Genomic DNA, 288,358 nt, shown 5'->3' with positions numbered 1-288,358 from the left:
GAAGTATTTAATATTGCATCACATAGTGTACTGCTAATTGTCCTGGATTTCAGATGCAAAAGTAGTTCTGAGAAAGGAAGTTTGGCTAAATGGAAGGTAACCAGCATCACTGTTGGAGGAGGAAACAGGACTCCCCAAATGGTTAGTTTTGAGGCACATTTTTATAATGCTAACACCAAGCAAACTATGGAGCTTACTGAGTTAAAGTGGGAAGCATTACCAGCAAACACAGAGGAAAGGGACCCTACAGATTTGATATCTCAACAGTAGGTATGATAGAAATGGGACTAAGCTGAGTATACAAAAGTGCACTTCAGGAAAAATAAGGCCAATCTCATTAGATAAAACCAGAGAAGGATTAAAACCTGGGTGCAACAGGAATCATGGTAGGAATATGAACTATCAATATGAGTTGATAGTGTTGGAAACTTTCTTCAGTATTGAACAAGAGGAGTGTGGATTGTTCTTTTTTAAGAGTGATGAATTCAAATAAGGATAGACTGAAAGGTTTTTAGAATTACAGAAAAACAGTCCACTGTCTTACACGGTGAAATGAAATTTTGCCTGTTCAACCTGATGAAATAAAGACCAGAAAGAGTGTAATTGCAATCTAGAAGTTTATTAAAGAGATTAAATAGTGGGGGAAAAAAAAGGTAAAACAGTTGTTTAGAGTAGAGTTTACAGCTATAACAAGAGGAAATAGTTGCAAATTACCATGAAAAACTTAGAGTATGAATTAATGAAGATTTTTTTATCATTGAGGAGAGAGAGGGGAGAGATTTGATCCATTTAGTAACCATTTATTCTACTTTATTCATAGTAGTTGAATGAAAACATCAAGACTGCAATCACTGATTCTGGACAGCTCTTCCTGTCCTGTGTTAACAGCAGCACATAGGGGTGCACAATTTCAAAACAAAAATATGAGTTTTGAAACTGGGAAGAGGTCCTGTGTACAGGAAAAAGGATAAGTTTTCTGGTTTGTTTGATCAGGAAAGATCCTTTCATTCTTATTCCAGTGTTGGCAGATGCTTAAGACTGTGACTCTCATATTCCAGATTACTTTGTTATATGCTAAGTCATATAACACAAGTTATATGTTAGGTCATAGGAGTCTCACAGGCTAAGTATCTTCTAAACCACATTATTAATGAAAACAACTCTCTTTGCAGAACAGCCAGTTTTGACAAAAGGAGAATATTTTTATTAAAATGAAGATATATTGAATATATTTTGGTTAGCTTTATCAGTCAAACACTAAATAAGAAGGTTAAACACATATCAGAGCTCACGATGATGGTCAGGATCAAACCCTGAAATGACATCCTGGTGTTTACCAATTTTCACACAATGAATCTGTTCTACATTAGGATTGGTGAGATGGCAAAATTGAGGTTATTGTATTGATTACTCTTTGTAGTCACAAGAAGCTGAGCTTGTTAGTTTATATATCTTTATTTTTACTGTTCCAGCTGAAAAGAAGTTGTACATATCTGACTAATTAAATAACAAAAAGATATTATTCCTGGTTCACAAAATGACAAATTGGAAGGGCCAGGTATATCGGAAAGCAAATGTTTGATTTTGTCTTTGGGAGACTGAAGAACCCCTGGGTCATTATGCTGAATATTGTTTGCCAGATTCCTTGTTATCAAGTCAATAAACTCCTCTTATCTTACACTAATCAGAGAGTTAATTATCATATTAAAATAAAAAGGAAGAATAATAAGTATAATTATAGAATATCAAGCTGCTTTTTCGGAGTAAACCATTCACATTTAATCTTTGCTCCTGACTCAAAAATCCCTCCCACTTTCTTAGAGCCCATCCTCTTTATTTTTAGCCTTTTATTATTTTCATCTATGTTTACATGGAAAATCTGAAGATTTTGTGTCTTGGATGATGGGTGAAAACCAAGCACAATTTTCATCATGAGGGAGAATCCCACAGCACCATAAATGGAAATCAAAATGTCTAAACATATCCATAAATCCAACCAACAGCAATTCCCCAAGCTCTTAGTGTTGACTTAATTCTTGTCCCATCTGAAATCACTAGAGGACAATGACTTCCCCAAAACTGAGCCCAGAGGGAGTGATTCTGTTATAGAAGTTTACACTGAGTGATAACAGGCAGGTGTCTGATCTTTCTGTGTTTATCCTGTGGCACTGGCACATGGTTTTCAGCTTGTTTACCTGTTCTTTTACTCATTAAGGTTTAAGTTTTTTAACAGCAACTATATCTCTAAACCACAAAGTGTATTTTCATTTCATAGAACTCAATGGTTGACATTTTTTTAGCCCTATTACTGTTCCTTAGATATTTCAGAGAAACACAGATTCTGTCCTAAGTGGGAAAAAAAAAATGCTGTTGCTGTTCTGGTTCCACAAGTGTCAGCTTTTTCCAATAACACTGACATCAGCTACACAGTTATTAGGCCAGCTTTTCATAGGAATTGCAGGTATCTCTTCACTGTCTGTCCCACAAACATACAGAGTACATTTCTAACAGATACTGTGATGCTATATTACTTTACAGGAGGAATAAATCAATGACCAATTCTGCATTGGATTGTATCACCAAGCACTTGGATTTTTAGAACAACTATTTACATTAATAATCAGTCAGAGTCTTAAAACAAGGGTAACAATGATATAGGTGTAGCCCTACTCAGGAATAGCAATGACACTTTATGGATTCTTCCTGTCACAAGGGGCATGAGAATTCTGACCACATTCACTTAATTTAAAAGTATTCCCTCTCCACAGTCTGATCTTTTGACAATCCTAAAAAAAATCGACTAGCCTAAACAAGTGAAACTTGATAAGGAGCAGAACTGCCAGAAAGGGAAATTCCTGGGGCAATTAAAGAAGCATATTAACATTTAATACTCAGGAAAGCTGTGCCTCTGCCTCGTTGGTTCTAAACCCGAGGATATCACAACCAGGACTTTTGTGTAACTGTTAAAGAAGTGATAGCCAAGAAATGATAGTACAAGCCCAAACTACCAAAGATTTCCAGCATACTGGTCTTAAGGTTAATTCTCTTGGTTCACGCCTTACAAACTCTCCTGATTTGGGAACTTCAGGTAAATTTTGTGCAAGAATTTCGAGACTGCATTTGGATCTGAAAACACTAACTAGGAATGGAAGATGAACATTTGCCAGGGTGGTGAATTTAAGGGGCAAAAATCAAACCCAGAAACTGATGCCTTGATTTATGCTAACCATGCTGACAGTCTTGAAGTGAACACAAGAAGGAATTTTAGACAGAGCAGCCCTCATAGTTTGCTTTGGTCAGCACCAATACTTTCTGTTCCTTACCACCATGGTAGCACAGAGTCCACATTTTGGTGCACACGAGATAACTCTACAAAAGAGTAAAACATATGAAAGAAAGTGACTCTGCAGATTTTATGACAGACAAACTATGGTTTGTTTCAAAATTAGGGTTACAGGACACGAAACAAACCAAATGTTTAATGTGGTGGAATGCAGTAAACCTAAAGTGATTGTCCCATTCCTTATTTATTAGCTCTCTCTAAACTAATAATATGCAATTAGTTAATTCTATAAACACTCATTACTTAAGACTACTTCAGGTAAAGACAGCATTCCCATATCATTTAGGTATGATTAAGCCATTAATGGAAATGACAGCATGAATATTATACTTCAGCTGTTGGTGGATGTGCAAGAAAATGCCACATCAACAGAAACATGGCTGAAGATTGGGAGCATTAGAACATGTTTTCCTTAGAACAGGAAGAGGAGTGAAGCTTGAGAACTCATGACTGCCAGGTCAGAAGACAGCTGTGCACTTTAGGGTTGCTTAAGCAGCTGTGTATGAGCTTAAACATCATTTTCTAAGAAAGAAAAAACTTTGGCCACTGATCCAGAATCTCATTTTTGTGCAACACCTTAACTACAATAGTAAATGCCTTTATTATTTAGGTTATTGTCCATATTCCACAATCTTTTGGGGGTTTCTGTACATCTGCTAATGAGCATTTCTGTAACATTGCCAATAGAGTGGACTAGGATACTATTATGCAATCCAGAACAAAATGATCAAGTATTAACATGGACAAACTGAAGCCTAAACAGGATTCACAGAGTTTATACATATATTTTCCGTAGTACTACAGATGTGATCACAGAATTCCATCAAGCATGGGGGTTGAGTCCTCACAGACACAAGAATTACGTTGCTATTTCAGAAACAAGCTGCCTATGTGGTTATCATCTGAAATTAAAAATCTGGCATTAAAATATAACCAGGAAGTGCTAACACTTCTTAAACAAAGACTTCTTCTCAAGGCCTATTTCTGTTTGTCGCCGTGAAACTCATTCTCCATTGTCTGCAAGGGACAAAGAATACTTTGCCAATAACCACGCCAAAGGCAAAGAAAGTCCTTCCTTCAATCAGATGCAAAGTACCACAGTATATCAGGGTGGAATCCTTACACCACAGAGGATTACTCTTGAACGGTATTAGAAAGCTTTCTGATTATTAAGTTCAGCACATTAAAAATTAAATGTAATCTACTATAAATCTTTTTAAAAAATTTATCTCTGCATAAGTATTCCAGTGGCTTCCAAAGCAGTAGTGTTAACAGCTGTAATGAAATAAACAGAAAATTTCTTCCATTCTCTGTTTTTACTTTTAATCAGGCCAAGAATTAAAAAAAAAATCCAGTGTTTTCCAGAAACATCATCTAATATTTATGTTTTCTTTAGGCCTCCTTTATCCTTCTGTATTCTTACAGCATAACTTCTCTTTATATAAAATATACCAAACAGTGCATAATTATTTCTCTGTATATAATATTTCACCTTATATCTACCTCTGCCAATTTCTGTTTGCACAAAAACCTGCTTCCAGTTCATAACATTAGATTTATCTCAGAAGTGAAAACATACATATTCTATGCTGTGATTAACTGTAGAGGAACAATTTACTTTGTACTTCCACGGGTGGCTCACATAAGTAATTTCAGGGAAATGCACATGTAAGGGGAGTTCACACTACATCAGATGTTCATTCATGATAAATATCTGGTCACGTATTCCTTATTATTCACATGCCAACATTCATAAATTCTGAATAAGATACATTAATGCTGTTTATGCTCTCATAATGTATGCCTAGAATGGAGCTGTTAACTAGTCCATTTTGTGATTTTCTAGGTTAATTTGATGCTGTAATGCCTTGAAAGTCATAGCATTTTGTATTTTTAAAGTATTGGTAGAATGTGGCACAAAGCTTGCATTGGCTATGGTGGTGGATTGGCACCTGGCAATGCAATGACCCGTACTGTCTGACTGCTTATTTTTTGGAGTTACTGAAGAGGCTTTTTTCAAATGCAAGAGAATTCATCAGATCTTTATCAAGATATCTTCATCTTTCATTTCTGTGGGATCAGCTCAAATGGATTTATTCAGGATGAACAGCACTTGATAGCACAAACCTCCTCAGGAAACATTTTTACCAGGACTCAGTATGGTTTAGCATGGGTGATCCTTCCCAAAAAATTAAGAGGAAGAAGAAGCAAAAGGTGACCTTGTGAAAGGTCTCTGATTCTCTGGGGTAAACATAACTACACAGATTGTTAGAATGGGAAAAATAGTGTTTGCACATGGCTGGTGGCTTTTCTGGCAGTTTTGAAGGCCATCTTGTGGCCATGCCACTTCATTGTTGGGTTTCAAAAGTGTTTTGACAAAGAGACAGATTCTGATCTCTCAGCTCTATCAATCTGTTGCCTAAAGAAAACGCAGGGAGGAAAAAAACTCCAAGGCAACTTAGTATGGAGGTAAAAAAACGATTTAATGGTGCCTCTCAGGCGCAGAGGTTATAAGACACGCCCGTGCCTTCTCTGTCTTAGGTGTAACAATTTATAATACTGTCCGTCCAATCCCAGGTTTTTCCACCCCCGATTTTTGCCGTGTTCCACCCCCGATCCACCCCTTGGGAATTAGGTCTGAGGTCTCCCGAGACCCTTTTCTTCATCACATCATCTTCCTCAGAGCACAAAGGGCTCACAGTCACCCAGTTCTTGACTGTACCCTGTGGTTCAGACTGTGGATTAGATGTTCTCAAACAGAAGAAGGCCTACCTTGGAGAGAGACTAAACATTCTAATGGAATTTAGGAGAATTGATACGGGGAATTGGGGTGAGAGGGTTGGGGAATGTATGTCTACTGTGCTAAGGGTAAGGGAACAAATGCTGCTGCTTCTAAAACCTACATTTTCTACATAACTACTTATAAAAATTTAAAAAATCAGAAGATCAAAAAGACTCTAAGGCATCAGTCAATACTAATGCTGTGGAAGACATCAGCATGACTAGGTTAAAATGAGGCAAGGAGTCAAATTTTATAAAATATACCCCCATTCAAACTGGACAGCCATCCTACTTATATTAAAATTAAAATTAGGATTTTTTTTTTTAATAGGGATTGGATTATTCATAAGAAGAAGACTTCAAACCCTAAGGTATTTCCATCAGTAACCAAATACTGGTTCCCTTGCCAGGTGGGGTGACAATTCCAGCTCTTGCACAGCCATTAAAACAGCCCAGCACTCCTGGTTACTTGGGCATTGGGGTGTCTAATGAGGCAGTTTTCTGAAAATATAGTGAAATACCTGATGAAACAGAGTTATTTGAACACTCCTACTGCCTGAAGGAAGGACTTGTACATTGGGGATTTGAATCAAGTCATTCCTTTTCCTGCTTTGCACTCACAGTCCCACAGAAGTCACGAGGGATTTGGGAAGAGTGGGTGAGGGGAGGGACAGGCACTAAAAACGAATGAGGAGAAAAGGAAAAAAAACACTTAACAAAAGACTGGCGTGGCACCAAATGTCCACCAAAACACTCTTAAGCCAATTATGTAATGTAGTTATTCTTGTACAGACTTCATGGTAAAGGATTTTGAAGGATTTTAGACATACATCAAGATGATGATCCTTGTACAACAGGCACACAAATACCTCTGTAATCTAAATACAATAATGTTTTTTGACATACCATGACAGAGCTATTTTTTTCTTTTCAGATTCTTAGGTATAATTTTTGTCAAAATATTCATGTGATTTGGCTATTTAGACTATTTTAAACATTTTTTTAAGTTCTAAATGAAACAGTATGTTGTGGAAGATCCATGTTGAATCAACTTTAATGTCTCTCTCTTTTTTAATAAAAGTTAATATTGACAAGAAAGAAACTTCAGATTATTCCTTGTGGTTTATCTACTTTTTGGAAACAACAAGTGTTGTAACTTCTTTCTGATTGTAAGCATCTTAGGCACGAATTATTTTTCCATTGACTAAAGAAAATTATATTGTGGGTCTTAACCCTAAACATTTCTAAAAGGATAATTCAATATTATCCATGCTAATTCCTCTATCAGTCTTCACTGTTACAGCATCTAGTACTGCAGGACAGTGACTAAGGGCTCACTGATATTGCAATAGGACTAATATTTATATGCTATCAGCTTACCCTTTCAAAGACAATCTTAAAAGAAAAATAACTCTAGAAAACAAGAAAATTTTATTATTTTAACAATTCTAATGGGGAAATAATATGTTTTCAGTCTTGGGACTGATGAAAACAGTACAATATTCATGTCAGTCTTCCTCAGAGTTTAATAAAGTGTGTATTAACTGAGGGCGATACTTTGGAGTGACAACATGTGAACACTAAAAAGACACTTGTTACAAGCCCAAACATAAGTCACTGGAGGAGAGCATCTCTTCTCACAAGGCTGGATCTCACAGAAACCTGGCAAATATGCTATGTCTGTACCCTCTAGTGCCTCTCTCCTCTTGCCACAAGACTTTGGATGCTGACTACATCCGCCCAGCAGCTCTGAGCCTGGCTCCTGCCACATCCTAAGAGATATTCTATTTGTGTCCCCAAAAGTGAACCACAGACTTTGGGAAGTAGCAGCGTCTCCACAGTGGAACAAATGAGAGGCGCCTCTGACAAAATCACATTGTGATACATTTATAAATTCACCGAGATTGATTGAAAATGGATGTCGGACTGAAGAAACAAAAGGAAAAAAAGTTCATCATCACCTGGAAGTGATTTACAAGACTGTGCTGCACTTGGTAACAAAATCAAGATTTCCCAAACATGTAAACATCTCTCTGTGAGCTGTTGAAGTCATAGGTTCCATTTTCCCATTTTCTTTCGGCAGTCAGGAGAAAGAAAGCTGGTCATTGTGGTACCACCAGAGAATAGAAAGTACTGACCTACTGGGCAGATAACCCACACAGTGCTTTTAGCAGGGACTGTCCAGCATGCACAAGTCTTCACCATACAGGTTATTTCCCATCATTCAAATTCCAGTAGTTTGCACAACAGATTTCCCCCCCCCCCCTTGTTAGGTACAGGTTTTAGCACATCTGTATTTTACAGCAATAAGAAATGCCCAATGGCCCAATGAAAGCTGCCAAAGGCAAGAAGTTGCTTGTTTATACCAACAAGAAACCTATTTCAGCCTCAGAAGTAAAGGGAGAAGCTGCATAATTATGAACTGTCAGCAATATATCTAGCTTTTCATCAGACTAACTCATTCCATACATTGTGTTGGGGTAATTTTATTGCAAATACACTGAGTAAAGAAATCACTGTCACAAATTTCAGCTATTGTAATAGTGAAAGAGATATTTCAACAACTGTTTTCCAGCTGGTCCTTAATGTAGACAGCAGTCTTAAATAGAAGAGGGCAGCTTTTTTAGAAGCCGAAGGTGGTGTGATCATGACCACTTGAAGACTTGTGTCTCTGGCTTCTCTCTAAATCCCAGTGTGAGAAACTTTTGTTATTTCCAATTTCACTTGAAGTTTCAATTTGATTTCACTTTTTTTTTTTATAATTTTCAGTTGTGAGGATGTAAGGAAGTATCTATACTCTAGTAAAAGTGTTGAAACTCATAAAAAAAAGTCTATTAGTGTATGCAAAGGCCTTTGAGGAACACTCATGCGGAAAGTTCTGCAATGCTTAATAAACAAAAGCTGGAATTGCAGTGGAAGTTTGAGTGTTTCCAATTCTTCAAACCAGTATATAAAGTTTGCAGCAATATAGACACAGTTCTGACAATCAAGAAGAACCATTAATAGTGTGAGATCATGACACAACAGTCCCTCTTCTTTCTCTAAAAGCAAGATAAAAAGCCTACCCTGGCTACTCAGTTCTTCAGAAAGCATCCTTGTTGAAGAACAGCCGCAGATGTCTGGAGCCTCAAGTACCCAGGTTCACTTACCAAGTGTTAAATCTGAAATCCACCACCAAGTTTACACACAGCACAGATATTTTCACTGTCTTGCTGTACCGAGTCTGTCTGGGGTGGAGTTAAATTTCTTCATGACAATCTGGAGAAAAAAAAGTGTTTTATTTTTGTGACAACACCAGTGTCGACAGCACACTAGTGTTTTAGTTTTGCTGAACAGTTCTTGCACAGCACCAAGACTTTGTTTCTCACTCTGCTGCACCAGCGAGTGGGTTGAGAGTGAGCAAGAGTTTGGGAGGAAATGCAGCTGGGACAGCTCACCCCAAATGACCAAAGTGATATTCCATACCATGTAACATCATGCTCAGCAACGACACCTCGGGGGGAGAGGGAGAAGAGTCTTTCCAAAGTAACTGTTACTGTCAATGGATTTCCCTTGAAATTCTGTGACAAATCCTTTGGACTCCAAAGGGCACTGTGTTCAGTGTCCTGTCCCACTACTTAGTTCCTTTTATGACTTCAAGCGCATCACACAAGAGAAGTTTTATTCACTTAAATGCATCAGGGACATGGAAAAGAAAAAAAACAAACTCATAATTAATGTAGCTAGAGTGGCAAGGCACTTGAGCATGTAGTAATTTCCATTTTCATATAATTACTTGTCATGGGGTAAACCCAAAGGAAATCTTCTGTCATCATAAACAAAACACTTTTTCAATGTTGATGGTGCCTCACTTGTCCTGGCTAATTATATACTCTCCTGTTATGATTACTCAATCAACACCCACATTGAAGGCATCCTGAGAGCCTTCAAAGCATCCCTTTTTTTCCCTGTGGGCAATTAGGTGTATTCTGTTTATTCCATCCATCCTTACAGCATCCCCACAGGTCCTTACAGAACTTACACCATGCTTAACTCCACTTCCATAAAGTATTTTGTCTCCCTTGAGCTGCTATCCGTGACTGGCTTGGCAAGAAAGGGTGGAGGGGAAAAAAGAAAGTGAACTGCAGTGTAAATCTGTGAGCGGACAGCATGACATCCATGTCCACCTCTGCACCTGACAGGGCACAAGAGCCAGGAGCCACGACTCAAATCAACTGCTCACCGGCAGCAAACGCCTTGGAAAGAGAGGTTCCACCCCATGGCTTACACTTCTTAGTTAGCAGACAGGCTAATAATAGTTTCTTTGGAAAGGCTTTGGCTGAGGGCACTAATAGGAGCCTGGTTTGATAATGTTTTTACAGGCCCTTTCCCAGATAAATTAAACAGCTGAGAAAATCCCAATCGGTTTCACACAAACACTGAACTCGAGCAGAAGAGCACATGCTCTGCTTGGCTGTTCCAAATCACTTCCTAAATCAAGATTAAGGGCTAAGCACTATGACAATAGAGGATGAGCTACCCTCAAAGAAAAATCCCCACGAAAAAGGAAGTCCATTCAAGCCTCCCATTAGGACCTGCAGCCCTGATCTCAAGGTAGGCTTTTTAGATAAGCTGACTTTGGAAAAGGTCCTACAGAGGTTTAGAATGGCCTGTTATTAAATGTGTGCATGTTCTGAGAGCTACGAACCATCCCTTCACTCATTTTTATGTAATTTGAGCTGAAATAATCTGAGGCAGAAGAGATACATCCCCAGGCTCTTTTCAACCTCAGATTCACTTTGTGTTCTAGCCGTGCTTCTCCTTAACAACTTTGTACTTAACCCACTGCTAATATAAAAGAAAAAAAAATGGTAAAGAACTATTCTATCTTGACTAGGATTACAACTTTTTATAGGCAAACAAATTGCTATTCAGTGCATTCCAGAACTGACTTTGCCCTACACTTTCATATTATAATTAAAAAAAAAAAAAAAAGAAAGAAACTTAGTCCACCAAATCACATGAAAATATTTTCAGTTCCTACCTGAAATATTGTCACTGAAATCAATAGATCTATTTGTCAGGTTACCTAAACACAGAGCACCTGCATAGGGATCACATCCAGTCCTTAATGAATGACATATTTTCTACCTTTTATCCAGTATCTTTCCTCTTCTTACAGAGAACAACTCTAAAAAAAAATCAGTGAACAAATACATGTAGTACACATGAGGGGGACATAAAGAAGACCCAAACAGGATTTAGTTCTCTCCAGGAATATCTTTAATGACTCTGTTACCAGAGCATTCGATGTCCTAGAAAGCAAGGAATAGGAAGTGGGAGGTAATCCCTAAGAAGCTGAATCTGTTTTCTCCCTGCTGTTTCTTAGAGTTTCAAGGCACTAAAAATATTCATCTTGTTGAGCTCAACTATTTTTACTCAAGGTGCTAAATTTTGTAGCCTGAAGTATAAGCTTCTGAAGGCATTGTGAGTTTTTCAGTTACTTTAGCATTGCAAGCTGCATTTTTATATCCTTGAGAGAAAGAATTAAATCAGGAGAGCAGGAAGCCTTTATTAAAACTATATGTTTTGTCCTCTGCAGTGGTTTCCGCAGGTATTTTATCAACTTTTGCATTCCATTTATACAAGTACTCATGTAGCATTTATTAGAACATGCATGGAAACTTTTTGAAGTTTTTCCTTGCTTTTTAAATTAAAATTGGACGCTATATAAAAATTCAGTTACAAAGAACTTTATGAAGGACACTCTCAAGTCAAGGAATATTCATTGTTGGATATTGAAAATTCCTAATTTAGAACCCAAAACCACAGGTCTTGGTACAACGAATTTTGAATCAGATACAACACCAAAAATTGGAAGTAAACCCAAGGAGCTGTAGGGAGGCCCCACAACAGACATACAAGTCCAGGTGAATCAAACGCTTCTATTTCCCATATAAGTGTTTTCACCATGGACTATGAGTTAATAAAACATTCCCTTCCAGCATAGCTGAATTTTGCATTCTTGTAAAGTATTGGTCATTTTTCTGGACAGTTCTGAGACCCAGAGGAATGTAAGAATACACAGAATACACCAAGAATATCACAGGAAATACACAAACATGGAAGTGAAGAATATTGTTAGTCAGCTTGATATCACAAGAGAATGGATTTGTTGTACCAAGCGAATCACTTAAGTGTCTGTAAGATGAAGTAATTCTTCACAAGATTTCTGAATGAGAAAGGGAACTGAAAACTGAGGGTTGATTGAAAATTCCTGGGAGAACTTAGCACTAGTTCTATGTTGAAATTACATACAACCTTTTTTTTTTTTTTTGAATTTGCCGCCTAAAATTTAATCACTGTGGACCATTCTGAAAACTTGAGCACGTCACTTGGCTTTCACCTTGTTGCTGTTGATTAGTTAAAGCTGGACAGCTTTACCTTCAGAGAATTCCCTTTCAGAGGATGGGGTAAGGAGAGAACTGTAAATGCCAGGCAGTAACATGGAAAGCCCTTGGTGAGAACTTCAGCTGTTTGGTTGAGTGTTCATCTCAGAGCATGTGGTTATTCTGCAGTAGTCTGGAAGGTCTTGTTAGAAACATAAAATTTAGTGGTTTTTTACTTCACTTCTGGCAAAAGATGCAGAAGTTCCCCTTTGAATTCAATAAACTGGATTATTTACTATCAGAGGTGGGTAGTAGAGTTCATTCACTTCTACATTTTTTTGGTGCAATAAATTACCTTCTTACAAGTGGGTTCTCACTTCTGTGAACGAAAATAAACGCAGGTTCCAGGTCAGATCACAGCACTTACTGTTCATTAATCTACAGCTTTTTGGAAGGATATATGGCTCAAATTTCTCTAAAGATCATTAGGTTCTGAGGAAGGGTTTAGCTGGATATTCACCCACGCCAGTGGGCTGCTTGTCTGGTAAGAAAGCTTTCTTCTGGCATTGTTGGGATTAATTAATAATTTCCACATTTGAAGTGTGTCATTTGAAGGTTAGCAAGCATTTTCTGCAGAAAAACAGTGATTTCTCTGATGGTATTTATTTCCAGATCTTTTAGAATGTACTGGCATGTGTTATTTGGCAGTGAAATCAGAGGACACAGGACAGAAGTGGGAAAACAGTTCATTTTTAGTAAAACTGCTGATTTTGACAGATTTTAATTTCTCCTTTCTTGGGCAGGAAATATTTAATGAAAGCAAGACAAATATCACTGAGGCATTTGCTATCTAAAAATAGTATTTTTTGCCCTATTCTGTCATCTTCAATTACTTTGGATTGGTTTTTTTTTGTTTTGTTTTGTTTTGTTTTTTTTTTTATTCATTGGATTCTGTAAACAAGAGAATTCCATAAGCAAGAGATGAGAGAATAACACAACTCCTTCCCTCTGAAATCCTAATTTTCCGAACTTGTTCTCTTTCACCTCTACTTTGTTATCATGGAAACCTTTTTTTTTCGGGGGAGGGGGGGAGGGAGGGCAAAAGTTAGCCTTATTTGGTTTGATTACACAGCTTTTCAGACCTAAAACGTTCTGTGTTGTCATAAGAACAAGAAAAGGATCCTTGTTGCAGAATGTTGCAGATGTATCCAGATGTTGCAGAATTGAAGGACATGTAGTTTTAAATTGTGTGGGATGATCAAAGAGATTAAACCCCCAAAACTATGGAGCAAAGAATGCCATCCTCTTACCCAAAGCATACATATTTGGAAATTTTTCTTGATGTGAAGTAGCATCAGAAGAGCAACACTAAATTTCATATCCTATAAATATTCAATATTAGTGAGGCTATGAGATGGATTTCAGGATTTGCATACAAGAGGGAGTATAACTGTGGAATACACTGCAGCATCAGTCAGAGAAAAGATTTCTGTCTTCAGGGGATAATAAATCCACTGAAATAGTGAAATAATCAGGTACTGGTTACGTGACCCACTCATTCATGCGAATTTAATGCACATAGACACCCTGTCCCCACCACTGCCTTTAGTGACAACCTGAGACAGTTTGGCTGAAATACATGTAGAATTAACTGCTGGTGGTGCAATGGAATGCATCCATGCCATAACTCCACTTACCCTAAGAAACAAATATGTTGAACAATATTTATTAGTAATCCAGGTAAAAATACGTTTCTCCCAGCTTGTTAAGAGTACAACCATTGCAGGCTTCTCCTATTTTATTCCTTCTCTGTACACTGTAGAGAGCACTCCCACCTCTTCCTTAAGGTGTTGTAATGTTATGTTTGGTATATTTTTACTGTGGTGATTCTGGGTTGAACATTGCATTTTGGTCAGAACAGACACATGGCAACACCATTATTCTGACCATCCCAGGCATTTGTTCAGAGATGGTCAAAGTTTTGGCAGGGTAAGAATTTGATCTTCGGAAAAAGTTCGGTACTAAGCCTTCGGATGTTAAAAAGAAATAAAATTAAAAAAAAAAAACTGGCTCCAGAAAGATGTACTAAGTTTCCTGAGCTGCTGATTCATCTTGGTGGAGCTCCACGCATGTGTTTTGTGTTCCAAAAACATCTTCCTTGTGTACAAGCCCTGGCCAAAGGCATTACAGAATCCAAATTTCAGCTGACAGCATCCAGAAATGTTTTGCAAGCTTGAAAGATTGCGCCGTAGAAACGGCCCTGCAAACTCGACAGACGGAGGGGCCGTGTCTGCAATGCAAAGAGCAGCCTGTGCTTCAAAAATGGAAGAAGGGTTTTCTTCTCCCCCAGTTTTTGTGCCACTTTGGGGCATCAAGACTGTCTTCTCTAACAAGGTTTTGCCAAAGCTGCCTCCAGAATATTCTCACAGCGTGCCATGCCAAGCCCCGGACAGAGGTAGGTTTAGCACGGCACTTTCAGGCTGTCTGGAACCACCAGGTGGTTTGGGGGAATTGTTCCCTGCTGCATGTGCTAGAGCCAAAGTAATGTAACCCAAAGTTACATTAACGTGTGTGAAAGTAAAAGCAGAGCTCAGCTAGGCCCAGCTCTAGGAACTGGCAGTGACTCCTCAGCGTTTCGCCTCCAATTTTGTCTGAAATAACCGAGTGTTCACTGCTGCCAAGATCCCAGCCCAGGTACCTGTTTTTCAACTGCTTTTTCAGTTCAATAGACTGAGCAGCAGCCTCACTTGAATAAGTAACTAAGTGAAACTTGGAGCAGAGCAAACCTAAGAAATCCTGCAACATTGACAATAAAGAGCATTTATAAAGGAAAAAAATCACACACTAGAACTGTTCCCTTTAAGGACCTTGCGTGACTTCACCTTAAACTGGTTGGCACTAAAGTAAGAAAAAAATTACGTTTGCACAACTGTACATTGGTGATGGAAAGAGCAGCTTTAAAAATGTCATGTATAGGAAATTACCCACAGCACACCCAGTTAGGTATTTGAGAGACAGGTTAAGTCAGTGTGGTAATTAATGTTGTAAAAACCTGAAATTAAACCCACATTTTAACAACAGATGCAACATGTCTGCAGTAAAAATAAGCTGTGATCGAAATGAACACTTTGAAATGAGCACTTAAATAGTGTAGACTATTATCTATAGGCCTTTTATAAAATGTCACACAGTTTTCAGTGACTTTTTACTTGGTCAATAGGTCTTTTGACTGTAAGAAGGTTTACAACTGGAAAACAAGTTTGCCTCATTCTTAGAAGCAAAAATCATTTATTCCATTATCTAGTCTCCAGCCCCAGAAGATGTTTGCATTTGAATGACTGTACACATAAAAAGAGAGTTCCCAATGAGTCTGCCTGCCCAGTTCCCTTCCATAGCTAAGCCATTCACTGAGAACAGTTTCATAAGGGAAAACCAGGTACCAGTATTAGAAACCAAAACAGCAAAAGAATGAAGTAAGGAGCTTTTATACCATTGCTTCCATAATCATCCTAGCAGCAGGCATTGGATTTGGCCTGGAGCTGGCTAAAGAGATAGAAATAAAGAAGGGAGCAGGGAAGGTTGGCCTTAAGAAAATATTCTTAATAGTCAAGGGGAATCAAGAGATACTGCTAAATATTTCTATTTACATCTGATTCATTTTGCATTTCACCATTTAATTATTGGATTAATTTTAAAATGGTCAGTCTCTCTTCACATTCAGTCTTCTTATCTGTCAACTGTAATTTTATTCTTCAGAACAGATCAGTCAAATTACACCCTGTTTGCCAGACAGTAAACCACATTCATGTGGAGTAGAGAACATTTTTGACTTTAAATCTAAGTCTCATATACTACCAGTCTGTCAGTTAATCTAAGAGCAGAGGAGGTTAGTTTGGGATAACTTCACTGCAGTGCAGATATGCTCTACTTTTCCCCATTTAAAAACAACATTCTAAACAAAAAAACCCAACCAACCAAAACCAACCCACAAACAAACAAGTGATGTGTAATACTACAATGAGATTGTATTTTGCCCCAGCTCTTATATTTTACAAAAAAACCCAAAGCAGTGAAAGCCATACTCCACACAACAAATGGCACATTCAGGTGATATACTGTTAAGAGTTCAGTAGTCTCTCCCTTGTTTTCCTTCAATCTTTTATCAATCTCTTCCCAGGTTGTCATACACAAATTATTTTCTTTGTACTCTGATGATCTGATGTTTCAGGAGCAGGTCAGCATTACAGCACCTTCTTTATACTATAGTACAATTCTGGCTTCTGTTTGGATATAATCTGACTTTTTTTTGATGTATTCCATAACTCCCTGGCATTCTGTCCTACTTATTAAGATTATGCCATCAATGTTTATTGTTATCATGTATGAATAAGTCTAAACCAACAGTTTCATTTCTCAGTCTAAAACATCACAGAAACTCAGAGCATAAAGCAAAAAACATTCATGATTTTAGTTTGGATCCAGATTTTAACAGCAAGCAAAAATATGACCCATCTACTCGGAATACCACCCTTCTAACAAGTGAACTAAAAGTGGATTAAGTAATTTTTGAATGTTACCTTCCAAAGATATGAAAACTACATACCACAAGTTTTCCACAGATTAGGTTTGCAACAATATTTCTTTAGGTATATTAAAACAAAATTGGCATTTTTTTACTCTAGTTTTTCCAAGAGATATATGCAATCTATGAATTAATTTTGTCATTCTCTTTTTCATGCAACCAACTTAGCCAGAGTGTTATGTGAACATAGTATTTTTACTTAAATTTCTCTCAGCTAAAGAAACTATGTCTTTTTGTGAAAGCTCTTTTTTTTTTCCTTGGCTGCATTATTCACCCTATACCTAAGAATACTTCATTACTTGGATTGCCTACACATAACCTTCTGTCCCTTGGCTATTTTCCTTGCTTGGAAATACCTTGCTAAGACATCTGGGCTCACGACAGTTGCTTTAGCCATATGACCCATAAGGATAAATTCAGATTTTGCAACTTCTTAATGGTTGACGGAAACACCCTTATCTTTTTTTTTTCTTTATTGCACTAGACAAAGTTATTATTCTTTTAGAGTTGCAACCAGGAGACAGAAAAGAAACACAACTCCTGAAGATGTGAATTTAGAGCTGGTTTAAATGGAAAATAAGTCAATTTTTCATCTCCTGGCATTTTCCATTGCTGTATTTCTGCAGTGTGGAGACTGGAAATCTTTCTTTGTGAAGCAGAACAGAGTAACACTCATACAATTTCCTATGACAGCAAGACAGTTGTCAGTGTGATGTTTAACTTCTGACTCCAAAAGTCAAAACCAGTTTTTGCAACAGGGTTTACCATGACCTGGATGCAACCTATGCCTTAAAATGAGTTTTTCCCCTGCTGAAGAAACACAGACAGGCAGGACTAGAGTCACAGTATTGCTGCACAGAGCACATAAATATCTGTCTGGAGTAAAACTTTGCTCAAAATCACCTAAAAAAAATAATAAATCACGTTGTGTCCATTCTTATACTTTTTTAACTTAATTGTTTTAAGGTATTGCCAGAAATAAATGCAAATGGATAGAGGATGCTTTTAGTTAGTAATATTGTAATTTAGCTAGTAATATTGCAGTGCCAGCTTCTCAAGTAACAAAAGTTTTCCATCAAAAGGTAAACAGCAAGTGACAATGTTTTTCATATATGACCAATTCATGAGCAATTATGTAAAACAGACTTGGCATTATACAGAAGGAAAAAATGCAGCGTACTTATATATCACCACTTATTGTACACCAGAAAGACGAGGGAGATTTTATTTAAAAATACAGATTATACTAGTGCTGACAAATACAAATAATTCACAGGAAATGGAAGCCTTATTAATTGGTACTCTTAAAAAAAATATTGCAGGAAAATTAGTTTAGTGTCATCTACTGATATCAAATGGCCCAAATTCCTAGAGAATTTAATGCAAGGAAAGATAATTCATGCATCTGGACCAATTCATATACTAATCTAATCTCATCTGGCCTAGAAATTGAGTTACCTCACTTCTTGGAGATCCACATGAGGTCAAGGACAGTACAGGCTTTTTGACCTGGCTAATTGCATGGCTGTGTAAAAGATTGATGTTAGGTTTAGACTCAGTTGAAAAAATGAATTTACGCAGAAAGTCTTTGGTATAGGAAGAAACCCTAAAACACAGAACTGTCCATAGCAGTGAGCTTTAGGCATTAAAGAGGATCACCTGAACACTGCCTTAAGGTTACATTAGAATTCTCACTTCAAAGTATTATTGTTGCTTAAAACGGACATTAATTTTATTTAACATAGTCCAACAGACAAAATCGGTTGGGTGTTGCCTGCTAGAGACAAAACCTCACCTTTTGTTTTATAACTGTGCTGGAAAACAAATACAAGACACCCGAACTGACCAATACAGCAGTGCCACTTCCATCCTGGGTTCAACAACACCTTGAGATACAGGTAAAACTGATCCTTGTTCCCACAGGTTTATGTCACTGTTAGGGAAGGATGCACTGAGAGAAGGGGAATTACCTAGAAGGAATTACCACATCTTCCAAACTGCAATAGGAATCTGTAACTTGACTGACTTTAGCAGAAAATTAGCCATGGAATTCTCAAGCCAGAAGATTTTGCTGTGAAACTCTCTAAGAAATTTTTCTTTTGAACTTCACATACGATTCCATAAAAGCATCTTTGAAATGCTTCTTTCATGGACTTCTCTTTTTTTAGATTAAATTGTCTTTCTCTGATCCTCATTATATTTGAAAACCAAACAAACTTCTGCTGTGTATGTGGGAGGGAGCTGCTGCAGCAGAGTGGTTTGTATCTAAGAGAGAGCAATAAATCCCATTGTGTGACCAAACAGTGTTGTAATGAGGACACAAACAAAACCCCTGGATTCAGAGGTTTCCATAAGTGTATGTAGTGTGCAGGGTGTCCAGAGTGTCAGCAAGTCAGTGCTACAGCAAATCTGAGTGGGAAGCACATTCCTCTGTCAAGGACCCTCGGTGGAGGCCTGTTGACAATCATCTGGTGTTGTTTGCAGGAGGTCTCCTTCTGAATTGGAGACCAGAGAGTCCCGTGCAAAGAGTAAACTGTGTAGCAAAGGAAAGTACTGGCTCAGATATGGCAGAATCAAATCATTTATGGTTGAAAGATGACAAGTAAATTGAATTTCTCTTTGCAAATATAGCAGACCATAATCTCTGCATAGTGCAAAGGCACTCTATTCTCCCAAAGACCGCATGCACAGATGACTCCTGAAACTCTCACCCAAGATGCAAATGGGATTATTTCCAGCACACCACACTAGCCCAGTGGCTGACATGAGGAAAGAAATCCACTGAATAGAAGTTTCCAGGAACATCCCATCTGTGTCTCCTCTGTTTTGCAGGATAATACTTCTCTAACCCTCAGCTATGCCAGTTTATTTTCTCAAAGGGTTTCCAAAGTAAATAACACATTTCTCTGAATCTGTACTTCAAAGCATATGGATCTGTTGCCTTAATTTTTAAGTCAGCATGAACAGAGCAGAAGTATATAAGCTCCAGAGAAATACAGAAAAGCTTGAAGAAATATTTGCAAAGTCTTGAGGCATAAGTGCTAACATGAATATAGATTACATAGACAATACTCCCATGAAAACAGAGTTCAAGTGAGGCTCTTTCAGTTTGGGCTCACAGATGAAAATTAGGGTGTGAACCACTTCATGTTCCTGGACTTCCAAACTCCTTCCCTCCCTTCCCCTCCCCTCCCCACAAAAGCTTTCCAAATTTATCTGGAAAGCAGATATTTTTCAACAGTTAGCGTCCCACGAAAAAAAGGAATCTTGAGGCTGGAGTAAATACATATACTATAAAGAGATTTTGGCAATCCTTCTACTGTCTGGGTCTTGTTAAACTCCTCCTGACAGGCTTGCATTGTACAAAGGAACAGAAAAGGTCAGGTACATTCTTAAACCAAAGTAACGCCAGAATTTCTTTTAGATAAATTTTTGTTCAACAGTTTATGCATATAATTCATTTGTCGAGCTTTTTCTCAGAATTGTTGGAATTGAATGTCAGTTTTATAAATTATGCAAAAAAATTTGTTTGTATGTATACGGCAGAGGATTCAGCCAAATAATTCAGTGCTACAGAGGCATTCCTAAGGCTCAGTAGTCTTAAGATTTTGAAGGACAAGATCATCTTTGATATCAAGTCCGGTTTTTTGACAGTAGGCATCTGTAAACTCCAGTTATTTTTTTGGTGTAAAATTTACCAGGTTTTATGCTCAGACTTCTAGTATTCTTATTAGGAGGCTAATCCAGAGATATTTTAAAGCTTCCTTCTACTCTCTAGATTAAAACAACTTTGATAATTTGGGTTGGAAAAGACCTTCAAGATCATTGAGCCCAATCATTAACTGGGCATTTCCAACCCCACTGCCAAAACTTCAGTTCCACATCTACACATCTTTTAAATACCTGCAGGGATGGTTACTCCACCACTTCCGTGGGCAGCCTCTTTCAGTGCTTGACAAACTTTTTGGTGCAGGAATCTTTCCTAATATCCAATATAAACCCACTCTGGAAAAACATGAGGCCGTTTCCTCTGATCCTGTCACTTGTTACATGGGAGAAGAGACTGACCCCCACCTTCCTACAGCCTCCTTTCCAGTTTATACACATCTGTTCCGGTGCCATCCTTCACCAAGGGAAAAATGTCCTCTAACAAAGAGTTGGCAACAGCTGCAGACACCTTCTCATAAAATTGTAGAATGCTTTAGGTCGGAGGTGACCCTAAAGATCATCTAGTTCCAACCTCCCTACCATGGGCTGGGACACCTTCCACCAGACCAGGTTGCTCTTGAACACTTCCAGGGACGAGGCAACCTGTGCCAGTGCCTCACCACCCCCAGAGTGAAGAATTTGTTCTGCCTTCAGCTTCTCTCTGAAGCAAACCAAGGTCTTCTAGCCTCTCCCACCCCCCCAGCCATCCTGCTAACACCTCCCTGTGCTTGCTGCATCTTTCTTTTTTATTCTCTGAGGAGTACCAAGGAAGGAGGGAGAGATTTCTGGAACTGCCCCCACCTCCCCTGGGATGGGTCTGTCAGGCAGACTGTGACAGGGGCATGACAAACCCCTGAGAATCCTGCCCTGACTGCTCCAGCTGGATGTACATAAATCCGTGGGGCCAGATAGAATTCATCCCAGGGTACTGAATAAGCTGGCTGATATCATCGTGGACCCCTCTGCATTATTTTCAACAGTCTTGGGAGTCTGGAAAGGTCCCAGTTGACTGCAAGCTGGCAAACATTGTCCTGGCTTTCAAGAAGGGTAAGAAGTATGACCCTGTAACTACAGGCCTGTCATTCTCACTTCAGTGCCTGGTAAAACTATGGAGAAGGTTATTCTGGGAATTATTGAAAAACACTTGAGAAGTAGCACAGTCATTGGTTATAGCACAAATTCATGAGGGGAAAGCCCTGCTTAAGCAACTTAATTTCCTTGTATGACAAGTTTACCCGTCTAGTTGGCAGAGGGAAGCTATTGGACATGGTGGATTTTGGATTCTAGCAAAGCTTTTGGTACTGTCTCTCACAGCATCCTCTGGATAACTCCTCCAGCCCACAGCTAGACAGGTCCATAATGTGTTGGGTGAGCAACTGGCTGACATGTTGGGCACAAAGGGGTTACAAAGGGTTCCCCAGGGCTCATTTTTGGGGCCAGTGCTCTTTGATGTTTTTATAACTGATCTAGATTCAGGTATCAAATCTACATTAATTAAGTTCCCTGATAATACCCAACTAGGAGAAGCTGGGAATGACCTCAAGGGCAGAGAGGCCTTACAGAGGGGTCTGGATAGGTTAGAGAGCTGGGCAGCCACCACCCCCCAAAATTTAACAAGAGCAAGCACCAGATTCTCCACCTGGGACAGGATAAACCTTGTTGAGTTTTGGGAGACAAGATATTGGAGAGCAGACCTGCAGAAAGAAATCTGTAGGTTTGGGTGGAGAGGAAGTTGAATATTAGCCAGCAGAGTGCCCTGGCAGTCAGGAGGACCAGTTGTGTCCTGAGGGGCACCAAGCACAGCATCTCCAGCTGGTCGAGGCAGGAGATTGTCCTGCTCTGCTCTGGTGTGGCCTCACCTTGAATATTGTGTGCAGTTTTGGGCACCTCAGTAGAAGGAGGACATCAAACTGTTCGAGTGTGTCCAGAGAAGAGTGACCAGTTTGGTGAAAGGCCTTGAGGGCAAAACAGTAGGAGCAGAAAGCTGGACTTAATGATCCTTATGGTTCTCTTCCAACTTGAGATACTCCATGATTCTGTGAATGACAGTCTCCGAGGCTGGAGTTAACACACGGACTGTAAAGAGAACTTGGCACAGACAAGACCTGACACAAGAGGTCAGGGTGCCCACAGGGCACTCTGAACACCCCGATGTCAGAACCATATCATAGGAATGGCACTTCATCAGGGGATAACACTTTTAACCTTTCCTGAGTAGGTTTCTATGTTAGTAGTTTACAGATATCACAAGAATAATTAATAAACCCACTCCTTCTGAACTACTCTTTCAGCAGGGATTGCTTGTACTGTTCCCCAAATCCATGGGGTTGTGCTTTGTCCTTTTATATGTCTGCTTCTATTAACACTGGTCTCAAAGATCATCCACTCCTTCATGTCTTAATAGCACACCCTTTTTCACTCCCAAAACCTTTTTTTCACTTGCCTAGGATACCAAATGCTCTTTTCTTAATATGGTCTTCCTTTGTCTGGAGCAGTAATTATACAGCATGATATGCATGTACCCTGATGCTTGCCATAAACCTCCCACAGTTCTAAGCCACAAAGTCCTTAAAAGTCTTTCAGAGGGGCAAGGTAAATAAAATAATTTTACATGAAAAACTCCATCAAATAGGAATAGCTGATAAGATTTGCTTGATGCTTATAGCCAGACAGTAGGGATTTCGTACACAATAGCTTCTGCCTGTCCTGAGGAGTTAAATATATCTTTGGTTTCTTGTTATTGTGTGAATCTAGAGATACTTTAGTATCTCTAGTATCTTTAGTATCTAGACCTAATACAATTTCACCACTATGATTATTACTTTGCAGTGGCACATAAAGTGGTTTTACAAAGAAGTTACAAGCGCTAATAAGGTACACAGGTTTTTGAGATTCTTTTTCCTGACACATCCCTTATACTGAAGATAGAATATATATATATGTATAATATAAAAGAAAAAAAAAGAAAAAACCCAACCAACTAAGCAAGCAAACAAACGAAAACCAACCAAACAAAAAAATCTTAGGTACACTAGTTGATGTTCTTCAAAAGAAATATGTGTGGTAGTCCTAGAAGAGTATAAGCACCTTTTTTAAGGATGAAGGGGGTGGGATAGTTTGTTTTATTTTTAAGAAAAACATTTTAAGTTAAGCATTCCTTTTATACCTTCTTAATCTTGCATTACATCTGGGGAAGAACTATACTATGTGCGGATACTCCAGTATCAACTTCCTGTACTCTAAGCAAATGCCACTTATGCTACTAATCTCCCTTACTATATATTTTAGCAAAAGGGGTATTTGCATGATAGATGATAAATGAAAGCAGTTGTTCCTTAAAGCCACATTAGTATGGCAACAACTGAGCTCTGAATCACAGTCTTGAGGTCTGTACATCTTGTCACAGCAGTTTATGAAAAGGATAAACTAGATCTTTAAAGGAGCAACAAAGTATATGTGTAAAGTCTTATCTTCATTTCAGTGTGGGCGAGGTTTTGTTGCTGAATTCATTTAGCTGAAGGGTGAATTAAAGTCAGCATGTATTTTTGGTCACGGCTCCATGTGTTTAGAAGTAAAGAAAGGCAAAAAAAAAGTACTTATTTCCAAAAGTACTTCTTTCCAAAAAAAAAAAAAAAAAACCCACAAAAAAAATCCATCTACTGGGATATCTTCTTAGCCCTAATTCAGAACAGACTCTTGATTCAACAGATTACCCTGAACAACCCAGCAAGACATTTGTTTCTCAAAAATAAAAGTATGTCAAATCTGTTTGTGTAAAGAAAAAAACGTTTGGCTTTTTTTTTTTCCATTCCAGAACAGAGATGGTTTGAATCAACGGCTTTTCAGAATTGATATGTCAGCAGAAAAAAAGGGGGTTCTAAAGGATTTCATAGCTCTCCTTTTGCTATAACTAAAACCACAATAAAATACTGAGTGGAAAAGATACCTAAAATTTGAAATTTATCATTTTGGTGGGGCATTTCTTAAGTTTTCTATGAATTTTATCTAAAATGGTTATAAAGAAAAACTTCTCTTTTATTGTTAACGTTTTTCTGCATTTGGAAGGATGGGAAAAGCAGAAAGCCATTAAACAGGAAGAAGGGCCATGTACAGCATCTAGGAAGTCACTCTTGTTCCAGACAGTCACATGTGAGCTCTGTCCTCTGAAGAAGGGATGTATGGGTGGCACTTTTCCTCATAAAAAGAATATGACTCACTGTTGTCACACTGCTAGGAAGAGACAAGCATTATAGTTGCAGAGAAACAAAAAGCTAGATTATAAAACATATTGGAAGAATTATTTCACTTAAACCCGAGAGTATTATTTGAATTCTTGGAACTGTACTTCAAGACATTTGTAGATTGTTTGAAAAAAAAGTTTAAAAGGAAACAGGATAAATGACTTGGGATTAAATATAAATACAGTTTTAATCAATGACTTGAGAGAACAGGACAGGAATTATACTTCACACTGTACTCCATAAATTAGAAAGTTAAACTGAAAGAAATTGAGATGTTTAAAGGAAAGATTTATTTAAAGGGAAAAACATATATAAATGTTCTTCAAATACATGAAGATTAAGTAGGATATATATTCTCAATTCTCCATGAATAAAGCAAGAAATGGCAGGCTGGGAGTAGAAAAAGGGTGGGGAAATGTGGACTAGACAATATTTCCTAAAAATAAAGACAACAAAGCCATGGAACAAATGGCTTCAAAGGATGGTACAGTGTTCAATAGGAGAAGTCTTAGCAAAGATGCTAAGAAAAACAAAAGCAAACCCACTTCTGTCTAGAATTACATAGATATGCTTTGGCTTGGGAAGATTATGTGTCTTTCATTTCTTTTCCTGGGACTCTGACCTAGGTGTGTTAGGGACTATGTAATTACACTTTCTAAAACTAATTAAGGTGGATGAGAACACAAACCTGTAATTAAAAAAAAATACTTAAGAATAAAAAGTAATTTTCCTATTGGATTTATTTAACTCCTAAGAGAGAGCGACTGAAATATCACGACGGTGCCCCAACTTCAGTGTATTAAAAGCACACACATGGCAACAAAGCTGCAAGGATTTTCTTTTTCCCCTTTAAATGTCTTGAAAAATATGTCAAATGTCAGCAAACCATAAGCCGAATCTAAAAGTGCAGGAGTAAAAAATGTACAATAAATTGTTTTCACTCAACGTACAGACAGACTTCTACCCTAGTTCCTTAGAGCTGGAGTCTTCCAACCATAAATGGATCAGTCCTGCAGGGAATCAAGAGCTAAATATTTCCTGTAGTCTCCTCAACACTGTTTGGAACTAGCCCTGTTCTGGAGAAAGGCACTGGAAAAAAATCTGGTTTAGTGAGGATCAGGGAACCTCCTTCCTACTCTTGGAGTCTTCTAGCCAGCTTTCCTGAATTGTGCTGAAAGCTAAAAATAGCACACTGACAACACTGAGTGTCAAAATGAAATCAGGTGGTGAGATTTGGCTGCAATGAGAGAGAGAATTACCTGTCATCAAAGGGGTTTAAGGGGGATTATGGAAGAGCAGGGAAGTCTCAAAGCACTCCTGCAAAACCGGCACTGTTTTAAAGTGTTGTGCAACAAAAATACTGCTTCAAGATTATCAGAGGTTACAAGCAATTCCATGTGTTTTTAAGAAAGAAATCTAAAAGAAAAGTCATACAGGCTTTTAAATTTTAAAGTTATTAGGCCTTTTGAAAATCATTAAATTATGGCTTCTAAACAAGCTATGGAGACTACTTAGAAATGGCCACTTTCTTTGGTATGAGATGAGATGCTTCAAGATATAATTTTACTGTAAAATGTCTGTGATGAGGACACAGGATTGCAAAAAATCTGTGTCCAATAACCAGCAGGCCTGATATCAATTTGGAGGTACACATTACAGAACCATAGCATTGTTAAGGTTGGAAAGGACCTCTAAGATCATCAAATGCAAGTGTTCACACTGCCACGGTCACTGCTAAATCCTGTCTCCAGGGGCTGTATCTACACAATTTTTGAACACCTCCAGGTGTGGTTATTCCACCACTTCCCTGGGCAGCCTGTTCCACTGCTTGACTATCCTTTCAGTGATTAATTTTTTCCTGATATCCAATCTAAACATCCCCTCGTGCAAGTTGAGGCCATTTCCTCTTGCTACCTGGGAGAAGAGACCAACTCCCACCTCGCTGCAACTTTAAACAACATCATATCGGTATCAGAGACATGGACATTAAGCTTCTGTTTTTTTCTTGACCAGAGATGGCCTTTGCCCTCTAAGTCCCAAAAGAAGGTAGCATAAAATTCACCACTGGAACACACCACTGGAAAAATGCAAAATATTTTGACCTCAAAATTTTTTAATGTAAACAGCACACAGTGTGTAGAAATATTTATTGCAAACCCATGTCTGACAAAAATAATTATCTGTATTTCCCTTGTTTCTATTACAGTCTATAAATCATTTTTACCCTGATGACAGTGTTGAGAAAGAACCACTAGATTTTGCAACACAAGTTACACAAGCAACACAATGCAGGTGCAATCTAATGGGAGAGAAGTATGAAAAGTCAATACCTCAAGACTGCAACTAATTTAAGCTTCTCATGACTCAAATACCATTCTACTGTTTTATCTCCTTGTAGCAGAAAGGACTTCAGCTTGTAATATTAGCCTCCCAGTGTCGCAACTCGTCCAATTTAATTGGAGAATCAAATCCTTAATCTGGCATCACAAAAACCCAAAAAATCTCAGGTTATTGCAATGTCAGCATTATGCAATGCCATTCTTTCGTTATCTTGGAGGAGCAAAAAAGTTGATTTTATGTCCATTTCAAACTTCACTATATGTACTTTGGGTGCAGTAATAAACATACTAAGAAGCATTCAAATTTTTGTTGCTTTGAAAAATTTCAGAACAAATAATTTGTCTTTCTAGCAGCAGACCCCCACATCACAACAGTGAGAAAGAAAATGCTGCATTACTTTTGCAGCTGACATACAATGGCACAAATGAAACTTCTTTTTTCCCCCTACAGTTCATTTTTCTACTGGTGAAGTGTTACGTAGACTACATCATCTATCACCCTGTCCCACTGGGAATCTAGCAAAGGATTTCAAATTAAGGAAGTATTTTTTTTAAACATGTCACTGCACAGATAAACGAAGTATGATTTTCCCCTTTGGGGAAATTTTCTTAGGTACTAGGGCTGAGTTCCCTTTAGAAATGTCCCAGGTCTGTAACAAAATATATTTGAGATTAATTTAATCCTTCCCTTATATTTTGATTTCTGATCCTCTATTGATAAGAAAATGCTAATTCACAGTTGGCTCTGAGTAAATCCTAATTCACACCTGGAGGAGTTGGTGTCAACTGTACATTTTGAAGATGGGGTAGTCTTGCACTTGATAGTGACTGCAAAGTCAACTTCGACATCAGCTGCAATTTAAACATATCCTCAAATATTTGTGATAAATAAGTCCCTGACTCTATAAGGCATATCTCTCACTCTGTAAGGCATTAACATTTTCACTACTTATTAATGAAACAAATTTCCTTTTTCCCCACACTTCCCCATCAGGTCTCTAAACAAATTGGGTTTGTGGACTCAGTCCTCTATTTCCAGTCTCAGGTGTCAGTTTGAGTGAATCTGTCGATCAGACACTGAATGTACAGAGAGAATGGGTTGGGATAAAACCAGAAAATATTTCTTCCATTGACATATAAAGTAATCAAGTTTTAATTGACTGAGAAATCCAATGGTTTTTAAAGCCCTTTTTAATTTTTTATGCAAGGGCCCTATTTATTATTTTTTTTCTCATTACATGAAGTGTTCAAAGCTGTTAACAAACAGTACACTAAGCATCATATTCACTGTTGCTGGCCTAAAGACTTATCTGACAATATCACGGAAAAAAAAAGGAAAACCTCACAAAGCTACTTTTCTTTTTTATATATAATAAGATAATTATTAATTATAATACAGAAAATTAATAGAAAATTAATAACTCAAGGGATAGAGTCATACATGATTGATCTCAATGTATTCTTATTAAGAAACAAAGTCTGCAACTTTCCAGAGCTCAGAGCCCTAAGTGCAAAGTTCATCAGTTTGCTTTTGACTTCATTTCCTCCACACAGATTCTCACTAATGACTGTCCCAGTGCTAAGGTCGACAGATGAACAGTCATCCCTGTGCCAAAATATTCCTCTGAGACTGTGGCAAATGCCACAACATCATTTGTGCCCTCACTCTCATGCACGTACACTCCCAGAATGCCTCCATCTCAAGTGCAGTGTTCTTTTGCTCTGATTCAAACCACGTCCTTCTGAGCATCAACACAGATACAAAAATCCATAGAGACTACAGGAAGTATGATAGGATTGCCCTGTGGCCAAAAGTAGGAATCATAAATATGATTTAACAGCTACAGTCACACTTTTTCTGCTTAGAGGGACACTGTGTAATCTGATACAACACGAAGATTTGTGCAGAGGGAAAACTTCCTCATTCCAGGGGATGCAGTTTTTGATGGAAGACTCTTGAGGAGCTGTGAAAGTTACAGAATCCAGGTTATTCCAAAAGCATCATGCTAAGGATTGGTGCATTCAGTTTGTACATAAAAAAGTTGTAGGAAAGAATCTGAATTCTACCCCTATCAAGCAGCAACGCCACAAAAGTCTGAAGTGAGAAGCGCTGGAGGAAGAAATCACTCCTGGTTTTTAATTTCTGTGAAAGCTGTGATGCAGAATAGCATTAATTCAAGGCAAAGGTCAAGAGAGCATCTCATCTCACCAGAACATACACTGCTCTCCAAGGGAAAACTCTTAATCCAGAATACCTGAACAGCAATTATAGTAACATACAGGAATGAATTAGATAACTTTGTTTTCTCATGAAGATGTTAAAAAGGAGGGAAAACTATAAAAATTGAATACTCTCTTACAAGAATCTGACTCGTCCTTCCAAGAGGACTATCAATTTCATCTTGTATTTATCCTGATAGAACAAATCTCCTCTCTGCAGCTCTATTGGTGTAAATATCTATACTGGTCTCAGGATACTTATTCCTCCATTTTGTTCAACAAAATTCCTTTTTTTTTCCTTTTTTTTTTTTTTTTTTTTTTTGCAAGTTATCCGAAACAAAACTATCCAATAGAAAAAAAAGATGAGTGAAATATGGGATTGAGACAGACTAGAAATAGAGAGTCTGGAGATAAAGTAGAGAAGAAAAGGTTTTGAATTACTGGTGAGGGGAAAATGGTACATAATTGAATTAAAATAAAAAAAATTGCTTGTTATAATAGTTAAAGAGTAAGCTTGCATTAGTAGCTATTCAATATATTTAAGCAGAATAAAAGTTGTATTAAAACCACATAGCATTTGGAGATGTTTCTTCAAAAATAAACCCCATCTTTAACAATATGAAAGACAACAAATTAAAGAAATACATTGCTTATCATCTGACTTTGTCATGCTATTAAGATAGACCCCTTCACTAAAATGACACCATAGTTGGATATTTTCCCCTACAACAGAACTACTTCTTAAATTGTTAAGGAGTTGAGCAGCAATGAGCTATATATAGGATACAGAGGATTTTAAATTACAACCTGTCATGAGAGCTATTACTCAGACCTCATTCAGCACCTACAGCTTCTTGCAGCTATGGAAGAATCAAGATGAACAATAACACCAAGGAGCCAGCGTCCTACACAAGCATGAAAAATACTGTTCCCTGCCTATTGGACATTTGTCTGCCTAAAATACATCAAGTACCATGTACTGAACCCAAAGTTGCATCACTGGAGACGACTGATGCTGGTGTCTCACCATTGAGCAGTTTGCCCCAGAGAAACCCCAACAGTGCTATCCTGAAACAGAATGAAGAAAGGAAAAAAAAAAAGCTAACCCCAAAAAAGCTTCTGCTAGCCAAGCTAACTAACCTGCTCGAACACAAAGGCAGAAAATCACCACATTTTAAGAGCTTAATGACAGAAGGTTGAAGCTACAAGGATTTAAACCTACAGAATCCAAAGGAAAGTGCTAGCACTCAGATGGTCATCTTCACTAACTGGTGAGATTTCAAACATCTTGCAGTCCATGGAGACATCCTTAAGCCCCAGCTTTTAGCTCAGCCTGGCACAGATCAACACTCAGCCTAGCACAAGCCTGCACTCCACATAATGCCATCCTACCTAACACAGACATCACCCTGCATCACAGCTTCTCTTAGCAATTACCATGTGCGCTGTCCCACAGGTAAATTTGAATGGAGACTGCAGCAAAAACACATAGAAAGTTATAAAATCAATTAAAAGGAAAACGTTGCCTCTAAGGGTGAGGAGCCTACTCAAAAAACAGGGCCAAAGCAAACAGATTCAGCCTTACTTCATGCTTCCTGACCCCCAGGCCTCTCTTCCTGGGATCAAAGCCATTGTCTTAGCCCCAGTTCCTTCTCTTCCCTTGGCAGAGAGCCCTGATCGCTTGATAGATCCCAGCTGCTTTGATCTCTTAACTCCCTCCTCCCCAGTACCACAGCACTAATGACACAGCTGAGGAGGGCTTTTGTTCACACATGTGACAAAACTGGTTCCAAGTATCCTTTCAATAAGCAGAAGATAAATAAATGTCATAGCAAAAAAATACAGGAAATCTTTCAGAATATTTTAGTGTAATTGGACCCCTCTCAGATCTGAGCGGTCAAAATCTCTGAGAAGCAGCATTTTACATAATTCTGGAAGGGAGCACATATTGGCTTAATCCAGCAGTCAGAAGCTTCTAGAGCAACTATTTTCCCTTCTTTTTCCCCTGCCCCCCCTCCCCCCAGCATTATTATTAATAGCAGAGATGGCTTGTCAAGCCCACTTTTTATTTCACTGTCCCTCGTCTAACAATTGTGAGGGAGACACAGAGAGAGGGAAAAGGCAGGGGGAGGATTTTCTTGTTTCTGTTATCATGGCTTAACGGGTAGTTTGAGATTCGTAGCAACATAAACAGGCAAAAAACCGAGAACAAATCACACAAACTAACTTAGGCTCTGGAATTAAGACAAGAGTTGCCGCAGTACGTGTCATGTGGGGTGGCAGAACACGATGCGAGTCACCTTCCAGCTGATTTGCAGACCCCAGTGGATCACTGTCCTCAGGATGAATAAGTCTAGATCACAGGTGCCATTTCCTATTTACTGCAGAACTACACAGTGCACACTGCTGCAGACTGCAGTGGGGTTACGCAGAGTTGAAAGACAGTGATTTGGGCACAAGAGTGGTATTAATTACACCAGCTTTTGGCAGCTCTAGTTCTGCTGCTGTCCAAAAAGAATGGTTTCAACCAATCTCATTACATAAATCACTGAGTAGGTGCTCAGTGCTGGACAATCCATGTAGAAATACTTGCTGGCTTTTCATCTCTCCAGTCTCCTATGTCATTTTTTGCCCTTGAAATTTAGAAGAATAGAAACTAATTTTGCAAATTCCTTTCCAAGTTGAAAGATCCAAGCATTTTCTTTTTTTTTTTTTTACCATGAAATTTAATTTTCATCTGAAAACCTGGATTAAAAGTGACAACTCTTGGAAATCATACCCTGTTGTGGAGTTATTAAAAACCATATGTCCTATTAAATCCAGAACTCAAGTCATGGGAACCAGATACTCAGTAAGATTTGAAATGCATATGATACATGCAATGCCCATGGATAACAAATACTCCCCATAGTCTGCTGTGGGACTGGTGGCCTCTTGTGAGCTCTGAAGTGGACTGTTCAGGGCAATGGATTAATCAGACCTTTCTGTGCACTAAAGCTACAACATTTCTTCAAGATTCCTTCAATTATTTGAAGAGACCTTGGAATATCCTGGGAAAGGGTTCTTGAAACTGGATTAAAAATAATCTGGGTTTTTCCCTTTTTGCTTTGGTAGAAAGTTATACAGTCATGTGGAATCAAAATGTCTAATTTCACCCTTACTCAGGGGCAACGGATTTTTTTTTCTTTTCCCAATAGGGATTGCAAATACATTATCTGACATCCTGGCCCACATACTGTGGGAGAAGGAAGTTTCATAGTCAGATTCATTGGAGCAGCTCTTCTTATAGTATTATGAACTTCTTGTTATACAACTTACTACAGTAAGCCTCGAAGTCAGCTGAGAAGTGATGTCTGAAACTATAAGGTTGCAAGGTAAGGAATTCTGCATGACAATAAATTTATTTCCTGAAGTAGGAATTCTCAGAGAAAAAAAAAATTCAGCTATCATAGAATCATAGAATCGACCTGGTTGGAAAAGACCTCCAAGATCATCAAGTCCAACCCTTGATCCAGCCCTGCTGTGGTTCCCAGCCCATGGCATTGATGCCACATCCAGTCTCACCTTAAACACCTCCAGGGACGGAGAATCCACCCCCTCCCTGGGCAGCCCATTCCAATGCTTGATCACTCTCTCTGGAAAAAATTACTTCCTAACATCCAACCTAAACCTCTGCTGGCACAACTTAAGACCAAGCCCTCTTGTCCTACTGCTGGTTCCTGGCAGAAGAGCTCGACCCCCACCTGGCTACACCCTCCTGTCAGGGAGTTGCAGAGAGTGAGGAGATCTCCCCTGAGCTTCTCCTCATAGGACTTGTGCTCCAGTCCATTCCCCAGGTTGTTGCTCTCTCTGGCCCCTCCATGTCCTTCCTGAACTGAGGGCCCAGAGCTGGACACAGCACTCCAGGGGTGGCCTCACCAGTGCTGAGTACAGGGTAGGAATCACTTCCTTGGACCTGTTGGCCGCACTGTTCCTGATCCAGGCCAGGATCCATTGGTCTTCTTGGCCACCTGGGCACACTGCTGGCTCATGTTCAGCTTCCTGTCAATCCAAACTCCCAGGTCCCTTCTTGCTTGGCTTCTCTCCAGCCACTCTGTCCCCAGCCTGTAGCGCTGCAGGAGATATAAAAAATTACAATGAATGGATGTCAGCTTACTACACATGAAATGATCTAAAATGACCTTCACAACCTACCAGTATACGAATCTGCTGTTTACAGACAGTTTAACTCTTCCCCAGCCAAAGCTGAGTGATGACTACTGCAACACCCTGCCCTCCCTGCCCCTGGACAGTCCTGCACACTTTGATATTTTCTCCTCCATTACACAGTAACTCTTACAGAATTCAGGAACACAAATCAAGATTAAGAAAGGCTCATAAGAACAGGATTCACATGAGTATACTGTCCGGGGAGCTACATAAAATTAGGCATAGGAAATACTAAATACTAAATGTCTTAAATCCTACTCTTTTCACAAGTTCCTCCTCTCACTGAAGATGCACTAAATCCTCTTGAGGATGACATCTAACATGAGATTATTTCTTTACAAAATTATTGGATAACTAGTCCCCCTCTCAAATTCGATTCTGTATTTCCTTCTTACTGAATTAAATACAACAGCAAATAACTCAAAGGTATATAATGTATTTCAGCAAGTATTGTACTGGCTGCTGCAGAATTCTCAAGGAGAAAACATTAAAATGGTCTGGGGGTTTTAAGGTCAAATTAGTTTTGTGTTTTTTGAAATACAAAAAAATTGACTTATATTTGCTTTTAAAGGTTTACATAATACATATTTATTACATAAATATGAAATATTATAGCAGCTGAAATTATTATAAACACATTATAATTGCAACTGGAGTTTTCATAAACAATTATAAATTAAATAATATAGCCACACTATGATAAATTTATTATGGTAAATTTATAATTTATCATAAAACCACAAATGACAACTCTCAACACAGAATCTTTAGTCCACAAAGACAGTGATGGATCACACTTTACAGCCTAAACCAAGAAATTTGCTAATTAATTGCTGTAAACAAGCATGACTGATTTTACATGGACTAACCTCTACATTATTATAAAATTACTGGGTATAAATTCTTCAGTCAAATGAAACAATTACAGATAAGTGGCAGAGCGTATGGAGACGGTTCTTATGGTAACTTCTTTTATATAAGACAATACAGAGCCTATCCAAATATCGTGTTACTGGAAAAGTGCACCAGGACAAACCCTAGAGATGAAGTAATAGGGTGAGTAAGCCAAGGTTTCTCTTTCCTAGCCTGCTTTAAGTGATGTTTTTGTCACAGATGTACCTAATGACACACACTGTTGGAGTGAATGTGGAAAAATCTTCGCACAAGAAATGTTATATTTTTATTTTCCTTGCCAGGCATAAATTGGTTCCATAGAGTGTTACCACAAATCCTGTGAATACTCTGTTCTGTGCAGAAACATACTTTGCTGGCACAGATATTCTGTGTTCTAGTTTTGCTGGTTCTACTCAATATTAAAACTACTCTTTGTTGTTTGAACTTTTATTAGAGGCATAGGGTTTGTATGACTGAGATGAAGGCTTAGTTTGAACCACTATAAAAGCTTGAGAAAATCACTCAAAGTAGAAAGGGGAAAATGCAAAAAAAAAATGAAAAAACCCCAACTTTTTTCACCTTTCAGCAAAGCTCTTATTGTTCAAAGAAGAGTTCAGCATAAGTGCATGTCAGTGCTGTTTTAAGGTATTAATGAAATCAGGGTCAAAAACTTACCTCTTGGTAGTTTGGGTTTGGGGTTTTTTCTTGTGACACTGAACTGACCTAAAATGCATCCTTGGCTTCCCTGTGTGCTCAAAGGGCACTGCAAAGCTTTGCTTTTCCCTTTCCCTTTGCCTCCAGGTCCCATAGAATCGATTCTGACCAAGTGTTAGCAGCGACATCCAACTCCCAGAAGTTTTTCCTGAACTACGGCTATTCCTGGTGATTCATACGTCTGAGAATCTTTCCGAAAAATAAACTATTGGAACCTTTAAAATAATTAACTTGGCTCTTCCAACACACAGGATCTTTTGAAGAGATTGCAAGGAAGAGAGAAATTGTGAGGAGTGGAGGGCTGGACCATGTGCTTGTGGAATCCTGGCATTGAGAAAGCATTTGTCTTTATCTACTTACACTGGGGCCAGATGCAGAAAGCCAAGGGCAACTTACCTCCCAGATGCAATGACTAATGTTGTGTAAACATATCAAAGAGATCTCCTCTGTTCCAATAAAACAGAGTGCAACACAGTTTTTGCTTATTGAGAGCGAAGAGAAAATTTAAAAAAACCCTAGATGTATAGGAGGCTTTCACTCTTATCTAAAGTGGTCAGCACCATTCCAGTAAATATTTTAAAGTGACTTTCCTGTGCCCCATTTTATGTTCACATAGTTATTCAGTCTTGTCCACACTGAATGAGGTTTTAGGCAGGGTAATAATCAATAAATATTCGAAATGCCTGCTTTTAAGTTTGCTGCTGACTCCCTCATGGAGGTTAGCAAGCTGTCTAATCTACTCCTAGTTCTGTTTATTCACCTGGAACATTTAGGAACAAGTCATAATTAGTGTTTATAAACCACACAGAAAAAACCCATATAATTACTCCCTCATTAAAAACCTGTGTGATTTGTTTGACTCTCTACACCACCAGTACCCTTGCATGTCCTCCTAACTCAAGGACATCCTCCTAACTCAAATATTATTACTTCTGGAAGACTTACACTGTTGCTTTTAGGATCACTTTTAGTCTTCTGTTGTCTCTGGAATTTGGTATTCTCCATGCTATATTGTATACTAGCCTTTAAAAAGTGAAAATAAAGGTGAGAACCTGCATTTTTTTCCTTCAAAGGCTGAATTTTACATATTGGGGTGTTCAGAGGAGAAAAGAGATGTTTTTCACCTAAGTTATGTGCACAGGGGGCATTTATCAAGGAGAAAAGAAACTTGGACTGAGAGATAAGAAGTGAAAATGCTGATAGCATGAGGTTTACTACTCCCTGAGAAGTGGCTTGTTTTCTCCAGAAAGAAACCAGCAAGTGATTTAAAGATTATTGACTTGAATCAATAGCTCTCAAGTTCCAGGAGAAATCAGGTTTCAGGAGAAATCAGGTTCCAGAATAACAGGAAAAGCTGAGTTGCAGTGAGTTCCTTACTGAGAATAATTCATTTTCTTACCTTCTACTACAAACTCTGTCCTCTTTCACAACCCTGTAGAGTTCCCACTGGCTGCACTTGTGAGTCTGCTTTGTATAGAAGCCACTACAACAGCCAAGTGCTTTCTTAATAATAGATTTCAGCTCCTGCTTTTCCTGCAGCATGTACTAAGGGGAAGAAGTTCCCTGTTTGTTACAGTTGTTAGAATTCCATACCCTGTCCTAGATTTGCATTACCCAGGCTCGTTCTCCCCATTCTCTGGAAGTTCGAGCAATTCTGCTTTCAGATCCCAGCATTTATAGGAGCACATATTGGTTGAAGGCAAAAGGAAATAAGATTAATAAACTCTGTCATTAGTTAGTTGGAGAATATCCACGTGTGCATTCGGATGGACAAATGTATAAAAAACAGACTAACAACCACTTGTCTGCATTCCTCTCCTCAATACTCCTGAGCCTTCCCTTGGCTCTGCTTGGGTTCTTGAACTTTTTGTACGTACTCAGAACTGAGATTCTTTCTCTGTCTTCCTGACCACTGGGGTCAGTGCTCTCCCTCTGAGTCTTTGTGTCCCAGCAATTAGACATCATGTCTTTGTTTCCCCATCAGGGAAATTCCATTGCTCCGAGTCCTGGCTCTAGGGAGGATGGGGGAAGAGGAAGATTTTGTCTCCTTTCTTTTGTATTTTTCTTTTTTTTTAACTTCTGCTTGGCTCAGGCACATTTATTCAGTGGCAAGAACTGGCTGGTGCAGGGAAGTGCCTGTAAATGCTCTCTTGCTCCTTAACTCCAAGGGCACATTCACGTACACTAAGAAAATCTTCCGTATTATTTCTGTTTTGTTTCCATCTTAACACAAAACTCAATTACAAACAGTAATAACTAAACTAAACCACCTCCTCTCGCCCATGCAGTGAGTCACCAGCACTTTCCATAATAATAAGATGAATAAGCACATTTTTTAGCCTTTTAATAGTTGACTATGCTTCACAGACAAAGGGAGCTTTGACACTGCTTCTGGAGCTAGTCTTCTGCTCCTGGAAAAATGTGGTTGGACTTCAAGCTTTTTGTCCTGTGGATGATGAAGGGGGGATGCACTTTTCAATCAAAACTGAATATTGTACATCTTGGTCTTATGAGTCAACACAGCTTTTTAACTAAGCTGCCCTGTAAGCAAGACAGCATCTGCAAGATGAAAATGAGAACCAGCTGTATCACAGGACTTTTGCAAAGTAAAACCTTCTTTAGACACTGTGTGGAAATAAACATGGTGACCCAAGCACGTCCCAAAATGTACACCAGCCTCCTGAAAATTATAGTCCCCTCTCTCTTGCATTGATTTTTCTGTTGGTTTGAAGCAAAATGTGGTACATGATCCCATTGATCTGTCAATGGGAGAGACATAGCATGCAGAGAAAACCCACAGCACTGCAGAAATCCAGTTCCCTCTTTCTGGCAGGACTTTGCAGGGATTGCAGTGTACTACTTTGTATCACTGGAAAAAATGATGAGTGGAAATGTTAAGTTTGCTTAAAAAAGTTTTTCTCAGTGTAACTGTAGAACTTATATCTCTGTTTCTCACAATGTAGTATTGCCCCCAAATTGTGAGATGATTATGCTTTGTAACTCCATTCAAGCACTTCAGACGAATGCAAATTCTGTAACTATCAGAAGAAAGGAAGGGAATCCATCAATTTGACCACTTAAACCATATATAAGAAGTTGTTGTCATATTATTTATATCAACATTCTGTAAACTAATCAGTGAAATTAAAGTCCTAACACAACATGCTCTTCACTAGCAAGAGCAATGAGTGAAGAACTCTCTGTACATGGTGTCATACAGACATGAGGGGAAACACCATGTCACTGGGGTACAGAAATTGATATTTTATGAGAATTTGAGAGCTAGGCTTGCTTTCAAAACGATTCAATTTTGAAAACCACCTTGAGAAATTACCAAAGTCCATGAGAGGGAGGCAGAGCCCCTACTAGGACTAATCAGTGATGCTGTCTGATTTCTAAGGGATCAAATGATAACAAGACACCCTGCAAATAACTTTTGACTGGTCATTTCATTACATTCCACGTTTGGAATGTGGTCATTTAAAAATTGATGTACCACTATGCCACATAAGGAGCTATCATCACAAACTACCTGTTGCTTTGTGCTCATATTCCTATGGTTTACATTTACAGTGTGTTTCTGTCTAGGGCACACCAGATTTTCCCAGTTAGTATCATTTTTGCACCTCATTGTTAAGGTGCTGTTTACTTCCAGTTTGAGATAATGTATGAAGTTGTTAATGGAGGCATAATATTAACAGCTTTTTTTTCTGAATATTCACTCTTAACTCCACACACATATTCTAGTTTAGTCCTATCTATTAGTGTGCCTTGTCCTCGTGATTTTTATAATCCAGACAAGTTAGACTGGAAGCAGAATTTAAAAAAGGTACAATATCAAATAGATTGCAAAACAATTAACTCTATAATGTATTCCATAGAGCTGTACTGTGCCCACAATAAACATATATAAATTCATTGTGATGTATCATGTTTAGCACAGAGATAAGTGGGAATGTAATTAGCTACTTTATTTCACATCTCTTCATCTAGTAATACCATATTTTTTTAAGCAATCGAAGTACCACAGCACAATTTAATTTTGACCTAGTGTATGATTTAGTGCACCAAACTTGTGATTCTTTGAAGGCATAGAAATTCCTCCTACCCTCCACATCAGCCCTCCCTCCAACATTTTAGCAAGTAGAAAGAAGTCACCTGACATACTATGTTCAAAGTCAGACTGAGAAAAGCCCTGGAATGTGCAGATACATGATTAACCCTTTGCTGTTGAGAGAGAGTATTAGTTGATTTAAGAGAGTTGCTGTACTTCCTTTTGTAAATCTGTATTTAAACTGAGAAAGAAAAAGGAGCCTAACACTAAATTTTTATTGGGTTCTGACTTAAATCTTTGCTCCACACCAAATCTGCTCCGGAGAGTTCATCTTTTCATTGGCAGAGTTGGTGTTTTCACCAAAGACATTCTGGATATGTGTTGGATATTAAAATAGAACATAAAGCCAAACTGCTGAAGTTTGTTGTACTCCCAGTGGATGTTTTGGCTGGATAGCTGCGTACACCTCATGACACATAGAATGACCAGTCTACCTTGAAGACCAGAGATCCTTCATGGTCATCTCAGCTGGCTGCTTTTCTGTGCCCAGGAAATTTGGCAGGTAGCAGAAAACCCGGTCCCGTGTGATTCTCAACATATAAACTGAGTCCTTGCACTTTAGAAATCCATTTTAGACATTGTGTCTGTGCAGTTGAGGACACTCTTGTGTGTCCTCGGGAGTATGAAGTTACTAGGAAGGACTCTTCCCTCACTGTGTGGCAGAGACCCTAGCCACACATTCAAGAGGAACACAGCAGAAATGTTGGAGAGAAAAGGCCCAATCAGTATTAATCAGCTGGCAGAACTGAGCTCTCACCAACACTTAAAATGCAAATAGCAAAACCACTGCTGCAAACATCTGCATTGTTTGAGAAAGTATAATTCCTACACTGCAAATGCTATGGATCTGCCTTAGAAAGAAATGTCAGTGTTATTTGGGCTACTGCCTGCAGAAATCAGCATAATCCACCCGAAGACAGGTGTCAAAACTGGTCTGTGTGATCAAGGATGTAATTTTCTGTTATGCCTTTGCAGAAATTCATGTAAAAAATCCCCTCTTTGTTGGTATGTAAAAAAATGCTGGTGATGTTTCATATTCTGTTCCTGTAATAGACAGCTGCTCAAGGGTCCTTTCTGTTTTGGTGAGATGTATAAAGGCTCTCTGTCTTATTACTGTTTCAGAATCAAACTTCAAGAGGTTGGAAATGCTGTAACTCATGTTGCTGGATCCAGCCTACTTTTCATCCCTATATTGCAGGACAAAGCTTTTATTCCTTTGACAAGCTTCACCCCCCATCCATTGGTCTCTTGCATCCTTCTGTGTTTTGTGAAACCCAGAAGGAAAATGCAATTTGCTTGTTTGCACCTGTCTCACCCCTGGCAGCAGCTGTATGGGATCAAATGAATGAAGCATAAAATTACCTCTCTCCTGGAAAAAAACGAGAAAGGATGGTGTCACTCATGGCAATACAATGCTGCCCTGGAAAATAATATATAACTCACTGTCACTGGATGTGCAGCATTTGTGGCTGATCCTTTAGCCATCCCAGGTGTCCAGTTAGGGCATGAGCATACCACAGAACCATTTGGTATGGAAAAGATTAAATCATCTTTAAGATCATTGAGTCCAAAATCAACATGCAGAACTGCAGGCAAGCAGCTGCTAAGCCTAGTGTTGCTGCAAGTCATATTTTGAAAATGCAAATCTCTGCTTTGGAAAAAAACCCTGCACCATCTGAGATGATTTGTGCTCTGAGGTTGCACTGTTCAGTTCATTCATGGAAGCCTGGTAGTACTTCTGAATTCCATTGACTCCATGGGAGGCAGTCCCCAAATAACTTAATAATTCTGTGTTTTATGTAGCATCTGACAAGATCACAGTAATAAAAGTACAAGCCACCATGGGAAATTGCTTTTTAATGAGCAAGCTCAATCCTCAAAACAGAATGAAATGGCAATCAAATATGTGATGTTGTAATCAAAAACTACACTAAAATGTATATGCAAAAAGAACTAAATGAGAGTTGGAAATGCAACTACTTCGCCTGCAATTTAAACCCTTGACTTTGACAACTCAGAGCCTCATTCCAATGTATTTTACATGCATGATTTTAAAATTACTTTTTTCCCATCTGATATTTATACATCATTATTTTCTTCTAAAGAACAGATGCAGGTGCAAAGGTAGATGAAAAAAATCCAAAGATACTTCATGATGACTCCATCATTGTTTAGCAAACTAAAAGAAAATATTTGTTGTAATTAATCCACTGATTGGATAAGAAGAAATTAGTGTATTTTTTTTCCCTTTTAAATGTGATAGCCTCCATGTTTCAGTTAAACACATGTATATAATAATGCTGACTGTCTGGACAATACTCAATATAAGTGTAGAGCAGTACAAATTGATTCAGCAAGTGAAGTATTTTCCTGAAAAAGATGATGTTTCAGAAGCTGAAATCACAGGTAATACGAATAGAAATTCAGTCACAACCTGGAGAATAGCTCTTCTCTCACTTTAAGCAGGGGGGTGAGCACCTTACCTGGCTGCTACATAGAACCTTTTCTCTTTCCAAATATAATTTCGTAGTTTCAAAAGCGATTTCTCTTTTGAATTAGGGGAGAAAGGTGACAGGGCAGTTGCCCAAATCACAGCATTTGAAGACATGGAAAGACACCAGGATGGTTTTGCTAGAAAGACATTGTGAAGGTTTGATTACTTCTTCAAGTCACATGCATCCATGCATAAAAGCAGTAGGAAATACACTCCATTTTGCTGGTCCTGCTGGGTTGTGACTGCAGGCACAGCAGAAAAGACCATGTGTTCCACATACCTGCACAAAAGGAGCTGATATTTTTCAGGCTGGCACTAAGTCCCTGTGTGTGTCAGCCAACAGGTGTGGCCAAGTTTGGGATGGAGCGTGTGCTAAACTTAAAAGACAGCTGGAATAAATTGCTGTGTTGTTCCAACAACTGAGAGACAGCAAAAGAGTTGTGCTTAGGTCACATTTTTCTCCTGCTGCTTCTCCCAAAATGATACACTTAAACACCCTATTACTAAGTTGATGAGCTTATCATAAATTCCATTGCAGCTCAAAGATATAGACTAAGTCCATGAATATTAACCTTTTCTGTGTCAGAGCCACGTATTTATTTATTTTATTCTCTTCCATAAACCAGTTCTTTCTATGTCAAGAACCTTATTTTTACACCAAAACTTCTCTGATTCCTCTCTACATCTGCCCGATTTCAGATTAATCTAATACAGAGTTTTAGTAAGGCAAAAGAATTAAACAATAAAAAAGAACAATGTAGAAACCCTTTCCTTTTCCTATATCTATCGTAAGTAATTAACAATATTTAATATTTGACAAAAATGTTTTATTTTCTAGTGACTGGAATAAGCCAAGACTTACTAGAATAACTCAGCTTGGAATACCATGTACAGATTTTAGCTTTATCAGGCAACAATTGACAATTAATGAGATCTTTAAGCACGTCACATGTCCCTTCTTCCTCTTGAGAACAAAAAACTTAAAGCAGAATCTTTTTCTATGGGTGTCTTCAACATCAGATTATTTACTTCTGGCGTGTCTTCCTGTTTCAAGGGACTATGGGGTTTTGGAAAGGGAAATATGGTTTTCCTTGTAGAAAACTCGATGCCACCATTACTAGTCTTTGGATTTCCAAACAATTAAACACTCCTGCATCCAGTAACAAAAAAAGACTCTTGCTTCCCAAATGTGTCCCTGGTTTCAGGAATACTGTACTCCCAGTTTCACAGAAGGAAAGCATACTGTGGAACAGTATAGCTCTCTTTTTCACAAGGTATTTTTGGCTTTTGTGACATACACCCTCTACATTCAGCAGTCACGGGTATCAGAACTTGGCCAGGCACCGAGTTGTTCAAGAATTATACTCATTTTATTCTTGGGAATTTACTCTTGGTTGGCTGAAGGCAGGTTTATGAGAGTTTCTCTGTGTGTCTAATTGATTGGATGTCACATTGTATTTTTTTCTGGGAGGAAAAAAGCCAGCATTCAGGCATAAAGATTCTGTTCTATAGAATATGACAGGCACAGATATATTTGGGGCAAAGGCCATTTAATTTCTTTAAATGTGAACACGTGGTAATTTTTCAGCCATAAACTTAAGTTGTTTTCTAACTTTTCCTCTAAGTGAACATCATCTTTTTGCTGGTTCTTTTAAGCTTGAATTCTACTTTGAATTATTCTGTAGTACGGTCTAGTTTTCATTCTTTTCTCTGTGTCCCAGTCAAGGCTCAGTCATCTCATTAGGGGGCAAAAGGAGATAAGAAATTCCCACGTGCTTAGTCACTAAATCAGCAGTCTAAATTAGCATCTTCAGATCAAAGGAAGTGTAACTCTGTTGTCACCTCCCTCTATTACCAGTCTACTCTCCTGAATGAGGACAACTTTTCACTTAACCCACAAATTTGCAACTAAATCTTATTCTTAGAGCAGGATCTAATCAGGTCTGATTATTCTACATGGTCTATAATTCTAGAACAGATCTCTTAATGGTTTGTTTTTTTCAGTGTTTTTCCACATTTTGCAAAGCAGTTGTAAACCTTTTCAACCTTCATTTTTATCTCAGCTCCAACAGATTCCACATTTTCTTTGAGATTGAGTAAGACTGTTGATGACATTTCTCTTTTCCTTCAAATGTATGACTGTCATAAAATTTACAGAAAAAAAATGTTTCATGAGTTAAATAGCAATCACATGCTGAACACTGATGTCCTACTCAAAGTAAATAAAACATAAAATAAAATTTCTTCAGAGCAACTTTTACTGGCCATTGCTTTGCTCTACTTTGCTTCTCTGAATGTAAGTTCCAAACGGCAGAACTACTGGCCTCCAAATTACCCAAAATGCAACTTCTGTTCCATTTAACTCCCCTTTCCTCTTGTACCTGACTGTAAGCTGTTCAAACTCCAATCCAGATCTGCCCACTCTCCCACTTTAATTTAATGTAAATTATGTGAAATACCTGCAAAAGTTATGTGGAACAATTGCTCCAGTTTCCCTGCTTTGTATTGGAAATATGCATTTGAATGAACATATTCAAATAAAATGTTACTGTTGCTCTCTGTCCAAAATATGTGTGACAGACTTACTATTTTTAAAATTTCTTCATGGCTGAACAATCTTTGGATTCCTTCCAATAAGCTGAGCCTTTGTCAACGCATGCCAATTATTTGGCATAACTCAGGTTTTGCCTCATTTTAGGTGAACGAGGATGTCTGTACTTCATCAGCAGAGAACAAAGCATTTAAGGACACGCCAAAGAACTGCTTTTGATTTATAAAAGAAAGGAGGGTGTTGGGAAAATTACTTTTGAGATACATTTGATAATACATAAAATCCACCAGTTTTGTGTCAGCAATTTTATACTGACATTTTTAGAACAGATATTTTGACATATTAACTCAGCACATTCTGATGCATTATGAAAAAAAGAACATTTTCATTTGGCTTTTTAGAAAGCCCAAGCAAGAAGAACAATAAAAAAGTGAATATGATTCTTTTTGCAGTTGCTGAATGACAAATTATATATAAATTAAGACTTTCCATAGACATTTCTTGAAATGTTTACACTTTTTACTTTGTGTTCTCAAAACCTGAAAACCTGACATTTTAGTTAAATGTCATATGCAGACTAAATATTATCTAGTAAAATTTAAATTTAGGATTAGATGGGTAAATTACTCTTATATTAGTGAGTATATATACACCATGTCTTACATATGAAAAAGCAAATAAAATCTGATTGGTTTATTGTAGGCCAATGTAATATACATTCCGATCATATCTCATAAACTTATTGGGCCTAAAGTATTAGTTTAACAACCTGTAAAATACCACTAATTTTCATTCCTCGGGATTTTTTTTCGTATCCGAGGGCTTTATACCATCCTAACCATAAAGATGTAGCTTAAAGTAATAAAAATTAGCTTCTAGTAAATTGAGTATTAACATGAAGGGTTTTTTGATGCCTAATTTGACACCTGGGCTTCCCTGAACATTCTGTGGAACAAATTGTACTGTGAATCAGGCTGCTAAAACTGTTGTGATTGAGATTTTTTTTCTTGAAGTCTAGACCTGGGTGTTTCTGGTATATAGAAAAACAAAACAAAAAAAAAGGAGTAAACATGGTATTGACCTGAGCACACAGTCATGATTGCAACAGAAAGAATTCAGGGGAAGGAAAAGAATAGATACCAGTGTTCTGTAGGAAAAAGGAACGGGTTTTTTCTTCTATCATTTTCTTCTATCATTTTGCTTTTGAAGAGTCTCACCTACATGTCAGTCAGACACATACACACAGACACAAGCAACATCAAAACTGTGCATATTGCCCAATTTTAATCATCTGCAACCTGGAGATCTCTTCCCAGCTCTCTCTTTTGTGGAGTGCCCACGAATTCCCAGCACACACATTCCGCCCACGGAATCAGGGTATCAGAGGAGGGAGGAAAAAAAGAAGAAATAATAAAATGTCATTCTCTTGTCCACCTGATTATCTCTCATCTCTCAACTGCAGTGCAATTTAGGCAGTTCAAAAGCCTGTGCAAGTGGGTCGTGGTGCCACTCCAAAGATCTGCAGTAGTGCAAATGCTGTGCTCTTGGCACGTTCCCCAGCCTTTATCTTTGGCTCCACTCTCTGTTGGTGCAGCCCAGCAGGGCTTCCCCAGGGAGCAGCCTGCAGCTGTCTTGCAGAAATCCCATGCCAAGGTAATTTTCCTTCAGCAGGAAGCAGGCTCTGAGAATACCCTGTGCATCTTCAGCCTTCTACTCTGCAGAAAGATGCTGGAACAGGCTTGGGGCTGTAACTCAGGCATTCCAATAGCACTCTTTCCTTTACTACTATACAAAAAGGTAACACTTTAGCACTGACTTGGAAAGGTGATTAATACGTAGTGAACTTCCAGTGTTATTTCCTCTGCAGTTTTCTCTCTAAATGTCCTTTCCAGGTATTGCCTCTTGCTATAGGTCGACAGATTTGAAGAGATTATAGTGTTGAGCATGGAAACTGAATATTATCCTATATGAAAGACATCCTAGATGCAGTATGACTATATATAACTTAAATTAATTACTGGAAAGTGGGTGCTTTTTCTTCATTTCTGCTGCAACAATGGTTCTATACAGAGTAATCATCAAGAAAGGACATAGAATAAATCACTGATTACTTGAAGAGATTCCCTAGTATTTTTCTATTTTCTCTTCCATGCTAAGACAAAACATTGTGGAGTAAATCAGTTATCAAGAGGCTTAAAACTATCAGTGATAAACCTAGACTAGAGTGCAAAGTACTGGGTGTCCACACACCACTCAATGGAACATTGTACAGAGACCCTTGAATAAGGACAACCCCAGCTAATGTGACAATTTGTTACTTCTCTAAAATATTAAATATCTTGCCTATTAAAATATCTTTACAAGTACATCTTTCTTTTTAAAACAGATCAATTATTGTTCTTGACTCTACAGAAAAAGTGTAGAGTGGTTGGCTCAGCACTTCCTTCTCTTCCACAACCTCAGTTCATGTTTTCCTGCTGCAGTGTGCCCAAGATCATTCCCTAGCTTCTTAAACTGCTATAGGTGTTAAATTGGAGAGATTACAAGACAGCAGACATCATTCATACGTATTTAACTGGATATATTTCAGGTTATTTAGGAAACAGCAAAAGCATGGGCACCTTCTTACAAAAAAACCAAACCAAACCAAACCAAAAAAAAAAAAAAAAAAACAAAACCAAAAACAAAAAACCCCAAACTGCTTCTGCAAGTTACCTGAATATCCCCCAACCCCATTCTCCTCAATGCCAAGTGTTTTCACTCGTATCTGAGGCACCTGAGGCAAAGCCCACCAATTAACCTGATAAAATAGTACTGATCGTGTTCCATTTTAATCTAATGCTTGTGGAAACCCTTACCTTTTCTAGTTTGGTATTAGTTAAAAGGAAAGATAGTTTACTACTGCAATTAATACACTTCTGAGGGATTCCATTGTATATCCTGCTAATGAGGGCTAAGAATAACAGAAGCATTTCAGTTTATATACTTTTGAAAGCAATTTTCCTCACTTTTCCTGCTGATAATCCAAGCCAAATATCCCATGGTAGTTAGAACTGATCTTATTTTTTCCCTCCTTGTCACACAGCAACAATGTGGGTATTATTCAATAAAGTAAAAGCAAAATTCTGCCACGTGTCTTGCACCTGTGTACTTTCTATACTGTTTTCTTCCAAGACAGGAAACATTCTGAGTGCATGGCTTTTGCTTTGAGCCCAGGAGGAGATGTCATGATGCAGCTTTTCTGGTAATCTCTTTGGGGCAGACTGAACATGCTGGGCTAAAAACTGTCAGGAAATGTTTTTCCCATCTTGAGAAAACGAACCAAACATTTTCCTCCCAACTATTGCATTTGGAGGCTGGAACTGTAAGTATGGTTGGATGGTATGCAGTGTGTGTAGGTATATTTAGGCCTTCAGTGTATTTTTGGATAACAGACAGACAGACAGCTCACATTGATGCTGTAAGTTGCCAAGTAGTCCTCTGCCGTGCCACTAGGCTGGGATGGGTTTTGCATTACTCTTCAAAGCCCTGCTGGAAGAGACACCACACTGCTGGCTACTGGTGTGATTTCTGCAAATCCTGATTCAGAAATGGAGCAAGCCTCCAAGAACACCAGTGTTGGATTTCTCTGCCTCTTTGGCTCCCCCCTTCCTCCCTGAACTCCTGTTTCACCTCTAATAACAGGAATGTACTCACTACACATATCTGAATTTCCAGCTGCTCCTAGCACACGTTTTTTGTGCAACAGTCATAGACGCCAAGAGATTCTGGGGGCAGGGACATAACACTACTCCTACCTGTTTCCAGATCTGTTCCCTATTTTCCTCCCTGCATACAAAAACATAGCCTCTCATCTGGATCCCTTTCCCCACCCACGACGTGGGGGAGCCCAGCTCTAGCTCCTTCTCCGTCTGAAGAACCATTTCCGACGTCTTGGTGGACGGGGAAGGGGGACTCCAGACACAGGGTTTCTCAGGCCCCGAGCCTGGAGGGGAGAGGTGCCCTCCCCTCCCCCCAGCACCCACGTGGCTCCATGGCAGGCACAGAGACAGCACACCGGGCGTGGAGAGGAGGCAAGAGAGAGTTTATTGTTGGGAAGGGGTTTATAAAGCTTTTAGGAGGGTCAAAGGGGAACCAATCACAAGTTCAGGGTCACACAGAAAAAACCATCAGGTAAAGGGTCAACAGCCAATAGGAAGGGGTTAAACAAAGGACCAGTGGGACACCTCAGGACACCTTTCCCAGGACATTCCTGCATGGGAGATAACAGTTGCTGTGGGGGGTGTTGGGAAGAAGAAACACGTGTTTACAAAGAGACCACAAAGAGCCATCCTAAGACATGTTTAAACAAGTTTCCCATCAGACCCAGTGCTACACTCTCATTTTCAGGGAAGATGGCTCTTGTGCCTTTGATGAAAGGCAAGACAGATTAAAATGCTTTGGCCACAGCTGACAGAAAAGAGTGCAGGAACCAGTTCTGTGCTCCCCACAGAGTTCTGTGGCTATTCTGATTCCTCCCCTACTATCTTACTTCTTACTTGGGACTTGTACTGGAATATCTCTGCTTAGCACAGTGCTCTTAGCATAGTTTGGAGAGAATAAACGTTGCCTCCTCCTTTTTGAAGTGAGTGCTTACCAGCACTCAGCGGGTGAGAAAACTGCCACAGGGCAGCAGCCTCCACACACAGGAGCAGCTTCCCTAAGGTGGCATGTCATTTTAGGGCATCAGATGCTCATTTTAAGACTAATTAGCTGACCAGCACTCTCATCTATTGTTGAAGGTTATTTTTTTTCCTACATCTCTTTTGGACACGTGATTCTGTTTACACAGATTTAAATCCAAGCTTGGTTGCCCTCAGTTATTCAGGCGATGAAACAATGAGATAAGTTCACAAAAAAAATAAAAAAGGGGATCCCGTTCAGCTGTGGGCTGTAAGCAACCCTCGCAGCAGGCAGAAACAACAACAAAGCTGAAATTTAGAGGGTCACTGACAGAACAACAGCACGACCACAGCACTTGGAGGCTTGGGATGCTGCCCCGAGCCCCAGCACCCCCGGCTGCCAGCGCCTGGCACAGCCCTCTGTGCTAACCCAGACAGAATCCCTGTGGAGTTAGGCTTTACCCAATCCTAAAGGACACCTTGGTGTGGGCAGTAGCAGTTGCTTTCCAAATACAGAAAAAAACTTCAAAGGCCCCGGAAACATCCCATGTAAAGCTGTGGTAAAGAGTTGTGGGTTTGGGACTTTCATGACATACCGTGAAAGAAAATAGCTTCAATGAGAGATGATGTGATTTTATATGATGCAATGAAGAGTAATTTATTACTTTGTCAAACTTAAAGTTGCCTTTCTGTCCGATGGTGTGTTCATCACATCAGAGGCTGGTCATTTTGTAGAACATTTTAAGGTGAATGTTGACCTTGTGCTGTTTAGGACAGTTTTTACAACCCTTTTAAGGAGAAAGGTAAAGTTGCAGTGAAGAGTAAAGACACCATTTCTGCCCCCAATGCAAGTAGTTTAATTTTCAAAATCTCAATTTTTCCACTAAGCTAAAACTGTTTTTCCTTTGTCTTCATGAATTCAGACACGTTTCAATCTCTGTGGTTAACTTTACATGTTTTCCACCTGTGCAGTTCAGCACAGATGAAAGGCATAAAAGCTTCAAGCCATTACTTGTGTGAAAGTTATTCCTCACCTGTGTCTTGATTTCTGAGGAATCTGGAATTCCTTCCCCAATAGTTATTGACATCAATGAGGGAGGGAATGAGAAACGAGAATGAGAAAATGTGTGTCTTCCAGGAGACATTCAGCATTTGAGATTAACACGGGAAGGCAAAATAGGTTCTGCAGATCCTGGCACCAAAGCAGTGGAGGAATGTCACAAGAAAGAATTCATTCCCCTGGGCTTCCACAGCATTTGCTCCTGTACAGCAGCAATTTTGTGTGGTGATGAGGAAGACATAAAGAAACAGGGCAGATACAAACATATGACAATTTTTTTTGTGATAGAAGTATACAAGATTGCTGTTGAGTGAACCTAGGGCTCAAACTATCAGCATTTCTCCTTTCTGGAATCTATCTACTGTCATGGGAAGATATAGTGGAGAGAGTGGAAGAATTGTAAGTGAAGGCCAAAGCCTGGCTCAAAGACTGCTTCAGTAAACAGAAAGATGAAGTTCTGCTGCCTCAGCAGGTATCTACTCGAGACATGACCTGAAATCCTCATAGCTTTGGGTCAGACCCAGCGTGCAAATCCAAACAGTAAATGCAGCTTGAAACCGCATCTTCCAAACAATCATAAGGGTCTAAATATGTTATAAATGATAGAGCAAATAGAAATTAGACAATCAAAAGGAGTGTTAGCCTCAGCCATTTCTTCAGTTTTGTCTGTCTTGAGGGAACTGCATAGAGTCTAAAATCAAACAAAATTTTGCATTTATTTTCTATTTCCAGGCTTAATTTAATATTCTTTTTTTAAAAACAGGACAAAGCAAGTTTATTTTCATCACTGATCCTACAAATAATAGAAGGGTACATCTGCACTAATAAAGCCTGGCACAATTATAAACCCATTTGGAAGTTTTAATTGGAATAAAGCTTTTACCAGATTTTCTACCTGGAGATCCTAGAGCTCCTGGTTATACTGTGGTTATGTGCTGAAGTAGAGGTATGTGGCCCACATTCCTTCTGATAAGCTCAGCACTGCAAAAGGCTGCCAGCCTGTTCTAGAAATGGTCTGGCAAATCCATTCTTCTCTGCTGGATTTAAAACAATTTACTCCACTTTTTGGTTTTTTTGTTTGTTTGTTTTGTTTTTCTTGTTGGTGTTGCTGTTGTTCTGCATTCTTTGAATGCCAGATATCAATTGTCTGAAAGGTTAATCTAATTGTACTTGGTTCATGTTGGTTGCCTTCCTTTCCATCTCCTTTTGGGCAGCTAGCAGACACGAGTAAACAAATAATTCTGCTTATGGAAAAATTACTTTTATGGCTATTTATAACTTACAGTCTCCTATACAGTGAGTCAAGTATTCAAGACCTGGTAGTGCAGTAGAAATGACCTAGTGCAGGCTGTTCTGGGATGAACATTCCTCATTTTCTTGTCTGTCCTGTCTCCTGTAGCACAGAAAGCATTAATGCCTGATAATGACTGAATACAGTGGTGAGTTGTGTTCTGCATGTAGGAAATGAGCCCTGTTGAATTCTAGTCCTTTCTCTCATTAAGTCTTTATTTCTAAACCCAAGTGCAGCATCAGAAGAAAGACGAAAGAATCTCCCAAACCACTCCCAAAACTCAAGGCCTGACATGAAGCCTCCCTACTGGGTAATAGGAAGTGTCATTTTAAATCCCTATATTGGGAAGGGAGTTTAGGAATAGCTTCAAAAGATAGTTTCAAGATGAGAGAAAACTTTCTGTTATTTAAACCAGATGCAATTCAAAGAATTTGCTCAACTGTAGCTGCATACTTCATGCCAGTTTTTCTTACCCACGCAGACTAGGAAGGAGAAAGTAAATGCCAGTTGTTATTCATCATGTGCCTTGGATAGTTTAATACTTGCTTGCTTGTAACTTCAGAGCTGGTCAGGATGCACAGTGGCTCTGACAGGTGTCCTGCTCTCTCTTTTTTGTCAGCAGAGCTACTAGAATTATCTTTTTAATTTTACCCCCTGTACAAACCTTACCAACAGATGGAAAACAAAACCGGTGCAAGAACATTTCTAGTGCTTTATTAGGCCCACTAAGACAAAAGGCTGTTCTTGGGGTGAAACAAGGGTGAATTCAACAAGGGAAGCCCCCTTGGAGCTCAGAAGCATGAATGAGAACAGAGAACTGATGTGTGAGATCAGGGCCCAAGGCTGCAGTGCCACCCTGTATTTCATTGCAGTAATTACTGAATGCAGGGCATCATGGGCTGAGGGAATTGCTACAGGACAACTTAATTCACTTTGGAACGCTTTGAAAAACTTTAACTTGACTTGCATCCATTGACTTGCTTAATTTTGGAATATTGGGCTAAATCCAGCTGAGATCTCAGCACATCACATCGTGCTGCCAGGATATAATAAATAACAAGGATACAAGTCCTGAGGAAAATCACTTCTCATCACGCTCTGTAGATGCACAAAAGCAGAGCTGGTGGCCAAGCTTACGGAAAAAATACATCTATCTTCTGCTTTCAAACTCCTGCTTCCCTTGTCCACCCTTACTAACGGCTCAAACTTTCACCTTCAGAGAGCTCTGCTGATCTATGAAACCTTTCTGTCAGGTTTTTCCTATTTTCTGGGTATTCTGAAGATTTCTTTCTACCTTTGCTCAGATTTGACTCACAGAACACCGTGGGGGATGTTCAAAGCACAGCTCAAGAAAGAAGAGCCCATATTATAAGAAGTGCTGGCTTTCAAGCAACTATATGGTTTAAAAGAATTGGGAAGATCCTGAACAGAACACGATCCCACTAGGAGTGGAAGGAACTGGATTATTTGACACTGATAACCTGTGACTTTGCCTGTTCTAAGGAGAAGTCAGGCCATTAGATAGTGCCAAAAAATGGTTAAATGAGAAAGATTGCTGTGAGTAATACAGCATTACAGAGTCCAGTATTTAAAAAAAAAAAAAAGAAAAAAAAGAAACCCCCCAAAAACTTTTCCAGACCAAAAAAAGGAATAGCATGAAAAGCAGCATGTTATAGACAGTGGGCCATAAAGCTCTCAGCATTAGTTGCATAAAGCAAATAGGAATGCAAATACAGTCAAATAGAAAATGTTTTCCCTTTGTGGAAGAGGCAGTGCTAGCTGGCCACATATATTTTATTACTGAACACTTCAATCAACTCCAACACTATCCTCACTATGAAGTAAGAGCAAGAGGGGCCTATAGAGACCAGCATGGCAAATTTGTCATGTTAGAAAATATGATTAAGAACACTGTAACACAAACCTGCTGGCAAATCCTTAAAAATATCAGCCACTTGGTTAAAAAAAAAAAAAAAGCGTAAAGCCTCCTTGATGATTTGCAGCATGGGGCCTGATAACAAAACATTGTATTCATAAAGAGACATGAGTCTTTAAACACATGCCTCAGACATGTTTCCACATCACACATCCCTTAATTTTAGGGCAAATAGGCACTTACTGGATCCCTTTATGGGATTTTGATTGCCTCCACAGCTCATAACAATATTAATTGCTTCCAAATCAAAATCATTTGATTTCCATTGCCCTCAAGGCCCCTGGGGCTTTTCTAGAGGAAACTTTCACTTTTTTTTTGACTTTGGCTTGTCTATAGATATTTAACTATTATTTTAGGGCAGAGGTTTTATTGGAGACATTGGAAATGGAAAAGACTTACTTAGTCATTTAGGACTGACTTAGTCACAGCCATATTCTTTTGGTTCAGCCCGTTATCAAGTGGTAATGAGAATATTTATGTCTTACAAGGAGTAGGGAAGACTGAGCCCTTCAGGACTGTATATGAGAAGTTCCTCATTATTTAAACAGGAATTATTTAAAGGGAATTGTTCTGAGATCTCAATTTTTTTTCTCTTTAAGGAATGCAAAATGCCATCATGTCCTTAAAATTTGGATATTAAAGTCTTGCAATTATATAACAGTCTGGAATTAGCGGCATGGAAAGAGGCTCGTTAAGATAGTCTGCAAGTTATTGCTGGCTGCTGCATGTTTTCCAAAATCTGGGCTACAACTGGAGCTTGACCCTGACTGAGTCATCAGTGCAGCACTGACACACCAGTGCTAAAAAGCAGTATAATGTACCAGGGAGCAGCAGCACAAAATATGTCCCCAAAATGGTGGTGTTTCAAGACTTAAGAAGTTTTAAAGATAAATCCTTACTGTGAACAGCACACGAGCCTTTCAGCCTGTCTCTTTTGCCTCTTGGTTGCATATTTTGGCAACTCTCAAAGACTTTATTGACAAATTGGAAAAACGAAGGTCCAAAATTAATCCGTTCAGAACTGAAATCACAGTGACCCGCTGGTCCAGTCAAGCAAATTTTCTTTTATTGTCTGTTGTTTTAGAAAAAGGCTACAGCTTTTTAAAGTACAATTTGTTTTTACCATGGCAGTCTTTGATGATTTTAAAATGTATTTCAGACAGTGAATAAATGGTCTATGCTTATAGCTTAATTGATTAGCTATCTTTCTCTTCAGTGCTCTACACTTTTAACTAAATTCCTAGTTTGGAAGATGTTTGTCATTACAAACCTCCTTACTCCTTGAGCAGAGATAAAAAATGGTACCAAAAATAAAGACAGCAGTTTCTATCTTTCTCTTCGTTAGTGACCCTAAGTAGGATATAATTTGGATTTCAGACTGTATTGAGAATAAGACAATGGTTTTATTTTTGTGTTATCAATTTATCCTTTTCCATTAAGTTTTCAAGTATGGTGTGGGTTCAATTTGTTCTTCCTTTTGCACGTATGTTTTTAAAATCCCTGCTATATTTCCCTTCCAAATGACATAATTATTTCATGATGTCTTTACTTTCTTGCTGTTTTTGCTGGAAACAGTGAAAATATACTTTAAACGACTCCTTGGCAGCCACACATATCATACTGACCCAATTTATAGCATCTGCCTTGCAACTTTGTATACCATCATTTGCCAAACATTCTGTAGTTGCAAAATAATAAGAAAATAATAGTGAGGTGCTCCTACCCTTTTATGCTCTCTATTCTGTATCCCACATGTCCCACAGAGCCTGCATAATGAAATGTTTGAGAGGTTGTTGAGTCAGCAGGGAGAAACGAAGTCAAACCCACGCTGGAAGCACTCCCTGAGAAGGGCTCATGGCTCCCCAGACCAAGGTCCCTCCATCAGCTGTTAAACATCCAGTGCTGCATCTGTTCCTGAGGAAAACTGGTGAAGAGGAGCCACTAAACCTGCAAAGTTTGTGGCACAAGAAAATATCCTTCCACAAAAGCGAAACCCAAAAGAGCGATGGAAAAAAAATATGAAAAAAACAGTACCTAAGCTCTTGGGGTTATGTTTTCCTTTGAGGTATGAATATGTCATTTTCCTCTGATTTTTAGCACACTGCAATTGTCACTGAGGGCTTTTTGGGCTTCTCAACCTGTGTTTGTGAACAACAAGGGTCCAATTCAGTTTGGTATACTCAGATTACTATATAGATGACACACTTATTTTAAAGACTTATTGTGTATTTTGGAACATTAAAATAATAAATGGGTGAAGTTTCACTGAACTGTAAAATTACCCTTTTCTCTTCTTTTTGCCTCCTACTCTGGAAGATTAATGTAAAATGAATTAGTGCATTTCTTTCTGACAGCTGTAGATAGAATACTTCCTTTTCTTCCTCTTCTGTTCCTCTTCTTCCTTCCCAGAGAGAGGTTGATATTATTCTGAAATATGCAGAAAAGAATTTAAGAATTACACCCTATTGGTTTCTGAGAACTGACTCCCACACCTTCTCAGATGTTAGATTTGTTGTGTGCTTTTTTTTTTCCCCAGTATAGCTTCTTCCTCAATGATTTCTGTAAGTTTTCCAGTACAAAATGTAATAGCCAGACTCTCAAGAATTTCTTCATTTCCCTAGACATTGTGAAGCATGGCTATTTTTGCTGGGGCATGTTCAAAATAATGGGCTGTATGGCCTCAAACAGGAACGATCTAGTTGAAGACTCAAATTAATTCTTTGGAGGATAACACTTGTCCTTATTTTGAATGATACTCTCACTGCATAATTTATGAGAACCAGCTCTCTGGAAGAAATAGGGAGATGTAAAAATGTAATAGATAGGAAAAATTCAACAGCAGAAAACCTCTTTTCAAGTAGACAAGCCGTAGGGTAGGCAAGCCTTAGGTGTGCTCTTCAGCATACATCTGTTTTTTAGAACGATGATTTGCAAGGAACAAAGCACGATGTAAGCCCTGCAATAAGTCTGTTAGGAAATTCCTTCAGCTCCAGTGCCAATCTCTTGCACCATGTCATTAATAGTCCCAATAATAGCCCTAAATAAATCCTGTTTTCTTTTCAAAGGTGCCTATATCCTCCATAGCTTATACAAACACATAAACATGAATGTTAGACCTACAATTTTCCTGTGAGTATATCAGATTAATTACTATTTTACATAATATGAATTGTTTTGCCATCCAAACTGTATCAAAGTTTCACCACACATATTTAGCAACCTAAACAGTCAAATCGGACATAAAATGCTTGTATAATCTTAATGGTTTTGGGTTAATCCTAAATTAGCTGAGTCATAACAGGTGGGGGGAGGTCAGAGCAGTGGGACCATTAAGTAAAAACCAAATCATCAGGTTTCCCTGAATACACAGAAAACAACAAAAAATTTGAAGTCATAGCCCTGGGCTTAAATAAATGTACTTTTCTCCTTCTGCATGAGTTAGATCTGCAGCTGAGTAGCTTGCCACAGAAGCCAAGATAGGGTGGGAGAAGTTGGGATCTTGTAGCTCTCCGCATATCATCTCTGTCCTAAAACTGTCCTCTCAGAATAGTCTGGCACCTCACACAACAAGGAATTGTGAAATGAGGGACATATCTAATCCATTTTATTATCAGCATATTTTCCCCTCGTTCTTCAGATTTTGTTCCCATGCACAGTTTTTTCTTAGAAGTCCCAGCCATGAACCAGATCAACGGTTTTCATGGGTGTTGCTTTAAATCTCTTCAGTCTTTGGAGAAATGTAAGTAGATAAGTCAAGAATAGGTGAAAAGAGGTAAAAAGATCAGAGTTTTCCACACACAGATACTTGGTCACACCCATTCAAAGATGTACCATCTGATAACTATTGAGAAAACTGATTTTTCATTATATGAAAATAAGAACAGGAAAACTAATTTCTGCAGTGCTAAGATCCTGAAGTATTTTGAAACCAATTTTATTCCATTAAAGCAGCTGAGCATTTGAAACTATTGCCTGAGTGAAACCACATTTTAAAAATCACTGTTTACTAACTGGAACATCATAAAACTGCTTGGTGAGGATGGATAAAACATGAAGACTATATCACATACCTTTTAAAAAATAAAAAGAGTTACAGAAGGATATTGTTCAATATTTCATTTGAAAAGCTTTCTGATTTTAACTGATGGAAACACTCTGCACTGAGACTGCAGAGATAACACAACCCTTCTGAAAATGAACAGAAAGCAAATATTGATGTGAATGTGTCCCACAGCACACAGTAAGCATTATAAAAAAAATAATAAAAAAAAAGAAGTGAAAACTTCTGGGAACGTGGAATCACATTCTACCACAGTTTTATTTTTGAAGGAATAAGAACCCGTAGCTATCAGTGCCTTTGCCTTTGAAGCTGGACACTGACTGCTCTCACATTACAGTTCTGCTGTACACCTGAGGTTTGAGAGCCTGAGGAAACCCGTGGCTAACACAATTCCTTTCGCTCCACGGCACTCTGCAGTTGCACTTGGAGTTGGCATCAGCCCTCACCCTGAACACCCTGTTGGTGTTCAGACACCACACAAAGGGAAAGCACATTTTTGGATGCGTTTCTGTGAGTACCTCACCGAGCCGGGAGAGTTTGTTTACAGAGTTGCTCAGCAGCTTCACTTTCCATTGACTTCAGTTGCTGGCTCCTCAGGTCCTCAGTTTGCGAAGGGAGGAGGGATGGAAAAGAGAGCATGTGAACTGCTACAAACTGTTACAAAATACAATACTGCTGTATTTTGGTAATATTTAGATCTATTCAGAACAAGTGTTTCAGCTAATTTCTAAACATTTAACTTAAAAAGGTTACCACATTTACTTAGTAAAAGCAAAGAAAATTGTAAGTCTTTCAGGATTTTCAAAGCAGCAGAGCCAGTTCTGTGTCCGGAATCCACTAAAATTTATTGGGATTTGACTGTCTAATTCCCCTAAACTTTGCTGAAAATACAGCTTTGTGTGCAGCTATGGAAAAACTGAAGTAATTGCTATTAGCTATGCCATCATTTTAACACACAATTAAATTTAAAAAGGCAGGCAAGATGCCACAAAATTGCTCAAAAAAGAAGGGACCTCTGCATGTAGAGAGCTTACAGGCTTGGAGTAAAGTAAGAAAAAAAGTCATATCCTACAGAAGACAAGAATATTTTAGCATTGTCTGAACCTTTTGTCAGCAAAATCAGATACAGAAAATGGTAAACAGTTTGATTTTGAGGAATAGGACCTATTTTGTAATGAACACCTATATGAAGTTTTGCAACATTGCAAAGAGTTATCAACCACAGATACTTTACGAACAAAAACTTCTACACTTGAATAGTTTCACTACTGTCAACATGAGCATTATTCATGCTTATGTCTGAAAACTTTATCACTTGCTTCTGCATTTCACTCGCAGCAACTTTCATTTTTAACAATGTCATCAAAATTGTATAAGTTTTAACCCCCAAATGAAACAGAATAAAATTTTAATAAATTAAGCAAATAGTAACTGAGGTTACAGATAGTTAAGAGTATTCTGGACACCCTTAGGGTTAGAAATTTCACATTAGAAGTTAAGTTTTGGGCTACAGGACAAGTACAAAGAGCTCAGAGATCTGATAATTCCTGCAGTTTGGACATTTTTCAGATAATTTTTAGGATGATTTTTAGACTGTGGAGGACTGTCTTGGGCATGTTCTTGTGGGAACTCACGGTGTGTTTATTGGTGCAAATTTAACTCATGAAACAAGATAACTCTGTTTATTGAAAGAAAGGATTATGGTGAGAGCTCTTCTGTTGCTACTTTTAAAATTATGTTGTTTTCCTGTATCCCAGGAATAGTAAGAGGATATATACGTCCTAATTTCTTTCTCAAAATTGCTTCCTGAGCCCATCATTCCTCTCATATGGAATTAAGAGAGTAGTGCTCCATCATCCATCTGGCACAGCAACTCTAATGCCTCCACATGGAGAAACCCAGTACCCACACAGAGGATCGAGGGAAGGAAAAAACCCAAACCACTACACATTGTAAACCTACCCCTGATACTCTGTCTTAATAGAGAGAATCTACTCTTATAACACAATTTAACTCTATACAAACCGTAATACTGAAAGTTATAAATAATTATTTAATACCTCAGAAATTTTTCACAAAACTCACATAAATGTGAAGACTGGATACATTTACATAAAAACTAATATCACTGCTTTGTAAAGAGAAAATCACATATCCAAACCAGCAGTATTTCTAGTGAAAGCACAAGGCACTTCTAGATTCACCAAAGAAATTATAAAAGTTTTCTCTGCGCGTAAAATGGCACCTTTTGCAAGTCCTGTCTGACACAATATACTTGGCTGTCTCAGCACCAAAGTGCATTTTCATTAGGACAGCATTAAGCCATTGCCTAACACTGGCCCCTATCATCCCCTTTACTCCAGATGAGACAGGCTCTAGGTATCAGACCAGTGGGACTCACAGAAACTCCTTCCTGCACGAAATTCTCAGTGCTGGCTGCCTGGTGTGTAACAGTGATTGAAAAGCCCTTCTAGGCTACATGCCAGCACTACATCCAGCCTTGAGCTTAAGATCTCTGGTCAGGCAGAAACAATCAGAAGGAAAAGCCAGGGAGCTATGACTAACCCAGCAGCAGGAACATCTTTTTAACCCATGCCTGACCCTGTTGCATCTGCCCTTACTGGCACTGTGTGTTGACCCACACCCATTAGCATCTTAAAGTTCATTAGTTACAACACAACGTTGCTAATTCAAAACTTAATTCTTAGTTCCCCTAGCAAGTGAAATTCTGACCCCTGGTCGTTGCCCTGTATTTATCCATAAACCAGTTACTCTGTCATGAGACCCAGTTTCAGCACTGGCTCAAATCCACCTCCAGTGGCTTCCCAAGTCTTTTCCCAGTCCTAGCTATGTCCTTGCTGTCCTGAGTTTTTCACCATCACATTCCAGATAAGATAGAAAGACTGGATTCAGACAAGAGGTCCTTGTCTGATTTATTCATGTGGAAAGCTTTTCTCCTGCATGGAGTTATACTTCTGCAACGCTTGACATGTCTGAACGCTAATTTCAATCCAGCAATATACTGATTTTCCTCTAATCTGAAATTCTTGGCAACTAAAAGAGCCTAATTAGGGTGTTTCTGTTGGCGCTGGTTGTTATTCTGTAAGGGGGAAACATATTTCAGTTGTATGGAGTTCAGGCTCCTTAAACCCCACCAGTTAAAACACAGATTTGAACCTAACTGAGCATCCTCTCTGGGCAAGGGAACTAATTTTAAGTCCAACATTTTGATACAAAACTAGGCAAGCAGCTTCATATGGAGCTGCTTCTTGGCTCTCATCTGCATTAAACTTAACCCTAACACTAATCTTAGCCTTAACCTTAATCACAGGCTGGCAACTGCTACCACTACAGGCAGAATAAACTCGCTGAGTCCTAAATGAAAACTGTGATTCCATTCTGAAAAAAAATAAAAAATCTGATTTTGAGGCCCCTCAGTTCAAGCACTGGCCTTGATTTCATCAGTAGCCCTAACCTGAGGCTTTATTTCACTAGTCCACTACAGGACATAAGCTAGAACCCTACAATTGTCTATTCTTAAACCTATGGAATAACCTTAGGTTATAGTCTCCCTTCATCTGCAGCAAAATCTCACCTGCAGTCCTTGAAAAATGCATGTTAAACGTCTTTACTTTCGGCACCTCATTAAAGGAGCCAAATAAATCGACTCAAATGAAAAGAACCATCTGTTTTGAAGAACCTGCCTTTCAGACTCAACAGCGTGAACAACCTAAGCAGAGGGAGCAAAAAAAAAAAACAACCCAACTTGCATTTATCTAAATGGTTCCCCTCACCCCAGCAAGTTTCCACCTCTGACTGAAGGACACAGGTTGTCCAGTTGGAGGGAAGTTCTGCCTGTGCATCCCATCCTGCTGAGGTCTCACCATCAGTCAGCTGACAGCTCCCTCCTCACTCCTGAGAGCTGAGCCAGCACCAGGAAATGTTAGGATCTGTCCTCCAACTTTACATAGCATGAACAATACCAGCTGCTTGGGGTCAAACAAGTGACTACTTGGCAACTTAGCCTGTCTTCAGGTGATTTCTCACTGGAATTTTTTTCTCCTACTCTTGGCAATTTAAGTAGTGCTGCTCAGGCCAGCTGAGAGACACGTGGCTGTAAATTTTTTTAAATGTAAATGAAACTTCTTAGTTCTTTATACAAGTAAAAATCTAGGTTAGAAAAGGTCAAGTGAATCATTAAACAGGAGAATCACAAGTATAATTATTACTGCTAAAAGCACATATCCAGTGCTGTTTTGCATGTTTAACAGGAAGCTTTTAGGTGTAAGATCTTCCAGGCAGCTTCATTCACTAAAGTAGAATCAACTTCAGACAAGTATACAAGCACTTTAAAGTGTAAGATCACCTGAGTTCAAGAATGAAAAAAGTAATTTAAATACTAACAGTCAAGCCAAGTCAATTTGAAACACGGCAAGTGGGGGAACCAGAGCTATATAGATTGGACTGCTGGATTCGCCAGGGAGGATTGGCAGAAAATACAACAGTCCTTAGATGTCCTTAGGAGTCCTTAACTGCCCCACTCCCCATAATCCTAAGGATCCATTCAGACATCTCAAAGTACAGATACATTTTGATCTTTCTCTATTGCTCCAGGAACATTTCTGGTGATTGACTACCTCCTGGAGAGTTGCACTGTCATGGGAAGCCCCAGAACTGATGGCATTTCAGAGATGTATGGACAGGGAAGATATCAGTACTCTTATTTGGTCAATAGATGGGACCTATCACCTCTTCAGAGGCGGGACTGTTGCTGTCTGCATCTGATGCCCAGCTGATTTTTTTGATGTGTGTCACAGCTTTACTTATGGTAAGGTGGGCATTAATGCCCTATTTCATTTGCTACAGCTCCTTTTCCATCCTTTGTAAGTATTTCAACCACTGGCTCAAATGATGTTAATCATTGTACAGAGAAAATGTTACACACGCCGGGTTCAGACTGCTCCAGACAACCACAGTGAAATGGCTCATTGTGGTAGCAATGCTAAGTTTACTTTGACCTAGTTCATCACTGAATAATGCATGAGGACAAGATCATCCAACAGAAAGATGGTAGGCAGCACAAACTTGAACATTAAATAAGACTTGGTAGAACTTTAGGTCACTATGGACAGCAAATCTATTTAATGGGGAGTGTCCTTTTTGGTATCTCTTTCATCTTGGGGGTGGAAACACTTCCCATTGAGATCAAAGGGAAAACGTTACTGACGTTCACTATACACACCTAACATCATTAGAACTTTAGGTTTAGTTAGATGAAGAATTTTGTCCACATGAAAAGCCAAACTGTGGTGAGTACCACAGCTGAACTCAACAGTTTCCTGGATATTGCTGGGATTAGGAGTCAAAGCCAAGTGCAATGCTTAGATGCCAGGTGTTTGGTGTCTTTGGACTTAAAACAGCCCAGGAATATTCCCTCATACAGGGCTACTTTTCAGTTTGCGGTTTCTGCTGAAGGAGGTCACATTTTGGTGTGCATTAGGCAATACAAGTGTGCTGCTTTAAATAAATAACTCCCAGCTGGAAAATTGCCATCACAAAGCTCAGTTGACAAGCTTCTCTATTCTTTTGAAAACAAAACTTGTAGGATAGGACAATACTTATAAGATGCCCATGAAGCCAAACCCCAAGCAATGGTTTCCCTCATGCTATAGTCAATTCATAGTAGCTGTTGTGACAAACCCTTTAGACAAAGGAAAGATCATCTTTCTATTGCATTGGTGCAACTTATCTGCCCTTCCAGTTTTAAGAGGCAACAGATATGGAAGGTCACATTAAATGTCCAAAGACACATCCGAAACTTGGCACCTTTTCAAAATTCTCTGTGTCACTTCTGACTCATTCCAACATGTTATTGATGACCATTCTATTAGTGAAGATCTCAAAAGAGATTTTGCATATAATGAATTTTAAAAGAGAGATTATACAAAAGCGCCTATAAATTAAACAGACAAAGACAAAGAACAGTGGTGTTAGAGGGAAGAGATAACTTGGAAGACAGAATAACAAACAGTTGACAAAATAAATGAACAAATGGTTTGGAATGTCTTTAATTTTTTTTACCTTCGAGAAAGGAAACCTGGACAAGGAGTTCTGTGAGGAAAAGCAGACATGACAAGCACAGATAAGGAGAGAGATGGGAAAGGAGTTACAGAAGAGCAATCAGGAAGGGAGAAAATCATTCTGGGAGAAAAAATAGAGTTACAATTAACAGGAGTAATAAGAGACATGAAAGAGAGAAAACAGGGAAAGGCAGAAATCAGCAATCCTGACATATCCTGAAAATAAGAAATGGCAGATTGACAGAAAGCTGTCCAAAGTAAAAAAAAAAACAAAAAAACCAAAAAACCAAAACAAAAGGATCAAATACAACTCTGCTTGGAAGACCCCAAAAAACCTTTACACTGTTAATACTGCTATTGGCCCTAGAGGTTCTGACTCCTGCTAACACCAAGTGAAGGAGTGGGAGGAAAAGGCATCTGACTGCCCCTTGGTCTCAAGCCAGCCAGCAGCACTGCAGAACTTCCATTCTTTTTTGGTTTATTTTATTTTTTTTTAATTGTTTTTACTACCAATTACAAATCTTTCTCATTGTGTCTTTTCTGGGGGAAATCTGGGTTAATAACCCACTTTTTTAAATCTGTAAATTCTTCGTCTTACAATGCTTACCTTTCTTTTTTTTTCAATACCAAAATTATCTTTGCTAATTGTGTCAACTTCTGAGGCACAAATTATTCTGTGTCACCAGATTGGACCTTAGTTAGGAATTTTGTATATAACAAACATTCTAAATTATTAATGTATTGTGTAAATCACCAGCTTCTACCTCCACTTTCCCTTGCTATATCGAGACTAGATTCTTCACTGATTTCTACGGGTGGTTTTTCTTGTTTGGCTTATGATAGAAATCTCTAAGTGGACAGTCTGTTTCTTTAACTGTTTTTTAACAGAAGTAGAATATGTCCTAAATCAATTAAATGACAGTCAACATTTTCATTCTTCCTGAGGATTTCTAAGTAACTTTGTGAACCTCTAAAATTCTACTAAAAATCTTATGTGATTTTCCTGCTTTCCAGCACTCCGTGAGCTACCCATTGAGGTCCAACGTGCAGCCAATGAGTTTCTTTTTCAAACACATCTTGCCCTTCAACTTCAGGCTAATTGTAGTTTTTCCCCATTACTCGTTTGCAACAACAAAGGAGCTCAGCAGGTCTGTGGGAAACTGAAATAAACTGGGAAAGAGGCCGAGATGGAAATATTTCAATTGAAAATCTTTCCTCAAAAATGAAGGATCGGTTGCAACCCAGTTGGAGATATATCAGTTTGTTAGTTCCTTATGATACCTGATATTTCAAAAATCACAAATGAGCAGATGTTCCTTATCTGAGAGAAGTGTTGGTTTTTTTCCAAAATAGCCTTCCATGACAGCACAAGGTCTGGGGAAATATCAACTTTTACTGGTTCTTATAGTAGTCCCTCTGGCTACGTCTGCTCCAGCAAAAGAATTTTGCCTGAGAATTCTCTGGGTCCAAGTGAATTGGGATGGCTTATGTCAAAGCTGGACAACTGCTTTCACTCTCCAAAAGGAGAGATTCCGGGAGATCTGCCTGCAGGGATTGGCCACTCTGGCTGTTAAACAGCTAAAACACCAAAATGTGCCCAGGACTTGTTTGGGTACACCACTGTTTGTAAAAGGATGAATTGATGCCAGGTAAGGCTCTGTTTACTAGCACAGACATTCACACCCTAGTGCTTAGAAATGTTCCTGGCATGCTTGGATTTAGTCATATAGACACAGCCCGGATGTATAACAGCGTTCCAAGGGAGCCCAAACATTAGAGATGTGTTTTATGACCCTTACGTAATGTAGATCTTCTCTTACTGGTGTCCTGGAATCCCCAGTGGGAGCAATTAAAAACATAATGGCACTATTCTGTCTTTGTGAAACACAGAAAGGAGGGAACAAACAAATGTGGGGTGTTTGGGCTTTTTAACAAATCACCAGTTTGCATGAAGCATGTTCTGACTAAGCCATGAAGTGGAGGCATCAGAAATTTGCAAATAATAAAAAAATGTGATTGATGGGGGCTATTACACAGGTCTGTTCAATCAGTCCAGTGATAAGATTGTTCCTGTTCACCTTCAAAGCGGTTGTGAAATTTATCATCGTATTACACACAAAAGTTTGCTTTCATGGATCCAGAAAACATTCCAAGCCACCCACACCACACACGTTCTCACAGACTCTATAAATTTTGGGAGACTGCAAGTTCAGATCTATTCCAATTACCAGAAAAACACCAAAAAAAGAGGAGCAAATATAAACCAGAACAAAAATTTAAATAAAATACTTTGGAAGGTTCCCTTATCCCATTTTATTCCAGTAAATTATGCATGCTTTCCTGTGTGTTTTGGCACCAGAAAAAAACACAAAGCTGCCTCTTATTCTGCAAACACAAGGAATATACAAATCCTTTAAAACAAGTCACTTGAGCTCTGCTTTGAAACTTTTCAAGCAATTCATGTCATTCTGACACCCTGTCACTTCAAAGTGAGAATGTAACATTTAATCACAGGAAAACCAGTTTGTTGAATTGGGCTTTACAAGGTATGACACAAAAAAGTGCTGTACAGCATCCTTCAGGGTTCACCTTGATTTTTTGTTCAGAAGTAGAAACATTTCAGAGAAATGCTTTGGCAAATACCTCCTTCCAGATTGCTTTGGCAATCTGGAAACATTTCTAGTATGAATAAAGATGTGCACATATATGGTTTGTGCCTGAATGTGGGACTGATGGGAAATGACTGAAGAAGAAATAAGATTTACTTAGTGGATCATCATCCTTGAACTCATTAACAACAAAAATTGTTTTCTACCCCCACTCTGGTTGATTGGAATGGTCTGCTAAATGCAATTGTCAGAAGGACAAGGCAGGCTGCAATCGGTCTGGCTGCCATTCAAATATATATTATTGTTTCAAAATGAGCAAAGAACACGATGAGGCCATGTGAGGCCAGCAAGAGGAGAGGAGGGAAAGTTTGGATTAGAGGTTTCCTGTATGGAAAACATCTGCACTGGAGCTGGTGATGCTGTGCTTTCACTGTGGCGTGGCTTAGATATTTACAGAATTACGTGAGCAATACAGCACCCATTGCTCACCCAGCTTGGGCAGGGTACACTGCAGGAATGCAAGAGCATGACCAGAAGCATGTCCCGTTTTCCAAAGGCAGTTACCCTATTTGGTGGTGGCTACTCAAAACAAGCTTTTGAAACTGATGTATTTTATCATCAGTTTGAACATCAGCTTCCCTCTGAAAAATAAAGTCATGTAAATTATTCACTTCATAGTTCATTCAGGATGGATGCTCGAGACCTGAAGGTTTTCACAAAATGTAATTATAAACTGAAAAGGATTTTTTATTCTGATAAAAATTGTACCTTGTCAGCTCTAGTGATCTTCTGGGGCAAATAGTGTAACTAAGTTTACATATTTAAGAACTTTTTGCATGTATATCTCACACCTAAAGTGGAAGAGCAAAACTCAACTCAACTAAAAAAATCCAACAGCAATGGAGTCCATAAGAACTGGAGAAAGAGAGATGTAAACCCCAAAATTTTCCAAATTTCTCTTACAAAGGTGTTAACTTATTTTAAATTACCACAGTTCTTGTGTTTTCCATGTCACAGATAACAGATTTCATAACTGGTATAAGCACTATTTAGTGAGCATGCTTGGAAGGACATGTTGAAAACCAAAGTAATTATACACCTCATCCTGCTGACATCCTGAAGGGCTCTGTCCTCCTAAAGAGCATTTCAGTTTTTATCCCTCTATAAAATCCCTTCTCACTCAGGCACTCCTTTCACCCCAGCACCTTCCCCCCCATCCGTGCCACACACAGGCTACCAAAGTCACAGGAAAAAAGGTAACTTGTTCAAAGTTAGGCAGCACATAATTTCCAGAAAACTATTCTCCAATTCTGTAATTAAGTAAGGAGAGGACAGGCAAGATGCTCTTATGCTGTAGGCATTGCCTTAGGAAAAACATGACTAAGAAAATTTTAGAGTAGTATAGTTAACAGGAATAAAGACATAGAAGAAAATACAGAATTTCAGAAGAAACTTTTTCTGTGGATGGATATGATAGTTGACCACTCTGATATTAGCATCCTGTTTGCAGTTCGGGTGTTTGTCCTACCAGAAAGGTCCATAAGAGAATTACAACAACATTTCAAGAACTGGAAAATCAACCTTACAGAATAAGCATACTAATGGAGATCCAGTGAACTGACATATCAAAAATATTCTCAGCAGGAGCTTGATCATAGTCTGTAAGGAGGAAAGAAGGACATTTAATTTATCAGATAAATGCAAAATAAGGTCTAACAAGTGACTTTTAAAATGTTAAAAAATCAAAATAAAACAAAAATTAGTAATAAGAATTAGCTATTAGTATTGCTTTTCATTTTATGACACACATTCAGGTCCTTGGAAACTTTCAAACAGGGCTTGGTATCTCCTAGAGCTGATAAAGCTCTGGCAGAAATGGATTTGCTGCTAAGTGCTACTGAGCTCACTCAGAACAGGTGGCAAGCCAGAATTATCACACTATTCACTTTTGACCTTACTTTATGCATAGACAGTGAATCCCAAATAAACAGCAAGATGCAGTCTGTCCAACAGGTGAACCACAAGGAGCCTGAAGGAACACCACACACATGAGAAAGGACAAGGTCACACCTTAAAGAACAGCATTAAGAGGGTGCTGCCTAAAGAAAACTCAGGGAGAAAAAACTCCAGGGCAATCTAATTTTGGAGGTAAGGTGAGGGAAGGTTTTAATTATGCCTCTCAGGCACTGGGGTTATAAGTTACACGTGCTGCTGCTCTTGATCCAGTGTTAAAATTTTATAATGATGTCCATCCAATCCCTGAATCATCCACCCCTGGCCTTTACCCTGTTCCACCCCCTGACCTGGGAATTGGGTCTGGGGTTGTATCAGGACCCTCTCTTCATCATCTTCCTCTTCTTTGGAGCACACAGTGCACACAGTCCTCGGTTATATCTTGCAGTTCAGGGTAGGGAGCAGATGTTCTTAAACAGTAGAAGACCTACCTTGAAAAGAAGACTAAATATACTAAATGGAATTTAAGGGGGAATTGATATGGGGAACATGGAATGGGGTAAGAGGGTTGGGGATCTGTGTAGCTACTGTGCCAAAGGGTGAGGGAATAAATGCAGCTGCTTCTAAAATCTGCATTTGCTATATAACTACTTCTAAAACTTATAAAAATTAGAAAAATAGAAAAATCAAAAAACCCTCAGGCAACAAGGGAGCAGGGCAAGTGTTGGTCATTCCCATGCTTCTGTCTTCCTGAGGTGGCAAAGACCAGGTGCCCATTTCCAGGGAGGATAACCACACGGTGAGGGGAATCATAGAATCATAGAATCAGCTGGGTTGGAAGGGACCTCCGAGATCATCAAGTCCAACCCTTGATCCACTACTGCTGCGGTTACTAGACCATGGCACTGATGCCACATCCAGTCTCTTCTTAAAAATCTCCAGGGACGGAGAATCCACCACTTCCCTGGGCAGCCCATTCCAATGGCTGATTACCATCTCTGGAAAGAAATTCTTTCTAATATCCAACCTAAACCTCCCCTGGCACAGCTTAAGACCAAGCCTTCTTGTCTTGTTGATAGTTGCCTGGGAAAAGAGACCAACCCCCACCTGGCTACAACCTCCTTTCAGGGAGCTGTAGAGAGTGAGGAGGTCTCCCCTGAGCCTCCTCTTCTCCAGGCTGAACAGCCCCAGCTCCCTGAGCCTCTCCTCATAGCACTTGTGCTCCAGTCCCTTCAACAGCCTTGTTGCCCTTCTCTGGACCTGCTCCAGGACCTCAATATCCTTCCTGAACTGAGGGGCCCAGAACTGGACACAGCACTCCAGGGGTGGCCTCACCAGTGCTGAGTACAGGGGAAGAATCACTTCCTTGGACCTGTTGGCCACACTGTTCCTGAGCCAGGCCAGGATCCATTGGTCTTCTTGGCCACCTGGGCACACTGCTGGCTCCTGTTCATCTTCCTATCAATCCAAACTCCCAGGTCCCTCTCTGTCTGGCTTCTCTCCAGCCACTCTGTCCCCAGCCTGTGGCGCTGCAGGGGGTTGTTGTGGCCAAAGTGCAGGACCCGGCACTTGGCCTGGTTGAACCTCATCCCCTTGGAATCAGCCCAACTCTCCAACCTATCCATGTCCTTCTGCAGAGCCCTCCTGCCTTCCAGCTGTTCAACACTCCCCCCCAGCTTAGTGTAATCTGCAAAATTGCTGAAGGAGGGATGTAAACAAGACCTTCCCCCCAAAGCCACGAGGTGACGGCAGAAGGAGCAGTCGGTTCGCACCAGAGAGAACCTCTCCATTCTTTTTTCCTGCTGCAGTCAAGTGAGGCAGAAGCCCGTTCTGAGCCAGCTGCCTGTGGCCTCGTGTGACCCTGGGAGGAGAGGACATGGAGAAGGAGCCTTGCTAGACAGGACTTGCCAGTGGGTGCAGTCAGGGAGAGACTCCGTGTCGGATGCAGCCCCTTGGACGCCTGCCAGCTCTGCAGCCTGAGCACTGCCCCAGACACGGAGAGTGCTCAGGGATCCCAGGGTGTTGGGAAATGAGATGGATGCAGCAAGCCATGCTATAGTTCTCTGCATCCAATTTGTTTTGAGTTCTCTGTGTCCAATTTGATTTATACGGAACAAATATTCTTCTAAGAATGCTGCTGAATTCTTTCTAGCTGAGACAAACTATTTATATGAATTGCATTGTTCTGGAATGATCCATCTACTGAAATGTCTTATATTCCCTTTTATTATATATGACATTTACATACTATACAATTTCTGATTAGTAACATGAAAATAAAATTTAAGATTGATTCCTATTTTAAATCTTTATTGCCACTTGCCATTTTGGCATCATCATTCTACAAAACTGATACACATGTTCTCAGGTTGGAAGCATTTTTGTTTATGTGGCATGAATTGTTGTTTTGAATCATAAAATCCTATGAGGAAACCTCAATTTCTTCTCTAATGGTTTCCACTTTAAAAACCAGGTCATTTCCAATATATAAACATTCCCTCTGACTTTGGTATTGTCTTCTAGGATGAAATAATACCTTGTGTGTTTGGTAAGATAATTGATTCAATTTCAAATAATCGACAGAGCATCATATTCCCCCAACACTGGGTTACTCAAGACCAAACTGAAATCTCCACTTGAATTATCTTTGCATTTGAATTTAAATTTATCTCCTTAGGAAGAGGCAGTAACAAAGACTGGAAAAACAGCATTGCATCTAATTTTTACTTTGTTAAAAATCAATACACATTAGTTTGTATCTGGGATCTTAAGACCATCTTTATCTGTCTTATCACACTACTTCTACAAATCTAGGGACTTCTGATTGCTCTCCTTTTGCATAAATTATAACTCTTGTCCTGAAAAAAAGAAAACAAGAGCAGATGTAACAGCATTAGAGTGCCTGCTGATTTGGTACAATTTGGGTTTGCTCTACAGCTCCTCCACATGCAGCAAGTGTAACCATCGGAGTCATTTCCTCTTCTGGAAGTCTCACAGATTTCAACCCAAAAGGAACAAAAAGTTCTTTTTTACCTGTACTCTGCAACATGTCACATCACTACACAGATTTGACTTGCTCTGACTACTCTTGATCACATCTGTCTGTCTTCACTGGGGTGGAAAATGTGACTCTGGAGAAAACACATGGGTAAAACTGGAATGGAATCTCACATATTATAGGTAACTGTTTCTGAGTTTAATTGTGGTAGGCTGAGAGTTTTAACTTCTGGACACTAGAAAATGATGTTATTTCCTTGATCAGAAAGAGGAAGACAAGTTTTTATAAAAACATATTCTTTAATTTAGTTTAACTATAGATACATGCAAATATTCTCTGTTTCATCTCTCTGATAAAAGAGGATAGAGGGTTTCTTTTTTGAAGCTTGTTTATTTAGTGGCATCTCTTGTTTTCCATGGCAGATGTTTCCCTGTTTATTTTTTATGGAAGCTCTTATTTTCTGCAGCTTGTTCTGAGTGAAAGATTGAAGTGGAATTGTCTGTGACTAGCAGACAGCAGCAGGAGGAAGACCTCTGCTTTCTCATTATCCATTTGTAAATCAAACCTATTCATTACATTTGCAGCCTAGGAGAGGGGAGAGTGGAACTGAAGAAAATATGGATTAGGAGATGAAACAAAACCTTGTGCAATCTGGTCTCAGTTCTTAAAGGATCAACATCCCTTAAACCTGACAATTGGAATGATAAAATTCCTTCAGAGATTATTTCTTCGGTTTATCCTACCAAATCAATCATTAAAATGCATTGTTATCTTGACCAACCTTTGCTACCTGAAAAAAATGCAACTTGTTAAATAAGGCATACAGAGTAAGGAATAACTGGGTTAAATAAAAAAAAAAGGTTTGTATTAGAAGTATTCTAACTACACTGGCAGAGTGTATAAATCATTAGCAAGAGGCTTCAGGGCTAGCAATTTGTCTACATATGTCCTTAAATAACAGCAGAGAATGAATACTGGGACAAAAAACACACAGCCAATGCTTTCCACCTAATACAGCTCAGGAGAGTGATCTCAACCTTCTTACAGTAAACCTTTTAACAGAGCAAAGCAATAGGCTCTTCCTGTGCTAAGAACAGCAGGCACGGTGAGTAAGAAAAAGCAAATGCAACAAATCAGTGAGATGTTGAAATAACCTTTCCAACAAGGAAAGAATGTGACATAGAAAAAGCTAATCTGAGTGACAGTATCTGTTGCATTTTCAGTCTTGGTAGCGGGTGGTTCAAGCTGAAAGGCTGAAACCATCCTCAGCTCCAGAGTCCCTCTGGTTGGCAGCAAGCATGAAAGAGCACAAGAGCTGCACAGACCAGGCAAAGCCAAGCCACATGTCCCACCTGAAGGCCAGCACAAGGCTCACAACTTCCCTGGATTTAAGCTGGCACAGCCAGTACTTGAACGATAACTGTCCCAGCTCAGATGAGAAGCACTAGAGCTTAATTCATGTAGAGCTGTGCCCAAACCCTGCCTGTTGGCTGCCCGAGGACAAAGCTGTCGTTTGTTCTCCTGCACTTCTTTGGCTTGTCTGGAATCACCACATGGGTCATGGTGTTCTCACTGAAAATTCATCCTAAGTCTCTTGGGGTGTTGGCTTCCAAAGTGTGATATCTGCAGAAAGAAATTTGAGTGGTCTCTGCAGAAGGCCATGGGCTGTAGAAGCTGGGAAACCCCCTCTTCAGAGACCTCATCTCTGTGGACTCTTCCTGCCTTCTTCAGCAGGATGTGAAGAGACTCCTTACATGATGTTATCACATGCCCTACCCGAGCCAGAGAGCCACATCCTGATCTCATCAGACCTCTGCATAAAATCCATTGTGTTCCCCTCTTTGCATGTGCATTCTCTGGATCCCTTGAATCCTGTAGATGGGAATACCTAATCCCCCCCTGTAAAATCCCCAAAGGTAAAAATGGATTTTTCCCATGAGGTAATTCCTAAGACCCCAAGATTGTCAACCTGGGTTGACATCCTGGTGAAACCCTCTAATTGTAATAGAATGAATATGTAACCCCCCTGTTAAATATGTAAACCCTAAACCCTTTAAATATGAAGTTGTAAATCCAATAAACGATTCCAATTTCTTGTCTCCAAACTGGGATTGTGTTAGTTTATTGACCTCTGCACTGGAGACCTCTGAAAAACCCTCCTAATGCAAACCTGCTAAACATTTAGGGACAGAGATGTGCTTGTCACAGGACAATTGTGCTCAGAGCACTTAGACAAGTTCTTCAAGCATTCATTTGGGTTGAGGTGGAAGTTCCTAAACCCTGTTATCACAGGAAGGCTTGGAGGGCACGACAGCTTTGTTTTTACTGCAGAACTGGGCTCCCCTGCACTCTACTGCCTTACTTTCTTTTTGTCCATATAGAGCACACCTTACATATCAAAATATATATATATATATTTAATATAAAAGATACAGGAATAAGTACCTCCATTAGGGAATTATCTGGCATTGCCTGGGTAGCACATCCCTTGAGTGAAAGCAGAACATCCACATTAATGTGGTTTTTAGAACTATTGGAATCCACATCCTCCATGGACTGTTGCAAAAAAAGACACCACAAAGTCCAAAACAAAGTACTACTCACAGTACAAAGAGTTATTTTGCTTGTGTTCAGCACTTCTTGTGTTTATGTGGATGGTTGGATCATATTAGTTACTTAATAAGATAAAGCTGAATTGGAATTTATTGGATCCAGAGGGATTTCTGGTTTCCTTAAAGTGTCAAATGCATTCACTCTTTAAAACTGAAGAAAGAGGAGAATGACATTCGTGATCCTGTTGGGATCTGCCTTGCTCAACACAAACCAGCATTTTTCTGATGGTTATCTACCTCTTTAGCTTGAATTAGTTTGGTCTCTGCAGTGGTGTTTCATGCTCACTTGTCACTCTGAGGAGTCCAGGTGATGTTTTAAGGCTGGAGAGGAGGCAGGTGTAGTTCTTGGGTTTGGGACACAATTTAGCACACTAAAGTGACTGTCAGCCCTGTGACTGTCATTGATTGTTTCCAACAAATGCATGCTGTTTTTCTTACTCAGTGAACTACTGTGATTAATTACAAAAGGACTAATAAAACTGGTATCATGACTGAATGTCTTTCAAAATAGCATGGGATTGGTCAGTCACACGTTGTTTCAATAAATGCAGAAAATTAGCTAATGAACTCCATAGCATTTGTTGCATAGCATTTGATCCATTAGATTATTTTAATGCTATTTTAAAAGACCTATGACATTTAAATAAATTAATCTACAAACTGTGGTACGCACATGTAGGTTGCACCAGTTTTTCGTTCATGGCTTATATGAGATAGTATTGGAAAAAAATAGGATAATAGAGTACAATTTTAAGAAGTGTGTTCCTGGAATGTGATCCTGTTTCTTTTTTTTTCCCTATTCCACCTCAACCAGTTGACTCTATTCAATCTGACCTTTTAATGAAAATCCTGGTAATATACAGCAAGGACTTATGTCTTGCAAAACTTGGACATATGCTAGAGCATATTCTAGAGGGTGCTCTGTAATTTTCTGTTACTCTCTGACGCATAAATGCAAGCTGTATGTGTATGTCCAGATTTCTGACATTGCTATGTCTTACATTTTTTTCTCCTTTAAAGGACATTTCAGCTAAAAACTGCTGTGTTACACAAGTATTTAGTGTCACCTTGTAAATATGGGACCACAAAGTAGGTGATAAAATAAAAAACTAACATGGAACAATACTTTTGTAATCTAAAGATCATATATATTTTTCTGAAATAAAGCAAATTTAATGTAATTAGATTTTCTTTCTGATGAAACTGCAGTATGAGGACATTTATGATTTCTGAAGGTTGAAAATAAAGATGGACATAGAGGGAGATGCTTTCCAGGCTCACACCCTTGTTATTCTTCTGCTTTGCACATCTAAAGACTGTACTTAATTTCATCTGAGTCTTCTTTCTTCTGCTCTCAGAAATGGAGATGGTGTTGCCAGCTTTCTGATAAAAGAGCTGATAGAAACTAGCTCTCACTTTTTTTATCAATAAATTGATATTAAAGATCCATTATCCAGTCCTTTTGCTGTAGCTGCCTACAAATGGCAAAATATGTTCTGTATGCAATTTCATTACAGTCAGTGACAAAAGAAAAATACTTCCTCCTTGTTTGTCTGATTTTTGGGGTCATGTGGTGGCCACACTGTGGATTTTTGGCGTGCAAATATGTGGTGCCAACATAGAGTGGCACGTGAGTGCTAATATGCACTCACAACTTTTACAGATTTAGCTGCATGATAATATTGTGAACTAGGTATGGAATTTCTTCGTTATCATGAGCATGTGTTTTGGAAAGATGCTGAAGGAACTATTATTCAACTATAGGAAACAAACCTCTAGTTCTACAGCGCCAATAGGTAATTAATGTTATTTTTTTTGTGCACAGCTGTTCAGTACCTACCCTTGCTTCTATATGGCCACCTGCTGCATGTAATATACCCATGCAACCCACATGAATGTATTCCCTTTTCATACTAGCAGCTCATTCTGTATATCTGTAACAATGGAAAAATGGTTTGGTTTTGTTTTTTTAAGTTTCTCTGCATGCACAAGGACTAACAGTAATAGGTGAACAGATTTGTTCTGTTAATTTTGGACTTGCTTGCACTCAACACTATATAAGACAAGTTTTTATGCTGCATAAAATATTTTCTCTTTTAAAAGACAGAAGAATGCTAAGCAATTAAAGCGCATTACTGTAGTATTTTAAATATTTTAACACAGACCTGAAATAATTGAATAGTTCTGAAACCAGTTGTGCATTCCCCACATTTCCTTTTCTATTTTTACTTTGTCAGCCTGATGCTTTGTTCCCTGGGAAAGCCTGTTTTATTGTATTAATCAGGGAAATCTTGCCTTAGTCAAACAGAGACGTGTAGAATGACTCATATTTCTTTTTTTTTTGTGGGGAGGAAAGCAAGCAAGCAGACACAAGTGTGAAGCATGTTTTCATTTCTTCTGACCCCCTTTTTGCTAGTTAATAGATTTTGTTTGTATGTATGCATATAAGGTAAGAGATAAGAGAATGAAAGTCCTGAACCTTGCAGCTCTTGACTGCAGAGAGTTGGTGGAAAACATACTAAGGAAAAAAACTTGGAGTTTCTTTATAACTCAAGTCCTTTATAAGATGTTTTTAGAATGGGGGAATAAATGAAAGCCTAGGGAAAAAATAAGACACATTTGATAATAAAATATAAATATTTAAATTTATGACCTTTCAATGCAGTTTTCAGTAACTCTATATTAGGAATGACAAAATCTGTACCACATCATTCAAGGAGTGCCCAGTTAGTAATTAGTTCATGAAAGAAAAAAATGCTGTTTGACTTTACTTTTAAAGAGTACTGGGAAATGCATTTCAGCAATGGACCACTTCACTGGATTAAACTAATTTACAATGTACACCTTAAAGGATTTTTTTTACTTAATTCAGAAGGGGAAGTGATTTATGAAGTATTTATAGGTTTTTATGGGATTAACTCATGTAGTTCTCTCTTACAGGTTCATGCAAGGCTTCCTTGTGGATACGGAATTTTACCTGATTGTGCTTTAATGGAGGCAGCCTGGTTAATGTGCAGAGAGAGACATTTTCAGTAAAACCGAGACATCAGGGGAGAAGTTCTGGATGTCCTGACAAGAAAAGTAGTTTATATACCATATATATTGCATTTCAAACTGTGACTTCTTAGCTTGGCAATTATTTTTCATAGTTTTTTAACCGTGTATTTCTTTTCTGAATCAGTGTGAAAAGCTTGCTTTACCCTTATTGAGCCATTTCTCTTCAATCTTTCACTTTTTTATTCTACTATTTCTTAAAACGTAGAGGTCAGGATGCCCTCCCAAGCTTTTTCTTGGTCACTGGTCACTCTATATACTTCTGAGTCACCCTGCTCAAAAGCATATACCCTGAGATCTCACTTATCTGAATTACGCCCTACTATTAGAATATATGTCTCAATTATCAGAATATATGTCCAATGCCCCTACAACAAACTCTGTACCTGACTTCTCAGACAGGTTAGGCCCACATGAATGTGGGTTCACACCTCTGCCAGCCAAAGCTGACACCTCTGAGGTTTCTGAGGCTTAACCAGTTGTGTCTCTCAGGAGTAATTTGCTTGCTGAAAGCCAGCCAGGCTGCAAAGTGTTTTTTCCCCATTTGTGTGACTAAAACTTCCCTGTGAGTTGGAAGCTCCTGTGCTATATATAGCCTGTGAAGGTATTTAAACCATGTGCATGGTCTTGCATAAAAAAAAAACCCAACCAAACTAACCCAAAAAACCCTCAGATCATCTCTCTCTTGTTGCTATTTATATCCTCTTGGATGATTTTGTTAGACTGTGCCTGGCTACATTCACTCTGCTGAGAGCTGTGTCATAAGCCTTTATGGGAAGTCACAAAGATACACAGGGCAAAGATTCGTGTCCTTTAGCATTTATATTCTAATCATATTTTTCTAATTCAAAATATAGATGTATCTCAACAAATGAGGCAGAGTTAAGTGTTTCTTTGCTAAAACCCTACTTCTGTGAAGCTTGCCAGACAATCAAGTATATGAGAACTGTCACATTAACACAAATTAAATTTTTCTTTTCCTTTGTGGACAGCTAATGCACCATCAAGAGCTCAGCTCAGCACAAGCCAGAGGTGCTTGTCCTGGTCAGAAAGATCTCCAGAGCTTGGAAGCACATGCAGGGATGGTAAGGCAACAGGGGAAGCTTCTGCCATAAACAGTTCTGAGTGACCAAGATTTATTATTCATCTCACAAAATTGTGAGATAAATAAAACTGCCATTAAAAGGTAAAAATGAAGGCTAGCTTTAATTCAGATGACTGAACAGAAAGAGAAGAAAAGATGTAAGCCAAGTGGCCTGAGTTCTGTTTAAGTATCATAATTGCTTCAAGCAGTTGAACTACATGATTAAAAGAAATTAATAGGATAATTTTTGTTATTGATATAATTCCTCTGAGTTTAATCTCTGATCTCTAAGATCTCTGTTCATTTTAGGAGGAAATTACAGACTGGAGAATCCAAATATCTACTGCTAAAAAGACTTGTGAAACAATTTTCTGCTGTGGTGACAGAGCAAAGGACAGAGCGAGTGTTCCCCTAACTGTGAAAAGGTAGCTGGGGACAAAGAGATCTCATAATCTGATAGTTGTATGCTGAAATGGTTTATTCTTTAAGGAGTCTAGAGTTTGCAGGATTAACACTAGCATAGAACTGTCAGCAAATAACATCCCTGACACTATAACTAATGAACTTGACTGTTTCATTTTATAAGGAAAACATTGTATTTTAATTAAAATAGTCCGGAGAAGCTAAAATTGCAATAAAACGCTGTTTAGAGAGGAGGCTGTGAGAGTGATCAAACCAACTGCACATAAAAACGTAACATTTTGGCCCTTCAAACGCTCAGGAAATAGGCAGATATGTTCTGGGCTGATTACAGCGTTACAGTTTACAGTGTGATACTGATAAAGCTATCACAGATTTACACCAGGGAGTGGAATGAAGCAATTTTGCTCATCTAATTACGAGAGTGAATAGCAAGAAATACTTGGGAAAATGTCTGTTGGCAGTTGGGTCATGGATGCTCACACAGAATGTGATCATATTCCTGGGACAAGGGGTTCACCAACAGAAGCTGCCCCATGTTTTACCTCCAGCACTGCCAAGGGGGGGCTGTGTGAGAGGCACGGGCCGTAGGCAGCACGTTTCTGTCCCACATAGAAACAATCAGCAACTGGTACAACAGCCACTACATATTATATCTAATCAGTGCTCTGCAGATGGACAGAGCAGATTCCCATCCTGAGCACCTCTCTGCCATCTTTCCATAGCTCCTGCCTGTGTATCCAGTGGATAACTTCACCGTTGCTCCCAGGAGCCTGGCACAGAACGACTTGACAGATGTTCTCACACCCACCTTTTTTTGCTGACTTAAATCAAAAAATCCAGGACAGGGAAGCTGCCTTCCAGCTGATCATCTGGGTTTAGGGAAAGTAGGAAACTCCAACTTCAGGACCTGTTCAGTTATGTGAGGCAACAGCGTGTGCTGATCCACAGTCATCTTCTTGGCTGATAGAAACACAACTGTTGTGAAAAATTCAAGGATCATGCAAATTTTAGCTGTCCTGTGCATGTCTGAGCAAAATATTACCCAAATGAATAATGGAGTACCTTTTCAGCCAGCAGCCTTGTCATGCAAGCTGTTGGAGACCTCGGTATGAAACACTGCTTTACCAAGGGTCTTGAACCAGATTTGTAACAGTCTGATGTTGTCAAGTGTTGCTGGCAGCAACTCAGTGTGCAGTGGCCATTATGGAAAAGCAGGATACAGAACAAACTTGGGATCAATGCAGTGATCAGTCCATCCCAGGGACCTCAGAGGTGGCAGAGAAGATACATGAGGCTAAATGGGCCACTAGTTCTAGCAGAAAAACATACACAACTTTCATAGGTGAGAGCATGACATCTCACTGCTAAACAGGGGACCTGCAGACACGAGAAACTTAAATGTGACTCAGCCTGGCAGTCCCACTGCTGCAGCCCAGAACATTCAAGTGCCCCATTGAGTGACCAGGTGAATAAACCCAGACCATGTCTCTGGGGGCCAGGAGCAGAGACACGGCACTGGGACACTGACAGCTCTGCAAGTTCAGGCTCCATCTCTCATACTGGCCAAAGACAGTGTCTGTGTGCAGCTTGCAACGGGTGTCTTTAAGGCAGTTACACTTTTCAGGCTTATTTTTGTAGCTTGAAAATACAAAATCGCTGTCCCACACAGCAGTTAGAAGTAGCAACAAGCCAAATTTCCTATAAACATGCCAACTATTGTTCTTTTCTTGTATTACTGTTCATTAGGGTTGGTACAGATTGTCTGGGGAAGCAGATGATTCCATCACACTTCATTTGTCATATACTCAGCAACCTGCTCATTGATGCAGTCTGTCAATGCCTTGTTCACCAACCGCTGGAGAGGAAACTCCCACAGGTCAGCTTGTAATTCTCCTTATAAAAAATTTGCCCACCAAAATCCCCTTCTCTCCTTAAAACTTTGGACAAGATGTAAGCCATAGAAAATTTCCACAGCCATTGCAGGCCACAGTTAGGTTCACAGACCCATCTTTCATGGTATCTCTTTCTGTTATTTTCAGATTTTGCTGTTGCATGTCACCCATCTGTGACAGGATTCAGTCTGAAATGGTGGAAGAAACAATGACCTGTTGTCTCACCTTAGTGTTTGAGGAGGTCCTACAAGTGCCCTCAATGAACCTGATGTCATTTGCTGTGTGTAAGGCCTCTTAATCTTTTCTCTGAATGGAACCCTGTGTGTGGGGAGTGCATTTGCATGCATCAGTGTTTTGCAGTGCGACTTAATCACGAGTAATGCACAGGATTAAAGAAATGTTATTTTTTAAAACCAAAACCAAACAAATGCAGGTGTCCTGCTCTACCATGGGATACGAGCGATGGCTGGATTATCCATTTTGCGTCTTTATAGTCTGTCATTGACATTTCTTGGTGCTTTTAACAAAACTATGAACAGGATGAACATGTGAATTTTGTCATGAATGGAACATGACCATGTAGATTTTTTTCATCCCTACCGAAATCCCCGACACATAAGTGGAATTAACTAAAGAGGATTCTGATTTAGAAGTTTTAGTTTGTAGCCAAGACCTCTCTCAGCTCTAGGACAAGACTTAAACAAAAGAAGTATTTAATTGGCTCTTACTGCAGTAAACTACTTAAATTTTATAAACAATAACAATAATTCCAGATGGCAGGGGATTTTTTCATTTTTTTTTATTTTGTTTTCCATGAGTTAAAGAATAAAACTGAAATATCCAGTTTGTTACTATAATACAGTTTAAAAAGAGTATTTTTATATCCATGAAGTTCAATGCATTCACTTATAATGTGAATTAAGTAAAGCATAAAAATGAGCATTCATGGAAGAGAAAAAGATGGGATTCGCTGCCTCAGGATGTTTTGAAAAAGGGATACACAGATCCCGAGCTATCAATGTGAATGTTTTCTAGAAGGCTGTCTGGGGTGGATTGTGTCCCTTAGAGTAATTTTAGTGGAAGTTGCAATATATGCAGGGTTCCGGTGCTGAAGAGGATATTCTGCTTATCAGATGTTGCACTTGGTACCAGCAATCCAAGTTGGCACAAAGTACTTCATCTTTCCCATTGCTAGGTCTGGCCTCCTACGCATTCAGGAAAATTATGAGGTTTATTGTTTCAAATTCTTGCCCATTTTCCATAGGAACTGACCCTCTTCCATGAAGCTGGAGTGTTTAGGGAGGAACTCCATCAAAAGAAACTTGGAAGTTTACGCATACCTACTCATAACAAGCTTCAGTGGCCAGAAAAGTGTTTTATATTTACTCCATTTGCCAGTTTTCTCGCTGTGGTTGACAGAAATAATTGCTGTTGTGAACATATTCAACCTCTCACAAAATCGTTTCCTTTTATCAATCTTTATGCTTTTATCAAACTTTGAAGAAAAGAGTTTCCTGACCAACAATACTTATAGCTATAAATCCTCATGTATCTTAAACAAAACTAATTAAAGGCTCTAAGACAGTTTAATTAAAACTTAAGAACATGGAATCACTATATTTAGCACAAGGATCAAATCCAAAGCTCCTTTTTGGTCACAAAATTCTGATTTACAAAAGAGAAACAGACTTTTTAAAATCATTTACTCACATGAGTAGCATGCATGTAAGTCAATGGCCCTTTGGTTTGTTCTAGTCTTCAATGGAAAACCCTTAAAACTTAAGAATGTGTTTCCAAACTGACCCCTAAACCAAAGCCAGTTGGTTACCTCAGTCCTCCAGAAGGTGGTGGTGTGAGTTGTGCCAGTAATAAAGGTTTAGACTAAGCAGAAGAAAAAGCTCTAAGTGGCTACATTTCACAACATGGGATATGATCACTGAAGACAATAAACACTAGCCTATTTTCCAAATAGGAACATATACGTTTAAAAGCCTTCCTATATCATTAATGAAGTAACTAAATTAAGCAGAAGAACTACTTTGGCTTATAAAATGAGAAAAACAAAACGCAGGAAAGGAAATCAGTCTTCAAACAACACACAGTTGAAGAGTGACACACCAAACCAGTCTGTCAGTAAAAGCACAAAGAGATTTTTCAGTGATGGTCTGCCACTGATAGGTGTGTCTGTCAAAGCCTGTACGCCGTGTCCATAAATGCGCAAGCATGCCTGTGTTCTTGGGATGGCCATGTCAGCTAAGGTTCAACAAAAGCATTCAAAACATATGTCTCGTGGGTATTTTCCAGAAAGAAGTACAGTTGAGGGGAAAACCAAATAAATAATTCAATAAACAGTCCAAATGAAAGTCAACAAAGAAACGCAATGGAAGAGGCTCGTTGCACGTTCTTCATGGTTCTTTCCTTAAAAAAATTATCTACAGGGCCACAAATTATAAACAAGAAAATTCTCATCTTATTATCTGTCTATTTCTTTGTAAACAATAGACTAAATACCAATGAAATAACTGAATACATTTGTACCCAGAATTCTTTGGATACATTAGAAATTGTCTACAGACAATGTCTATATCTGCACTTGATCGTATTTGGGCTTTCCATCTGCAAACACAGAAATACTGCAATAAGCAACCTGCAGTATAAATACTCAGATTATTTGAATATTACAAATTTGAAATCTTTTCTTAATTTTTTCCATCCCCTCAAAGTTGCCCATTCCCCATTTGAAACACAGCCACAAACAGAACCAGGTGGCACTTTTGTGAGGTGAAGGTAAGGGTGTTTTATTCCTGGTATTGAAGTATAACAACTAAATAGCATACCGACAAATATGGCAAATTTTAAGTGCTTTACTCCTCACGCCTCCTCTCTGAGCCTGGGACAAAGGCAAACCTTACTCCACCTGCTGAGACATGTACACCCTTGGATACCATGTGAAATAAGATTCATTTCCCATTTACACACTGGGGGAGTAAGGCCCAGGCTGAGTGTTTACTGAATGCTCTATTTCACTGGGCTCCATGACTTTCTTTACTGAGTATTTCTTGGCTGGTACCTCTCATTCCTTCCCAAATGGTGCAGATCAGAACCAGAATAACTCGGGTTGGGAGCTCCCCTGGAGGCCATATGATGTGTCAGGTGCTCAGGGCGCAGCTAAAGTCTGAGTTAGGCCAGGCTGCTCAGGATCTTGTCTAATGCAGCACTAAATGCCTACAAGGATGGAGAGCCCACAAACTCCCTGGGTTACCTGCTACAGTGCTTAAGCACATTAGTTGTGGATTTATATCCAGCAGGGTTTCCCTAGATGCACTTTGTGACTCTTCTGTCCCATCCTTCTGCTTTGTATCTCTTAGAATAAGTCTGGCTCTGTCCTCCCTGTAAAAATTGCCCTGAGAGGGAGCTGAAGGCAGCAATGAGATGCTCTCTGCCTTCTGCTCTCTGTGCTGAACACACCAGCTCCCTCAGCCCCTCTGTACATGGACACAGTCCAACCAAAATCATTTTGGTGGGCCTCTGCTGAGCCCCCACTGTTTGGCAGCATCCCTCTTGTCCTGGGATACCCCAAGTGGGACCCACTACTTACTATGTGACTCCAAAAGTGCCACATGGAAAAGAATAATGACTTCCCTCAACTGGCTGTCTGTGTCTATATTCCAAATGTTGTCTGTTTATTTTAGAGTCCTTGATGATCTGGGAGTCAGCCAGGGCCACTGGCCAGCTTCTGTGTTCTCAGTTTTTTTTTTTCAGTGTCTTTTTTTTTGGGGGGGGGGGGGAAGCACCTCCCTATCTGCCTCCTGCTTTGGGGGTCCTGCAGACATTATTTTTTCCCTCCATCCTGACCTCTAGCCTGTCCTTTCTGGAGTCACTCCTGCACTACACTAATTTTTAGCTTTCATCTATCTGTCAGAGTCCCAGCCCCATCACATACTTTGCAGTCATGCTGTGTAGCCCAGAAATTATAAATAACTGATGTGCTTGCTTTATGGCCACTCATCACGTCTTTGTGCTTAAGCATGGAAGAACTTAGTTCAAAATCCAGACATAATACAGGGGTTTCCAGTACAGAAAGAATGTTTGTAAACAGCTTCCACATAGTCCCCTTGCATTAGGAACAGGAAATGCTGTGGTATCTCAACTATTGCCACACAAAAGACTTCTAAGCTCTTACTTTTTAACACTCTTGGACAGTCACCAAGTTGCTATATTCATCTTGGCATCAAACCACAGAAATTCCCTTCGTCTGGTACATATGTTTTCTTGTCAGTGAGGAGGACCTTTGGAAAGAGTGACAGAAAATATGTATTGTGGTCATCTGTGATGTTGTTTCAGAAAAGTCTTGCAACGGGAACAGATTGAATGTATTCATACATTGCTATGCACGAAGTATGTCTCAGTTGTGTGGTAGCTGCAGAGAAACACGATCTCTGCTGTGCATCCTTGCTTGTATTGATGCTGAGATCTGACAAAAACCTTCCCTGCTTCACCAGCAAGTCATATCTCTTTGCTAGCTAACAGATGCCTCTTCTAAATGCAGAAGTACAGCTGTGCAAGATAATTGTAGTTTTTTTGTTAATGCTAGTGTAGCAAAAGCAATACCTATATACTCATCCCTGGTTTGTGGACAGAAAGGCCAGCCCAGTACCTGGCGAAGTTTCGTTTTATTCTGTTTGGGATGAACGTGTTAATCATGGTTTTATGTATGTCTTGCACCAGGTTTTGCAAGTTTTTTGGTACAATGCTGGCACTGTAAAGTGCTGCTGATATTAAGCCACCAGAGTTTTGGTGTATTTAGAAACCAGGCATGCTTATTCATAACTATGCTGTTGGGGCAAACTCCAGTGCAGACAGTCATGCTGGCTTCCTCCACAAGATTTGCTCTATTGAAGCTACTTTTGTCTATCAACTCTGTCCAATACCTGTGCTCTAGTTTGAAAGCTGTGAATATCTGCTTCAAACTACCTGTTTTCCTGCTCTGTAGAAACACAGATGTTTACTTTTTTCTCATAGCCTCCCATTCACAGACATAAGTGTGCCACGATTTCTGTCCGTACAAATCAGAGACACAGGTTTGGAGCAGAAGCTGCTTATTCACATCCGGGTGTTTGAGAACCGCCGCTTTTGCTCACGTTCTGCCTGTTTTTTTCTAAAAGCAGCTGGTGAGCAAGAGGACCCAGACAATTTAGTTCTCAGTAATGAAGCCCCGAGAGGCCACAGGACTCACGCCCTTCGCGTTCCCGTGGATGATTTCCATCAGCAGCCGGCAGGGATCTGCCTCTAGGAAGGCTCCCAAACAGATGCTCCACACAGACTGTTCCTGCCTCTCTGTCACGTCTTTGCCTGCAAGGGAGCTTCAGGCTACACACGCCTGAGAGGGGAAAAAAGGGCAGGGGAGACAGAGCTAGAAATTACCAAAGCCCCAGTAAACTACTTTAAATCAACAGTTAGCAGATCTCACAGGCAAGGGGGAGGAAATCCCAGGTTGGCTTGGAGGGACTGTTTGGTCAGAATCAAACCTCTAGGGATATAAGGGTTGTCATGAGAAAACTGGAGAATAGTGAAAGATTTCTTCATTGCATTACTCAGAATCAGAATGCCTGTGCAGCAAATTCTGCTGTCCTTAATGCCAGGTTTGGTTTTGGCTCAGTTGGAAACAATCTCCATTATAACATATTTGAGGATGATTATATATAGGCATCAAAATGTTTTTCAAATATTTTTTGTTTGACCTTTGTTATAAAATGAAGCTATAAAATGTACTCAAGAGCTGTGCCTCGAGATGCATGTTTAGGACCACAGAATAGTGCAGGCTGCAGTTCCTCCTAGGACAGTTTATATTTCCGTTTTTTACAAGTTAGACTGCTTGTTTTCTTTAAACTTTCAACATTGACAAAGGAAGCATTTAGTAACGGTTTTTTAACATGAAACATGATGCTTCAGTAATGGAACAAATATAATGCTGAAAATACATACAATGTGAATTACTTTGCATTTGTTCATTTAACATTACACTATAGTCTAAGCTTGCTAATTAAGTTTCAATAGCAATAACACTTTCGAAAAATATGATGCATGATTTAAAAACCTATTGAAAGGAAACAAAAAGGTCAATATTACATTAGCTTTCGTGCTCCCATCTACCAATGTTAATTTCCCTTTTATTTTAAGTAAGATTTGCAACCCAAATGGTGCAATAGCAAATATTTGCCAACACAAGTTTTTTACATTAAGGAAGACCATTTCACTCAGGTTTTTTTTTCCCCAATGAGTTTTACTAGATTATGCTTTTATGTTATAGTTGACAGCTTTAGCTTTAACCATCGGAAAGAAGAACTGCTGCATCTAAATATAAGGCCAAAAAGTCAACAGATGAAGTCTCGCTGGTATCCAATGATTTAGGATCAGAATCATTCCCACCTTCCTGAAATTTCATCAATATTGAGTAAGACTACTTATAAGATTCATTGTCTATATGCTTGATTTTTTTTCCTTGCAAGTCAAGAACTGATTTAAGCCTGGATTATTTGAAGGCACTTACTTGCTGCGTTTGATTTTGACTGCAGTTTCCCTACCAGCCTCATAAAGTAAATTAGAAATCTCCTCATGCCTAATGAACTCAAGTAAGGCCAGCTTACAGTGAGTTGCTGTCTGCGTGACACCACTGTCATAATGTGGTTTATTTGGCAATGGTGGTTTGGACGAGCTCCAAATGAACTTGCTCTTTTTGTGTAAAGCAACTACTTTCTTCTAAGAGTCTAAGAGTTAAAGTTGAACGATCGGTCAGTATGGTCCAGACAACCTCTGTGCTGTCATGTGTGCTGTTAATTATCCTTCTTCCTTTATTTCCTATGTGATACATTCATTAGGCTGAAGCATGTATTGCTTAATGAGACATTTGACTTTTTATTATTGTTTCCCAACTGTTCAGGGAAATTTATATTTGTAAGTTTAAAGCGCAGTCAGATTGACAGTGATAGGCAGTTTGGCATTAGGCACTTTTTTCCAAGATTTAGTCCAACACTGTCTTATTGAATGCAGCTGCAAAATTCAGATCTTACAGATGGTCACCACAATTCTCAGAGACTAAAAAGCCAAGTCATCGGTGCCAGCTTATGTAATGACCCTTTAAAGTACTGACATGTAGAAGAAAATCCATGTGCCTTTACAGTGACTTTTTTTCATGAGTAGGCATGGTTGGAAGGGGAGACCTTAACTGTGTGATGCCCACTTAGAGTTTGGTGTAACCAGAGCTGAACGTGAGGGTTTACACTTTGATTGTGTGACTGGGAAGTAAGAAAGCCAGGTTGCTAATGATAGCTTTCCCATGGTGGGGGGGAAGAAGGACTGCAGACAATCTTTGCTGGCTTAGTTTCTTCTTTCTTAGTTGCTCATTGACTTTCTCAAGGCAAATAATGATAATTCTTTTGCATCTGAACCCATAAACTCTGCTTTTATTTTCTGTGGGCTGTTCTGCAGGGAGAGGAAAAAAAAATAAAATCCAAATTAAGCTGCAGTCAGTAAACCAGGATTTTTTTTTTCCCTTCCTCTTTCTGCATGCCTAGTTCTTATGGCTCATATTTCATGGAAGACCCAAACATAGCCTGTAATGGTTTGTAAAAACAACTAAGAGGGGAGGTTGTTCCAAGGTTTCTCATTTTCTTTCACTACAGTTGGAAATCCATCTTCCAGCCCTAGTGGTCCTGCTCTTTACTCTGCCACTGACATCTTTACATGTTGCTGGCTGCTGATTTTGAAGTCACAAAGGGACAGTTACAGACTGAAATAGAAAATAAGAATTGGAAAGGCATAAACTTAGGTAAAAAGGAGCAGCTCCTATTTTTATACAAAAATAGGGTCTGCTGAACATTCAAAAGGGACAGAACTTCCTCCTGACAAAATATAATGATCTAATTTTCTCTGCTACTTCTTTGAGGCGTCAGCACCTCCCTGAGAAGGAGGAGGAAACTGCACAGTATTTTGAAGTGCAGATGATCCAGCAGGCAGTTACACAGATGGCATAACCTCTCCTACAACCCCCTATAACACTTTCTCTTGATTTTTCACTAAGCAAATGGTATGTGTGTAGAATTTATTTCAACATGATAAAATTATATTCCTTTGTTTCCCTGGTTGCAGAGGTCTTGTTAAAAACCTCTAAGAACTGAATTTCTTGAAGTGTTTTGCATTAATTAATAATGCGTGATTTAAATATGATTATTAAATAATATTTGAACTATTATTAAAATTTCATATTATATTTTAATGACATTTTTAGTCTCTCACTAAAATGATAGAATTAAAAATTACATAGTCTCAATTTAATTTGGTCTATTAATGGGAAAATATACAATTATATATATCTATCTCTATATTTTGAGATTAATGCTTTGATAGCAGGAAGCAGGGTAGAGAGATACTGAGTTCTAGACACATAGCTAGACCCTGTTCAAAGTTAGTTTAATAAAGTCAAACCACACCACTTTAAATCAGCTGCAGTTCTGGCCTGTGGTTATGTTGTTTTTCTTTTGGACAGAGGGATGTGCAATACATCAATTAGTCATATAAAAGAAAATGTTTGGACAGAGGGATGTGCAATACATCAATTAGTCATATAAAAGAAATGATACAAGGTTATCCAGCCAGAGAAATCATTATGCTGTTTGATTTTGCACTGTGGGTGATCATGCAGTTTTTATTCCCAGAAAGAAAATAAGAAAATTGGTCTAAATGCTATATCCTCTGACCTATTTAAAAGAGCTTAGTAACATTAAAAAGTCACTATTGAACTAAAAGTCACTACCACAGTGCAAAGCTGAAGGCTTTGAGAAAATGATCAGTGCCTAGAGAAGTGGAGAGAGTTTGGGAGGTGAGAAGAAAGAGCACCTGGGACAAGGACAGTCCAGGTATGGGGAGAGGGGCTTGAAATCTCTGAAAGAAATAAAGGAAGGGAAGGAGGTTGGATGCAGGGGCAACTCACTTGGTAGATAATAAAAAACTTAGACCTTAGAAGACTATGCATTCAAGAAGTCTACCAGAACCCTGAGTGCTTTCTGTTCTCATTGCTTTTCCGCTCTCTTCCCCCTTCATCACCTCCAAGCTCTCTGGTTCCACCAGCAGCCCCTGCACAGGTGAGCCTGCAGCACTTTGTCACACATCCAGTTACCCTGCACCACCTCACAGCAGAAGCTTCAACCTGGTTCTTTCTGGTGCCTTTCAAAGGGCCCAGACCACAGATGTTCCTGCCAAACATCACCATAAATATTTGTTACCACAGTTACCACAGTAAAAACCCCTAAATGCCCATATAGGCACACTATTAATCATAAATACTCTGCACCATTAGGTACTGTGGGATACATTTCCAACAAGACTTCCAAACATGAGTGCTGACAGACAGCAAGGAGCCCCTTAGCTCCTGGAGAGCCCCCTGCTGTGGTCCCAGCACTGTTCCGTGCCCTGTGCCTCTGGCTTGGCTCCAAGCAGCTTCCACAGGGTGCCTTTGCCTCCCAGCTCCGGGAGCCCTTTGGACACGTCACTGTTTCAGGGGTTCACCTGGGGTGGCACCCTCACACCTGAGATAAAACACAGCTGCTTCCCTCCAGATACAACTTCCATAAACCAGAAGAAGCTCCTGGACCTCAGCCTCTTGTGTTTTCTTTTGCTGGATCTCTCTTGCTGCTGCACTCCCTGGGGATTGTGCACAATGTTTTAATAGTGCTGACATTGTGACTCTGCGCTTACCAAAATATTCACGTTGCCCAGCCATCTTTTTTGGTTTTTTTTTGGTAAGCAATTATTTCAACACCTTTTTCTTACCAACTCGCTAGATTGAAGGTAAAAACACCTAAAATTCACCCCGTACTATGCAGAAAACTGTCAAGGTGTTCATGAAACTACTGACATCTGCCAGATGCTCATTTAAATACACTGCATACAGCAAAAGTGGATTTGATTAAATGAGGTCTTGCAAATATATTCTTACTGCCTGAGATTAAGCCAAGAACCTCTTTATTTTTTTTTTTTTTTTTTTTAATTCCCCCCTAGCCTAAGCTTATCTGTACTTATTCCAAGGAGCTGTACTGACATGCTCTCCTTGGAGATTTTTTATAATCTTTGGCATAAGCAAAAGCCTTAATAAATTCCTTGACGTTTGCTGTTTATTTAGGGCCAATATAAACCATCTATTATATATCCTAATCCTTAAACGACCCTTAAATGGCAATTTAATCACATTTTTCTCAGAATCAATACTGTTGCTGGCAAAAAATCCATCTAGGACTGCTAAGGACTAATATTGTAGTCTAATGATCATGACTACTCTAATAAATTCAATCCATTTTACTGGGCCTTGTCCTTCACAGGAGTTCCAGAAATTGCAGATTTGGAGTCTAGACAGGGTTATAGTTTTTGTGTAAAGTTAAAACATGAAGTTTCTCGCTTGTCAAATGAGTGCATTTTTACCACACAGAAGGAAGAGTGTTTCTTCAGTTATCAGATATCTTATGTGCTTATATTCAACTTGAAATTTCCACAGCTATGATTAAAAAGCAATCTTTTTTACTAGTTGTTTGCCAGTTGCCCAGTGCTCCCCTGGTCCTTCTGTTCCACTGCTCCAACCCTCCCTATGCCTGATTACTTTCTGATTGTTCTTGTCCTCCTGCCTTTTATTGTTCCCTGCATCACTAACGTCACTTCGGGTTGCAAACCTCTCTACAGTTTAAAATTAAGAAACTTTCCATTTTCTTCTGGAATTTCACCATACTCTGGAGCTCTTGTGCCCATTGATCCCTGCAGATACCCTGGTTCCAGGGGTCCTGGTCCCTCCAGGCTTGCTGCTTGCCACTGGCCACAGGGAAACATCTCAGCACAGGCTGGAAACACGTGGCAAAGGCAGGACACTGACCCATGGCAAGGCCTCAGTGGGGGTAGAAAGAAGCTCTTCCCCGAGGGGATTCTGTAAAATTTCTTGCAAAGTAGAACGCAATAGAAAGTTTCTTAAGTGAGAGCAAGAAAAGGGCCCACATGCTCTCTTTCAAAGTCAAAGAGGGCTGGCAAAGTCTGTGTTCAGATCATTTTATTTTTATCTGCTTTGAGTTTTCTCTGTTTCATATATGACCTTGTTCCAGATATTATGCAAACAAATCTGATTGGGCTTTTTGTCTGTTTGCTTTGAACGAGGGTGCAGACAGACCTCAAAGTCTTGGCTGACATGGGATCCTGTCTCCCTTCCTAAACTAAGAGTGCTCTGGTCACCCTATCTGTCAGTGCACTGCTCTCTCTCCTGGCAGTTCCAAACTAACACACACTTCCCACAGAGGCTGCCCCCTGCTCTGGTTTGTGTATGCTGTGACAAACAGGACAACATGGTATGTTTTTTATTGTGTACTCAAGTTTCTTTGACTGGACTGTGTTGGATTCCCCATCATCCCCTGGATGTGAGAAGATAATCTGCTTTCTACACCTTCCATCTGAGCTGCACTGACTGGACAACCTCTAATTATTTTATCAGGGTTTTGTTCATGTCCTGCAGTAGTCTCCAACAAAATTCTGTCCTGGATCCCAGTTCCTGTCTTTTATTAGATTTTCAGCACCCTCTTTTCATATGATGTTTAGAGATCTCTAACTGCATTTCACAACTTTCCTCTTCTTTCCCTCCCCTGATCAACATCACTTATTTCTTGCCCAACACACAGAAAACCAATATCAACATACTTAGGAGACATTCTAGAAAGCATAGTTATTCAAAAAGAGAAATGAGCTGGGTTCATTTGTTTAGTAAGGAATCTTCTGGAAGAAGATCATTGCTTTCATAAGGAATTAGCTTGATGGTTTTCATGAACACAATTTTTTAAGAGACAAGAGAAAACTGGAAAAGAAATTATTTAAATTGAACCAAGAGACGCAAAGAAGAGAAACCATGACCCAGAAACTGCTGGGTTTTTTATAGCTGTGTAAAACTTCAGTCTCTAAATGGAGACCTGGATGAAGATGAAAGATTATATAGAATGGCTACTATTATCTGTGGTAATCTCTACAATGCCATGGACTTTTTCTAGAACTGATTTCCTATGGGAACTTTCAATGAGTTTATTAAAAAAAATAATAAGGTTCAGAAATGTTATAAGATACTACAAAATTTAATTTAGATAATCCTAGAGGATTTAATTCTTGCATATTTTACTGACATATTTGAATACACAACTATGCAGAGTTCCTGTTTTAGTTATAAGATATTATGTTTTAGAGTAGATACAGCATAACAAGTACAGAATAGTTTTCTAGAAGCATAGAAATGTAAAGGTCCTCAGAATAACTATATTTATTTTCTCACTCGTGATTTTATTTAATTACTCTATTTACAGTACTTAAAAACAGGTGAAACTGTAAGACCATGTTATTTACCATAAGTAAATATAAATCATTATATTTACTTTCCTGCTTTTACATTATCTATTTTTTTGTACTTTCTAGATATTACCCATCACTGCACATGTTTTCTGTTCATGTTTCTCCAGGTATGTATTCTCTGGCCATCACAGTCTCTCACACACAATATTGAAAAAAAATAAAGGTGAAGAGTTGGACACTTCAGCTATGTGGGAAACAAGAGATATGGAAAATAATGGGAGAACTCTTGAATCTTAGTACCTGAGCAAAATTACTATTTAATGGCTATAATCAGATTCTGATAGAACCATGTGAGTGATATATTGATATAAAAAAGTATAACAGGTTCATTAAGACAGTAGTTTACATTGTGAGGTTGACAATACATAGGAAAGACAGAATTGTTTGAAACCTCTGATAATATTGAGGGGTTTTTTTCTTCTACAGATCTCCAAACCAAGAAAACTCTGGTTAAGTATCTCTAAGCATAAGTATTTTACTATTATACTTCTGTTTTTTGGTTTTTGTTTTTTTTTTTAACTTGATGAGCTGTTGCCTTTAAAAAAGTTTTTAGAATCTCTTCTTTAATCACAAGGTGGTTTTAATTGTGTCGTTCACAGTTCTGGTAAGAGGTACAGATGAGTGGCAGTGCCGGTTTTTCAATTACACTTCAGTAATTTGATTTGTGGCATACCAGTCCATCCCTGCCTCATGGCAGAGGGAAAATCAACTAGTATTTACCAAAATAGATGGAAAAAGACCCTTTCCTCAGAAAGGATTAAAAACAATCAAACAAACAAACAAACAAACAAACAAACAAACAAATCCTCTTTAGGTACAATCAGGAAAACCCAACACTTAGCACCATGAAACCCAGTTGGGCTGGACAACAAACGTGTCTCAGAAGAGTCCTTGCTGCAGATGCCTCATTTTCTCCAGTTTTCACTCAAAATCTAAAGTCTAAATGTCCAGTTTTATCTGCTCTCAGTTTTATTCTTTACATAGTAACTCTTTTTTTTTTTTTCTTTTTCTTTTTTTCCCCGTGGGAAAATGCACATCAGATACAGGAGAGTTTCCATCACCTCCAGCAGATTTAGGGGAGCTTACGGATCTTCAATATTCCAAAGCGACCCTCGAAGCTTCTGTGCAAATCAAAGGACAATTCCCCCCTGTTCAGGCATGGAACAAGATGGCCAAAAAGGTTAATTGCAACCATTCCATGGGAAGGCCTGGCGTGGGATGAGCACCTGGAGTCAGAGCTGGAAAAGAGTGTGGGGGTTGATTCCCCAGCTCAGAGCACCGAGGGAAAAGATTGACAAAGGTAGGAGGCTGAACAAGCGAGTCATTGAGGTATCCAAATTAAATCCAGATATCAGGCAAGGACTGATAGGGTTCACATGGCTCAAAGGACCCAGAAATACTCAGGTCCTTCCTGGCAGACCTCTGAACCTCTGAACTGCAACTCTGTCTCTCCACCTTCCCTATCTAAACTTACAGTGAGCTGCACCACCTGGTATTGTCCACTGAATTTCTGTGGAATTGGGATAGTAAATTCCCCCTGGGTCCTGAGAAAACCACTTTAAAATCATTGGAAAAATCAAACTTCGTCTAAAAGAGGATATCTAAGCGAAGTTACAATTAAAAGAGGCATCTTTTAATGCAGTTTTAACGATGGTCAATTTTCAAATGTCTCAGGTTTGTAACACAAGGACTCTTCCAAATAGAAAATTTTCAAAGTGTACCACATAATGTCAATTATCAAGAAGAAAAGCATGTAGTTGCACTTTCTGTTAACAGATGGAAAGAGCAGATGAGCCCAGATAATTTAATAAACTGTGGTGGTATTAGTTTTAGATCCAAAACACTCTGAGAAAAAAAAAAAAGTTGGATTTTCCCCAAGAACATCAATAAAACAAAAATCAACTAACACCCAAATATAAAAGACTAATAAGCACATCACTAAATTTTTTTGCCAATTCCTGTTGTAATTTGGTGCAGTGTCACCTTGACACAGAATGCTGTTGCAGCAAAGTAAACCACAAAAAGAGAGCCATCTGCATGTAATAGAGATTAAATCAACTGCGCTGTGGTGAGAATTTCACCAGGCAATCCTTTAGAAAGGCTGTTACGAAACGTTGTGGGCTCCTGCTGGGGTTGGGATTCTATAAATTGTTTTAATTGTTTAAAATCGTAGCTGTGTGCTAGGCTTTACTGAACAGATATACAGCAATGGAATTAAATGGGCAATACATCCAAAATGATGAACAGAAACAACTGGAATGAAGATTCTTGTTCAGTTTAGGATTTAGCAAACAATACTGCCAGCAGGCTGATAAATGCTCCTTCCACTTCTTTCCCTGCTGTCTGCATCAGAGTTTGAGTGTGAAAATAAACTGCACACTGCTCATATATTGCATAGATTTTATACCCACCTACAGCTATTTCAGTGTCTTGAAAGAACCAGAAACATATACTGGACACTACTTACAGGAGTATTTATTACTAATTCCCATTCAATCTGCAGTAAAATGATGACAGGAAGCACAAGTATTTTAAAACTGCATAAAATTGTGAAATATCTTATTATGATATTCCTTTTCTTTTAATTTTTTTTAACTCCATGATCTGTCATCTTTAAAATTATTTAAAGTCTCTTGTTTAATAACAAGGTGGTTTAAATTATCTTGTTCACAGTTCTAGTGAGAGGTGTAGATGAGTGGCAATGCTCTTTTTAAAAGAGGTCTTCCCAGCTGTCTTCTTCGACTCTCACCTTTCTTCAGTTCTGTCCCTCCTCCTTGTAAAGGAAATATTCTGGCCTGACTCCCTTCTCTTCAAACTGCTTCCCCTGAATTCCCCCGTGGTTTTGAGCACTGTTGCTGTGCTCTGGACTAACGCAAAGCTGCACAGGTTTTATGTACTTGCCATGGACTGGTCCTGGAAGGTCTTCCACCCCGTCTTAGCCTGGGAATGCCACGTGGAGGTGGGATGAAACCCTTCTGGCTCAGCTCAGACATTGTTATTTCCATTTTGCTGTTATTTGAAGGCACAGAATCTGCAGCACCTGTGTGGTTTCCAGGGTTTCAGTGGGCTGCTCTCAGGTGGAAGTGTCTCAGCCCTCTCCAGTGTCTTGTATGCGCAGATAAGGTGGGACATCTCAGAAAATAACAAATCACTGCTGTTGTGGCATGGCCATATGGTGAATAATTTCCAATTCAATAGGAGCTTCTAGCTCTGCCAAGCTGCTAAGAGAGTACAAAAATGGGATAGGCCTGATGTGACCCCCCTGTCGTGCCAAAAGCAGTGAAGCTGGGCCAGTGACTAAAATGAATCCACGAGTTTGGTAAGTAAATAAAACAGACACTTGTCAAGGTTTTCCTGACAGAGCAGCCTGAGATTTGCAAACTGCATGTTCAGACTTAGACCAAAACCATAGAGCACATTGGAGGACAGATTGGATTTGAGCTCTTCCAGAAACAACGGAAACTTGATATCACTTCAGGTCAGATACGAAACAAAAGAAGTGAAATCTTCATTGCAGAGTTCAGCCTGTGGTCATGTCATGTGAAAGAAGGTCAGATTGCTAGAGACTATGCTAAAAGCTTTACTCATAGATGAGTTCAGATATCAAGACAAGTAAAAACAGCTCTGTAATATTTGACCTAAAAACATTGCAGCCTAGTAGTATTAATTAAATGGGCTTTGGTTAAAGTCTGCTAAATAGGCAGATAAAACATTAACTCAGAGAGCAAAGTAATTCAGCTCAACAGAAAAAGCACCAGAAGACTCTTCAATCACTTTTAACAATTTGGATTTTGCTGCCTTGAAAATGCTGCATGCGTAAGAATCTATATAGTTCTGTGGATAAATCAAATATATTGGTAAACACAAAAAGGATAAAATTATGTTAGTGTCCTTACAGTAAAAAAAACCCAAAACCTTCTGAACAATTTTTAACCTTTTCTATGGTGGCTCTGGATGATGTTGTTCTGTGTATATTCAAAGAAAGAATAACATATTTTTGTTTCAATATAAGACTGCTTTAGCAGTTTTAGAATAACAACGTGTCACACACGTATCATGAGACATCTCAAACTGTAGCAGGCCAACAGTTTTTTACTCTAGCAAGAGCTTAACATTCTCAATCACTTTCTTTGAAACTCCACTTTATTCTTCACTGAAAATGCTAGAGAAAATAAAAATATTTCCATTTCTCCCACTCTTTCTGTATCTGCAAAGCAAAGTTGGCATAAAGTATGTATCATATATGTCAGTAGTCATTAGGGTATGTAAGCTTGTAGACTGCAGTACAAGTCTGGGTGGACAACAGTATTTCACAAGATTTGTAGCATCACTAATCTGGCAGTGAGGAAGACCACAGCTACTGTACCTATTTAATTTGGTTACTTATTGTGCTATTGTGGCTTCTCCAAAAGATTTTTGTGGAATTTTTTTGTTTGAAGGTACATATATAGACCTATACAGCTGTACCTGCACTTAAACACATGCTTATATAAATATTTGCATGATTAAAGCCAAGAGCTGGAATTTACTGTGTTTGTTGATAAGCCAGTCTTGTCATACTTTTAAAAAGGCAAAAGGCTTGTATCCTTTTCTGAACTGCAGGTTGACTTCACATAAACTCAGATAATCGTATTATTATGAACTTTATACTTAAACTTATTTTTTCTTTCTTCCAGAGGGAGAAAAAAAGAATTAACTAAATTTCCTAGGGATAAGGTAGAAATACATTATGCTAAATATTCCAGTGGGGAACAGCCTGCCAACCCTTAGGGAGGTAAGTGTCTGCACTATCTGGCAAATATCTAAGGGTACCTATGGGACAATGACAGGGAGAACCACTGTCACCTTGAAATAATTTACTCTACTCTGTCAATAAAGCTATTATGAAACAATATCAATTAAATTAAACACATAATAATGGAAGGATCACATAAAGACACTCCCATTCACCAACACAAATATGTCTGCCTCTGACCAAGGGATTCCTTGCAGCTAATAAGTTTCATGATTTCCAGACACAGACTGACTGCAGAAGGAGCACCTTCTCCATGCATGACTCTACACACGTCGATCACTGGATATGAAGTCAGGCAGCAAGTATTGGGAAGCCAAAGAGGATGCCCCAGGTGTCACAGAAAGTCTAACATACATGTGCTGTGCACACACACAAAATGTGGTTCACTGGTTCTAGGGCAGCTGTTAAAAATGCTGACACAAGATGGAAAGAGTGATTGAACAGGAGAATTACGCAGCTTTTTCTCCTGCCCTTCCCTGCACTGTCCTCAGTTACGAGTCTTTCCCGTGCCTCTCCCTTTTAATTACATTAGCAGGCTGCTGATGTGAAAGCTCATCATTTTTGTCCCCAACCCAAACCTTCTCTCCCGCCAACCTTTGTGCTTACACTTGTTTGCCCAGTCAGACTGTCCAGACACCAGCTCCAGCCACAGCTTCCAAAGGGAATTGATAAAGCTGTTGTAACCTGGCCTGGCCCAGACAAAGGCTTGGCAGTCTGTGCATGGACAGATGGCATCCTACGGTTCCTGCACTCCGGGCTGTGGCACACACTGGTCTTTTCTTCATCAGAGCCATCTCTGACCAAAGAATATTTTACCTGCAGCAGAAGTCAGGGAAAAAGCCCCTGGCCACACTGGCAAAGACTCAAGAGAAAAGCCAGTTATATCTAATGCAATGCAAGAAGTTAGAAGATCGTGGAAAGACTTTGACCACCAGAACCTATAAGAACAACTCGCACAGGACCCTGACTGCCCTGGAGTTAGCAGGAATTTCAGGCTGCTGTGACGGACAGAGGCCCATTTGGGAATTATTTAATCCATTAGTGGTGGAGATGAAGCTGGAAGCTTTACAGTCTGCTTGGATGTGTGGTCTTACCCTGAGTTAATGCACAAATTTGGAGCATGCACTGCCATCTGTTACTTTTCCGGAATTCCTAAGACACGACACACGCCTTCAGCCATACACAGGAGGATGAAAGTATTAACAGGAACATTGGTCACGGAGAATTGTGTGGATGGCAGAATTTGGATAGGTGGGGCAGCCAAGTCTGTAGGGCAGCAGTTCACTTTTCCATGTGAATTCAATCTGCCACAGCCACAGAGAGGTCCCGAGCCAGCCCTGTGGAAAGCAGGAGTACGTTTGGCGTGGCCTTAACCAACATCTCCTCCCCGAATGAACTGCTGAGGACCACGATGGCAGCCGCACAAAGAAAATCCTTCCAGGCAGACTTTAATGGGAAGCCGGGGCTGATTCATCAGAAGTATCTAGTCTGCCTTTCATGAGGTTTAAATGCTCACGCTTCAAAGTCCTACAGCAGTGGTGCTTGGAAGCCTGGTTTCTCTCTCAGCAGATGCTCCACAGGAAGCATCTTAAGCTTGTGGAAAAAAACCCAAACAATTAAGGCCTATCAATTGAGATTCAACACAGGATTTCTTTTCAAGAGCAGAAAAACAAGTCTTGTATAAACTGCTCAAGAGCCCAGATTAATGAACGTGGCTGTGACTATGCAAACACGATTCTGGTGCGGGCACAGGGACTGCTGGGGTGAGGAAGTGGAGAGCTGGATGTTGGATCTCAAAGACATAATATTTGCAGAGAGAGATTTGAGAGGTCTTTGCAAAAGGCCATGGGCTACAGAAGCTGGGAAAAGCCCTCTTCGTTGACCTCATCCCTGTGGATTCTTCCTGCCTTCTTCAGCAGGATGTGAAGAGACTCCTTGCATGATGTTATCACATGCCCTGCCCTAGCCAGAGAATGGGCACCCTGATCCCATCAGACCTGTGCAGAAGACCTATTGTACCTTATCTCTCTGTGTTCCCTGAATCCTTGCATTCTGTAGACCTGAATACCTGTTCCCCTCTGTAAAATCCCCTAAGATAAAATGGGTTTTTCCCTATGATGTAAGTGCTAAGACCCAAAAGTTTGTGATTTAGGATTTCCCCTTTACCTCATCCCTATAAAGTCTCTTATTGTAATAGTTCTGCCCCCCGATGAATATGTAAACCCCCTGTTGAATACGTAGACCCTTTAATGTCCTTATTCTGAATTTCTCACATTCTTTTAGTTTCAAGGAATAAGGATCACTGCAGTGGAATAAGGATCACTGCAGTGGAACAGGCATGGCACTGTTTTCATTTCCTCCTTTATAAATTCGGCAACATTTTTCTAGCAAATACTTATTATGCATTGTTGAACAAAAAATATAACACCAGAATTGACCAGAAGTCAATAGTTTGTTGGATAAAAAAAGATAGACTACAAGGTGGTACCAGCATTGCCCTAAGGAGTTGTCCTAAAAAAAAGAGTTAGAGGCATTACTTGGACTACAAAAATGAGAGGAGAGAGGGGGGAAAAATGACACTGGATCAGGCCCAGCCAATGCTCAAGCCCTGTGCTGCTGTTGCAGGGGAACGTAAAAGCACAACTGTAAGGAGACAGGGAGCTGCAGATCACAAACTAATTCAGCATTCCTGGAAAACAGCTTGTTTCCTGGGGCCAGCCACAGTACTGGTTTTTTTTCTAACTTTCCCTGTAGGCTTATTGAAACATCAACATGCAATTTGTGATTCCTAGGAAGAGGAGTGGATTTTAGGTTTTAAGAAAAAAAGCAGTCTTGCCACTATTTCTAAGCAGAAATGTCAGAGTATTGAAATATACACACAGCATGTACTGCACAGCTTTCCAGAAAGTTCTCTAGGAAAACTGAAATTGTGAAAAAACAAAAATGAATTAAACCTAAGCGATTATAAGAAAAATAAGTAGCATTAAAACAAACAGAAGCTAGAATACTCTATGTACAAATAACTCCTCTAAGTTTCAAGGGTTTGCATTTATAAAATGCAGGGGTAATGCATATTTTATACATACCATTAAACGCTCTCTTGCTTACCGTCTTTTTGCCTTTTAATTAAATATGGAGGGTCAGAATGTGTCCCTATTTAATCTAAATTCTGTGAGGATGTGTGTGAAGGTACCTTTTCCCCTGGGTTTACTCTCAGGCTGAGAAAAAGAATTTTTTAAATATTCTCTGCTTTGTAACAGCTGAGTGGGGGGGGGGGGCAGTGTCTGGAATGCATTCAACGTCTGTCTGCACCTATTTACCTTGTGCTTGAAATCCTGATGGAGATCGACTTGACATTTCCCCAGACTCTGTCAGCTCTGGCAATCTGTATTCTTGTTCAGAAACTGCTGGGTGTGAAGCACCTCCCCGTTTGAGTACCTCAAACTCTTCTCTCCTGACTCCAGAGCCACTCCTGAAAGCAGCAGTCTCTAGAGGGAAAAACGTTCAGCACATTCTTTGCACCTCACTGCCTGCACATCACACAGCTGATCCACAGGGATCAGCTCTCCCATTCCCACGCAGATAGATCGACAAGCAGATGTCACTACAAACGATGCAAACGGTTTGTCCCACACTTTTCTGAAAAATTAAACCCATTGGTAACACTGTGATCCAATAGACCCTTCAGAGATACTGCTCAGTAGTAGCGTGTTCTGAATCAGTTATATTCTCGCAGATGCCCCAAAATTTATTTTTTCAGAGCAGTTAAGCATCACGAGAGTGTTTTCTGTGGGCTCTGTGGTCAGGCAAATTCAGGTTTTTCCTATTGATAATCTCATTTATCTCACCTTTCTCACTTCATCTCACCTTTCTCACTTTATCTCACCTTTCTCACTGCTTCCCAGTACTTTCTGAGACCATAAAAGTTTGCTTATGAACACGTGTCAAGAATCAGGATGACTCCTCCATGCATATTTAAAAATCATAAAGTCCTAATCGTTGTGTCTTGGATTTTTTTCAGCAGTAAATGCCTTTTATTTCTATGCTTTTATTTCTAAATGGTTGAATACACAACATGCAAACTGCATTGCTGCTTGTGTTTCTAGTTCAACCTCGATGTAAACCTACCTACAGCAATACATTAGATCAGAGTCAAATATTGTTTAGAATATCGTGTGGGATATTTTCTTCCCTTTGGTATTTGACTTTTTAAGCAGGGAGGTCTGTGAGAGACTGAATCTGTGGTCCTGAGAAAACAAATCCCTGCTTTCCTAAGGTTCAAGTAAATTCATTATGGCTCTATGACTCATGTGGCTTTAGTGGCCTTGCTGGTTTATTTATTAGAGTGCCAAGAGGCAATTTATCTTGTTTACTTAGCTCTCTAGTCACATATTTCAGATTTTTAAATAAGATTCTGTTATTTTAAAAATACCTACGTTTTTAAAGGGTTATTAAATAATGGAACCTTCTATAACATTCTATTACTCCAATTTCATAAATAAAGCCATTGCAATGTTACAACAGCATCCAGTTGTGCTGACATGGATCACAGCCTTGTCTAATGTAGCCTTTTCACACTAAATATTGTGGCAATCCACAGGTACTATCAAAATATACACAGTGAGTGGTAAAAATCCTCAAATCTGAGGGACAGATTTTAATGTAGACTCACTAAAACCTTAAAGATGCGAGAACAGACTTGCAAACTGTAAAGTCAAGATCAAAAGTTTTGATTGTGAGACACTTTTACTGAAAATCTGGAAATGGAATCAAGCATTTTATTTATTTATTTGCTTCTCAGCAGCAGGGTGGCAGATCATCAGATAAAACTGCATAAATGTTGCCTTACTCATGAGAAGAGCACAGCTCAGTCCAGTCAGGCAAGAAATCCCACAGAGCATTCCTATCCTCCTGTAAAATTTCTCACTAACTCTCACTTACCTTGAAACCTTTATGGCCAAGTCAAGTTGCATCCCAGGTTTATCTGTTACAAATTAGATGTGATCACATAATTATGTTACAGGGTTGAAGTGTCTCAAAAATTCAGATCTATTCTCGCTTCTTCACAGTATTCTAATATATATAAGGTTGTAAAAAAATGGGAAACTCACTCCTGCATTGCTTAGACTGTAGGTGACTCTAATCTGCCATTATAGTGGCTCTCTTCCACTAGAAAAAATTAGCAATGTATGTGAATAATAATATTGTTCTAACATATCCTAAAAATTAATGATGAGGGTGAAAAAAAGCCCAGATTTTTAGTCTATCGAGGCCCTTCAAATAAGTTTTGTTGTTGTGTTTCCCCCCCCAAGAACCATATCTTTTTTAGAACATTGTCCTGTTGCAGTGCACAGGCTCAGGATTTTCTGACTCTTTTCAGCTGTCAAGGATCGCTTTATTTGAAAACAATGAAGCTCCTTTAAAAAAACCAAAACAACAAAACCCAACCAAGAACACCAAAATATTTAAAACCCACAATGGTTTTCCAAAGTGAACCAGCTCAGATTCTTAGAGAACTCATTTAGTTATGTTCAGTAAAAATTAAAATATTAAAAATATTCCAATACTAATTTTGGTGCAGAAGCTTCAAAAAGCATCTTGTTTTTTTACTGAATAAAATGTTTACAGAATACAACCCAACAAGAAATCAAACTTACAACAATTTAAATGTCACACATGGCAGAACCCCCAGGTAGCTTTTAGAAATGCTCAATCGAGTAGATTTTCTGAGCTGCTTTTTAGTCAGAGAAGCTTGTGTGTAGGATGAAGCTGCAAAGGAAACAGAATTGATGAAAATTCCTAAGGGTCTATTCTAGGACTCCTGTTTTGGGAAAGTTCTCATCATAAGCAGATTAATTTAGGTAAACATTTTATCAACAGGCATTTAGAAAACACGGATGACAGTCACACTTTTCAGTAAATATTGGAATAGGGACAACGAGCTAAAGCGCTTTTGCAATGGTTTAGTACAGCAAACAATCCTTCTGGAAGCCTTTCTCAGACACACAACTCAGCCAGGTCTTTAATATGGTACAAACTACTAGAAATTAGGATAAATGAATGGAAACTGGAGCTTGCAGCCAGCAGGAGTCTTGGACGAGGTTCACTTTGTTACCTACTCTGCGTGAGGCTACAGGGGTTAGGAAAAGCATTCCTTGCTTCTGGCAAGCTCAAACAGCTCCAAGGGCAGTTCCTGTGGGCTGCAAACATTGCAAATCTGGTTCTTGGCAGCCCTCACACAGTCCTGATATGGGCATGGGAAAGGATGGGGCAGAACGAGAGAAATCACATCAGTTAAGCCTCACAAAAAAGTGCAATGTGGCAAAATTGCTTGATGTTGGCACAAGATTGTGTTTTGTCCTCCTTTAATTTTCTTCTATGCTTCCTTCCTAATCTGTTTCTGCTCCTTCTTAATCTTTATTGCAAGGCATAAGCCTTGCTGAAATAAACAGGGGAAGAAAAAAGTCCAAGGGCTGAAATATGCTGATTTTGGTTGCTGCAATTCACACGAGCCCTACAATAAGTTAAATCCATTCCAGAATCTGCTGTAGGAGACTAAACTTGCAGGGTTTGTTATCCCAAACTATACATAAATTAGATTCTTGAGAAATTTCTTAAATACAAAAGTTAAGTTGCATATTCATACATTTGGAAACCTTTACCTCCTGACACACAAGAATTATGTATGCAGTCCATGAAATCCACTGGAAGTGTCTTGTACTTCCAGAAAGTGTTATGCTCTGATGAATAAATAAATGTGAAGTTTCTTTAATCCATGCACCAACACTCGGTGAATACTGAAGCATCTCAAGGAGGCAGTATGAATTACAAATGTCCAGTATGAATTACAAAAGTCAGTCTTTCCTTGGGACAAAACACAGCCTTACTGTTCTGAAATAACTGAACAAAATCATAGATTTGAAATCCTGTTCTGTATTTTGTTGATGAGAACTGCTATGTACTTTTCAGCAGCTGACAATGCAATTTGTGTCTCAGTCTCTCATTGAGAATTTGTCTTAAAAGGGGAGAGGGACAAAAAGCAGGCTAATCATGTACCAAAGCTTACTTGCTGTCTTTTAGCTGAAGCTTACCCAACACCTCCTAGTAGGTATTTTTGGTTACACTTTAAAGTAATGGCCAGTTATTCAGATTTTTTTTTCAAGTGTGACTTCTTCATCCTCTAATTTTAAAAGCAACAACAAATCCCCAAAGTGTCAAAATAATTTGAGAGCTTGTCTGTAATTATCAACACATTTCTTGTCATAAGAGGGTGCCCAAAGGGTGACAATCTCTAGTGACAAATGAGATAGAGTGAAAATAGGGGCTCTGGGTGTTAAACCAGAGATTTCACACTCTCCTGCTTTGCAGAAGGGACTCTTTTTGTGAAGCAGGATTCCTTGGTGACAATGAGACTGTGCTTAGTTCCACAAATTGAAAATTAATCATCACAACGAAGTCTCAGAGCCAGCCCCTTTCCTTGGCACATTCAATCCCCTCTGGGATTACACAACCACACTCACTTCTGCAAGTGTGAGAATGTCTCCTTCCTTTCTTCCTTTCCATCAGTGAAGCCAAAATGGAATATCATTCCTTTCACCACATGAAGAAGTTGATCTTTGCCAATTTGAGCAATTTGATCAATTCTGTGCTTAGCACAAGTCACATCTGTCACATGGAAGGACAAGACAGCCACTTACAAACCCATCGGAAAGTAAAGACAATGAACTAAGCTGAGAATATCCTACAATGATGCTCACTGGTTTATCAAAGGTTAAAAAAAGAGAAAATGCATAAACTCACCAAGTATTAGATGATTTAAGAATTCTAACCTAAGCAGCTCATTTACTCAGGTATAGCATAATATGTTGATAGGATGGAAAAAGAGTTAATATCATAGAAAAAAAGGAATGGAAAGCAAGGAATCCTGTTTCTAGGTGTCAATATAGCTTGGTACAACATGCCAAGACAGTTGGAAGGCAGTCACCCAGTGGAACCAAAATGTAGTATTAGACATCCAGAAGTGATATAGCCACAGTTAGCTTGATCAGCAGGGCTATCAGAGCTTAAAAAGAAAAAATAAAAACGGAAAGGCAAGGCATCCAAAAGAAAGAGAAAAGTTTGGACAAAACAGGCAGCACACAGCTGCACTGATATTTCCTTTTATTTTTGTTGGAGGGTAAATTTACAAGTCAAGAAAAAAAAGTCTTGTTCGTCACTCATTAGCACCATATCTCTTAGGAGATGATACTCTCTTTTTAAATGCTTCTGTCAAGTGAAATGCTTATAGTCACACAATTAGAAGAATCACTTCACATTCTCAGCCCAAAGCAGCTTTCAAGTGTGTTTGTTTTGTTTGTTGTTTTGTTTTGGTTTTTTCAGAAAGCTCAGAGCTTGTGCTTTCAATAGACAGTGGAAAGAATGGGAATTTGTAGTAAGACAGCTTCCACAACCAACATTCTCCTGTGAGCAACAGCAGCACTCCCATTTACTCTGACCAGGGCAAGAGCAGTCACCCAGGCTCCTGGTACTGCTCTCAAATGTGTATTTTTAGAGTAACAGTCTGAAGATTTAGAACAAGATGTTATTTCACTGTCTGCAAAAGGACACTGATACCAGAGGGAAAGAACAGCTCGTGGTGAGAGCTCCCAGGAGGTGACACGTGCTCCTGACCTGCCAGCCCTGCCAGCATCCATTCCCATTCCCATTCCCATTCCCATTCCCATTCCCAGGAACTGTCTGAGCCCCAGTTCCACAAATGGAAGTGGTTAGATGGGTTTGGGGTATTAGTTTGAAGAGAAAGAGAAGTAGTTACCCAGTGGTTTAGGGTTAGTTTTCTCAAAGGCATCACCACCATCTGCAGCAGCCTGTCCATTAGTACACCTGGTGTACAGGGGTTGCTTTCTAAGGTTCAGAAAACTACAATTACATCCTTCCCTCCTTAAATGACCACTGGGGTCAGTCAGCAGTCAAGTATATTGAGCAGAGAAGTGAGTAAAAAAAAGGCAGTAAGAAAAGTCAACTAAATCCAGGGAGTGCTGCAAAGAGAGTTACTAATAATTATTAGTATTATGTAGCTGCATATATACAAAGTTTTTCCCTGTTGGCTATAGATTAGATCAAATTCAATGATAAAGGTGATTGGAGCTGTTCTACCCTGAGATGAGATCCCTTCCTGGATGTAGAGTGACTGACACATTCCAGCACTAAACCATCCTTTGTGGCAGGTCCTGCCCACTTGAGCACCTCCCCACTCTCCCTTCCACTGAGCATTTTAATGAATGAACACTGTGTTCTAGGATGCAATTTATTTAAAAACATTTATTTTAGGCAAAATTAAACAGACATTTGAGATTACATAGAAATACATTTTCCAATTGGATCACATAAAAATTAAAAATGCACTGTTGTGTTGATTAAAGTATTTTTTGTATGGATTGACCAGGTATGTAAGGTTTAACCATGCCATTTGCAGTCAGCTATCATAAAAATCAGTAACGAAAAAGGTTTCTTAAAATGTGCAAACATTATTTTAGTGTTACCACTGATAATAAATGACCACTAAATAGATGCTTATTATGTAAAGCCTTTTAAAGTACAATAAAAATACAAATTCTATTTGTTAAAAAAGGCCATCGTTATGGCTACTAAACATCCTCATTATACAAATTCCAAAATACTATATGACAAACAAAATTATAAAGACTTTTCTTTATGAAACATATACTATTCTATTCATTAGTGATTTCATATATTTTTATATATATATATTTCTATATAATACTCTATATGAATGATGACCACAGAATAAGACAGAGGAAGACTAATGTAATGTAAGACATTAAGGCCCCCATTCAGCAAGGTACTTGAGCATGTGTCAAACTCAGCAAAGGAATAATCACATCCACTTCAGTGAACTCCAAAGGTACATGCAAAAGTAGTTTGTTGAAATGGGCATAAAGATACACATGTGATGACAAAATTGCAAAATGTGGGTTTGGTGTAAAGGACAAAACCATAAGTAACACAAAAAAAAAAAATCGCATAAAAAAATTTAGGAAACAATCTGAAAATTCAGGGGTTTTTTCCACATTTTTATATCTCAAGGGGAAAATATTAGAGGTTTTAAAGTTTTTTAATTGAACTAATGGTAATAATTTTCTGAAATAGGTTTAAGAGGGAATTTTATTGCTTAAGCTAAAGATCAATGAAGAGTGTGCATAGATAGGTCAGCACTCAACTCACCAGCAGCTGAAAATTTTGGCGTGCAGGTATTTGTGTAACATGAACAACCCAGTGGGTATGAAGAACTCACGAACTTATACTGAATTCTTTGCAGTAAGCTTCAAAATTAAAGACATGTAACATAAAAGCAGATAGTGAAAAAATACTCAACAGAGCCTGACTGTAAACACTCAGGTGTCGAAAGCAATTAGAGATCTGAGCCCAGTGCCTGCTTATTATGTACAAAATTACATAAATTCCTAAGAAAATGCAAGACCATAATCTTCCTTTTGAAGTTGTGGTTAGCATGTAATGGATTCCAAATTACATACTTTACAGTTCAGCTATAAAATATCAAAACAAAGGGCAGTTACTTTGTCCATCCTGCAATTTAGCAGTTCTTCCAGGCTCATTAAGTGCTAATTAGCAGACTGACAATTTGTTAGTTTCTAAAACTTGAATTAAAGGACCTAAAATTTGGATTTCATAAACTAATATCAACACATATACAGCATAGTAACCACACACAGTAATGAAAATCAATTATACTGCATCCAGATTTACCTTTGAAGCATATAATAATGGCTAGTATTTTATGCTTTTTCACTGCAAATTGAATTTTTTTGTAGCAGATACTAATAATTTTACTGCTTGAATACTAAATAATGCCTTAAAAGCAGAATTTCAAAATACTGCCAGGTAAAGTATTATGTGAAAAATCATGCCTGCACGTTTGCAAACAGAGAGAGGTATGTGTGACCTTTCTGAAGAACTTTCCCAAGCTAATGGTCACAAAGTGTAGTAAACTCGGGCCAAAGTGCAAGAGAAAGAAACACGACAACGTAATTTAATTCATAATTCATAAACAAATACAACTTTTTACATTTGTACAGGGGAAGACTGGGACAAAGTTGGATTTTTACAGAAGCAAACCTCACAAGAGCTTAAATGTTGAAAAAAAGCAATTTTTGGCACATTGGGTAGCATCTGTGAGTACGTGTTCAGGAATAAAAAACACCCACTGTGTAGGAATTTCACATTTACTCTCTTGGCATCAGCACCTGCTGTCTAGTGGGTCAAGACAAAATACTGTGCCTTCAAGGGTTAATCCCATTTTGAACCCCTCCTGCAATAAAACAAGACATAGTTAGTAAAAAGGAAAGTGAGTTCTGGAGGATTGTACTCTCTTTTTAAAAACTGCAAGGATATTTCAGACTGAATTCACAAACATTTACATTATTTGGTCGGCCAAGTTTTAGTAAGTCTTAGTGGTTAACTAAAAAACATATATGTCATACAACAAAATAAACACAATATGTATATAAAATGAAGAAAATACTATAGAAAAACAACATTGAATATTCATGTACACAGGTTGACAGAAAAACAAACAAGCTTGACTTGCACCATGTTGTTACTGAGTAAAATTCAACGTTGTTTACAAGCAAGAAAGATTAGGGTTATATAAGCAAAGAGTTTACTAAACTTATACTTTAAAAACACAAGTAAGACATGATCATTGTTACTAATCCCAGATGTCTTCTACATTCAGTAATATCTTAAGAGCAGTCCAACAAAAAGTACTGTACAACATCTCAGAGGTCAGTTTGGAATCACCCCCTGTGCAGTTAAATTAACAGGAGTTTAATTGCCCACTGCCATCTGAGTTCCACGAAAAAGGCAAAATCATACTTACTCTACTCCAAATGAACAAACTGCACATTTTAAAGGCATGTAATTCAGTGAAATAAAATAAAATGGTCTTTAGAAAGTGCAATGAATGTCTTTAAAAGTTCACACCAAAATTCCTCTTTTTACTCACTTAGTTTTATTAGTAGAAACACTAAAATGGTTATAAGCTAAATGTTACCACCTCCTCTATTGAAAAGAAATTAATTTTGCAGGTACCTTTTTTTGTATGCTTTGTAAGTGCTTGGCTTTCAAAAGGTACTTTGTTTGCATCAGTTCTAAGGTAATAACTGCATTTTTAACACAGGAGAAGTGCCCTTGTTCTCATTTCTCTTTTCCTTTTAAAATAAGCTGAATAATTGCGGCCTGACCTTCAAGAGAAAAGTCACCCTTGAGTCAAGAAAATTTCAGTCTGTTGTGTGAAAGTCCTTTGGATCTACAAGCAATTGGAACCAAGGGTTCTGAATAGAAGTGGCACAAGAACATCAGCTCCAGTGGCAGCTGTCACAATGCTCAGTTCAGTGTTGTCTTAGCACACAGTTCAGTGAGAGAATGCTGGTTGTGTGCTATGAAATCAAAAAATAGGTCCTTTCATCACGCAAACATCTTGTAAATGAAATAAATTTTTTTGTAAAGCAGTCCGTCCTTGGACTGGGCATAAACTCAAGTCGTTGGCTCATAAGGCACAGCAGTACCTCAAGATCATACCTTTAGGTTTTAGAAGATAAATCCCATGTCAAACCAGCTTCATGTCAGACAAATTCAAATCATAGGCTAGAATTTTAAAAGAGCACAAATATCAAATAACCTCATTGACCACTGCTCTCAGCAGAGTAATGCTGAGAAACAGAACAAACCTCCTGGCAATAGTTACTAAACTTCCAAGTAAAAGTTAAATTTTCCTAAAAGCAGATCCATACTTTGAGATGATGAGCCAGTAGCAGCACGGTGGTGTAAATGTTCCCCAGCTGTGCTACCCTATTTGCTCTACCTGGGTGACACGGTGCTGCTGCCAAGGCTCACTGGGGTATTTGACTTTTTATACTCCTTGGTTTTTTTGGTCTGTATTTTTTCAAAGGACTAAAAGGAAGAACATTCAGCGCAGAAGATATTTCAAGAAAATGGGGGGTAAAATTCCAAGTCGAACACATCATGTTATAAACAGGCATTGTTCATTTACCCAAAGGGTAAATTTTTTTTTTCTAATAAACTCTAATAATTTGTTAGGTAGATTTTTTTAAATGACATATATAATAAGCTCTTAGTAATCATGTTTTATATATATATATAAAATGCATCACTAATTTAATGCACAGCATTTCATTTACCCAAAGGGTAAATGATGTAACTGCAGTCAAAGGAGGACTGCTCAAACACAGAGACTGTGCCCTACAGTCTAATCTGTTCAATTGTAAACCCCACAGTTAGAGTGTGCCTGAAGTGCAGAACTTTTAAAGTATCTAAAGGCCGCTTCCAGTTTTGAGGTTGTAAAAGGGATAGTTGTTGCTTAGACCTGAGGATGCTTGATCAGCTGCAATAGCAGAACAGACAGTGGTTTAACAAGCAGAGACCCTTCACTAAACACATGTCCCATTCCTGCCCCATGTGCTCTTACCTTTCTTCTGTACATTTAAGCACTGTTTGTTGGTGTCTTAAATAGCTGCACTTCCAACACCCTTTTCCCAGCCAGCTAAGAGCAAATCAGATTATGCATTTTGGAAGCACACACATCTCACTGCTCTTGTGTTGATCAGGTGGAGCTTTTAAATTTTTGTTTTATTCCACATAAATGGATATTTTGTTACTTACCACACCGTTCGTGTTTGCTATGACTTTACTTGGAACAGTTTCTTGAAGAACCATGACCTTTCCTTTTGCAACTTCACTCCGGCCGCTTTCCCCCCACCCCTGTTTCCTCCTCCTCCTCTTTTAAGCTGTGATATTTTGCATTTAAAACAATCACATTTCCACACCTTTGCGATCAATGCTAATCCATTAATACACTGCCCCTCTTTCTGCATCATAATTATCGGAAAAGCTTTTTAACTTTATTATCCTAACGAACTATTGTCTGTTCTAGAAGAAATCAGTGCTGTGGTTGCCAGGTGCTGTCACCAGTTGCATTCACAGGCCATAGAATATTCTGAATTGGAAGGGACCCACAAGGATCATCAAGTGCAACCTGTAAGCAAATGGATACTGCACTTACTAGTAGGCCCAAAATTCCATGACAACCACAAGGTCAAAAAAGCCCTAGGGCATAGAGAGGACATCAAGGCAATCCAGACTGCCACCTGGGTATTTTCATGTTTTAAAGGAATGTAAAATCCACACTTTTTTCCTCAAGAATATTTAAGTACAGGGTAAGTGTGTAGGGGTATAAACCAAGGAAAGCTGCATTGCAACGCTCTAAAGGAAAAAAAAAGTGATCAAAATATTTCCATCCAGTAGACTCCTTGGCCAAGTGATTGCAATCAAATTTCCAAAGATCAGGAAAGCTTGGACTTCAGCTCTCCCACAGCCCTCACCATTCCTAATCCCGCAGGTTTTGCAAAATAACTCCAGATTCTTAGATAGTTTTTGGAATCTCCAAAATTATACTGTGCTAAATATATGATATAATTAAAAAAAAAAATTATCCAATCAGCTGTAGTCAAGCAAGCCATGGGAAGACAAGGCTTTGTCTCCTTTACACCCAGAGTAGAATTGTGAATTATGCAGATAACAGAGTCAGAATCCTATGCTGTAATTCTCCCAACAGTGCAGAACACTGAGTGCTACATGTGCTTTTCAGGACTATAGGTTATATATATATATATAATATATATATATATATACACACATATATATACATCTGAACTGCACAGGTCTCTCTGGTGTTATGGCTCCTAATTGAAGCTGATGTATGACCATTAAAGTAGCCATCAAACAGCCAATGCCTACTTTGAACTCAGCATTCACAGCTGTAGTAATAAGGAGGTCAGTTGGAATGACCAAGCAGATTATAAATTACGATTCTTTTTCTAATAAACTCTACTAATTTGTTAGGTAGATTTTTTTTTAAATGACATATATAATAAGCTCTTGGTAACCATGTTTTATGTATATATATATATATATATATAAAGTGCATCACTAATTTAATGCACAGCATTTCAATTATTTTGCCTTGTGGAATTCAGACACTTCAGCTTCTAATAATATTTGTTCCTAGCATAACATGCCCATTCATTATAAACCATGTGTCCTATGGCTTCCTGTACTTTAAAGGTTCAGAAAACAGAAAGTCCTGTTTGGTCACGAATTTTTATATGGTCAGAAGAATCTCTCCATCTGCTGATTTTCAGGGAATACGGAAAAAGACCAGCCCCTGGTACTGGCCAGGAGTGGGAACGGAACAGGCTATGAAATGTGCATCTGTATTGTGCCCTGTTTCTGTGCTCATATCCCCATGATGACAGTGTCAAGTAAGTTTTTTTTTTGCTTTAAAGGCAATTTAACAGAAGGACTGAACACCTTAGTTAGCCCAATAAGTAACAGTATTGTAGTAAAGGAAATGATTGGTCCCTTAAAGAGAGGAACAAAGTTTGCTTTCACAACCAATCCATCTTCCAGAATTCCCTTTTTTTTTTTTAATGGTGTCAGTGATAAGAAGACCTGAGCTATTCTGGTTAAAACCAGTAAATAATAAAAGACAAAGAACTTCCATTTTATCAGCTGATAAATTTGCCAAAGTCCACCTTATGGCTCTGAGGTTAACTCGTTTATCACTGCACACTGACTTCAGTCTGAGCTTAAGTCAGCACAAACCCAGTGAAGCAATGATGAAGTTACATGTCTCTGAGAAGATTATTTAGAGGGTTGAGCATAACTTATTTCAAATGGAAAGATGTCAAGCCTACTGACAGCTTTGGGACATCCAAGAAGAATGGCTTGTAGCTCCTGGAAGCTTTATGATATTAACTACCTTGGGATTTTAATGAATTATAGCAGCAGCTGCTGCTATGATTCACAATCCAAGGAAACTTCTCCTCACTGTAAGATTTCTGGGAAAATAGACATTCATTTTATTAATGTGTGGATACAGTCAAAACAAAGATGAAAATATGTTTCAGCGTAAGAGTGCAGGGAAACAGGAGGTTGGATAGTCATCAGAGAGAGGCCTGAGCTGTAAAAGTCACATCTCAGCACGTTTGAGTTCTGAGCTCTCCAAAAAGATCAACAGGGATTGGACTGAGAAACAGAATAGAAAGCTAAAATGTGAAATTTGGATCCTCTTTGAAGTTTAAAAATAAAAAGTGTTCGCCCAGGAGCTGGAGAACTTCATCTGGTATCTCATTAAGTCCAGAATATTGGATGCAAAGGAAAAGCATCCACTACTTGAGAGTTTATTTTCCAGTGCCTCTTCTGTGCTGGGCTTTCCTCTCCCATTTTGGCTACAAATCACACCTTCCAACACGAGTGTATGTCAGGACAGCTTTCCTGCACACTGGGGCATGTTTGCTGAGGCTCTGTGTGAGAAACAGGGTGAGAGTCTGGACTGAGCTGCTCCTGCGAGGCTGGTGGTGAGGCAGCCTGCTGGCCATCCTCAGTGCAAGGAGGAGCTGTATTTAATACCCTCCTGGGGTAAGTTTATACTTTGAACTCTTATAAGTGTCTGTAAGCAACTTACCTTTATATATTTGGTGGAAAACATAATTACTGACACTCAAGCTGCACTTTCATAAAGCGAAGATTCCTTCACTTCGTGTTTCAGAGAAGAAAACAGGCCAACATTTTTGTTTCATCATTCTTCATGTTGGATTTCCCAGAGCACATTACATTTTCTGTGCTTTTACCTTTTGCAGAGCCCATTTCACCTTCCATCTTACAGGCTGTGTGTCTAACAACTGTTGAGTCTCATCGCAAACCCTTAAATAATTATTTGCAAATAAAAATACGTTCACAAGTAGGGCTGTACTGGCACAACAATCTATGTGTCAAAGGTTTTGCTTAAACCATTTCACTAATGTCAACTTGATAGTGAGAACTGGGGATTTCATTAGTACACAAGAAAACAAACAGCAACGAAAATGAAGGCTTAGTATTAGCACCTGATAAGACCGTCTAAAGAAAAGTACAGTCAGCTGCTCCCTAGCTTAAAAATTGTAGGCAGCTAAAAGTGAAAATGACCCTGACTTAGAGGTTTATGTATAAAACATAAATCTTAAAAGCTTTTATATATAAACACATATACACAAAAATAAAAACACATGATAAACACATGCACATTTCAATTGTAAATGCTTTAAATACCATTATTAAAATATGATATACCAACCATCGCTGACGCTGTGTGACCAGGAAAGCACAAGAAGATAAAAGAGATGTTAGGAAAAACATGTTTTAATCTGTATTTTGCAGCAACCACACAGTAAAATAACTGCACACAGCCTTTGCTTTGGCCAAAGTTAGAATATGCTTTCTTTTCATACCCTTTCAGCTTTGCACTTTTTTCTCAGTTGGATTATACATGATGAGTTTTGTGTCTACATCAAGGCCCACTAATCAATTTTCAGGGAAAATACCAGGGTATATAAGACTGACATGACTTCCTGTGCAATAGGACACAGTAACACCCTAATGCTTGGAGGGTTTGGTTATTGATTGTTTGCTTTTTTTAGGTCAAGAGAGTATGGACAATAATGGGAGATTTTCATTTTATGACTTCAACATCTTTGATAAAGACCTTTACTGTTCTATTCCCTGATGCTTTATGAGGTGACAGCACTTTGCAACATTATAGGCTAACAATTCAAAACTCTGTCAAAACACTACCTGTAACAGGAACTCTTAGTGTGTGACATTTAAATATCGACATAGGATTATTCCCAATAGCCACAGTTGCTACATTATACTTTTCCCTAAAATGGGCTGTAGACAAAGGAAACTTTGATATATATCAATGTGAGTGCTGTAAGATTTTTTTTTTTAATTAAATGGCTTAGTAACAACATTATAACACTCATAAAACACAGGAATATTTGTTGGAATTGCAAAGAAGCCAGTTTTGGTTTTTAGTTGCTCTTTGAAATTACGTGGGGCAGAGTACAGGGGACCAAGAAGCTAAATTTCTTATGTCACACTGCGTGGAGTTTGTCAGTGGCACCATTCTAAACTGACAAGGAAAAGAGAATTTCACAATGAATAGGAATTAAAAAAGTTTACTCGGGAAATTAAATGGTATTTAAATCTTAGTTAAGTCATTTTGAAATGCTTCTGCTGCTCTCTAGGCAAAAAGACAGGAACAGAAGGAGCCCAAGGGCTAATGCTGTTGGACTCAGTGGGCTTCTGAGACACAAGAGGGCTGGAAACCGTGGGAACACATTCTGCTGAAGATCCAGGGTCCTAGAAATTCAAGTTCCCATTATTTTCAGTGTTCCTTTTTGCCAGCAGGCTACTTGAAAAAGAATAAAGATAAGCAAGCTGGCAAGGAGCTAGCAGTTTGGAAAGTCTGACTGAAGAGTGTGATTTATTCCAAAACTTGAGGGCTTTCTCCGAGAATTGTTTTAAAACTAGGTCAACAACTGAATGGATACTGTGGAGTGTTTCAGAATCGACAAACATTTTCTGATAAAATCACACAAATTCGGAATTCCTGAATCAATTTTCAAAAGTTTAATTGCCCAAGAGGGCAGCAGAAAATTGCCCTATCCCTGTAAGCGCGTATATTTTCCTATGCCAGTGATATGGAAAACCTAACTGATGCCACTGAGGGAAAGATGAGGGGACACTGGGATGGTGATGATTGCTGGAACTGAAGAGTAACACGATCTGTAGGGCTCTTGGATCAGCTCTGTTCTTCAGCTTGCTCACTCCCTTCCCAGGGAGTGCTTCCCAAACCATTCTGAAGAAAGCCTACATTAGTGCAGTCGACCAGATTAGTACCAGGTAAGGCCCTTCATGCAAACCCAAACTCCAGCTCAAAGGCCAGGGGATATACTTACAAAAGGAATTGTCAGAAACGGGGCTTTTTTCTATGCATTTGTGTGTACAGCCTAGAATACATTTTCAGAACAATGTAGACATGTATTCCAAGAACAGGCACGCAGCCATTGAGAACTGCATAGCTCAGTAGTTACCTGCATCTCATCTAGTTTGGACTGAATGTCTGGAGGGAAATCTCCTGCTCCACAGCTAAAAGGGTCAAAAGGTTCTGCTCCAAAAAGGTCTCTCTCTGGAACAACAGAAAAGTGAGTTACTGAGGGCAGAGGTATGGGCTATGACAACAGTGCTTTGAAAAAGTCAGCTTACATCTCCTTCTGAGCTGAATAACAGCACCACCAGATATGCAACAGATTAACCACCACTTTTAATACCCAAATTTGAAAGCCAGGTCTTGAGCAGTTTTCCAAATTTTAATACTCAAATATTTTTTCCAAGAACACCATCAAACTTCTGTTTTAGCTTCCTTTAATGTTTGTGCCTTCCAGAGGAATTTTAGAGATCCGATGAGAAGTTGCAACTTGAGGAAGGCATCTTCTGCTGAAGTGTGCTCTGGAATCTACATACATGAGGACTTTGAAAAATGAAGAGGAAACAACTGGACATTAACTGTCAAATTTCATCTTTTATCCTTGCCAACAAACCAGACTTCGTGTCCCCTCTGCCACTTCCCAGGTTAAGGACATCTTTGTAAGAAACTCCTCTTACTCAGGGAAGGCAAGGCCCCCGTTTGATTCAGTTCCTCGGTGCACAGCTGGTGGTTACTAAAACTGAGAACTGTCAGGGTTTTTAAACTTTGGATAAGATCAAGTCAAGAAAGAAAAACTGGAAAAAAAGCATAGGACCAAGAACTGGCACTTACTCTAAAATGCCACTAAATCTGGATCCATAAAAAGAATAATTGCAAATTTTCCTCTCAGTGCCACACCTTTTCTCACTTTTTCTCTAGTGAAGTATGCTTTCTGTGGGTGTGGGTCTGTTTGTTGCTTTTTTGTCTGAACAGGAAGAAACACTTCCAATACAATCGGCTTTTTTTTTCATATTAGAACAGTATAATTATAATTAGAACATAATTAGAACGGTACAATTATAATTAGAACAGATACCAGTTCTTGGTAGCTAACAGCCCAAACATTTTGGGTTGTTTTTTTGGAGGCTTGGGGGGATTTTTTTCTTTCTCAGTAATAGATTTTTTTTTCCTCTACATGTAATGGTGCCACCCATACAGACTTTTTCTATCTCACATTGGGTAAAACTAAAGAAGTAAGAAAATAATTTTGCTAACCCAACCCAACCACACCGATTGCAGAATTTACAGAATCGAGTCACTGCAGTCTTGTCATTGGTGGAATTAAAATAGAAACCATATCCAATCTCCTAACTTTCATGGCTGGCCAGCAAGAAACCCGGTAAGCATTCTACCTACCTTAAAACAATGTTAGGTCTAGAGCAGGAGAGTAAAAGGGGCCATTAGTAACTGAAGTGACTGGCAGAGTTTTCTTGTTAAGCATAAAATTTACCCTTAACATCCAAAATATGCCAGCTGACCACTAATTGACCCCACCCCGTGCTGCAGGGTTACCAGTCATGTTATCAGTGGTGAAGCACGTGCAAATGGTTACACAGATGTCTTTATTTTGACCTCCTTAGAGGCAGAATTTTAGACCTGTGCCTCTCTGGGCTCTTCAGCATTTATTGTGCGTGTCAGTCTCTGTGTGTTTTGACCTTATCAATTAGGTGTTATTGGGCTGCATGATGAGCATTTTAAATAATTGGCAGCTGCCAGCATTCACTCCCACAATAAAATACAGAAATTCACATAATAAAGTATAGAAACTCAAGCAGAAACTTGATTGATTATATATTTCAAAAGCTGTGGCTAAATGGCTACAAACTGTCACATGGGAGCAGGAGATGGCCCAGGTCAGAGAGCTTTATTCCAAAAGCCCACTCGAGCCAAGAAGAAATCTAGTCTTTCCTGGCAGAGACAGACCACCTGCGTGCAAAAGAGACTTTAAATAGGATAATCCAACGTAAAAATTAGGATCTCCTTCCTGCCTTGCCTCTTTCACAGCCAAAATGTGTCTGCTCCAGTATAACCAGTGTCCTCAGATGCTCTGATGCTCCTACCAAGTGACCTTCAGACACAGCAGCTTTGGCTTTCAATTTAACCTCTGATGGGCAAAAGAGTGATTATGCTTTGTGACCCTCAATAATCTATTTGTTTGTTATGTAGCTCCATTTTCTTTCTTTTTACCCTTAAAAGGGGCTGACATTTTTCTGTGTGGTTGGAAAACCAAAAACACAGTTTCAACACCAAGACTTAGCAAACACTCCATGAATGTATCTATGAGAAAACAGTAAAGAATACAACTTTTGCATTTCTTAGTACTGAATTATGACTTATCACAATTTTTGAAAGCAAGTTTTTTTCCCTATCATGGATATTATCTCCTTCATGCTTTATTATTGGCTTTTATTAATGACAACACTTCTGAGCTCATCAGCAGTAGGATAGAAGAAGTTTTAGCTCTTTTAATGTGACTTTAATCTCACTCCTTCCTTTTTTGTGAAAGATTTCTGAATTTATATTGTATTCAAGGCAGAATTTAAAATCAACCAGTGTAACTTATTCCAAGTGAAAGAGCCTAATAAATCCTGCACAGAATCAAATTCAAAATAAAGAAGTATTACCTAGCTCAGTTTCTGTGAAAACTATTATTTTGGGAATTATCTCTATTATAACTTGCTAACCATTTCAGTAACTCAGCTGAAAAAGTCCACAGTACAGCTGCTTTTCTGCATTTAAAGTTTGTGTGTTATACGAGAGACTGCACTGCTGAGAGTGAGGGAGGGACACAGCTCCATGAGATATTTTCAATAACATCATCAGTATTTTTTTTTATCAAAAGCTGAAAAAACACTAGAATTTTATCACTGCAGGACTGCACTATTGCATGGGATCTCCATGAGCTTGTCTGCCAGTGTTCACTCCACTGATGCTGAAGGGGAGGCTCCTTTTTAGCAGAAATGGGATAAATTTGGTATTTTTTTATTTCAGGTTAAAGTATTTGCATGAAGAATAACTATAACAAGAATATCTTGCCCAACACACTCCCCAAAATAATTGTAGCATAGACAGGCATTTCTTTCTCCAATACACAGCAAGCAGTAAGCCTTTGAAAACGATCCTTTGGAACATTACATATAATTTCCCTTTCCCATTCCTTTCTGGATGGAAATAAATTCACAGCTTGTGAAAGTGACCCACAAATTCAAACCCCATGAAATGCTGATGTTTTACATCTGCACCTCAAACCACAGAAAGACATGAAGGAGTAATAAATTCTTGTTTCTGGCATCTGCCTGACATTCAGAACAAGAACCACGTAGTACTGGAGAACAGCCACCTGCACTCTATGATAAATTCAAAACTAGCAATTACTAAAAAAAAATACAAATATTTGGCTTTTCTGTTGCATTTGACATCCTACTCTTTACCTTAGCTATCACTCAGGCACAGAGTTATCATGGAATCATACAATTAATCTGGTTGGAAAAGACCTCTGAGATCATCAAGTCCAACCCTTGATCCAACCCCGCCGTGCTTCCCAGCCCATGGCACTGATGCCACATCCAGTCTTACCTTCAACATCTCCAGGGACGGTGACTCCACCCCCTCCCTGGGCAGCCCATTCCAATGCCTGATCACTCTCTCTGTAAAGAATTTCTTGCTAATATTCAACCTAAACCTCCCCTGGCAAAGCTGAAGACCGAGCCCTCTTGTCCTACTGCTGCTTCCTGGGAGAAGAGACCAACCCCCACCTGGCTCCCCCCTCCTGTCAGGGAGTTGCAGAGAGTGAGGAGGTCTCCCCTGAGCCTCCTCTTCTCCAGCCTCAACACCCCCAGCTCCCTCAGCCTCTCCTCACAGCACTTGTGCTCCAGTCCCTTCCCCAGCCTTGTTGCCCTTCTCTGGACCTGCTCCAGCCCCTCCATGTCCTTCCTGAGCTGAGGGGCCCAGAACTGGACACAGCACTCCAGGGGTGGCCTCACCAGTGCTGAGTACAGGGGAAGAATCACTTCCCTGCTCCTGCTGCCACACTGTTCCTGAGCCAGGCCAGGATGCCTGTTATGCTGATATATGCTTTCCCCAGATGTACTGGAGCAGCTGTGATGACAAATAAAAATTAATCACACTGAGACAAGCACCCAAGAAAAGATTTGGAATAATCTGAGGCAGGGAAGTCCAGGAAGCCTTTCTTGTAGCTGCAGGCTGCTCCATATTTCTTTCTTTTGGAATTATTACAGCCATTATTCTGACATCGTACTCTTAAACATCTCTGAAAAGAGAGAACCTTGGAACAGATTTCTACATCAGCCAACTGTGACCTTAGATTGTTCTTGATGCATCTGAGTGAAATAAATGTTGAACAACTCAATGGAGCATATTCCTCTCCAGTTCTTTTCTGAGATATGACAATAATGCTGTGCCAACAAGAAATATATACATTAATTGCTCCTTTAATTAAATAAAATCAATAAATTAATTCTGCCCATTCAGATAACATACAAGAACATTTGCAAACCCTAATTTCATAAGAAGGCAGCAGCATGGTTTCTAGTATTGCATTTTTGGTGGCCTTGCACTATTTTGCAATTATTACCTAAAGAGTCAGCATGCATTTGTACATTCTGCAGCTTCCTGCCCACAAATCATGCCATTTTCTCCTTCAAAATAGGTAAAAGTAATCTATTTGTTATCACTGATATAGCCAATAGTGAGCAGACATTTACTGGGTAGCTATATTGCTACTCTGCTGAATATGAACTCAAAATTTCAAGAATCATCTTACTTTTTTTAAAGCTTAAACACCTTGGAGATGGCTGCCTTTCCAAAAAAAAAGTCCCTGTTGCACTCCTCTGGTATCAGAATGCTGGGTTTCTCAGGCTACAATACTATGAGATAGTCAAAGCCAAAGATATAATTTAAAACCCCACGATTTTCTTTCTGGGAAATTAACACAGGAAGAGCTGGTAAGCAAAATTTGAACTTTAACATTCTTCTTTGTGAGAAGAACTGTCATCCTGGTGCCAATTATTACCTGTGAAGCTCTTGGTCTTGGCAGAATCCAAAGTGCTTGGTATTGTCACTGGTTTCCTACAAATGGGTCATGTCTTTCCTATGCAGAGTTATTTTTGGCTGATTTGTCAAACTTGCCAGTTGATGAGCAAGATGAACTTTGGCTTTTAAAAGCACACTTTGCTCGAGCAGCACAAATGCCATCCCCAGGGAACAGGGAGATTAACTCCACTCAGACAAATGGAGTAACTGAGGTCAACACCAGCAAACAGATGACACATCCTGATCTTTCTCCTTGTTTGCTACTGCATGTGATAATGGTGAAAGTTATAGAATTATAAAACCTAACAAAACCACCCTGTCACTTCACTTAAAGTGATGGAAAACAACCCTGCTTGAGTGCAGTGACAAAGAAAGAGATAGGAACATGAAAAGATAACCTCAGAAAATGGGAGACCCCAAATGTTGGCTCCTCTTGGTTGCCACCCACCTGACTTGGAGAAAGAAATGCCAGCTTGCCTCTATGGCAGCAATATCACCACATAAAACAATGTATTCTTGCACAGTATTATAGTAATGTAACATTACACAGCTTGTGTGGGGTTCCTATGGGATCTGAACTTTCTCATCTAAGACAGTAAAGTCCTTGCTTGATTATAAAATATTCACCTTCTGCTTCAAATTCCATTTTTGCAACAAGCCAAAGTGCATTAATAGCTGATGAACACAAGAATTTTCAGCATATAAAGGACCATGACAGACTGAAAGAGCAGGGATCAAAAATATAAAGACCATGAGGCACTTTGTAACCTCTCCCTGAAGTGGCAGCTGAGGAGCACAGAGAATTAACAGACATCGACTGCCACATCTCTGAAATGCATCACCTTAATTGAATGCAAATGAATGAGATGGAGAAGAAACAACTACTTTAAACAGCTCATAAGCAACTGTTATTTTTTTTTTATATTACAAAACCCACTGACTAAACAATTACAAAACCTATAGAGTTACAAAAACCTGGAATTTCCAAGACCCCTCAGCACTGAGCACTGGGTCCCACAAGATCTCTAGTCACAATTTCAATGGAACTGAGGTAGGACCATAGCTAAAAAAATAACTTGAATTGAATTATAGGTCAAGATACGAAGTGACCATTATTGAAATTGGATATGCACATTTAGGTCTATTTTATGGCATTGCTTGTAATGTCAGAGAAATAAATTTGATACGAAGGGGGTGCTTGGAAGGGGTATCTTTTAATTATTTTTTTGTTGTTTTTTAAAAAGCGATAAAATTCTCTTAATAGAACAGTTTTATTCTAATATTCTTTTAAGCTATATGAGAATAGTTAATATTAACTATTCTTAATATAATAGTTTAAAATTCTATTGAATACTTTTTTAGAATCTCATAGAAATTCATAAACTTATTTAAAATCTTCTCTTAGAAGAGAACAGGATTTTTATTGAACTAATAGTCTCAACCTCTACTTTCTCTTTAGAAGGTGACAGACATTCTGAGCAATGGAACCAAAATGTGGATACAGTTTTGGGGTTGGAAGGCCTTCACTGACTGAAGTTTTAAAACATATTTTTGTGTTTGTTCACAGCTCTCATTTATAGCTGAAAAATCTACATCCTAGTGGTGTGCCCCAAAACAGGCAGAATGTGTTCAAATGTGGTTTCACAGGGATACGGTGGCAGGCAGTGACACTAATGTTTCTTCTCCACACTAAAATAAGCATCAGAAATAGAAGCTGCCACACACAGACTGGTATTTGTACAACCTCCAACACCACTTGTGTGTGCTCCGCTCTCCTCTCCCTCAAGGGACCTCCAAAGCTTTTAGAAATATTTATTGGACTCCTAAAAGACTTCCAATGAAGTCAAGAACCTTACCCTAGATGCCTTCAAGCCTTTGCAAAATAAAATTGCTATTGTTAATCATCTTTTAGGAGCCGTTCACAGACCTGGAGAGGTTCATCAGCTACAACTAAAAAAACCCAAGGCTGTACAAGTTTAAAATTCTATTATATAGAATTCTATTATATAGATAAGTAGTATTAAAAACAGCATTCCCAGACAGTTCACTTCTTGAGGGATTTCTTCAGCTCTCCATTCTGCATCACCATTTCCATACTTACTCCACCTGCTGTCTTGCCCAGAAAGGCAGGCTTTAGATGCTAGAACTGTGGCTTGACAAGGAAAGAACTAAGAGGAGGTAAAAGTATTGCTTGAGGTACAAAAAAAATACTGTAAAAAAAAAAAAGCCAAGTTAAAATCCCCAACCAAACTCCTTCAAACTGTTTATATAATAGTTTTAGCAAGTTTGTTTATAATGTAACTTGGCAGCAACATCAATGACTTCGGGAAGATGGTATAAAAATGAAATGGCATTACTGAATGTGATTTACAAAAAACGTATTTGGCTTTTCATGCAAAATGTAAGTAAGACTTTAAAGATGCTTTATTAAAAAAAATAATGTAAGCAAAAAAAAATTAGGTCAGTTGTTACAAAACTTACTGATCTCTGTAGATCTACTGGGTACTGGAGGAGGCTGTGTACCATTGCGAGTAGGTGTTGATGACTGAGGGGATATGGGAGAAAAGGGAACCATATCAAAGATGTCAGTGGAGGGTGATTTAGGTGTCACACTGCCTGCCTACAATAAGGACAATAAATATTAGGGCAATATTTCACACGAAAAAAGATCACAATACCGAAAATTCTTCAGCATGCAGATAAGAGCCACATTTAAAAAAAACCCCAAACTTAAAAATAACGATCAGCGTGCAAAAACCAGCTCCTGACACCAAGCAAATGGCATTTGCAGTACAGAGCACACATGCTAAAACTCCCCAAAACATGAGCAGCATTGTAATCTTTCCTTTTTTCAGTTGATCTGTTACAGCCAGAAATTTATCACAGTTCCACCTGACAAAGCTGGTGACAAGCAGTTCTCTCTTGCAGACAAACAAACACAGATACCTTCACAAGACCCAAGTAAGGTAATATGGCAACAAAAATGTGTTCTGCTTGGGACACCACAGAAGACAGTTAAAAGATACAATCCCAATATTTTTTTGTTACATGATCTTCCTCACATGATCTCTTATTTGACAGCCCAAAGAAACTGGTACAATCAAAGCTTCAACTGTATTTTCCCATAAGTAATAACCCAGACGTGCAATACACTGAATACTAATATCCAAAATAAAACTGTCATCCTCGAAGGTGAACCCGAAGAGATTTCATTAGAAAGGCTCAGGGATTTGGAAGGTTCAAAAAAAAAAACTACTGGGCGAGCAAAGTAACCCCAAATCCAGCAATTACTGTAGTTCTACAGTAATATTTGTTTCTGAGCGACTCATTCCCCCTGCCACAAGTCCACTGCTTCAGGACACAAGCAGGGCACAGTCCAGTCAGAACATGAGACACTAAAGATGATGAGATCAATTAAAGCTGAGACTGACAACCCAGAGGCAAAACTGGTTTGCGTGTGCATGTTATTCCTCAGACAGTGCATTCTACATTCTCTGTGTTAGAAAGACTACACAGCCAGGCACAGGGAAAGCCTCCTACTTTTAAACAAGATTCAATTTGCCCAAACTGCTCACGTGAAAATTTTTAAGCACGAGTTAAAGGAGTCACATGGATCCTTTTATTCAGAATACACAGATACAAAAGCCCGGCAAGCAGGGAGCCTTTAGCACTACTTTCCCACAACAGTTCCCTAGACCTAAACTTTGTTTTGGAATGCCACTTTCTTCAGTGCCTCTACTGCAGCACTGAAGCTGCCCTCTGACAGCTCATGGCACAGATTTCTAAGCCAAGTGTGTAGGTGGCCCTGAACCAATCTCTATTTCTCTCTGGAGGTTCAGCAGTGGCTGCTGAGAAGCAAAGGGTGTTGATCCCCAGCCTGCCACTGAAAGCAGTGTTTAACTAGGAAAAAACACTAAACACAAGTCCTGCATTTGCTGTTTCTTGGAGGTTCTGTGATTCTTTGGAGTTTTGAATCAATATTTTAATTTGGATTAAAAGCGAGCAGTAACTGTTCAATATCTAAAAAAAACCCCCATGGGATATTTATACCCAGACATAGGGAAACATAACATAAAAAACCCTACAGTTCCATCAACATTGATGGAGAATCCCAGCATGTCTTGCAGGTCGTAAGTGCTAATGTAGATTCTCATTATTTGCTAAGTGTTTATGGCTACCTAGAAGCTAGGTTAATTTACAGCATTTATATTTAGTTTTAAATGTGTCTTTCAGGCACAAAACCAAACCCAAATATGACATTCATTTCCTGACTATGTGCCATTTTTGTTGAAGTTACTTACTGGCCCATTTTAACAGCACCGAAATAACCAGTTTAAGTAAAACTGTAAGTAAATTAAGAAATGTGTATTTTGAATACATATGAGCACAAGAAGCATTTTTATTTAGTGAACACATGCAGGAAGCCAGGATGTTCACCAAATACAGCCAAATATTACTTGCAAATGGAAGAAGAGTTGAGAGAATAAGCACATTAATATGAAAAAGCAGGCAATATGCCCATTTCATATTTAAGAATAATTTTCAATCTTCATTTTGCACAGTTTTTATAAAGTATGCTAAAAGTTATTTAAATGGCTAATTGCTTTTTTCTTAATTCATGGGGGAGGAAGCCCTTGAAGTAGGACCTTTAAGATTGTTTGTTTTGAAGAACTGTTCTTAAGATAAATTATTTTAACAAAAGGTTGCCAGATAAAACAGAGATTATTAATTAATGGACTAATTTAAACATATTGGGGGAAAAAAGAATTTGTTTTGAGATGGGAGAGAAAAAGCTAAGTAGAAATGGGAGTAAATCTTCACAGATTCCGTATTTTAGGAGTACTCCTAGAGAATCTAAGATATATCTTCTCTGTCCTTTAACCACTGTACAAAATGCACATTTTTGATGCAAGTTAATACACGACAGAGAACAAAGGAAAGCCAAAAAAAAAAAACAACTGAAAAAGCTTTTGCACAGCATGATTACACGAGGTCTTGGGCAGCTGTATTCACTGGCTGGTTTTGGAAGACCAGTTTTTGAAGGTGGTGGGATTAACAATCCAGGTGGTAGTCTAGAGTCAGGAGAACTCCTAGGAGTAAGCGTAATGGAAGAGATATCTAAACAAGGAGGTGAATCCTCATTGTTACACCAGAAAAAAGTAGAGGGTCTTTGAAACATATGTTCATCATTATCACACTTTATGTGCAGCAGCTGAAAAGGAATCACAGAAAAGAGAAAACATTCTGAGGGACAGAACGTGGTAAGGTCAGGGAAAGAAGAAAAAAAAACAACACATTTTATACTTCCACAAAGCTGGTCAGCAACTTGCTGTTCAGTGCTATAGTTACAAGATACAGAACCTGAAAACATTTTAAAACAAAATCTGAAAATATACCACAGTAAGAGGTATTAGCTCAGTATTAACTGGAAGAAAGATGACATGCTCCTTGATCATTACACCAAATAAAATGAAGTCAGGTGTCTTTCAAATAGAGTGTGTGAGATGCACTAAAAAATGTTTAAATCCACATCATATCAGCACTCTTTCATATCTGCACATGTAAATTACCAGGTAGGGGAGAAGAGTTACTGTGGTGATTAATGCACAGGTCAGAATTTTCACTGTGCAAAGCAGGAAACATTTATATATACCATTTATATCCCTCCAATGTTTGAAGGACAGCTCATTATTTAACTAAAATCTTACAGCAGAAGTTCATGGTGCAGTAATTTTAATATTTACATTAATACTAAAATTTATTTCATTTTCCTACCTACAGAATTTAAGAACCTAAACATCTATAGACTTTAACACCTTTCTGCCATCTTTTCTGTGTGGATGAATAACCACTTGAACTTTGTATGTTCAGTAGATATCTCAAAAGCTGAGGCTCGTTGCAAAGCAGAGGAATCCTCATGTCCCTACAAGCAGCACAGGATGCAGGACAGAATAAAACTTGCTGCTGGGGAAATAAAAATGTTGAGGATGGCAAGATTCTCTGCATCCCTTAAGAAACCCACAGAAGAGCTTCAAACAAAGGCAAATGAATAATATCAACACCATAACACAGCCAGCAAGAGCATTCACACAAGGTGACACAGTGGGGACTGCAAGGTGACTGAATTAGCTGCCTGATGTCACTGGGGACTCTTTCACTGGATATTCCACTTCATACATATTGATTATAAACAAAAATCTATGGGTTTTTTAAACCCAAATAAGATATGTCAGCAATTCTGAAAGGTTTTCAAAAGAAATGGCAAAGCTATGAGGGTGATGAACAGACAGCAAATGCAGGCAATGGAAAATCTGAATACAAAACCAGAATAAACACCCCTGGTATCATCTGAGCCCTGAGCATGGAGCAGTCATGTATCTGATCAGGGACACAGGACATTTGGCACCACATAGGGTATCAAGCTTCCTGTGACAGTTTTGGGAATGCACCTGGTCAGTAAATGAATTTTCACTAGGAAATCTTCATTGCAGAGCAGTACAGAACCCACCACTGGGTGTTGGGAGCTCTGCTGAGAGCACTGCTCTGCATCTTGCATCCCATGGCCCAAAAACACCTCTGAGGCTCACAACAGCCCCCTGCTCACAGCCTCATGGAGTAAAGCAGCCCACAGGGACAACAAGGAACTGTATTCAGCAATGGAAAATAATAATTGGAAGGTCACAAAGAAAAGAACGGCACAGAAAGTTTTAAAAGACAGGAAATATCACCAGATTAAGAAAGTGCAGGGGGTAAAAGGAAGAGACTCTCATTTTAAAGACTACAACCTAGAAAGGGTGTCACTTCTGAAACTTAATACTCTTACACCAAATTATAAAGGAAGGAAATATAGTAAAATATATTAAATTGTCATTTTATATGGCAATTGTGTTTTGTCTGGGGTTCCCACTGTGTAACACTTGTAGTATCAGTCACACTGATACAACACATTCTAATTCAGGCCGCATTTCATTAACAGAAGAAAACAACATGATATCATTGTTAAAGAAAATAAAACACTAGCTCAGTGAAGTTGGTCTCTTTTATGATTGAATGTAACTATATGCCCATCAAAGGATGTATTTTTGACTCACTCCAGTGAGCACAATGCTGAAGATGCACTGATGGGCTACATCGCCCTAGAAAACACAGCGTGATTGAGATTTTGTTAATCAGGCAATCTTTTCAAAGTTGTTTTTAGGTGTCTCAAGACATTGCTTGCAATCTCTGTGTCACACCCCCATAGGAATCACCTAAGTGTGAATTAGAATGAATTGGAAAATGTTTTTCCTCCTCAGAACAGTCGGTTGGTAACGTGCAGAACTGCCACAGTGGGTGACTGCAGTGATGTCACAGTGAGTCACCCTGAATTGAAAATGATGCATTTAGTTACAAAACTGCTTTTTACAAGGTGTGCCCCTGATTTGGGACCACTAAGAATACTTACTAATCCATAACTTGCTAATTCATAAAGTACTGTGTAAGTATTAGAAGATTCATTAATTAACTGCTACATCTTCATTTAGTACTTTTTCAGTCACATGAAATCTGACACAGGGAATTTGAAATTCCTTTTCTTTAACATCACAAATGTGAGAGAATTTTGAACCCTCATGAAGAAGTGCTCACTGAACTGAACACAGAACATTATAAATCTGAAAGAGCTGAAGATAGGAGAAGGAAAAACATGTGTATTTTCCCACTTGGCAGTCTTAATGGAAACAGGAATGAAGTGATATGCATAAACACATTCCAAAACTGTGTCCTGAAATATGCATACAGCTCCAATGTCTATCTTGGAGTTTTCCCATGAGTGTGTTAAAGCTTTTTAACAAGGGTAATAGGTGCAGGTGGCCTGTGCTTCTAGGTCACAACCAAAAAACTTGAAAAATGGTCTAATCAATCAACAGCTTTAATGCTCTGTTTAAAAATTGAGGGATTTTGCAACACTGGAATGATAAGAGTATATATTACATATTGCTGCTTTGATAATACTTCTGGTGAATGGAAGAACACCGTTCCTTTGGGAGCTGTTTCTCCCAGTAACTTTTCCTGCTGCCTTTCAATTCCTCTTATCTCATATTTCAGTGTTCTCCCTTTTAAGGTATTTTCCTGAATATCCCTCTTTTCTTCTATCTAACTTCAGAGTCATGAGGTTGTCACAACTTCCCTCTCTGCCTTAACCAAGCTCAAAGAGAAAGCTTTGAAGACATGCCTGGTAAATGTCAGCCAAGACCAAAACTGATTAAAAATCTCTCTTGTCTCATCAGAGGTTCTTTAGCAGACTATGAGGACTTACTGTTCACTGACTGTAACAACTGGGGGTGCCAAATGTACCTGACTGCTGATCCACCATGCTCAGCTAACCCTGGCTGCTTTTGGCAACACTAGCAATGCAAACAGCAAAATAAAAAAGAAAAAGGACATGATGTGAAACCGTGCTCCCAAGGCTGCCCTGATCTCTGGAGATCCGAAGTCTTCCTGGGATACAAACTCGAGCAGTGACACCACAAGCAAACAGTGCAATGAAACTCCGATTGTCCTCACATAATCAGGACCAAATGCAAAAAAGACCAGGGACTAAAGCACTGCCAAGTCACTGGAACAGAGGAAAAGTAAACAGCACAGATGCACAAGTAATGGAAACTTTAGCTGTACATGCAAGGCAGTGAGAGACAAAGGACACATCCCGTGCCAACATTTCCCATGGCACATGGAAGCGCAGCCATCCAGGCAAATTACTCTAAGGAAACTTCTTGGTTTGGGATAGCCAGTCCTTGACAGATCCATTCAGGAAATGAAAAAAAAGTGACACTTTTTGTTGCATAACACTTCTGCATTGGCAAACACTGGCATGTTAGGGACTAACTTTTTAAAGTTCTAGGAAGACTTAAAACCATCGACCCAAATGCAAAAAAAAATGATCACTAAGCAGTTTATTATTTACTGAATGTGCTGAGCAAACTTAATTCTAAATAGTTACAATATCCTGAGAGAAAAAGCATGAGGATTGATAATTTGATGTTCAACTTTCAAAATATATTTTATGCTAAAATATTTCATTATACAATCCTGTTTTCTCTTTTTCGTTTCCAACTATGATCTCATTGCCTTAATGGCTTCTTTTATAGGTTCAGAAGGAAATTTTATTTTTCCCATACAGTCTATGAACTGACAGAAAAAGCACCTAAATTAGATTGATGTTGATTTGGCCATATGGCTAGGTTTAGAACAGCCACAGAAAAAGTTTCATAGTGATACTGATAACCAAGCAACGGGATAATTTTGATAGCAGTTGTATCCCCCAAAAGCAGAACTTTATTGCTGTCAGTGCTTTGCACCCATTTACTCAGTGTAAAAATCTAAAGGGTACATAATTTTATTATTTACATGTGTAGTTTGCACCCATTTCGGTCTGCCAGTATTTTAAAATATGTCCTCAAATAAACCCTTACTTGGCCTGCCAAAAATCTGCATTACAAGCAAGAATGATCATAAAAGCAGTTTTAGATTAGATTCTCCTTTGTATTTCCCAAACAAGCCTCTAACTCACACTATTTATGAACCGGAGAGAGAAAAGTCAACCTTAATTTTTTAATTATTATTACTTTCAATTTTCAAATGTGAGTGGGTTGATTTCTTTTTATTTTTAAACAGAGTAACTGGGGACTCCCAATAAGTACCCTAATATTCCAATTTATTATTACTGCCTAAAAAAGAATTTCATTAGAACAATTAGTAACAGAAGTTTCAGCTGGAATTCTCCCTTATGTAAAACTATCAATTCATCCAAAATATTTTTGATTCTTTGCTTAAAATGAAGTTTCATCCTACAGTTCACTGCTTGCATTTTCTTCTCTGAGTTCGACCATGGATGGATTTTTGGATTAGTCCCCATGTATTATTCTTTTTACACATTTTGATGTCAAAGATCAGCAAATTAAGATATTTTAGTATTGTGTTTTGCAAACAAAGTGTTCAAAATTATTACTCAAGAATTCAATATGTGAACACATGACCAACTCCTTTTTACAGAAGTAAATCTGTCACAAAACCACACATTGCAGCCCAGCCTGGTGTATCTAATTTTTTCTTGAGCATCACATATCTATCATCTCTGATAAACTATACACAAAATATTTTTAAAACATTTTGGAACTAAGAGAGGATCTGAATTTTAAGTCTCAACAGTATTACATTTGATCCTGAGTATGAATTCCAGCAAATGGCTTCATGTTTGTCCTCATATTTAGTTAACAAGCCTATTGTCAATGACAACAGGAGGTTCGAAAAGTTTATTTCAAATGACATGAATGTATCTACTTAGAACTGAAGTAGGCTGAGACTAGACTTTTTTTTTAAATATGCAACGAGCCAAATGTTTAAAACCACACAATATATTAAGTTATCCATCCGCAGTTTAAAGATGCTCTCACATTCTATTTTCTTTTGATACTAAAGTGAGAACAGGAGATGTGATCTGATCTTGCTTGTGGGAAAATGGCCTGGGAATCAAAAGATTAAGCTGTCAGAGAGAAACAGAATTGGCTTGCCTTTTTTTTTTTAATAAAAAACAAAACCCAAAAAATCAGCAGTGTCAAGGATCAGTGAAATAATACAAAAAAAACCTGTTGCACTTCCAATTTCTGAAGGTATTTTCTCCCTCCTTCATTTCATTAAAAATTAACAGGGAGACTAATGTGTCTAGAATGATCAAAGACACAAAAATCAATCCACTTCAGAAAGAAGAAGCAGGAGTAAAGAAATGATAGACTGTCATTGCATACAAATGGCACCATGGCTTTCCTGACAAGTGGGAAAGGGTTTCTGTCCTGGATCAGTATTTTCCCAAACAAACCATGACAGTGACATCACTTGCTCTCTGTCACACTGCAGGTGCGATAAATTCTAAAACCCCTTAAAGGCTTCCCTCGTGGGGAAGTAAAACACACACCCATTGTCAACCTGAAATGACACCCACTCAGACCTCAGGGTTTGCTGTCTCCCTTCCATGGGGAGGGATGAGGCTGGAGGGAGGAGAGGATGTGACACACAATATGATTTTAATATTTATATTGTTGTGTTCTATGAGCTGTCACCACAGGCCCTCACAGATGCTTTAAGTAAATACTTGTTAAATCAAGTTGCCCGTGTTGGCTGCTGAAGTGCTGAATCAACTGCTGATTGCCAAGTGTTTCTGTGACCAGGCACTAATCAGTGTTTCTGTGACCAGGCACTAATCAGTGTTTCTGTGACCAGGCACCAATCAGTGTTTCTGTGACCAGGCATTAATCACTACAGCAGGAGCACAGTCAACAACCTGTGAGGCAGGAAAGCCCCTTCAGCACATCTGGCGAATGTTGAGAAAGCACAAACAGCATGCAAAGGACCAAATACAAAAAGGAAAGCAAAAGATATGAAAATCCAAGGTACTGTTTAAGCAGAAACAGAGGCAGCTTTATGGTGATCTGCAGCTGGCTCTTGAAGATGAATGTTTCTTTATAAAGTGCTATCATGCCAGTTTAAGGCACGTGGTCTTTTTATCATATTAAGTATCAAATATCAGGCCTTAAACCTTCCACTGGTTACTGAACAATCCCTTCCCTAGACTTCAGCACACAGAACAGCGTCAGACTGGACTGACAGATAAGGAGCTCTGGCTGTAACAAATTAGCTAAATATAAATAAATTGCTTATTACATCTAAAAACAGCTTCAGAAAGCTCCTGTGTGGCACTGGCATCCCTGTGTAATTCAATAGTGTAGATATGAGAGCTGTAAGAAAGCTTAAAACCTACAGTTTCATAAATCTGGTTTGAAACATGAGAATGATGATGTTATGTTCGTAGCACCTCATACCAAGATGATCTGCAGGGAAGCAAACTCTCCCCATCCAACCCAAAGTGCTTAGGAAGGGACTCAGATAAGGTATTGCTCTCCATGTTAGATATTCTGCTTCATTTAAACTATTTTATTTCAGAAAATACTATCTGCAGATTTGAGAGGTGTATTCTGACAAAGTGATCACAACAGAGATCTGCTGCTTTCTGTTTTTTAAACATAGAGCAGCAGCACAGAAATTTTTAACAACACGGTATTTGTATGTTTCAAGATTAAATTCAAAAGAAAACCCAACTTATTATTTCTTTTAAAGCTAAAGTAATGTTTTTCATTACAAAAATTATGTGGAAATAAAGGAAAATATTTTTTGCACCACTTCCGCTTTTTTTCCTAGCAGGATCTGAGATTTTGCAGAGTTGTGCTTGAAATTACAGTTGATTTGAATGAAAAGCACATAAAATTAATTGCAAACTATAGCAGGAAACCAGTTGTCTTATGAATTGTTTGGAATTTTCTTCTTTCATACCTATTTGTTGCTCACACAGTAGAAGAAGAGAAAGGTCTCATCACATCACATCCACTGCTGTTCCAGGCACTTTGACTGATGATTCTTTCAGTGGACTTCAGCTGTCCTAAATGTATTTCTCCATCCTTTTCCCTGCACTGCAGTTCCCTTGCAGCAGGATTCAATCAGCTCAGGTTGCTGAGGACCATGTTCAGGGAAGTTTTGAGCATCCCCAAGAAGAGCTCCAACCCCTGGGCATCCTGTTCTAATATTCACCCATTTACACAAATCTAATTCATGTCAGAATTGGTGCAGATATTAAACAGGCTCTGACTGCAATTCTAATCATGAGGAAACTCAGAAATTTATTGAAATGAATTAATTTATATCAATAATTATCAATATTCCATAATTTTGTTGTAGCACAACTGCTATTTAAGCAGTATGCATATTCATTGTCCCAATAGTCATTAACAATAAAACAATATCTACGGAGAGAATTTCCAAATGGTTGGCAAATTTACAAATTAAGATCTTAACTCCTTAATAAGGACTGAGACATCATCGTTTTAAAAGATACAATAAATCACTAATTACAGGATATTTTAATTATTAATAGTTTTCTTTATTTTTCTAAATGAAATTACTAAGTTCTTAATTAATTCAAATGAAAGGAAATGCACCTATTGCAATGGACTTGAAAGCCTGTTTAATTGAATTCAAATATCCATTTAGTTATTGTACTCATAAATAAAACCAACTATAATTCCAATTGTGGAAAATAAAAAATTAAAGAATCGACTGCACTGATATTAAATCTAGCATTAAAATTGATTGCCTATCACTGAATGCTTCATAAGTGAGAAGGCATCCATAATTTAAAACTTTCACTGTGGTAGTTACCCAGTATTTATGATTTATGGTGCTCTCCCCTCTAAATAGATTTCAGTAAAATGAAATGGCAGTTCCTCATGAGAACAACCATCTAATCAACATCAAAGGAGTGCATAGACACTACTGAAAAACTGTCATCACCATTACAAACATATTTTTACATTGCCCAAATTTGTAAACTTCCATTTAAAGCGAAATGATGCACGTTCAGGGCAGGAACGAGGCAGTCAAAATGGACAGCTTAAAAGCAGGTCATCTTCTTCTAAGACTTTACTATGCACACATCAAGAAATTTTATTTATTTTCACAGCTGCTTAATACTGTACAGATAGAACACACTTGCCAGAAGAGAGGAGTCAACAGAATCTGTCTGCAATGCAACCTGCATTTTTAGAGGTCCTGCCTAGATATAAAGAACTGTCCCAGTCAGTCACTTAAAAATACTCCTGTGCCAGATCCTGTCAGTGCACAACAGTTTTTCATCCTCAGCTGGAATGTTTACACATCTACTTGAAAGAGTATTTACTGTCTTGAGGCAGCAACAAATAGGTATGACAAGGGGATTAAAGAACCACAATTTGAGAGACTGCAATTTGCACTTTTGTTGGCTTGTCACAATCTCACTGTTAGTACAACACTGCATTTCAATAAATCTGTTACACGATCACTGTGTGTTAGTGGAATCACTGGAAACAGCAGGGATGATAATAATGATCACAAAGGGATTATAAATTTAGAGTAACTTCAGATACGAGATTTATGTCAGGTACTTACTGGAGATGCATGTACTTGTGTTATTCTTAACTGGTTTTCCAAATCTTGAACTTTATTTTTCAGTTCTGCATTTTCCGTTTCTAATTCTTGAATCTACAAAGCAAGTGGTTATTGGGGCAGTCATTCATTTCAACAACAGCATCCATGAACACAAGTTTCATATGAGATCTGGTGATTTAGAAGCAAGGTTTAACTAGTTATCTAACCACAAAAAATAATTACACTTCAGTATCCTCCAGATTTCAACTTTGCTTTTCTCTTTAATGTCCTTGCAAGACAGTAAAACATAAAATACTGTTTAATAGTTATCAAGGGTTTTTTTTTCAGTTTTCTTTTTTTGGCACCTGCTGCAATTCTTAGCAATCTGAGAATAATGCTGGAAATTCTGCTTTCATACACAGCAGGTAACACAAATACAGCAGCATGTTCTGTTATCTCTTTAAAATAACCTAGTTCAGAACTTACCCTTTTCTGTAAACCTGCAATTTGTTTCCTTGTTTCAACGTCTTTTCCTCCGGATTCCAGAAATTTCCTATAAGCTAAGTCAAATGCTTGACCAATTGTTAAAGTTATCTCCTCCGCCTTCACATAAAACATAAGATTGCAATTAGTATGGTGAGAATATTTGACATAGTTACTTTCATTTCAGATGATCCCAAAATACATCACACCACATACCATATTCAAAGGGTTTACTCAAAACATAATGAAGTCAACACTAGAAGGGAGTAAGTAAAACACTTCAACAAAATACCTTGACAAAATGCTATGAAAGCAACAAAAATACTCTGGATAAAGAAGGGGAACTGGACATAAATGTAAATTAAGCCTTCATAAATACAGATGGCATCCTGCAGTGTGTCTTTTTCTGATGATTTCTGCAGCAAATGCAGCCTGTTCAATCATTAAATAAATTCTTTGATTTTAATGGAACAATGTTTTCATGTTAATGGATGTTTTGATCCTTCTTGATTTTAAATTGGAATTAAACACTTATTTTTACAAACATTATAAATCTTACTCAGCATACTGTAGGTAGCTGTGTTTATCTGCACAACTATTTCCAACTACAAAAATCCAACCAAAGAGAATTTGTGTTTTTATGTGCAAAATATAATAATTTACTAGTTCTATGCTGATTTACATAATATGTTATCACATGTTGATACAGTCAATGCAGAACATCCACTTCAAAAATAATGGGGGTAAAATAAGTGTACAAGAAGCTGATGGAGCACACCAAGCTTTCAGAAAAAAATGCTGACTTATGGCAGGATCAATAAAAAGTGAACATATGGCTACATCTTTTGCCTTAGAACTTTAGTAGAGGAAGTAAACACAGTAAGTAAGAAATTTTTAATTTTTTTTAAACAATTCCACCGGGGAAAAAAAATAAAAAAATCAGAAAAAACAGTAGTCTGGTTAAAGCTAAATAAGAACTTCCTCTTCTTTATTGAAATTAAAACCTGAAATTGGCTGCTACTTGTGAAAGTAGAGCATTCTGCTCAAAGAGAACATTTTTCCTTTGCTACCTGGAAGAACTCAAAGGGCTGGATGTACAAAAATGGTACAGAAGATGATGCTCCCAGCCTTTTATATAATACTAACTTCTCAGAGGGATGAAGGTGGGATGAAATGAAAAGTATAAACTGAGCTGGGATCCTTTGGAATTTGAGAGTACTAATGAACAAACAGGGAAACAGAGAAAAAAAGTTCAGTGAAATATGAGGTAGAAGAGAAGAAAAAACAATTCCTTAGTCATTAAATACTCATAAAAATGGTGTTAGTGCACAGAGACTTTGAGGGCAATTGAAAATCACTGGAATGTGAGAAAAAGGGGCAGGGTAGAAATCTGAAGAGAAATTAGGAGAAATGAACAGGTGTGTCTAGCAATTCTGAATGATACCTACTGAAGGCACTGGAGCAATGCAGGTGAACAACAAAATAATCAGAAACACTGTGAAGTAACACATAATGCTACATAATTGCATATAAGGAGAAAGGAATGTGTAACTTTTTCTAAAAAATATAATTTCATTTGTAGGGTATCTCAGCTACTTCAGAATAAAACAAAAAAAAGAAACTTGAGATTACTAATCCATCCATTTTCAGTGTTGATTCAGTTGGGTTTAGCTGTTAATCACTTCCTTCCAGGGTGACCCTGTTTCAGCTAGACACCATTTTCTTCATTTCCTGTCCTAAAGTATTATTTTTTTTATTTTTTTTTGCTATTGCACATTTTTGAACAGCTGCCCTGCTCTGTCTCAGCCACAAGAGCATTTCAGTAGTTGGTGCAATGAATTTTCTTGTTGTGTGTCCCGGGATCAACAACTTTGAGAGATGTGGTGGGGACGGGTGGGCAGAGAAGGGAAAACCTTGGCTTTTTTAAAAAAAATAAACAAAACAAAACCACACAAAAACCAACAACAAAAAAACACCCCAAAAAATTGAGACAGATATGCCAGCAGAAAAGCCTGAAAGGGTATCTCAGCCACAGGGTTGCAGCAATCTCCCTAAAACAGCCGTGCAAACATTTCTAGCTTGGTGGGATGGAGCCTGTTCTCCAAGAGCATTGCAGATGCTTCTCCCAGGATGTTGAGCTGAGTGGTAAGAACAATTGTACCAGAAAACCACCTCAGGTCATGGAAGAGAGACACTCTTCTTTAAATCAATGCATCGGAGTCTCAAGACACTACGTGAACATGAAAAATTCAGCTGATGTGCCCCAGTGACAAGGCAGGTTGTGTGCCTTTATTTCATGAACCATTCCTGCTTTGTTTCAAGGCAGGCCAATCACCAGAACAGCCACCTGAGGCCTTGCAAAGCATCTTGCATACTTACACACTTCTCACTGTCAAATACATAGCACAGGTGCTTATTGGACTCAGAGTCTTTGCATATGAAAGTAAATATTCTCTTGTCGGTTTTATCATCAGCACAAAACGATATCCTATGGAGCTGGCAGTTGTGCTGGACCTCCTGCAAATAAACAGAAATTTAATTTTTCAGATATTACTACTATACATGCTTAGGATAAAAGAAATAAAAGCACAAAATAAATCTCTGTTCAGGTACCTAAATGTGAGCGAGCTGCAGTGACAGTTTTAAATGTCTCTCACTGTACATGAGAGTGCCTGAAAATTGACTGAAAGTATAACAGAAGTTAGCAAACTCATCTCCTAAAAAATGCTCGTATTTGTACTGAATGTAAACAGGAAGTTTTTATTTGGACAGAATTTGTCTGGAAGCGTTTATTTGGACAGTAATTTCTGTGCTAGAAAATTGGTTTTACTGTTGCCTTGTGTCCCTGTGCAATTTATTTAGAGCCTGATTATGTAAAATAATCTGTTCTTTTTCCAGGTGCAAACCATATTCAGATTTCATCATCTCCCAAGGTTTGTTAAAGTGATTTTGCTGAAATGAGTCCTTACCTTGCTTCCCAAAATATAGAAAACAGAAATAAAATGACTTCGCTACCCAAATACAGGGGCACAGAGAAATAAATTTCACATCTAAATAATTTCTTACTTGGGGTGCAACATAAGCAGCTTTTAAACATTATTATTTGTATATTTTTGCTACTATATTTCATTTTCCATTAAAAAGCAAGTTCAAGCTGTTTAAAAAGTGATGGCGATGCTCTTCAGATGAGAAAGCTTGAAAAGACTGAAATAAACTATCTCAACCATGTTTTTTGTTGTTTTTCTTCACCAAGTCTCCTCTTGGTATTTTATTTTATTTGGCTTATTACATGGGAAAGAAGCATTTGCTTTAAAGGAAAATATGTCCTTTAGATGTGAGCTATTATCTCTTAAAAAAAAAAAAAGAAAGCCTCTGTGCAGCCTTGGGGTTCCCAGATTGCTGTAAGCTCATAAACAAAGGCACGTCCCCTCAGCACACAATTATGTAGCCAAAAAATGCACCATGTGGGCAATCTTTCCCCCTTCCCCAACCGAGTTCATTTTCTCAGTCTTTAGAGAAAATGTTCTTAGCTCTTCTTCTGTGTATTGTACTTCTCCCATGTCCCAAATCTCTCTTATTTAACCTCCTTCTCCCATAGCTCTTGAACACTCACAAAGAATAACACAGGTTTCCTTGACACTGTTGGATTTACAAATCCATATAACTGTATTATCTCATTTAAAGACAGAACCACTTTTCTGTAATCCTCCCTTTTTTTGAGTGCCAAGTATAGAGCCAGGTCCTGATAGATGATCAGGCCTCTTGTTTCTACTGCAATTAATAGTCATCATGTGAATATAAACCAATATTCCTCTGTAACAATACCGAAGAGATTTGTTTCCACAACACAGCCCAAAAAGTTATTCTAATTAGTGATAACATGGAATTCAAGTAATTTCCTAAAGCACCTACCTATCAATTGTGCAAAAAGAAGGAAAACTTGATTCAAATTTATACTTACACGTAGCTTTCAGCAACAAAGTGGGGGAGCTAAAAAGGCTACTCACAGTTGATTGCTAATGGAGTTGTAATGACCACACTGCTAAGAGATTAGAATGTTCCTACTCTCCCAGGAACATCTATCCCGCAGCTTTCTGTTAATCTCTGCAGGAGGAGTTAGGAACACTAACATATTTTGGCATTTAAAACTGTTATTTTAAAGCAGTTGCTGCCAGGATATGGGGTTTAATACCCCTTTCTGCCTGATGGCATGAGGAAGATGTAAAAGCTGCAACTAAACCTGACATCAATATTTCTTGGCTACTCTGCTTATGTGTGAACTGTTATGTTGAATTGTGGTTGCATCAAGAGTCTGAGGTGCAAATGGGTTGCAAGCAGCAACAGCATTTGGAGAAAAGCCTGTCCTGTCTGAATACAGCAATTACTCCAGAATTAAGAAGCAGTAACAAAAGGTTCATTCAAACTCGACATTCAGCATATGTATAAAAGATTTAAGAACATGTAGGTGTTAAGAATTGCTGACTATTGAACAAATACTTTTCAGCTTGTTTATATTTATCTCCTTATTCCTCTTTGAAGTTTGTGAGGAGGATGCTTTATTGCTCCATCCCCCTCCAACCCCTGGATGGAGCACCCTGGGGTAGTGGGAGGTGTCCCTGCCCATGGCAGGGGTTTGGAACGAGATGGTCTTTAAATTCCCTTCCAACACGAGCCATTCTCTGATTCTGTGATGATTTTGTGTAACCCTTCCAAAATACTACAGAAAACAAAGGAATAGAAAATGGATTTCACTGCTGAAAAGGCAGGAAAAGTCTACAGTAGTGCTTATAGCCTGCTACATGATGTTTATAGCAACACACCTGGGAAACATAGGCACTCTAGGAAGGAGGGGGTACAATAAAGTAAGATCATGAGAAAATAAGAAAAAAAAAGAGAGATGCACTGCCAAAGCAGCAGCACGAAGAATGAGTAACTGCAAACAAACCGTCTGCTCATTCACCTGCAAACACCTACATGTGGCAGCTACACGACAGTGACGAGTTGGAAATGGGTTTATCATGTGTGATGTTAACATTTATTCACCACACTGTTTTCATCTTCCTCAAAATTTAGAAGTTCTGCTGTGAAACGATTAAAAAAAATTAAATACCATATTAGGTACGGTCTACATTCAGGACTATCAGTTGTACCTTCCTGGAAACACGCTGCAACAAAAAATGTTATTTTAAAAGATTTTTTTTCCATCAACAGAATACCTTTCATTATAATACTTTAAAATATATAAAAAATAAAAACATTGAAAACAGTGAAATCAATAGTTGCTAGTTTAGCACGAAAAAGGTAAGTTTCTTACCTTTGTTTTAGGATCTAGGATTTTTACACCATAGATTGAGATTTGTAATTCAACTTTGGGCGTCTTTTGGCCTTCAGATTTCTTGATATGTCTTGCAAACTAGAAGATGAAAAACACAGCAGCAATCACATTAACATTGGGTTTATTTTTTTTTTATTAATTCTCATTTCCTCTCAATTCTTGCCACCTGAAGTTGTTTCTTTCCTTCTTCAGAAAGCTTCTTACAAACAACATCAACCAACCCCAAAGTCTCAGCTGGGCACAGAACAGCAGACCTGACTGCTGAATACTCCCATAATTCAAGAAAAAGCATTTTAAAATTACTTAGCATGTTCTCTTGAAAGTTTTATTTGCTGTTTATGCGCTTGTTTTAAGTTTTGCCTGAGATTTCTACGAGACCAGTAGAAACATGAACCCTTTCAGTTTGTCGCTGTTGTGTTTTCCACACCCTACTATTTCCACACTCACTTCTGTTCACACACATGGAGGGGGGACTTCCTGGATGATCCTTTAAGGAAATCAGTTCTTTTCAACAGGGTCAATTTGAAAGCACTACTGCTGTCAACACCTAAGAAGTACTTGATCTCTTCTGTTTTATTCCCAGAATTAATCTGCCAGCAGTCCACTTCATGATGACTAGACAACACTTTGTATCACAGGGTTGGGTAATGTGTCCTATTCAACACATTTCCCATTCTTTTATATCTTCTCTTCTAGCTGTTAGGTTGGACTTATCTTTCTCTCATGAACAGTGCATATAAAATCGCAGAGAGTCTAAAACTTGTTCCTGCATAGCAGTTAAGAATTGCCCTGAATTTGGGTAACTTTCACAGCAAATATATGGAATTGCTCCATATTCTGTTCTGTTACCAGCCTTTTTCCTTTCAGGTCTTTGACAGCCTGGAATGGTATTTTCAAATGTATAAATAAGGATGATGATTCACTGAAGGCCAGAGGAGCTGAATTTTGCTTCAGAGCTTTATGTTTGAACACATTGTCCTCAATGGTCCCACTCAAGAATAACTGAGAGCATAATTCACCATCAGTACAAGAAGGCAGTGTGGACAATGACTTTTAGTGGCATAAAGAGTCCAGGATGTCACCAAGGGTGCTGCCCTATCTTCAGAAGGGTTAGACCTGCGAGATGCAAGCCTGAATTACCTTGTGATTGTGAAGGGCTTGGCTGTAGCCAACACATACCTATCCCACAAATACTTAAAAACTCTGATTAAAATTTGTTATTCATTTGATTAATTGAAGGTTTGGGTTTTTGCTCTGTTCCTATTGCAACTAGTACTTGGAAAATCTTTCAGTAGTGTCCTGTTTCACAGAGTATGACTGTCTCCATCCCTGTTGTCTCAGTTTCCTTAGAGGCAGTTTTGTTGATGTAAATTATTAGCTAGTTTTGAGAACTATTCTAAAAGCACAACATGAACCTGTTTTACATGACCTATCCAGACAGTTTATTTACTGATTAATGATTCACAACAGCTGATAGGTATGACACACCTGTAAAACAAACAATGCCTTTCACCTCCACAAAACCCCCAAACAACAACTCCCACCTAAACCACTCTGTACCATTCTCAAAACCAACTCTTAAACCTAAACATCCATTTTGCATTTCAACAGCTAGGACTGCTACAGTCATTGGCCAAATATTTTATGAAACCCAACTACTCAAAAGTCAAGCAAATCCAACAAAACTTCTAGTTCTGCCTCACTTCATGTATATTAGCAACACATCCTTTTCCTGTCCTCCTATTTATCTTTAAGCCCACGTCTTGAATATGTAAACTCTTAATACACTTTAATCCCCTTCTTTGAATTAAGGTGGGTCATCCCATATGCATATTTTCATTTTTTTTTTAAATCTATATAGAAAATAAAATTTAAAAACATAATTGCTAGTTTACAGAATCTTGGCCAACAATATTTCTTGACTTTATAGGACAATTCAGGAAAAAAATAATTTTCTTTGATAAAAATTTTTTCTTTAGTTAACCCTCCACCCCAAAAAATCTGACTTAAATTTTATAACGCAAATTTCACTTGTTTACTTCTTAAGTTTGTGCTTTTAAAAAATAGGAAAAAAAGATAGGTCAATCAATGTTTTATTAGCATGGATTTTTTTTTTCTCCAAGATGAATATAAAACTTAAATTAGAACAGCCTTGAACTTGAGTGAATCCTGATTTTTGGAAATGTCCCTTTATAATCAAGCCAAGTACAAGTACTTCTGTGCAGGAATGAAGAGGGGGCATAAATATTTGACTTTACTGAGTTATAGCCATGGTATGTATTGAGAATGATGATGGAATGCACGATTTTCCAATGGTAATCATCTCACTGCTCCTGAACAACAGCTACAACATGAAAACTTTTTTAAAATAAGTGATGTGAATAACTTGTACAAGTTTTAGAACAGCTGGCCAAAGCTTGCTCCAAGTAGTCAAGACGACTTACAACACTGAGGAAGTTCCAGAAGGCAGTTCTGTGCCAATTCTAAAAAAAGGGTAAACAAACTGACCCTACCACGTCTCCACTCCCAAAAGGCACAAATCAAGTTCAAGAACTCGAGATTTCACGTGAGATGAAATTATTCATGATCAATATGGATTTTACAAAAAAATGCAGCTTCTCAAAGCAGACAAAGCATCTGAATTTTGTATGCCAGTATATTTAAGCAAATGAAGCAACAGAAAGAGAGTATTAGTTAAGTTAGTTACATTAGTCTCCAGATGCAGCTATAAACAGGAAATTGTCATTGGGAAGATATGTTTCTAATGTATTCCAGCAGGGTCTATTTCTTAAGCATGACATTATTGAACAATGAGCAGGAGAAAAAAATAATTACTGATAAAATCTGCAGGCAGAAAAAAATAAGAGGAATAAAGAGGGGGAGGAAAATAAGTAATGATCTGAAATCTGAAATAATTGCAGAAGAAGCTCCCAGATCACAAAGGGTGATGGAGGGGCAAATAACTCAGGGAACACTTCCCCAGCCAGAACACCAGACTGGCACCACAACGGAGCTGGTTTGTTTTCATCCAGGCAACTTTGCAAATCCCACCTGTGGGAACAAACCTTGTTTCTTGAGAGAGCACCCTGTGAGGATGGAATTGAGAAAGCCCTGAGAACATGGCAGGCCTTCCCTCTTCGTTCATGTGGACCTTCTCATGAAATGAAAACAGAAAAAAGGAATGCAATCCTTGGGTATTTGTAAGAGATCCCCAAGAAGACAACAACGGCTGCACTGCATCAGATGCCTGTGAGAAAATACTCGAATTTTATGGTCCGAGGGTTTCAAATGGAGAAAAATAACAGGATATTTGCAAAAGTTAGCAGAGGGCTGGAAACCTACTTTATGAGAAACCCCATCAAATAAAAATTAAAAAAAAGCTAGTAGTAAAAGAAAAAAACATGAAATAATTTCTTCAACACAGACATCCACACAAAAGAGCTTTTTAATCAAAGGTTTAACAGGATACAGCGACCAAACAGCACATGTAGATAAATTTGGAAAAATTGGTGCAGTTCCTTTCTTAGCGTTTTTCCTGCCCACTCCCTGTCCCTTGTGATAACAGATAACACAGAGATACTGAGCAGCAATTTCTTTCATAGCTGACCTCCAAAATGCCAAATTCAGCCACCTCCCAAACCTGTGTGGGGTTTGAGCAGCACATCCCAACTCTCAGTCAGGTATCAGCTGATTTATCCTTCTTTCCTCTACTTTTTTCTACTAATTCCTTTTACTTAAAGAGGACCCTGGGGGACCTCTGGATCTGGGAGAGGTACAAAAATTATTATTTTATCCTTTCAGTACACATTTGTAGCAAAGTAAAAGTTGTATCTCACACAGTAAACAAGATTATTTAAGAGGGTAAAAATCTGTAGCCTCCCATTGGCATCCAACTGGACGATGATATAAAATTATAATGAATCACAGCATGGCTTGGGAAGAGACATGATGGGCCAGATTCTTAAGCTGTTACTTTATACATATAATGTTCTCAGGCAAGACACCCAGATTTGGTGCAGCTCAGTGGGATGGGCTAGTTTTAGTTTAACTGCTTTAGAATTAACATCATATTTTTGCTACATCTTTTAAGGTAAGCAACAGATACAAATAAACCTATTTTCTGTGGTTTAATTTTTTCTTTAAAAATAAAAATAGAAAAACCCCTGTATATCTCATCTTTTATTACTGGATAGTATGAGACTCTTATTAAAATTAATTTGACATGCTTATGCATCAAGTCTTAGCAAACCACAAACAAGAGAAATAACATTAGGGGGAAAAAAATCATGCTTTCAAAACAGCCAGGAACTGTAGCTAAAAAAAAAATGGTTAAAACGAATCATATGCATTAAGATACACAAATTAAAACTATGTTCTTCTATTTAATGTTTGCACAGTTCAAGGGTATTTTCAAAATACTCTGAGATAGCAAAAGGTAGATGTTTCTTTGATTTTGGTGCTAATCTTCAGCCCAGGGATCAGAGGCTCAACTCCTTCATTTTATTCAGGCTCCCAGTGAGACATCAGACATTGCACTTCATGTAGATACCTTAAAATATGTCTGTTTGAGGGCAGTGTAGTTGTATAAACTGAGAAACAGCTTTGTACTGAGCTTTGAGAAGGTGTATTTCCTCCTTTTTCCATCACAACATTCATTATAAGGGAAGATGCCTGAAAAAACCCAACAGCCCCTATTTCTTCTGCAGTGTCTCCATGTCATCTTACTGGTTGTGTCATGGTACAAATTCTCATGCACGTTTCATGTGAGTATAATGAAATTATAACCTCTGAAAAACAGTTGTCAGGAAGAGGAAAAGGAGGAAGAGGTCACTGATATGTAAAACTGCATCTCTCAGTAAGGGTCAGGGTAGGAAAAAAGCTATCCAGAAGTCCATTTCTACGGAACATATTGTATTTTATTCTCCTAATACACACTGGACTGAGAGGAAGACTATCCATCTATTAACCACAGTGTAGAAGACAATGCACTGCAGTCTTTTTTCCATCTCTTACTTCCCGAAGTCATATTTTTTTTGTTTTGTTTTATTTGGGTCTGGGTTGCTTTTTTGTTGTTGTTTGGTTTTGAGGGTTTTTGGATGTTATCTTGTTTGGTGGCATGGAAGTTTGGGGGTTTGTTGAGGGTTTTTTGGTGGTGGTTTTTTTTTTGGTTGGTTGGTTTTGCTTTTTGGTTTTTTTTGGGGGGGCGCTGGGGCAGGGTTGGATTTTAGGGTTTTTTTTGAGAGAGGGTAAACAGGTATTTTCTTATTCAATTCTTCTCATCTGACTTTCTTTGGTCTTTAGGCTGTCCCTGACCAGTCCTTGAACCGCAAATTCTGCTTTCTCCAGTACTTCAAAAAGAACAGTCATGGCTGTAAGGCTTGGCTGGAAACTTCTTTATCCCAATATTAAAAGATTCTCTGTACTCCACCCTTGCAAAAACAAATGAAACCCAGCTTTAACAGGAAAGAGAGCTCAGAACAACATCCACTGATGGTCCATTAAGGGCAGCAGCAGGACAGCATCACAGCTTGTGTGAAAGAGCACTCTTCACTTCGTGTATCCCTACGGGTCAAGGAGCTGATGAAGAATATTTCAAGTGGTTTCAAAGTGATTAATTCTATTTACTTTATGTCTGGTCATCTCCACTTACAGAACACAAGTGGAGAGAAACGGATGTTGAGTTGAAAGTTGGGTAAGAGAACAGCCTTAAGTTTGGCCCTTGCAAAAACATTCCATGGAAGAGCATAAAAGGAACAACCCCAAACTCAGGTGTCTACTTCTGATTTCTCCCTAACACCCCTCCCTGCTGTTTTTTTTTACCACTGGTCTGGTTGTGCTTCCCTTTCCATGTGTTCTGCTGGTCTAGCTGTTCTCACCTCTGGCAACCCTTCAAGCACTTTATAAAAAGGATCAAATTCATTCCTACAGTCTGATCTAGGAGTTATACCCTTCATCAATCAAGGAGAATAATCATCTCACTTTATAAAATAAACTGTGATTTGACAACATTTAGACATTTGAATAGTGTAGGCATGTTTGGATGCAGCATCTTGGTACCAAGATTCTTTCGTTTTTTTGGTTCTTTAGTTTTTGCTTCATTCTAGAAATTAGTTTGACCAGAAAACTTGAAAGAAAAAATTTGTTTGTAATAAATTCACCTTTTTCTTGCAAATAAACCCACACATTTTAAAGCATTAGTGTGCAGCTTTCTTCTTCCTCCTGCAGTACAGCTCCAAGAACTTTGAAAACACAAGAGGAAATCCCAGCTGGATGAAACCAGTGGAGAACCCTCAAGAAAAATTAAACATAGATGCTCGAAAAAACTGCATCCTCTGATTGCAGCTGACCCAGAAAAATCGTCAAGAAAATGCAAAAGTAGTATTTGGGATAAAAGAAGCACAATGAGGCATCAAAAAGAAAGTTCCTCCAAGTTATTTTGTGTTTCTGCAGAACGTCAGCTCCACCTGCTGGGAAGAGCCAGTTCTTGGAATGGCAGCTGCAGATTCTGTGCTGGGCAAGCCAAGAGTCCCCGTGCTGAGGGAGTTCAGGGCTCATGATTTAAAGAAGTGAAGAGCTGTATATCAAATCTCTACTCTGACACAGTTTGATGACATGATAGCTCAAGAAAAATACTTTATGGTGACAGTATTTCATGGTCTATATATCACTGTAAGCACATGACTTCAAAAGGTTATTAGCGTGATGTATGCCACTTGTAATAATAGCTCCAGACATCAAGAAAGTGTCAGTTGTTTTTCTGCTAGTGTTTAATTTTAATTAACAATAAACTATGATTAACAATGTGATTAAAACCAAATCCACATACTTAAAAATTATAAACATGGCATCACAAGCTACACATCTTCTAAAAACCCTCCGACCCCACAAATCACCATATATTTTCTTTAAATACATTTATTCAACATTTCTTTCAATATAAGCCATTAGTTTTCAAGCTGGTTTAATTGGTTTTAAAATTTTCAATTAGGATTTTCTAAAAACAAGTTACAGATGTGTGCTTAATAATAAAATTAAATACCTCGAGGCTTCTTTTCAAACAATACAGATACACAATGTAAGTCAGTGCTGAAATGAGTACTCAATTAATTGGCGATTGTTTCAAACTTAAAACTTTTTTGTTGCTCTCTGAATTCTGTTCCAAGATTTTTCAAGTCCTTCCAAAAGTTGCCTTTAATTAACTACTTTGGAACTTTTCTAATGAAGTTATGATTATGTAAGATCACATATAATACTTGACATCTGAGCTCCAAAATTCCAAACTTGAAGAAATGGTGTGATTCTGGCAGCAACTATTTGGACATCTATCTCCAAGGTGGTTTATGTAGGGAACAGGTGTAAAAAGTTAGAACAGATATCAACATACTCCAATGATACTACAAATACATATATGAAATTTCTGGCTCTTCCCACACTTCAGGGAACAGTTATTTGAAATATTTTTTTTTGGATCTGCTTTTGGAGCAAACTCTTTCAGGTAAGAAATCGTACAATCCAAAGCCTCCAGTGATCAGTGAGAGTCCAGGTTAGTCTAGAGTTCCACCAGTGAGAGAAAGACACACTTAGCAGCTGCTTTACTTCGGGAAAGCCTGATAAAACATCATAAATATTATCAAGGCTTCACCATTGCAGGTTATCATCACGACAAATCTGCACAGAATTAACTTTGTACAGGATGTTGGAATTTTATAAACACGAAACAATGAACACAACAGGCTTCACTCCAGTATTAGCCATAAACTGCATAAGGTGCACAAAACCCCACACATTTTGTTTCCATTGGTAGAATGCTGTAATGGTTAAGAAAGGGTCAGACTTACCTTAGCTTAAAGCACTTGAAAAAAGTTTTTCAAGTTTGTGAAAATTGTGAGCAGTAAGTTATGCATTGAAAGGCCTAATCAACTCAAGTAATCTTATTTCCCGACTATTTCCAAGAAACATTTTGGAAAGGTAATTGTTTCAGTAGTTGATAAATAGGCAATTATGGCTCTAACTGAAACAGGTAAATCTTTTTTGGCACAAAACACTCTAAGAACTGACTAAACAAACTTTTATAGACTGTGTTACTGTTTTTGGTAGAGCAAAAACAAGGACAAAGAACTTCTGTTTCAATCCCTTAATACAATTACTGATCAATCCTGTAAAGATGCCTTATTCAAGGGAAACCTCCGTTTTAAAAGCTGAGCTACATGAGTAATTTCATGTCTTCTTTCTTCCCCTTTTTATTATGGCAATAACACAGAATCGAATTTTTCAATATTAATTCCCAATGTTTCCTGCTGATTTTCCAAGGAAACGTATTTAAAAGCCCAAAAAAAGTTATGGAAAGCGCAAAAGTAGGGAGAAAGACTGTTACATCTAAATAAACTAAAGCTCCAGCAGTTCTAAGCAGCTGAACATGAAGCAGCACAATTCCACAGCAGTGGGAGTGAGCAGGGCAGGGAAATCAGCATTCCCATCTTGCAGCTTCCAGCATCTGAAGGGCTCTGAGCACATCAGCTGTCACTCAACCGTCAAGCCAAAGCCACGTTATCAGTTAACAACCCTCCACAGGTCATTTCACCAGGATATATCTAATTGTCCACCAAATCCCTCAGTGCCTGAGGACACACAACCAAGAAGAAACTGTAAAAGTCTGATTTTCTCAGCCACCGGTGTGAATCAGCCCTGAAGTGGGGATGGCAGCTAAAATGAATTCTTGCTGCCTCAGTTTGCATTAATGAAGCCCTGAAGTTCCCAAAGAACAAGCATTACACAGCAAAATATGTTAACTTTATAAATATTTATACATAATTGTATAACATGTAAGAGAACTAAATATTTGTATAGCTGGCAATACAGACATAATAAAGAAGAGCCAACACACCAGTGAAGAGATTACTAAAAGTAACTGCTTCTAGAACCAATGAATTTACCTAGAAAATGTACAAAGTGTCTTAGCTGTGAAAACAGGTTAAGAACACATTCCATTTGTATTTCATTAAAAATTCTTTCTCACCTTTAATTTTCTAACAGCGTCTCTTACAACTTCGGTGCCTTTGGGCTGCTCCACTTCTGTACTGCCAAGGAACTGAAAAGATTGCAATTTGTGAGCAGTAAGTTATGCATTGAAAGGTCTAATCAACTCAAGTAATCTTATTTCCCAGCTATTTCCAAAAAGCATTTTGGAAAGGCAATTGTTTCAAATAGCAAATCTTCATATGGCTATTTCTAATGAAGAGAATAACAGGAATTAAATTCTAATTAGACAAATATAAGAGTTATTAAAATCACCTTTAAAAAAACATCCTATACAAATCTGTAAATAGAGGGTAAAGCACCTTTTTCCACATGGAAATCATTATTTTGGTAATCTCCTTTTAGAAAATAATGAAAAAATGCACAAAAAGTACTGATACTTCCTGTGAATCAACATGAGCCAATCATTTGGACTATTCTGCTAAAACTTTCATGCAGTGATGCAAGACAGATGAAAGGGACTGATTTTTCTCTCAGAGATGCTTGGTACAGTAATTTCATAGATTTAAAGAAACTAGGCTCCAATTTACATAAAAGAGAGGGTCATATTCAAAGATTTTTGACTGGAGTTGATATTTTTACCAAATAAGGTTTTGATGAAAACCAAACATACACTTGTTAATACATAAAGGGACCTTACCACTTCTTTATTTGTACAACAAAATGCTTTTATGTTCAGTGCAGTTTTGCTTGCCTTCTACTACACTGTTACAAAAGGTATGATAACCCCCACCTGAAGCTGATCTGTGTAATATATTCCTTAATTTTGAATTGCCCAATTTTCACATTGAGTTACAGTTAGATTTAAGCCACACTAATACATGTATATGCCAAAATAATGGTAGCAAGAACCTCCCCCCTCACTTTCTTACAAAAGTGCACAATGCTTTGTGTAACATGACACACATGTAAAATTTTTTACACAAAAATGTAAAATTTTTTAAGTCTTGGCAGTTTCAAAAGGAACTTAAATTTGCCAAGCTACAGATGCTTTTGACGGAGTAACTCTGAAGTTTTAAATTCTATTAAACACTCAAAAGCTTGAGTAGGCTCAAGTTTTATTCCTGCAAAGAAACTGTGCAGCTCCACCAATAATTAAGCCTCATTGGAAATTTGCTGCTGACTCTGAAATATGATGTGCCACCTTGCATACAACAGCGTGTAAATCAAAACACCCCCCCACACATCTGCTGTCCACGGTCTCTGCTATTACAGTTCTCCAGCTCAGACACCAAGGGTTTGTAATAACAAAGCAGAAACCTCTGCTATTTAATTTCTTTCATGCAACATCTCTGGTGGCTTTAAACAGAGGTGGTGATCTTCCCTGGAAAAGTGACAGCTGCACAAAATGCACATAGAGAAGCAGGAATGACTCTTGGACATTATGATACTACACGTGGCAGAGACAGAAAGGGAAGGGTAAGTGAATGTTGAGCAAGGGTCTGTGGGGGGAAAAAAAGAAAAAGAGTGGCTAAGGTCAGATAAGAATTTCAGGGGAATGCTGAATTGCCAATAATCCCAGATACCTGTACACAAGCATCTTTATACATTCCACACTTGGCAGAACACGAGGGGCAGAAGTAAAATTGCTGCAAGTTTGTGGGCAGGTACGCGATACACTGTGCAGGAATCCTGCATGAACACAGGAAATAACAGCTGCAGGTGTGAACAAGGCTCAGTGAACAGAGAACACAGGTCACTGCTGCCCAGGGAGAAGGGGAAGACAGCTGAGCACGCTTCATCCATGTGTGATTCCTAATATTTGGGTAGTTTTGAAACTGGCAGCTCCAGAGGCATCACCAGTGTAAGCAGCCTGGTACCTCTCAATAGATTTAGAGACAGGTTTTGGGTGGAATTGGGTCACACACATGTCTAGATTGCCCCAGGTTATGCTGCCTCACCTGCAGTTACTTCTCCAGAAGGGCACAGGGCTGCCCTGTGTTTCTTATTTGCTTGCTCCCATCCAGATAATTGAAATCTGAGATAGCAAAAGACGCCTCAAAAGCAACGGAACCATTTCCCTGCAACTTCCTTCTCAGCTTTCTCCTCAGATTCACAGTCCAGAAAGGATGGAGGTATCTTTGCTGTATTCAACAAATCCCAGCAGCCAACCAGTCTTTCCATGAACAGTAACTTCCACAACCACAGTTTTCCCAGGGGCTCGTGCCTCCTGCTAATTCACATCACTGCCTTAGAACGTGGAAGCGTCAAATGAAACTTCTGCCACAGCTGGGGAATCTGTTAAAGGTCACTGAATTTTAAAGCTCATAGTAATGTTTCCCAACCCAGAAATTAACATTTCTGATCATGGAGAGGAGGGAGAAGTAGAGATGTAAACAGAAAGATAAACTGCTGTGAGCACAGGTTTAAAAGACTGACAAGACCTGAAGAAACCCTTTGGGTTTGCTCAACAGGTTACAAAAGAAGTAAACAACCAAGACTCAGAGAATACAGAAACACCAGCATTTATGGAACATAACCCACCAGAATTCCATCAGTCATCTACAATGCACTGTCTTCCAGATGAGAGTCAGTTTTGACATTAAGCATCACTACTGAAGTTTCTATTGCTCTCAGCAGTTTTGAACTGGATGTGGAATTTGAGCTTATGCATAATATACTCTTCAGTGTGGGAAAATACAGCAAGATGCATTTAATCCAGATGGACAAAGATTTGTACCTTAAGTGCTAATATCAATCAGAAATTATAAGGCCATGCCATGGATTGTACTGTTTGTATCTACTTGCATCTCTTTTAATTGCAATCCTATATTTTTAAAATTCAGGTAGATTCAAATTGTTTACACATTTCATGCTCGACCCCTCTTTTTATTTATTTATTTATTTTTGGTAAGAGTAATAAAGAGAACACCAGCAATTAAGGGGAAATAATCTGAATATTTGTATTAATTGGACTGTCCTATTTGGGGACAAAATACTGACAGAATTTCAAACCTGAAAAAGTTTATCGTAACAAAATAATGACTATGCAATATAGGGTTACATAGCTAACATTTTAACTGAAAGCTTTTTACTGCTTGCTTTTTCCTCTGCTGTGTGCCTTTTCCATGTGAACTCTCATCATTTTTTGTTTAATATCAGGTGCCAATTAGCTTGGCATCACTCATACCAGTTAAGCTGAGCAAACACATCTGCTTGCAAAGCTGGGACTTCAACATTTTTAACAGCAGAACAGATGTAACCTCACAGTGGCCCTTAAAAAACATCCAAACCTGTTTAACAAGCTTTCTTAAACTAGCATCCCCAAAGCAAAACAGAGACATTATAACCAGCAATAGCCCAGACATTAACTCCATTTCCATTGGACCCACTGAAATCACTCATTCTGCAAAACAGAGACTGCCTCAGTCAAAGAGGAGGTCAATTAACAGGAGATTCTTCCCAAAGACAGCTTTATTGCAGCTAAACCCACAAGTGACCCAAGAAACAGGTAACCCTAAATTAATAAAACAATGGACTTTCCTTAAAACAGTGGTGATACATTTACACACACTACTAGAAGACCAGATAAACACAGCCTTACTATGTACAAAAACCCTTTCACTAATCTATTGATCACTCAAACCTAGAGAAAAATGGATTTTCATACTTTTTACCCCTGTCTTAGAGTGGGAAAATATTAGAATTTTTGAAAACCGAGATTTTACAACTTACTTTTTAGTTAAAGGACTCCGTGTTTATACAGTCCCCAACACAGAGGCTGCATTGCCACCTCGGGGATTTCTAAAGTAAATAACAACTAATTCAGCAGCCTCCTGAAACGGGGAGATGGCCATTTCAAACACAAAGGGCAGATATGTGCTATGTCAGGAATTCGGCCCAGCTGCGGCAGGAACAGCACAAGCACTGAGCGTGGAAGAGTTTCTCCAATAAAAATTCCAAGCAAAAGGGGGTAAATCTGAACCTTCCCTTTTCAAGCCCGGGCTCCTTCAGAGAGCAGAACCATTACAGAGTTCGAGGTGGGAACTTGAAAAGTCAGTGGGGTTTTTTTTCAGCGCTTCAGAGTCCTTTCTGCAGAACAGTCTTCATATGAAGTGTAACAGTTCCTGAGAGTCAAGCTACAAACTCCTCCACTTCACTGCACAACAAACAGAAGGTAACATAGCAGTTTCCCTTTAGATCATTCACTATTATATCCTATATGCAAACTAATAACTGCACTAAACTCTTCAGTGTTCTTTACACAAGTAATGTATTCTAACACATAATAGAGCTGGAAAATGTTTACATATGACTGCTACGTGTGTTTACTGCTTGTAACTAGGAAAAAGATTATTCTTGAGGTTGGTGTAACTTCATGGATAACAAGCCAATTCAAAGAAAAATGATCAATAATTTAGGCACGCCACTAGACTCGTACTTTAAAATATTTATATATTTTTTTATTATTAATGAGAAGATCATCATGATCATACTGAATTTTCATTGGATACTTTAAGAAGTTCAAAGAGGATGACATTTAATATTTGTATAACATAAAGCAAGCTAAAACAATGTTTTTCTCATGTAAATTACTGCACATTTTTCACTGCAGTCTGCCATTCTTGAGTACACACTCCCTACAAAACTGATGAAAAATTAATTTTCTGATCTATTACTTATTCTGATTTCACTTGCAGTTGTCTATAAGCAGAACTTGATGAGGTCAAGAGACCTTATCAGTGAGAACCATTTAAGTATTCCTTTAAAGTACACTGAAGTTTGCCATTAAGAAAGTGAGCTGTTGACCTGCCATACACAAGACGAACACCTCAGATCAAACTGTTTACAATCTGACATTAGCAGACAACCAGACGTGTTCACTCCACGTGCAAAGATTCACAAGAGAATTAACAGACTCTATTTCACTATGTTAAAATCAGCAGAAGTTTTATCATCAACAGCAACTGGGAGAATAATCCAACCCTGTAATGGCCAGGAGGACTCTCACACAGATCCTTCATTCCTGCAGAATGTAGGTGAAAATTTTCCTGTGCATTTTATGTGGGCAAAACATGTTTGGACCAAGTCCACAATGACATTATTAAAACTGCTTTTATTGTTGCGCTTTGGCTGGAGAAATGACTAAAAGGTGAATCTTCTACACTTTTATTTTGTTGGCTCAATTAAAAATCAATTCAAACACGGGGCAACTTCAGGCATCCAGGATCCTTTACAGTTCTGATGAGTCTGTTGCTGTTCTGATACAGCCCATTAGTAAGGTCAGGTGAATTTTGAAGATTAACAGTTCTTTTTTTTTTTCTTGACATTAGCAGGACACTCTCCAGTAATTCTTCCACCTGGAAGCTTACATTTTGACCCTCAACATCTTGATGTTTTCACAGTATATCCAGGTGCTTTTCTCAAAACTTAAGATGAATACAAAAGACTATCCATGCTTTGGAAAATTTAGTTTTACCAGAGTCAAAAAAAAAAAAAAAATCATTAAACTTGACTAAGAAATAGTTTTAGGTACACTTTTGAATATTTAATGTAGACTTCCACTCTTCCAGTAGAGAGCAGTGTAGGATATTTTAATTTTAAACAACATCTGTTTTCTTTTGTCATCACATTTCAATCTTAAAAAAACACCAGTCTTTTGCAGCGTCACATTTCTTTATTACTCTGAAATCCCTGAACATTAAAGGTTCTCTTTCATGCAGATTTAAATGCAATTATAAGAAAATAGTCCTTACCAAATTTATACAATAAAGAAAGGGGAAAAAGGCAATGAAAAAATAATTACTGGATACCTGCAGCCAACATTTGAAAAATTAGCTCCTCCAATCTCCTCCATTCTACAGGGAGGCTGATTTACTGAGGAAAGGAAGACAGGTGTATCCACATTGTGATAACATCAGAACAACAGGACACAAAACAAGAATGAAGGAGAAGAGAGACCAGTTTTGAAGCCTTGCAGAAAAAAGAAGAACAAATGTCTAAGCTGTGAACCACTTCTTAAAACATGCACAGCTTTTGCTCAGCCTTGCCTACATGAACCTTCTCCATCTCTTGAACAGCAGAAGGACAGTATGGACAATAAAACACACACCTCTTTCTATTTTGAGTTCCTTCTCTTTCCCCACCCCATAGTCCAGTTCCTCACCTGCAATAGCTTCCTTGTTTTTCTACAATGGCATATTTTTGCCATTTTTCCCTTTTGGGAGCATTTTTCTAGTGACAAACTTTAAAAAAACTGTCTCTACCAGGCATGATTGCTGCTCAAATGAGAGCAGAAATCCAACTCACCACATGGGAGTATGAGACAGAAAAGTGGCACAGACATCAGCACATTCCCTGAATATCCTCTGCTCATCTGACATGTAATGTTCCACACCAGTGGTGGCTCTGATAAAGGAAAAAAAATTTATGCATTTTTTTTTAGGGAGTGTTTAAGCACTATTCATGAAAAATTAAGGAATACACAATTAAAAACATTTTAAAAAGGGTCTTCTGATGGAAATCAAATATTAGTGGGTATTTCATCCATCAGTAGAATTAAGCCAAATGCATGTGAGAAAACACAGAGGTGAAAATATTTACAGTAATTAGGATATAAAAAAAATCTATTTAATAAGCCATTGAATTTTTTGGGGGGAAGAAAGAGAGCATTAGAGAAAGGAACATAAAATAATTAGATAACAGTTAAAGCAAACTTCTAGATGCAGTGGTGTAAAACCCACATTGTGCTTAACTTTAAACACCTTCTCAACAACTTTGAATTTGTACTTTGCACACTGATTTAATTTGTACTTTCTTCTGTTCTCTTGAAGGGCTGTAACTAAGAACTCTCCACTACCAAACGTGTAAGCAGTCATTTCAGTCTTTCAATTTGGATTTATGAATAAATAACAAAGAACATAATTTGGTAACTAAAGCTCTACCTATCTTTGAACAGTGGTGGACACAGAGAACCCTTGGAGTAGGACACCTCACCATCCCCTGGATGGAAATGTCTGGAAACAGGAATACCTGGAAATATTTGGGTAAAGATGCCTGAGAAACTGAGGACATGTGGCAGTCCTAATCCTGCCTACACCTGTCTTCTAACCCTTGTTCAGATGTGGTGAGAAGAGAAATTATGTGGCTGCAGATTGGGAAGAAACCTGACATGTGGACCAAAGAGGTTGACTGTAGCTTGGTGTAATTTTAAAGGCAAAAGAATGAGAATGATTACACCAGGTCACATTCTGCCTCAAGTCCCACTGCATTTTCCTCTGCAGCCAGATGGGAAAATGGCACAGAAAAAGGAAAAAACACTAGGAGTATATATTTACACTGCCATAAATAATTTGTAAGCAGAACTTCAGGAGACTTTAGGACCCACTTTGTAAATGATCAAAACTTAAATCTTCTCCAGAGAGATCAGCGTGGTCATATGCTAAGGGGGTTGTGAGCAAGGATAAAATCAAAAATCAAATTGCAGTGCAATACAGCTATCAAAGCTGTTCCCTGCATTAAAGTATCCAATCGTAAAAATAAAACAATGTTAAGAAATATAGCTGGTACCTCCACAAGGCAGATAAGAGCAGGGTGGTATACAGAAAAAAGCAGAAAAGGTAAAACATTTGTCTTGTCAAGACTGCCACTGTGGAAAACACCAGTTGTACAGGAAAAAACATTCAGCATTTCTTCAGTGCATCAAATCTCTGCAGCATTTCAGGAGCTTCTAGGAAAAAGAATCTAAGGAGATCAAGAAATTTTTAGATAATTCTTTAAAAACTTCTGATGTATGGGGAAAGGGCTTAAAAAGGAACATTTTAACAGTCCACAAATGACAGTGATGCTAATACTAGTAGTATATCATGCTGAAGGCTTCTTTTCACTTTAGTTCCAGGTGCACTTCCCATAACTGATAAATAATATTTGGCATATAATAAACAAGGGAAGGGGAAGATGGTACTGAGAGCAAATTTATCACTAGGAAAAAAAAAAGTAATTTCTGATCATATATTCCCTGGTTGTGACTGGGTCACATGCATTCTTCTGACAGCATTCTTTCTTCATGTGTGCTGCAATGGTCTTTAGCCTCCACATGAAAGAATCCTGCACTCAGAGGTTGAGTAAAGTCATAGAATTATAGAAGATTCTGAGTTGGAAGGGGCCCATCAATACCCTAAAGTCCAACTCCTGACCCTGCACAGGGATCCCACCATGGGCCTGAGAGCATCATCCAAACACTTCTTGAACTCTGGCAGCCTTGGTGCTGTGCCCACTGCCCTGGGGAGCCTGTTCAGTGCCCAACCACATTCTGGGGGAAGAATCTTTTCCTAAGATCCAACCCACACTCCATTTATGGACATAATGAAGGAGTAAATTAAAGAACAACATACTTCCAAACTTCATCCTCTGTGTTTCCAGTTTTTGCTTTTACATGTGAACAGATTATTTACTCTTTCTTTTCTTTTGGTAGAAACATCTGTCAGCTCCTTTTACTGCGCCAGGGAACATCTGTGGGTTATCCAAAGGCACCTTCCTCAAGTTATTACAGCTCTTTTGCTTCAGTACTCGAACTATTGACACCTAACACAGACTCATCTAACATCAAACAACGGCATCAAACCTTCTGTTTCTCCACTGCTACTCACAACTCTGCTGAGCCTCCTGTGGTGTATCTTTGTTACTGCCTGAAAGCTTCAGGATGACTAACAAGAGAAAACACATCAAATGAGCACACTGCTGACTAATGTGATCCAGCTTCACCCTGTGTGTGATCTTTCTGAGTTCCTTCTGACTTGCACAGCAAACGACTGAGCCGTCCAACTGGAGATGCTGAACATCCTTGTCAGCTCCTGCAAACCTCTGTTCTTACTCTCACATTAGTTTAGGTTCTATTTAGTTTCTGACCTCTAAGAACTAAGAACTGGCAGCTCTAAATTCACCGTTCAATCTTTAAAACATAGTACTTCTTTATTTCTGTAAGAATTATTATTATTGAACCAATATTCAGTGAAGGCTGAAGATGCCTGTGCACAGAAAAGAGTACCTGCACAAGCACAAGAACCATTCTGTATCCAGACAAGGAAAACGGAACTAAATATCAAACCTGACACTTCATTTAAAAAGGATATTCCAAACATGAAGTGCCTCTGATACCTCCTCACTGAAGACACATCATGCTGCTTGAATGACTCAAAAAAATTTCTGACTGGACTGTTTCCAGTAAAAAAATATGTAATTTACCTTCACTGAAAAGAGCCATCTAAAAATGATACGTATTCACTATTTGAAATACTAAATTTTCAGATTTAGAAGTGCATAATAACATTTTTCAGCCTTACAAGCCCATAATTAGACATTAGATTTAGTTCTGCACCACAGGAATTTGATTCAACTCAATCATCATTTCTCTGTGAAAGTAGTAAAATCTGACAAAGCCCTCAAATTTACTGAAATACTATTTTCACTAAGTCATTTTCAAATAACTTAATGTAAGAAAGTCAACATAATTTGCTGCTTTTTTCTTTTTGTTTTCATAAACCAGATGCCAATGCAGTGATTGAATTTACCTTAACCATAAGACACGATTGCAACAACTCCTACATTCCACTGAAGTAATGCAACAGCTCTACTACATCTACAGACTCTTTTGCAAAGATGTGAATTGTACTGTTAGAAACTTCAGAACACAGAGACCACCTTTGATTTACCTCCTACTTAGAGTCTGAGAATGATGCTCAGCAAGAATCTGGTAAAACTTCCCTGCCCCACTGTATGAAAAAACATTTTAGTTGTTACTACTTATGAAAACACACTATTCTATCCCTCCAAAAAGTTAATTTTCTTTGGCATTCCAGTACAGAAAGGACAGATTCTCACATCCTCTACTCCCTCAAAAAAACTCGCCTATCTCGTAAAATGCTACACAGTTAAAGGGACAGCAAGATCAAGATCCCAAGTGCTGGTATTTTTATAACAACTTTAACACCCTGTATAAGTTATGCAAAACTGCTGTCCTAGTTTTTGGCTCTGTTCTCCTCTGCTCTATCAATGCACTGACTTTCCGAAAGCCACCATTCCTAGCACGCACTGGTCAGCTCTGTGTTAGCATACTGCAGGATATCTCACTTTTGTTCACAAAATATAGCAAGTTAAACTTGAACTCCGTGTTCTCAAGCTCCATCTGTCCTGCTGACTCTTTTTTTCCTGTTGCAAAGAGTAGGCCTGTCAGACAAAACCTCCCCAAGGACAGTGAAAACTGAACTGAGATGACAAAGAACCCTCACGAAGAAACAAGCAGTGATGCCCAAGTGTTAAATAACAAAAGCAATCTCTATTCATAAAGCTGGTAAAACCACTCTGCTTTATTAAGAAGGTGAAACTTTCTAAAACTGGGAGCATTTTGATCAACTCAGAACCTCTGAGCCACCCAAGTAAACAGGCCATGACATCATTGCAGGAGCTCCTTCAGAGAGATGTTTCCCAGATGACTTCACTGCCAGGCATGACTTTGAGCACAGGCTTCAGATCCTTCCTCTCATAACAACATCCCCAAGAACAGCCAGGAGTTCCCATGTGCCAGCTCAAAGTGGAATTGTGCAATTCTGTGTTTGGCTTGCAGTAATCTTCTTCAGACTGAAGCTGGATGGAAAATTATTACAGCCTTCCCCTGCTCAGTGTAATTAAACCCTGCAAGTTCTGGAAGAAATTCATATGTAAAAGCAAAAACTGGAAACACAGAGTATGTCTAAATACAAATGAAAAAGTATTGAAGTTACTCCTTTGTACTGGAAAACGCTATCTTATAAAAGCAGAGATAAAATTCCACAGACGCTTCCCACTTTTGCGATTAAAGTTTATTTTTCTCTAATTTCTACCTTCTTTGTCCTCGACTAACATGATAATGCTGAACTTGTACTGTCACACTTTTGCCACGGCAACATGCAATGACATTATAAACACAGAAACAGGAATTCCTGTGGGACAAAAACCAGAAGAAGTCACAGTTAGGAACCCTCATTCAAACACAAGTAGCCTCAGTAATAGGAACAAATAGCTATTATCCATGACTCTAAGTTTATTAAAGACCTTTTCCAGTTTAATGTGAAATAAGAAATTGCCTATTTTAAGGGCACTGCATCAGGACTTTTAATACTGTGAGCCTTACTGCACCATAATTAGAATAAATGACTCCTGTTTTAATTCTTGATTCATAGAATCAATGGGCTGTCAAACAGAGGACAAGCAGCACACCAGAAAATGGTTATTCTGGAGAAAGAGCTGTGAACGTGTAGAGCCAGTGCTTTAGCAGCCTAGAGGTTTAATATGACTTTTGGTATTTTTTTTCCTGGAACCCAAATTTTGAAGACAATCTGGGATTTTTTGGTTTTGTTTTTTTAAGCTATGATTATCAAGAAGATAATCTGCTCCTTAAATTCTAGTATTATAACTACTTTGGTGTGTAGCAAATGATTTCTACATACATTCTATGTGCAAGATAATAGACACCACAGGACACCTACGGGTGCTGAGGTGTATTAGAGGACAGGAACATGAAGTGTGAACTACCTTTTTGTTGTTTTTTCTTTGTTGTTTTTTCTTTTCTTTTTTTTTCCCCTAAACTATATATTTTCTATACTGGGAACCACTTCATCCGTAAAGCAAGAATGAGGTTAATTTTTATATTTGTGGGGAAATATACTGAGTCAGTATGTGAACAGTAATTCATAAACAGATGGATAATTACAAGAATGTGCTAAACTAAGTGCTATATACACAGAAATTAATAGAAATATTTTGGTATAAGCAGCTAAAAAAACGTACATGTCTAACTAAAAATATCATTTTTTAACTTGCTCCTACAAACTATTTCCTAAGCTCCATCTCCTACTTTAAATGTATTGATAATTTCACACAAATGACACCTGTAGATGTTCTTCTGAGTTACTACATTCACAAAATACCCCCAGAAATTTTCAGAGAATATTTGACTGGGATAGCCAAGTAATGGCTATATTCTCTCTTGCTAATCTATTTTGTAGAAGAAATTGCCTTTTCTCCACATAATCTCGCATGAAATAGAACTGTAAAACAGATGTGATCACCATAATTCGACACCTGCCCTTCAGGCACTTGAACTATATTGATGTCAGAGGTTTTTCAAAAGCCAGCCAGGATAAGAGTAATTTATTTTAAAATAATATTTGGAACAGAAAGAATTGCCTCTTTAAGCTACCTTTCTGAATATGTAACAAATTTGCAGAGCATTACCTAAATATATGTGCTTCCTGCTACACAGTATAACTTAGAAAACTGATTTTTTTTTATTAGCATGATTATTTTAGCAAAATACAAAAATATATAATAGTGACTACTTCAACCTGACAGTGTCAGATATTAAATAAAACTACTATTAGCATGGCCTGAGATCCATCAGCAGATGTGATGGACATCTGTTGATGAACTGTTTCAACAGAACATAACTGAGATGGAAAGTAATATGAAAATTATTTTACTATGGCAATTAGTCCGACACTTACTTTGGCTTTCACTTCTTACTTCATAAAAAATATTATGCTTTCCAATAAAAGACCTCAATCTGCTGCTGAACTAGTAAAATCAGTCTAGCCTAGATCATTATAGTGATACATAACTAGGTGAACATCGAACTAGAAAACAGTATATTTAAAAAACCTTCATACAAGGATTTGGGGTCCTCTCTAAATAGCAACCTAATCCTTTCCACTCAGAGAGTAGGTATGGAGAACACATTTAATCTTGAGCTCAAGGCATGGAAGTAAAATTCAAAATTTGGGATCTGATGTGAGAACAGATTTGGGGCAGATATGCAGAAAACCTTCAGCATTACTTCCTTTCCTTCATTATCTTTAAACTGAGGATAATAACTCACCCATTTCTTATCTGCATTATCATTTCATTATCCCAACTGAGAAAAAGCTCATGAGAGCCAAATCCAAGGTCTTCTGGTGCCTGCTTATTCTGAGCTTTGATCTCTGACTATTTGCATCAGGGTCACATCTAGAGCCTCAGTCTCATTATTCTAGAGGCTGTACAAACATCAAAAAGATAGCCCTTAGCTTCAAAGAATTTATGATCTAATGAACTGTGATAAATTGCAGTAACCTCTTGGAAATGCACAGCACAATTTCAGCTGGAACCTCTGAAAGCTACTGCTGAAAATCAATATAAAACATTGAACTCTATTCTTTCTTGTACGCATCAAACAGTAAAAACTAATATGAATAAAAAGGTATAAGCAGCACAAAATTAACAGAGGGATCTTTAATTTTTAAAATAATAAAAAAACTCCAAACATGTCAAAAGGTCCAACTTTCCCATCTCCCTCTCTTCAAAACCCTAAACTCAAACCCCAAACCCATGAGTGGTTTTAAAGCTTTTAAAATTAATTTGAACGTTAAGAATGCACGTGAAATTTTGTTGAATGGTTTTTCATTTTGAGAAGGTGCCTGATTTTAATAGTTGCAGGTCCTCAATTCCTCATAAACTGCAAGTTGAGGCACAGCCCCTAAATTCTGGCTTAGGAAGACCGACACATTCCTGACTTGAATGGATATTTTCAGCAGTAAACCTATTTTCATAAGTAGACAAGCTTTCCCTCCCATTTAATCTTTTAGGTCTAAGTAATGTGATTTGCTGAGTTACTTATCCCTGTTCTCCTGGCATCTGCCTCCTCAGAAGCACCAGGTGCTACAGCAACAGGACAAGGGAGGGTTTAGGGACCTTTCCACTCCATGGCTCAAATTATCTGTTCCTTCAAATGCAACTCTTGGTTCCACACATATAAGATTGATGGACATCCTTCTTTCTACATTTCCCCCACTTTTCAGTAATACTACGGCAACAAATTGAAAAAAACAACTAGAAAACAGTGGGAAATTACTAGATTTGATTTCCCTTAAGGGAATGAAGAAAATATTACTTATGTCAAACTATGCAGAAGGGAAAAAAAATGAAGGTTTAGACACTTCCTTTTAGTGGTAAATAATAATTTTTACGATGCAAACATTTTAACAAAGCTTTACAAATTAGTTCATGCAAATATTTCTTCTTTGCAATATTCCAAACCAAAAATGACTAGTTCCACTATTGAATTTCACCTAAAATCCTCATGTTCAAAGTTCAAAATGTTTTTTAATATGGACCAGGGTTGGCTTTACACTTTCTGAATCACAATAATCTGAAGGAGGCATTTCTGAGAGAAATATTCATTACACTCCAGGATCCACAGCTGACTGGTGTACATAACTATTTTATTAAAGTTAATGAAGTCAGACACTGCAGCTGGTGGCTTGTCCGATGGTTTATTAAGGATGAATCCTCATGGAGATCATATATGTGAAAATTTTCCTGAATGATGAACAGCCTGGCTGTTGGACAGATTCTCATAGTCTTGTTTTTGTTTTTAAAACTCTATGCCCTTGTAGAAGTTTCTGTTCAAAAAGTTGTGCCGTCCTCTGATTTTCTATAAACCAGCTCTGTTTCTAGTTTATTTTGGGAAAGCATCCTAATGATTTTTTGTTAACAGAAGATGTAAGAAGGCAGTCATTCCATGCACAGGGAAAGGCTGAGCAAAGAGAAATACTCAGCTCTGTCAAAAAAAAAAAAAAAAAAAATGGGAGATGAGAAAGAGTTAAATCATCTGCAGGCCTGATTCTGATTTAAAGCAAAACAATCTACAAGCAGCTGTGGGCCAGCTAGCCCAGGAGCACAATAATCCAGATGTTTGAACTCCACAGCCAATTAATTCCAGTGTCAGACACGCAACTCACTCGACAGTCCAGAGGCTGAAAGGCCTCCTTACAGAAACCTCCCATTCTCAGAGCTGACAGCTCACGTGGCAGTAGAACTGTGCAGAGGGAAGCCTGGAGGGCATGCTAATGAGGCTAATTGGCAGCCTCAAGCAGATTTAAGAAGAGGCAGGGGAATAAATATCAGCAACAGGGAAGGAACTGAAAGGGATGTGGAGAGTTGAGCAAATCTTTGCTGACCCTGAGGTCTTTGGAGTACCCATGCTTTTCCTTTGCACACTCTTTTTTGTTTAGTTAATTCTGTTTGGACAAACCTGTGAGTTTGAACAAGATTTTGAAGAATAAGAAAATTACATTGTTAAAGTTGTTACAAAGCTTACCCTTGATTTTGAGTCTTTTGTCTCAACAGTCTCATTGCTCAACTCTTTTGAGACAGATGCTGGGGAAGGTCAGTAATGTGACCATTCAAAACTTGCTTTTAAACTTTTAGTTGACATGTTATCTTTAGAAATATGCTTTAGATGCTGTGTTTGATACTGAATCTTAGAATGCTTCAGGCTGGAAAGGGCCTTTAGGATCATCGAGTGCAACTGTTAACCCAGAACTGCCACGTTCACCGCGAACCCATGTCCCCAGGTGCCACATCCACACATTTGTTTGGACGCTTTCAGGGATGCTGATTCCACCACTTCCCCGGACAGCCTGTTCTAATGTCTGACCACCCTTCCAGTGAAGAAAGTTCCCCTAACATCCATCTCAACATCCCCTGGCACAACTTGAGGCCTTTTCCTCTTGTGCTGTCACTTGTTACCTCGGAGAAGAGACCAATCCCACTAGGACATTCCATTTTTCTAAAATTGAAGGTGTTTCAAAATCCAACAATGAGCTAAATCTCTTGCAGCTTTGCATTTTCAAATCCAGGTTGTAGTTTTTAGATATTATATCTGAGTGCCAAATAACTGATTCTGGAACGTTCTACAAAAAAAAAATGTCTAAAGCTCTTAACTGTTAAAAAATAATTTTTCTTTGATAAGAGAAATGCAACTTAGACTGCTCAAAATCAGAGATAAAGAAAAAGGACTGTAATTAAGCAGCCAAGGTGTTAAAGAGAATGGTTGAGAAGGCAATATATGTGAGAGAAAAACTCCTTGGATACAAAGGAATCCTAAAACTTGCTTGAAATAGGGAATACCCCAGGGTTGTGGGAGGTTGAAGATCAGCTTCAATGCAGACTGGGGGCTCTGCCTTCATCCTCCTGCATTACAGTTTTAACATACTCCTTAATACATTACTGAGAGAGGGACTTAAAATACTTCTCAGATCCACACACTGCCATTAATTGGTATGATCTATTTTTGATTTTTGCCATGGAATTATAGCTTCCATCACTTACTTGCATTGCAAATGTTTCACACTGAAGTTATGTCACCCAGTACTTAGAAATTTCAAGGAAAATGGAGCTTATGAAGAGACAAGCAGAACCTGAGAAAAGACAAGAGCTTTGGAGAATAGATCAAAAGCTTCTGTTTTGTCTTTCAGTCGCAGTTTATAAAGTATTGACCCACATGATCGCTATTTTTTATCTCACACTTAAATGAACTCTTTTTAATTTATTTTTTTTACTAAAATCTACCAAAGACATTTCACTGAAATACACATTGGTTGCTTTTCCTGAGAGAGGAAAAGAAATGAAACATCACACATTATACTAAGCTCTCTTGCATTATTATACACAAATGGATTTTAAGGAAGAAAAACTGGAATTGCTAATAAACTTCATTTATTTCTTGAAGCAGATCATGTTCTGGAGAGTTATAATGATCTACAGAGCCTGAAGTTGTGCAGCTGGGTATTTTACACTGATGTAGGGCTACAAAAACCTGGAAAGAGTCTGCACGTGAGTCAAAACCACTTGCTATTCTGCAAATTTTTTCCAAACTTCTCAGTCATTGTTCAGCTGTAAAAGATGCCAGTACTCCAACTGTGGACAAGTCACATTTTCCACAGCAATGGTAAATGGACATGAAGGATGAAACTCTAGGTGCAAATGCCTAGACACACCACAAGCCTGTGAATTCTGCAAACTGATCCTGACGTGCTGATGTGTCAGGGCATTGTGGGCTACCCAACATACCCAGCGTGCCTTCATACCATCTTTGAATCCGTGTGGATTCATATGCAGATGAGATGTAAAACTTGTCTGCAAATATTATTCAGCTTCCATTCCTGTACAGTGATCCACTGTTGAAATGAGGGCTGGGTTTGTGCTCCAAAGATTGGACCAAGACTCGGAAGGTGCAGATTTAATTCTTGCCTCTTCACAAACTGGCTGTTCGACCTCAGGCAGTGCAGACTGACAGCTTTTCAAAAGCACTCAGTGCCCCACCGAGCTTTCTGAGGAAATCACAAAAGTTCAGATTTTAAGGAGGCTGAAATATTCACCAGTTTCCAGCGAGACAAATGGCAACTGAAACTACTCACGCTGAACACTTAAAATGCCGCTGTCCTCCTGCAGCTACTTGGGTGACATGATGTTTGTTACTGTTGAAAGTTTAGATACAATTCTTCTGCATCCCAGTCATTTATTTTGTAGATCTGTGGATATAATCCTACCCTTTTCCACTCTCCCACTTAAAGGAAGATAGAACAGGCAGGTCCATTTCCCTTAAGCAGAGAAGTCTGTCGACAGTACTTGTTGCAGACTCTAAATATTTTACATTCCAACTATGCAACTATTCATCTTTGGTATAATGAGATCCAAGTTTAATGACTGCAATGTAAAATTACAATTTTCTGCTTTCCTATCTCATTTGGGTGTTTTCGCAATATCCATTTTTCTTCTGCTTAAACACTAAAGTAATTAAGATCATATCCAAGGCATTTTGATACTCTAATGAAAGTTAATTGGTATTAAGTTATTAATTCTAATCATAATAAATGTAGGAAAACTATTTCTTGTAATGCCCTCTTCTATTTCATTAGTTTCTAATTTTCAGCATTTTCATATATTGTTTAAAATATCCTGCTATATCTAACCCCATCACAGAACTTCAGGTGTAATTATTAATTGTGTACCTTGCATCTTGGAAAAGCCACATACAATTTTCTCTTTGACATTTTTTCATTAATTATTTTTACTGACATAAAATCGTGATCATTCTGTAATAAGCTGACTGGATAGAAAAAGAGAATTGCTACAGCAGCAACAAAATTTTTTAGAGGAAGTGCAGTTTATGTCGTGAAAACATGGCTTTGACAATACTGTACACTAATGACAGGGATATGCAGATATTCAAAAGACATAACTGCACCTAGAGCTCTGCTACAGTGGTTACATCATTTGACCTATGAATCCTGTCCAGAAAAGCATTATCTACCATTCTTCAGTGATAAAAAAGCACAAGGAATAAGAAATTACGAAAGTTGAAGACCTAAATAAATTGTTTATTCTACTGAAGTGAAGACTAATAGTACTAGGTCTTTTATTACAAAATCATTTTGGTTGGAAAAGACTTCCAAGATTGAGTCCAACCATTTCTAATTTTTTTTTTTTTTTGTGGCTGTTCATTTCACTTTAACGTTTCAAATTTAAACTACGTCGAGAACCATAAGTATGCACATGACAATAAAGTAAGTTTTAAAGCGGATGTAAAGACGTCACATCTCTTGGTAAAATAAACTCCCTGGAGTTCAACACTGCCCTCATGTCATGCAGAACAGCAGCTCCTCAGCCTGGTGCAAGGTCAGAGCTGCTGTGACTCCCTCCGACAGCAGCAGCCAACGCAAACAGCGGGCGTGCAAAGCAGAGCCTCTGATCCGCCAAAGGGAAAAGCTGCACGTGTGGAAAGTTGATATAAGTCAAAAAAACAAACATGTAACTATGAAGGGGATTACATACACAATTACTACGGAGAGACACAGCAAACATTGCTGTTTTGGGCGAGTTTTTGTGCAGAAAGGCTCAGGGTAGTACTTAGTGCCACGGTCTAGTAACCACAGTGGTAGTGGATCAAGGGTTGGACTTGATGATCTTGGAGGTCCCTTCCAACCCAGCTGATTCTATGATTCTATGATTCTATCAGTTAGGGGATGACAACAACCAGGCCACTTTTAAGGTTGCAGTCAGACTCTGTTATAAAAGTCACACTTTGATCGCTTTTGTTTTGCAGAAAGGAAGCAGGCCTCAAGTCAAGAGAACTAACTTAAAAGCAAAAGAGAACTTTTTTCCCTGCAGTATGGAAAATAACACAAGTATCTATTCTTAATTAAGGAACACAGGAAAGTTTAGGGTTGCCTTAAAATTTATTTATGTCTCTTCTCTGGGAACATTAAAACTGCCATGCCACTACATCAGAATGAGTCCAGTTTTGATACTATGAAGATTCTAAACTATCTTTTTGGGAAGAAAAAAAGTGTGACCTATATGCTTTCATTTGGAGTGACATAGTTATAAAAATACAGGATCACAAACAGATGTCAAAATTCTGGCTTCAGTAAGACAAGATTTCATATCCAGAGCGTACTGAAATATGTGGAGTCATTATCAATGCCTTCCACGGTATTAAGACTAGGGACATCAGCAAGATTTGGGGGAAAAAAAATCCCCAAACCAACAAAACACCAAAAAACACCGAATCCAAAACAATGACAAAAACAAAACAACAACAACAACAAAAAAACAAACAAAAAACCCAAACAAAACCCAACCAAACAGAAACCAACCAAACAAAAAATCACAAAAAATCCCAAACAAAAAAATCAAAGAAAACCAAACAAACAGCAAAGACACCCAAACCCTCATCATCTTACCCCATACACCAAACAATGCCAAAGCCAGGAAATTTCAAAATAACAAGTACCATGAGGAGCATTGGAAAGGAGAGAGAGAATTAAGATGCTTTTATATTTAAGAGTTTCCTTATGGGGCTCATGGCTCCTGGATTTTACTGCCATAAGAACAACTCTGCTCGTGTTTTCTCACAAAGAGGATTATCGACATAAATCATCCTGAGGGTGTATGTTCTAAGAGATAACAAGACATTACTAATTCTCTATTAAAAAGTCCTCTCCAACTGGCAGGAAAAAAAGGCCAGTTGTCTGTATTGCAGGGTTCTTTTAATTTCCAGTTAACTTTGTTAGGATCCTTTTCTAACAACAGTCAACTTACGAACTGCATTTTATCAACAAGCTTTCTTTAATTCCCAAAGATGTCTTAGGTATCAACAAAATCTCACTTTCCCATTAAGCTCTCCTTTGTCTGATCATCTCTGGAGATTAGTGTCAGAGAAACGATTTTTGTGTCTTTTGAAGAAAACACATTTCCACCCACAGCAATCTGCATTCAGAAAACTCTGTAGCAGAACACAGCTCACTTGCCCGTGGACAAAGAACATCTCTGGTATTGCTTTCCATCAAATTGATTTGATTTTCTGAACATGTCATTCTTCACTCACACAATTACCTTTTGAAATAAATCAGATAAAGTGTTGCTTTTTCCTCGCAACAAATAGAGAAGATACAGGAGTAGAATGTCATGGAACTGGAAGTGGAACAATACGAATATTTAGAAAAAAAAAATCAATGAGACTTGTTCAATACTTGCTTTATGAGTGCTTTCTGAGTCTTTAATCATTATTTCGCAGTGTAGTTACAAGTTATGAAATCAATGTGATATTTCAGTTAAAATCAAAACGTTACAAAACCCAAATAAGGTACTAACAGATATGTGTTTTCCTCTTAAAATGAAAAATATTGCAAAACTTAATGAGAAGTGTGCTTGAGGATTGAGGTGGAAATATCATCTAGATTTAATAATGTCTGCATATGCCAGCTAACCTCATAAAAGCTGTGCAAATTTATACCAGGTGTCCATAAAAATAAAGGGTATGGGTACCTCACAATCTCAGTTACGGAGTGGAGCAATTTTTCGCTTGCTTTGAATCAAATTACTGATAGTTCTAAATAATAATTTTTTACTGTGATCCAACAAAAAAAAAAAAAAGGGTAAATTTCTTAAAAAACAAACAAACCAACCCCCAACCAGCCAAACCAAACCCAACACATGCTATAGTGCACTGCAGACTCCTGCAACTATTCTGACAGACGCGAGAGCTCAAGGAGGCCCTGTAAGGTCAGAACCCACAATAAACAGGAGCACAACTGGAGAGGACACTTAGGCACATATCAGCCTTTTCTGGACCAGGAGTCTTCTAACCAGGCTGAGAACAGACTTCCTCTAGACAGGAATTCTCTATCCCTTTCTTCTACTCCAGAAGCTGCTAATGCTGTTGCTTCAACAGTTGCCTCCATCTTATCACCCTTTTCTTTATTCTGATTTTTTTTCCTGCACCTACTCACAAGATATGTTCTTCACCAAGACAATGAGATGTGAAATATGAAGGAGGTTTCTTTTTTTCTCTTAAAGACCACAAATGAGCAGTCACTGTTCAGTGCATTAAAAAAACCAACTCATAGCTTCAGCTTGCTGTTAAAACAGATGGCACAGTCACCGCAGCAAGTAATCCTCCCTCTAAAAATGTAATATAAAGCCAAGGTGTCTGGCAAGGCTGCACAGTTAAATGGTAATATACTCTTTGGTCAAAAATTCAGTTTGAGGACACACAGACAAAAACAAGTTCAAACCCTGGCAAGGAACTGAACGAGACTCAAATTTCCACTCCAAACTCCTGCTCGCTTTGTGGCAACACTAAGTAAAGGAAAATTGCAAACACAACAGCAGGGAATACTCATACAGGAACCTGATTCCTGGCTTCTTAAATAATATTTTAAAGTGCATATTAAGAAATAACATTTTTAACATTAAAAAATACAAAAATCTTACTAAGATTATTTTAATTAGTGTTTTTATATTAAGAAACACCGATCACAGAAGGACCTTATCCAGAACAGACCACCATGGAATCTTATTGAATTACCCTCGCAGTTTCAGCAAGTCACAGCTGGTTACTCAGTTTACTCTGAGTTATGCTGATTACTGCATGTTCCCTCCTCCTTTTAGCAAACTATTTCCTAAGTTGTTATTTAACTAAGATGCATTTCCTGTCAGCGGATGTCATTAGAGAAATTGAAACACTATTGCAGAATTATGTTGTAATTGAGATAAGAAAACATGAGTAAGACTTCTGGTTTTACTATGCAAAAATGCCATTATTATTCCACCACATTTCCCGAGTATTTGACATTTCCATATATCCAGCAGGTAGGATCGTTATTCATTGCCTTTGCTATTGTTCAAAAGAAGTTTCTGCCATTAATTTTAATTTTTAAAGTACTGTAAGCGTGCAGCCTGATGTTAAATTCCTTTGCACTCAAAATTTCCATCCATTTAGCATCCATTAAAAGGAAACAGCATCAAGCAGAAGAGGAAAACTGATTTGCTCTCCAGAAAGCCATCACATTCAGAACAAAGATCAATTGGTCATTAAAAATAGGAGACCTGCAAACCAGACATTTACTAAGTTTTTCTTCATTGTGTCATTTGGCAAAATCGTGTCTCTGCAGTTTTCAAATTAAAAACAAGATAGAATGTACTGCCTTCTGAAAGCATGAGCAGAATATAATTTCATATTTTCTTACCTTTGCATTATAGGGAATATAATGCTTTGATAAGGCTTCAGGAGTGTGCATCCATGTCTTGTCTACAGAAAAGCAAAATAAAAGAGGCACTGAATAGGTTATTCAATTGTTAATTTAACTATAATAGTATCCATCTGGAAAATAACAACCACCCTCCTTTTACTCTGAAAAGTATGTATGCAGTAGTTATTGGGGCTGGAGGGAGATATCTCACACCTTCCCAAACATTAGATGAAAGAACTTAGTTATTTCTCTTGGGCACATTCTCCATTTTAAGCGACTTAATTTATCATAAGAATTCCAACTCCTCCCCCCAAATGTATTTATTGGTCAAAGGTTGTTTGCTGTTCCTGCTTCAGATCAGTATTTTCTGCATCCTGCTGTTGGTTAAAGCACTGACTCTATGGTGTGCTTCTAAAGACTCTTTTTTTTTTAGGAATTATGTGCTTTTTCGGGTGAATTATCAAGACACAAGAAAAATTATCAAAGCTATAACTGATAGGAAAAAGCCCTTACAAGAAAGAGAAAGCACATCAGATTCACTGATTCACAAGTTCAGGTTTTCTTTAATCTTTTCTTACATACCTTAAATAAATTTGTTTACTTTTCTTTAATTTTCGCACCACAAGACTGTGCTATTCTCTTATTTTCCCACTGGATGTTTCATATGGTGACATGAGATTCTGTAATTATTCATCAAATACTCTTCCCTCCTTATTTGAATGCCCTTTCTGAATGTTCTACATAACTTAAGGTGGAATTCCAAATGCTAGAAAAAGCTTCTTTTTATTACAAGTCTAGAAAAGTTTTTTTTAAAGTTCTCTCATTTGAGAGTGTTTAAGAAAAAATAAAATATGTTCCAAAATACTAAATTGCATTACCACCCACATGAGAGATTCTGTAACATCAAGTAGTATTTTATATAGAACACACTGAATATTTAGTAGTATTTTCTAATTTGAGAGTATCCTGTTTTAAATTAGCATGAATTAAAAGTCACAAATCTGGAACTTTATTGAATTAAGTAATAGAGTAATAGCCTAAAGCAAAGTTCTACCCTTGGATATTCACAGACAATTCCCTTTGCCTTTATTGGGAATTGCAGTTTGAGCAATTACTAACTTTTTTGTTACTTATACATAAGAAGAATAAAATCCTTTGTCACTTCAAACCATTGAAGAGCAAAAGCCGTGGCACTTGTTGACACTAAAGCAACAACAAAATATTTTAGCATTTTAGAAGGAAGAAAACTGTTAAAACAAGATTTTCACCACAGTCACCACTCTGACAGGGTCAGAACAGCAAAGCTGGGGGAGATGTCTTGTCTTTAAGCAAATTTCATTCTAGATGACAGTAAGGTTCAGCTCCATTACTGAAGAGTGATATTATCACTTCTTAATTAAGGAAGAATGATTTGTCCATTCAGCAGCACCCAGGAGTACAGTTATGCACTGAAATGGCTCTTCCTTTCATTTGTGGCCTGTGATTGGAATACCAGAACCAAGAACTCATTTCCCAGAGTATTTTAAGACCTGAAACCTGATTTCTATTTGAACATGATATCAAAAGCTGCTCCATTTATTTCATGCCTAGTACTGACACAAACAAGTGAACGGGCTGTAGCTTCTAAAGCAATTTTATAAGCAGACAATTGATTCGACAGGTACCAGTGACACTAACTATTCCTTGCAAATGTTTCCTTCTTCCTTCTTCCCATCCCGGAGTAGGGCAAGTTCAAATCTGAAAAAAAATTATTAGTTTGGGAACCAAGTGAGAAATGCTGGTCTTAAGCATCTGGTAGTCTTTCCAGTGCTCTTACTAGGTACAAAGCCTGACTTTAAACGTTTCTGTGAAATCGTCAGGTTGCCCATCAAACTCCAACTGTAATGTTAGAGGGATTCCAGCTGGGAATAACACTGCCAGGCAAGTGTTGCCACAGCTCTTGGCAACCCTAGTTAGGAGGAAGGTTAGGAAATACGGATGAGCACTCTCAGCTCAAAAGGAAATCAGCAACTCAGCAGGGCAGCAAAAAGATGCCTGGATTTTACGATGTCTTGTGCTGCTGACTAAAATAGTGAGCCAGCAACCAGCATTTCCAACATCCAGATGTAGATCTGCAGACATTGAGACATAAAGTTTTCCACTAGAAGCCCGTTTCCTAGAGGCAAGTAATTATTGCAGTGGTGGCACTTCTGATAGAACTCTTAACACTAAACAAAATCAATATAAGGCAAAATTCATGGGGGTAGCAAAGACACACAAAAAATCAGGCTATTACAAGGAATGTCATTACCAGCGTTTCCTTCTGAATTGTAAGTTCTGATTTTGGACTTGTACCACCCTCAGCAACTGTTTGAAATACTGCTTAAAATTAGTTTGATTTCACAGCAGTTGAGAAATACCAGACATTTTGCTCCTAATAAACAGAAAAACATGAAAAAAGAAAACCTATAAAACAGATACTTGTTTAAATACCTGATGTAGATGTGGCTTGTGGTTTTCAAGGTTCCTCACTTTTTAATTTAATTTTTAAAGGGTTTTCACAGCTTAATGTTTAATTATTCATTCCGAAGCAACAAACGAAATATGAAACCTTACAATGAAAAGCACAGTTCATATTATTGTTTCATTAGTTACAGAGCAGCAGGAGTTCTAGGCACTTAACACTAAATAAAACAATAAGTCCTAAAGAAAGGGCCAAAAACTTAGATAAAACTAAACTTGACAACCACATGCATCTAATGTTAGCAGTAGCAGAAAGTGAAAAGAGATTCATGCTATCACGCTGGGTGAAAACCAGTTATTTTAGATTTTGTCTGAAGCTCTTAACCTAGGTTGCCTTTGCATTCACATTAAAGTTTAAACAAGAGCCCAGGTTTTTTTTGAGAATTGTAAGTTTGAGCCATTCAGAGTCCATCAAAACCTACGTGGAGCTTAGCTTGAATGAGGTATCAGAAATTCTAAGAAGTAAAAGCCTAAACATGTGGTGGTTTTGCCAAAGAATCCGGGTGCTGTGTGGTACAGGAGATGTAGAAAAGGGTCATTATTCAGATTTCAAGGGCACAGGATAAGCCACAGCCCTGCTTAAGCAGAATCAGTAATCCTGGCTGTAGTCTGCACACACCACCTCTTCACACGCATGGTGTGCTGACAGGCTTTGAGAGAGCCCCTGGAGCAGCAGCACAGCAGCCCACCTAGTTTTTAAGAGAATTTGACTTGGGTGAGAACTTCTCAGGTTTTGCCCCTGCCAGCACACACTAGTCTGCTCAGGGCAGTGGGAAAACTCCATCAAATTAACCCTGGCTTTGACAGATTGGATTGCAAGGGTGGAGGCAGCAGGAGGGACACTGCCATGGTCAGAGGATTGGTGCTGCTCAGAATTGAGACTTCACTCCTTTCTAACCCCCCTTCAATCACACCAGCCCCTTTCCACTCTAAATCTGCATTTCATATCAAATGCTTGGTCATCACACAAGCAGGGAGCCCCAGGTGTGAGCAATTCCTGAAGCCTCTTGAGAGCTGGGGAAGAGGAACGTGCTGACAAATCACACACTGACAAATCACACACTGAAGTCACCAGGCTTGGGGACTTCATAAAGTATCCAGCCCAACTGTGCTGCACTCAGAGGAGGATAACATTAGGTTAGATAACAGCCCAGCTGACCATTTATCTACCAAAAAGGAAAGAGATAACAGTGCCAAGAAATTGTTCTCCCTTTGAGATTAATTTCTCTGCCTGTGACTGCCCAGAGAGATTATAGAGTGGAATGTTCACACTGCAGTTTTAGTTAACTGCCTCCCTAAAGCCCCCTCTCATTATTAATTAATTAACATTAATTAATTAATGTTTCTAAAGCATTTATCAAATCATATGAGACCTAGTGGCCACTCACTTAACATGATGAAGAGAAAGGACACCAATGTGTCCTTTTTTTCAGTGCCGTGGTGAAAACACAGTGGTATCTAGAAGGTAGAAACTAAAGCCTTTATTCTTTACAGAATCAAAATCTCTTTGACATCAATGAATGTTTTTCTTGCTAACATCATGAAACTGTCTTTTCTTCCTGTTTTACAAAACTTGCTATGGAAAAAAGATCTTATGTGACAAATCAGTCTAACAACACTCTCCTGAAGAAGAGCTCATCCCACGAGATCAGTGTATCTGGGTATTACTGCCCCGGGGAACAAACAGCTTTTTTGCTTCAGTGTGTGTATATATGTACCTATATCTTTAATTTTTCCTAGATTATTTCTTTTTCTGTAAAGAAAACCTTCACCATGGGACATAAAAGAACTGTCACCCTTCTAAATTATTTCCTTTACTGTGCACTGCAGCAGAAACAGGTGGGTTCCCACAAGCCTCACTTAAAGCTGGTCAGACAACAAGGTAGAATCTGTCTTGATTACTGCAGGCTAAAGATGAACTGATAGGCTGAGCTGTGAGACTTAATGCTTGATACCTGGGTTTTCATCAGAATGTAATACCTAAATACTATTAACAAATATAAATATACCTGAATTATTGCCTAGTTCATCTGTAGCATTTGTTCCAGCCACCTCCTAGAGGAATGACTGAGTAAAGTCTGGGTGTCTAATAGCAGTAATTTATTAAAGTTATTACCAGGTTACTATCATTAAGCAATTGAAATTATTGCAGATTCTTTCCTAGGCACATATAGAGAAAAATATCCGTTAATATACATAGTTCAAAAATAGTTACTTTTGTTATTTCTTTTTCTTTTCTTCTTTTTTTTTTTTTTCCCCAGACATAAAATGTTCTTTGGAGATGTATTTATTCTTTGCCAAGCCATGAGCTGTATCTCCCTAGAGCAGAGTGATCTTTGCAGAACGTTTTGCCTTTCTGTGTCCTTCTCTAATAGTATTTAGGACCTGATGAAGGGTTTTAAAAAGCTGATTGCTACAATTGCAAAATGGTACCATAGAAAGCTGGGTTGGCACAGTTGTAAAATTAAAACAAGCCTTGTATTTGCATTTCCTCCAACACTAACATTTGCTGCATAACCTACACATTTTATGCTGTATATTTTTAAGATGTGGATTCTCGTATGTAGGTTTTGACAAGAAAGGAAAATAGGATGAAAATAATATGTTAGTGCAGTGATTAGCAAATCTTTGCTTTCACGCTTCTCATTTGTTGATGTTAAGAGGTTTTAACAAGTTCAGCTTCCTAAATCAAAGGGGAAAACAAGAAAAATAAATCTGAGCTATTTAGCTTCTAACCTCTCAGGTCTTCTTACCACAAGAAGAGCTACATTGTGTCTTTGATAAAAGCTTCTGGTTGAAGTTGAAAAAGAGATTACTGGCATAACATAATTTAAGTGATTGCATTTTCACAAGTTTTACTAAGAAGTATGTAGAGATCAAACCTCCAACTCCATCTTTCTCTTTTGTAGTCAAGAGTTCAGTGAATTATTCCAATAAATAAATTTGGAAGAGTATCAATTAAACTTGTAAAAATATTTAAAAGGCAAGTTTTTAAAGAACTTACTGTTACAGTAAGAACATTACATAGGTGCAGTAAAATAGAGGAAAACAACATAAATAATCATCTTGGTACAGTTAAGATATAATTTTAATTTTTTAATTGCAGAATATTGAAATAGTGTAACAGAGAAGATTAATTGGAGCTTTTTTAAAGTGCAAAGTGGAAAGAAAAGAGCAACCAGTCAGAACAACTACAGTATGCACATCTGTAGCTTCCTCTTGCTTCTGTGACTAAGGTACACCCAAATGGTTACATTTCACACAACAGTATTTTCCTAAGTGTCCTATTTTGGATGTTCTTTGCAATTTTCCAACACCTTTATAAGACAAATCCCTATGAAACCTGGAAAGGAGCTCCTTAGATTTTGCAGAAGTAACAAATAGTTCGTGTTGTAAATATCATTATTAACCTGCCGAGAATATTCTTTAAAGCAGGCAATAGATAAGATTACTTCTGCGATACTTTTTTGAAGATAACACAGATAAAGTAGGCAACAGGAAATTATTATTATTATTATTCATGGGAAAGGTTTGGGAAGGTTTGGGAAGGGGAAGGGGAAAGGGAAAGGGAAGGGGAAAGGGAAAGGGAAGGGGAGGGGCCGGGACAAGGGGAAATGGGACGGGGCCAGGGGTAAGGGCCGGGGCCCGGGACAACGCCAGGGACAGTCCCGGGCAGGGCCACGGGCCAGGCCAACACGGGCACCAGGGCACGGAAAGGGCAAGGTCCGGGCACGGGCACGGGACCGGGCCCAGGTCCGAGGCAGGGCCCGGGACAGGGCACAGTTCCCGGTCCCGGTCCAACGGGCCAAGGACAATGAAGGGACCCCACGGGACCATGGCCCGGAACCATGTCAGTCCAGGCAAGCCTTCCAGCCCGTCAACTTCACCTTCGCCTTCGACTTCACTTTCCCCTTCCATGTACGCCCTTCACGGCCCTTCCCTCCCTGCCTCTGCACTTAACCCTTCCCGGGCACAGCTGCCAAGGCCTTCCCTACGCCCTTCCCGAATGACCCTGCCCACTCGTGAACCCCTGGCCACGTCCCTTCCCCTCCGGCTTATCCTGCATCAATGCCCCCCCTGAATCCAATTTGACACTTTTCTCCAGCCCATATCCTCAGTTTGTCTTCCCCTCTAAGCCATCACTGTATCCTTTCTTTCATCCGCAATTCGTAGCTGTCCTCTTCTTGCTTTCGTTACGCTGTCAATATCCCCACCACCATAAATATATGTACAGTTGCATAAAAATGTTTGCAAACACACGCTGCAGGACCAACTACTTCCTTTTCCCACCAACAGAATACAATTTGGTCCTTGCCAAATGAGGATGGTAACCCTGCAAGTATCCTTGCTGGCACACTTGAAAGGGTGCCCCATAGCCTAAGGAGAACAATATAACAGTGCAGATGATACCTAAAAAAAACATCTTCAGAAATCAATCCAAAAAAGGGACTTGGTGTCTGAATACTGGTTTTCCACAAGACCCCGTATTTAGAAACCCTAAGAGCAGTGTTTGGAACACACAAGACCTCTTTGTGGAGATATTACAAAAGTAAGAAGGTTTTTGGGACAAGTGAGACAAAAAAGCCTTTTTCCACCAGACTTTGATCTCCAAAAAATTCTTATAAAAAAAAATAATCTTGCAAACATCAAGCAGCAGCTTTTTTGAGGTGGGGGCAGAGAAGGAGATTTAGACCTAGTCTTGGTTTTGGTTTTTTGGTTGTGGTTTTTTGTTGTGGTTTTTTTGGCTTTTTTGTTTTTTGTTTTGGGGGTTTTGGTTTGTTTTTTCTTGTTTGTTTTCGTTTCTTTTCTTTTTTTCCTTTTCTTTTCTTTTTTCTCCTGGAAGGCAATGAGTTCCCCTATGAAAGGATGAAGTGCATTCAGAGGAACGTCTGAAGACCACAATCTGGAAAATTGTGACTACCTACATGCCTTTAGCATTGTGTGAGCACCTGCTCAACGATTTTTATCACTATTCATAATGTGGAAGTCCAGCACACAATAGCCTGTTTGCTTAAATCCCTGATGTGAAATATACTTTCTGACAGGATGAAATAATTTACTTTAGGACTGCACTTATCCCTGTCACTCTTTTGGGCCTTCACCTGTTGTCTGCTCATTCAGAGAAAAAATAAAACATTTGTCATCTCTGGAATGCAGCATATGTTTATAATAAAAACAAAGATCATATTATAGCCAGGTCATTCACATAAAAGAGCATCCTAAAACCTTTGATTGCAGTGCTTTTATATGTCAGCCCCTGCCCATTAAATGCATCTGTCTACACTTCCATAAATGAGACTCATAAAAAGCCATTGCACAGAAATGTTATTGCTGAAACCCATGATTTAAAACAGGCCATTACTTCAGTATATTCTATTTAGCACTATAAAGACCATCTACATCTCGTGGGCTGGTAATTGGCACCAATTACCAACCTTACGAACTGCTATCATATGGAAAACTAAACCCAGAAAATGTAGATTCCTACCAACATTGAACTTCATGCAATAAGCAAACTAAGGCTGACACTCATTATGGGGTGAAGGAGGACCATCGATGTGCAATAATGAAAAAACTAAATTTAACTGTTACATCCTCCACCACCTCACTGACTTCACACATTGTAATTCAGTACTAAATTTAGCCCAAAGTAGACATATATACCTATATTTTGGCACTATTTTGAGTCACTCAAAAAATTTCCATCTTTGGCTCACAGCATGTTTGGATGATAGTAATTTCCTATTTAGATATGCCTTTGTCTAGAAGGAACAGTAGTTTTGTTCCACATTTCTGATGAGGTAGAAGCCAACAAATACTAGTTAATTTTTGTTTACCTGTATGCACCAGTCCTTAAACTAATGGCTTTGAATGGAAGGATGCAGAATCACTAAAATGTGCCAAATGCATCCGTGAGAGACACTTCCATTCATTAAAAAACATAAGCAAAACAAAACCCCCATAGTTAATGTTCTCTATTTTGTTTATGCAAATAAATCACATCACACAATCACATATAAATTAAGGACAAACAAGTTATTCAGTTTAGATACAAACACACTAAGAATAAGAAAAAAATTATGTCACAATATAGCATTTACAAACACCTCTTACAGGAGAATTACATTAATAATTACAATAATATCCCTAAGCTACTTAAAAGAGAGACTGAATTTCTCAAGATGTAAACATATTTTGAACTGATCTCCATCTGCACTACAGACTTTTTCCACTACAGCATTTCAAAGTGAGAATGCTGCCACACCTGACCTTAAGGGAAAAATTAAATGAAAAATAAAGAGGACTCTTCAAACCTCGTGACCCAAATCTGGCTCACGTACAAAAGCAAGCTCACGATGCTGTGGTAGGTAGAGAAATGTTTTCACAACCTATGTCATAACAGGAAAGCAACAAGAACATATCTAAGGTTGTTCATCAATTTGGTTTTGTGGGAGAAGGAAAGAGATCCTTAAAAAAAAAGATAATCTATCTTTTCAATGGAGTTTACTGCACTCATTGCTCAATGAATGAGAAACAACGTTTGGTTTTGTACAATTTGTACAGTCATATAATAAATCTGCAACGGACAATTTTCTCCATAACAAGTATTTTTCAGTCCAGCCAGCCTGTATTGAAGTCAACAGAGGGGCTATGTTGCTTTAAACTAAGTTTTTTTCATATTGAAACGTGCAACTTCAGCAGGTGCCAATGTCAGCTTTAAACCTGAAAACATCTTTTTTGTTAGTATAAGTTCATAAAGTTTGTTTCCCTGTTATACAAGCTCATGGATAACAGATGAGAACAGACATCATAACATGGACTGCTAAAAGATTCCATATATTTATGATTACTTGTTTAAGTACTTCCTGAAACAAGTTGAATTGGTTTAAACTTTACATTTTTCATTGCTGTTATTAGGATGAAAGACAGACAGCTTGATTTTATTCAATTTGAGATTTAAGCATATCAATTAAGCCTTCAACTAAAATGGCTATCAGGAAAGTAAAAATAGTTAAAGGGGAAATATAAACTGTCCGTGTTGGTCCTGCTTTGTGTGAAATCTCAGGTTGCACCAACTTTTTAAGGCCAGAGCACTTAGCACCTTGTCAGGTAAGTGGCTATGACCCTCAAAAATAAACTTACACTGAGTACTAGTTCTAGATACAATATTTGTAGTAAAAAACTTTGCTGCAAAATGATGTCCTGGTAATACTGAAAGTGGGGGGTCTGTGCTCTAAAGATTTATGACAAACCTGCTGTTCCCACAACACATCTCCCAGCAAACACTCCATGTCACATATCTAGGGGAAACTTTTGCATGTAAAGAATCAAGGCTAATTTTAAAAAGAGCTCCCTTCTACTCTTAGCAACTCACATTTCATTGCAATTCTTTTGTGAAAGCACAAAAAAATAAAAATAATTTTAAAAAAGGAAAGAAAGAAAAAGAAAGAAACCTTGATTTTAGTGCTTCTCTTCTTTCTCTGTTTACCAGTGTTTGTCAATTATATAATTTCCTGAACATTTAAGAGGAAAGTTTTGTTCTTGGTGGCACAAGAACTCGTCAGCATGTACAGCACAGTCTAAGTCACTTCAGCCACCAGCTTGTCCCGTGCAAAAAGATAAGGAGCTGTGGAACTAGGAACTATCTCCTCTATAGGGATCACATTAAAAAACTCATATAGACTGACCATGAAAATGAACATTAGGGGACATTTATTCTATAAATCTGCACAATTTAGATGTGTCTGTTATGAAAGTACCACCTCTACCTCTACTTAAATGCCCCTCACAATCCTGTATATTTGAAACCATTGCTTTTGTAGCTCCAAGGTAACAGGGTGGTGTGAACTTGTACTTTGCAAAAACCCTCCCAGTACAGCAACCCAGAGAGTGGTTTGGATTTAGACAGAACTGCTTGAGAAATCAGAGCTTTCCCATAGGCAACTCCTCAAACCATCCACGCTCTTGTGGGCAGAATAAACCCACAATTAACTCCACTAAGCACAGATATGGAAATTGTTGTATCTCTGAGGTCTGGAAGAAAAATCAAATATAATAAAGGAAGTTCAGCACCTGTTTGAACCTGTTCTTAAAGGCAGTTATTAGACATGAACATTGATAGAGCCAAGCTCTTCTGAACTTCAATTTGCATGAAAAATATGTAGTTTTCACTTATTCTTGACAATTGCTTAACTGAAATTTGGATTTTCCTTAGGATATGAGAATGGAAATGTCATGTGCATCTCTATGAGTAAAATAAGCAGATGACAGTATTCAATTCTTCTGGCTGTTCAGGGTCTGAATCATTATCAAGAATCCACAATAACTGCATTTCATTGTGCCTGGCAGTTTTTATATGATGCTTTTTGTTTTTAATTGGGATAAAGAGAACAGCACACCAAAGTGACTGAACAACAATGCAAATGCCCTTGAATACAACGAAATTCCAAAAATTTAGGTAAGGTCAGAAAGAATTTTGTCACGATGAAATGAAAACAAAGGAATGAATCCAGAGCCTTCAAACGATCCCAGAAAATTGAGGATACAGCTTCACAATTTGACCATAAAGGCACGATGCAGACACTGCAAAGGGCAATAAGAAATAGTGAAAGAGCATTTTAGTGCTCTGAGTGCAAGTGAAAACACTGAGGGAATATCCCATGAAACACAACTGGTCTGTTGCTGAAACATGGGAGGCTGAGTTTCAAACATTATCAGAAGGAATTATTAAAAAAAAAAAAAGGAAAAAAGTTATAGGGTCTCCTAGATAAAACAATCTACACACCCCAAGTTTCTTTCCCAGATAAATCAATCCAGAATTAAAAAAAATGTTGGAAATGATCTCTCAGATGATCTGGAAGAAGCTTGGCAGCTGGGAGCTACAGCTCCCTTGGCAGAGGTGTTACAAACACCAACACAAGGAAATACAGCAGAGAAGAGCACAGGCTGTGGATTTAACTTATTTCTTTGTGCTGCTGGGGTATTAAATGATCTTTCATCCTGTTCTGTATCCTTTGGGAATAAGTGTATCTTCCTTTTCCAACACCTGCTGACATTCTGGGCTTCCCTTCCCTTGATTTATCTGGCTTTAAAAAATGAATGTACTACACGAGGGGGGGTGCTGCCATTGCACGTTGTTCTAAGGGAGGGCAGATTCCTTTGATTTCCAGCTTTGACATCCATGCCAAAGCAGAAATTCTTTTTACATAAGCAAAAATATTTACACTTAGTCCCACTGAGGTTACACCTAGTTATTAACACAGGGGCTTCAGCTCAGTGTGTATCACACTCAGTGATCTTTAGATGAAAATATAAGAAAAAAAAAAAGGGATGAATGCTGAGTATTTTCTACCTTACAAACAAATGAGAAAAATAGCAGTAAAGCTGACAGTAAAAACAGCTGCATCTCTGATGCTCCATCTAAAGACTTAAGTTTAATCATAAATAGACCATGAAAAGAGAATAAGCAAGCCAGAGGAGCAATATATATAAAACTCTGAATATTTACTGGCTCAATATTCTTTTGGAAATCATACCATTTCGGATTGCCACAAATGCAGAATAGCTTCTTAAAGCTAAGAAACATTCTGCTGCATGAGATATTTCAGGTATATTAAAAACAGTTTTCTAAAATAGCTTCTCCAAGAATAAGAATCCAGTGAATATATATAATACAGAAGTCACTAACACTTTGGAAGTTCTAAAACCCTCCAGCACGTCCTTTGGTGTATGCAGGCAAAAAAAAAAAAGTTAATGTATTCTATAAATATATTTACATGTGTGTGTGTGTGTACACACATCTTGCAACAAAAAAAACCCCAAACTGAAATTCAACATAAGCTTTAGAGTTCAGAAAGCTCTGTAACTGCCAAACAAGAATCCTTTGCTCTGTACATCTTATGGAAGGCTGCTTGTTCCTACCTATTTAATTCAGTGCAATTATTAAGTGCTTCATTGTATAATTCTTAATATTCTAAAGAATTTTTACAGGGCATTTATGTCTCCAGGGAATATAAGCTAAATTACTTACCTTTCTTTCTGCTAAAAGCACGATTCATGTTGAAAAATCTATCCAGTCAATGACGCTTCTGGGTTTGGTTTTTCCCTCCCCACTTTAACCTGCAGAACAAAACACACAGGAAAATAGAAAACTCCATTATTGTATTTGAAGTTCTCATTATCTTCACATTAAAGACAACGCAAATGACCTTAAGAATTCTGAAATAATTGTGAGAAATAAAAGGAGGTGTGTTTTGCTGAGGATTCAATACTGAAAAAATTGCCTTCTATCAGGGCTATTACCTTCTTGCTCCATTTACATCAGAGTGTACAGTAATTTCTGTATTTTCTTCACTTAAAAAACCTGATACACTTGTATTCTTATCTTAATTTTTGATTCACAATATTATCCTATAATTTTATTCTTCACCAACATTTCACAGCCAAAAATATAACATTCAGTACATCTTAAGCTGTAAAAACCACCCCAATCCCATAGTAAAGACTTTCCTTTTGCAACTACTTGTAAAGATACTCCCACCACTGCTTTTCATCCTGCTCAGATCTTCCAGCCAAAAGCTGCCCTTCCTTTCTCTTCCCTCCAAGCAGTCCAGTCAAAGGAAACAAAAAAGAGGTGGAGGGGAAAGGGAGGATAAAAAAAAAAAGAAAATCAAAGCACTTGCTATCAGATTGTCTTTGGAAATCAGTTGGAATGTTACCTTTGCTTTGAAAAAAAACAAAACCTAAGCCAGTATTTCAAATTACATGACAGATGACTGACAAATTCATTTAAGATACTTTATGCAGCTCATGAACGCTTCTTGTGGTGCTTGACCATCATTTTCAAGTAATTAAGTTCAATAGCAATTAAGGCAATCCCAATTTCCATGTATATATTTCTCAGATTGGAAGACGTGGGCAATTACAGCTGAAAAAAAAAGCACCAAAACCTCCATTTGATTTTCAAGTACTCACTGCTGTGGCAGGACTTCCTTTCCATGCAGTCCTGTGTGAATGAAAGAATAATCCCTGTTTACCTAAACTAGCAGAGGATCCTCGATGTGCAACCAACCATTTGCCCTTTAAAGTACAGGTACCAGATCATTTTTGTTTTACAGCTTTTACTGAGCACTTGAGAAGGGAGAATACCATGCAATAAGTACAGGTAGAAGTTATCCACCTCATTGCCATCTCATTATTTCAATACAGAGTCCACACACTATGCATTTGGTACACTACATAACAGTGTAGCTAAAGACTGCAGAAGCCTTACACACTCCCACAGCCATTCCTGGTGCCTGCCCTCACTCTTCCCAGTGATATAAGGGAAACTGTGGATACACAGAGGTCACTGAAAGCAGAAAACACTCCTGAGGGCTCTGAAGTCCTAGGACTGGTTTTAGCAGCATCCCTGGAACGCACAGTGGCATTCCTGGGGTAGTTCCAAGAAGTATTAGTTTCACCAAAAGCTGCCAATGCAGAGGAGTTCTCACAGGGAAGGCACGGAATAGGACTTTCACCAGTGTAAGTGAGGATAATTAATTCAGTTTAAATGAAGTAACAAGCTGTGCAGAACATCAGAACCACAGCTTTTCAAGCAAGCGCAAGTGTGTTAACTTACTGGTTCACAAGGAACACAGGCAGCCTATTAGATAAATTTAACAAATACAAGCAGTGGCAGAAGGCTGTTCACCTTCTTCATGAACTATCACACTCAGTTTTGAGCAAAAAGAGCTTGCTTTCCTCTCTCAGATACCTCCAGCAGTTGCCTTACAAGCACTGGACCAAAGGCTTTAGTTCTTTCCACGATGGGATCATGACATGCCCTCTTTCAGAAAGCTTTTTTTTCTTGGTGTATTCCTATCTCATCCAAGAGACTACTAAGGAACATATTTGAGATGGTTTACTGCATAGAGAATCTTCTAAATAGCAACTATGTGCACACATCACCAGGCTGCTGGCTGGCCACGTTTGCAGAGATCACCACTCAAGTATTTTGTTTAAAATAAAGTGTAAGTAAGCATACGTTTTGTCCTGGTGAACAAGGATATATTACCATTAAAGCAATCTACACCAGTAAAAGCCAAAATTTATTGACCACTTAGCTAAAAACGGAGAGTATTTGCCAAAAGTGTGTTCGTAATTTCAGTTCCAACAAAACATCAGTAGAACAAGTTACGAATGTGGCTTGGGCAACAAATAGTATCAAAATACTTAATCAGTGTTTTGCACTTCACACAGAAAATGTTATTAAACAGGGAAACAGAACTGGCTGCAGACAGCTGCATCTAAAATTCCCTCAAACTCTAACATAAAGAACCTTATCAGCCTCTCAGATGCCAAAAAAGCAGATGGTTAAATGTCCCATTTAAATAGTTTGCTATTTAAAGAAGACCAACCCAAGCATCACAAGGTTAAGTTCAATCTCCTCAGTTGAGCTTGGGGTAAGAGGGTGCAATCAGAGTGCTGTAAGCAGCACTTCTGAGTTTTCAATCAGAAAAGCACATTTATAGTTAGATATATCTGCAAAATATTTGCTCATGATATTCCAACAGATGAGGAATAAAACTATCAGGAGCAAGCAAGTTGTTCTCTGATCATGGATGCTAGACAGGTTTTGTGGCAGACAATGGTTGTGTTTCTGGCAATGATCAACACACACAAAGCTGCTGGAAGAAAGTGAGTTGCAAACCAGTCTGTTAAGAGCTTGTAAATAACCCAAAAGGAAGGTAAGTCAGAAAATCCCATTCTGGTACAGGGAGCCCTGCACACAAAGGGAGAGTCCTTCTTATAAACCACTTGATTTGAAAGGGTAAAGCAGTTGTAAGAATCAGAGGGATTAGGGAATAGGAATGTGGACCAAGTCACTCCATTACTCATCACTCAAGAAGACACACCTAGGTGAAGAATGTTTCTCCACCTTACTCCCAGGAGTTTTCTTCAGCTTTGTCCAAAACCCGTACCCTACCAGGAAATACCAAACCTGCACTGGGTTTCACAAAACGGTTAATTGACAAAATATGAAGAGTTCTGACAGATATGAACTAAGGAAAATTTGGGTTATACCAAATTATTTCCTTTGGGGCAGATAAAAAAGAGAAGAAAAATAAAAAAAAAAGAGAGAGAAAAGGTTTAGAAAACAATTTTATTAACTAACAAAAAATATAAAACCCAGCCAAATATTCTGAGCAGGAGGAGACATGGCACTCTCAGTGGGAACAGTGACATGGGCACGTGGTCTGGGAAGGTGAGTGTTTAAGCTGCTATGTCAAACTTTAAGCTGTCACAGGGAAAGCAAACACCTTCATCTCCTTTTCCCTTTGTCTTCACTGTCACTAACCCCTTTAGTTTTCATGGCAAGGTGCTTCTCCCAGTGAGGAAGAAACTGCAGAATGGCAGGGATGCAACAATGGTGGCTTCTGTGTTTGCAGGCATTTGGATGGTGATAGCAAGGTGTGGAGATTTGAAGCTGAAATCATCTCCTCAGTAATTACTTTTTAACAGTAACAACAGAGCTGGTTGCTGTCTCCTCTGCTTTATTGTGCAAAGGCAGTGAACAATGAAGTGTAGTGGCAGACTTCCAGCTCCCAGCTCCTGCAGTCCTCCCTGGCTGCTGGAACGACACTGCAGTTCCACACAGACACCTTTAAATGCCTGCAGGCTCCTTCAGAAATGTTGTGTTTTGGTATGTTTTCTAAATTTAGAGCTGTCTCAAACAAGCTGGGAGAGGATGTACTTAGGAAGGGGAAGAAATAAGACACGAGTGTAACCGGTTTAATTTGTCTCTGATTTCCTCTTAAAAATTGGGTATTCCTCATGACTTATTTGGGGTTTCTCCACCCCAATCCCTTTGAATGGCATGGGCTATAACAGTTACCTGGGCTGAACCTTTTTTTTTTTGTGCACCTCTTTTGCATTCCACAAATAATTCTTCCAATAAGACCTCCCTAAAAGCCCCAACTTGCACCCATCCACTCCCTTTAATAAAAATACAATCTGTCCCTTCCCTCTCACACACACATACACAGTCTCCTTACAAAACCAAATTTAGCTTCAGAAGACATGAAGATTCAGACTCTTTCCTCTCTCAAACCCAGCCTTTCAAGCATACTGGATAATATTTCTTAAAGAATGAAGCACAAAATGTCTTAAACCCTGTTTTCAAAAGAGCCACAGCACACAGGAATGTGTGATTCATTGGCTTGAAATGAAACTTAGGCTTATAAAGTTATTTCTGAAGGTAAGATGAGAAACTTCCGAACACAGTAATAGCTTTAAAAGTATTTTTCTGGTTTAGACCAAAACATCGTGAAAATATTGTCCTAGTATGACATGAGACATAATAAAGGAAAAAATGATGATAATACAAGACTGCATAAAGTAATACAAAAACAAATAAACAATACACAAAAATAAACATCATGATGCACTTGCCTCTCCTTTTGTATGAAAGTAACTGAAACACTAACTTGCCACAGCCCTTTCTCCTCTGAAGCAGTTAAATCATTAAAAAATGACACATCAATGAACATATTTCAGTGCAGACCCAAGCCTGCACTGCCTTGCAGCCTTTCCTAATGTTTGGAAAGCAAGCAGTTCCATTCATGGTAAAGAAAATACGTGTCCTCCAAGTTTATAAATGATAATAGTTTGTAGGACTAGAAACCACAATAGCATTTATTAAATAAATTTTAGTGCTGCAAAAACTTGCAGGAAAAAATAACTCAAAACCAGCACAGCTCTGTGGGTTTCACCAAAAACGAACAACTTTCCATCAGCTGAAGTTCCAAGCCTACGCTAATGTTTCATAATTCACAGAAGCACAAATGGAGTATAAAAGAACATTTTGTCACTGGAAAACTTTACTTTTTTTAAAAGGTTTATTCATCCCCCCCACGTTTTAAAAAAACATTCATTAGCCAGAGCCAAGTGGCAGCCACACTTTCTGGCTGGAGGCACATCTGCAGAATCCAAAGTTGATTCTTTGGCTATGCAGAGGATGGGGGGGACTGGTCAAGGATTGGTCTTGACAGGAAGCTGAACAGGAGCCAGAGTGTGCCCAGGTGGCCAAGAAGGCCAATGGATCCTGGCCTGGATCAGGAACAGTGTGGCCAACAGGTCCAAGGAAGTGATTCTTCCCCTGGACTCAGCACTGGTGAGGCCACCCCTGGAGTGCTGTGTCCAGTTCTGGGCCCCTCAGTTCAGGAAGGACATGGAGGGGCTGGAGCAGGTCCAGAGAAGGGCAACAAGGTTGGTGAAGGGACTGGAGCACAAGTCCTATGAGGAGAGGCTGAGGGAGCTGGGGCTGTTCAGCCTGGAGAAGAGGAGGCTCAGGGGAGACCTCCTCACTCTCTACAACTCCCTGAAAGGAGGTTGTAGCCAGGTGGGGGTTGGTCTCTTTTCCCAGGCAACGATCAGTAAGACAAGAGGGCTCAGTCTTAAGCTGTGCCAGGGGAGGTTTAGATCAAATATTAGGAAGAATTTCTTTCCAGAGAGGGTAATCAGGTGTTGGAATGGGCTGCCCAGGGAAGTGGTGGATTCTCCATCCCTGGAGGTTTTTAAGCTGAGACTGGATGTGGCATCAGTGCCATGGGCTGGGAACCACGGTGGGATTGGATCAAGGGTTGGACTTGATGATCTCGGAGGTCCTTTCCAACCCAGTTGATTCTATCTAAAGCTCTTACCTTCCCACTACCAAAGCACACCTTTGCTGTTGAGATGACAATATTGTCAGTGGGGCAGAGCCCAGACAACAGCTCTGCTGGCCCTGGAGCCTGCAGCCAGGGCACCGTGGGCATGAAGTGCCCAGAGGTGTCAGCGGGGCTCGCCCGGTGTGAGTGTAGACAGAAGTGGTCTGGCAAATACCAGAACAGCTGGAAACCACATCCCAAAACTCAGCTCACCTTCCAATGTGTTGACTGTCCTCCTGTGAAAGGGAGGGGCAGGAACACCCTAATCTGGAGGCCAAAAAACATTACCCTGGTCTGACACAGGTCACAGCCCCTGCTCTCCCTATGCTCCTGAAACCAACTGGAAGGAGCCACAGGATTTTTCCCCCTCTTTCAACCAGTGTAAGTCCAGCACCATCGTGACAAGTCTTTTTGGTCCACGGCAAGAAGTCTTTCAGACCACAGGTAAAGCATTTCTCATACAGTAGATCTGCCAGAGGAGCGTTCACAGAAACTCCAAGGGCAAGCAGAGAGTAGTGTTATGCTGTAAATATTAACAGGAGAGGCTAGGAAGCAGAAAACCTCTGTGAAACTCATGTACTTCACAGCAGTTTCCCAAAAAACTTGTCTAAGTGACTTTTTACTTTTCCATTTCCTAAAAATAACCTCTTCCTTTCAAAGGGAAAAAAAATGAAAATACAGATGAGTAAACAGATTGACAAGGGGATATCACTGAGACAGGTGACAGCAAAAACAATTCCTTAGGCAAGGTTATGGCTAATGTTTTGTTTTACAGCAGGAAGAGATATTAACATCAATAAATGTAACAAGAATAACCTTCACTACTGAAGTAGAACTCTGAAAAAAATGTGTTTCAAACTGTTGCAAATACCATTAAATCCCCAGACAAGTTGCTAATGGCACAATCTTAAGGAAAAAAGAAAGAGAAATAGAAAACTTACTTGTTTCACAAGAACAGTTCTCTAGATCTGTCTTTTAAAGCATAAGGAAAACTGTAATTTTAAAATATCGTACTTCTCAGCATATTTACTTGTAAGTAATTATTTTGTATTGTGCTTATCAATGATTATGCTGTTAAGGTTTAGTGGATTACATTACTCATGGAACAAACTGCAGTTTATACTGTCCAAACAAAAGGAGTAATTTTAAAAATCAGAGACTTCCTCTATTATTTGATTCACTATGACAGAATAACCAGGATATAAGAGGAATTTTCTTCCAATTCACAAGCAACAGTGTCAAGTCAAACGTGGTGAAAGATTTCAGTCATGTCAGACTAATTTTTACTCCACTGTACAAGAACTTACAAATGTCAGATGCTCAGAGCCAGTAGAAAGGCTTTACACATGTTCTTTCTCAAAGAGCTCAGACACTTTCATCTGCTTCCAAAAGACAGACAGATGGCAAACATCTTGCTCACTTGCAGACAAGAGGGCCTGTATTTCGCATCCCATTAGCCATTTGATCATCTAGATGAAATCAGAAAGAAATTTTCATCCGTCCCACCAATTCCAGGTGGATAATGGAGCTCCTAAAAAGCTTTGTTAGTGTTTTGTTTCTAACTGCAACAGAGTGAGATTTGGCAATGGGATCCACCATGAACAGGTAAACCCAGCTCTTAAAAATAAACCAGTTTTGGCAGAAAAGACACCGACCCCTGAGCTTTTTGACTCACAGGATGAATAGTTTTCCAGAATTTCACACACAGTCCTTGCTTGGATGGATAGGTACAGGTAAAAGAAAGATATACCCTGGCACTGAGTATGGTTGCTTCTATGTTGGCATCATCCTCTCCTCTGGAAGAGCTGATTGCTCCATAAGCAATTTAGAGAAGCTATTTATTTAATTCCTGGTAGATTACTTTCAAACCCTCCCTTGCATTTTCTCTAGGGGTGGAGGTGTGAGGGGGAAAGAAGCATTTGAAATCTTCAGGTCTCAAAACAGCAGCAAATTCTTGTTAATACCCTGAAGTTTTTCAGGTTCTATTTACTGTATTCATTGCATTTTCACAATCACATTTTAAAAAGGGGCTCCGGTAGAAAAGGCAGAGACCAAAAGACTCATTAGGTATTCCAACAGTAATCTCCAAATAAAGCACTCCATTTTCAGAATTAAGTTTAGATCCACTTACAGTAAAAAGCTCATCACATTTAGCAGATGCACTGTAGAGGCACAAGAGTTTTATGAAAGAGTTTAATAAGTTTTAATAAAAGAGTTTTACAAAAGGCACCATTTTACTACTCTACTGAAGCGCATTTGGCCAATCCTGAAAAGTGCATTGGACACACCATTGTGCCCATATGCTCAAAAGGTCCCATAGGACCACTCTATCAGCTTCCCTCAATGTGCATTAAACTTAATTGAAGTCCTAAAGCTGATTACTGATGTTCCAAAAATGATTAAGATGAAGTGAAAAACCCAGATGTCTGTTTAGACAAAAGCAACCAGAAAAATGCTGGGTAGGTAAGCGAGAGAAGAACGAGGAGAGATGTGCCTGCATCTCCCCACACATGCCCCTGCATTATCCTTACTCCTGTACAGACTTCACAGGACACACTAGATGTTTGCTTCACTGTAATTTTCTCTCCAGAAGCTCAAAAGTCTTGCTCCAATTTATTATAATGTAAAATGAAAGAAATAATCACCCTTTCCCCAAGGGCTCTGAACTATGACAACACAAATGGTTTTGTATCTCTTTGAAGTCACCAGTTTGGGGTTATTGTAAAAGCTCTTTGGGTCTTGTTTTGTTTTTTAGTGTAAAAGATCGATACAAAATTAACAGAGATCATCCTCTTATAGAAACCAAGAGGACAAGATTATTTAATTATTGAAATCTAGTTATCTGCTGGACTTCAAGTCTACCCTTTTATACTTTAATTAATTTGGGGATGCTTGTTCCACAACTCCCTCCCAAAGAACCAGAGCCCTGTATAATCTCTGGGCACACAGCCTGCTGTGCAGTTTATATATGCTGGCTTTCTTATCTTTCACAGTCCAGTTCCTCCAATCACTTAGTTCCCAGGGCTAGAGGTCACACGACAAAAAAAAATGAAACCACTGTCATAAGAATTTCTAATACTTGATTTTCTCACAATCAATGTATTAACATATTACAAACTGCTGAAACAATGACATACAAAAGTGTCATTGTCTTGACAAGAGTTTAGAAAACGTCACTCACTTCCCAAAGACAAAATCCATGATACTGAACACAATCCCTTATTATTACAGTCAATAGACTTATCATTACTGTTAATGCACTCAGAATATTTGTTTTAATTGGTTAGTCTCAAGAACAGTACTAAGTTTTATTTGTACAGATGAGATGGGCTTTATTAAGTGATTTCAATAGTTTTCAAGAGAGAGAAAAATTGGCAATACCCATTTTCTCACTTCTACTAAATGAATCTCAGGGAGAGTGTCTTGAAAACTAGATTATATTGCTTTTTAGGCTTTAATACTACAGTCCTTTGGCTTGTCTGAAGACGTTCTGAAGCATCCAACCATTTTGATAAGGCGGTGATATGAAGTTAAAAACTGACACAAAAGCAGGGGAACCAAACTCTCATTTATGACAAATTAATCTCATCTCTGTCTTTTAGATCAGGTGTGTATTACAGTTTGTTATAATGTCTATCCAGGAGGAACATTCAGGTTTTGCACACCACTACAATTATTATTAATCTTATTTCAAGATTTTGGCAAGTGATCCATCCTAGAGGAATGTAGTAGAAAATACTGAAATAGAGACCACCACATCACAGAATTTCCAAGCTAGCCAGTGCTAGCTGTATCTTTGAACACAGCTGGGACTAAGGACAACATGTATATGTTTGAAAACACAATAGATCAGCAGGTTTAGACTCCAGCATTCACCACATCTCACACAGAATGGTGTTGGCTACTTGGCACTGGGAAAATGCAACTCCATTCCCTACTCCAATTAATATGCATGTAGTTGAAACATGCTGCAAGTCTAATGTCATATTCATAGTTTGTTCAACTTTGCATAGAAAAACAGTCAGTGAGGCAATTGCAATATTTGAGAATGAAAGACTGTCTTCTCCCACCATTTACAAGCACATGACACTTGACTACAATCCTTAAACCACTACTCAAACTCACTCCCCAGGTTTGCACCAGTCTGTTGAGTCTCCAGAATCAGAGGAGAGAAAGAAATAGAGATCATCCTCCTAAGTACTGAGAGGAAATTCAGGCAACTGCCAACAGCAAATTCAGTGACTGATTCCATAAGTGAACTGCTGCATGTAAAAGAAGAGGGATGTGAAAAGTAGGTACCAACACCTGTCCTGTTGTCAAAGAAAGTAGTTTTTAAGTTTCAAGTTTTTTTCTTGAAAATTTGAGGGGAAAAAAAAAGAAAAAAAAAACACTAAAAAACAACCTCACAAACAACAAAACCACAAAACATCAAACCTCAAACTTCAGAAGAACAATATTTTTAAAAAACGGAAATGGACCCTTGCCAGAGTTTCGTACTTGAACGGCTCAAATTCCTATACCAGGCATTTATTTGCTTCTCTTTGTCTGCAGATCTGAGACCCATACTCTTGTCTGTGGCTTTGGGTAGAGTGACAAGATTTGTAAATGCTGAAGCAAAACCATGACAATCTCACAAGCACCTCAAGCCTTTCAGAAATTTAAGCTTCGCTACCGAGGTTCCAAGAACTCGGCGTGTGAATTCACAGTGCACCAAACATGACCCCACTGAAGAGGGATTTCCCAACGTGTTTGTGCAGGTGAAGCCTGCAAGCTAACCAAACTTAAACTGTGTTCACGCATCTTTAACATCTGTCCCTACCATTTAGTGGCAGGCATCTGAACAGCCAGTGCTTCTCTGGAAAGCACAGCTCGCAGGGCTAACAGCTCTAACGTGGAGCTATGGAGAATCTTCTCCTGGATAGTTATCAACAGACTCTCTATTTCAAGGGGAGAAACCACAGCAAAACCACAGAACACAAAGTGTATTCACCACTTGAGAATGTGCTTCTTTCCAAAAACACGCCTAGGAATCAGCATACATCGATGTTGCTGATTTTATGGATCACACGTTCAGATTCTTTAAGTTACTTCCTGGCCAATCACATGCAAATAATACTGGTAGCCACCAATGAAAATTAAATTACTCTATGTTTTGGATTCATATACAAATACAACTTCATGGATACTCCTTCAATACTGGTTTTCCAAAAGATTTTAATGTTGCTATACAATCAAAGGATCAGCCACTCAAGAGAGCAAGCTGCACATCTCTACTGGTTCATTTCAAAAAGAAATAGCTAGGAGTGCTGAAAAAGAACCAGCTTGTGTGAAATTGTCATCTTAAACGGTCTTGCTGTTGTAATTTTTATTGGTAAAAAAATGAGCACAAAAGTAATAATTGAGAAATGCAGCAACATACAAGAATTGCTGTGAGAGGGAATAGTCATTATAGCTCAGTGCTAAAAATATCCTGCTTGAACACATCACATCTTTAGCTACAGTTTTCTGCACTTTTCTAAAACCCATTCTAAGAGAAAATTTGTGCAAGAAAACTCAAGCAGAGCTCATTCTTTGGAAATTGCTTTAATACATATGCACATGCATAGATGTGCACTCTCAGCTGTCTCACTGATGGCAGGCAGACAAAAGGACTGTTACTGAATTCTGACATTTCTGACTCTGCTTTTGAAAACAAAAAAAAATATCAAGCAGCTGAAGAACAGCAGCATCTGGATTACTTGAGAAAAACTGTGCTTCTCAAAGAAAGGAAGCGGTATTTCAACAATACCCACGTCAACTTCAACACAAATTTATATATATAAAGAAAAAAATGAAAAAAAAATAGTTCTGTTATGGTTGGGGGGGAAGAGATGAAAATCAAGACAACAAATTCACAGTTACCTTGCAAACTAAAAGCATAAAGCCTTATTTCAGTTAGGAGAGAAAATTACATGTGGAAGTACTTACATGCCTAGATAAACTGGAAAAGAGATGAAGAGGAAGTACTGTTGGAAGCTGGGAGTGATGGAGACATTGTGGACAGAAGTTCCCCATCTCTCTGCCAAACCTCTGCTCCTTTTTCTTCTCCTTGTTTATGACATGCTTTGCTTTCTTTACACAAGGAGGTATTCTGTCTTTGAAATGGTCCTAGCTGACCATCCAAGCTCAAATTAATCCTTTTGGTGTTGAGGGCAGCTCATATTTCTTGCTGTTGCTCCATGAACACAGGACAGTTCACTCAAACGAGGCCTTTGGCAAACAATAATCTTTATTTTTCATTCAAGGAATTTATAACCAAGAGGTTCTCCTCCAAACGCCCAGAATAAAAAGAGGAGGAATCCACCACCACACCTTTATATCTGCTACCCTACCTGATTTGGGAAACAATCACACACTTATTATACCATTTTATTCAGCTGCTTGTTGCTATTAGGAAACTTCGGACTAATTGTGTGTTTAATGCTATTTCATGACACTAAGTGGTTATCTTGCCTGCCACTGTGTTATTTAAAACATTAACAGCCTTAAGATCTTGCAGGACTGCTCTGGATGTGTGGTACAAATACAGCTCTGCACTGTTATGGAGCTCCCTGTCAAAAGGATGGCATTTACTTTTCAAAGTTTCCCGCTTTTTTGGCTAAGGCAAAAGGGAGTAAATGCACAACAAAAGCCAGTTAAACTTGCCTGTGTATCCTCCCTTAGGTTATTTTCATGAGACACACATTTTAGCCCTGAATTCTCACCCACCTTCACCTCTATCCCACAACTCACACTAAACTGAGTGATTTTTTGGGGAATACATCTGTATCCTGGCACTGTGTCCGTGGTTTCCAGCACTGAATAGATTCATTCACATGAAACCAAATCTTTGCTTTGCTCAGGGTAATGAACAACCTCACTAGTGACATTTGCATCTATTGATCTGCCTGTTTTGGGAACACTCCATTACAGGATGTTGATCAAAATTATAAATTGCTAGTTCATTGCATTACAAGATCTGCACTTTTCATTTCAAAGTGATTTTCTTTTTTTACCCATAAGAAGAATCATCCTTTCATACCTGTTTTTACTTGTCTGTACTGTGCCAGTTTCAAACTGGTATTTTTTTCCTGGACACAGAGTCAGTAAACAAATTGTACAGAACTTCCTTGGTGATAAATGGAAAGTTGCTAACAGACTGAAAAAGTTATTTTTGAGAACTGTCTTCAATCAAGAGACTGCTAGCCATCAGCATCTTCCTCTTCAGCAAGAGCTAATAAACTGCATTTCCTCTGTTGAAAGGATACCTACCCAGTAGCACCAAAATTTGAGCACAAAATCCCACTGTAAAGACCAAGAACATAGTTCAAATACTATGTGATATCCACAACTAAACTCTGTGGTAGATTTTAGTGCAGTCCAAGCTCTAGAACAATGCAATTTTGTGATATTGCCAGGTACAAAGTCAGTTTTACCATGTTATCAATCAGAGGTATTTTTAGAAGCAACAAGATCTGCTCCCCGAAACAAAGGAAAAAAGAAATATAGACTTGCCTTTAAAGTTGTAACAAATTACCACTTTCACTCAAGGTTAAAATACCATGTTTTATCTTGTACTTGTCACAAAGCCGTTATCTGTGCAATTAACTTGGCTTATCTGATTAACAAAAATTCTCTAAACTGCAGTAAATCATTTCTCTGAGTTCGATAGCAATTGAGTTACTAGAAAATCACCTGGCTTAGCTGTCAGTTCTTCTAAAATATCCATATAGCTGCCACCATCATAGTATTTGATGCTTTCTTTCATCACATAATAAGGGTTTGCCAACTTCACAGGTCAGAGTTGCATTTGACAGCTGGGAGAGCAGAGACACAGGGACTGATGTTCAGGAGAAGACACTTCCACCTTTTAGCAGTAAAGGAGAGACCACATTTAAAAGCACATATAAAAATGCAGAAGCAGGTTCTGGAAACCAAAAACTCTGTGTTTTGAGTGAACACCCACAAGATAATTTAGATGCACATTTTAATTCTGAGCGACTCAGTGGAGGGGAGAAATAACGGAAGCCTTAAGACTGGCAGTGTTAGATGAGCTCTTGTTCAGAAATCTGTCAAAACATCACGTGAGTGACAACTCATAAAACACACAGGGCCTTTGTGATAGAAAATTGCAAAAGCACCGAGCCATGCCATTTATTTAAAGGTAACAGAGAGCTCCTCCTGGATCCTTGCAGCACAACACTCACTCTCAGGGCTGCCCCCTGAGCCCCGAGCTGCTGCCACGGGCACGGGGGCACTCAAGAATGTGTCAGCTTTTTAGAGGTCTTACATATTATTGTCCCACTATGGCAGAGTAAACACGTGATAATGGACACACTGGAGAGTTACTTTGGGAGCAGTAGGTCTGCAGAGAGGATTAAATTCCTCCAGGAAAAGAAAACGTTCTCCAAGAGGAAGGGATGCAGGTAGAACGTAGAACAGGGCCTGTGATGGAATCCCATACACACATGAACCTCAGATCACAAATAAAAAGTTTCATTTTTAATATCTAAGTTAATCTGCACGTTTCTGATTTTGTAATATCTTTTTTTGTTTGTTTTTCAACATACTTTTATTTTAGGTGCTACAAACTTCACAGAAGGACTTCAAGAGTTTTTTTTTTAAAAAACGACCATAATGTAAAAATAGGAATACACCAGGCCTTGATTTTCTGTTATTCTGTATCATTGAAACATGACCTATTTGATATCCATGTCCGATATTCTTTAATTTGATTTTTATTTTAATTAACCAAAACTTAAGTGTCCCTATCTGTTAAAGCAGATTTTGGTTTAAAGCTAGCAGTATTCAAATTACATTTATTAAGAATTCTCCTTTGTCAGGATTTTTCATCTCCATCTCAGATCTCATAATGACTTAAAAATTAAAAAAAAAAAAAAGATTTTACATAGCTTAGAGAGTCAATTAGGTAAGTTATTCATGACGAAATCATTTGTAATTTTTGAGTTGTCAAAGTAGAGACTTACCACCAAAAAACCCATATCTTTGCTCACACTCTTTTTCAAACATTTCTAAGACTAGCTGGTCTTTGCACTTCCATTCCAGGAGCAAGTGAGTGTCCCAATTACCAAAACAGTTAAAAAACCCTCAGGAAATAACATTATAAAACTGTGGAACCATCACTTCTAACAGGTCTAAGCCCTTGAATACACTTTGAGGAGCTCCAACCTTCCCAATCCTGCACTACAAACGAGTTAAAGGTGAGGATGGAAAGGAAGCAGCAACTCATTACAAAAAGGAAGTATTCCAAATCAGGGAGAAAGGCACTTAATTGCTTTAATATTTATATTACTATTAACATTTTTAATTTAGTTATGATACTTCTGTTTGTAAAAGAATGAAAACAGCCTCAAAACATATTTATATATTTATACACGATGAACAAATCTGTAAACTTTTCTGAAACTGAACTACATGTGGTTATTTATAAATATAAAACCAAATATATAAACAATGGGAGGATAAATAAAACATGAATTACAACATAGTCCCTTCAGTCTTAACAACAATATTACATGTTTTTATAACAAACCAAAATGTGAAATGTAATTATTTACCTGTCTCAAGAGCAGTGATAGAAAGACTGCAGTTCACCTTATGTCCTTCAGGAGGACATAAGAAATACAAACCCCCTTCGTACTTGTTAGGAATGTTAACTCTGGGGAGAGAAATCTTAAAAATAAAGTCATTCATAAATGAAAATAAGAAGTGGCAACCGTTTGCATTTGGAAGTTTGGAATAAAGTCTTTTTCAATTTCACATGTCATTTAACAGGTGTCAGATAAAAAAAAGGAAGAAGCATTTGCTGTGCAAAGCCACTGAGCTGCTTACCACAGAGAGATTGCCTTTATCATGACTTAAAAATATGGAAGAACAGACTTGCAGTTAAAAACAGGATGAGGGTTAGACAGAGGGTGACTGGGTAACCTCTGTCTGCCTCCCTACTACAAAGAATAAATACCACAGAGATGTCTCACAAAACCACCTGAGTTCACCTCTGATAGTTTGATTCATTGATTCATCTGTTTACTCACGAAGAAAAGTATAACCTCTATAAATGCAGAATGTGACAGCCACTGTGTGTTCCTAAGAAGTCATTTTGAGGAGGAATTTCAACAGAAGAACATAATTAACTGAAGTGAGCCCTCAGACAGTGAACAGGTAAACACCAGACATGGAGATTTTTTCCAAACACAGTTGCAGCAGTACCTGTGGTTTGGGGTGGAGGTGGGGCAATTCTTCCTTTTGGAGAAGAATCACAAACACAAGAACAAAACCCGCGAAGATTTCGTTGGCTTTTTTAAACACAGATCACCTGCATTCAGGCTGGTGTCAGCCTTTTTGGCAACCAGTTCAGACACATCTGCCTCCACCTGTCATGGCTGGGACCCTATTTCATTCTGTCAGCTGGGCTATTCTGCTTGATTCCAGCAGATTGTAAAGGCAGGTATGCTGATGCAGCAGGACATCCCAGAATTTAATCCACTGCATCACGTGGATTCCCTGGCTGCTGACACTTCTGAATGACAGATCTTGATAATGATGAAGCTCTTTCTTCTATAGGAGAGCCCTCAGTTCTTATGGTTATTTAAATTAACAAGGAAAAAGCAGCTAGAATTACATGTCTCAAACATACCTTACATTAAAGGGTAGAGTTTGACCTTACACATTATAGCAAAAGGCATTGCAATGCACCCATTTATTTTAATAACATGGCAAAAAGTTTGAGATAAAACAGTTTCAAAACAATATAACTGCCTGACTTGCAGAGATGCCAGAGCCTAATGCTGAACTAAAAATAATAATGCAACCCAGAAGCAGGTTAAAAAAAAAGGCTAATTGCCTTTAAAGAAGAACTTAATTAGAAACGTTGCAGAATCTTCACCACCCGCAAACTTTTAGAAGTTTAATGGCCCTCTAAAAAAGGAGTGACTCTCCCAAATGGCAGAATGCCTGCAGTTAAGGTGACTGCAAGAAGCTCAAGGTAAGACACTGACAGAGACCTGGAAGGAATCTCACATTTTGAATTGTTTGGCTGCAGCTTTGGTTGGCTCCTCGCCAGCACCACGGCAGTGAAAGGATCCGAGACAAAGCAGTGATAAAACCAGTCTGGAGGTTTGAAAGGAGAGGCAGAGATCCAGCAGCAGAGACAGGAGGAATGGTGGCAGCTTGGCAGGAACAGCAAAGGAGAGAAATGGAGCTAAAAATAGGCAGATCATGGACAACAATATGGAGCCACAGATTTTTATGGGTGCATTGGAACTCGTTATGTCCCCTACAGGACACACAGGAACCACTCAGGAATCAAGAAAATCAACACTCACAACCAAAACACGATCCAAAACGAAACACCCCAATCATGTAAACACCTTGCAGTTAAGACAGGGTTTCACTGCTTTGCTTGCAGGCTTAAAGATCTACAGAAAGAATTTTGAAAATCCAGACTGTGTAAATGACAACTCCACACAACTATTTGAACACCATCTTCATATGTTTGACTCACGTTCAGAACACCATTTCACGTACACTACACAAACAAAAAATTGGTTTTAATTGCTTTAAGGGAAAAATATGTTTTAAATGTACATACTTATAAGTTATATATGGTTAATGTTCCTTATTAAAACAGACCTTTTTTTTTTTCCTGAGTTGGAAGGGACCCACAGGGATCATCGAAGTCCAACCCTTAGGCCTGCACAGGACAGCCCCAAGAGTCACATTATGTGTTTCAGAGCATTGTCCAAACACTTCTTGAACTCTGTCAGGCTTGGTGCTGTGACCATTTCCCTGGGAAGACTGTTCCAGTGCCTGACCACCCTCTGGGTGGAAACCACATCCAAACCACGACCCATCATTTTTATCACCCGATGGGAAAATGTTTTGTACAGTTTTGACTCAATCACATTAAAGTACAGCTATTTAAAAAAAACCCCAACAATCTAGACAGTAGCTTCTGATTCTTTAAAAACTTTGCCAATGCACTTGAATTACTCACCAACCTCTCTGGCTGAAAAGCACTCCACAGAAACACAGCTATTCAAACACACACAGCCCTGATGTTACTCCACCAGTAGTCACATAAATAGTCTCATGTTTGTTTTAACAGGTTCATGAAGCAGTTGTGCTCCTCCCTGCCTTCTGTCCAAACACTCCCACTCATCCTGCCCTTCTGCACAGGCACAAGCAGTTCCTCTGTCAGGGAACACTGCAGGGGGAAAAAAGCCAAAAAAAAAAAAGTGTTGAAGTTTTCTCTGATCAGTGCAACAAAAAGTCAGGACTGACAAAAAACACTGGAAAGTGGAAGAAGAGCAGGACCATCTCTGCCAACTTCCACTCTGGTTTGTACTGTGGTACTGAACTGGAAATCCCAGAATCCTGGCAAATCTTTCAATAAATAAGGCTCTTTTCTTAGGTGGGTGACAGTCACTCTTCAGTCCACAGAAAGGTTGTGCCAAAATAGTCAGAAAAGACAGGCGTTCAACACATTTATGCTCAATTTGCTGCCTCTAGAGGCATTCTGAGACATCAATTCTGCTTGACAAAGCCATTTAGATGCTAATGCAGAGACAAATTCTCTATATCTTATAAAAATTGTTTTAAGTAACTGAAGGTAGCTCAGAACTCAACTTATAAGAAACGTAAAATATCAATACGTGCAAAAGTCAGTTCATTAGCTCGCTCTAACCACACGAAGACATTTTATTATGCTCATTTATTGGAATAGGCCATTAAAACATAAATCCAAATACGGAGTCTGGGCAAAAAAATATTATGGCAGCTCTGATGAAACAAAACTTTCCCAATGAAACGTTAAATGACAATTTTGCTTGAAGTGCGACTGCTTTCTAAATCTTCCTTGAGATTTTAACTTCGCATGCCTATTCAAAAAAGAGCACAAGGGGCATTATGTGTCCCACTGGCCCCTCCTGCAGGTCTCCAAAGAGCACTTAAGACAAACACTAATTTATAGTTATTACACTCCTGGATTTCAAGTATCTCAAATTCCACTTCAGGGTATTAGGCCAACTGCTGTTTAAATTATGTGTAAACTATCTGAATCATGACCCTCCACTGGAGAAGTCTGCTGTATAGATCGTGTCCTGAGGGAGTTGAATGCTGTAATGACAACTTACCACTGAGCTAATCAAGAATCAGAAAACAAAGTTACAATTAACTAAAGCAGAGGCACTGAAAAAACAAATCAATAGTGCTATCCAGCTGAACCAGGTCATGCATGCCAGAACCTCCTGCTATTTACTACTGCAGGACGTTACTCCTACAGGAAAAATAAATTCTAACCCTCTGCAAAACAACATGGGGATGTTGAAACAAGTCTTTTTACATCGCCACAGTGAAATCAGAACATGTTCACTGTTTTGGGGTTTTTGCATCCCATTGCTGGTCAACGTCTGATTTTGAAAATATCAGTGATTAATCCTGGCCCTAAAGATTTCTGCATGTGAGTCTATGCATTTTCCATGTAATTTCTGCTCTAACTTCACACTGCTACATTCTTTATTTGCTCCCTAAGCAATGGACACCAAAACTAATTACACCTTTAAAAGTCCAAGGATTCAATGTTCTTAAAATAAAGCCTTTGCACATTAAACCAGCTTTGCCTTCAACATCCAGAATTCCACACACTGCATAAGCCTGCTGCAAATCAGCAAAAGAATTTCAGTCTAAGCATCTTATAGAAATCTGTTTCAAGTAAGTCTATATTTACAAGATGTTTCTGTGTTTTGGACTGGTAATGAGTCTTATCAACAACATTTTTCACCAATAGGTCTGGCTCTGTCCTGGCTCCACTCTGTGGAAGGAGAGACCTATCAGGTAGTCTTGAGTGCAGAGCTAAAAGGAGAATCCCATAAATGGGAGAGATTTTGAGTTTCTCTCATCAAAAAGACAGAAAAATCAAGTCATGAACACACACACATTGGCTTCCTGAAAACCAGCAGTAGGTGGAGTCATCCTTGGTCATCCTACAGGATAATGCCATAGCAATAATCCAAAATCCAAGGAACTTTTACTTGAAAATACAGTATTTGCATACCACCTGTATTGGGAACATCATGGTCAGAAAGGAGCTGCACACTGGGGATCTGGGTGGAGAGGCAATAAAACCAGGTGAGTGCTTGGAGGAGGCCATAATACCACTGCAAGAGCCACCTTGGATAAGTTAAAGACAACCTTTGGGAAAGCCAGCAGCATCAATAGGCTGACTGGGTCTCATCCCACTTTAATTCCATGTTTTCTCAGAGGCACTTCAATGGATTTTGGGATTTATAATCAGATGAAGAGATAGGCTTTCTCTCTGAAGCACATTGCAGCAACTGGAATAAGCCAGCCAAGACAAAGGGGTTTATTTAACCACTAGATTGTTCAGCAGATGCTTTTTTGCTTATCCTTACCTAAAATCAGTACGATTTTGCTACATTGTTTTAGCTTACCTTCCTTTCACTAAGCTGAATGAAACAGTCAGTTTTCCAAAGGCTCCTAGTCCCCTACCAACACCTAGAAATCGTTTAAAGCCTTCAAGGTTTTTGACAAGAATACCACAAGCACTTCATTACATAAACTCTTACACACCATAGCACCCTGAATTTTGCCTTTTTTTTTCCCCAATAAATCACCAGAAACTCACAGCTGCTGCTTTTCCTTGACCTAAACGAGCCTTTCCCTCTAGACCACAGACAAGTGAAGCAAGGAGGCTGCAACTTTAGTGGGCTGGAGCAGTGTTTGCATCAAGTTACCAGTTGTGGAAAAGGAAGGGACATAAAAAAATTTTTTTTTAAAAAAGAAAAGCCTGTTAGTAATAGTCATGCCAACATGCATTATTCTCTCATTTAGCAATAAGGTTACTGAAACACAGTTACTTAGACTTTGAGCGCTTTGGGTCAACAACTTAGTTCTGCCATACACTCAGCAGCAGACCTGATGTCAAGGGTACTGTTTGATAGAGGAAACAGGTATGAGCACCTCTCTAACTCCCAAAATCTACAAACTTAGCCTTTTGGCTTTCCTACAAGCCCTTTAAATGTCAAAGAAACCAAAAAAATCTAACTTGAGTCATTCACTCCAGTCTTTAAAACCTTCCTCTATTCAACCAAAAAACCAAAAAAATTTGCTCAATCGTTTTCTGTAAAACACTTCATGGCAACAATTACAGCAGCTTACCCTTCTGCATTCCAATTTCTTGCCAAGGTACAGAGCAGACACTAATTCTCACATGCAATAGATCACTCATTTTTCAGCAGTTTTGAACCTTTGTTACTGCTGCTTTATAGTTTCTCATGTACTGGAATAAAAAGAAGCAATGACAGACATTAGATGTGAACTGGTGTATTATCAAAACATAGAAATTATTTTCTCATTTTAAGCAATTTAATGCCAACAGCTTAATGGAAATACACTTCATGCAATTTAATACAATTCTGCTGGAAAGGTGTAAATCAAACTAAAATGGTGCAAGCAAGTGATCTATTTTCAAATAGGAATTCTGATTCATACATTTTACCATAATTTCCTCATCCACAACTGCCCAACAACAACAAAATTACCATTTAACACACAGAAGAGTAGCTTGACCGTTTATGAGGCCAATTCCACTAAATATGAGTTGCACAACACATGCAGATTTAGATAAAAATCCTGGACCTTTAAAGAAAAACTGATTAGTAACCTCATCATTATTAAAACAAAAATTAAAAAGAGAATACTACACTAACAGATTCTAGGAAATGTGTCTGTAGAAACTGTACCACATTGTGTTTCAACACAAGGAAGTTCAATCCCCCCTCCTACAGAACTGAAGACTTTAAAATACTCTTACTCCCTTTCCTGAATGTCTGAATAAGCCATAGCAGTTGAAATCTTGATATTTTCGATTATTTGCTCTGAGGTGTTTAGTTATACCATTCCCTTCAGTCCTGTTGGATCTGTTAACTTTCAGGTATCAATATATCAAGACCTAGAATTTTACCTGATCAGAAAGGGAATCTTACTTTCCTGATTCATTAAATGAATACATGATTCTACATCCTCTGTGTACTCCTTTCACTCATTTATCTCTTGCTGTCTTAGTGTGAAATGTATCCTTGTGAGGAATATGCATCCACGCTATTTCTTTTCTCTCATTTCCTGTTTCTCTACTTCATTCCTCTTTCCCTCACACAGTTGTTTTTTTTCTTCCCTTCACTTTAAGAAAATCACCAAAACCTTATCATATTATCCAGTCCTTCCTCACCTTGTACCATTTTCTCTATTAATTGTAACAGAGTTTTTTTCATTAGTTCTTGACTGGGTTTCACCAAAATCAATCTAATTAATTACATTTTCCTTTTTTTCCCATGTCATTAGTCAAGCTGGCAAGTAAAATCAGGTGACACTAATGCCTCTAGCACCTTATTTGACAATTCTCTCCAGTTTGATCTATCATTACTTTTTTTTTAGTCAGTTGTTACCAAGAACACAAAGTTCTTGCATTCAAGGATTTAAAACAATTTTTCAGTAACAAATTGAAGAAGCACAAATGTCAAAGACTTTTCAGCTACAGCACAGGGCCCACCAAAAGTAATTACAGCCTGACACAGTCCACTACAACAAAAGGTGAGGCAATTTGCAAGTATTCAGTTCCTTCTCAAACATGTAACTCTTACCACTAGACCATGCTTTTACACCTGCATAGAAACACAAGAATAAACAGTAATAAAACAGAGGACAAACTTGATATTCAGTGACAGTTTGAACTATCTTTTTTTTATTATTATTTTTGTCATCTCTGAGACTCTGTACCATCACATGTGCACTTGATACTCATGGAAAGGAAATTCTGAAGTTTTCACTGTGGTCTCAATTCAGTAAGAGAGTAAAGATCACAGTGAACTTTAACTTCTGAATGTCTCTACTGAAAGCTAGCCAAGGAATCAAGTCTTACTCAACACAGACCCAGACTTTCACCTAAAATTTGAGGCAAGGGCATTTTTTGTTGATTTTGTTTTCCTAGTCAAGAAGCAGAATAACATCAGAGGCAAAAAGACTTCAGTATCTTATATCAGGTGCTTACTTACTCTAAACTATTAGGGACTAAAGGCAGATCTACTCAAGAAAATTTAGTCTTTGACCCCTAATATCCCAGATAATCCATCTAGCAAACTGCTGATAGCCTTAGTTACGTATATACTTCAAAATAATTGCCAGTGTTTCAGCAAGTTCATTACCTAAATCCTTTAATACTCCATCAGAAGGCCAAGGCGTGGATGGAGCTCGCCTTGGCAAGGGATACAAAGAATAACAAGAAATGTTTCTGCAGGAGTGTCGGCCAGAAAATGAAGAAAGAGGACACTCCCTGATGAGCAAGACTGGCAAACCAGTAGCAACAAAGAAGGCAAAGACTGTGGTGCTCAGCCACTGTTTTTGCCTCAGTCTCCAGTGGGAATCTCTCTTCCCACACAGCCCAAGTGGATGGATCACGACACAGGGACTGTGGGAGCAAAGTCCCTCCCATTGTAAGAGAAGAGCTGGTTTGTGATCACCTAAAGAATCTGACTGTGGGACTTGACAAGATGCATCCCAGAATCCTGAGGGAGTTGACTGATGTAGTTGCCAAGCCACATTCCAGGATATTTGAAAAAGTCATGGCAGAAAGGTGAAGTGGCTGGAAAAGGGGAAACATTGCACTCTTATTTTTAACAAGGGGAGAAAGGAGGACCCCAGGAACTGTCAGCCTCACCTCTGTGTCTGGGAAGTTTAGGGAACAGACCCTCCAAGAAGCTGTGCTAAGGCAGACACCATGACTTCACCAAGGGTAAGTCCTGCCTGCCCAATCCAGTGGCCAAGACCCCAAAAGTGTGACTAATGAGACAGTTTACTAGCAGAATAAAAGCCAGATGCTAATGCAGCAGAAGCATTCTCTAACAGGCTGTATACTGAACCTTAACACTGCAATTCCACCGCCTCGTTATTGTGCCAAACAAAACACGTCAGCTTTAGTAATTATACAATGCATCACGCTCACCTATTTCACTGGCTTCTATCACACTTTTATAGGGATACCAAGATAATAAATTCTGAAGGTCATTTGTCTAAGAGAATGTGTTCTGGAGTTACAACATACTTTTCCCCTTGATCTGATGTGAAATGTAGCCTGCACCATTTCATCATCATGACAGTGCTGAACTCAGCACGCAAATGCTGTCCCCTCACACTGGTGCCCTACTCCTTAAATTTTCCTTCAAAAAAAAACGGGTGTAAAAGGCAGAGAAGTGGCAGTTTCAGCTTTTGCATTAATGTGATTTTATTTCTAACCCAAATCCGTGCTTTTTAAGAGTTTGATATTCCAGGCTGAAGATAAAACCATTAACCTATGCCACATGTAATGACTTTGTGGCTCTACTTGATACTGTACAGCTGAGCACCTCCTATTTCCCTGAAGACAGCAGAAGCTCCAAATCCTCAGCCTCCCCCTCTGCAAACTTGGGTTTTAAAGACAGTTTCCGCTGTAACATTTTCTTGTCTACTGACACGGAATCTAACCCAGAAAACAAGCCTGAAACACATATTTAAGTGTCATTCACACCCAGATTGACACATCACTCATAAGATTCAAACCCTGCTTAATAAAAAAAAAAAATTGTAAACACTTTTACTTGCCTCTCCCTACTTTTTCTTGTAACTCTACAGTAACAGCATTCTAACTGCACTTTTCACATTAAAGCAGAACAAGAGAAAAGGTCATAGGACACTCTGGAAGGCAACATTCATTAATGCAGCGTTCAAGGTTAGACCAGAAGGAGCAGTGGAGCTGGGAATCACTGACTCAAACGGCTTTACTCTTTTTTGCTTATTTGCTCTTCACCCTGTAGTGCCTGAAGCTGTTGATATGGCTGTCTGCCAGCAAACTGTTATTCAGAAACTCCTTCACATTGTACTGTTCACAGTCACTGCAAAAAACATTTCAAGAATCACATTTATAGAGCAACTGTCAGCAAAAGGACTTGGGTGCAGCAGAAACTTTAGGCAGTTCACTGGTTATATTCAAGGCACAGACACTGCAGAAATCATGCAGAGAGGTTCTTAAAACTGGAATTATCAGAGAAAGACCTGGAAGTCCCTTTGCTGTGCTCTGTTCTTATGCAGAAGACAGCAATGTCTCAGAGTACAGCAGCAGATCTTCAGCTTTAAATAGTTGTTAAAACACTATTTTCTCATTACACATGACCAAAAGCAATCCCACACAGGCCAATAACACCCACATCATATGACACGTGGGAAGGGAAGCACACCTTAGAAACTCAGCTATCAGAATACATCCCAAATTGTAAAAGTCCCAGTGTGTAGTGTAAGTTCTTCCTAAATACTCAGTTTTCACTCTTCCTTCAAGAGAAGGAAGATACCTCTTCATAATTATAGTTTAATAAAAGCTATGCCAATTTTATAAGACAGCAAATAGCATTTAGTGAAGTCTATAAAACTCTCTGCAAGGTACAGTGATGCTTGGCATCATCTCAGGGCAAAATGTTCCAAACCATTTAAACTTTGCCCTTTGAAAACTCTAGATAAAATAACCCACACTTGTCCTAGTGGACACATACAGCATATCTGATGCAAATACACTTACCTTGATTACACTATTTAGGAAAAAAAAATTCCAAAACTTTAAATCTGTGGGAAAGGAAAGCCTCCAGAATCCCCAGTAGCCTGAGCTAAGCAAGCAGTCTTTCCTAAACTCCTCTTTCCAAATTTGTTTATGCCCATCCCTGTGTACCTATCTTATTCAGTTCACAGATGCATCCCCTATTGCAATCTTACATAATTTTATTGTGATTAATACTCTCCTTTCTTCTGCAAAGTATTTAACATTCTTCTTCTTCTGCAGGATCATGAAGATAATTGTTATAGATATTTTGGTTTAATGGATGTAAGAGATCCTACTTTTCAATAGGTGGGACTAAAAGTCTTGTATGTCTCAGCAACATGGTATCCATGTATTTCATATTACAACTGGTTTTATTACTTACACACCCATAAAGTAATGCTGACAATACAGATTTTTTTAAAAAAAATTGGATCTCTGTTATAATGTGAAATAATCCTGAAGAATTCATAATGCAAACATCTAAAGGCCTAAAGCAAATTCTAAGGTGTCTGACAGAAGAGAGAAAGCAAAGCTGAAATACTCAAATGAATTAAAGTCATCCTGCAATACAAATGTTAGAGTAGTTCCACAAAACAATGAGCTATAGCAGATTATGGAAAGAAGCAGACAGAATGTGAATTAGTTATCAGTAACTGTATCTAATTTGAAAAGAAACCTCATAACAAGTCTGAGGGTTGTCTAAACAACCTGTTGCCCACACAGTCTTTAAAAAGTGATGTGGTGGTAAGAACTTTCTGAAAAATAAAAGTGAGTAGAGCAATTGGTAAAAAAAAAATCAAAATCCACTAACTAAAATTATTCTCCTAAGGTTAATTCAGGGAGCAGGATGTTAGAGTGCTTCTCAGAGCTATGACTTTTTACAGTTCAAAATCACATTGTCCTCAACACAAGGAAAAGACCAAAGAGGAAAGAAAATAAAGTTCCCAAATTAGACACAGTAATTTCTCACTCTTTAAGTAATAACGTATTTGCAAAGATGAGACTAAAGGTGCAGTCATTCTTAAGCAGGAAAGAAATATCAAAGCAGAATATTGCTCAATTCATCTGCATGAGAGAAATTTCTCCCAGGGATATTCTGAGGATCTCTAAGACTAGAGAAAGGAGCAACACATCCCTATCCCAGGATGCAACAAGCCAACTCTGTATGACTCACTGAGCAGCCCCCACCACTGTGAGGAGGGTTGATCTAACTGCCAGAAGGAACAAAACAGTCAATTAACTCACTTTATTTTCAGACAATACATTTCTTACTTTGTTTTTCTTGGTATTGTCATTAATTTGTTTTCTGCTTGTTCTATTTTTATTCTCACTAAAAAAATAACAATGTGTAAAACAGGACAAATTACACGCTGCAGGAGTGCTGGACAACAGAAATTTTCATGAAAATATGAAAGAACAATGAAGCATTAAATGCAGACAGGCCAGTGACTGGACAGCTAAGATACAGTTCCATGCTTCTTATCTGACCACTACACTTCACCTGTACCTGTGCCTGCTGACCTGCAGAATGGAGATTATATGAGCACATCAGGCTTAATGAATAAGCAAAACACCTGAAAATATTGGAAAGAGAATCACAGGAGTTTTCAGCTCTTGGAAGTTGTTTTTTATTTCAGAGGGTAAAATAAACTGGGAAAGCTGAAAGAAATCAAAATATGTTCTGATGTGTAAGTACCATATATGAATACAAATATTTTCTTACTACACTTCATTTATTAATTTTAATCTTCTCCAGAACTGAATCAAAGCAGTTATCAAACTCCATACAGCTCTAGCACAACAACTAACACAGAGCTCCCTGCCTCACAATTGACAAGGCCAGCCTGGAGTTCATTATCTCAGAAATGATCACACAAGTTTTCTCTCAATAGCCATTCTTTGCACACACACAGATCCCTTGCTCTCAAATAAACTGATCTGCAAATATACAGCCATCTGAGGCAGCTGTTTACAAACATAGACACAAAAGCTTGTCATGGTGCCTGTTAATGGGTATTACAAAAGATAGCACAGGAAACAAGAAAAATTTACTAGCCAGCTAACACTTATATTCTGCCAGAAAAGATCAGGATGAGAAATCTTTAAATGTCAATGGTGTTGACGAAAAAGCCAAATATTTGTAAAAACAAAATATTTGACTGTTAGAATATTTTAATTCAAGGGAGGATTTAAAGAAAGCTTTTCTGATCTATAACCACCCACACGCTAGTTCCAAAACACTTATGAAATAATTTCAAGAGCATCATGACAGTCTCATGAGATCAAAAGAACATTGGTAAATCTGCACGTTATATCAGTGTAAAAAATAATGCATAAGGCAGTGAATTACTTTTCCTTATGTCTTTGAGGAATAAACAGGAGTATGTATACATGCAAGCACGTACACTTTCATGTGTGTGTGTATACAGTGCACAGTGCACCAATATACAATTTCTCTGCATTATATACCTCAGTTACTGACCTCAGTGGTGCTGTTTCCATGAGAGCCACAAAAGGAGTGGCTTTTCTTCAGCTGGTGTACTCCCTGCCCCTTTAAGTTTGAGAAGGGATGAGACAGGGAGAACAGTGTGATGTTCAGAAGCTGTTGTTTTGCAATTAAGAAGCACAAACTTCTCTGTAGAATATACAATGTAATTATAATATTTCTTCTTGCTCAAAATGAGTCATGCAAGACCACTTTGTAAAAATATCTCCGTCCTCCAGACCCGCTTTGCCCTCTAAAGTTGTTCTGCACTGCTCTGAATTTATTCCCACAGGGTCCCTCTTCACTTTTTTTTTGAGAAGGTTTATATTGTAACCCTGTGCAGTGCAGGATTTACCCTTTGGTGAGATGGCTTCCTCATACATCTGCTATAGCCTGGCACGTTCCCAGTGCTGCTTGCAGCACCCAGAAACACTCCCCATGCACGTTGGCTGCAGAATTAATACAGGCAGAGGAAATGAGCCTGGGAAGTGTCACCCTGACAGGGCAGCAAAGAGCAGCCCTGCAGCAAGAAACCCCAGCGATGCCTCGAGGGCACACTGCGAGTTCATCCCTCTGACTAGGAAATGTTGTGTAATGATAGGAAAGCCTATATATTTTATGTTTTACACATATAAGTGTAAAATAATGAGACAAACTTTTAAGAAGAGCTGTTAAATATTTAATTGGAAACCTCATGAAACACCGCCAGCAAACAGAGATGAAAATACCAAAAAAGCCCCAAACAAGACTTCAGTTGTACTAAGCCAGATTTCAGTGTGTACTCCAGACATTCTTTGTTACCATAGCAAGAAAAGAAGACAGTGATTGTAAACATTGTCTAAAGACAGATATAAAGCTGGAAATGGAGCTAGAGGAAACAGGGAAGGTGAAGAATAGACACAAATGATGCTGGAAGTGTATAGGGAGGGAATCTCAATGAGGTGACTGTACTAAATTGATTCTTCCCCACCCCACAAAGCATTACAAAACATTCCTTGTGTTTAGTATGTGGAGTAAACAAAGCTGAAAGTTAAGTGAGGAATGTCAGAATGTCAGAAAAGTTTCCAGCTTGCTGAGCTGACATGCAATCTGAAAGCTGTGGGCAGACTCAACCACTGAACTATCACAGTGATTATTCCTTCCTGAAAAAGCTGTGGTTTTCAAGCTTTCCTGAAGTCCAAATGGCAATACATAAATTAAGATTATTTTGAAATGGCCAATGCATAAGCCTCATCATGTGCCCTAACTTCTCTTTTTGACTGGATCAAAACATCTGTACGTTGGAGGCAACCCTGTGTTCAACCTCACAGCCTTCCTCAGGCCTAAAAACATATTTCAAGTTTGATATTCCAAGGGGTCATACAGATTAAGCCTGAACTTTTCAGTAAGCACTAAACTTTGTTCTCAGACATACAACTGTTTCATCGTTTGTAACTTGTGATAATCCAGGGAACTGAATGGCACCTGCTTTTCACCCCCAGAGGAAGAATCACATCCCTATATTTAAGAAAGTGGACACACTGATTTTTTAACACAGGTCCTTTAAATCTAGTAGCTCCATAAAACACAACCCAAACTAGAATTCAAACCTTTTTCTGTAAGCCTACCTCCTGCTTGACTCAAGCTGATTTACAGAAGCACATACTCTGCTTTTTTCCTCCTGTTTGGATGGCAATTTGATTTCAACATTCTAACAAGTTACTCATTTCGAGGCCATTTGAGAGAAAAGAATTGTTTTTCTCTGGTGATAAAAGTTCGATGATGCTTATGATTTATAAGAAATTATTTAAAAAACACCAGGTTGCAGATGACAGCTTGCCTACATCCACGCAGCCCACAGCTGCACAAAATAGAATAACTTGAGCATCACAGCCTTTGAAACACGATTTGTGATGATCTAATCTTTCCACAAATGGGTATAGAAAAAAACCAGAACTGTTATGCCTGGAAAATAAAGTTTCTAACACAAATACTGCAGCCTAAGTAATTTTCTAAACGGCACTATTACGTCCCAATAATTAATTACACTTCCTCCACATCCAGGCAGAAAGTAGTGAGTAAATGCATTGAACATCAAAACATAGTTTAGTTTACCTCTTTAATCATAAGTTTATTTGCACAATAACAGAAGTAATTTGAAGTTTTTCAAATAGTAAATAAAAACATATTAAGAACTCCAAATCATACATCTGTCAATCCTAACTGCTATATCTTATCATAATATTGATAGTCAACACATACTGATACACAATCACATTTGGAGCAGCTGATAGCGACATGACTTCCTGTGAGAAAATGCCCTCAGTACAGACATTATCCAAAGGCAAAATGTATATCTTAGAACACATTTGCTGTTATCAAAACTCACTCATGAATAAAAGTGATGTCAACATTCAGTAACATTTGTGATTGTTGAACAAATATGCCTTATTAAAGCTAGAAAATTTTACACATTGACACTCAACCAACTGCTAAGGCTTGGCAGAGTTCAGAGATTTGCCCCTGCCATCTGCACATGAATATGTATCAAGGGTTCATTTGGTTAGTAAAAAAGAAGTTACAGCCATTACAACTAAAACATATAGAGCACCATGTAAAGGAAGACTAAGAAAGTGATTTCAGCCTACAGGATTCCTGTGTCAGATACAATGACACCTTCAGAATACACACAGATGCTCCAGATACTCTGCAGCACATCAGTTCCAATCGAGGCTTCAAACAAACAACAATCAAATCAGGATGGACAAGCTGAGACAGTAGCAGTTGCCAGCATGAAAGACTAACATTAGTGGATCTGTCTGAAGGCAAAAAAAAAATCTATCCAAAGCTGTAATCTAATCAACTGTCTTTGCCTAAAATGTGAATTTACATAATGGGGAGTGATTACCTCTCTTAGTATTTTGAGATCATATGATGCCATATGGCTGGTGCCACATACTCCTCATGGAGAGCCTTTACCTGAGCTTTCAGACCATCTCACACATTAAGTTCTTCCCATGACCAAGTCTCTTCTGGGCTGTAATATTTCATCTCCTTAGATTTTTCTGAAATGTCTCCTGTTTATTATTATTTCACTACACTTGGAAGCACTGTTGGTTATATTATTTTTGCCATCCTGTAATGGCCTAAGCACACCCTTGCACAGCTCTTCAGCCAAGCTTACATTTCCCTAATACTTCAGGGTATCTCAGTTGAGATTAGAATCACCTGGAGCACACAGGACCCTCCCACAGTTCTGAATTGCTCCCGTTGATCAAGGCACAGTGGACAGCATCTAATTTCTCAATCTCTACCATATTATTCTATGTTATGACTGAGTCATAACAAAAAATTTATTGGGAAAAAAAAACCAAACAACTAAGTGGAATCATAAAGAAAGTGAATTTCAAGAAAACAGGGGGGAAAAAAGCTGCAGGTATCTTGTAAATAATGCATTACTTTGGAAAAATATAGTATTTCTCTACAGCGATCATGGCTTTTAGAGATTCTCAGCTATTCTGCTCTTGGCTACACTTCACATGTCAGACACAGTAGTATCACATCCCCTTGGCTGCATCCACCTACTCCTTAATTACAGCCATGGACCACCCAACTCATGAACCAGAACTGCCACTGTAGGGGGAAGCAATGCAAGGAATGAGGATCACGTACTTCACTGAAAATCCGCAAAAGTATCACACAGGGGACTTCATCCCCATTTTAAGGAAAATTGCCTCAGTCAGTGCAAGAATACTAAGACTTCAGAAGCATCATCCAGCTTCATCCTGGATTATTCATCCTATCTCTCAGGAATAAGCCAGGAAAGAAAAGAAAGAATGAGTATGCAAAACTCCAAGTTTCGCAGCACTGGATGCGGGAGCACTGCAGCTGCAACATTTCTAACATCCATGGCAACTTCTCAAATCGCCCTGGCCACAGAGACATTCTCTTTCTTTTAAAGAAAAAAACCTAACTGCCATTAGACACAGGTCACCAATAACAGTTACCTGACAAACTATGTCAACATCTACTGTTTCAACTGAGAAACACTTCAGCATTTGTTTCCATGAGGTAAGGTGGTAGAGATGGTTATCTACAGCGTGGCAACTGGAATATCAGTGCTCACATGTGCCTTAAATGTCAATCAGTTGACTGTATCAAGGAGGACGTGAGGGAGGCAATATAAAAAACAAGACTGCCAAACTGCAAACTTACAATTAATCATCAATCACTAAAATACTATAGGGAAATAATTTGTGCTTCACTGCAAATTTTAAACGACAATAGAGATGTTACACAGATACTAACACAGTGGAAAAACTCCTGTAGAAAGAAGCAAATAAAGCAATTACCTTTTAAAATGTATTTTAGATGAGTTTCTCAACCATGTCATCAGATAGAGATTTATAAGAAGAGTAATATCCTTAAAGTGGATAAGTTCAATTTTCATCGGAATTTTTGAAAGCTCTCCCAGATTTTTATTAGCCAAACACATTCCACCACAAAAGCTGTAACCAGTGACTCAAAGCCAGATATACTCCAACTTTGTTTTGCAAATCACATTACATAAAGCAAGGATAAGCCTAAGTCACAATGAAAAAAAATATATTAGATTGATAAAACACATTCAGATAAGAAGCTCAAAAATCATGCCCGAGCCAAAGCTGATAATAGGATTAAATTAAAACATCTCTGACAAACAAGTTTCCTGCAAAGTCAATTCTAGATGCTAGAATTCTACATACAAGAAACAAAACACCCCATATAACATTCTTTCAACATTGTATAGGTTTAAGTAAGAATCTTGTGATTAATCTGAATGCCCGATGTTCAGAAACCCAAAAAGGCACTTTTACTAGAAGCCATACATCACCACTCTTCCCCAAGGTCTCACTACTAAAGTCACCAACTCCCTGTGAAATAAGAAGCATCCTGTGGTATTTATGTGTATCTAAGAGGCTGCTTTCAGATTCCACTCACATTAGACAAAAATGTTTCCCTCCTCATCTTCAAGCCCATTCCAATAATGACCTCTAAGAAAGAAGGGTGTTCCACCTCCACCACAGCTGCGTTTCATGTAGGCATTCTCTACAGTTTTAAGTAAACTCACTTGCACTGAAGTGAGACAACCCCAGTGAGGCACAGGTAATACACTTGATCTTACTCTAGTTCCCAATGTTTTAGTGGGATACCTACATATCCCACTAAAACACAGGATTTGGCTTTGTCACAGTTTAGATGCAGTGACCCCTGCAGTGGACGAACAGGCCAAGGTCATTTATCACTGTAAATGCATTCAGCCTCACCTGTCCTAGAAACAGGAAGGCCCACACAAAGTTAATTAGGAGAAAAGAAAAGGTGCACGCTACACAACTTCCTTCCACACTTGTTTTGATCCTTTGATCTTTTAAAACTGATGAAAATTCTCTTCATGGAAATTAAAAAGTTCTTATGGTTTATATTCTTTGGTAAATTTATTGTCCTGAAATATCATCCTGATTCTGCAGCTCGTTTTGCAGTCAGTGACTGGTCTCCTGCTCCCTCCCTGTTTGAAGCCATTTTACCTGCAGCAATCCCCAGTTTCTGGATGGGATCTTGCATTATGTGCTCTGCACCCGACTGCTACTGCTGGCTTTGGACAACACTCTATTCCAGTTAAACACAACTATGGTGGAGTTCTGGTGATGTCATGCTTGGCAAACACTCGAACAAACAAGGGAATATAACTTCTAAATGCTCTCTAAACACAATTGGGTTGTAAAAAATGCCCAAATATTGTGCTGGCTGTACAAAGGGACAAACATTATATACTTAAAACCTGCACTGCTACTCCATAGCCTCCCATGCAGTTATTTTAATAATACAATAACTTCAGCCTATCAGCTTCTTCTTGACAGGTTAGGCTTTGAATCAATCCCTCTTTTCCAAATGAGATGAAAAACCTATATCAGATGTCCTTTCATTTGGTAACTTATGATTAAACACTTTACACCTAGCTAAAGAGATAAAGGACACCCCTTCTTATAAGCATGTTACAGGTGTGTCTGCTTCAAACACAGGTTCAGGCCTGCAACCATTCACTTTCCCATAAATACTATAAAGTGATAAAAACCAGCTAGATGCATTTGGACAGTTCCATTGTGCTTCTCTTAAGTCTGTTGCTAGACATTCTGTCATATTCTCTAAGATGTGCATTGCCTTTTCATGCCTAGAGGGACGTTGTAATACTACCTTCCACAAAAAAAAAAAAAAGAGTAAAAGAAGGTTATCTTCTCTGGCTGTATGCATTTCTCTAGGAAATAATCACATTAAAAAAACCCAAAAACAAACAAAACAACAAACACCTAATCTCTGTATTTTTTCCATTTCAGATTAGAAGCAACCTAAACCTGCAGTGGACAAAGTAAGCATGTACTTCTCAAAACAGCCAGGTATAAAACCACAACGAGTTCTTGTCATAAAGGGAAAAACATGGATAGCATTTTAAAATATATTTTTAAGTATATTATGAGGAGATGTATTGGGTCTGGCAGAGCTGGAGTTCATTTCCCCAGAGCAGCCCTCCCAGTGCTGTGCATTGCGCTGGCAGCCAGAAGGGTGTTGATAACACAGCGTGTTTTGGCTCTTGCCAACACTGTGGCATTCCTTCCTCGACTGAGGGCAAGATCACATGTATTCACACAGTCCCACAGTAAACAGACTTTTCTTCATAGAGTCCTGGCCTACTAGCCTACTAAAACCAGAAATGCTGAAAGAATGCAGCTGACCTTCTCTTAAGGCACAGCAATGACTGCACAGCCAAAGCCAAGAGAAATGTAGCCCAACTGGAAAAACATTAAGATGTGTACACTCAGGAAAATCCAGGATATGAGATACTTAGTAAAGACGAGGAAAATACGGAATCAGCATTTTATAACAGTGAAGTCTTTGGTCAAGTAAACTTCAGAATCTCATAGTACATCTTGCACTTGTTTTTACTTACTGTACTGGCTGTTAAGTCAAACTTCTCATAGTAGGGAAGAGGGTAGGCCAGCAGAGACAGAACTGCAAAAAATACAAGAGCTGATACCTAGATATTAATGATGGAATGCTAAATAAAACTGCTCATGGCTACTTTCTACAGTAAAAGTTGAACTGTAGCTTTTAAAATTCAAAAGCAAAACATCCACATCCCAGCCCCTTATAACCAAAACAACTTCTTCTTCCAGTACTAACAGAGTATTAGCCCTAAGTAAGACTGTGAAGTGAACAAAGAACAGGCTGATTTACCACAGCAAAGTGGAATGAGCCACAAAAGCCTCTTGCCAGCTCCTATCAAAGGCTTCACAGGTTATCTGTTTCCCTAAGTGAGAAATGCCCTGGATGGCACCTGAAACCATTAAAAAAATATCGTTTTTAAGCCCCCATGACAGGTAGTTGGGGCATCCAGGGAAGCTGACAGGAGCTTTTCCCTCTAACCAAATATAATCTGAATCCCACTTCTAATGCGCTGCAGTCCAAGAGATAACTTTTTCTTATTAACAAAATTATTATTAACAAAACTTTGATTGACATATACATGTTGATAATCGCTAAAAAGTTATCTTTGTTTCAAAAATGCCTTTCATTTGCTATATCTGTAGAGCAAAATTATCACAGCTCTACCAACTAACAGCCACGTGTCAAAATAGGTTTTCTACAACCAGACTTGTAAACAGCAGAATCCCAAGGACACCTGTGTGTATCCAATCTATACCACTACCACAAATAATCACAATAAAGCTGTATATTCGTTGTGGATGAAAACATAAACAAAACTGAACAGATTTATTGCGAGAAACATTGACTTTACAATCATATAAAAATACAGGGAGATATCAGGGCTGTTGCTGGGAACGTTCAATTCCCACAAGTTAAATCAGGCAATGACTTGTAATGCCTTGGAAAAGCTGGAATTACAGCAGAAAGCAGTTCTGCGTGGTGAGGCTCTGAAGGCAATCTTCCTGTATTATACATGAAGTTGTCCCCTTCAGCACAGCCTTTCTGAGGACGCCTTTTAAGATGAAGAGGTTTTTAGTTCGCTCCTTCCACATTTTGCCTCTGTTATCCAACCCCCTCTCCCTTCCCATGGCTGCTGCAGCACCTGTGACAGATATGGCAACAACACACACTTCCTAATATTTTTTTTCTTTTTTTCCCAATACCTGCCAGCAGCACAATATCTAACCTTGGCATTTGTTATGATTTCTATTCAAACCTTCCTTTTTTCTGGTAAGATATTTGCTCTCAAAGACTATTAGATATCCCTGCTCACATACCAAAAAAATTCTAAAACTGTGCTGCAAGCCCATTTCCCTCCTCCCCCGTTTTTGCAAAATTCTCCCTGTACAAACTGGAAAAATCTGAGTTTTGCAGTTTTTTCTGGAGTGCACATACTTCATCTTTTTAGAGTGCTAGAAAAATTTTTGGAGCTTCCTTTGTAGGATAACTGAATTTATCGAAAAGAGCAAGCCAAATAGTAAATAAATCAAATAGATTACAATATTCCAGATGCCAAGTAAGTATGATCACCTCAAATTTACATCGGCAAATCCTCTGAATTCAGATAGGTTCAGTTCATACTTACATTTACATAAAGTATGAGATGCTGATAGGTGTCAAAATGATTTTTAGCAACCATTTATTTAAAAAAAAAACCCCACAATCACAAAGTTCATAAGCCAGTTCTGTAAGATGCTGAATGCCTCCTCCTGCATTCTGCTACAAAGACATGGTATATATTTTACAAAATCAAATACAACTGTTCATTTTTCATGGTGCATAGAACTGGAAAAAATATATGACTGCTTTGATTTTTAATCAAAAGCTGAACAGCTACTACAATACTTCTGTTCTCTCACAATTCATCCATTCACTAGATTTTCTCCCCAGTGGAATTACACCCAATTTACATTATTGTGCTCAATTTCCTTTTGAGAAGTTCCTTCAAAGGCCTTCCCTACATCACCTTCTTGTTTTTCTGGAAGCAACACACCATTTAACTATGCATGTAACCAGAAAAACTTCAGAGCTTCTCCCCCTGTTCCACATGACTTACTCAACTGTAATACACAAAGAAAGCCAGCTTGAAATAAAAAGCAAATTTTTTTCACAGTAAGCACTACATAACATACAGCTAGGACCATCTATGCTATAATGTTGAACAGACATCCAGTAACCAGGTAGCTGGCTCCTGGGAAATCACCCAACTATGCTCAAAGCCCCTTAAGAAGTCCATTTAAACCCACATGCTGAATCAAACGCTCCAATAGTGATGTCTGGCAACTGTATCAATACTACTTTAATAACAAATTCCCCCTGTGTATTCAACACACATACACACAGAGTTTCTGACTCAGACACTGATAAAAGCTTATGCTTTTTTAGGCATGCTCCAAATTTTCAAGTGTTTGAAAGGTGTCTGAACAAACCTATGGGGGGTAAAATGTCTGTCAAGTTCCCTTAAGCACAAAAGAAATCAGCTTTGGTCCAAGTTGTCCTTGACTACAGATCACTAAGAAAGTAGCTCTGTGTGCTACTTCAGTCTTACACTTCTCCTCAATAAATAGCAGGGAAAAAAATTAGTACACAAAGAGGACAGCACAAAGGGTATTAATCTAATTCCATACAACCAGTCCTAAAATTTCTTCTAGCTCCTGCCATGAGTGTATTCCACAGCAACTACAGCTTTTGTTGCCAAGGTTATCCAATACTTCAGAGTCCACCTGCCATGTGATGCTCTCCTAGGACTCTAAGCTAGCCTGAGCTAGAGCTGAATTGGACCAGTGAATTTGTCCTACAACAAGATGCCAAAAACAATCCAGGGGTTGTTAAAACCAAATCCAAAAGTTTTATCAAAGCATCTATGAGAGGAACTCAGGTGAGAAAAGAGAACTCAGTGTGACCGATCCAACAAGAGGCGGATCTTTTTCCCTGCCCGTTGGTTCCCCGCCAGTGAATCCTCCTTTTGGGCTCAGCTTGAGCCAAGTCAGTAGGTTCGTCAGTCTGTGAACTAATTTAGTCACTTCTAGTTCTTAGGGAGGGCAGAATCCCTGGGGCTTTGCTGGCTCTCTCTGCTCCTCACTGCCCCTTCTGTCCCTTCATGGGAGCCGGGATTTTCTGCAGCGTTTGCACCGTGCCAGCTGTCTCTGGAAACTCCTCTCCAAAAGCCCCAAGGAAAGGAGTTGCCTTCCTTCTTCTCATTGGTACCTCAGATCCACACACTCCTAGAAAAGGAATGCAAGTACACAGCAGGAAGTGAAGTGGAAAGAAAAGAGTCTTTCGAGGTACTACCCCAGAGGTCTTTCTACCTCAAGGAAAGGCAACCAAAAAGGCACCTGATCACAGCCACCATGCCCACCTTGCCAGTTCTGCTGTAAAAGCTAAACCACTGCAATTTAAACATCATTTCAGAGCTTTTTAGATCAACACTTTACTGCAACAAAATCCACAGTGGGGAATGAAATGGACCACTATGCAAAAAGTGATGAATAAGATGTTCTACCCCCTGAGTTTCCTAGGTCCTGTGGAAAGAACACAGCTGTGTTTTCAACCTCACAAGAATGAGAAGAGCCCACAACACTCAGAGAACAGCAGTGTAGACTGCTCTGCTAGAGTGCTCAGTGGTGAGGGCACCAAAATATTTCCAGGTACAGGCTGAAACCATAAATAAAAAAAAAGTTAAAATATCAGTAAGTTAAAGACCAAACCTATTGTGTAATATGGCTTGGTACAACAAGAAAAAGGCTAAACTGAATCTATACCTGTAACAATCCTAAGAAATGGCTCTTTTCTAAAATCTTATAACAGGAAGCTACTGAGTTTTGAACATAAATAAGAAAAGCCAGAAGCACAAACCAAAGAGAAGCTGCCGGTTAAAGAAATCTGCTAAGATGGGAGAAACTTCCACAATGCCAATGGGTGACCAGTTAAAAAAAGTGTTTTGGGAGTTTATCTCTGGACCCTAAGATCACATCACATTTTGGCAAAAAAACAGTAAGCAAAGGAGACTATTCCATAGGAAACAGCCAACAAAACATCATAATGCTAAACTAGGAAGCAAGAGCATTTCTAAATTTAGGGACCAAAATTACCTGCTGCACCTGTCACAGGCCATTAAATTTCATCCAGGAAGGATTTACACCTCTGAAAAGCTAGATTAAAAATTTACATTTTCGATTTTAGCATTTCAAAGGTGGCCACGATGTTTTTCCCAAACGGTGGTTTGTTCAGAAGATGAATCATCTTCATTGTCACAAACATATGCCTCGCCTCCAAAGCCAGTTATTCAGCATCTGGGTTTGTGATTGATTCTTGTTACGTGTCTCCCTCCAAATGAACACAAGCATCACTACCTGCTGTTTTCCAATATAGCAAAGGCATTTGTAATTTCTCTTTCCGGAAAGCATTAAGTCTCTAATTGCCAATCTTTTACTCGTTTTTATGGATCTTCTCTCCAGTCACTGTTTCTTAACAACTTTATCCCTTATTTCATACATCAGTGACTGGTAAGACCTCAGAACTGTGGTTCAGGTAAACACCAACATAGCCAGACAGCTCAGAATATCTCACTCACACAGGCCTGAAGAAGTCACTAAACAAAATGACTGCTCACACAAACACAGTTTAAGAAGTAGCTGGTCTAGCTGAGACTTCTGGAGCAGGAACAGATATCTTCTGAATCCCAGCACAGACAGGGTACAACCACCTGCTGTAGCTCACCTGTTTCATTTAACACCTCTCACATAAGGCTGACAGAATCAGAAACTGTATTTTGAGAGAAACAAGCTGTGCATTAAATATAATTCCAATTCCTTGGCTTCCAACGCTGTCAAATATGACATCATATACTGTCAGAAACAACGTGGCTGCAGAATCTGCTTAGCAGAAAATAATCATTGAGAAAATCTGCCATTCCATTATATCACAAAACCACTTCCACTTCTCTGGTTAGAAAGCAAGAGGAACATTTTAGAATACATACTCCCTTTCTTTTTTTAATTTTTTTTGGCAGAACACAAAGATCTTGCGACTAAACAGCATGAAACAACAGGCCACCTAGGAGGGAGGCTTCAAATAAAAATTCCTTCGTGGAAGCAGCTGCCAGGATTCATTTCACCTTGATGGCACCGGACCCTATTAAACTTCATTCAAGCAAATCACAGAAGACCCACGGATCTTTTACCAAAATGAAAACAAACACACTGTGACTGTAACCTTCAGGCTGCTGCTTACTTTTCCCAGCAGGGATACAGCTCATGCTAGAAAAGTATGGAAGTGCATTAAACCTGTAGCACTGCTCCATTGCTTCACCTCTCCTCCTGCTACTCCCCGTTCTTTTCCAGAATAGTCTCGTAAGAGATAAAGAGAGATAGGTTTGGAAGCACAATCTTTCTCAAACTGTAAAAATCTCAGAAGAGTAGCTCCATGGTTGTTTTTTAAGTCTTAGTGTACATCAAGGGGAAGAATAACTGATGAGTCTAAATAATTGCTGATGCAGGGCTCTTAAAAGAAACTCTGCTTCACATTGAGCTGTTCTACTTTGTATTAACACCCAATAGATTTTCAGCTCCAACTTACCCCTGGGTAAGCCTAACCACACAAGGAAACCTTTTGCCTAAACCTTTAACCTGTAAAGAAATCCCATAAGAGATGACAAACTGGAATAGCAGCCTTTTTTTTTTTTTTGCCCTTTTTTTTTTTAATTACCAATCCTGGAATTTCATGTTTCATAATGCATGGAGATCTTTTATGATGCTGAGTACACAACCTTGAGAAAGAAAGGAACTGTGTTACATGTGTCCTTTTAATTGCCTCTAATAGGAGTATTTCCCAATACAGCAGCACGGGGTTTTTAAGTGCACATTGGGCAAGCCCTTTTCAGACTCCCAAGTCCCTGACAATCCCTGTCTACAAAATTTGCATAATAAGGTAGTCTTGAACTTAGAATTCTGTCTTCTCTTTGCAACAATAAAAAGCAAATCTCAACTTTTATTTCCACGAAGGTCAAATATCTCCAGCAGCGAATCAAAATTTTAACTCTGAAAGGGAAGGCAAGAGGTTTAGGAGACTCGAGTGCCAAATTTAAGTGACCTTAACCACTGCAGTTAGAAGAACACCTATTCAACAATTACTCTGATAAGAGAATATCAGTAAAATAAACAGATTTGGTCATGTTCCTGCTATTATTCCTACTGCTACATGAGGAAAGCTCACTAGATAAAACACTAAGTGGTGTCTCTCTTCCAGGAGTGGCCAAAGCACAGACGACATCAGCCATAAAACAGATAGCAAGTTACAGAGATAGCAAATTAGAATGATTATTTGGAAGACAAATATAATTTTACAGCTTCTCCCGATTCTTCTTTATGCACTTGGAAACAAAACAAAATGAGCTACCATTTTTTTAACTCCTTCCTTCCCAAAATGGTTTCAGGCATCACTGTGATGTGGTGATCAGGTCCCTGCTGTGCAGTGGCACAGCCTCCTGAAATCTTGCCTTGCAAAATCTGCCCTTTTGCCACCTGGGATACATCTGAACCCTGTTAGGAGTTAACTTTTTTCCAGAGAGATAGGTAGGAAGGGGCATTCCTTTAAGAAAACGTCTGAGTGAGGCACTCTCAGCCTCTTCTGCTACATATCAGTATGTTTTTCCACATGCAGGACAAGTGTCCCTCTTCCACAAGAGGCAAGCGATGACCAACTGCCCATGCCACTATTTTCAAGTAAGGCAGCTTTTTAAAGTCTCAGAAAAGAAATTTGTTAAAAGCCATCGTATTCCTTCCTCATAACTTTCCAGGAAGACTCACAGTGGAAGACTGAGGAAAAAAATAGGCATTTTCCCATAAACAAAGACCTGTAGAACTTGCAGAAAAAGTAGCTTGAAACTGTCAAATTCAGAATGCAGGCACGAACAGTCACTCCAGGAAAAATTTCAGCCATACTGAGACACCACAGAAGAAAAATAAGGGCTATGTCCAAATAATATTCATGCTTCTTACTTGAGTCAGATTTAACATCTGAAACAACATGAAACATCTGCAGGAAGCATCAGGTACAAACAAATGCAAAAAGAATCAGTTATTTTCCTAATCCCTAGCTGATTTTTGGTTAAGTCACTACTCAGTAGAAGTTAGTATTTATAAATATTAATTTATGAATAATAAAATTATAAAAAAATATAAAATTTATAATTTATATGATAAAAATTTATAAAAATAAGGAAGTACTGGTAAATCAAAGTACACTAAGTAATGGTATGGCAATGCCACATGCACTATAGGTAGGGAACTGCATGCCTGATGCCCCTCTCTTGCTTCATCAGGTAATAAAGGTTTGCCTTAACTGCATGGTAAAAAAATGTATCACAATATAAGTACAAAGGCAGCCAAAGTCTGAAGCATCAACATATCAAAAGGTATAAGTATGAAAATGCAGTAGAAATGTTCTGTATTTCTCTCTTCATGCATTAGCTTTGTTACCTCTCTAAAAATCAAGACAGAAATTCTAATGAATCTTGTAAACTTAAATCAGGCAGAAATTAGATCTACCATCGTCCATCTGTTGCTCTGTCTCTTGCCTAAAAATTAACTAGTATGACTGACTTTCTTTGACATACAGAAAGAAAGAAGAAAGATTCTGCCAAGGGTCACCCTGAATAAGATGAATAAATTTTAGGTAAACATCACCCTGAACATTTGAGATTTCTATATTTTAAATTGTTAGAGAGAACATAATGTTTTGCGTATAAAACTGGAATATATTCACTATTTCTACAGTCTGAGGAAACTGCTATCCTTATTGTAAGCAATCTACTGTCTGTTCCACAATTTATATACCATAAATTCCAGAACTGATAACCTCTCACCACAGGCACACCAGATCCATCACAATCACCTGCATTACCTTTCTGATCTCTCCAATAAAGATCACTTCTTTTATTATTTTTTAATTTCTAATGTGTCCATATAATCAACGTATTTCTAATGTTAACAACCGAGACACCGATAAATAAGGTTGCCAGTTCCCTGATTTGGGGGACAGAGTTTATTCACATTGATTTCAATTAACGTGAGGACACATTATTTCAATTAAATCACACCAGCATATTCAATCACTGACTGGATGTTCTGAATAACTGTGCAGACAACACTTTACACTACATCTGGCACTGTGTTAGCTGGCCCCTTGAGGCTCAGTGATATAAGCCACTGTTCTCCAAAGCCTGGTGATCATAAATATTTGAGGAGAAGAAAATCCCTCCTGTGCACAAACACCCCAGCCTTGTCACATTATTTTATAGGACCACAATTACAATGGGATACAAATACCTTGTAACATTTTTTTAGCTGTCCTCATAACATCAAGATACGGTAAGAAGAGAAGCGGGAATGCATTTGCAAATTCAGATTGAGATCCAGAAAAATAACTACTTCTTCGGACCATAGAAGTACTTAACTCCTAAAATCTGTACTTAACTCTATAAAGCAGAATGAGGAATTTAGGCAGGTTCTCACCCTGCACTGATGTGCTAACTAGTTAAGCACCATATTCAGTTTTCATTGAATTGAAACTGTCAGGGGAGTTCATTCTACAAATATACAAGGCATCTTCCTGGCTGGTCTGGAAGTCTAAATAAGGTTCCTACTTCACCTGAATGCTTTATTAAACCCTCTGCTGATCTGAAACATTCTTAAGAAAACTGCATAAAGTGCACATGTTTATCAAGATATGAACAGGTCTGTGTCCTGACAAATATTTTTTTTTCAAATATTGGATATTAAAATTTTATTACAGTAAAGATGAAAAAGTTGCATTCATAATTAATGTGTCAATACATCCTCGTAAAACTGAACTCCAGCTTTGTGATTAACAAGTCAAATCAAACAGCACAAGTGACAATTGGTAAACACAGGGAGTTTCAGACACACTAAAAGTATTTATTGTCAAGATGCTGTTGCTTATAAAATTCAACCTCTCACATTCCTGCAGTCTATATGTTTTGAATAACACATTACTTTGTTGTGAGGAGAGTAGTTCTCAAGACCTAACTCTTTAAACAGAACTGAGTACTTAAAAGCATTTGAAAGGTTAGAGCTGCCTGTGTTCATGGAGCAGTAGCCAACATGTGCAAGTGAACTGAGTCTCACAGGTTTATCTCCTAGTAGGAAAAAAAAAATCCAAATTTTTTAGTGGATTAGGACTTTGTTGCTTATGTAGGTACTTTATCATTTATTGGACATTCCGTATAAAAATCTTGTCATCCATCTTCTCAAACTCCAATTTCAAATAAAAGCATCTGTTCAAAGTTTAGATCTCTTCAAGAAACAGCTCTGAAACTCTTGGGGGTAAACTCCCTAGCTGGATATTTCCCAGGAAGCCTTTCCTCCAGCAGTGTTCCAGACAGCATTCTTCTTTCATCAAATCAGTAGTTAATATGACAATATAAACTCTCCCAGAGCTATGAGTGTTGGATGTCAGATCAGACAATTGTCTTTTCCAGCTGTTATCCTATATGAATGTACCTTCACTGCTGTACAGATTTTCCTGTCAAATCTCATTACCACAATTTCATGACCCCTTCTTTGAAAACAACACACAAAGATGCTCTGTCTGAGGTAGCTCTGTCCATTTGCCCCACAGAAAAATGAGGGGCCAATATTTTAACACCTTCTCAACTGTGCTGATAAGCTGAAATATGGGGGGTTTTATCCTATATTCTTAACAGCACGTGCAGCAGTTAAAAAGAATCACTTTTTAGGTATTAGAGAAATTTACGATATTTGGGAATAAAAATATATTCCGTTATTAACTGACTATTCTTTAAGGTATTTCAGAACTTAGATCATCATGTATTATTAGGAAAATATTAGAACTACTAGATGTTACAATTCACGAAAAAAGTCCACCAAAACCCACAGGCACTCCCAGGAACTAAAATCAGATCGTTTGCTGCTTGTCAGACATAACCTGCCAAGCTATTAGCTCACACTTTGAAGGCTTGCACTGTCTCAGTGGCTGACCTGCACATCGCAGAGCCTCAGCATGAGAAATGGCTTTCAAGCTCAGCTGCCTCATAAGTACCATCCATCATCAGAAAAAAGATATTATTCCCTTTACAGTCGGCTACTCTGCCAAATTCTTCTGGCGCTGTTCCATCAGTCACACCCACACCGCCCCGGGGAAAAGCAAACCCCAGCTCTGCTTCGTTCTGCTCCTTCCCAAGTGTGGAATGAAAAGCAATCGGCGTGTTATGCCGTTTGTAAGAAAACTGAGGTGGAAAGACAAAGACAGCTCTACCTGCCAGCCCCCTGCTCCCTGCTCCGGCCGGCGGGTCACGAGGGGCAGAGAAAGGCAGGCTGTGAACCTAAAACAAGAGGAGAGCTGAGCTGGGAATACACCGTGTAAACAAACCCACACGCAGCAGGGTGCACTTTTGGAAGCCCTTCTAAAAATACATGTACACACCCTTGCCTCTGACACAGAACACCACGAAGGTTATTACTTGCTGTCCCAGAAGATGGTCCAGTAAGGCTGGTTTGCTTCCTCTACCCGTAGTTTGTTTATGCTCCAGGATCGTAAATAAGATTCCCTTTCAAATCAAAACATCCGCTCTTTCCTTCACCATACGATGAATAAATTGCAGAACGGACTTATTTGCAGCTGTAAAACAAAACCAAAACACCTCCAAACGTGGCTTTTGCCTGCCCATTATGCCCTGAAGACCCTGCAGAAGGGTCTGTGAGGTTAACCCTTCCCCCACGGTGTCCTACGAGCACAGTTCACACCGCTGCAGGACCCTGCTACAAAACAAACCAGAAATACTGCATCCCAAGGGTACTAGGTCCTTCTCCTCCAAGGAAAAGGGAGAACAAGGGAGAGAGGTCAGGATTGTCAGATCATTGTTCAAATCCAGCCCAGAAAATGAGACATTTGGAACAGCCTTTATTACCTTTTCTAACTAGACATGTAAGAGGAAGATTACAGCCATCACTTCCCTGTGTGTGGTCTGTGTACTAAACCTCCTCTGAGGAGGAACACAACCAGCGGGGCTCTGCTCTTCTCACCTTCCCTTTAAATTCCAGCTTCATTCTTGTAGCCACCAGCATGCAAAAGGTTCCACAGTAAGTTAAGGATGACTAGATCTCTTTGGGCACATTTGCTACAGTCTGCCTGTCTGAGAGATACCCACCATTAACCTGCTTAGTGAAAACCCAGCAAGAGAAATTTGAAAATATTATCCATAAACTGAAGAATTCTTAAAAATGGTCTGTCACTGGAAACACAAATCTGAACTTGTGTTCCTCCTTTTAAAAATATATGCCCAAGCCACATTCCACAGACATATCCAACTACATCTAAAAATGTTATTACTCTTTACTGCCAAATTCAAACCTACCGTGCCAGCAGAAAACAGAGAAGTCCCACACATTCAAAGGATTCTTGAGACCCTGACACAACAACATGCTTTGAAACCTAAAGCTGCCCCAACATACTATACTTCACAATCAGATAGCCAAAAGCAACTACAGCAGCACTGTGGTTTCGGGTTTTTTGAGGGAAGAAGGGGTGACACTTGATCCCCCCTCATGCCCAAAACCAGGTGTTTTCAACATCCAATTTCTTATCTGAAAGCCAGGCAGTGGACAAGGAATCAGCTGATGTACATCCTAGCCCAGTCCTAACACAGCCTGTTAGCCTGGGATTCATCCTCCCTGATGAATCCCACTGTCCCCCAGCCCGACCCCTGCAGCAGCACCACTGCCAAGGTTTCATTGACACGCAAAGGAGGAGCTCGAGGCACTGAAGAACTCGCGTGTGGCTGCTCTGAGAGAACCTCTCCCCAGGCAGTGGGTACAAATACCACAAAAAAAGCTGCAGCCAGGGACAAATGGGGAGCACAGGACTGGCCCTTTCTCACCAAAGCCCCCTGATTCAATCCCTAACTTCTTCACCTTGCCCACAACGAGCACCACTTTTTGACCAATACTGTTCTCTCTTTTTCACTGCACAAGGGGTGGTGGTACCAGACCACTGAGTCTTTAGTTTGTTTATCCCCATCCTTTCTCAAAACACAAAAGTTCAGCAGCTTCAACACCAAGTGGACCTGCTTGCCAAGTGCCTTCCTGATGCTTGTGTGCTCCACCAGCAGTGGGGTTGTGACTTCCCTCCTTTAACCACAGGGACAGATTGATCAGAGGCCACAAAGTGCTTTCCCCTCCCCAGGACAGGTGGATATCTCGACTTAAATCAGAGCGGGGAAAATGAGCCAATTCCTTCCTGAATCCCAAACTTCTTCCCTGGTAACCATGCAGCAGTATTGGCAAATCCTAGGGAGTAAAGGGCAGAAAACTGGCAGAGGGCTAGAAATCTCAAATGTAATAAAGGAGGGGGGATGTTATTTGATCTGCTTGGCTGTTGCCAACTAAGAACCAAAATTCAATCCAACTAGTTTTGTGGGCTTTTTTTCCTACCAAAAAGAACTATTTAATTTACAGAAAACTGGTTGTCTTTGAATTGATGGCAAATTGCAAGAAGAAAGTTTTTTAAATTATAAAGTTATACAAAAGCACAGAGAATGCATTAAAATTTTTGACACAAAACTCTATTCTCAAACCTCCCATCGAGCTCAGCAGACTTGGTCTACGTTAATTTAATCGCTTCCAAATAATTAAATTCCACTTCAGTGGGGCTAATCTACACTGTTTCAGACTGATTACTCCCTTGATTCCAAAGGTTTGTGTTTGTGGTTTTGTTTTGTTTGTTTGTTTGTTTTTTCCAAAAAGAGATTAAAATTGAGAATTTATTCTTTCACAATTTGAATCTCCAGTTGTCTGTCAGGTCTAGTGAATGAAGCCTTGTAGCCACAGCAGAAAATTCAATACTAAGTCAGTCTTGCTCTTCCTCCATTTATTCTGCACTTTTTTTGTTGTGCTAATTGAGGCTAATGACTTCAGTACATTGCATAGTAATTTGTGGTTTTCCTGTGTGAAAACTAAGCTAAATGATCTCTAAATCTAAAGAAAGAATATACAGTAAAGGGATATTTAGGCCATAAACAGGGGTGATTCAACACTCATGCTCATTGTGTTCAGGATTATTGCCTGCTCCAGAGCTTTGTACAATGCAAAAAATCATCAGGTGATCTCAATCCTTAATGTTTACCACCTTGTCCTTAAGGATGCTACAGCACAGCAAGGTGTCCCAAAGGATGAACACGACTCATGTAAAACTAAATCTGACACAGTGAAAGCTTCTGTCGTGGTAAGAACATCTAGATCTGTAGAAGGGAAAGGAAAATCACTTCCTTTTTCATTCCATACAGGCTCCACTATTTTTTCTTCTCACCTTAGGTAAATGCAAGCACCACTTTGTAAAAATATGAAAGAAAAATGAAGCCTTTTTATACCCTTAAGTAACAGATTTTGTCCTTTCCAATTTCAACAACGAGCATCCAGTATTACTGTGTAAATTAATACTAAAAGCAGAAAGGAAATGGGGAACAACATCTTGCATTAATCCCACAAGTGAGATTAATGATGCCAAGACAGAGCTCCAGATTAATGCCACTTATTATCTTATTATAATATATTATATATATAGTATATTAGCCTAGCACTATGAAACTATAAGATCACAACAGCACACCAGGCTTTGTTCAATAAATAAATTTTTAAATAAATAAATAAATAAATAGATAGATAGATAAATAAATAAATAAATGAACAATTCACAAGGCAGTTTTTCATTACATATTTGGCATGCTAGTGAGAGTAATTAGGAAATATAGATATAAACAACAGTTTTCTATTCATTCCCTCTCTTCTTTCCCAATAAACAAGACACTGGAAGAGTGCTTACTGTAACTAAACAGATCTAACAATTTTCACAATGCAAACACTAAAATTCGAGGCTTTATTTTTAGGCAGAAAGGCAAAGGGGGGAAAAAAAAGACAAATAAGAGAAGCTCATACAGTCTCTCTTGCACAAAGGCTGACTGTCCCATGCGACAAGTGCAGGCAGAAAGGGCCCATTTAGATTTCTCTGTCCCCAACAATCACAGCTGAAACGTATCTTTAGGAGCCTGATCTGAAGTTCAGAAGGCTTTCAATACACTGCTCATTCTGCAGAACTCACGTTTCTGAGTTCTTTCTCATGTCTCCCAATTTACGCAAGAGACCAACTTAGTCTGAGGCTACAGAACACCAGGGTGAGGGCTGCAGGCATCCTGAATACTGCCTTGGAACACCACCTCTTTATAGTCAAGAATTAGCTTTATCTTAAAAAAAAAAGGGCAAAAAATCCCACTAAAACCCCAAATAAAACCAAAACAACTTGTGCAATCCCATCAACTCCCGTTTACACAAGATTTCCACTAAACTAAAAGGCCAAAGCTTGCAGTTTGTGGCACAATATCAGACCATCTAGCTGTATTTGCTAAATTTCTCAGAAATGTTTTAATCAAGAAACTTCAGCACCAGCTATGACGCTTTACACGTGCCAGAGCATCATCATTTGTAGCTCTGCACTCACACTCTGAGAGCACAGCCCATGTGTCCAGCACTGCTCGTGACAGAGGATGTGAACACCTCAGTCCTCCCACCCCACACTCCTTTGTTTGACCACGAACCTTGGATCAGAAATGCAATCATATCCTTACAAAAAAACCCATACAGATTAAATTCCACTTCCTCTTGAGGGAAAATGATTAAAGGGGGTTATAAGCAAGTGATTTAATCAAACAAAAATATCATGGTGCTTTATTTTGGGGCTAAGTCTTGCTATGTCTTCAGCAGGAACAAATCCAAACTTAGCTACTCGTGTATCCTTCAGCACACAAACTGCTTGTCAGGTTGTAAAAGGGATTTCCCCTTCCCAGCTCCCCATATCACAGTCTAATTTAAACCACTAACCCAAATCACACAGCAAATCTTAACCACAGAGCACTGCTAATTTCAAAATCCATCTGACCAGGTCGGCGATACTGACTCCAGCAGGCAACAACCTGAATGAAAATGAAACAACACTGAACAAGTGCAACAAGTTCAAAAGTGTAACTTCTTAAGCACTGAACTTCCTTAAGAACCTGACACAGTAAAATGACAACCTCACCCTGAACAGACATATCATCTAAAGCACTGACAGTCACATCTGTACATTCTGAGATCTAACCCAGCTGGGCACCGAAACAAAAGTGAAGCAGCAGATAAAATAAGCAGCCTGTGAAAGCGAGATAAAGAATATTCAAGATGAAAAGGCACGATGAAGAATCGTGATTTAGTAATAAAAGTTGACATGTGTGGTAAGTACTGGTTAGAAAGATCTTAAGCAGGCAGGTCTAGGATAAAGATTAGCTTTCATTATTCCACAATTATTATGGTCTCACGTGTCCTGAAGTGACAACAGAAGCATTCAGATGGCAGAAGGATATGAACTGTTTACAGACTTTCTCCTGTGTAAACAGAACAATAAAATCTCCTGTAAGATTTCTGATCCAACAACAAATACAAATGAACTCTATTTACATCAGGTCACCAAGGTAAGGGATTAGCTGTTAGTGTTAGTAAGCACATTTATGTGATCAAATATAAATATACAGTAAACCAAAAAAGGGGTGTTACTGAACCTGATCTAATTGTTCCCTCCTCTCCAAGTGTCTTGCATCTCACCTCAAAGGTATCTCTCAAAAAGTTCAGAAAACACAATCATTGAATCAAACTCTTTGTAACTCATAAAACGACTTTTAAATCTTCATTCCATACTTGCATATATTACCGATACTTTGGACATCAGATTTATCTAGCCTAATACTTGGTCAGACATGAACCAAGAGATGATTTGAGGTACAGTTGATCCTTTGCATTTAAACCTCCAGAGGAAAAATTTGCCAGTGCCAAAGACTAATTAATTTCTAAAGGTTGAATTCATGTAAGAATTTTGGTGAGATACATGCTCTCAGGGACACAAATCCACTACAACCCTCCCAAGAATTTAACAGGCTGCTATGAGCTCATTTTATAAATCGCTTAAATGCCTGCATTGGCCAATTCCGACATGTTTGGTACAGGGGCTTTGTGTGTGTCCATGTCCACCATCAGTATAATGTATTGAATAATCTCATTAAGTGCAATAATCGATTTTCCCAAATATTACAGATTAAAATATAAATTTTAATAAGCTGAGGTATTTCCTCCAAAATTATCAAACACGGAGAAATAAAACCAAAAAGACAATTTTCAGTGGCCTGAAGAGGTCCAAGTTGAAAAAAATGTGTTGGCATCCACAGAGGTGTGTGAAACTAAATGCTTCCCAATGCAAAAAGTGGCTTTTTCACTACAGCACTCTGGGCACAGAAAAGCTCAGCAGCCCTTGCCCTACAGGCTTACACACCTGGGATAAGGTGCACAGGCCCTTTTTCACACTTGTCACAGGAATTTGGACTCTGCCACCTGAACTCAACACCCCAGGGAAGCCTTCATTTTTTTCACCACTGTGAAAAATCAGTATTTCAGAGAACCAGCCGGTGAAGTCATGCAAAGACATAATAGTGACAGTTAATTACTTGCTAATCATGCCTCGGTTTCAGGATGAATGCCACCAGAAATACTCCATTTATTCTTTTAAGTGACATTAGACATTCATGGTTACAATTAAAAAAATTAATGCAAACAATACCAGAAGACTGTCTCTAACTGGCAAAGACTTGAAAATAAGCTCATTTTTGTATCTGCAGCTTGAATGGATCATTCCACAAACACTGTGCTGTTCAGAGCTGAGGTGCAAATGAGAAAGAGTACAGAATTTGAGAGAAGTCATATGGCAAAAGTTAAATATTTTGGTGTCTAAATATCCATTGTACCTTAGTTCAAACTTACCACGTTCTTCCCATTTTTGAGACGTCAGATCCAGAGAACTGTTCATACCTGCACAATTTTCCCACCCATTTTTATGGACAATGGTCAGTGAATTAATTTTTCTTGACAACAGAAAAAGCTGACATTTCAAAGCTGCCTTTCCCCACAGAGCTCTCGGTAGTTTCCAAACAGACAAAGAGAGTGCATATTTCGTTTATACATGTGCTCAGGCAATCAGAAAACATTCCAAAATATTTCAGAATGAATAAGACAAGCTTTAAGCAAGCATCAGCATCATATTATTTCCAGGCTCCCTTATGTTTAAAGAGTTCTAAAACTTGAATATGCTCAATATAAAAAGTCAAACATTTACATCCCAGTTGACAATGACCTTATGCTAAAATATTAAGGAACAATGGAATGTCTGATGTTTCAATGAGCATAGGTTAGGACTGGATATGCTACCAAACAGATGTAACTAGATTTTTACTGGGCCATAACTAATGATGACTGTGCTTTATGCCTCCCTAATACTGCCTGTCATCAATATCTATCAGTAGAAAGCTGCAATATAAACATTTATAAAGCAGACACAATACACTAGCTGAACCACTAATGCATGTAATTGCCAGCACAGAGCCATATGCTGAAAATTCATCTCTCTTTACATTTAACTTTTATAGCCTAGGCAAATCAGACAACTGCATAGTCCACAGCCTTCCAAAATTGCTTACTGAATAGAACTCTGCAATCAGCTGCCAGTTCAATTGTTTTTACAACATTCTAAATAAAACAAAGGAGGTTTGTTGCCCTGACTTGTGAAAGGGCTCCAATGAATGCCAATTATAAGACCAATTAGGGGATCAAATATGACATCATAGGTTTCTCTATAAGATATTAGCTCAATGACTCTTTTATAAGCTAATTAGTCATGGACATTAAAAAAGAAACAGATGATCCAAAAACAATGATTCTGCAAAAATGTTTGTTGTCAAATCCCATTAGCAATTTAAAACCTACAAACTATTTTTACAAAAATCACAAATAAGGGCAATAACTCTCACTTTCCAATAGGAATTATATCTGTGACTGTCAACTCCTTCAACTGTATTAACAGTAACAAATTATGAACAAGAACATATGAAGTATTCCAAGCATAATCAGCTTCTGCAAAGTTCTTACACAATCAGTATTTACCAAAATCCTCTCTGGCAGAAGTTACGTTGTTAATCAAATACAAGATGAATCTCCAGGGATTGCACAACAGGAAGACACAGGAGATTCCCCCAAGAGACAGTGAAGTCAACTCTTCCTTAAAGAGCAGAAAACATTGCAGGAATGGACACTTCAGCTGAAAATTCCCATCACAAAAAGGCAAGGCTGGCCACCAGCACAGCCTGGGAGGAGAGGACTTGCACTATTTCTGACAACTGACTCACAAGTCTTCTATACATTAGATTAAGGCCCTAGACTCTTAAAAACCTGAATGCCTGGTTATGTTGCTCTCCCACACTGTAGATTAAGTACTACATGCAAGGTTTGAGCAAAGTAAATAATCACTTAAATGTTGTACAATGGCAAAATGCTGTCTGTGTGATCCTAATTGGGATTCCTTACATGCAGGAATGATGACAATATGTGATTGTTCAATGCTACTTTTCCTGTAGGCTGTTGCCTTCTTCAGGACACAAAACAGATGCAGTTCACCAAATGAGCCCCTTGTTTGATTGTCCTTTGTAAAAGCCTGACTGTCAAGGTGCGTTATTAACCACAGACTCCTCAAAGCAGAGCCTGAAGACAGAGGACCCTTACAAGAAAAAGCTCTATGGCAGCTCTCACCAGAGTAACTCATGGTCCACAAACTTCAGTGTATTTCAGATCTCAATTTCAACAATAACCCTGTTCTTGTTTTACATTTAGTCAACGTGGTTATTCAACATCATAACAGAATTGGGGCCCCAATCTGAAATTAGAATCATCAAACATTTTGCCATCTACTCTAGTGAGAGGTACCTTTGACTCAGCTACACTCAAACTGATTTGCTGCAGGTGCAGTAAAACCTGGCAGAAACTACAGAAATTACCTGCCAAGGAAATACATGCCTGAGCCCTCAGTTGTTACTTCCTAAAGAGCTATAAAATGTGGAGTACTTTATGATCAAAGCAAGCTGCTCTTGATTTCCGAGTCAGCACTTCCTCAAATCACAGCCAGGAGCTAAAGCCAGGTATTCCTAACATCAGCAAAGAGCTTACTACAGCCTCTTGACCACCATCCAATAGGAAAAATGGGGCAGGGATGGGAATCACATCTCCAGAATGGTTGAGTTCCATTTCAGTCTCTGGAGAGGGCAGTAAGTTTTCAAGGACAGAGTTCTGTCTTCCCATCATATGCAAGATAAATGCTTTCTGTTCATGTCTGGGACCATGCTGACTTACACAAATACACAGCCCTGGAAAAAATGCCACCCAGAGAGAACCCACATCAAATCCTCAAGCTGCTCCTCACACAGAGGGAGTTCAAAGAAAGCATCAGGCAATGCAGATAGAAGTTTTACATCAAGACACAGCTTTTCTCAGCCTAACAGAACCTTTTCCCTCATCAAAATTACAACCTACTAATACAAAAATGAACCTAAAGGCCTCTCTTAATGTGTTTCTCCACATAACGTATGATTAAGTTACTTCAGAGATCTTACAACATGTCAAATATCTTATGACACAAGTGCTAAAAAATCTACTAAAATTCTAGCAGTAACATCTTTCAAGAAGCTATAAAAAGATTCTGACCACGCTTATGTACTAAGAACAACTGATGTGGAGGCAGCCAGACAATGCACCAAGAAATACAGAAACATGAGTGGAATAAGCAGAGGCAGTAATAAGGGGGTGCAACATGGAAACTGGAGATTTCCACAGGTTGCCCTTCAACACCCAGTTCGGGGCTGATGCCATGAAACCCACAATCTTTATTGACCACCTCTCAAACACTCTCCCACTCCTGAATTGTCTCAAGAGTGTATTAAAGCATGATAATGTGACTCTGGAGGTAGACACCCAGGATTTATGGAGTGGAGCTGTTTCTCCTGGGGTTAAATATGCTTAAACCAGAAGCTGATGGGCTCAGATCTGTCTGCGTTCTTTGGTGTGTATGATCCACAAGCAAGTTCAAAACCTCAAGCATGAGATTGTACATTTTTTTTCTTAATTTAGAAGATTCTTAATATAAGATTCACAAAAGTTGTCCTTAGATGTATTTTTATTTTTTCCCACTTCTTTACTCTTATCAAGCCCTTGCCATCCATGTTATGCTGCTGCATTGAGTGTCAGAGTTCAACAAACAGAACTAAAAATAAGCACATGACACCAAGTACCACATGCTCTGTTGAAAACTCTTGCAGCGACTTAAAGATATTAATTTCAACAGAATTCTCTTGTATAGTGTAACTTTATGTTCTCCAACAAACCTCAGGTCTATGAATTACCAATTCAAGAAACACTAAAAAAAAGAGACAATGAAACAAAACAAAATTATGTTGCCTTTGCTACTTGCAAACCAAAATCTTCTTGGGAACCACCTCATGCACAGCCATCCACCTTTACAAAACTGCAAACCACTCAGATTTATCTTAACAAAAGCAGCTCCTTAAGTGAATCACAACCACTTCAAGAATTATGTTAGCCTGTATGTTATTGTGGACTGGACACGATGTACTTACTAGCCAGCATGGAAAAACACTTCTGTTACACCTGGATTATATAGAAAAGGACTACAAATTCTGGATTTACAAAAAAACAAGTCTCCTCTTTGCTTTTTACTGAAACCTACAAATATGACAAGCTACTTTCTATCTGTACCAAAATTAACATGTCTAATATTCAGTCAGAGAGGTTCTCGATGTTCTTCAGAATCGTGTGACTCTGGACTGGTTCAAATTAATTGAGCAAAACTGACTACTTATCATAACTAACAAGTGATTTTTTAAAGTAGCCAAGATTAAGGTTATCAAGTATTAAATCAATATCAAGTAGAAATATTGAAATGTAAGTAAGAATAGACATTTTGCATCACTTTTTTTGACAGTAATACACAATTCAGCTGGTCACAGACTCTAGGAATCTAGAACCCTTTCACTAAATTCTGCGCCTATACAGGATATAATATACAGACAGACTTAACAATATTTCCTGTTTTCAAGCAAAACATTCATACTCAAGCTTTGTCAACAATTTGACCAATGGACTAAGCAGACGCAGGTACATGAAACATAAAGAAAAACCTTTACTTCTCTGTCACACGTTTCCCAGTTTGCCTCCTCAAAATGTCTAATTTGTTCACTAGTGGAGTTTAAGCTAGGGGCTGTTTTTAAATCCTTGTTTCACCACAAGGAAATCTTTCATCATGTTCTTTACATTTTCAGTCCAGAGCTCTGTACAATCCCATGTATTCTCCTTTCACAGGTATCATCACACTCAATGTAAATTTTAAGTCTGGAAAAGCAGCAGGATACCACATCCACTGCCAGTTGTGCCACTAGTAGTATGATACTATTATTTTTAAATCCAGGACATCAGGATTAACATTGCATTCACTCTATAAAAACCAAACAAACCAACCCACAAAAAAACCCAAACAAACAAACAAACCAAACCCCTCCAGAACTATGATTATTGCTATGACAGAAGTTCCACCATAAATTTTTTTCTAATTGAATGGTTGTTTTCTCTTTGAACTTGAAAAATGGAAAAAAAACATATTTTAAGCATACTGGCCCTGATATTTACCATAAATCTGCAAAAAGACTTGTTGAAACCTGTGATACCTTCACACTCCCATCTTAGAGTCCTACTTGCTATTTAGATCAGCAGTGTATTTCAGCTAAAAAAAAAAAAAAGGATACACAGTGTTTTCTTCAGGACATTTGTGTTTCTCATCACAGAAGACAGGAGAACAATAATAGGAAAAGCCTCCTTTGTAAAACATATTAAGTGTTAAAAAAAACACAGGCTAAAACCGGCCTGTTACGTGACATCATCGTGATGCAGCAGACAAAAGGAAAACAGTTTTGAATGGGATTCATCTTTTGGCCCATAGGAAAATACCAGGTCATATTTAAACCCAGGAAGTTTTGGTAGGGTTTTGTCATCTATAATCTGCATCAGATCATAAAAACCAGTTTGGAAATCTGAGGATGTGGAGAGTCACAAAGTGGTCACAGAAACAGTACTTCTGAAATGTGGTAGAAATGGAAATTACATCCCTGGTTAAAACTGCAGAGTCAGACCTGTAGTGACAACACAGTAGCATTTCTATCAAAAATGTCCTAAAAGAGAGAGATGGAAGAAATTCAGTGTCTGAGTCAGATCTATTCCTTGTTTTCTCCCAGATAATCACAGATAGGGATAAGGCACAATGACCAAATGTGGAGGTATTCCTGCTGTCGTGGGTTGATCCTGTCTGTATGCCAAGTACCCACTAAAGCCACTCTCACTCTCCTCTGCAACTGGACAGAGGAGAGAGAAAAACAAACAGCTAAGGATTCATGTGTAGAGACAAGAGCTGGGAGAGGTCAGTGACTGATCACCTTCACAGGCAAAACAGGCTCAAAGTGGGGATATCACTTATATTTGTTATTAACAGGATAAGAGCCAAAGAGTGAGAAATAAAACAGTCTTAAAAACACCCTCCCCCCCACCCTTCTTTCCATGTTCTCCCTCCTCCCCCCTAGCTGTGCAGGGGGACGAGGAATGGGGGTTACAGTCAGTTGTTGTTTCTGCTGCTGCTCAGGGATAGGAGTTGGAGTCCTTCCCCTGCTCCCTTGTCCCACGGGAGACAGTCCTTGATGGACCTCTCTGGTGTGAGTCCATCCCTTGGGCAGCAGCTCTTCCCAACCTGCTGTCCCATGGGTCGCTCCTCCATGGGGTCAGTCCTTCAGGAATGAGCTGTATCGGTGTGGGTCCCCCACAGGGGCCACGAGTCCTGCCCAGGAAAAGCTTGCTCCAGCCTGGCCTTCCCTCTCCACGGGCTGCAGGTCCCTGCCAGGACCCTGCTCCATCCTGGGCCTGCCACAGGGTCACAGCCCCCTTCCTGCATCCACCTGCTCCAGCATGGGAGCCTCCATGGGCTGCAGAGAGGTCTCTGCACCCCGATGATCCCCCATGGGCTGCAGGGGGGTCTCTGCACCCCGATGATCCCCCGTGGGCTGCAGGGAGGTCTCTGCACCCCGATGATCCCCCATGGGCTGCAGGGGGGTCTCTGCACCCCGATGCTCCCCCAGGGGCTGCAGGGGGGTCTCTGCACCCCGATGATCCCCCGTGGGCTGCAGTCTCTCCATGGGCTGCAGCAGAGGTCTCTGCACCCCGATGATCCCCCATGGGCTGCAGGGGGGTCTCTGCACCCCGATGATCCCCCGTGGGCTGCAGGGAGGTCTCTGCACCCCGATGATCCCCCATGGGCTGCAGGGGGGTCTCTGCACCCCGATGCTCCCCCAGGGGCTGCAGGGGGGTCTCTGCACCCCGATGATCCCCCGTGGGCTGCAGGGGGGTCTCTGCACCCCGATGATCCCCCGTGGGCTGCAGGGCCTCAGCTCCGGCGCCTGGAGCATCTCTTGCCCCTCCTACACTGCCCTTGGGGTCTGTTCTCACTATGCTCTTCCCTAGTTGGAATTCTTCCTGTGCAATGACTTTCTGTTCCTAAATATGTTATCCCAGAGGTGTTACTATTACTCCTCATTGGCTTAGCCTTGGCCAGCAGCAGGAATTCCGTCCTGGAGCCGGCTGGCATTGGCTCCAAGGGACAGGGGAATCTTCTGGCAGCTTCTAACAGAAGCCACCCCACTACCAAAACCCAGCCACAGAAACCCACAACCCCTTCATATTTACACATCTTGCTTTCATCCATTAAGTAATCACTAAGCTTCTGTAAATAAACTGAGAGATGAAGACACACACACCCGTTCAGTTTGAATGGAAGAAGGAAAACACCAGAGTGACACTGAGATGCAGAAACTAGTGAATGAGATTGTAAGAACCAGTGATCAAAGCCTGCATTTGACAGGTTAAAAATGTGGTGGAGAAATAGCAATATAAAGGGAATAATAGAGAATGTAAACAGGAAAAAAAGTCAGCAGCTGAAAGAGGCAATTGAAGAAAACACATGAAAGTAAAATCTAGTGATTTAAAAGTTTATCCCATTAAAATGAATTATAAGAAAGAAAAAAATCCCTCCAAGCATAAACAAAAAAATTAATAAGCAACAAGCAAAAGGCAACAGAAGTACTCTACAGAAAACGTACCAATTAAACATCACAGTTGATGAAGCAACCCAGTGAAAGACAGATCCTAAAATTCTTTCATATAATAACAACTTTCAAAGTCTCTAGATGGACATTACTACAGAGCTGCTTGCAAGGGGAGAACAGGCAGCAGAGACAACACACAAGATTTTCAACTCCACTGGTTTTTGCTTTCATTTATAAAGAGCGCCAAAGCATACCAAGCCATAAAACCCCACATATAAATACAAGCAAAAAACCTGCACATAGAGGAAAAATGCTCATTTAGAACACTGCTGAACAAAGAATATTGAAATGACATCTGAACACAACCAAACTATCCAGTTTTAAAGCCATCCAGGCTTCAGAAGGAATTTGCAAGAAAAAAAATTGACTGCAAATTCTGGGAGCATGTGGAATGCATAGACACCATCAACAGACTGAGCAAACTGAGAATTCCAATAGAAAAACAGGCAATCTGTTTGATATATACTCCACTCCCAAAGATCCGGAACACTGAAGAGACTTTGGCAAAAATAAAAAAGGAAATTTATGCATACTGTACATATATTGGATGTGTCGTGCCAATTCTGATAAAGCATGACTGAGTAAAAGACTGTGTCTGCTGAAAAAAGCAGACTGAAGAGAGCTAAAATGAAAGTTTCAAGAAAACAGAATGTGATAAAATATGACAAAAATAGAAAAGGAATAATAAATAATAGATGACTGAACCACACAAGTATGATAAAGAACAACATTAAAATTCACAGTGTTGTGCACCTGTGAGGCCACTCCCAAATAAAGTGCTAGAAAGGTTTTATCCATTATGACAGGGTTTAATGCATAAAATTTTATGACCAAGAAAAAAAAATCTTTTCATCAGGGGTTTTATTCCAGGTAACTGTCACTAAAAATCAGCAAACTTCAGGTGATGAGCAAGAATCCACTGTTTTCTGCCACATCACCCTCCAGTCAGCTACACATCTCCTACAGGGACACTGATGCCAATCTCTGTTTTCTAATCATTCATCAGATTTTGTGAAATGTGTGAAAATTTTATTGGAGCATGCCAACAAGTTCCAGAATCGTTGCCAGGGAGAGAGGAAAAAGGAAAAATGGGACTACTCTGCTGCAGCCCAATTCCATTAGAGACTAGTTCAAAAAATAGCAGTTTAAATGGTCTGCCTTTTAAAGATCAAACAGTCCCTTGAGCACCTGAATTCTTCTCCATTTCAGCAACAGCAACACCATCAACTGTCCAAAAGGCAGTTAAGCATGTTCTGTTCTACATTATGATAAAACTTATAACAGTGGAGATTCAAAGTCAAAACTCTGTCTTTAGCAATGGCATATTTTAATTGGGGGTGAGCGGGAGACAACAGTCCCTGGACAAGCCAGAACCACCACATTGTTTGCTTTGTCAGTCTAGAAATTCATAGTCTACATAATGTATTTACCCTAAATTGATCCATTAAACAGTGACAATAGGAATATTAGTTCCTCTTCTACAGAGCTCAGTATGACCTAATTCAAACTTAATTGCATGAAACATTAGTCTTAAATAAAAAACCTTTCCTAAACCCTTATAAACACATGAAATTTAGGACCAAAAATTCTGCAAGTTCGCTTCAGACACTTCTGCGTAGTTCTGATGAAGAGCAACAGGAATAAGGCCACAGAGGAAGGAATTAACACTACAGCTATAATTGGAGTGCTGCAGGAATATGTAGGGTTTGCCATGAAATTCAGTCATTCTACTGGCTAATATCATGTTGTACAACATCATGAAGGTTAGATTTAGAAAATCTTGGTTATTTCCCATGTAAAGAGCATAGAATATACAATATTTCTGTAAGCGATAAAAGAATGTTAGTAATAAAACTATGGAAAGAAACCCGTCAACCTCACATCTTTATTTGACCGGGATCAATAAAGTCTGCATTTTAAAAAGAACACAAAACTGAAATATAAAGAAAACAAGTTAAAAACACTATCAATTTCTGTTTCTTTTCTGTTACTAATTAATAGATGAAAGTAAGTGTTCTGTCACATTCAGAAGTCAATGCATTCTTCATTTTTTTAGACAGGTAAGAGCCAAGAAAAAAAAGATTTTCTATTTTTTGCTGATAGAGCTCAGTAGGAAAACAAAACAAAACAAAACGTGTGTATTCCCTAATACACACATGTAGGAATCTGAATTTATGACAAAGCTAAATAAACTGGACATGGTAACAACATTCTTTCTGGTTTCTGCACTACAGCACTGTTTATCCTCACTCATTAAAGTGGCTCTGTCTTGAAGACCATAAAAGTATATCAATGAAGGCCAGAAAGAGACTGTGTTTATATGGACAGATCTGTTCTGCTCAGGTCAGTGATGAACCACACTGCAAGTTATGGAAAAACCCTTGTACACTGAACCAGTGCTCACAGCTTAGCTTCCATCTGGAAAAGCAACTGTATTGCACCTCACTCTGCTGCTCCACAATCAGGCTAAATGTGTATAAGTGAACCTATTCCTCACACTTCCCAGTTCTGGGTCATACTTGATCCGGCTTCTAAAGTCATATTGAAAATACCTGAGCCAGTACCCAGAGAAAGGTACATGAGGGAGGATAAGGGTGGCACAGGGAAAGGCTCCAACCAGCATTTCAGTGGCACTGTTTCTGTCTCAAATGAGTTGCAGAACTACGGTGTGAACGTCCCAACCAAGCACACCCTGAGAAATCAAAGCACAGGCCCAAGCAGAATTCCTACCACTGTAACAAATCAGAACTAGTGACCGTGGAACTGCAGTCATTCCCATAAAAACACAGTGTTTCACGGATCAGCTGCTGCACTAGCCAGCGCTTTGCCATGTGTGCCTGCAAGCTTTCCTAACATCCACACACCAGGGCAGCTCCAAGGAATAACTGACACATTTCCAGATAAGTGACAAGACAGGACAGAGCAGAGAGTGCTCTCTCTGTCCTTCACCCCTCCACGATATCAGAAGTTCAGAGGACAGTTAATAAGTTGCCTTCTCCAGACGTGTTACAAACATGTCTTTGAGCTGCAACGTCTCTTTAAAGATCTTACCTTGTAAAATGTTCCTAGGTACACACTGAAATGCAAGTTTCAGAAATCTGTCAAGCGTGTCAAGATTCCAAACGTGTTTGCCAGCTAAGAAGAAATACACTGGATTCTGCCTTCCACAAACAGTGCCTGGGACTTATATTTGTATCACGTCTTCTAAAAAGCAGCTGAACATAATACACAATTGAATACTGCTGTCTGGAGGGGAAAGAAGTATTTAGACCATAAACAAACAGGATCAAATTACCCAGAAGTACACATGCCTTGCAGCAAGCACAAGAAACACCACAGTAAATAATGTACATAAATATTCTTCTACAGCATCTGGCAAAATTCACCATAATGAATTCAAAATATTCAAAGCAATTATTTCCACCCAACCACTTATTTCTTTCAGAACTGAGATCTTCAGCATTTTATTATGTTCTTTACTGTCAAGGCATATTTCTTCAGCAGTTTGACTTTTTTTTTTTTTTCCCCTGCCATTTGGCTGAGCAACTAAGAACTCTATTCAGTAAAGTAACTTCCAGATGACCTAGCAAATGGAATTGATTTGGATTAAATAGCACCAGATTATTTCAGTGTTTAAGTAGTCATGGGTATGCCTGTAACATAACACATCTCAAATAGATTCCACTAATCTTATTAAGTATGCTTTTACTTATCTTTCACTAAACATCTATTTTATGGTTCATTTCTTCATACCTCTTAATCACTGCTCAGTTACAATGTCAAAAAAACTTGAAATCCAAAACCGAAAAGCACACAGTCAGAACATAGATAATTCTCTGGGTAAGAAGTACATAAGGGACTGTTGTGGAATTGTTAGGGTTTACAACTATAAGCATATTTACTGTTTTGCATCTTTTACATGACAGATTTGTTACAGTTAAAAGCTTTCCCTTCAGGCTCTTTTAAAGAAGCACATCCCAAAAAGTTCTCTGAATAAGACATACAGAACTGCTCTCCATGGGTTTTTTGAGGGTGTGAGGACAAGAGAAGGAAAGGGACAAGGAAGAAAGGAAGGAATAGGTGTGCACGCAGGAGAGGAAAACTATACGTGGATTTTAAAGCTGAAAGCGTTTAAACTCACCTAAACCAAACAGCACTTCTATTCCTCAGCTTTTGCTTGCTCGACTTCTGTTTATTTTTCTGACTCATTACTCAAAAATTTCCTAGATCCTAATCAAGCCTAACAATGCTTCAGAGGAAACACAGCTCCAAAATGGAAAGGGGGAGAAAATCTCGTTTAGGAATTCTTCAAAAGCCACAAAATAATAAAAACTCAGGATATCCTCCAAGAATGGTAAGAAAAATGCTACCTAATAAAGTACAATATGCTCTAATTCATCACAACATAACGTGGTTCTGAATTCTGGATGTCAAAAGCTTAGATGATGGTGTTCATTCTGATATTGAACTTCTGTTTGACATATCCCAGATGCCTCCAGGAGTCCAGTGTGGAAAGAATTTAACATTCAAGCAAGAAGTATCACAGATGAGGAAATCCTTAAAAACACCAGAAAAATCAGTGACCAGCAAAGATACATGGAGTGTAGGAAACACACAGTCTTCCCAAAAAGTCTCTGTTGTCAGAGAGCCTCCATAGGGAGAAGCTTTCTACTCCATTTTAAATGATCCCCTTGGCCAGCAAAAGACCACACATGGAATCAAAGAACCACAGAATGTTCTGAGTTGGAAGGGACCCACAAGGATCATCGAGTCCAACTCCTGGCCCTGCACAGGACCATCCCCAAGAGTCACATCATGTGCCTGAGAGCATCATCCAAATGCTTCTTGAGCTCTGGCAGCCTTGATGTTGTGACCACTGCCCTGGGGAGCCTGTTCAGTGCCCAACCACCCTCTGGGGGAAGAACCTTTTCCTGAGATCCAACCTAAAGCTCCCCTGACACAACTTCAGGCCATTCCCTCAGGTCCTGTCCCTGGTCCCCCCAGAGCAGAGCTCAGGGCCTGCCCCTCCTCTGCCCCTCACAAGGAAGTCGTAACTGCAACGAGGTCTCCCCTCAGTCTCCTCTGCTCCAGCAGAACACACCAAGTGACCTCAGCAACTCCTCATATGGCTTCTCCTCAAGGCCCTTCACCATCTCTGTTGCCCTCCTTTGGACATGTTCCACTTCATTAAAAGCCTCTTTCAACATTAGTCACTTCAACATTACTCGCTTTCCCCACACAATACCATCTCTCATCTGTATTATCTCCCCGTCATCTCCTTCATCTGAATGTGAATAAAATATCCAAACAAATGAGGTTACATCTATTTTTATCAGGTTTTAGTGACTGCATTTCTTTCTTTGGAGACATAAAAGGAAAGACTACATCTTTGCTTTATTTATGAAATCCGGGAATTTAAAAGTAAACAAAAGCGAGTAATATGGGAGTGAAATTCAGATAAAGGAAGACATTTTGTAAATGCATTCTAGTTCAACAACATAACATTTTCTCTTAGGATATCCTTTATCCTATTAGATTCAAGCTTGGGACAAACAAATCTTTAAGTAAGCCTCTGCAAATTGTTCACTAAAGCATGTCAGTCTTTTCTGAATCTGAGCCTGGGATTTAGAATTCATGGTGCAAATTCCACATTTTGAAGACAGGTAAGACTGAGGGCTCTCAGTTATACTGGAAGCAAGTCAAACTACATGTGTTAGTGTGTACATGCTATGCTTGTCATCTAATACTTAAAGCTCACATAGAATAGTCTTATTTCTTAATTATCTATTTTAAATGCATAGCTACATGAATCATAGTACCATGACATGATATTATTGCTAAGAAGTCACACCCCCTCCTTTTTCTCCCCCTCAGAAAATGTAACAGCAGAGGAGAAAATCCCAACAGCGTGACAGTTTTACATCGACTGCTGTGGCTAACGACCAACATCTCAACTTTTGGGCAAGACTGCAAAGCAAACACACCCAATGCTGGGTATTAAAGTAGTTCCTTGCCTCCTGTGCCACTGACATCCTTCCTTGCAGCAGCGATGTCACTTGTGCAGTGAAATCATTGTCGCATTGCCAATCGGTGCAAAGGCAAAGCAAACACCAGCACGTTTCTAAGAGAAATAATCAACAGCTGGCAGAGCGCTGTCACCTGCACTTCAGCTTCCTGACAGATCACTACAATACCTGGGAAGGCTCTGCTTGCTCTGCGAGTTCTCCAGGCTGGCAGATTTGCCACGTCTGTAGCCATCAGCTGTCCCGTGCCGTCTCAGTCAAAACCAGGATAAAAGAGCCACTCTCAGCACAGCAAATGTAGAGCTGGGGGTATTACCAAGGCAAGCACATCATTCTGCATGGCTGAAATGCCAGCTAATGATTTGGATTCGGGAATTACTTTTCATGTTGGAGAAAATTACTAATGCAAAAATCAGTCCGGCGGTTTAATAGCTACATTCAATATCCTCAGCCATAAAACACGGGGATTGGAACGGAGAGCTCTGGGAGAGGTGTTTAATTTTGAAAGAGAAAACAATAAATATCTCATATGCTCTTCCAGATTATTGGATTTGCTGTTAATGACAGAGTGCTTGTGACAAACACGAGATTGCAAGTCAGGATGGCCAGGTCAGAAGGCAGCTTGTACCTTCTGCTGTCTTTCAGTGCAGAACCAACAGTCTCTGAGAGAACTGAAGCTGGGAACTATGAAGTTCCCAAGTGCCCTCTGCCAGACTGGCTGGCCTCTTAAGAAGTATGACTTCAAACCTGTTGGGACTAATGCAAAAATAGAGCTCCCATCACAGCATGGGAGGGAAGGTTAGAGAATCATTTTTACAAGTTGGAATGCTTCTCCTAGGTGAGTTCTTTTGGTCTTCCAAGAAAAAAAAAACAAAACTAATATGCTTTTTAAAAGAATAAAAAGCAAACGTAGCTTTGGAGAGCTGCATTAAAGTATAAGACAGCAAGCAATTTAATGAGAATTTTAACAACATACTAACAGTTTTAAGTGGCTGTGTAAGAAAATGTTATTTTACACACAACTTTCCCAGTCACATTGGCCCAGCCCCTTTTGTGTGTTGCCTTTAGGTTACCAGTACCAACACACTGACAAAAACATGTGCAAAGACAAAACCAACCTGTTACTGAGAAAAAACAACTACAAAGTTCCATTACATGAAAATGTATAAAGCACTGCATTGGTAGTTACACACGAGCCATTTCATCCAGTCAGGTGAAATCTGGGAATTATCTCTTTCAAGAGTATTAGCATTATACACACTACAGTTGCAGTTCAGCAGTGTTGGTATGCTGCATTTCACACCATAAAACACAGCAAAAGCAAACAATTAAGTGCAATTACTATATAGCACAGAATATTAGAGAATTAGTAACAGCTCCAGCTGCACAGTTTTTTTTGAGAAGAATTTCTTCCATTTGCACAACATGATACACTGAATATTAATGCAACATATAACTTACAGAATTAGTAATGCAGTTTTTAGACTGCTTGAATCGAGAAAAAGATTGTCCTAATCTCAGATGTTAAAGACCTTTGTGTTTACAAATCCACAGCAGACTCAGCTTTAAAGCTCACACATGTGAGAGAGATTAAGGGGCACAGTGGTGGGGGTCAGTGTCTCAAACTTTCTGCTGGCTACATCCCCTGCTGCTATTTTCTGTCCCGAGTAAAAAGTCAGCATTATATTAATACCATAACCACTTCACCTCTCACTGTTACTTTTTACCTTGTTTGAACAAGTTTTCCCCACATTATCTTAACTACAGTCACTCTAAAACAGGTATGATTTGTGCACACCATACCCTGCAACGTGAAACCACCATTCAGCCTTAATCCCAACTGTCCAAAGCTTTGGAAAGGATGGTTCTGCCACCTTAGCAGTTGGAAAGCAGATAAGAGACCTGCTATCAGCTAGGATTTTCAGCTCCAGCATTGAACCTCCTTTGACTTCACCCCATGAACCAGCAGCTGGAACCATCAGCGATGGCCTCTTTGTTGCATCTGAACATAAACACAGATGAAAATTAAACCTTTTGACTACTATTTTCCTCATTTAAGACTGAAGCATGTACCAGCAGAAGCTCAGACACAGTGGTGTCATCAGTCACCATTTTTGGGCAAGTCTCACAAGACACTTTTTCTAGAAAGTCCAAGTCCTGAAATTTTGAGCTCGGGTAAAAATGTCTATACCTGTAAAAAGAAAAAGCTTTGAAGAAGGAAAACAATACTAAATATTCCAGGAAGATAAAGCCTATATTATTTTAAATCTCATTATTTCATGATTTTTTTCTTAGGGAGCCTGACTCATGATCTCTGAATGCATACAGCTGCCAACACAGCATGTAGGAAGAAAGCATTAAGAGACAGCACATATCTGCACAGCAAGGCATTTGGAAAGATGGTCTGGAAAAATATTAAAAAAATAGGTTTGAGGACACAAAAAACTCTTTTAAACAACTCCTAATGTAACTGGCATGCAAAAATGATTGCTGTTCCAAACAACATTTTGAGATGTGACTGCAGGAAAAATCATCTTTTTTATTGGGAACACAGTCCTTTATCTAGGCTCATTACCTCACTTCAGTTACAGGTTCCAGAAGATTTCACAACAGATTAAGAAAAAAAGTGCTGCTGTTTCAAGAGATACCTTCTTCAAAAGATGTACACACACACGAAAAACCAAAATAAAAGCTCTCAATCTGATAAAAGAGAAAATACATTTCTTAATATCAGGAGTGCCTGTATGCATAGGAAAAGCAATAATTACACTGAGCAGCAGATATAAACTGCCAGCACTAACACAACAGCTGCCTGCCAAAGACTGAGGTGAGAATGGGCAACCACCTCTCTTCCTGACATCTCTCCCCATGGCAGCAGCAGTCTCCTCCCAGGCTTTCCTCTAGTGCAAAGTTTGATTTTGCTTAGGCTGCTGAGAACTCTGAAAAAAAATACTTGTAAGTGCTACACAGATTTAGAGCTTCCCAGATCACTCGGAAAGTTTAAGCACAATGTTTTAAGTTCCTAATGGTCCATCCTGCCTGGAAGAAACTGAAGATCTAAGATCTGCATTTAAAAGGACAAAAATAGAAGCAGAATAGAATATTAAATGTCACAGCAGCTACGAGCCAGGATCCTGTTTTGCACATCGTGGTATTTTTGCATTTTGCCTTTGTCCAAGATTGCTCCCGTTAAAACTACAGGGATGGAGAGAGCAGAGAAAGAATGAAAAAATCACATTGAAGATCTTGAACAGTTCCAGAGAATTCAGCAGTCCTCAAAAAACTATTTCATTCTATCTAAAAAATAATAAGTAGGAATTTGCATGCAGTTTTACAGTTTTCATGTTATTTAAGGAATATGAGAAGGCTGAAGCACCTTGGAGATTAGTCTCCTCTACCCATATCTATTCCCAAGTACTGGAGTACCCACATACCCATCTCCACTAAAGCAATAAAGCAAACTAGAAATAGCCATCAGACACTTTTAATGCCAAAAGGTTTGCCTCAGAAGTCACGTACTTTTCAAAAAAAAAAAAAGTGCTCTTTACTTGCACTGCTCAGGTATCTCTACAGCACAGGAATTACCAAAAAGTTTAAAGAATTTCCACAGATTATGGTTCTAATTTACGGTGACAGAACCAAAAAAGCAAAAAAAAACCCCAAAATTAATTCTAACAACTTATTCCATAGAGTTAAAAACCAGTAAGATGAGCCAGCTGCAGTCTCTGCTCCAACCAGTGCATTATTAAGAGAATTGTTTACCAAGCTACACTTGTGCATACTCATGCAAGGCAATGGTGTTGATCAGGTATTGCTGACAGAATGCATGGAAAAACATTTGGTTGCACAGATGTTTCTGAATCTTTATAACTGCTTGTGAGATAGAAAATGGAGAAAACCTTGCTCAGTTCTCAGAATAAAATCAGAATATGCAAGCTCCAAGTGAGATATAAAAGAAAAGCAGTACTAACCAAGTGAGTTTATACTAATAAGCTGAATAGGTTGGACTCTGGAATTAAAATAACAAACAGAATTTCTCAATGGCTTTCTTTAAAACAGAAAAGAATTTCACAGAAGTTAGAGAAATCCAGCATCTTAACCCAGGGGCTTTCCAGTACTTTCTGCCAAATTATCAAGCAGCCTGTGTGAAACCATAGGTATTACAAAGCCCAAGTTCTGCTTCTTGCTCCAGTGAAAACTACTCAGATGGCTGTCAGGAACCCAGCTGTTGTCTGTTGTACAGAAATGTTTGTGTCCTTCAGCTACAAAATTCTACATTTCTTTCTTTCTTTGCCTAATACTTAGTTACATGTCAGAAAAGTAACTCATTTAAACCTGAGGAAATGATCATATTTCAATCCAGAGCACCCTCTTGGATGATTAGAACACCTGCTTACACAGGCAGAGGGAGAGAGGAATGGAAGTCTAAATTCTTTCCTGGGATTTCATGATGATCTTCCAGCTGATAAATTCTCCATTGAAATCCTGGATAAAATCTATGTGGTAACACCCTTTCCTTCTCTTGATGTTCAATTTAGTGTAACAAACACGTTTTAAAACCATATGGCAAGAGGAGGCATTTCTGAGGGCTGTCTGCTCATTAGATGGGGTGGAGCTGCAGCCTGTGTTGAAAACCCCACCTTTTTAAGTGCATTAGAATGCTTAAGAAAAAGCCTTTTTTAAGACTTAAGAGCTACTACTGACTCTTTCAGTGCCCCTGGGCAAATGGAATGGCCCAGACAAGGTCTACACTTGCACATCTAAGACTGAAAAGGTGGGCAGTAACTGAATAGTAACACATTCTGCCATTCCTGCCACGTCACAGGTCTGTGCCTTGAGGTGACACCACAAAATGACAAATAATTAATAAATGCATTACCTTTTTCCTCCAGCCCAACCACCATAAGCCAGGAGTGTAAACCCAGATTACAGTAACACATTCAATGGTAAGGGTTGGCCATCCCACAAAAGCGAACCCACAGAACAGCTCGACGTGGCATCAAAGTCATGGGGCACGTTCAGGGAAGGACCAGCAGTGGAGTAGCAAAACAAACTGCATAAAGAAAGCCAAGGTTCTGATCTCAGGGATTTAGGACACGCTAGGAAGAAAATTACTTCCACTGGAACAAAGCTATTAGCAGATATATCTGTATGAAAAGTTACATATTGAAGGTAAGAGAAGCAAAGAGAACATTGTTAGGTAGCTATGCAGAGGCACTACGAGTTCTAACAGGGGCAGTATTGTTTGCTCTTTTCTGGGATACAACCTCTAAAAGAGCTTATCCCTTCCAAAATCAGATTAGAGTAAGGCAAAAAAGGTGATGGGGAAAATGTTTATTTGTGCCCGATTAGAGTATTCTTATGCAACAACTCTATTAAGTCATTAGTTCAGGATTTTTTGTCTCAAGAGCTGAAACACACCCTTATCTTCTGCCATGCATTCCACTGTTGATAATAATTAAAAATTCTAAGGGAGCTGCAATTTCTGTGAAGTGAACCTGGTGGACTTTTCAGCTCTCAGTGCTCTACTTGCTCTCTTGAAAAAACTGACAGAATTAGAATCCTGCCACAGGTTATATTAGTATGACCACAATTCAAATATAAAGTAGTTCTGTTCTCTTCTAAGCTATGTTACTCCCCCAGTTCAAGCTGAAATTGTTGTTTAATTATTTCAGCTGATAGTTCTAATTAATTTCTTATGACATATTCAAGCAATACACTCTTGAGGGATTATCTCAAGAGAAGAACTAATTCTATAATCATAATACAAACTCCAGTTTATTGTGTTTGACCTCTCAAGTTCTTCATATAAGTTCCTTGATTATGACTTTAGGAGCATTCAGTAATGTTTACAAACACTGCACGAACACACCCTGACAGACTCATTGCTATTGAACCCCAAATATAATCTTGTCCACAGGCAAGAGACTAACAAACTACTTTAATGAGCTCGTAAAGGAAATTCTGAAATGTCACATCAGGTGAGTGTTTTGCAGAACAGTATATGCACAGTCTTTGAACTCTAAAAAAAACCCCAAAGAGATGACAAAGTTGTCTCCAAAGACTAAGGAGGTTGTACCAACCACTAGTTTGTATAAATATACTACTCTCATTGTCTACTCCTGTTAACTGCATTTTCCTCCTTTCTGGTTTGTATTTTCCCACGAGATTTAAAATGGTTTACACAGAACATTGTAGTGTAGTTTACTGTTGGAATGACTTTAATTTCTGTACTCATCACTCACAAGACATACCCAAAGTGAGCTGGATCACGTTATCCCAACTTCTAAGGCAACTGGATTCCCACTTGTTTCTGCTTATTTCTTTTCCCTGCTTTTCCTGCCACCGTAGCTCTGCTAAAAGCACCAACCGAACTGCTCTCTCACATCCTTCAAAGCTGCATCATAATTCCTAGTCTTTTAATCCTTAAATCACTCTATTTATTCAAGCTATTCACGAAAATATATGCCTTTAATGAGACCTATAATCACTAACGCATCTGTGCACTTAAAAATAAAATGCATCCCAAACAGCATATGGCTAATAATAATGGAATTATTTGCTCACTGTTTTGTTGTTCCTTTCAGTTCATGTGGATAACCTCCAAATATTTGAAGTTGTACCTGACATACTATTACATGACAAAGCAATCAAGTAAACCTACAATTACAAGGCAAAATTTATTGTTTGTTTCGAAAACGCCATAAAAACAGAAGGTTGGCCTGCAAAAAAAAAAAAAAATCTCCCCTGAGGTAAATTATTAGTTTTTTCTTATTTTGATTAACATCATAATTGGCTCTGAAGTTCTGCTTATCGCTACAAAAACTGAAAAGTATAACTCAAGTTTTGCCTTGGTCTAACATGCAGGGGAAGAAAATCACAGAAAAGGAGAGGTTAATCAGTATTCACACATTACATAAATACGGATGCTTATTTATATTTTTACTGAATAGACCGCATATATTGCTAAAACATTTTATACGAATCTAAACACTTTTAAAAGACCTTCATAATCATCTTCATGCATGCCTCACTTTCCAGTTTATTATTTTTTTTAACTAATCTTTTTAGTTATGATAACTTTCTATTACCATAAAGATGACTTTTTAAAAACTTGCAACTGCGATGGAACTGAAAAGTTAAAAAGTTGCATGGTATTTAAATTAGAAATCTAATTAGTATCTTAAGTTCAAAAAAGACCCCAGAGATTTAGTTCTTCGGAAAGGGGCCAATTCCTTTGTAGGAAGAATACAATTAACCTTTAGGGGCCTTTGATTGACTCTCGGTGCCCTTCAATGAAAGACAAGGACGGTGAAATTAAATGAGCAACACACTTCTCCATGTTCCTCCGGTTGTCATACAACTTCCAGATCCCCTCAAACTGAGGATTTCTCCCTGAATCTCTCTCCTCCGAGTCCAAGCCAGCGGCTGCAGTCAGTCCTTGCTCAGATTTCAGCTCTCTCTGCTCACATGATGATCCGGCAAAACTCCTCCAGCACTCCACCCTCCCGACACGCGCGGAGTTAAAATTAACTCGGTGGTTTGGGTTTGCCTACGAGCCCAAGATCCTCCCTCGTACAAGAAGCGAGCGCTCCCCGGCCCCGGCGGTGAGCTCGGCTACCGCCCAACCCCGCGGGGCTGCCACGGCCGAGCCTCTGCGGGAAAACAAAACCCCCGCTCGGATAATGGCTTTACTGTACTTACTACGAGGGGGAGGAAAAACAACCCAGAACGAAAAGCATCTCGTTATTCGCAGCTCCTCGCGATTCACAGAGCCCGTTTGTCCCAGACACCCGCACGAAGTTGGGGACGCGGCGGTGCCCGCCCCGCACCCTCGGTCCGGGAGCGCGGGGCGGCCCCGACACCGCCCGGCCCCTCAGGTGAGCCGGGAGCTGCGGGACCCCCGAGCCGCCAGCCCGGGCACGGACCGCCTCACTCGCGCCCACCTCCGCCGACAAGTTCCCGGCCGGCGGCAGCGGCGGAGCCCGGGGCAGCGATCAACAGGCGCTCAGACCCCCTCCCTTTTTCCCTCTCTCCCTCCCTCTCTCCCCGCCAGCCGCTCTTCGGCACCCACGGGCAGAGGGCGGTGTGTCCCTCCCCGGGCCGCTCCCGTCCCCGCGTACCTGCCGCGGGATGGATGGATGGATGGATGGATAGATGGATGGATGGATGCAGGGATGGATGGAGCCCGTCCCGCCGCCGTGCCGGCTCCCGGCGCCCGCTCCGGCCCCAGCCGCGGAGAAAGTTTCCTGACGTCAGCGAGGAGGGCGGGGGGGACCCGCCTGCCTGCCGGGCTCGCCGGGCCGGGCCGGGCCGCCGCCGCTGCTCCCGGGCTCCCCCTGCCTCCCGCCGCCGCTCCCGGGCTCCCCCGGCGTCCGAGCCGAGGCTGGTGAAGCGAAGAAAAGGGAGGAGGGGGAAAAAAATAAAAAGGAAAAAAAAGAAAAAAACGCGAAGAGTAGGCAGTACTCGAGAAAGTGAGGAATGCGGTTTAGGAGCTCAGCGTTCCTCGAGGAAACATCTTTCGGGGAAAAGATGACGGACGCACTTCCACGGGTCTGGGTTAAATCCACAGTGAAGCATTTTGGTAGGGTACAGATGTGTAACATCATGCTTTGAAGATGTGCTTTAGAAACACCAGAAGAGCATAGATCAATATATTTTTACAACAGTCACGCTAAGTGCAATTTAGGGACTAAATATTTCCTGTAGAAAGGCAAGGAATTCGTGTCTGCCATGTTTCTTTTATTCCTGGTGGCCTTCTGCCATGATACTGCCAGTGAGGGGCCATGTACTGTCTGTGGAAAGGCAGGAAACTCATCTGACATTCCCCTGACTGATTTTTTTTTCACAGCACATGAAAGATGCCTTTCATTTTTCATTAATCAATAGACAAACCTCAAGAATGGCCATTTAGAGAGCAGAACAAAACATGTCACTGAAATCAAAGCGAAGGTGCTTTGTGTGCAGGAGGCGTATTCTTGTTTTAAAGACAAGATGGAAAAGAGTTCAGGGTGGCAATTTACAGATCAGAGTCAGAAAATCATGACAGAAAAAAATGAAGGGTAGAAGTCAAGAGCAGGCAGCTTTTTAAATCAGTAAGCTCTAGATCTCTAGATAATGACGTGCATAGATATGAATTATGTAAGAATTTAATTGGTGTGGCTGCCTTTCCATTCAGAACTAAGATAAAATTTAAAAAGCCCTCCAAAATAGGTACACAAACCCAAAGCACATTAGTAGTAAGTTTGTCTGCTCTAGACATTATTAGAAATCTGAAATTTCTCATCAGTTGGTTCTCTCATGTAAAGGAAACAAATGTTAACTTTTTATATAGTGTCAGAGTTATTTTGTAAACTTTACTAGGAAATGAACGGGCTATGGAAACAATTGTAAAAGATCATCATGTGCAAAGTTGGTAGAATCATACCAGCTACATTTCAAAAGATAAATAGAAGTGAAATTCTGAAACGAAAGGAAAATGCAAAACACTTGAGGAAATTGTTTGAGCACTATATTCTAAATAACACCACTGCCAGGAATTGTTTTCAGCATGCAGATATTAAATTTTAAACACCTGGGAGGAGGAGAGGGGAAACAAATAAACAAACAAACAAGCAAAAAAATACCCCACTAAACCTCTATTTACTGCAATATTAAGAGAACTGAATGAATGTCTAACGAATCTGGACAAAACACATTTCATTTATCGATGCTCCACAGCTGGGCAATATAAATAAAGGGATTTTTTAACTGTTGTTGTTACTGACAGCTATTCCCATGCACCCTTCTGCAGCATTTTGTTGGAGATGACAACTGCATTGCATCCATCTCTTCAGCCATTTGTCCCTGTCAAAAAAAGTGACAGAAAGGATGGGAAGAGAGATAATCTATGAATTCTGTGAAAATGCTGAGGAAAGGTAAAAGTAAACTGCTATCAAGAACCTTGTTTTTTAGTAGTTTCTTGGAAATACAGACACAAACTGGTCTAGTACATTGTGTTAGACATTTAGACCTTGGTTGCTTATTTTTCATGTTCGTGTGGTTGGTTTTTAAAGCAACATTGGCAGTTCATGTGCTGCTTCCTTAGGCAAAACTGCAATTCTTTTCAGTGTCAGAAAGCATCTTTATCTGTTTGGCATTCCAGAACATACATCCAAAGCTGGTCTTTGTTGGATGTCATAAACAAGTACTCAGACTTGTTCAGTAAGTGTCCTGGTTTGATTTTGATTATACAATTTGATTAGCTGTAGCCTGCAGAGCAGAGCACACGCTACACAAACAGAAAACATTTCGGCTATTGAAACACACATTATGAGTTTTTCCAAAAGTGATGAAGAAAGCAAGAAAAATTAAGGGCACTTCAAAATTCTTTACCAGTACCATAGCAGATTCTTCATCAGAGCAAGTTAAAAATAAAATATTATATAGGGGTGGTTTTTTACTTACTGTGTTTTCAAAAGTCAAGTATGCTTGATGAAGTCAGGCTAGATTTTGTCCGAAATCAAGTTGTACCTTTTTAAGTGCAATAAAATTATATGTATAGAATACATTATTCAGGAAAGGACATTTTTCAAAATCCCTTCTGCATGCAAATTTTTTTCCTGAAGAAAGTGAGACATTTTATAATACAAGAAAAAAATACTCACTACATAGGAAGCTTTCTATTTCTTCTGTGATATATTCTTGACATAATCTGTACTGCAATGCTTAAATAGAAGGAATGTAGAGCAAACCTTTTTCCGACTTAAATTTGGTGCATAGTATTTTAAGGGAATGGAAGAAAATGTGATATTTTTTTCTTCTACAGTAATTTTTTTTTTCCTCATCAACAGTGACAACCTAGAGATGGAATGAAGATATTATCTGAGAGGAAAAGTAGGCCAAAAATATTTGAATTCTAGCATTAGGGCCTCTTCCTCGTAGTTGTTCATTGGTGTGATCAAGTAGTAAAAGGCTGGGAGCAAAAAGAACAACACAGTGACTTCCTCTGTTGTCTGGGTGCCCCAGAATCTGAAGTGGACAAAATCAGGTCATTCCTGGGGCTCTCACACCTGCATGTTGCAGAGAAGTTGAGTGAAGAACCAAGCACAGGAGAAATGAGAAGAGGATACTCAAGAGAACTAATTATCATCATCATGGCTGGGCTTTGTGAACAAAGATTTGGGAAGGGCTCTACCCGTGTTTGTTACAAGTGTGCTGGTGGCTAAAAAGGCTAATATGAGACAGGCGTGTCCGGTTGCAAAAGGCACAGCAGAAAGATTCCTTAGATGGTATATTCTGCAAGACACGATTCTTTCTGCATTGTCTTTTCTCCTCGAGAGTGATCCTGCGTGTGTTCTCAAAGGAGACAGCAGCGTTATAGATGCTGTGTCTCCAGACCTCCTGATTGGAGGCCAGAGCAGACCAGTTATGATGATCAATATGGCCAAGACTGAGATGTTGTTTCAGGGAGTCCTTGTATCTTTTCTTCGGGGCTCCTCTCACGCGGCAGCCAGTGGCAAGTTCATCGTAAAGCAAGATCTTAGGGAGGCAGTTGTTGGTCCTTCATCCTGGAGACGTGCCCTGCCCAGCGCAGCTGTGCTCTCAGCAACATGGCCTCAATACTTGTGACTGCTGCTTGTTCTAGAGCAGATGTATTGGTCACATAATCTGGCCAGTGGATGTTTAGGATTGTGCGGAGGCAGCGTTGATGGAAGCGTTCTAAGAGACGCAGGTGGTGGTGGTAGATGACCCATGATTCTGAGCCATATAATAGAGTAGACAGCACTACGGCTTTGTAAACACTGATCTTGGTACTTTTCTTCAAGTGTCTATCTCTCCAAACTCTTTTATGGAGTTTTCCAAAAGCACTCTATGCCTTTGCTAATCTGTTGTCTATCTCTCTGTCAATCTCACCGTCCGAGGAGATGAGGCTGCCTAGATAATTAAACTGCTGGACTGATTTGAGCTCTGATTGGCCAATGGTGATATGGGGATGATGGAAGACTTCCTCTTAAACACACAGAATGGTTTGGCTTGGAAGAGACCTTCAAAATCATCAAGTTCCAACCCCATTGCCATGGGTGGGGACCTGTCACTAGATCAGATTGCCCAAAGCCCCATCAATCCCGACCTGGAACAATTCCAGGGATGGGGCATCCACAACTTCTCTGGTGACACGTTCCAGTGTTTTACCACCCTCACAGTAAAGTATCTCATCAACACCTGACCTTTTTCAGTCTGAAACCATTCCTTCCTGTCCTATGACTTTGTGCCCTTGTACAAAGCCCCTCTCCAGGTATCTTGCTTGCACCCTGCTCCCACATGAATGGTTTGGTTTTATTGTTCTCACGAGGCTGCAAACATCAGTCATGCAAACAGATGGCAATGACTAAATGGAGATAATAGAGGATGAGCAACAGCAATGGAATCAGTATTCATTTAGATCTGGAGCTATGCCAACGTCAAAGAATAAATAATCCCTTGCACTGATTTACCAGAAAAGGGTTACTAGAAAGAACAAAGATTAAAGGGTTTCACCGATTACAAATTCTGAGAAGTTTCACTGTCTCAACCCTCTCACAGACCAAAGCTACCCAGCATTACTCTGCAAGAACATTAAACAAGAAACCACAACAACTTTTATTCATTCAGTCATTCATCTTTTTAGGAAGAAACAACGCCAGGGAAGTTTCCCAATTTCACAGTTAACTTCTAACCCTCTTAATATTGTCATGGTGGTACAATGTACATCCCCATTTAAAATTTGCCTTACCTTGCCAGAGAACTGTAAATTACCACATTGTAAACAAATATCACATCCCCACATTGGTCTTAAAAACCTTAGGAGAACATAACCACCAAAAAAGGTCTATATTTCAGCCAAGGGAAGGACATCATTGGAGCCTGACAATGAGTCGCCTTATATCTGTGAACTTAACCAACCACTAACAGGGCAACTGTTGCTCAGATCATCAGAGCAGGTGCTGGGCTCTTGAAGGCAGCTGTACAACATTGTATTACCTGAATTTTCACTTCAATTTGACAAAAAAAAACCCTCTTTTGGGACAGGTTTTGTGACAGAGGTTTATACACATTAGAAAATGTGATGTGGAGCCAGTTAGGAGGGATGGACAACAGGATGTGGTATCTTTTCTAGCTTTATTAACTGTGAAAGAATTCATGTTTCAAAGATGTGTAGGGTTATTCACTCAAAAATAATATTTCTTGTGTTCCTCTTATAGTCCCATTTTTAAAAATATTCTTGCTGTGTATTTGATAGCTTTTTTCTGATCCTTATGTAATTACCCAGGTTTTTTCCCATCATTGTGAAAGTTAAAGGACAGAAAGAACTCTTACATTACCTTGATTTGGTAGGAATCATAGGTTACTCAATTTTATTCAGGTGTCTTAATCACTGAGTTGTTAGAGTCCCTTCAAGGCCCAAGGAAAATAGTGTCAAATAAATGAGAAAAACGGGCTGTTGGCAAGATGGTGGTGAGTGATTTAGTGCTGTTCACTGTAAACCTGAGCTGGTGATTGCTGTGTACTAGCAAGGTATATAAAGAAGGTCCTTTATGCCATGGTCCTTTACACCAAAGGGTGTAAGGTTCTATACCCCTGAAGCTTCTTCTGGGTGTATATGATGTTAAAAGTATTGTAGCTACCCTTACAAAATATTTCCAAAATAGAAAAGCAATTTTCCATGCAGAACTCCAGACTAATGCTGATTATAAACCTCACATCAACAAAGACAAGAGAAAGAAGACGACTTTGGGCACTTCATTCTTTTTGAGAAAAGGAAGAAACAATAGAGGATTTTTAATTCAATAAAAACTAAAGGCTAATATGTAGTATTCTTTGCAGAGAACAAGACTACAAAATGCCTATTTGTTCCTTTTTTTTTCTTCCTGAGCCGGTTATCCTTTAAAGTGTGGCAGAATGTCTACTTATGAAATTATTTGTAATGATCTAAGTTGCTTACTCCATGACAGAAACCTACAGCACTAAGACAGCCCAAAAATTCTAACCATGCCATTATCTTAAGACAGAAAGAATAAAAGAAACCATTACTCTGCCATCTATACTATGCATAGACATAAGTTTTTAAAGACGTTTATAGTATTTGAAATAAAATGCAACAGAAATTTACTCAAGGGTATGTAAACCAAAGCAAAATTTCAAGTCAGCTCTCATAGAAGTCACCAGGATATTTCCTGGGGATTTCAGAGAGAGTAATATATTAATAAAATATTTTACCAAGAGTAAAACCTCAAAATAGAAAATAAATTTCTTTAAAGCCTTTTCTTTCAGGACTTCTCATTGAGGAAATGTTAGGAAGGACTTTGGGATCTGGAAGAATCACTAAGCCCTTGACATAAATAGTACAGCATCTACCAACTGGTAAATTGGAAACTAAAACCTTCAAAGTTTAATAATCTTGGTCTAGACAAGGCCTCACAAAACGTAGAAATTATTTGAGGCTTTTAATCAAGACTAAATCAACATTTTTTTGTGCATGTGTCATAACCCAGGCTTTCCTTTCCTTCTTTTCCATACATAATATTTCACTCTACTTGATGAAAGATTGACTGTAGGTGCATGTGAGGTTAAGGATGACTTTTACTTATTCCCATTAGATACATCTCACCAAGACTGTGATATATATTGCTAAGACAACAAAAGTGTTGCATGCATTTAATATGGGTGTTAAACCCCCTTGGATTATTTTTAATGTATAACTGAAAAGCTACAAGAGAAGAAATGTGTTAATACTGGCAGAAGGCTGGAGGAAGGATAGGAAAGCTGAAGGCAGCATGGGATTAATATTGAAACAAAGAACCTAACACTGGAAAAGAAACAAAGCCACGTTATGCAATATGTATTTGTGATATATTGCAATGTGTAGGAGAGGGAATAAACATCCAATTCCAATTACGCTGTAGCTGAAAGTCTGGAGGGTAATGAATTATCAACACTGCTTGTGTGCTGCAGAAATGAACTCGCTTCCCTTGTAGTCAGATGTACCATCATTTTAAAAGCCACCGGCCTCCATCACTGGTCATTAATAATAGCAAAATCATGACATTTCTTGTGTACTTATTTGTCATAGAAATCACATGTTATTTGCAAAAGCTTATCACTATAAATATTTTTATATACGCCTTCTGTTCTGGAATTTATCTGTCTAGAATGCAGATAAGTGTCATTAGTTGCTTCCAGTGCCTGTTCCATCCAAGAATCCTCAGTAAACGTCAGACAATGAATTTATCTTTATAGGTAAAGCAGCAGGAAAAAGCGCCAGTTTGGAGTCGGGGATTGCTGATTGCCAGATTCTGGTGCAGAACTTCTTCAGAGCCAACATAAACTGGTACCTTCAAGCAAGGAGAACAGAACACCACCTTTTAATTGAAAGCAACCCCCTGAGCTAGTGTCTGCAAACAGAGACTAGGAACAAGCTTGTTCAGATATTTGAATTAACTTCCACATTTTCCTCTAGGCTCCTTGGGTACTGTTCTTGAATTACAGGAGTGAAAAATGAACAATAGAATCATTTCTTAGTTTGTAGCTGATACATGTGATTTATGAACATTTTCATAAGTCTTAAGTGCTTTTACCAGACACAAATTCACACATTTCCATAGCTATCAGACCATGAGGCTTCTCTGTTATTATCTGCCAAGCATTTCAAACGCAGACCTCCTTTCCATTTTCTTGGTAGTTATCTCACATCATTATTCCTGGGTTTGTCCTTTCACAGTAATCCTTCTTTTTTATGCTTTAGGATGAAATGCAGCTGAGCCTGTAGACAGCTTGTAAATGTACTTTGATGTTGCAGGTAAAATTTCTTGTCTAAAAGGTAACAGCCCATTCTGTAAAACAAGTAATAGGTGTGAGGAACTTGTACAATCTGGAGAACACTAAAACATGCCTAAAAATCCATCTATGACTGATACTGTGCTGATTTCTCTCGACTAAATGTTTTGTTTGTCTTGGAATTGTGTCTCTTACAACATTAAACTGTGATCTTTCATGCCTGTGCCTTCAGCAGTCCCACAGGTCTGCCTTTAGTCAGGGACAAGACAACCCCTTGGTCAGTGCTGTCCACGTGCCACAGGTGGAGGTTAAACACTGTCTTCCCCTTGCTGGCTGCAGTGAGCATTGCTGCTGAAGTTCTGTTCATGACCATGGCCTTCAGATGCTTTTCATTGCAACAAAGAATGGTAGTTTCAAGGAGTAAGCATTTCTCAGAATTTGGGCCATATGTGATGTTATCTCTGGAAGAGCTATTGCTTAAAACTAATCTGAAACTTTTCAGGCAAAAAGCCCAGCTAAGTCTTCTAAAGAAATACCACAGAGAGTGCATTTAAGTTTATATTACATGGAGTGCAATATGTTCAGGTAAAGTTCAAAAATTGCTATTGATGAAGCAGCTTTTTAATCCTGTGATTAAAGACTCATTCAAGACGAACCCTAACTTCATCCAGAACTCCTACATCCCCCTAGTGACTATTTAACATTCAGCACATCTCAGAGTGGAGCCTAAGCGTCCCTTTGAAAGTAATAACTGTTCTAATTTGTAAAGGTTTATGTTATTATTATATTACTCTCAAAAAAGTCATGGGTGCTTATGCATTAAATAAAGAGCAAACAGTTCACAGAAGCATGGTAGTGCAACATGTTGCTGGGCCAAACACAGCAGTATATTATAGCTGTTCCAAAGACAACAGGGATTTGTTTTTCCGGGTGCTGGAACTTGGAGCCTCCCCTTGTATAATGGCATGAAGGGAGAAAAACTTTGTTTAATTTTGATTATGGCTTTAGTAATCACTCATCAATAATTAGCCTTCTGCAAGGATATTTCTCCAACCACCTGCTTCTTGCTAGTTAATACATAGCAACTAAATCCATTTTTTTTGTGTGTTAATGTTTCCCAATATCAGCTCAGAAACTGCTCCTTAGAGCTGAGTAACAAACATGTGCTTTCACTCTCCCACACATGTGGGTGGAGTGGGTTTTTGGTGCTCACTGCTCATTTGAATACTTCCTCTGGGTAGCCTATCCTGTCTATGTCAGTAAACAAGTAAACAACACATTTTTTCTACATAGAAAAACAGGTACTCTCAGTTACAAAACTAGGAATGAAATCACTAAAGAAAACATGGAAACAATAAAATGTCCATCTGTTATCAATCTTCTTTCCTGTCTTTCCCTCAACATCATCAAGGCACGTTGCAGCTGTGGAAAAACCCCAGACAATTCAGTATTATGTTTCCCTTCCTTTGACCTCCTTTCAGAGCCTTTTGGCTTCTGATCTTCAAGAAAACTTAATGTACCAATAAAGGAAGTAACTTTACATTAGTATGTGGCCAATATTAGTACCACAAAGCAGCCACGCCCCTGAAAAGCCACCTACCATCCCACTGTATTTTCTCTTCTCTAGCTTAAGGAAGCTGAAGGATGTCTGCTGGGACAACACAATCCTATTCACCCATACCATCAGACAAAATTAGCTTCCCTAAAATTGTATTTTCTTAATATTTGCTCCTAGTTTTTTCTAGTCATTTATCTCTCAGCTTCTTTTTCCAACTTATAATCATTCCAAATAATTCCTTTTGTGTCAAGGACTATTACATAACACGTTTTTCTTTTGCTCATTTCATATCTTAGTTTTGCCTATTGTTCACCTAAAACCAGTGCTGTTTATTTCTGCTTTAGTTGCTTGCTGCTCGCTTTTTAAAATGATCACAAATTGTTTTATTCTTGCTTATTTTACTTCACATTCTCCTAGTAGATATCACCAAATATTGACCTCTAGCTAGTGCTTTCTGATATCTTGCTGTGTAAGCCCATCCATTTTGGGCTTACATAGCACAACATGAACCAACTTCTGAGCTTCCAACATTGCACAGCCCCACCCTCCGAGTGGAGATCACAGCACCAAACCACCTTCTGCTTGGTCAGATGGCAACAAGTAACCCAGACAAATCAACCACTGTCACTGAGAACCTGTTTGCTCCAGGCAGAGGCACATGCACCTGCTTCTCCATTTGCTGTAGAAGACTAACACTCAACATCAGGCTTGAGTTGAAGTGTTGCAGTGGAAAAGCCCAGCTGGTTCCAAAGTCAAACATGCCAGCTCCCTTTAGCAGTTTGACAAAGCACCATAGGTTTGTCCAGAATCAAATCTCTGTGGAGTTGCAGCCTCAAGAAGCTTCTGGATATCAGACCTCCTTGTGAGGTTTGTCCTTGTGATGAACCATTTCTTGTATGTCTGAAGGGCAGGACTTTTCAGGGGAGGTTTAGGTTGGATATTAGGAAGAAGTTCTTCACCCAGAGGGTTCTCAGGCACTGAACAGGCTCCCCAGGGAGCACCAAGCCTGACAGAGTTAAAAGAAACTTTTTGGACGATGCTGTCAGGCACATGGGGTGATTATTGGGGCTCTCCTTTGCAGGGCCAGGAGTTGGACTTGGGCGATCCTTGTGGGTTTGTTCTAACTCAGGATATTCTATGATTCTACAGTTCTGATTTGGAGGTCTTTTTTTTAATTTAAACTACAACGAAAGAGAACTGCAACTACTTGGCAACCAACATACCAAGAAGTAAACACACAGCACAGATTAAACATGTTGCTATGAGATGAATGCCAACTCTGTGGTTCCAGCAAACATCTGCCTTTAATCTCTGTTGCTCGTTAGCTGGAAGTATGGCATGCTTGGGATTAGTTATTATAAATAATGATGGAACGGACACCATAGGGATACATTTTTTCCTGTGAATGTGAGAACTGAAAGGAAACAAAAAAATAGTGACACTCTCCCCTTTAAAGGCTGCTCGGTGGAAATTTAGGTACCAAAGAAAATTATGTGATTGCTAGGATAATTTCTGATTGAAAAGACCCCAAAGATTTTAACAGATTATTGCCCTTCTTTACCCTTAAACACTCGCTCTCTCACCTCTAATTGTGCTCAGATGTTTGTGCGGCAATCTAGATATTTAGATACATATTTTCTGTGTTAAAGGGAAAACCCTGGAAATATAGGATTCATTTTTTTTCTTTTTTCACTTACCTATTTGAGAGCAAAGTCTTAAAAGTGACTGATTAGGACAGCTAAAGAGAGCAAACTGTGACTGGGGAGACTGCTTAAATCAGCTGTAGGTTGACAGAAATCATACAGTGGAATCACACTGTACAGTGGGATATTTATTTACCTCTTCTATATAAAGCAAATTACTTCAGTTTTGGCTTTGTCCTTGATCTGATACCATCCTTTGTTTAAACAGATGCCTAAGGAATGCAGGGCTGGCTTCTCTACATGAAAAGTAAATGAACAATTTTCTTAGAATTAGCTTCAATGTCAATGATATAAATTATCTATTCAAATGAGTAGGACTAGGGTTTTTTTTTATTATTATTATCAGGTTTAGAACCATAAATTAAGATATGAACAGCTCAGTTTCTAACGCCTTCTGCCTTTATTCTTTTCAACCAAAATTTTTTTCTAGTCATTAATACGACATTTTGGAGGATTTAATTGTTTCTCTCTCCTTAGAATTACAGTTTCTCAGTGTACAGTCAGTCATGTTTATTTTAGAGGACTCAGCACATAAATTTTACTTTTAAAGCAAATTTTAGCATTCCTTATGATCTTCTTAGAAATCCAGCAAACATATCCTGTTACTTCAAAAGAATGATTCAGCATCTCCAAAGAGTTAAATTTCCGAAGAAAATTTGGAGACTTAAGTATTTAACTCCTTTCTCATACAAAATGCAGATTAATAGAAGAATTAAAAGCATTTTCAGTACATAATTTCACAGCTATGTAGAAATACAGTAAGAGTTATCTAACCAGATTAACTCGGGTAGGTATTTGGGGGTTAAAACTCACAATGAGATTACAAAATACATCGAGATATAAAATATAAAAATCCTTGCTCTTGCCTAAATTGGAGCAGAAATACCCTATTCTTTCAGCCATTTGTTACCATGTTTGGTTGCACCATTGTAGTTTGAAATCTGGTCATGCCATATACCAGCAAATAGGGTATAAAAGAAGCCTCTTGCCTTAATTCACAGCTGAGAAGGACAAAATGATAGCAAAGGACTAAAATAACACAGCCAACAATAAATGGAGTCCAGCAGCTTCACAAGCTTGGGGGGATAGAAAGGAAATCTTGTGGAAGTATGTATATAAGAATAGAAAGTAGAGGGGACTGAAAAAGGAAGGTGGTAGGAAAAGGAAGAGCAAATAGTGACAACTGTGCTAACAGATGACCCAGAGAGAGGAGAGAATTAAACAAACTGGATTTACAAGGACATTCCTTACTTATGGTTTATGCAATCACTGCTTCCCATCAGGGATCACCAGAGCAAAGACCTCGACTTCAGCAGCAAAATGAGTTGGATGTTTCCCTCCCTGGCAATTGTTAATCCATTTCATTAAAACATACATGTTTTTGAGATGAGAGCATTAGCCTGCCTTTATGATTTTTCTGGTACTAATCTTGCTTTTTATGTTGTAGTCACACATGTCATGAGCTGGTTTCTGGAATCAGGGAGTGAAAAGATCCAAAAATCACTTAGCACCTACTCAGCAATTTCATTATTGCTTACCTCTGTTGCTTCTCATGCTTTATCTAGTGTGAGTTTTTGAAATCATGACCTTACAGTATAATAAAAGAGAGCAGGAGAGAAGAACCATTACAGGTTGGTATGATTTTCATAACAAAAAAATTATATGTATTTTGTGAAGCTGAATCTAGGAACTGATGTGCACCACATACCACTGCATCTGTGTGTTCATCGTGAATCTTGCCATGCCAAAGAAGATTCAACTGTTCAAAATTCATGCAAAATACACATTCATAAAGGCACTGCTATTTTTGCCATCTTATTGTAGTTTCATTGTTTTGGAGACATCTTGAGTGTCAATACAACTGTGCCACGTTATTAAAGAGGAAGGATGGTTGATTAGTGTCTCCTTACTGAAAACAGCACCAGCTGGATTTTATGTCCAAGTCACAATGCAGAAATATGTGCTCAGCATAAGAGTAGCAGAACAGAGAGGTTCCATTGTTTTTCTTGTGTGGCAAAGAGAAAAAAATCATTATAAAAATAATAACGGGGGAAAAGGGAACACGAGAAACAGAGTGGCTTTAAAATTTCAAGTTTGAAGAAAGTTAACATCAATAGCAGTCAAAAATACTGTTTAAGCCTGTGCATTCATTTCCAAAAGAAACTTTTCATGTTTAACTGAAGTAGAGCAAAACAGACGTGAAGGGTCCAGAATCACAAGTTTAAACAGCTGTTTTCAGAAAGAGGAGATTTGCTTTCCTGCTAAAATATTTTTGTTTGAAAAAAAGGAGAAATTCCAGAATAAAAAAAGACCACAGTTGCAAGTCAGCAGTTTAAAAGTTAGAACTGCTTTGATGTCCTTGGTTAGGAAACATTAGTAAAAACATCTAGAAGAAAATAAATGGTGGATAAGACATTTTCAAACTACCTTGTTCTATTAAAAAAAAAAAAAAGTCTTCCAGCCAGCTCTATTGAAGGAATATCTGATATGAACAAAAGTGTGAGCAGTTTGCTAAAAACCCCCCAAATCTCAGACTTTTGTTAGAAATATGAGTCTGAAAAAAAATATCTATTCCCTCCCTGAATTGTAAGGTGTTTATTTAGAACAGAAAGCAAGATAGACATTTCCAAATTATTTTGTCAAAATGAGTTATCATGGTTTCATTTTTCCCTGTACAACTTGACTTATGTTAAACCAACAGAACTAACAAGGGGTTTAATTATCTTCTGTGCAAGGATACTCCTGACTGGGAAAAAAAACTTCCAATGGAAAGCAGGCATCATTTCCAATTTTTCTTAATTCATAGCACATTAAAAAAAAATTATAGTGAATCAAGTAAAGGAGTCATTTGGTATAAAAAAACCCCCAGTTTTCATATATTTAAAATTATTTGAAAGTTTGAAAGTTGATAGACTTAGTTGCTTTGGGTTTTTAATTAAACTTCCTGTGTAACACTGATTACTTCTTAGAGAAGTAACAGGAAAGCTGACTTTTAAGACTAAATCTGATTTAAGAGTGCAGGTAACAGAGAATTGACTATTACTGTTCAATGTTAACATTCAATATGTTAATATTCATAAGTCAATATGTTAGGATTTCCTACTAACTACGACAGGATATGTTGCTGGACATGTATTTCCATCATAACTGAATTTTGTGTCCTGCAACAAACAGGATAACAAGGTTGTCACTTGGAGCAATGTCCAGTTGTGGGGCAGCAGGGCAAACAAAGAAGAAAATCCTTAGAAAAATAAAATGTGAGCACACTGAGGAGCAAAGTTCTTTGGATCTTCAACTGAATGTACTGAAAGCACTGCAGGTCAGGTGAGGGTGTGCTAGAAACCTCTGACAGCTCTCTGAATGTGTATGTGGCTGCCCAAGTGCAAGTTTCTCTGTCCCTTTTTGCATTTGGTTTAGGATTAGAGTTAAAAAAAAGTCCAGTGAAATTTTTAATAATGTAAAAAAGCAGTACATGAGCAGAATAAAATTACGATTTTTACCATTTCATAAAATCCGGTGATCAAAATACACTAATAAAAAGTGCTTCCCTGGCATTTAAAAAAATCATCAAGTAAACAGCATCCAGAAAATTGCACACATTATTCACAGTTCAAATACTGCAAGCTTAGGTTAATGCATTAGATCTTTGTGTTGGCAGAAGCACTGAATACTAAAATTAATATTTTTTAGAAGGACACTGATTGGACTTCATTCCTCATTCCAGATGTGTCTGCAGACTGAAAACAAAACAACCTTCCTCCTTCCAGTCCTATGAAAGGTAACGAATATAAACCACAATACTGAAAAAACCTTTAAGAGCTGTTTAAAAATAAACTTGAATAAACAGGAAAATCAGAAAGTTTTGTAGACTGCTTACATAGAGATTAATCCATTTTCTAGTAAAGCAATTTCTAAAAAAAAAAAAATCTAATCATGAGGAAATATTAGTACAGTATTTTTACAACTCAGCTGATCATTTGGTGATATCTTATAATTAAAAGGATTTTTTAAAATGCACTTTTCCATTTATGTGACTATGTTTGAGTGGCTTGACTATTAAAGCAATAAAATAGGTTGGTTTTCCTATGTTACAAAATGGAAACCAGGCAAACACTTGCTTGAAGGCAGGTCCTGGGGAAGAAATTTCTGCAGAAAAAAGTCTCTCCATCTTAGCAACAGGAGAAAGTCAGTGCATTTGCTCATAAAATCTACTACATCACCTCAGAGTGTAAAACATCTTAAAATACATCAAAAAGTCTAAAGCACAGATGAGGTTGTGACCCTTTTAATGCCATGATTGCAGAATAGACTGGATATTCCTTGAAAGCCAATTGCATCAGGTATAAACTCTAATTAGAATGACACTTCCCCCACTGTGAGACTGATTAAAGCCACATTTAACTCGAACAGAGACGTGTGCTGTAATTTTGCACACAAACTGCATTTGCTATCATGCATTTCTTAGAAGTATGTCTTCCCATATTCCCTAAATTCCATGCAATTGGCAGCTGTGCATTAATTTTAGATCACTGTTGCACAGGCTGCAAAATATATGTCTTAATATTTTATCATTTGAATTATTCACTTCCTAGTGTCCCAGTCTTAAAATAGACTTTTTTTTCCTACAGCTCAAACTATATTAACCAGTTGCAGTATTAGCACAGCCTCTAAACATCAAGAAATAGGGAATGAGAGAGAAAGTTTGCATATTCCAATATACAGTGGAAAGACTGAGTATATTTCTGAAATGCAGGACTATAGACTACTTTTACAATGCAAAAATTAATCTTAACGTGATGATGCCCAACTAGTCTGATAATTTCTAGGAATTCCTTAGATCGATAACTATCAAACAGATGAACTCCAAAAAGTCAAATTCTACTGCAAGTCGCTTTCGAGACACACAGAGCAAACGTTATCATGAGTTCAAATACTGCCTCCCCTCTGATTTGAACCCCTTTTCTAGCTCAGGGAGCAGGGTTTGAAGGCACTTCCAAGTTGTTAAAGCACTTCTACTATAGGAAAGCCTCAGAGAAACTCAAGTAAAGTGAGGTACAGATGAACTCTGGAGAAGCAGTTCTGCGGGATGAGGGGGTGGTACAGAGGGAGCAGAAAACAAGCAAATTGGATTATCTGCTCAGTGAACCTGCCTGTGGATATACTTCACAGCCTTTGCAGAGTTGTCTGATGAGCCTTTACCAGGCAAAGTTCATATTCTCTTCTGAAAGCAGAAGGAGTTGCTCGGGGTAATCACTTGTTTTCTGTCCAGGCAAGAAGAGCAGAGCAGTCTACACAGTGTAGAGGAGTGAGAACCCTGAGAAATGACTGTCATTGACATGACTTACATGGAAATAAAACTTATTCATCTGTTTATTCTAAGAGGTACCATCTCCCAGCTGCTAATCAATCCGTTTAAAACAGTTGCTTACCTGTCTCTGGGAGTTGGTGCAATACTTCCATTACAGCTTCACAGCAAAGAAGTAGCAAGGCTTTTTTAAGGTAATTACTGAGCTACTGTTGCATCTTGCCGTGCATTAACCTCATTAACCTCTCAGGAGTAGTCTTAGTAGGAACATAACACCAAAACAAGAGAGTTCCCTTGCCTCTCTTATTTACCTCCCCTCATATCTAATCTGATGACAGTAAAATTAAACCCATCCATCAGGCATAATACAGCAACAAGTAGCTGGTGTCTGCTTAATGTGATTTTTCTACATCGCTAAATCCTAAATGGAAAAAAAATCATCTGCCAACTTAAAAATGGATAGAGAACAGGACATGGGAGTTCAACATATGGACTGATTCTACCCATTCTTAAACAATTTATCAATTGATGTATGTTGTGCTGTCATGCAGTAAGCTAAGTTATTCATTATTCATGGTTGGAACTCCCACTTGTAATATTGCGTCCTGTTGTTGAAAACAGGATTTGGAGCCAGTAAAATCCTTCTTTCCTCAAATATTATGGACTTGTCCCTTTTGGAACAAGCATTAGACTGGTTCAAATCTCTGTATCCTAGTAAAAAGAGAAAGGCAATGTCCAGCAGCAAAGGAAAAGAAAGCAAACAAGAAGCCTCTTCTTCGAAGGACATTGCTGGAAAAGGCCACCCAATGTATTGATTTTCTTTAATAAATTCCAAGAAAAATATTCGTGCCCCATAATATTCCCTGATATATGAAATTGTGGTTTGGATTTTTTTTCCCCCCTCGCTTTGCTTGGCACATGTTATTGTACTGGATTCTAAAAAGTAGAGGTTACTGGACAGAGCAAAATACAGACAATTCTTCCTTGGTACAGACCCTGCTCAGATTTCTGAAACCGGTTCTGTATAACTTGAAACAAATAGAGAGAAGATTAATTTTTGTAGGTTTTTGAATGAGTGATGGGAAATATCTGGGAGATATGCCAAGACTTGTTTTTTTTCTTTAAGCTTGCAACAAATCAACCCCACACTCTTCTCTGCTCTCAGGGTTATTTTCCTGACAGCCATAATCCAAATCAAGAGCCCGGGGAAAAGTACTAAGGGAATTTGAGAAGATTGATCTAACTGCCATTGTGTTGCACTTCCTAACAGAATCCTGAGGTTTTTCAGAGTGTCTGAGTACATCAAGATACCATGTAAACAACACCCAGATCATGAGAATTTAATGGACTGGAGGGAAGGAAAAAAAATACAGCAAACAAGAGAGAGAAATAAGTATTTTTCCTCAGGCAGATTTTTCCTACAGAAATAATCACTTTTCTTTTTGTCTCTTGAAAAAATTCATACGTATGATGTGAATAAAGGACACCTGTCTCTGATAATTCTTCCGCAGAAGGAAATGATAGAATTTCAATAAGAAAACAGATCTGCTAGCTACATCATAATGGATTCAGAAATGATCTATACTCACTTTACCCAAAATTTTCCAGGCAGTGAAATGTACTAGTTAGTCCAGTCAAAATAGACAGTTTTAGTTGCATGTGGTCCTCCCAGGACCCTTTATTGCATACTTTTCTTTCTGAGTAGAAGAGAAAAGTGTGAGAGGCTTTAGCAATTGGTGTTGTCCTTCCTGAAACAAAATGTCTCCTTGAAGAGCTTATAAAACCCAAATGGTTAAGAAAGGTAGGTAGGGGGAATGTATTTCTCATTTGACTTCTTTTGTAGACTCTCAAGGAGACCTGGATATCTGCTCTAGTCAGTCCTGAAGAGAAGGGATGAAACACAGCCTGCAAAAGAGAGTTGCTTGCAGGACTGTGACCAGACACTTATTTTGGGGCACAGTGTCCTGCTCTCTGCTGAACAGTTGTGCTCGTGGCTGGTTACCTGCTGTCATGTTGAGGAGAGTCTCCAGATGCAAATTATTCCTTAGTTAGAATCCAGAGGATAAACATCACTCATGTTTGCTATTCTGAACTACTCCCTGTCAGCAGCTCTTCGTTATCACTGGTGAACACGTCGAGCACTTTTTAAAAAGTTTCTATTAATCTGTGCATGCAAACACTTTAAATAAGCATCTCTAGAAAGTTGCAGATTGTAGTACTGCAGAAATTTATTCCTGGTCCAATAATTTAAACACTGTACAGCGTAAAGCAGTGGTATTTTACAGTGACAAGTATCAGTTCAAGACAAGGCCTTGAGAAGATTGATCAAACTGCCACTGGAACAACTGTAACATTGTGCCTTTGTATGGGACTGACATATTTATTTACACAGGGAGAAAAGTCACATCCATTCTTCCTTGCCAAACAGATGCTTTGCAAATATTTTTTATTAATTTGAATATATTATCCTCAGAATGAATTCTATAAATCAAACCTTTCAGCTTAATTTGTCAGGTTGTGGTTGCAATTTGTATGTGTCATGGGTCAGGAGTTTTATTGCTTTAGAAAACTGAAAGATCTACGAAGCTTAATTTTGTTACATATATCCTATATTCAGAGAAAAAAAAAAGTCCTTGAAGTAACCTAATAATAAAAACTTAGAATCATTTGGGGTGTTGTGTTTTGAGGCTACTTTTACTCTGAAAATGAAAATATTACAAGGGTTTTATTTTTAGAATATTGTACCCTTACAAAATGTTGCAGAGATGAAAAGAATCTGCTAGGGAAACCTAAAGGACAGATTAAAAATAAATAAATATCTGCTCTCCCAGCCAGTGTGGCAGTACTTTGTCACAGGCTGTTAAACTAGAGATTCCAGCTGATGCCAGAAAAAAAAGAGTGAACTGTCTTTTTCCCCCTCACAAGATGACATTATAATGGGCAATATGTGTTACAGAGGAGTTCCACATTAAACTCATTTTTTGCTAGCTCAAAATGCTTTAAAAGAGTTATTCATGAGTAACAATCAGAATGAGACAAATACTACAAAATGAAGAAAGTTGAGGTGGAAAGCTTCAGTCCTAAAGATCCACAGACCTTGAGTTCAGACAGCAGAGTGATGTATGAAAACTCAATATAAATATCTAGGGACTAGAACAACTTGAAAGCTAGTTCAACTTTGACTTTTCCATCTTTCTCTAGAGAAACGTTGTTCTTTAGACCTACAACAGAATCTGCAAAAAAACCATTTTCTTCAGCTGAAATTCGATTAATGGTCACAGTAGCTTGACTAGGAACAAGCACTGTTGGTAGGAAGACAAAACATAAATATAGAGCACCTTGTTTTCCCCCAAAGCAATAAGAAATCAAAAGTTTTTCATACAACAAAAGTACACCCAATTCATAAAACACTAACTTCAGTGTTCTCTACTCTGCTATTTCTCACCCTTGTGTACAGCTCTTACACTGAAGAATACAAAACTCTTTCCTACATTTGTTTTATTCATGTCAAGGTGAAAACTCCCTTTTCCTTCTTAAAATGTTGTGGCATTGTCTTTCAGAGTAAAAGGACAAATTTTCAACTTTATCTCATTAACAGACCGTAGAATTCAGCCAAAACTGGAAAACAACAGAATACTCATTAATGCTTTCATACAGTATATTAATCTACGCAATTTTAAATGCAAAATATTAGCTACCTAACAACTTCTCTAGATTTGGGTTGTCAATTATTTTTTAAGAGCTTACTGCAAGGTTGCATTACAAGAATGTTACAAGAGTAAAATCCCTTCCCACTTCAATTTCCTTTGTTGACTGCTACAGGTCATTGCAAGGAAACCATGTAACGCAAAGCAATTAAGTTGTTTAATTTTTCTGTTTAAAGTACCTTAGGAAAACAGATTTGGACATAATTACCTTGCTCTTTTACCCTCATTTTGTAAGAGATAAGACAACCTTGTCTTTGAAAGAAGGAAAAAAAACCTGCCAACAAGAGTGCTTGAACAGCATTCTGAACAACATGTATCACAAGGTCAAGGAAAATCAAACAAGAAGCTTCAGATTCTTAAACCACAGGCTATGGACATCCAGTACAAACATTCCAGTAGGCTTTATACAAGAACTGTGACCACCTCTGGAGACCCCCAAACTACAATAGAGCATTGGTAAATGCAAAGCATTCCAGTATACATAGATATTTAGTCAGATCCATCTATCTGTCCCATGGAAGTCATTTCTTGCTCTTCTGAGTTCAACAGAACACTCATGGCATTTTGTGTCACTCCTTTTGCTCATGTCAGATGAAATAGCCTTCAGAACAACAGATATTCATAACGTGCAACTGCAGTAGTCTAACTCAGGTGACATTTCTTACATGCCACTGCCTCAGCCATTGTGAAGACCAGGCTTCAGGTACCTGCTCTGCTCCTCTCCATTAAAAGTTTTATTGGTTTTAGAACACATGGGAAGTCACAAGTGTTTCTTTCTTAGTGAGAGTGCATTGTTTTACTTGTATTCCTTGTATTCAGTCAATGTTGCACATCAGAGATTGTAAGGAACCAGCAAATAAATCTAACTAGCTTAAAAGAATAATCAGACAACCAGAGATAAACAGGTGATACAGTATTTAGAATGCAGCATTTCCTCTGTCAATAGGAAATTAAAATGCTGTTCCCTTCTATTTCTTATCCACAGTTGATCCTCCTGGATCTGTGTATTGGAATCAAGTTTCAGCCAGTTTAGCCATTCCTGTTGTTGGGATATGGACAACATGCTATGTTTGCCTGGATCACACACTCCAGTGCCCACCTGGCTCTGGGGATGGTGTGCTTAGCCCTACACCTCAAAGTCCAGGGCCTCGGATCATCCAGAGCAGGGGCTCTGATGGCACAGCCCACAGTTCTCTCCCTCCCTCCACGTGGGGCATCCTTTGGAAGGGAGCCAGACACAGGTGGGTCAGGATTTAACCTCTGTGATTGCAGCATCTACAATTAAACCCAGCATGACTGACCCTTGGAAATGGATCTGCCGAGATGGTCTGCTATAACAACAAAGATCAAAAGGCTTTGAATATCTGAAGGGCTGAGCCATAGCTCTGTATAATCTAGGATAATTAGCTTCATGGCTAGGCTTTCAAATAATTAGCTTATAAAGTAAAAAAAAACCCCATCTAATGATCTATAGAAGATAGCATAGAAATAAGTGTTAAAAAATAATTCTTTTCCAGCCATTGTCTTTACATTGCAGCTCCTTGCTTCCAGCCTTTGTTCCAATTAATTGACTGAGATCCAGCAAATTCCAGCAAGTGCCCTTGGGTCTCTACAGGGTTTTTCCTGTTCTTTAGAGTCCTGCCCAGCTACTTATCCTCTGCAGGATTTGCAGCTCCCAGCTCACAGGTCTAACCCCTCTTTCAGCCTGTGCACCCTCCTTCCCTGCCTGCCTCAGAGCCTCTCCCCTAACACACTTTACCCCTCCTGCCCCAGGGTATTTACCTGGTATCTGGGAGCACACACAACTATTTTCATCTATCACAGTAGTGTAAAACCAACTGTTAGAGATGTCAAGTTCTTGGGGGGAGGTGAAGGGTGTTACAGGAAGAGTAATGTCACTGCTGTCACCACTACAGAGGTTATCAAGCATCATAACATCTTGCTGATATAGGTTTTAAAAAGCAAATATGTGACAGGTCATTTGGCAAAGAAATAGGATTGATAGCTTAATCTACATTTGTACTGTGATACCTGGCCAAACTGACACTGGGATGGTAGAATCCAGGCAAGGATATGCCTGATTAATTCTTGGTGCAACAGTCTGCAGGGGAACCAGAGAGGTGCTGCAGGCTCCAGGTAAAGAAATACAGCACTTTCAGAATGAGTCAACCCACACAATGTCACATCATCAAAGCAGAGATTATGGCTAATTACTGTATCAGAAAACTTCATTTGTCACAGCTCCTTTACACCGTTTTTAACCAGGCCTTGCAGTAGCCTTTTAATTTCTGCATTTCTGAAAAAAGGTCATTTCTGTTTTCCTTTAGCAAACACTTTAAAAAACACCCACTGTTTCCTGCAATGTGCCAACTTTCATATGAAATCAATATTTGAAGGCAGAGCTGTGAACAGTAATGCATCAGCTACTATCTAAGAAATTATCTGATAAAAATGATCCTTTTTTGCATGTTTTTAATCTAAAAGCTTTCCTTTTTGTACAATTGAAGTAATTTTTAATATGAGGTTTATAATCCACAGTCAATAATCAATTGTTGCAGTTTCCCCTTCCACACAGGAGGGTGGGTGGGCATGATATCCTTGAAGCTTTAACAAACAGAGGTGTCAAAGAACTAGTCTGATTTCCAACGTGAGATACACACAGATGTATCTCAGAATGCAAAAATAACCTGCAGTCTCTCTCCTGTTATCATTTACATTCAGAAGAATACTTGAAGTTTTTACAGTAGCAGACAAATTGGCTTGATCAAGTAGCTGTGGAAATGAAGACAGTAACCATATATTTGAGATCCAAGCTGGGACACTGAAATAAGTTTTCAGCTTTTTCTTCTTTTCCTTGAGAAGCAATTAGATAAGAAATGCATTTATCAAAGTTCCTTATTGTAACTTATCCTTCAATGAATATAAGCTTTAGCATATATCAGATAAGACTATTTTAATTTCAATCCTTTGAATAGCATAAGAACAGCTTTTAGTATCTTGTAAAGGAAATATAGGTAGCATTGAGTCCCTGTGTCCCTTGTTATCCTTGAAAAGTTAGTTTAGTCCTCAGAAGCATGGTAGAGATTGCTTTTTCAGTCTTCTCATTGGCACACTCTCTTGTGCCTTAGAGCCCACAACGAGCAACTATAAACCTTACCCTGCATAAATAAATTTGAACTTTATAGCAACCATTACTGTCTTTTCTGATGCACGATAAATTATTTTTCCACTGTCTCTACAAGATATGCAAAGTCTCACTTTCTGTAGTCTGGATTTCCCAGTGGAAAGCTGCTGTCACCCCTGTTGTTACCCCTGTGTTTGAGGCGGGGAAAGCAAGCGGCCGACAAGAGGCAGACATGGGGTTTTTTTCCGTGTGGCTTCTGAAACCTCGGGACAGCGGGGCAAATTCCCACACCCCAAATCCTACGCTGCGTAATTAAATTAAATTACATGCTTAATGAGAAACATCAAGCCGAAGCACCGTTTGTCCAGGAGGCGGCAGCAAGAGCAGGATCGTTCCCTCAGGAAGGGAAAGTTTCTCTGAGGGAAATGGAGGCATGGGCACAGGGGAGCAGCACCTCTTACCAGCCATCTGGGGACAGCCATGGCCACAGCTCAGGGGTTCCTCACAGCCTTCCAGGAGGAAAGGGACATCGCCCCCCAGCCCTGGTTTATGTGGAGTCTCCACGCGGAGGAAGCCCCAGGTGAGGCCACTCAGGCCTGTTAGTGCCCTCAGGGCTTTGGCCTTATTTACCAAAACCCTTTTTCCTTCCAGGTGCTGTTTGTTGCAGAGATTACATTACAATGTGCCTGGGAGTGTTTTCCTATAAAGGGTGCAGGAGGCTGTTGTAGGTTCAGTGTAGGGTTAAATGTGTCTTTACAGGTGTAGTTGGTATTAGAGTAGTGTTGGTTTTTTTGTTTGTTTGTTTTTTTATTTTTTACCAGAGGATGCTTTGTTATGCAATCATTTTTTAAGTGTATCTTTGGAACGTTTCTGAGATGTTTTTATCATTATAAGCAGCACAAAATTCTCAGCATATCAGTGACACCACCTGGTTAGAAATGAGGGTTTGTCCATGGAGTTAGGGCGAAACAGAATGGACCTTTATTTGAGGGAAATGCGGGGGCTGTAGGAGAAGGTACTAGAAGGGTAAGTGGAGCAAGAGAGGAGCTTGACGTGAAAGGAAGGTGTGGCATGGATCAAACCATAAAAGGAGAAGGATTGCCCTAAATGGGATGACCATAAAAGAAAACAAGGGTCCATAAAAGGAAACACTGCAATGCAGTATCTGAAGGACCAGTCATAGAATGGGGAAATAACAAGGGGTATAGAACCATGTGGATTTTTTCAAAAAGTTGTGAAACTGGGGTACATGAGATGGTAAAGGACAACATTTTCTAAATGCAATTTCAAACACCGAGTCCAGGCAATCTAAGTGTTCATCTGAAGGTAGTAAACGTGCAATCCTCCGGTGTGCCACAGATTTCTTCAGCTGTCTGCTGTCCTTTTTCCCACATTTCTCTCGGCCCCCGACATATCAACGCGTATTTCTGTGGGTGCATGAGTCTGAACAGTACTTGTAGATGCTTCCACCCAAAGTGCTACAATAATTATCAGCAGAAAGGTAAATTTCCAGGTGCTGTACAAATATTGTAGCAGAAATGCACAAGCTGTAGAGGTTTCCTCCTTTTTGGAGAGATAAGGTTGATGTTTTGTATTTGAGTTTATTTTAAACAAAAGTTCAGCAATGTTTTCCTCTTGAAAATCAGAGGGGATTTGTTTGGTTTTTTGTTTTTGGTTGGTTGGTTGCTTTGTTTTATTTTGAGCTATTCCTTCCCCCATGCTTTTTCTGGGAGAATCTGGTCATTTGAATATATTGTTTTACTTCTAATGACATTACTGGTATTACTGGAAAGTTGACAGTTGATTATAAGTAAAAATAAATTAAAAAAAACACTAACAAAAATTCTCTGTGAAGTTCACATGACACTCACAAAAAGGCACCAGGAGATTATATATAATACTGTATATGTTTTGATATTATCAAATGAGCTTTATATCAAAGGCCTCACTAACAGAGTTCTATTTAGAAAGAATAGGCTGTGTATAAGCACAGTCCACAGGTCCCTGTCACAAGTCCTGCAAGCTTGTGGTGATTTACACAAGCCTAAATCTAATCTTATTCTGAACAGACACAAAGACAGCCTGGCTCCTCTCAAACTCTCAGCTTAAGCTACACAGTGTTTGCTTTGAGCAGCTCTCTGATTTCTATGAATAAAACTGGATTTATCAAATCCAGTGGGAAATAGCAGTACAGGAAGGCACAAAATATGCCAGTAGCCTTGACAAATCACTCCCAGTTTATCCACAGAAGAATTTGTCAAAATCCCTTGAAGAAAGCAAAAATATATTTATATTCCTACTAGCCAGAGAAAACCTGGTGATAGCTGTGATAACCTAAGTATAGAAAAAGTAATTAGTGCCTTCATCAGGTAAGGCATTATCTAGCTGTGTCAAAATACACAGATTAGTTAATTATTCTCAGCTGCAAGCAATCATTTTAAGTTCAACTAAGTAGTTTTCAGGGTCCTGAGTGCATCAAAAGGCCTTCATTGCCCAGCTCAAGGGCAGGGTCTGTCTGTGTTGGGGTGCCTGGGGTGAGGACAGCCCTTATTGTGCTGGGGGGATTCATCTCACCAGATATCTGCTGGAAATACACCCCAGTGAAGAGGAGACGGCCCAGGATGCTCCTGGAGTGTGTGGAAGGGAACTCCCTGGCACAGCTGGTGAGTGAGCAACCAGGGCACTGCCCCACTGGAACTGCTCTTTACAGAGGACTGGAGGGTTATATGGTGGTTGGAGGCTCTTTTGGGTATAGCAGTTATGAAATTATAGAGTAAATCATTAATGTCTAAGGTGGTGCTGGTAAAACCATGGGAAAAACGAGTGAAGAGGAGGTTTTATAGAGTTTGCACTCCATAAAAATGGTGGATACCACCTTCTGCCTCTTATGCTGGTAATAGAAAGGTGGATGTCCTGATTATACACACTGCTATAATTTCTTTTGTCTTTGACAGGGATGAAAATGAACTTTCTCTTATAATTATAAGATTTAGCCAGGGAAAAACATGTTCCTAGGTGTTGTGTGACCTGAGCAACTGCCTGAGAATGAAGCTGTAATTGCGAGCAGCTCCCTTCGAAGGAGATAAAGAGTGGGGGAAAATATGAGACTTTAATAGTATTTATTTCATTCCTAGTTCTGTGGCAAATTTTTAGACCTCTCAAGACTCAGATTTATGCTACCTAAATTAATCATTCTCACTGTCTAAATGTCACAAAGATATACAGTGTAGGGAGGGTTCTGACTGGGATAGTGACTCTTCAACTTCTTTGATCTTACTCAAACACAAATAGAATATTCATCAGTCTTCTATATCTTTGATCAAATGCTTTCAGCTCATAAATAAACTTGTGTAGCCTTTTCCCCCCAAAAACCCCTATAAAGCTGTATAAAGTATTCCTGTGTTAAAAATCAGATAAATGAGAGCTACAGGATGTACAATCTAAGTTTTTATTGATTATTACAGTAGTATTAAAAATTTGATCAGGAACACCATCCTTCACATGACCAACAGAGTCTGCCTGCTGTTAAATGTTTATCTAAAATTTCAGAAACTATATGTATAAGCTGCTGGAATTGCTTAGTACTCTAATATGTGTGCAGATTAGGATGCAGTGAGCACACTAGTGTATTGATTTGCTTCATTAAGGAGACTTTAAACTAATCAGGGATTCTCCAGCCTTGCCATGTAGAAACTAGCTAGTATATCTCTGTTATTAATCTCAGAACTAAGACTATTTAAACTTTGCTGGGCTAATATTACAAATGAGAATACTTGAAATCCTAAAAGCTCACGTAGAGTTGCACCAAATAATTTAATTTGACTTCTTTTTAGCTTGGACTGCTAGCTTTGTAGCTAAAAAGAAATCAAACAATTACAAAATAAAGTAAGAAAAAAAATCCATATTTGTTTTCTATGCTGACAGTTCATGTTATCACTGGGGAATAGCATTTCCTTACCATTACACTCTTCAAAGTAACCAGACTAGAACACTGTGCTTTACCAATCCTTCTTAGTCTACTCATTCTTAGTGCATTTGTTGTTGGAAAATTGGTCCCTTTCCATTATTACTGTACTCTGAGTTGCTGCTGACACAACACATTTTTTGGAATCCGATATTATTCGTAATAATCTTTCCTTTCTGTAACTTATGAGTAATACATTAAGCTTTAATTGTCATTTTTATCTTTTTGTAGCTCTGAGTTTCCTCATCCCAAGGATTTCTGCTTATTCATTATTTATCTCTTCATAGAACTTTCACAAGTATCTGTGGAGAGCTGAAGTCTCAGCCTGGCTGGGCACAGGGCTGCTGTTCTGAGGGTGTGTGCAAGGAAGAGGAGAGTCTGAGTGTTCCACTGGCCTGTGTGCACTCCTAGGAAGCAGCTGTGAATTTTCAAATTTCAGTGGACCATCCTGAAGCAGCCACTGATTTGTATATTAAGGAAAAACATTTAGGTTAAAGCAGGGAAAGAAGGAACTCTCTAGGATTTTAGTGGATTTTTATTTTATTTTTTTTTTACTTCTATATTTTCATACTTAGCTTTAAGTCTTAGTTGCCCTATGCACCTTATTTTAAAATACTGCAAAACAAAAATATAAGAATGCATCTTGTGAGTGCTATACTTCTAGATTTTGTTTGTAAGCATCCTGGGGCAAACTGTGTTCCAAAAAAAATATAATTTCGATTGATCCTGAGCCATTTGGTTACCCAAATGTGCAGAGTGTTTCCTTTTCACGGTTGCCTTTTACCGTGTGGTAGTTAGTGAAGGCAGAACTGTCTGAAAAAAGCAGTAGCAAAAAGGAGATGAAGGCTTAGACAATAGGGTAAAGCACTTTTTCATGCAAACGTTGGCACTACAGAGCAGTACAAAGAATAAAGTTTGCATTGGTCTCATTCCCTCTGAAATTATTTTGTAGTTTATTTTCTTATTATTTTCAGAAGTAACTGTTTCTAGGTTTCTGTATATCTGAATTTTACTTGAGAATGTCAAGGGCAATGGAGGCAAAGGGAAAATATAAACCTAGGCACGAGCATAGATATTTCTAAGAACAGGGCCTGGCTTTTGACAGGAAGGTAGTATTCAAATAAATTAAGGGAGAAAGTCCAGCTTTGAAATGTGAAACATGAAAGACTGCAGAAAAGTTTTTTTTAAAAAAGTGATAATTATACAAATGAAAGATGTCTGTAATGGAGAATCTCGGGCCTTAAATGACCCATTTATCCCCCTCTTTATGAATTCTCTAAATTAGAAGAAGAGATTCAGTAATATTTCTCAGCTGGTAAAACTATTTGAGCAAAATCAGAACTCCTGCACCAACCTATGGTTTGGTAGTTAAGAGTCAGCATAAAAGAGAATTGTCATGACTCTGAAAGAAAGGGGACTGATGGAAGACTGGGGATTATTGCACTGCAGCAAAGAGTTTTATACAATATCCTACAAAAGACTGAGCTATGGGGTCAGTCAGGATTGCACAGGGTACACTGAATAAAGCATTAATTTGAACACCAAAGACAAATGATACTTATGTGAAATGGAAACAATTTAAGAAAGGAATGTTAAGCTTCTAGTGCTTCAGAGTATCAGATCCACAGATGAAAAACAGTATGTTAACACACCGATGGCTTAGGGCTTTGCCATCAGAATTGCACTGTTAAAAATACTTATCTGCAAGGTAATATTTTTTTTTCCATTAATTGTCTTACACATGAATATATGTTTGGTAAGGGATTATTATTCTTGTTAAATCTTGCTTCAGGACAGAAGAGTATAGCTGTATCTTATTTCTGTTCATGGTGAACATGTTTTTGACTGCTGCAGAAGAAATCTGTAAATAACTCAAATATGTAGGAAGAGATCTAGTTTGATTTAAGATTTTTTTAAACATTTTTTTTTTTTACTGCTTCAAAGTAAAAATCCAGTTGCTTATATTTCTTTTTTCAACATGTAAGTTCCTTCAGTGAAGGTTAAAGTGGGGAGAAAGTTGGTCAGAAATGCAACTTGTTGGAGTGTCAAAAGTAGTCACTATTACTTATTAGTGCTGTTCAAATTAAGGGAAGAATAATCAGATGAATCACAGGGAATATCTGTTTTGGGATTCCTGTCTGTCTGTTTTAATAACAAAGTATTATGTAGCTCATGCTGCAATGAGTGTGAGATATTGTCAGGTAGAAATTCAGCCCCCTTGGAGAGAAAAATTCTCTGGCTGCTTGAAGGCTTTATTTTACTCTGTTTGCTTTACAGGAAAATGTAATGAAGTTAGAAATGTTGATGGCCATTGGGATGGACAGTCCCTGTGTGCTGTTGGTCCACAGGCAGCATTACCAAGTAGGAGTTCGTAGACTGTTTAATCTTTTATTTCTCTAAATGGATAATAATCCTGAAATGGATTATGAAGAGCCTCTGGTGTAATATTAACATTTCATGGGTTCGGTGTACGTAGGTAACGTTTACCTCTGAGGGAACACCAGGAAACTTATGGCTGAGGGCTTGGTATATTTTGAAAGATTCAAAGCTGCATGTCTGGCTCTAAATTAAAAAAAAAAAAAGAAAAACAAGCGTTAGGAATTGAGAGACTATAACTATGGGAGAGTTAGGTGCTGCAGCTGTGTTATGGAACATTTAATAATGCATGGAAGCAAAGTAAAACTAAATTTTGTTCAAATGAAATTTACCTGTGCAAAAAGTTTTTCTTAGACAAAGTCTGCTCTGTGACGACTGGAAAGAAGTCTGTTAAGGTTCTTTCTAGATTGGTATGGATAGCAAGTGTGAATACACCAGAAGGTTTAGCTGTGTATCTTGTGGAATGATCTGATCTGGTTCAAAATTATTGTTGGTCAGTAGCAGAGACAGAAGTTCTGACCTGTTTACTGAGGAGGGGTAAGGAGATGGTGGTGACCGGGTGACAAAATGAACTATTCAGAGCCATGAACTATTATGTACGTGGCTTATATGAAGAAAACAGTTCATTAACA

At 38.7% G+C, this 288,358-nt stretch overlaps 1 protein-coding gene across 7 annotated transcripts; it reads right to left on the bottom strand.

Annotated features, from left to right (window-relative positions):
* Positions 1-106,779: 106,779 nt before the first annotated feature.
* On the bottom strand, positions 106,780-235,439 carry GULP1 (GULP PTB domain containing engulfment adaptor 1). 7 transcript variants are annotated; one of them, XM_039381368.1, is made up of 13 exons: positions 235,406-235,439; positions 185,206-185,294; positions 172,671-172,732; positions 150,326-150,397; positions 141,289-141,387; positions 138,354-138,491; positions 135,978-136,094; positions 135,513-135,605; positions 126,490-126,714; positions 123,984-124,122; positions 116,518-116,612; positions 114,692-114,727; positions 106,780-108,833 (listed from the first exon to the last, which is right to left on the bottom strand). In XM_039381368.1, exons 2-13 carry the CDS (start codon positions 185,231-185,233, stop codon positions 108,762-108,764), a joined length of 1,176 nt encoding a protein of 391 aa, XP_039237302.1. In that variant the 5' UTR covers positions 185,234-185,294; positions 235,406-235,439; the 3' UTR covers positions 106,780-108,761. The 7 variants fall into 7 exon arrangements, with proteins under 7 accessions (XP_039237302.1, XP_039237305.1, XP_039237303.1 ...); XM_039381371.1 differs by having other exon boundaries at positions 114,717-114,727; positions 235,406-235,435; XM_039381369.1 differs by lacking the exon at positions 235,406-235,439 and adding an exon at positions 202,899-202,921.
* Between the last annotated feature and the right edge of the window lie 52,919 nt (positions 235,440-288,358).

Source organism: Pipra filicauda, unplaced genomic scaffold (genome assembly GCF_003945595.2).
Source record: "Pipra filicauda isolate LSUMZ 115617 unplaced genomic scaffold, ASM394559v2 scaffold21_size4447388_pilon, whole genome shotgun sequence".
Classification (NCBI taxonomy): domain Eukaryota; kingdom Metazoa; phylum Chordata; class Aves; order Passeriformes; family Pipridae; genus Pipra; species Pipra filicauda.
The sequence above is the reverse complement of the archived record's forward strand: the minus strand, read 5'-3'. Positions and strand labels throughout refer to the sequence as shown.

What these genes read in the sequence shown, in the direction of transcription:
- GULP1 (XM_039381368.1), bottom strand. Translation starts at nt 185,233, where the DNA reads ATGAATCGTGCTTTTAGCAGAAAGAAAG. An exon ending in TGCTTTTAGCAGAAAGAAAG is followed by an intron (nt 172,733 to 185,205) that starts GTAAGTAATTTA and finishes GCTTTTCTGTAG; the next exon opens with ACAAGACATGGATGCACACT. An exon ending in TATATCATATTTTAATAATG is followed by an intron (nt 108,834 to 114,691) that starts GTATTTAAAGCA and finishes GTTTTATTGCAG; the next exon opens with GAGGGGTTCAAAATGGGATT.